The following is a 282,864-nucleotide window of genomic DNA, read 5'->3' as shown; positions in this document are numbered from 1 at the left end:
ACTTCCTTTCAACAAGAAACACAGATGAAAGCTGTCTGCAAATGTTATATGTAGATGAAATTCCATATACCACTTTAAATTCTAATTTTGCATGCAATAAAAGCTCCCGGTAGCAAATGGAAGTATTAACCACATTTTAGAAAGAATGCCGTCTGAGGCCGCTGATCACTTCTCAGCTGGCAGTGTCTCTGTCCCACAGAGGTAGAACGTAAGCCCTGACACCTGACAGATAAGCCTCCAGGATTTTGAATATCTCATCCGAGGCGACTGTGAGCCTCCCGTTTCCCTCGTGCAAAAGATGGAGGTGGATACCCAGCCATTTTGTGTAAAAAGGGATCCTAAGGGAAAAGCTTTATTAAATGATATAGGAGGAAAATAATTAAATAGATCCTCTCCTGAGACTGTGGGAGAGTGCTATGATTTCACAGCTCAGATGCGGTGGGCTTTGGTCCCCTTCTGCCCAAATATGAATTGTGCCTGTATCACAAACGCTTGAAGTCCCATTCTCATGCTTACCAAATCCTAAAATGATGTTTTAAATCGTTTTGGGATCCACCAAGTATTTAAATAAGCAGGGATGTCAGGGTGTGTAATGATAGGATGGAAAATGTCAGGGATGGGTGTGAGCAACATACTGAAAGCAAATTACCTCTCTTCTTCAGTCTGTTACCAGTAGTGGAAAAATGTAAATAGTGTGTCCATGGACTGGGATTTTCAGGGGTTGCAGAAACCTAATGCCTTGCACTGCAAATTAGAGAGTTAAGGGGCGAGGGGAGCTAATACACGTGTCTAAGGCAAACAAACAAGTAAAGCCCCTTTTTTATAACCAGCGCTGCATCCTGCTTGCCTCTCCTGATCAGTCTGTAGAGCCAATTGGCATCAGATCATTCAGGCTGATGGACTTGGAAAGGGGTAGGGCTGTTGAACTGCGTCTGTGATGGACAGCAGGCATCCCTGCCCTACATCCACAGGCTGTCTCCCCTTTCGCTGTTCTCTGCCCAAAAGCTGTAGTTGATGGGTATCGCTTGGCCCAGGTCCCCCCAGCCCGTGCTAGACCAGAGGGCTGATAGAAATCACTGTGCTGAAGTGCTGTATCAGAGAGGGGACGCTTGGCAGCAGACTCGTGGAGGCCGGGCATCTGCTCTTCCTCACAATTCATCTCGTTCTTCCTCGCTGCAAATGCAGGCGCTCCTTTGGCTGTTCATGAAAGGCCGGCAACCCAGGGTCCAGACGGCGTTGAACACTGTGTCTGCGACGGATTCACAAGCTGCGGAGAAGGAAAAGATCAGGCAGGTAAGTAACAAGTGGAAGCACCCTAGCCCGAGTCCTGCACTGAGTTGTGTGGTATTTGCAGTTGGAAGCGTGGGCTGTCTTTTTCTCTCTGGGTATTGCATTTTTATAAATCCAGAGGTTACCTTCTGCTGAACTGGGGGCTCTTTTCTCCCTAGGGTGGCACTAATCTGGCACTAACTTCTCTCTCCCCTAACCTCCCTCCTTTCTTGCCTCTCAGGCTTTTCTGGTTGATGGATAATTTGGGACACTGCAAATAGCACTGTTTACCAAGCAGATTTCCCAGAAGACCTCCACAGCACTGTCTTTCCTGGCTCCCTCTCCCCACAGCTGCCTACAGCCACTACTAACCAACCTTTTCTGATTTTTGGGAGTTACAATGCCAGCTGCCCGCCAGCATGAAAAATCCTACTGTGGTTGCAGCAGCGGAGCTCTTGATACCATCTGTCTGACTCCTAGTCCCTCCTCTTCCCAAAAAACAAGCCTGAAACTGCTTGTCAATAAATAAATAGGTTAATACCAGGTCTTTTAGGGTTTACTTACTGGTACTAACACTGATTGTTTGTACGTGCAATAGATTTGGGAAGGCCCTGCCTTTGGGACTGTCTCTTCCTGTCTCAGTCTCTCTGACCACCTCGTTCTGCTCCTGCTGCTTTAGAAGTCTGCTCGGCTGCAGGCATTGGAGAGGCTGTAGGGAGTCACTGGGAAAATCGAGGCTTCAGTTAACTGGCGCTGCTGCAGCTGGCATGTTTGTGCCCACGTGAAAGGAGTGCAGCTGCTCTTCCCCTGCCTGTTTTCTCTGAACTCCCGATGACTCAGTGGAAAGGATCCTAGATGAGAGCTGGGATGGCAGTGGAGGAGGAGGACTGCGTGACAGGAGCTGCTCAGAGCAGCCCTGAGGACAGGGAGCCGCAGGTATAGAGCACAAGGCAAGAGGAGGCAGAGCAAGGGGAGTAGAGGATGGCTCAGAGGTTCGTTCGTGTTAGCAACACTTGTGCCTCCTGCAGCAACCAAGTCAGAGATGCTGAGGAATCTGGTCCTACTTGACTATAGGCAGAGGTGGCTTGGTTTAGCCAAGGAGCGTGGGCTCTGCTCCACCTTAACTCCCTAGGATCTGTCTGTTGGCTTCACTGCTGCAGGCAGAAAAGGAAGAGGAGTGATCTGAAAAATTGGCTGGGGAAAATCTCAAGAGATAGGAAGAGGTTGGCTGCACGAGGACCTGTAGATAAAAGTGACCATGAAAGATTGGCTGTACTTGGCCTGGAGCACTTATATCTCAGTCCACGTCTTTGTTTTCTCTTGCTGGCCTGGACACTCTTTCCAAAGATTTATCTGAGATGAGGTAGAAAGCCATCTGCACTAGTACCGTTGTTATGCAGACTTGCCCGTGTGTCCTAATGAGGCTGCACCTTTGGAAAACAAATGCATACTTAATTGTACCTTACAACAGGCCATCAGCAGCGGGGATGAACCCAGAGGGGCTGGCTGCAGTTAGCTGCACCACCAGAGTTTTATTCACCTTTGGGAATGGGCTGTTCTCGAGGGCTCTGCCAGGATTTCAGACCAGATCTCCTGTAAATATCTTTAACTGTTTCAGTGACCTGCCGCTGGTAGGTCTTATCTCAGCCTGTCCTGCATTACTGCCACACAGCCCCTCTGCAAGAGATGGATACCTGCCTTACAGAGGGTGGGGATGCTCTGAAACAGCCTCAGGAGGAGCAGCCCGGGGGAGGCTTTCCTGCCATGGCTGAGCTCTGGTAGTGGCGGGGTAGATGTTTCCCCCTCCTCACACAGTGCAGAGGTGCTTGATGTCGACGCAGAGGATCGAGAGGCAGGCTTGGGCTATCACATGCGTAACCTTCACAGAGGTTACCAAATGCAGTCGTTACTAAAAAGCTCTTCTCAAACTTGTAGACTGATGCTTTTAAAGTGAGGCGGAACCAGGGTGACTCTTGAGCCGCTGACAGTTACAAGAGCTTCGTTAGCCAGAGGGCTTCTGAGCAATCCAGATCTTCCCTGCAATGGCTGAGCCACCACCCACACTGTGGTGTGTCCCTGCTGCCATTGTCATCTCTTACCTGTGAACCACATCCCAGAGACCCCCTGTTCTTGGCTCTCCCAGTTTGTTGGCCCTTGGCCACGTACAGGTTTCAGGGTGTGGCTTACTGGCTCTGGAAGGTTTTCTGATCTCCCGTGAAGGTGTTTGGACTCTCAGGGAGAGCATCCAAGGGTTGAAGAAATTGCTTCTAGGGGGATTTTGTTGTTTTTTGGTGTTTTGTTTTTTTTTTTTTGTCTTCTTTCCACATATGTTTTGTAATATTTTCCAAATGTAAATAATTTTAGGTGTCCAGTCTTGGGACAGAAGTGTGTGCATGTGTAGATCTCAGAGCCATGTGTTCGCACTCAGCTCTGACCCATCTGTGACAGGCACAGGACAGATGTGCTGCTTCCTACTGCAGATTTTTGTTTGTTTTGGCAAGAAAAGGGCTCCCTGCCCACACTGTTCCCTCCCTGCCATCGCTTGTTCCCTCCGCAGGGGATGCGAGCCGGGAAGCCTACCTTCCACCTTGGAGACGAACCCAAGGCTGCGCTTGAGGTCGGAGCAGATGGAGTGGAGGCACCAGCGGAACTTGGCATCGCAGCGGTATTTGTTGGCTCCGCAGGTGTCGTAACAAATGTCCAGCTGGTTACAGCACTTGGTCATGGCAGGGATGCCCAAATCTAGCTGGGGAAAGAGAGAAAAGAAGTGTCCCTTGGCTGCTTCCTGGCCTCAGATTCCAACAGCTGAAACTGGGTGAGGTTTTGCAGAGCCCAGCTAGCTTCTTTTCCAGAAGTTACCCCGATAGCTGGGGCAGCAGGAGGGAAAACATGCTTCTCCCTCACCATGTGAAGAAAGCGGTGACAGTAATGCAGGTCCAATGCAGGATAGACCACATTCCCTTCTCTCCTGTCTGTCACTTCTGGGGATTTACTTCTGGTAGAGAGGTGGGGAACAACCCCTCCGTGACCATTTGCTAGTTCTCATTTGTCAGAGCTCACCAGAGAGCTTCCTGTCCTTGCTAGCAGTGGCAAAGGTCCCTTTTCTCTTTCCTCATTTTCCCGCAACCTGACAAGTCCTGCTTCTTGGCCTAATAAATCTGCTGTAAGTGTTATTAATGCCTTATTTCTCACAGATACGCTTGCAAGGCAAAGGGCAAATACAGCTCGGTCAGGGGAGTTCTGCTCGCTTGGAGGTAAACAGCAAGCTTAACTAATAACCGTGGGGGTGATGGGGCAGAAGGCCTGTCTCCTGGAGAGACTGGACTCATTAGCTTGGTATAAATTCTTCCTCTTTTTGGCCTTCCTCATGTAATATTTAGGAGATGAGTTTTTTCTTCGTTGCGCTCAGCACTCATGACTGCCTGCATAAGGAGGAGTACCGCAGAAATGCCCACAAGGTTTGCAATGAAATGTAGTTTAAGGAACTAATCTAACATGAAAAATGGGCTGTAAAGGGAGGGTTTTTCAGGGCAGGAATCTGCCTAATTGCTGCAGACTTCATGGGCAGCAGTAATGCGTGAGCTAAATAGTAATTCCTGCTCGTAGAGCCTCCTGGGAGTACTTTTCCTGGTGATTTCAATATGATTTCATTAATTGCCTTTAAAATAACAAGTGGGTGCAGTATTAAAGCCCACAGTTTTATTTCAGTGCTTGGCAGAGGCAAAAGGCATGGAAGGGAACGAAGGGCCGGATGTGGAGAATGCATTCAAGTATTGCTGTTTGCACATTGTGCTATGTCACTGAGCTGCCCAGCATTGAACTTGCTCCCTGTCCTATCACAAGGGCACGGGACTGATCAGGACCTTGATAAAAATGTGTTTCTCCACACTAGTGCTCTGCTTGGCCAGGTACCCCCTTTTTCTTCTTCTAGTGCTAACCTGCTCAGGAAACTTTCTCTTTTGGTACCTACCAAGACAACCAGAGCAACAGGCCAGTCCTTCGTAAATGTAACTCCTGTCTACGTGATTCCTGTTTCGCTGCTACCAGCAGTTGAGATCTTAATGCCCCTGACTGACAGTAAGTTAGGCAGTGCTCAGACTGACACCTTCACCTTGCTTGCCATCGGCAGGCAGTCCCAGGCAGATCGCTTGTCCCCTAACAGCACATACGTGTTATTTCCTCCCTTTTCCGGAGCTCTGGCTTCAGCTGTGAAGAGAAGCCATCACGCAGTCGATGCATAGCACAGCTAAGCCTTTTCCCTCCCCAGTATTATTAGCTGGTTACTACGATTAGAGAATTGCGTCATTTGGGAACGGTGGGTATGGCAGTACATACACTTTCGGGTACCTTGAGCCCCAGAAAATAGGAGCTACAGCCGTTGGGTTCTTGGGGTTTGTAGTGAGGTCGCGGCATTGGAGCCTTCCCTGAGAAAGAAAGGAAAAACGTTAGGAAAGCCGATCTTCCCAAGAGTAGCACCAAAAAGCAAGGAGTGTCAGGCAGCTCCCCTCCGGTCTGCATCCCCAAACACTTCATGCTCCTCCAGAAGATGCAGGGAGTGAAGGATAGGTAGTAGAGCTGGCTGAGACACTGGCCCTGCTCTCAGATCAGTTCTGTCGAGGTTCTAGAGCCTGACTTAGCTCATACGTCCTCTGGCATGGCCACTGGAGCACTGTGTTGTGTGTGAACTGGGTCCCCAGCACTTTTCAAATGTTTAAACTGGTCTGAATCCAGTCCCTAGGTCTGGGACTCTCCCCAGCTCTTACAAATGAGCAAGTCCCTCTTTGCAGCGTGGGGTTTTGCAGTTGAGCAGCCGTCCGTGCTAGAGCTAGTGCCTCAGACCTCCCAAATCTCCTAGGAGCTTTTTCACGTGCTTCCCGAGAGCTCTGCACACCTGGGATCACCCAGATGTGTTTTTAACTCCTCCAAGAAACTACTAGCTAAACTACTAGCTTAGCGAGGGGATTTCTTTCCATCCTCAGTTCACTCTCAGAGCGTCAGTGAGCTCTGGATCTCTGCAAAATTGTGCTAGACCTTGCATGTCTGATCTTGCTCTGAGTGGGAGTTTGTCTTGGTCCATTTTCTGCATGTGGTAATGCACTGACACGTTTTGCAAATAGTTGCTGTCCCTTTATCTCTGCCTTCCCTTATTATGCGTCTTAATATGCCTAGAGGAGCAAGGATTTCCTTTGTGAATAATTATTTACCTAATGTAGAAAGACAGTCAGCTAACAGAAGCTTCAGCAGCAATTTAATCTGTTTTACTTTGCTTTGAAGGTGTGCAACTGCCTGTCTGCCTGCCAGTGCTCTGGGTGTGAGGGGTGGGCACCCAGGGGTGGAAACTGTCCACGTGGAAAGGAGATCTGTCTATTCCCCGCCCTGTCTCATCCTCTTTCTCTCATCCCTACCTCAACCCCCATCTCCATCTAACCTAACACCTCCTGTTTGGATAGGGCAAGTAGCCAGGCTGCTTCTGTGCCTTGACCCTGCTGTGCAAGGAGTTTGTTTAAAGGTGGGAGAGGATTGTCCCCTGGAGAAGTCGTGGAGACCTCCCTTCATAGAGTTGGGTTTCTCTGTGTTGTCCCTTGATGTGTGTTCAGTGCTTGGTCTGTTTCTGTCCCAGCCGGGTTTATAAAAGGGAGATCTCAAATGCAGAGTGAGGTGTTAAAACAAGACATTTGAACCCTGCTCTGGGAAGACTTTGTAAGCTGTGCGAAACCTCCAACGAAAACGCCTGTGGGTTGAGCCTTCTGTAAGTCCATCACCTTTAGGGTTAAGTTTCTGCTTCCCTGAGCACCACTAGAGAATTTATATAGACATAAAATAGATCTAATTTAGCCCTTCAGGCAGGGTTGGGTTCTTTTAAACTCGATTCCCACTGTTATCTTCATGTCAGCACTGATAATCATTTAAGACGCTTTTCCCCTTTTTTTCTGTTAAGATACCTAAAGTACAGTGGTGAATATAGCCACAAATCTGCTGTGTTCTTGAGAAGACCTCACAGCCAAACGCCTCAAAAGGTCTTACATAGGAATGTTCCCAGCACCTTCTAAATTAAAAATTGCCAGAGCGGTTTTGTTTAAACAACAGATTTGCTGAAATCCTGTCCAGCTGTGAGACGCCAATAGCCAATTTTCTCCAATCCTACAGAAATGCAGTGCGCACCAAGGATTTAGCTGTCTGCAAGCCAAGATAAAGCTCTCCAGCTGACATTACCACCAGATGATGGCATTTGTGTGGGAAGGTATTTCGCAGTACAGCAGTTACTACTGTGTTTCTACCTTTTTGGCCCCTTTTGAATAGGTCAGATCTGCTTCATGCTCCAGATGTAATTTGCTAGTGCAGAAAGCGTTGTCATTTTGAGCAGGCAGAGCTGAGTTAACAGTAGACAAAGAGCACAAATCAGTTGGTTGCAGCACACCATCTTCGCACCAAAACATGACTTAAGTCCGTTGAGGTATGCTGATGCAAGGTAATTTCTGAGTTCATGACACATTGCATGTTTACACTATTTTGGTGGTTATGCTATAGAGAGGAAGAATTATGTCTATGTATGGGCTGAATCTATAACCCAAGGCTCCCAAGCAATATAATGAGAGGAGGGCTGCACCCAAGTCTCGGCGCAATTCACAGCCTAGCTGCTCTTTTGGAAGGGGGTGAGAATTGGGACTCAGAATTCAAATGTTCCTGAACTGAGGTAGGAGGCAGGGGAAAGTTCAAAATCCAAGGTGGATTTTGCAGGATGGGGTCAAATTTTAATGACTTGTTTGTAATACTGACGGTAAGTTATGTGCCTGCAGCACATTGTCAATTAATGGGATAAGGTGGCAAGTCAGAGTAGGAGTGAGACTGTCTGGGGATATGGAGATAATTGAGTTTCCAGAGAAAACCCTCCATTAAGCTGAAGTTACAACTATTATAACGTCTTAGAAAGTTGTTCTGAGAAAAAAAAAATCTCACACGAGAATTGTGGTGATCAACAAACATTGAACTGCCTTCGAGATACGCTCTTGTAGGAAACCTGCCCCCCTCCTCTCTGAAAAACAAAGCTTAATCATTTGTAAAGTGCACCTTTGTGAACTCTTTCTCAGCTAGATAAAGTCCAAGACACACCACAGTTAACCTCTCTCCCACATCTTGATTTCTAGCTAACAGGAAAACAATAGCAAAGCAGAAATAATAGGTGTTCCCGACTCTACATGAGCATCGACTCGGTGTTCTTGTTATCATTTATTGCTTGCCCATCCTTATAGGCACGTCTGTGATGGGGCTTTGCTAAGCTGTGTTTCACCAGGGGCCTGTTGCGGTCTGCCTGCTTGCTGCAGGGCATCGCTGGGGAGAGAGACCAGAAGACAGCTGCAAGCACAGCGGGCCCTGCCCAGCAGCACGCTGAAAGGCAGTGCTGATGTATGGAAGCGCAGCATTGCTGAGGAAGCCTGTTCTTTGGAAGAAGATATACTTCAGGCTACTGCCTTGTTGGCATGGCCTTAGAGGAGAACTGAAGTTGAGTTTCTAATGGGAAGCGAGTTTCCCTGGTGCATTTTAATATCTCCAGGCTGTTGTAGCTATGCCAAGAGACTGGGAAGCAGCCGGCTGGCTAGAACAGCTGCTGGCGATGCAGGAGGTCTCAGACACTGCGGTACTGGTACACTGGTGGGGGGAAGCGAATGTATTGCTGGGTCAATAGATGGTCTTGGGACTCCATTGTTATTTCTCTGCCCCAGGCAAGCAGGCTTTGGGCAGACGTTGTCCATACTTCCCACAGCCTTTTAGCACTGTGTTGGAGAGACTGACTTTTAAGGCTCTATTCCCACAGCCTGGATGCGCCTCCTCATCTTAAGCCCCTCACGACCAAATGCTGGGCAAAACATTGAAGTCCTGCCTGGCCAGACAGCTGAAAGAAGCTATCAAGGGATGTACTCCCAGTTCAGGCTGTTCCCTGCCTTGAGATGCCCAGAGAGATTTTGTAAGGAGGAGGAGGTATTTGCCAGCAAACGCTAGTGTAACCCTAATGTCCTGATTTAAGGGAGTAATCCATCAAGTTGTTTGTTTTCAGACCTCACTAGCTGCTGAAAACTCAGGAGGAGAGTCTTACAGCCAGAACAGCCAAGTGCTTCGTGCTCAGCTGAAGGTGGATGTGGCAATCACAGGTGAGCCCTGACCTTTGTTGTGGCAAAATAAGCTATTATCAGTGTCTCTTGGCTGAAATGAAAGAAAGTAGAAGGCATAATTTTTGCTTCATGCCTGGGGAAAAAGCAATCAGGCCCTGATTCAGCAGCAAGATGGTAAAGATGGTTTGTGTTCATTCTTCTGGGCACAGACACCTGGTCTCACTGGTTTAGGATTGTCCCTGCATCCCCTCCACTTGCAGTTTGCAATGTCTGTGCTAGAGACCAGCACAGGCAGATGGTCCAGCAAGACCCTTGGAGGCACGCGGGCAGTGTTTCAATAGTTTCCTCCTTCAGCTGGTGATTAATGAGTTGTTCAGCAGAGGACGAGAACAGGGCTAACAACGTGCTTGTTTGTTTTCCTTTCTAGGTAAAGCATTTCTCCAGTAAGACGCGGGATGCTCTCAGGGAGCAGGCAGGCATTTGCGCTGCTCCGTGGAGATGCTCTTCCCCCTGCCCAGAGTGCAGGGCCAGGGCAGCGGGGACAGGGGCAGGGAGAGCCTGAGCCTCAGGACGTGCTCAAGACCGACGACTTCTCCAGGACTTGGTGAGTCCTGAGACTCCCTGAAACGAGCTCTGAATATCAGCCTTCCCAAACCTTGCCTCAGGCACACTGCAGTACCAGCCACGTTATGCCTGCTACCAGGGTTTTCAGTCCCTACATTAAGAAGGGCAAGTCCCTTTCTGCTCTGAATTTGGAGCATGGTGTAGACCTAAAGGGAGGTTGTCACATACGGCGTGGGGCTGCCGCAGCGTGGGCCTGGGGACAGGCTGCCTGATGGGCAAATGGCCTCATCCTGTGTGCTGGGGCGATGCCGTGGCATGCACGGGGGTCTCCTCCTCGAGACACGGCACCCCTGGGGTGCCAGCAGTGGGCCCCACAAAGCACCCGTGGCTACAGAGAGGCAGCCCTGGCCGGGGAGTGCCGTGGGGCCCCGGGCTGAGGGAGTAAAGCTGCAGGGCTGAGGGACCAGGGCCACTGTGGGGCTGAGGGGATGGGCTGAGGCGCCTGGCTCCCTGCAGGTCCCTGGGGCTGAGGTACCTGGCTTGCCGCTCCCTGTTTGCTGTTAGCGTGGGGCCTGGGGAGCAGAGCTGGCTGGAGCGGGAGGACAGGTATATACGCATTATTTAAAAACAAAACAAAAAAAACCCAACAACTTTAAGGTGGATTTTAAACTCTCCTTGTGGCCCCACTTTGGCTAAGGGTGGCCCATCTGCCCTCTCGCCTTGACAGGGAGCTCGGGTCCCAGCCCTGCAGCATCTGTTTCTCCCGGCACCCTCGCTGCCGGCCTGGGAGAGGCGGGAGGTGCTTCCCTCCGGCTGCATCTCTTGGGGAGCATTACAGACCACCCTGCGCAGGCTGGAGAGGCGCAGCGTGCAGCCCATGTTCTGGCAGAAATGGGATGCATACAGACCGAAACTGAGTCGGTGGAATCTCTCCAAAGCATGGGATCTGTGTCTGTGAAAACCAATGCTCGGGGAAGGAGAGGGGTTTGAAATCGCCTCTGTCTCACAAGCATCCTGCCCAGGCGGTCACTAGGGGCATGGGATGAAGCTGGGGGGAAAAGGGCTGACGGGCAGTTGTGGACGGGCAGGCTGAGGTGACAGAGGACAGTTATTGCTGCGGGGACGGTTGTAGGAGGCTGGGGAGAGGACACAGTCTGTAGGAAACCTCCTTGCTGTTCCCAAACAGGTTGTTTCGGCAGGTGCCCTGCTGATGGCTGGTGCTGCCAGTGCCTCCGCCTGCCCAGCGCCCCACAGACCTGCACCGTAGGGGCCTGCCCCCCTGCACCTCTGCGCGCCCAGTCCCCCGCCCTGCCTGCGCTCCTCCTGCCCTGCTCTCCCCGAGATGTCACCCCCTTCGTCCTGCCAGGACAAACCCAACTCTTCCTTTTGGGTAAACCGCTCTAAAGTCCAAGGCAAGCGGCAGCTGCCTCATTCCTCCTTGAGTACTAAAGGTTCCTCCATGGTGACAGCAGGTCTCGTTTGCCTTCCTGTTACCTCCCCTCCTCCAGCCCACGTTATTAGCCAACTCGCAACTGCTGAATAACAACACTCCGAAGGTTGCTGAGATTAGGGCCGCTGGCAATACTAACCACCCCTTCTGAGTCAGGTCTGCAGGGCTGCTCGTCCTCCCCTCCGGGGCCTCGCTGCCTACCCTGGTCCTTCTCGCCAGGGGTCCAGGCAGCTGGGCAGCCTGGTTGCCTATACGCCCTTCCTGTAAAACCTCTGTCCTCTCCTCTTGTCCCTCCCTTGCACACAGCACAGGGGCTTCAAGATCAGGCTGTTCTTGGTGTGAGGGAAAGATGAAGGTTCAGTGTCCCTGTGCTGGCACTAGCAGAGAAGTTGTGACTCTCTGCAGTGACTTTTCTGTGCCGAGCATAGCAGGGGTCAGGTCACGGATAGGAGCTGGCTGTGGTCTCAGGGAAGGAGAGCGCTGTGAGTTTCCGCATGAGAGGGAAAGAGGGGAAAGGGCAAGGAGAGAGGAGCCAGCAGGAGTGAGGTTCACTTACCGTATCGACATCTGTACTGACAAACGCCATTTTTTCCCCCAAGCAGTTCCAAGAAGGAGTCGAAGTAGCTGTTAACTGTTTCGAAGCTGTCCCGGAGGGCCTCGATGCCCCATTCTGAATAGGATGAGACTGCTTGGGGAGCTTGGTGGACGGTGTTCTCCTGTGTTGTTTCCTCGGTGCATTGCCCTAAGCCCAGGGTCAGGCACAGAACCGCTGCCTCGAAAAGCAGCCGCATGCTGCAGTCCAGATCCAGGCCCCGGAGCCCTTGTCCAGGCAGATGTGCAGGCAGGGAGGAGTGGGAGCGAGCTGTTGTGCGTAGGACGCAGGTAAGCACCCCTCTCCCCTGGACTTTAAACGCTGCCGAGGGAGCCGGCATGAGGTCACCACAATCAGAGTGCAAAGTGCACCATGGAGATTCGGACCAAGTTCGTCTCGCAGAGGAACGCCGGGGTTTGAGTTTGCACAATCCCGCTGGAACAGGCTCAGCCCCTGCGGCACCAGGGCTTCAGCTTCCCCAAAAGGGACCGCTCCCTGGGGTGCTGAGCGGGATCTGTCTGCCCAGGTTGTGCCGCACACGGGAGACCCTCCGCCTGCCCCACCGAGGCACTGCGTGGGCTGCCCCCCTCTCTCCCCAACCTGTTGGGAGATGAAGAGTATCTCTTTGTCCAAAATTTCTGCTGCTCAGGCAATGGGAGTAATAGATCAGCAGCAGACTGAGGAGCACCCCTCGCCTTTTTCCTAGGCCCTCCTGGGCACATACTGGGGTGGGACGAGACACCCACCCAGCCTAGCTGCTGTGGGGGATTGCTCCTGGCAAAACCCGTGGGACCGCAGGGCTGACGCGCTTGTCGTGTGAAGGGGTTTTCCGTGCCTGCACGCCCAGAACAGGCTGCCTTGCAGGAGCACGGCCAGGACAGAAAAGGGTGGCAGAGAGCCCATGTCCTGCTCTGCTATGGCTAGAGGAGCACCCTCTGGGCCTCGTAGGGGTTGATCCAGCAGCTAGGAGTAGTTCGGGTGTAGAACCGCTGCATTCGGGGCAATCCCTTGGTATGTCCCCTCCCGTTATAGGATCAATGACGTAGATGAGTGTTTGCCGAATTAAGCACGTAGCATGGGTGGCCCGGAGCGAGGAAGGGCTGGCACCAAAACCCAAGTCAGGTAACGGGCTTGTGGGGGAGCTGCAGGTCCTGGCTCCGCGGTGGGACTGGCCTGCCAGGACCCGGGGGCCTGCACAGCTGGTGGAGGTTTCAAAGAAGTTACTCATTAAAAGAAAACAACCAAATGAACACCAACAGCAAAAGACAACTCAAACGACTGATAAAGAGTAGGGAAGGGAAACAGCATGGGAAGGCTCTCGGAAAGCTTTTCGGATGTGTCCCAGCACAGCACTGCCTCTCAGAACAGCCGCTCTACAGCTGATCGGCTGATCTCTGTGGATTCCAACTTCACCAGTCATTTCTGTCTGAGTGGCCAGGCCGTCGAGTGGAGACTCCAGAGGGCAAGGGGAAGCTGGGCAGTGCGTCTTTCAAATATATGGCAAACATAAGTGCAAATTCTGGCATTGTCTTGTTTTGCAGGAGAGACAGCCCCGCTGCATTGTTACTTCTGAAGCGCCAGAGCCCTGCGGCACCTGTCTGCCTGCGTCTTTCTGCATACGGCCGTGCGTTACGTGCTCCAGACGTGGGACAAGGAGGAGGGACTGCAGCCAAGTCTTGGTTTCACAGACAGGTAAGTCAGAGAGGAAGTGGGGAAGAGGAGCAAACAAGCTGGTAAGTCCCTTTCCTGTGAAAAGCTGTGGAGCCGGAGCCAGCTGCTGCCTTCTTGTGGCATCTGTTCTGGTGCCCGCCGCTGACTGCATTCATGCTCAGAGCCCCTCAGAAGGGGGTGTGAGGGTTCCTCAAGTCAGCAGCCGGAGGTGATTCGGTTGTACAGCCACAGCCGATACCTGCGTGGTGCCTCCCTCAACGCTGTTACATAGCGGAGCTGCGCACCGCTGTCCCAGCCCGTGGGAGGAAGCTTGGCTGGGTTACTGGATGAGGGGACACAAAAGGTGTGCAGGAGGTCCCAAGGCAACTTCAAACCAGCTTTGTCTTTTGGGAGGTGAACTCAGGGAGAGAGGCAGAGAGCATCGGGAAGGGAGGTTGGCAGTGCCCAAGGAGGGGGAGCACTGTAATGGCTGGTGAGAAATTAGGGTGACGTTTTGGGTTGAGCTAGAGGTGCCAGGTTGCTACTAGATGGTCCGTTCCCCCAAGCCTGGGAACCAGCAAGTCCCTGCCTCTAGGCAGCCTTTCTTGAACAGGGTGTCAGCACTGGCACAAAGCAGTGGGGACGCTCGTGAAGTGAGGACTCCCCTGCAGGAGCATTTTGCAAGGCAGGACTGGAGCGCTCGGGCCTGTCCTGCTGTTCAGACCGTGCTGGGGACTGCTCTGTCAGTCATGGGTGGAAATGGGCTGCTGTCCCTGGAATTCGTTGTCAAGGAGCCCCAGTGAAGGGAAAACCGGGTTCAACAGTCCCACGCCGTGTCTTGCACTGAATGGAGCCGTTCGTGGCTCTGTTGGCTGAATCACTGCCCTGCATGACACGCTGGTTTGCAGTCCTAGTGCTCCCCGCCCTTAGAAACAGCCTGGCAGAAGTTAATGTAAAAAAGAGCAAAACAGCTATTCAGAAATAGCTTGGAAACATTGTGTAGAGCCCCTGGGTGGCTGTGCTTGGTGCCGTGCTTTTATGTGGAGCCTTTTAAGGGTTGCTCTGGAGGCAATTCCAGAACACGGCTTTCTTCACCATCCCTTAGTCCCTGGTGGCTGATCCATGTGCTGCTGAATGCGAACAGAGAGGGAAAAAATGCCGGCAGGACTGCAGAGGATGCAAAACACAGTGACTGTTGCATGAGCTGTCCATGCCGCGCCACGCAGGACACGCAGCCTGGAGGGGGGTGGCTCTGGCCAGGGCGTGGAGCCTGGGCTGTTTGCAAAATCGATTGGAATTAGTTAGGAAAGCTGAACAGGGCCGGAGGGAGCAGCTGGCAAAGTGCAGAGCCTGGGAAAAGAGGAGTCGGAAACTTTCCTGCTAGTTCGTCACTTGTTGTCCTGAAGCAAAAGTTTGTGAATAGAAAAGCAGTCTAGCTGCTTTCCCAAAACGTGGCAGCCCCTTTGCCCTGCCCCGGGGATGAGCCGCTCTCCTTCCTTCTTCCTCCTTCCTTCCACCCCTCCCCACACCAGTCTCCCGAGACGTTTTCAGTCCAGCTGCAAATAGCTTGGTTGCACCCAAACTTCAAGATCTGAAAACCAGGAAAAAAGTAGGATTGAGTAAAACAAACAAACGCTGCACAACACCTCCCCCCACACACAGTTATCTCGGGGAATTGCTGCTCAGGCTCAACAGCTGCAGAAGTGAGGACTTCCTAAAGTGGATGTGCGCAGCAGGTACCTACAGGTTGTCTGACCTTGCTTGCACTGTGGTTGCAAATACCCCCTCCCTCTGCCAATTTTTCTCTCTCTAAAGATTTGAGAGATACAGATGATGTTTGCCACGATGGTGAACTCTGACAACTGGTTTCTGAACCTCGTCTTGACCTCAGGATAAGCAGCTCCTGACTCCATGCATTCATTTCTGACTCTGTAATGCTTAAATATAGAGCAGCCCTGGGGCTGTGATGAGTCACTCGCTCCTAATGACACTATCAGACTGTTGGCAGTGTGCTCCTGTCAAACGGGAGGTAGAGCTGGCTACACGGGGCAGACACCCGCCCCGCAGCAGCGCAGCTGGACGTGTGTGCCCATGACCCCCCACGCTAACGGCAGTGAACCCCATCCCCGATGGAGCTGGAAAAACCTCTTGGCTTCGCGTTACCGGCCACGCCAAAGCAAACGCTGACCCTTGCATCCTGGGCTCGGCTCCTGGGAGGGAAGCGCAGCGGCCGGTCCAGCTCCTTTTCTGCATTTCTTTTTCAGAGCGCTCTGTCATAGGCAGGGACGCGTGGTCGTGCGCTTTGCCAGGATCCTTCCCTTCGTGTTCTGCTGCGGACAGGGGGGAGGACAGAGGATTGAGGGACTGAGCTCTTTTTCTATCAGTTTTGGCCAGCTCAGTGAATTGCTGGTTGATGTTTAAGCACGGCCTAAGCTGGGGGAATAGGCAGCTTGTGGTTAAGGTTAGTGGGTAATGTGTGGTTGGTTCAAAGCCTGGTTTGGGAGCCAGATGAGTCACTAATTATCGGAACAAGAAATGTAGCTCGATGATGAAATTGCCCCAGTGCCTCACAGAGCCAGGTCAGAGTCCGGCAGCTGGAGGAGGATGGGTGGGTGGTTAAAGACACTCTCCCTCAGGGGGGCTGCGCTCAAGTTCATGGTCTGGTCCAGTCCCTCCAGGAGTCCCTGGACAGATCGCTTCAGCCTTGTGCTGCCTTCCCCCAGCCGTAGGTGCTGGTACTGTCAGACGCTTTCCTTCTCTTCGCCTCGTCCTGCCCTGCGGCGATTCGCAGCCCTTTTCCCTGTCCCTGTCCCTACCCCGCCTTGTGTAGCTGCTGCTGCTGCAGTTCTGACCCAGGCGGGGTTCCTCCCGTGGTCACGATCCCCATGGTCTGGCTCTAGGTGCAGCTGTGCTGGAAGAGCCCCGGGTACCCAGGCAGGATGGTGGGAAGCCACAGTGCGTAAGCACTGGTCAGGAGTAGCACGGGGCTGAACCACAATCCTTCCCTTCCTCCCTGGGAGGGGGCAAAGGCCACCTCGGCCACCCCCAAATCCTGGGCAGGTGCCTCAGGCCACACGCAGAAGGTCGGGCAGCCCCTCTCTTGTCTCGGAAAGGAAGGCTGTGCGCTCCATCTTGCCCATGAGGCCCCTGCGCTAAAGGCCCTGCGCTGCTGGCTTGGCAATAGCAGCTTGGTGGCCAGGCTGACAGCACGAGCCTCCCACCCACTCGCAAAGGGGCAGCCCCGCTTCAGCCATTAGCAGGCAAGGAAACAGTGACCCCAGAAGGCAGCCCACAAACACCCCAAAAAGCTCAGAGGGTTGGAGTGAGCCCTGTCCTCTGATGGGACAGAGCCATGCGCCTGCTCCCGTTCTCCTGGCGTTGGCCCACCATGCTGAGAGGGGCACGGCAGCGGTTTAGCGGCATGCACGGAGTAGCTGGGGATGGAATCAATTCATGTTTCCAAAACAAAAAAACACTGGTATGCTTTAGACTTATTTCCTATCCCGTGGCTGCCAAATCTGTGAGCCCATCAGCTGCGTCTGTGGGCTGCATGGGGAAGGTTGGGCAGTTCCCTAACGGCCAGCCAAGTGCTCCAGCAGCAGCGCCAAGGCTCCAGGCCACAGGTGAGAGGATCAAGGCTTCTAACCAGCCCTTGCTATGCTTTTTTGCAGGTTCCTGATGACCACAAATTAAGTACGAGCCCCACTGTTCTGAAAGAGTGAAGCACATCAACCTGATCTTCTGCCGTATCAGTAAGTGCTCTGTCCCCCTGTTGTGCCGTTGGTGTCTGTGTGGCAGGATAGTCTCCCCTTCCCTAGAACTATTCAGAGTAACTGGTTGTTTGACCTCTTGGCTTCAGGAAATGGAAGTATTTGTCATCTCTGGATAAGGGTCTCTTAGCAGCTGACCCTTTGCTGTGCCCGTTTTGAGTTTCCAGCCAGGAGTTTGTGCGGTTCCCACGTCACTATTAAATCCCACACCAACTACTGCCATAAATCAATGCGTTGGGGAGACAAAGGGGCTGAGCCGCGCTCCTCCCCAAGAGCAGTTCCGCTCCTTTTCGTAAATTTTTGCACACAACATGCTTTCAGCCCAGCATTATCTGCCCTCCCTTTTACTTTACGTTAGTGCTGTGTGTTTCCAACCGAGACACAAAGTTTGGGTCCGAGAATGTGTTTAATAGTAATCTGTGGTATGAGCATCTTCTGCATCTGCCTGCCTACATTATGAAGGGAAACAAATGAGCTCAGTTTCCAGGAAACACATATGGTGATAAAAATCTGTGTGATCAGATTTACAACAGCCATATACGAGGAGAGTTTGACGTGGAGGATTTTTCACTGCTAATGGCAGTGGCTTTTATTTTAAGCCCTTTTTTTTTTTACATTAAAAATTTTATTACAAAAAATTTAACAGTAAGGCAGTTTCTCAATTGTCAGTCACTGTGAGCCAAACAGTTTTCAATCATCTTTAATACAAAAATAGATTCACACAGGAGCCACGCTCTTGATCCAAAAGCCCTTTGAGACATGAAGGGGTAAGGCAGGAAGCAGCAGCACCACCTGTGTAATCCCTTACACATTTTACGTTAGGTGCATGAACACTACCGCAGGGGAGAAAGAGGAAATGGGGATTGTCTGCAGTTTAAAAAAATAAGCTTACCCTCTCTCTTCTAATGATCTGGAACGTTTCGGTCTGATGTGCCTCAGCAGACTTGAGTTTTAGTTTTGAGGGATTTTTTTTTTTTTAAACCAAGTGAAATTTTTAACCAAAGACAAACTGTTTTCTTCCCTGAAGAACTGCAAACCATTGAGTAGTTCACTGCTTTAAGAAGTCATGCACTAGGAGGTTTTTACTCCTCAAGCAATGCCTCTTAGAGACTATTCTTAAAATGCTGTTTAACACTGGAAGTACTCGAGGGTAGTTGAGGGGAGGGAGGTAACTGTTTAGCAAACTTCCCCAGACATGCCACAACTTCTCTCAAGCTTGTTGTTCATCTTTTGGTGTTGGTTGAACAGAGATCGGGGAGGGAAAAAAAAACCCATTGCTTAATAATATAACAAAACTGTGATTTCTCACTGCTGCAACCCTTCCTTTCTTCATTCAACATGTAAGAGACCATGGTGTTTTCTTCCACTACAGCAGTACCTAAAGCAGTCACCGACACTTTTTATTTATTCAGTATTTCTCTTTTACCTAATGTAAATTCTACAATTTTTAGCTGTTAATTATTTTAATGCATCAAGTAACTCCTCTGCTCACTTTAGAAAAAAACCAGCTTTTCTGTCATAGGAAAACTAGATGCTGTTTTTTAAACGTGTTCATGGTGGCAAGACATTGATTTCTTTTTGTACTTGTTGACTATGCAGGATTGGCTTTCCTAAAAGCATTTACAGACGCCTCAGAGGCACTGAGAGAATATTAGTGCCCCAAAGTAAGACTCCTAACACCACATTGTTCATTGCATTCTTGCAGGAAAGTGGCAGGACTTACCTGCAGCCACGATATTACCTTTTTTTGGAGCTTAAGAAAGTAAAAAAGCTGGGAAAGGGAAAACCATGGATAGGAATGGAGATGAATGTCTGACACTGCGTGAAAGGGAGAAAACTCAGGTAAGTAGAAATGTTACGGGTTTTTTTTAACGATGACAATTTAGCGATCAAAAATATGCTCAGATAACCCATTCCTTTGGTGAATCTATTTATATCAGCTACTGCTCTAGTGTACCAGCTATTTTGAATGAATGAGCAGTACAGACATGAGGTGGAACCGTTTCTGATTTTTCTTTTTATTTGTCTTCTTAAGTGCTGGATGGACTTTGTTCCACATCTGCCAAAAGCACAGGCAAAATGCAGAAAGGTGCAGGGCTAAGGATGAACAGTTATGTAGGTCCTGTTGCTAACAGGCTCAGTAGGAATTTAACAATGCATTTTCCAGCAAAGATTTTAAAGTGTCTTCTGAAAGTGTGCAGTTCCTCAAACTATAGTACCTTAAACTGCGTTCTCAGTATTCCCGAGGTATTTCTAACGTGTTAACAGTTGGTTTCATCTCCGTTTTGGCTCAATTTTCAAGATTTTGTGGAGGCAGAAAACCTAATTAAGTAAAATTGGAATTTTTTCCTTGGTAAAGACTTCAGGCTTGACCCCTAAATCAGTAAAACCATCATCATCCAGAAAATCAGACTGCTTAGGAAGAGTCTGGTGCAGCTCACTTTGATTCTTGTCCTCGTGCTAGGGGAATATTTAGACATTTTGCTAAAAACCCTGCTGTTGAAGAGAAACGGCTTAGGAAAGCGAACCTCCCTGCAGCCTCTCCCCGCCCTGCGTGGCTCTTCCCGTGCTGGGGGGCAGCGGGGACGGCAGTTATTCCTCCTGCGGGAATCTGAGGAGCAGAACAAAAGTCCAACAGCTACAGCAGCCACAGTCTCATCTCCCTCAGAGGTTTCAACTTCATCTCAGCGTAAGGATGACTCGTCACAAACTAAGGTCCCTGAACGTCACTGTGAGTGAGTTCTTGCAGTGCGGGCACCGCTGACTTTGGGGACGCTGCTTCTGTGTGGGTGGCACGAATCGGAACGGCTCCAGCCCTGGCTCGTGGGGAGAGCAGCAGTGAAGCGAGCAGCACCAGAGCCTCTGGAGGAGGCCCCTTCCCAGCGCTTCCTCGCTCACGAGTGCCAGCGACAGCTAAGGACGGGGAGGGGGCGGCGCGAGGTGCCTTGCTGCAGCGGAGGCAGCCTCCGCGAGGTGAGCAACGCCAAACCCTCCGGAGCAGGCACCTTCTCCGGCATCCTGTGCAAGCAGTCGCCCCGTGACTAAAGGCATGTCACTGCTGCGGCCTGCGTCCAGCATCCGCAGCAGAAAAAACCATTTGCAAAATAAAAAGCATCTAAAAAAGACTTAGGATTATAAATAGGCCGTCTATTTATCACAAGACCTTGAGAACTGGGAGGACTATGTATTACCTCATCACCTGAAGTCTCATAACCAATTTGAAATTCCAGTGTCCTAAGGCACAATTATTTTGATTCAGGAAGATGGTAACATTCCCATCCCCGCTGCCCAAGAACAGATGTAAGAGTTGACTACTAAGACAGAATAAAAGCAGCATTTGTTTATGTGGACAAACATTAAAGCAGAAAAACGGAGGGAAGGCGGGCTGTAATTGTTGTCAGGCTGCTCTGATGCAGGCATGTGTTTGAGACAACACGGCTGAAGCATCTCATCTACGCGTATGTAGCTGCTGGCTCACGTTTCGAAGGTTAAGAGCCAAATTCCCCACAGAGGCTGAGAAGGAAGGACCGTTGAAAAATTGGGGCTTTTGTGGAAGTGGAAAAACAGGCTGAGACATGATAATAACCTGTTCCCCAGAGAAAGACAAGGCATGCCCGCAGTTCTCAACAGTCGTGGTCAGGCACTCTAGAAAAGCAAGGAGTCGAAGGTCTGGAAATTGAGGAATACGAACTGGTTTAATTCAGCCTTCCTTAGAAGGGAGCCCTCCCACCAAATCATCCCGCCCTTAGCAGACTGGCAGTTGCGAGGAGGACTCCACGCGAACAATCACTGGCTCTCCATGCTGATCAGAGGGGCGATGGTGAAGGGAACACCACACACAACAAACACCACTGTTAGTCGTGGCCCTGATCTGTATTTTGTCCTTTTTTTTTTTCTGTAATACTCATAGACCTTAATATATTCCATTCATAAAACCTTAAGGGGATATTTTAAGGGAACTAAAAGCACGCTTGTTTTGTCCACAGATGAAACACCGGTGTAGTTGAAGACTGAACCTGTAGTGGAGTGTTAGTCAATTGTAAACTGTAGGAGATGTGTGCATTTTACACAAACTGAATACAGAGGAGACAAAGGACGAGCCTGCATCATTCCAACTCTGATAAAGTGCACGGCCTTCGGAATTCCTGTCCCCGCTCGTGGAGCCATTTATTGGATACTGCAAAGACATAAAGGTATTTGATCACTGCACCTGGTTAGCTCGTGCTTCCATTTAAGCTCAATATATGCTATTAGCCAGCTTTCAGTTAAGCACAGGATTATCTTAATTTTCTGAAGGATTTTAATACGCACACACACAAATGTGAAGTTGGTCTAACAAATCCAAGAGGGAAAAAACCTTCCAACAGCTGCAGAACTACAGAAGACTGTTGAAGTAAATATAGTATTACATGTAGTTTATAGATATAATAAAATCTGCTACTATATATAATATATATAACATAATATATATAGTAAAAGAGATGAAGTGGATATAGCTATAAAATAGATTTCTTTATAAAGGACCTAATTTCTGGCTGCTTTTTATTCCACCAGAGGAAAATGAAAACCAAGACAACCCACCAACAAAGCCCCAGGCAGCGAGAACAATGCGAGGGGTACTTACCCCATTTGTTTCCAACTAGTACTGGGCAGGCCGCGTGCCGCGTGCTGTAATCTCCTTCTCCGCTTGGAAAGAGATTGTACCAGAATACAGCTGTTCCCTGGAAATTGCAGTGGAAACCCTCAGCGCTCTGCTCTGTGCGATACGCGCTTTCACACCAGCTTACTTAGCGATAAGGCAAAGGTATGCGTATTTGTATTTCAGACGTTCCTTTTAAATCGAAGGCTCTTTTCCATATTCTGACATTTGCTTTCCTAAGGAACGAGTCTCCTTTGACTCATTCTGTGTCTATGTATACTTGGCTGTTATTTTTTTTTAAACCCTAAGCCAGTTTCACTCAACTCTGACCAGTTTTAGAAAGCAAGATAATTGACTAAAAATGAGCAGCAAGCCAGCAGAGACAGACTTTATTCGTGACCGTTCTGAGGGAAAAAACGTAACAGGAACACACCATTTCAGGGAGAATTCCCTACAGACGCCTCAAGACTAACCCTACTTACAGATTTGAGTATTTTCAAAATGTGTTTTGAAGTACTGTAATGTTTTGCAAAGTCGATGCATTAGAGGCAGTTAAGTCCAAAACGTAACCATGCGTTAACACGCAGAACACCAGAGGCCCTTGCAATCACCAGTACTACTCCAGTCGCTTCACTTAAGTGTTAAGTACCTCTGTGCTCCCATGAACAGTGCTCTAGTCTTCTTCATATAAACTCATTTTAAAGCTTCTTTTTAAACGTTTATACGTCTGTTACATTTTTTAATAGGTGGAGAGAGGAGTGGTCACACTGGATAAAAAACCCCGCTTACCTTTTTAGGCCAAACACTAGCTCCTACTTCAGGAAAGACAGTAGCTCCCCCTGCTGACACATCGCTCATCTGAAAAGGTGGGAAGAGGCACAGGTAAGTTGCAAGCCGATACATTCAAGTGTCATGTTTTAGTAAAATAAAAATAGCTCCATTTCTATCTCCCAATTAGAGAGCAAAGGCTGCGTGATGAACAGCCTTAAACCCACCCCCTTTGTTCGAAGGGCAACAGCCAGCCTCGTCCCTGAATGTTACATGCTCAAATGTTTTGGCCATGAGCATGCTATAAATACCGAGGCAGATGTAAAAATGAATAGACAGTCACACAATTTAAGCTGATGCTCAACTTTGAGGGAAAAACCCTCCTTAAGAACACACGGAAGAACCATTACTTATGGGTCAGAAGAGACCCCGTACGTATTACCGCTAAGTTAGTGGCTGCCTTCATTTGCAAGTCACTTCAGTAAAAAAAAGTAATGGAATTATTCAATGGTATAGAATATGCAGTGATATTTTTGGCACTAGCACATGGCAGAAACATAACACTTACATAAAACAACCAAGTGGCAATTCTGTTGCCTGTTCCCAATTCCTTAAAAGCATCTGGCTCATCTTTCTGTGAATAAAAGCAAGCGGATTTCATAAGCATTTCATTTTGATTATTGAGAGGAGCCGACGACATACAGCTGCCGAGCCAGCAGCAAACAAACTCATGCAGAAAAATTAATCCAATCCTCTATTTGGAAGGAGGGGAGAATGCAATATGAGTGTACCTATTAATTTAAATAAACCAGGCGTTTTAAAATCCTGTAGGACGGGAAGGGCATAAGCACGAATTGCTAAACTGTGCTGGCTGAAAATGAGTACATAAATCCTCTTCACAGCCACAAACTTAATTATTTGATTACACTCACTTATGCCCTCCGGCCAAGGCGAGCAACAGCGAGGGCAGGCTTCAGTCCCGGGTTCACCGAGAATCGGGCTGCAGCAGAGCTCTGCCGCAGGGGGGGCTCCGAGCACGCCCTGAGGGCGGCTGCCGGCCCTGCTCCCTTGGGCCGGTGCTGCCTTTGTGGCCCTCACCCCCTCTCCTGCTCCGGCCTTTCCGACCTCGCGCTGGAGCCGCAGGTGCCTTCCGCATGCTGCGCTCCTCCCTGGCGCACAGGCATTTTAGAGTGCCCTTAAAAATCCGACGAGCGACTCGTTAAGCAGTGCGCGGTCCCAGCCGCAGGGCATCCGCGGCAGCCGTTCCTGAAGCTTTCGACAGGAGTAGGGCACGTCCCTGGCCAAACGCACCCGAATGCGCGTGGTGTGGCTGCGGCAGCAGCAGCCTGGCGCTGCGTTCAAAGGGGGGAGGCCTCCTCCATGCCACGCTCCAGCACTTCACTGTTGCTCTTTCATTACAGCTGGAAGGGAGGGAGGAAGCCGAGCGCGCCTCAGCCGAGCGGGAGCTTGTGACAGGCTTAACAAACTCACCGAGAGCGCCGCTTGGGTACCTAAGAAGTTTTTATCATCACTTGACTCACAAGAAGAAAAACCCATTTTGATGGGTTATGAGACAGACTAACTTTTGTCATACCTCACAGCCCACCCCCTGTGACCACTGCTCGTGTATGCCAGAATTTCGGCAATCGTTACTCCAGAAATTAACCCATGCACGTCCAAACAAAAACTTGATCATTTGCAATGCTTTTGAGCATGTGCTTACAGAGCAGAGCTTCTGATTAATAGTTGGTGGCTTGGATTCACCGCGTAAGGTTAATCTGAAGGTGTTAAATCACACATAAGTACGCCCAATAAATAACCAACTGAATTCAGTGGCGTTATTTCCAGCAGTCTGCAATTTCAGCTGGAATAGAAATAGGTTGAGAATTCAAATCAAATAAAAAAATAAGGCTGGTGAGATGAGAAGACCTCGGTAGGCTTTTTCCAGTTTCAGGACTGCGCGAGCAATCAGCATGTGAACTACAGTAACAGAGCACTTGTACTGTCAAAATTTCTTCAACAGCACGCAAGATGCCTGCCTCTCAGCTCTGGGGAAAGCAGCTCGCTCTCCACATCGCAGGCCCACCCGGTAAGCGGCAACGCAAGTTTTCCTAACGCTGCCGACAAAGCCTTTCCTCATCGAAGAGGGCATTGAGCTCTCACCGTGCAGCCACGTTTGCCCTACTCAGCGATGCTCTCGCTGCAGACACAGCTACGGGAGCTTCAGTGCACGGACACGCGTTAGCTGATGTCACTGTCATCTGCCGCACACGTCGGGAGCGCAGGACAGACATACGCCGAGTTTTTGTATATCCTTCAGTGGATATCCTTCAGTGATTTTAAACGAAATGGCCAGTACCCTGGCCAGCTGGAATATTTCTAAACGTTTCTCCAGCTTTAGAATAAAGCTAACGCCCTTTGCTCTGTGTTAAGAGCTATCGGTCATCTCCTCAGAATGATTCTTTTTTAATCACGTTTTTGAAGAAAAGCCTCGTTGCTCTGTGATGCCTAAAATGTTTATCAGTTCAGCTGGTGGTTTAGAGGGCTTTCTCCACTAACACGGATTAGGAAAGTTGAAGAGCTACAAAATTTAATACTACACATCAAAGAATAAAAATTGTGCCACGGCCCAGGCTTCACCAGGTGACTATCTCTCCTTCATCTCTTTACTTGCCCGTGCAAAGTCAAAGTGGGGTTCATACTGGCCTCCCACTCCATAATTTGCCACCTGAAAAAGAGAAAGACAGCGCTTGTGAAGAAGAAAGAGGTGGAGACAGAGAACAGGACTTACCCTTCCAAAATCAAAATGAGGCTCATACTGGCCTCCTACTCCGTAGTTGGCTACCTACAGTGAAAGGAGAAGCACAAAATCTAGTAAAGCAGTATTTTATCCAGACAAGAAAGGGCAAGAATTTGACTGTCATCTACAACCTTTTGACAGATGAAGTTTAAAAATCAAGCCATAGGAAACTGCAAGCCTCCGTCAGCTAAACCGTACTGTATGTGGCAAAGTCCCCGCGGGTTTTTTATTCACCCGTAGCTCTGACTTCGCCCAGACTCCTCAGCAGTGTAGAGCCAGAACCCGACTCTGAGCTTTAGGGTCTCGGCCCTTCAGTCTGCCTTTGCACTTCTCGGCCGGACACCAGCTCCCAGCACAGCCGCGGCTGACCCTTCCCTTCCCCGGGGTCAGCCTTCCGTGAGAGCTCTTCCGTCCGCCCCCAGCCGAACGGTGAAGACATCCTCCCGTTTCCCCGTGCCTGCTGCTGTCCCATCTAATGACTCCCAGGCGGTAGAACCTGACCATGAAACTTTTGAAACTCCTGACGACCTGGACAGCCCCAGGCTCCAAGGAGCCCCAAGATGTTTGGCTACAAGAGCAGCGGCACATCCCAGACTGGCACTGCAAGACGCAGCGTACGCCGGGTAAGGAACCTTAGAAAAGTATTTTTCTTCTATAGAAACGTTACAGGCTATATTCTCTTCAAAATAGGTCATGGCACTTTTACATCATTCCAGTCTAAATCACTTTTTGATCTCTTATGTCAATAAAGAGGATCCACTGTCCTTTCTGCCAATTGATTTTTTTTTTTTGTCTGTTCTATGTATTCATAACCTCAATTTTCAATCAGATGCCTGGGCAGTTTATCACTGGGAGTCTTGGTGGAGCAGCACAGTGGCACAACAGCTTTCAGGAACCAATTTTTAGGTGCCCTGCTTTCTAGGTATTAATGCTTTCTCAGAATCGGTGAAGCGGCTGTTCATTTAAAAGCTTCATGCAAATGAAGAAAAGTACTTCAGAAATAAAATTTTCTCAAGTTACGTGCACAGTCACAGTCTTTCCCCTGTTGGCCTTCTAGGACCAAGGACGGGATGGCAAATCTAAACAACCATTCTCTCTCTCCCCCTTTCCTAAACTATCAGTCAAGCTAAACTTTTCACTATCACCGCAGCAGCAAAGTTTGACCCTGCAGCAATGAAACTCGGTTTTATTAGTATAAATAAAAAGGAATTACACATCCACGTCAACAAACATCAGGAGTTTCAGTTGTTACTGTTTCCCTCCAGCAACAGAAAGCCATTTCGCACTAAAGTAAGCGCTAGGCTGCAAAGACAACTTCGTTTTGTCCTCCCCATAAAAAACCCACTCCTCCTTCCCGTGGCCTGGAATCAAACCAGCCATCAAATTAGCTGCCCCTGGGTTGAATGAGCTTTTGCGGCCACCTCACCGGCACGGCCTGAGCGAGCACGGTGCTGCACACAAAGCCGTCCAACACAAATGCCCACTGACAGGCTCCATCGTGCTTGTCCTAACAGTTTACCTGTAGTTCCTCTGCTGTGGAGACATCAAGTCCTGTTAGGTCCTGTATCCTTGTGTTAATGCGAGATACCACGGGGCTTTCATATCCAGACAGCCAAGCACTAAGTGGGAGGGAAAAAAAAAAAAAAAAATATTAATAAAATATGGTAGTACGAGGCAGTAAGCTAGAGTACAAATGCAACATTGGGATTTACTTCGACTGTGAGATGATTATTTTTTCATACTTTTAAAGAATTCAGTAGGATGATCAGAAATATTTCCAGGGCATTATGAAGGCCTGCATTTAATAAATGTGTTTTCTAGAAAGAACACGTACAGCACTGGTTTAAGGAAGCTCTAAAACTAAGGGCCTTAATTCCCATGCTGGACGACCAAGTGACTGAAGAAAATGTTCCAAACAGCGAGATCTGCTTCAACCTGGTTTCTAAAACAGGCACAAAACACTTTTATGCTCTTACATATTCCAAACAGCTAATTTAGATCCCACATTTGATGCATTTTGAAGCAACGCTTGCTGAGTTACTTTATTTAGCGTACACAAGTCTATGCGAGCTGGCCTTTCACCTTACTTAACTGTGCAATAGTACTAAAAAATCATTAAGAAAACAATTAAAGAATGCATAAAACTCTTTACCATCTAACCTGTTCAACAATTTCTACCAAAATGGCCTATTACAAATTTCGAATTTAGCACATTTCAGGTACACAATGATTTTTAAGGGGGGAACAACCCAACTTTTTTTTTTTTTAAAAAAAAAAAAAAAAATGTGCAAGGTCAGCCTTGCAGTTCCAAAGGCATCTTCAAAATGTCTGCCTCCTACTGTAAATTAGACCTTTTCAGCTAGAAACACTGCATTTAAAATACTTGGCAAACTAGTCAGCAGGGAAAGGGTACGAACAGGTAGGGCAGCAGCTCTACACGAGACCCGCTGCCTTCACCCAGACCCAGTGTAGCGTTTTCTACTCTTAAGTGGTTGCTCGTTCTCGAAAGCTGCATGGCTGGGAAGCAGCTGTGTCCTCCAGAAGCAGCCGCACGCCCAGAATAGCCGTGTTTGGCAGAAAAGGGCACAAGCTCAGTAGAACCCCAGCGCTGCGCATCCCCGCTGGGCCCTTGCCAGCCCTGAACACGTCCAGTTGCTTACATGGAAACAAACACACACACGCATTTTTGAGCTCTTTACAAGATAAACATTTTGTTCTTTTTGAAAAAAATACCAATTTCATCTACCCACTGTCTCTTTTTTTTTTTGTAAAAAAAAACCACTCATCTGCTCCCATGATCTTGCATTTCTTGCTGCTTTACTTGTCCCGTTCTAGCCACTGCACCTTCATTTTACCTGCTCCTCTTCTGCCTCTCTCGGCACGCTCGCCACCCTCCCTGGTCCTCTCCTCTCTTTACCTTGGCAGTCCCCTACTAGTCACTAATACGGCTGATAATACGGATGATTTGGGCCCGTGTGTTCCCCTTTTTTGCAGGAAAATGGAGACAGCTAGTTCTACCTTTTTTCTAGCAGCTGACTCGGCCTTTTGGGCTCATCAGCGGTTCCTGCTGTTTTTTACAAGACTGTTGGACAGAAACACCTATGCCCAGAGCCTAGCTGGCAAGTACAGCATCGTATTTCTACTCAAGTGAACTTTCAACGTCTATACTAAATTTAGGTTGTTTTCTTTAGTAAAAAAAATTGTGTTTTAAAAACCCACCAAAACACCTTACGTGGGAGGAACAGTAGCATGACACGTGACACAAGGCACTGACACAGGTTACAGAATCTCTACGAGCATTTTTTTTTTTTAAAATGACAAATAAACTATAGGTAAAAGAAGTAAGATTTCTCAAGACAGACTTGCACAAACACATACCAAGATTCATCCACTTCTGAGCGCTGTTAGTATAAGGAAGTGTTACAATGCAACCTTCTTCGATTTAAGGTGGTGGGAGAATGCAAAGACTACTTCTATGAAGCATTCCCCCCCCCCCCCCAAAAAAAAGCAGCTATGCAGCCCCATGCTACGCAGCCGTGTTGAACAGGTACCGCCCACAAGCAGTCCTAACCTCACACTCAATACGCAAGAAAAGCCCCGACACAGCCATCAGCTTCAAAGCGCAGGCTTCAGCTCCCTCTGTCCAGGCTACGCATAAAGGCTTTAAGAAAAAAAAACCCAGCACACCAAAACCCACAGAAAGAAAAAAGCAAGCATTCTTACTCTATTGGTTATTTAGAATGGCAATAAATGCTTTCAACAGGGAGAATACTACATCCTTTCACGAAGGGGTAAGTACTATATGGATTTGAGAAATAAAATTAATTGCCCAAGGATACAAAGAAAGTCTATGAACGGTGGAGGAAACAGGGAACTGAATCCGTATTTCAAGTGGCAGCCTGTCTGCTGGCGGCTGAGCAAAACTTAGGGGGAGGCACGCAGCGCTGAACAGTTTCACGTGAAGAGTTACAGGGCGATTTAACCCGGTAAGCGTCATGACATCTGCTTCCATGAGGGCAGAGAGCGCCGGAGGGCCTGCAGAACCCTGTGCCGACGCTCCAGCGTCAGGGGTCCCCGTGCCCGCTGCGTTTAGGGTGCACAACAAGGGCCTCCTGTTACTGCAGGCTCTGCCCGGTCGCCTTCGCAGAATAGAGCAGTCTGTCCTACACTGTCCTCCTTTGCTGCTCGTCTCAGCCTTGGTCCTTGCTGACACCGAAGGAAGTGCGTGCCCAGTTCAAGACCATTTACAGCAGGTATTCCTGCACGCAAAGGAATCTTTTTTTCCTGCTCTTGTCGGGGGGGGGGAGGGAGGGGGGAGATGGGGGGAGAAAAACGGAAAAAAAAGAAAAAAAAAAGACTCCCTCACCAGTGGTGCATGTGATGCAGAATTAACAGCCTTAAATTGGGCTCAGCAAATTTTTTTAATATACGCACAGTCCAAGGTTCAGCACGACTCAGTAAACACCCACAGCTCTATTCTTCAATGCACAAGGGTTAAATTAAGTTGCTCATCTGACAACTTGCATGAACGGCATTCCATCGTATTTTTTGACCAGCTGACACCTACGAGTCCACTACGGGCAGAAAACTTCGTAACAAAAAGGGACAAGCTTATTTCTGGGAAGACGTAAGCATGGCAGTTTAAGACAATTACAGGAGGATTTGGTATTTCCTTAATAACTACCACACCAAAACCCAAAATTGCTTAAATACAAAGGCATAGGATTTTGGTGTCGTAAAAGTATTGGCTTCTTAGCCATAGTATTTGGCTTCGTAAAAAGACATCCACGAACTCAGCTAATATGTTCTAGAAATTGAAAGAATTTCGTTAGCGTGCGGAATTGATGCTGGGGGATTGCTCTTCTTCTTCCTCACACCGAGATCTGGCTTTTAACGACTTTTATATTCATTACAAACAGCTAGCGGTAATTACATTTACTCCTCCCTCTTATAGTTCTGTATCAGGTATCTCATTAGCCATTTTTAATAGCGCAATACTTATATGCAGAAATAATTTCCGACTAAGCAGTATATTAGGAAAAAAACCAGACAACTCTCCAGAGCTACATGGCGTACAAGGGCTTACACGCCCAAAAGCTCGTCTCCTCCGGCCGCACTAGTCGGTCTAGTACCAGACGTTACGCAGGCTCCCTCCTTAGTCTCAGCTACACCAGCGCTGCACCGGAGTATTTCAAACGCTGCTTTTGTAACAGTCATCGGTCACACGAAACACTGGCATTTATGTTTAAAGACTTTCTAAAATGTACTCGGTATGTAAAAAGTACTAGTCGAGATGCAACAGGGAGTGAATAAAAGCACAGACCGGTATTTCTGAAGTGGAAACTTCAACATCATATGCTAAAGCTCCGACTGGCTGCTGGGAGGAGAGAGGGGGGGGGGGGAAAAGCAACTTCTTAAAAAGCAGCGTCAGAGCAGCCCAGTTTATTCTGGTACCGCACACAGCACGGCTCGACGGTGCTCCTCGTACTGCTGGCAAGGTGCCCCCTTTTATACAGCCTGCCACGTCCTGCACCGCGAACAGTAGTCCTCTCAGAGAGAGGAATGCTGTAATTTAGAAGTGCATTTGCTAGGAAAGAATGTTTGAAGGGGGAAAGCAGTCATCTATCAAAAAAATAAAGCAAGCATTTTTTGGTTTTCAGGAGCAATGATTCATCTGGAATCCAAACCAGCTCAAACAGCTCTAACAGAAAGATGTTTCTAGCAGCGGTTCTGCAAGGGAAGCTCAGCGATCCAGCATTAATAACGCGACCCTTCTAAAGCAGCCTGGCTTGGGGTTTGGGGTTTTTGGGGGTGGCTTTTACCTCCTGCTATAGATTCAGGTGTCAAGTTCTCTTTTAAAGTATATACATCCTAAACAATCTGCGCATGGAGGAATGCAAAGGCAAGGGGAAGCCCGAGAAGGGAAGTCCCCCTCCACCCTCAAGCCTCTTCCTACCCTCAAAAAATTGCCTTCGCTGACTGCACAATGTGCTGCGCCCCATTTACTTGTGTGTCTCTTTGCAGTTCTAATTCCAGTTTCCAGTGAGATACGGAATTAAAAATCTTAGCTCGGTAAAAGCTGATTTAATTCTGCGAGTTCCTTCGGTATGTTGGAAGGAAGTCCCAGAGCGCCACCGTTTTGAGCACCAAACCTTACACGTTTTGAGTCTCATTCACCAGGTACTAGACGGGCGGCTCTGCGCCGGGCTGGCAGCACGCCGCTCCGAGGCGGCGGCGGCACTTCACAGACATCGGCTGCCCTTATACTTTATCACAGAGTCCCGAGGCAAGGTACAGCACACGGATAATTCTGGATTAAAGCCCCAGGAGAAATAGTCGTTTTATCATGTCACAAAGCCAGTGTTGGCAAACAAAGGTGGTGGCAAACGGGATCTGGCCGCACCAGCGGCTGCGCGCATTCACGAGGGAATCGGCTTTGAACGATGGGGGTCGTCCAGTACTACTTCTTCTGACTGCGGCATCTGCAATAGTCTTAAGGCGTAACACTTCCCACTAGCGAAAAATCAAAACTCTAAATAAAAAGTTCTTTTGCTAAGGATCATCTATTTATATAGGGGCCAATTATGCATCTCAATTTCAGTTAGTGACCCGGTCACCTGCTCTAATTCCTATTATGAGCACGTCAGATTTGAAAGAAACCGTGAGGGTACGTTCAAATGGATTAGCAAAGTTTCCTCCGTAAACGCCCCAGACTGGTCTGTGTCACAGAGGACAAAGCCCGAGACTGAATAAATGCTTGCTTTAAAATACGCAGTCACAGATAACAAAGATAGGACGTGGACAGACTTCAGAACTGAAAACAAAAAATGAAATGCAACGCATGTCAAACAGGAAGACGTGTGTTCCTAAAGTCATTCTGGAGGGGGCCTGTGGAGGTGGCGTTAAGGAGCAAACACATAAGAGCTCACCAGACCATTTCCAAAGGACTCCCGCTGCCTGCAGGCGCTCTGATGAGTAAGTCGACCCGCGTGCTGCTGAAGGTGCAAGGCAGTTTTCAACGTATAAAAATAAAAGCTTTCAACTTGCCACTACTTGTAACAAGCGTGGCTTTAAGGATCAGACTTCAGCTACAATGGTTTTCTAGTTTCCGTGGGAGTCATCATCATTCCCGAATCAACCGGCTTCTTGTGATCCAGTATTGTGAAACACCTTTATCTTTCTAAAGAAATTCATAGCTAAATAAAAACCCTTAAGCTACTAGCCATCCTAATTTCAGGTTTTTTTGTTCAAAGAAGCTGAAAGAACACGCGTTTTCTATTAAAGCAGCAACTACTTTCCATCATTTAAACAAGGAGAGTCTTCAAAATGATCAACTAGCTGTAATTTGCACTACCCCCACCAACTGCAGCAGCTCATCAGCGCCTAGTTTTAAGCGAGTATCGATACCGAAGTTCAGCGGCAGAGGCGAGCTACGCAGGCAGCCTTCTCCGCCGTTTGTTAGCGTAAGCAGAACCCGCGCGGCGCTCCCGTTTTAGTACGTTAGTTGCGCTAGACAAGCCGTGCTAAGCAAAAGAGGGCGCTTCCATCCCGGCTCCCACTAACATTTAGAACTATTTCCTATTTCAGCAGAACCGCTTGCTTTGTTACACGACAGCGCAGTTTGCTGCAGGCCATTCTCGTTCTTCTAAAGAGAGACTAAGAATATAAAAGGTATGCAAAATCCTTGTTTGCCCCACGTTTAGAGACGAAGCAGTACGGTCCCAGAACAGACTTCCTCGGACTGGGTGTACCTTCGGAAGACGTTCCCCTTACCTCTTAGAGACTCTGTAATGTGCTGTGGTCAGTTTCCCAGTCTCAGGGTCATGAACAGTAGCACGGCTCAGCTACAAAAAGAGAAAGGACAAGGGCTTACCCACCTAGTAGGCCGCTTTTTCGCCAAGCCACAGGTGTTTGAAAGGGTTCCGATTGGTCTGGATGGTATGCAATGCTCTTAAATTAGCAATGTTAGAAGGGCAACAGAAGCTGTAGCTGCCATGTCCAAATCAAAATGAGTTGGTTGGAAAAATTTGGTTAGATTGTCCTTTCACTTTTTTCCTCCTTTTTGCTTGTTTTTTTTTTTTTTCTTTTTTCATCTTTTTTTGTTTTTAACTAGAGACTTTCTGCAAGTAATTTATGATGCTGAGTTTCGCAGACAATTCCTCTTCACCCAGAAGTTTAACTCCTTTCAGAATTTTGGCTTAACGCCGATGGAATGCGCGGCCAATCTTTAATCACCGGTACTAAAACCGGGGGGGCCGGGCAGGGGGCAGGCGGTTTCTTGTAGAGCCAGCCAATTTTGGAAAACATTGGCTAAATTCAAGACTCGTAGTACTTAATAGACAAGCTGGAAAGAACCAGGAGCTCAGCGAAATCGAGCTTGCGTTCTGCCAGATTTGTGTCAGCAGGAGGTAAAAGAGCCCAGACAGGAGCACGGGATTATCTCGGACAATGAAATGCTGCGTGACTAACGAGCGTGTGTTTTGCGTGCCGCTCCAGCTGTCACGCACAGTAGGGACTTGAAGCATCTCTCACACGTGTAAAAGCACTTCAAGTGGTCTGCTACATTTTACAAGGAAAGGGAGGACAATTTTGGGTTGGTGAGAAAAGCAAGGGGAAGGGAATATTAAAAAAAAACCCAAGCAAACTAGATTCTACTGAAGGTTTTGCAGCATCACGTATTTTTTACGCCGATCGTAGAGACCTGCTTCTTGTACAGATCATCATTTGAGAACGCGCCCCGAGAAGGTGACCGAAAAAAGAAAAAGAAGAAATCAAAATACACCCCCAGAACTTCTAGCTGAAGGAAGAGACTGAGAAACTCAGCAGTAACAGCCTGTTACAGATCTGCGTGTAATAAAGCGGTGGACTACAAAGCCAAAGTTGTCTTTTTAGACCACCTCTTTCTTCCCCATAATGAGCAGAACTACACACTCATTACAGGCCCAAAACATCTGGCATAGAGCTCTCTTACCTTTTGCTAATTCTGTAATGTGCCGTCTCCAAGGCTCCTGTTATGGGGTTTGAAATGGTGGCTCGCCTCAGCTGTGAAGCGAACCATCAGAATAGTTGCATTACAAAGCACATACTGCATCACAGCAATCCGACCATTCAGAAGCCTAAGGGGAAACGTCACGCAAGCCGCCACGCGAGCCACCCGGTCACCTTTTGCGGTGGTTTTTCTTTTACGGGGGGCGGGGAAATTCATAAAGCGGTGATGGGGAAGGAGGGGGAGTCTTCAATTTGACTAAAAGAGAGGGGGTTTAGGGTTTTGGGGTTGTTTTTTGCAACAGAGCGTCAGAGAAGATCACGTTTTCCAGGAAATAACGTTTCCATTTCTGTAGCAAGAAGAACAGCCGTCTGAATAAAGTAAACTCGAAGCTTTCATTTTTTTCATATTGCAACAACTGCTGGAAGCGGTACAATGTTACGGCATGTGTACAATCGGTCCTTTGTTACCACTCTGTCCTGCACACGTAAGATGAGTTTTACAGTTAAATTGAATCCAGGCAACTTTGAGATCTCCTATAAGCGACAGATGAATAAAACCCTACCCTTTTGATTCCTTCTATAGCAAAAGCAGCACTGAAGCGAGCTCCTTTAACGCCAGCTCCTAACACAAACTAATCGCGTGGTCCACGGACACATTTACATTGTATTCCTAAGATACACAGAGCGAGAACTCTTGGTTCAAGGCCTTCCTTTCCCTCTGCTGCGCTCCATTTACTTGATGCCATCCATTAATACTCCCATTCGGAACCTTATGTGTGCCATTTAACTTCATTCACGTAACTATCGGACGCTCTCCGTCACTCGTAACTGGAAAGCTTCAGTTGCAGAGCCCAAATTTTGGAAGAAGTTCCACATTTTGGAACTCGAGGCACAAAATGGCATACCAAGCCCCACACCGATTAGAAGTAGTATTTCTCTACTGTTAAAATAAACTAAGTAAACCAAGGCCTCTCCACGCCTACCAGCAAGAACGGGTACTGGGACCTCTGAATATGCTGCCTCTCCTCTCATCCCGTGCAGACGCATGCAAGAATCAAGGCACAAACTACGATTCCAGCGAGACTCCCACAGCCGAATAATAAGGCTCCATCCCGCCAGCTTACGCCGCCAGCGCAGCAGAAGGCTGGGCACGGATCGGACAGCGCCGGCTTCCGAGAGGCGGCGATGGTAACGTCCCCAGCGTCGGGAAGGAGGAGATGAGCTTTCAGTCTCAAAAAACACAATCCTCTCGCTCCTGAGCCCCGCAAGGCCTCGGCAGTAGGAAACGCGTGGAACGCTAACCGCACGCAGATGCTTCTACGTTAATGAACTATGAATCTCCAAGCCTTTACCACGAGCCAAACGTTTGATAGGAAAACAACTATCTCAGCACGTTCAGAAGTTAAAACCACCACGTTCACAGGTTTTTATTTTCAGTGCTGACTCCATAAAGAAGCGATTCAGTCGTATTCCACGGACGTAATGCCAGAGCTTTTGCAGCAGCAAAAGGGGCTTAATCATCTACAGACAAACAACCGGGGCTCCGATTTTTAGACCTGCAGCAAGGCTGCCTGACAGGAGAGCGGGAAGAGATGCTTTACAGGTGAGCGAAGAGAATTGCTTGTACTTCTTGCTTCCGGTTCAGAACGTTACCTCAGAAATACAACGCAGCAGCCTTTAGGAAGCTTTAAAATCGCCTTCAGGCTACCTAGTGCTCAGTGCAGCGGCCAAGGACAGCCACAGCCTCATCCTCCACGTGTCCATGTATAACCCACAGCTGGCTGACTTTGCAGCAGGCCAAGCTAACCGCTTGTCCTATACTTAATGCACTTCTCCTCCTAATCTCCATTTGCTCAGCTCTCTCTGGACAAAAAGCCATTTAGGCTAAAAACAAAGAAAAAAAGCAGGAAAATTATATTTCTACAAGTTGAAATCTTATTTTAGAAGTAACTGGTAATTGATGGAGAAATAACTCAATTTAACTAAGACATCTTCACGGCACATCTTGAGATGCAGAGTCGCACCAACTGGATACAGAAGGCAACTCCATCAGGTCGCCCATTGTCTCGGACACTCCAGTTCGCTCCGACAGTTGAGCCGCCCTGGATTATTCTGCGTGCAGAAACAAGAACCTCGGGATCCAGTTTCTGAAACAGGATTTGATGAGCTGGCATTGTGAATAAAGAAGCGAGTACCACCGGTTAAGTACTGCCCTCTTAAAGCCCTTTCACCTGCAGGCAACTTCAAAGCCTGGGAGACAGAAGTCAGTTTTATACCGAATGGAGAATACAACCATTCGTTCTTATCCGTACAATAACATGGCATTCCAGGACCAGAGGAACGGCTGCCCTTCCCTAGACGGCACTCTTCTCCATGTCACAACTTTGGCAAATACAGACTTAAAAGACAAAAAAACAACCAAAAACCAGAAAACCAAACTTCAGGGCAACCTAGCTGCAGCACATTTGTTCTCTGTTGTAGAACATTCTCCTCCTTATCTGAAACAGCGTGCGCCGAAATTGCGTCTGCCGGAAGAGTCTGACAATCCCGCGCTGCTGCTACCTGGCTCTCTTAATGACACAGAATTTGCAGCTTCCCCACCGTCTCCTTCAAAGAGTGTGTCGCCAAGAGCTACAAGGCGAGAAAAGCAACGTCTGAGCACGCTGCACACACATCCGCATTCAAGAGGAGACAGAATCGCACACACTCACGCAGAAAACTACGCACAGAATTTAAGACTCCAAAAGGCAGAGAAGAGTAAGGCATTTACCCTCGGCTTTGCTAGTTCCTTCACAGTTTCGATCTCTTCATCGGAGATGATGTCAAGGAAGCGAACAATTCGAGGTTTGTCCCACTCATCTTCCTGTTTGACAGGGCCCAGGATGTATCTAGGATTCCTGTTTCCGTCGTAGTAGCGGCAGAAGAGTCTTTTTTGTCTCCGAGGAGTCTGAAAGCAAGGTGGAGCAAGAGATCATCAGAGAACTTCCGTATGGCGTTAATATCTCTAAGAAGCGGAAGATGTCCCGAGAACAAGAGACAGGAACAATTCACTTTCCCTACCGTAATGTTATGTTACAAGCTAAAGAGGTGCTTTAAGTTTCAGAAATCAGTACTTTCAGCACATTAACGTTACTCTGTAATACTGCAACAAGCGGTACTTTACACAGTCCTACTAAAAATAATTTTACCGCTAAAAAAACCCACCCTCATTCAATTCCATACGTAAATCTGGACTTCCAGCATCCTTATTCAATTAATTCCAATTACGTAGCGCATCCAAGTTAGTCAGCAGTGCCTGAGGCAGTATTACTTTTTGCCTACTGGACAGAACGAAACGGGGAAGAAATCCAACACGCGCTAATCCTCAGTTCTACACAGTCAGCCAACTGCTGTAACAACTTCCTTGCTTTCCCGCCACATACAAATTCTTGACATTGTTTTGTTACGGTTGGTTTCGTACATTTGAAAACAGTCTACTCCACTTTACCATTTTGAGACCCTCCCCACGGCACAGCATTTCGTACTTCCTTCTCTCGGGCAGGTAATCCTTTTTCTTAACCTCAGTTTCCTTCTCCATCTGGTCTTCTGAATCCGTACTGGACTTATTTGCTTCTTTTTCTTTAGCCATGATATATTCAAAGTATTTCATGTTCCCGTTTGCTCTTTGATGTTCAGGATCTATCGACAAAGAAACAGACAAGTATCACTGGCGAGTTTCCAACTTGTGAAGAAGTATCCAGAAGAGGCTATTCACAAAAAGGAAAAGAAAACAGATGCGCACTACTGCTTCTCAAACAGAAATCAGAAACATCTACTCCGGTCTGAGAGCATTCACAGGATAGCTAAAACTCCGCGCTAAGCTGGAAGCGATGCTAGCCTGCAGCATGCACATATCCTTCCTCATCTGCAGGAAAACACGCAATGAGCTTTCAGAGCTAAGCTCAACTCATTCACAGTTAAGAAACCGCTTACTGTGAGGTCGGGATCCTCAGCAGGCACAGGGGTCCAAGCACTAAGAAAAAGGATTTGGCCATTCCGGCCAATCTCACCGGAGGAGGACAGAACAAGGGAACGGGCCCAGGACAGGGAGACAGCTGGGACAGCGTCACTGGCTTTAAACCTAAGAACTTCCCTGATGGGAATTAAGACTTCTGGTGACAAAGCCTTAACAATCACTAAACTTGCAGAATTTGCCGCAGTTCATTAATAAATGGTTCTCGCTAACCTCTACTATGTTAGGTTTAGTTCTGAACGTCCCACGGCATCCTTTACACGGTCAATCTGTAGAGTATTTGCAGAAGCATAAGTACTTTTCATATTTCGTAAAACGGACAGAATCTTAGCTCGCTGTATTGCATTCTGTATTTCTTATTTTTCCAAGTTTTTAATCTCAAGTATGCTTAATTTGCATTTAAATAACCTGCAGAGATTTTGGTATCGCCAATTCAGTTTCAATTCCATTAATTTTGTTCTTGCCTGTACCTAAGGGGAAGTAATCTTAACACAGGAAAGAAAGATATAGTAAGAGACCCAAATTTCAGGCAGTAATGACTAGGACGGGTAAGCGGTTAGAAGCCAACAGTGACAGGAGGCCGCAAATACTTCAGTAGAAAGGAGCAGTCCTTAACCGTGACACTTTCTGACACGGTAGTTGAGACTATAATTGTCCATCTGAAAACACGGTAGCAAAATATGCTTTATGGTAATACAAGTCTTATTTTACTGAAAACTACGCATCAAGATGTTAATGGTAGTATCAGTAATAATCCATTTTAAAAACCCATATACAAGGCCGAATACAGGCAGGACCACGCTCCTCAGTACAAATCCGTAGCTAGCACCTGCTCGAACACAGAGCTGGATCGTGGCGAGCTGCGCATCTCTCTTTCGCATACCCAGTTCCAGAAGGCGTTTGGTGAGCGTCATGGCTTTGCCCAGATCCCCCTGCTGATACACGGCGTAACTCAGGTAGTCCAGAATGTAGACTTTGTCCGCAGAAGACACTTCTCCCTCATCCAACTGTTTCAGAGCTTGTTCCATCCAGAGCTCGGTGTGGTAGTAGTCGGCTTCAGTGTAGGCAATCTTCCCCAGCTCAAAGCAGTCTTCGGCTGTTAAAAAGGATTTGTGCTTCACACCTGTATTGCAAACAAAACAAACCAAACGGAATTTACACAGAATTCCAGACCGGTCTTCAGAGTAACATTCAGTTACGTCTTATTCTTCACAGCACAGTTTATTTCTGTTCTTCAACATCTCCCTTCTCTGGTGGCTATTTGTTGAAGACTCAGTTTAAGTACCTAAAGCCTGTAAATCCTTGGCAGAACACATCGGCGGTTAGATGCAGTTTTCCATTGCCAGAATACCAGCAACTAGCTAAATGTCTTTACCGTTTGTGGAAAATAAAGGAAAATAAAATAAACCTTCATTCTTCAAAACCTCAAACACTTCGAGCAAGAGCAATAGTAAGCCAAATACGAAGTTTCAGAAATCTGTTTTCAAAGACATTGCATTATCGCTTTCAAAACGTTACTGAAGCACATCTTGTTAGCGACAACTTAGTGGGGGAGGAAAAAGAAAACATCAGTCAGTGAATTCCCAGCTGCTCAAGATTTCTGAAGTCAGTCATTTTTAGAAACATTTGAAGAGACCTCTGAAAGATTAAAGCACTAGAAGCAAATTACAGATTCCTATTTTTGCTACTGTAAATTAAGGCCCAATGAAAAACCAAATTTAATCTTGTAAAAAGGAAACAAGACCTGCCAGTTTTACAGCTAAAATTACATTCCTGATTACATCTTAATACATCCTGAATTTCTAATAGCAGCTCCCACAGCTGCATTCCAACAGGGCAATTCTTCTGTCGAAGACATGCTTTAAGAGATTAAATAGCTGAAGAGACAGTCCATGAAATGCCGTATCCCACAGAACAACTTTGTTTCTGCTCGCTAATTAAGCACCTTGTGGTCCCATCCTGTGGTGGCCAGTGACTTCAGTTTCCCGAGCCTGAAGCTAAAAACTCTAGAATAACACAAAGATTAGAGAACGGGTGCGGTGGCAGCGGACTGCTCTCCGCCAGAGATCCTCTGGAGCGAGTAACAGGTCGCAGGGCCATAGCCTGGTACACTTAGAAACAACATGACATCCACACATGAAAAGGCAACTCTTAAAAGGGTGCTTAAGACAGCAACCATCAAATAGGGTTGATGGTTAATATAAAGAAACAGCACAGCCTATAGTGCAGGAAAGAGAATTAATAAGCGATATGACAGTAGTTAACATTCTGATCAAAACTTGGCAACCTGGCCAAACAGAAATTCCCTGGGAAGGAAGACAAGGAGCACAAACAAGTGACCACGTGGGATGTTCCTCTCCGGAGCTCTGAAGAGGCCAGCCTATTCTCTTTCATACTCTAGAACTTTCAGGTTCTGCAATTACACTTCATTACACACAGTCTGGACAGCTTGTTGCTTCAGAAGAAGCAATGAACAACAGTCCACCCGAAGCACTTCATCCTGTATTTTTTGTGCTGTTTTAAGAAAACAATAACGAAGTGCTTATTGTATTAGAATGAATCTGTAGGTCTTTGAGACAGTCTTGAATTAAACCCAAAGGCAAGGTTATACATCGTAACATATAAGCCAATTACCCTTAATTTTATTAGGCATCCGACCACAATGAGTGCTTGCAAAAACACAGATGGATTGTACAGCGTTGGCTTTTTGCCAGTTGGCACAGTACTATTTTCGAACAGAGGAAACAAGGAAAACTCAGCAGAGAAAGAGTCTTCTAACAAGAAAGAAGCATGTCTTCTCCTGCATACCAACCTATTAAAGATTACCTGAGGTAATGCCACATCAGCTTAAGTCTGCGTATGCGCTCTGTCTTTTGTTTTTCAGTTTACACACTCCATGAAGTTTAAGCTCAAAGAAACTTGAGTCACTCCCAATCTGAAAGGCCCATCTTATCCGTGAGAGGGAAAGGGGTAATAAATGACAGAACTGTTTTGTTAAAACGCATTACATTGTGCAATAAAACTAGGTATCTGCCAGTGCACAACTACTTCAACACAAGGAAAATCCTCACCCAGGCAAAATTTGATTGCTATTGATTTTTTATTAAAAACTATTAACACTAAATTATCTTACCATAACTAGAAGAAAGATGCAGACTTCAACTAAAGAGAAAAGACATTTTCAAGTTCTAACACAAGCAGAAAATAAGGACAAAGGAGAGTCTCAATTCAGAAAGAAACTCGCTTTCTGTGCAGCGCGTTTTGTCCACATGGACTCGGGCAGTGTGCTGGCAGAAGAAAGCCCACCGCGCAAGCGGATGTCGTTTCCGACAGAACCACCGTATAGCAAGAGACGCGACAGTACGCAAGACCGGCTCAGCTCTTCCAGGCTTCCTCTTCGCCAGCACAGCCTGAGGCAATACGTTCCTCTCTCCTGAGGTATAGCAGAATTAAAACTGACACCTACATCGACCTATGTTCAACAACCCACATCACGCCACTTTTCATGAATTCTTAGCTAACTCAAATGTTTTCCTATTGTTACCTTCACACTACGCAGTTAAAGATGGAAGAGAGTCAAATGGTTTGTAATCAGGATATTTAGTAGAAGTTCACAGTGTCTTCTGAAAATACCATCAATGACTCTTACCTGGAAGATTCCCTCTTGAGAGAGTGTCTGTGTCCAAATTATACGTGTCTTGAAGCCGCAAGAGGGCTTTTGCCGCACCGGTCTGATCTTCATCATTTGGGAAGAACTGCCGCTGGATAGTCATGTTGGAGATAAAGCCTGGGAAGACAGGGAAACGCTTGGCCTCATTTGTCGCAGGACTTCTATAAACTCTATGCATGAAATGACTCCCTACTCCGGGGAAAGCTAACATTTCAGGACAGGCCATTAGTAAGTCAGGAAGGGCTATTAGCCCTGCAGAGCACCAACAAACGCCGTAACTTTGTTTCTAAAGGACAGGAGTACCCCTTTGGTTTCACACAGAAACTATTTTTGTCTTAAAAAAAAAAATTTACACAGAACAAAAAGACCACCCCACATGGACAACATTACAGATAACATATCGGTAGTTTTTGCAACCGTTCCACTCAACCTGCCTTCCAAAAGGCTTTTCATTTAGTAACATGGAATTTACAAATAATTTAGAAGAGGGGAAAAACCAAACAGTGCTAAGAATAGCAGTGTAAAGATTAAGGCTGGTCAATAAAAAGATGAAAAACAAGACCACTGATGTCTAACTGCAAACAGCTTTTGACAAGACTTTAGGCAACTAAGCAGCCACTATGAACCTAACTGCTTTTGGTGGATGTAGGCGTTAACATTTTTATACAGAAACCTGAGAAACACGCAAAGGTAAAAAGCTTTCTCAAGATCCATCTTCACACAACTCTGAATTGAACTCAAGACGCATGTGGAAAAGTTAGCATTTCAATTTTTTTTTTTTTGTGAAAAGATATCAAAGGAACAATCAAAAAGAAAAACTTGGGGGCTTTCTGAAGAAGCACCAGAGTAATGTTTATGGAACAGAAGACAAGCAGGTTCTATAAAGTAAAAAAATATTCTCTCTAGGAGCTGTTCCCCGGTCATTAGAGTCACATGTAATCATCTCCCCTGTTATGAAAGGTTCCTACTCCTCTCTGGTGAACACACACACAACCGCTGCTATGGCTGTTACTTGAAGGGCCCTCCTGTAGAGCTAGTGCATTATCCTCTCTTCGCTGGGAGAACCGACGCTGTTTTTCCCCTTCTGCTTCTGCACAGTCAAGAGGCTGGTGGGCTGCTTGCACTGAGGAGGGAAATAGGACTCCGAAAGCCAGGAGGGCAGAACCAGCATCCCGGTACATGCAGCCACCAAAAGGAACGGCATCAACAGAGCCCGCCGTGAGGACCTCAGTTTGGACAAACCGACAGCCACTCTGGCATTTTCAGAAGAGTAACTTTTCTACCCCACAAACTCTTCTGTCCCAAGATCCAGAAGCACAACAAGCTTTACAGTGTTAACTAAGGACAGTGCCAATATGATGGTTACTAAGTTCATCTCATATCCACCAGTAGAAAACTAAGCAGCATGACCAAAACCAGAAAAACCGTAGTATGCGACACTCAGCTGCAAAACCCTCCAAAAAATAATGAACTGGCCAAATTTGTGATTTTTGCCACACTCTAGTAGTCCTTTTTAACTCTTCAGACCCGATAACACTATCGGTTTATGGAAAGGTGTTCCTGCTTTAAAAAAAATCCATATCCTTTCACTCCTGTGCATCCTCTCTTTTACCACATTACGCTTCCCCCAATATTTTCCTTTTTCCTGACAATTTTCTTAAAACAGCCCACTTTTTTTCCCATTCAGAAGAAGGACTTAAGATGCACTGGTCCAGATTTCTGGCTGGAAGGTGCAGAGCCTTTTCTGGCATATTCAGACCCTCACAGCAGCAACAGGGAAGCTGAATGTGCTGAGACTAACCAGAGACCAACCCTGCGTCTGTTTGAAACCTCTACTTTTTGATCATTTCTTACTACAAACCTACACCTGGTATTAGTTAGTTGTTAAGACAGATTCTCACGGGCCAAATAGAATCATCCCAGCTTCCTTGCTGATAAGTGTATCTCACAGTCAACTATTTTATGTCCTGTTCCCTACTGAAGAGCTTCTACCCTTGCTGAAGAAAAGAGGCAGCAAAGCGTTTACTACACTAATTCAGATCAGTTCCACAAACGCTCAGTCTCTGCCAACATTCAGGTTTCAAACCATCACACCTTAACAAGTCTGGGCATATCAGCAGCAACAGCATTTGACCATACCCAAAAACAGCCCCACGTCTTGCACTCTGAAGAGTTTCGTTCCCTTTTTTCAGTTCAACAGAGTCATCACGCTTAGAGATGAAATTTCCTAAAATACTAGTTTGCAAGAAGCGGAAGAGTACATGAAGTGAGTCCTGATCCCTCGCAAAATTTAAAGCATCCAAGGAGATTATTCCATTTAAACAACATAGTTTTCCTAAATTTTTGTAAAGCTCAAATTATAGCACACTGACAGCAAAATGGCAGGTCTTCTAGGATTATTTTTTATGCAGGCACCTCAAAAGCAGACTTACAAATGTAGTTCAAACCATGACACGTGAAAGACACAGTCAAGTAAATGCAATTATAATGTGATCCTTGTTCTTGCTACAGGCACACTTACCATCTGACATGTCCTTCAGAACCAGGCTCTCCAGCTCACCCCACTCTGTGTTAAGCCGTTTCATCAACTTGAATGCATTTACAGGATGTCCCAAAAACCCCTCCGGGTCTTTCGTAGCAGTGTCTGTCAGCTGATCCAATTTCTCTGCCCATCTAGTGAAAATATACATTCATTAAAGGCTCTTGTAAAAGTCTGCCAATACACTATAGAACTGATTTCAAGCTACTCAACAGTCTTTGCTAATAAAAAACCCAACACAAATTGCAAGCTCTTACATTATCTATATATAAAGCTCTCCTAGAAGGAACAAAAGGAGCTTTTTTCTTTTCTTCCTTTTTTCTTTTCTTTTTTTTTTTTTCTTAAATCTTCTTTCTCAGCTGCAGCCTAAATCTTGTGTTGCTCTTGTGGTCTTTGTTGGAATACTGCTGAACAAACTCCTTCCTACAAATACCAAATGCAGTATGCCAGCAGTTCCATTACGAGTTTTCATGCAGGACTAATCAAAAACAAAGCTTTACACACGTTTTTGATCTAAAAAAGGGAGCATTCTTTTTAAATGCTCCCTTTTCTGAAGTTTACAATAAAGTAGTTCAAATACAGAACACTTGTCTCAAATTATTCTACATTTAGACACACACTCTTAAATCTATGATAAGCCCCTTGCCCCCCCCCCCCACAAAACTGCCTTCCATACCGTAAGCTTGAAGTAAGAAACATGTAGTTCTCACGCTCCCAAACGAGGAGCCCAGATCAACGTTCTGGTGCTACGCTTCTGACTCCGCAAACCTCTCTAACGCTGTCAGTGACATAAGCCATTCCCAACTCCACCGCGCTCTGAAGCAAGCAAACCTTTCAACAACTACTGTTGTTCATCTGTCGTTTTAATGGAAACATCCAGGGAGTCTGCTCCAGTCTCAAGTCAGCAAGCACATCAGTCACGCTATGAGCACCAGCGCTATGCTACTACATGTCTGCAAAACGACCAAACCTCCCCTCTCTCATCCAAAACAACGCAGATCTAGAACATGAAGACGTGTAACAACGCCCTGGAAACAGGGTAAATTAACGTTAAAAAAGCCACACCCCACGGAGAATACCAAACATCAACACCAATATAAAGCAGACACAAAATCCGTAGCCTGGAGGGAACTCTACGCGAGCCGGCATTCAGCTTGTTCCAGAATTTGGTATGCCTGAATTAAGTTTGCCTGCTTTACCTGAGACAGGTCGATGTTTGCAATTGTCACAGGTGCCACTGTTTGCATTCGCTCTTCCCACACTGTCTTTCATTGTTTTCCTACGCTCTGACAGCCCCTCCCTGGGTTCCTGCCAGCAGCAACGTGAGTGATGGGGTTCCCTCCCAGAGGGCCCAAAGTGCTCCCATGGACCAACTCCAGCTTCTAGGAAGCCGAAAACTGAAGAAACCAATTTCAACAAATTGTGCATTCACGTTGCACACGGTCAAACCCTTCGTACGTTTCCCACTGCATGACTATCAAACCTAACGAGTAGCTGAAAGTCACCGCAACCGTGAGCCACAACCACAAGGCCAGGATTTCTTTCAACTAGTTTCTGTTTCATAAAAAAGCCTCCACCACAAGCCACCCACAAGGTGTGAGCCCTCCTCCGCATTTCAGTGAATTACCAACTTTCACTGAGTTTAAGTCAACGCAAGCTACCGATATCCTTCAGCCAAAGTACAGAGCCCGACAAACGCAAACGATGCTGGCATTTTTTCCAGGTTCTTCTCTCTCTCTGCGACAGTTAACTTAACTTTTCTGCGAGCACCTCTAATATAATAAAAACAAAGCTGCAATGCTTATATGATAAGCTGTATTTACACACTTTTGGATTTCCAATCGGCACGCTCCCATCTTAATTTGTAGCTGTAAAGAATATACTTGTAACATTCAAACCTGTGAGCAATTCCAACTCTGTATTTTAAGTGATAAAAATAAACACGGTCCGACAGAAGTATCTTTCTTCCTGGATGGTAGAAAGTAATACACAAAGGCTAAAATAAAATTCATGCATCTATCTAAAACTGTTTAAACATCCTCATGACAGATTTATACACGTTTTTGAAAGCCAGCAAACCATCCTGTTCAGTGATACAAAATTTTTATTTCTAGCTGTGATAAAATCCGACATATTGGCCTCTGGTCCTCACACCTACAGAGCCGAGCAACATAGTAACGGCAATGGTCAGGTCTCTCTTGTTATTTTTAAAAGCAGTAAAGAAGTTTTATTGCGCTTTATTTTATTTTTAAATCTAAACATAGCATGTAGAAAGAGACTCTGCTCTTGTAGTGGGTTACTACTATTCATTGGTTAGCCACTCATGAGCGATATGGCCACACCAACGCTTCTTAGCACTTTTACATCTAGTTTATCATTGCAGTCCTTGTAACGCTGATTTGGAGACTTCTTGGATTTTAGTTTCCACTAAGCAAATTGCCATTAAAAGAATTATACCCCCTTGGGAATTACAGGCAAGCAGGAGTCCTAAAGTGAAGGTATCGTACAGAAAGCAGGTTGATTAGATTTCATCGTTAGAAAGCTGCATAGACAAACCAATGGCTCGGAGATAATAACTTAGGACAAAAACCCAGCAAAACCTGCTAGTTTAAGCTTTGCTCAGAGGAAAAATTCCACAAATTTAATCATCCTTAGGAAGCACTTTTTACATAAGGGTGGACTCAAATTATTAACTATTAGCATTATGAAACAAGCTGCTTACTTTTTGATCTGTTCCAGCTTGCTTTCTTCTGCCTTGATGTAATCTTTCAGTGACACCACCAGATCTTTTTCTGTATTAATTAAGTCTGTCATATGACCTAGAAAACAAATCAGTTTGGTTAGAAAAGGAGAAACAAAAAAACCCAAGAACTGAGAACAGAGGCGTTCTTCCTCTCTTCTTTCTTCCCCTCTCAACTCTTTCGTCCCCAAAGTCCTTCTGCATTTGCTTAAATAATCCTGAAGGAGTACTTGAGTAAGGCTTCTTGCCTTTTTTTTTTTTTTAAGGAAAAAAAATCTCATGTTGGACCAAGCTTGTTGCCATGGAAATTAACGTAATAGCACGTATTTATTATTAGAACTAATTTAGGATTCATTTGGAAAAGGAAGTAGGTTGCAACAGAGTAATCTTTCATCCAAGCATACATAATGTAGAGCAAATAAAGACAAAGCTACAGAAATATACAGAGACTTCACGTTTGATATACAAGACTAATCCAGCACCTTATTTTTAAGATTATTTGCATGACTTCAATGGGTCCCCTAAGAGACTCTGTTATTAATTAATAATTGCTTCATTTCCTGCAAGGAGGCAGCTGAACTGGTTCATCGCGAAGCGATACAGTCCACATCTTCAGCTGTGTCACAGGCCATCAGAACCCGAGTTCTGATGTACAGAGAGTACGCCGACATACTGCTATCATTATGTACCCTCAACAGCTGTTTCGCTTGCTTCCACATATGTGCAACAGTCCACACGAAAATTTTGTTTAAAATCCAATACCTGTAAGAATACATAATGAATACAAAGCCTAGCCTGGGTCATTAGACTAACTGGACTGACTTAACTCAAAGCGTGTTTCTCCCAAAAGAAAGAAGTCACTAAGGTTGTAAGAACTAATAAGTGGATTTAGTGCTGTACCAATTAAAGCCTCGCACGCCATTAGCACATCATTGCAGAATCAGTTTTGAGAGCCATCAAGAAATTCTTTCAGCTATGCAGCATATATACCAAAGCATGTCTCACCGATGGAAGTGAAGAAGTCCGTATGGGCGTAAGAAAAAGGCAGCAGAAGTCCAAAGGCTACGGTATACCAAATCTTGTTGAATGCCATAGTTCAATAGCTGTCACCTCACCACGTACCTACAAAAGAAACATGAGGTAGGTAAAACATCCCTATTCACCAGAGAGTTGAATCTACCTTCAAAAGAGACAGCTTATTCTCTTGGGGCTGCAGAAGTTCTTGAGGTAGCAGAATCTTGATAAGCTTGAGCAGCTCTCACAGAAGACTGATGCCCTTCTGCAGACTTCCTTACACTTTTGTCTTGTGTGGTAAGAAAGGAAAGAATAGCTGGGAGACAGGGTCTTTACAAGCACTCGTCACCTTTTTGACATCTAACGCTGCAGATAGAGCTGCTTCACAAAAAGTACCTAAAAACCCAAGACCAAACACTGAAAAAAAAGCATAATACCAAGTTAAAATACGTATTATCAAGTTCATCCACCCAATGAAAAAGAATGTTTCCTTTGATCAGTCAAAAAGATGCCAGTGGAACAGGTCTAAATGAAAACCCTATGCAACCAGTCCACAAAGTTACTTGCACGCTCCCGCTCTTCAGCTGCCACCGTCATGAAGCCAGCCTCCACACCGGATACAAAAGGTTTCTGTCGGCTGGTTCATAGTTAAGTCTATGCATAAGTCCACAGCAGGCTTACAGGCAGCACTTTCTCCCACAAACAGCTGCCAAGCTCTCAGCCTTTCAAGATCCCAAACCCTTTTAACAGACTAGGATTTCCTCGCTACTCCATACCTCAAAAGTAATCATGCCGTCTTGGAATTCACAAGATTTACTTTTTTCCAAACATGAAAGCTTAAAATCTCATGTATTGTATCTGCTCAGAAAAATTAAAACAACCGCATGTACCAACAGAAACTGTTTTACAACTCTTCCAACGGCAAAGCAACCAATAAAGAAAAAAAAAAAAGAAAAAGAAAAAAAAAAGAAACATCACAAAGCAAGTCCAGCTACAAAGTGGCTTGGCCTATTTAGGGAAGAAAGCAGTCTGTTTTGATCGAGTTGACAGTACTGGTAGTGAACACCATAAAACCAGGTGTGCCATTCGCACAAGGTGTAAACAAAATCAGCAAAGTGCAAAAGTCACACCCAAAGAAAAATCATCCCACCAGAAGCGGAGGTATTAACAGGAAACATTCCCTTGACTCCAGAGTGCAGGATCTCTTCTCGTGTTGCACCTGAAGGGTCGGGAAGCAGTTCCCTCCTTTCCTTCCCACCTCTAGCACCACAGAAAGAGCGGCACTCGGGTTTAGATTTACTGACCCTGTGGACTGCCTCTCGGACAGGGCAAGCACAGTTTCACTGGCACGAAGAGGAACAACAGGAAACCCGTACGAGCCTAGAAAAGCAGCACAATCTCCAACTCTTGTAAATCATCTGAAATCCGCATGACCAAAATTGAAGGGCTGAAACATTCTTACACATTCACCGGCAGAAAGTAAGTTGTAAAGTAAAAATTGGAGGCGAGCCTGGAGTCCTGCTTTTTCTCCGGTTGAGTCAGGCGCCTCAGCCTCACCACTGCTCTAGACCAGCCCTGCTGTCCACAGCAGCATTCCTCACCTCCTCATCCCCTCCACAGGCAGCCAGGCAACAAGCTAAATCAGACTCTTTCAAACATAACTAATCCAAAAAAATCCCCCCAAAACGCTCATTTCACCCTGGTTCAGTTCTGATACAGTTCACTATATAGCCACGTAACATCCACGCCAGTACAAGAGGGCAACCTGGAGGCAGGAACTGGCAGCCGAAGACAGCAAAGGAAGGCAAAATTCTTGTTTCTGGTAGCAGCACAGGTTTAATCCATTTGTGAAACTCCAGCCCTAAACACAACGAACAAATATACAACCCTCCAGCCAGCCTGTAACACCTAGTTTTCAGCATAAACCAGGGATCATGGCAACATCTATACAACTGTACCTCCCTCTTCTGTTACTAATGTCAGTCTCGTTAAACAAGAGCTAGCTTCAGTTGAGTAATTGCTCTAAATTAATGGGTCACACCTGGAATCAAGTTTTCTTGCTGGCAAATTTCACTCTTTACTTAAAAGCAGCTGTATCCACATGCTCAAGGACAGTGATGTGCATCTGCACTCCTATTAAAAACACTGCTCAATTCAAATTTTGCTCTGCAGAAAGCCAAGTGCCTCCTGCTCATTCAGCACTCAAGCTAATACATCTGTGAATCAATTACAAAGTACAAACAGTTCTACTACACGATAAATATTTGCTGACATTGTCAATACTCAGAATTCATTCAGCTATTTGTTTACTGCACTCAGTGAAATGCAAGGAAAGCTTCAGAAAGTTTACTTTTTACTATTAATCAATACGAAACTTTTCTAAAACACAAATGAAAAAAAAAAAACACCAAAAAGGTGATGAAAACGATGTCTCCGCTGCACCTACGGCTCTTGGCGACAGTCTTCTACCCCCCACGATAGAATGATGCCTTAAAGCCTGTTTGAGTAGCATGCATTGGAAACAATTTTTCCTCTTCTCCACCTGCCTTTACAGCCTGCTCCAATGCTGGGCTGACTCCGAACGCAGTTGCAAACCTACTCCCTCCTCAGACCTTCACAGGCACACAGCAGAATGAGTGAGAGGCAACGGCCACAAATTGCAACAAGGGAAATTCTAAGTAGGTACACAAAGAAAAGGTTTCTCACAGTGACAGCAGTTAGGCACTAGAAGAGGTTGCCCAGAGAAACTGCATTTCCCATTCTTGGAAGAATTTCAAAACTAAATGGGACAAGCCTGCATGCAGCCTAACCTAACTTCCAAGCTCACCCAGCTTCAAACAGGAGGTTAGGCTAGATGACGTCCAGAGGTCACTTCCAACTTCATTTTTCCTTCCTTTCGCAGTCTCCCAATTTTCTGTCATTTCCAGGGACTCAGACTCCCGTTTCAGCCACCCAAGGTTACTTCCCTCCCAGACAGAATTCAGAGTTGGAAACAGAGCCCAAGGCAGCGGCCAGCCAAGCTCTCACTGCCCTAACAGCAGTTGCTAAGTAGCACAGCTTTCAAAACTACTGCAGAAGGATCAGCTACAGGTTCCCAAATCAAAGAACATAAAGCTCGGTTAAGATAGATGCTGGAAATCTCTTAGATGCACAAGCTGCCAAATAAGTAGGCTTAATTTCTTCCTGTCAGTGACATGAAGTAAAACAAGATGAAAATCCTCTCTACATTATTCCTGTCAGTCTGACTCTCCTCCTCAGCCCTGTCCATCAGGCACACACAGAGATGGCAGTCGAGCACCTCGGAGAGGAGGGAATCCACTACCCACGCAGAGAAGTGGGAGTCCAGCCGACAGCTTTAACACAGGAGCTTTCCGACTTTCCGGAAGAAGTACATTTGCTGAGCTTTGAAACAGTAAAACATGGCAAAGCAGACAAAAAAATGAATGGGAAAAAATAGCAAAGAACAAACAAACTGAAGATACAAGTAAAACAAAGCAGCAATTAGACGAATGACGCTGCCAAGCGCAGCACAGGATTCCCCCCGAATGGTAGAGATACACAACAAATGCCATTTCAAATGCTGAAACTTAGAGGCGGGTTTTTTGAGGACTTTCAAAGAGTTCAGCTCTGCTCTACAAGTGGAAACAACCTGCAAGAGTCACAAGAGAGTGGATGTGCATGTAGCATCCACGCAAGCAGAAGGAAAAGTGAAGTTAAGACAAACTACAGAGAGTGTAACAACAATCAAGGTCACGCTAATTGGTGACCAAAGACTGAAACATTTCACTGAAGATGCTTATTATACAAGTCTCCTCACTGCCAATTCCAAGCTCCCAGATGCTTACCAGGATCCAGAAAACAAGATACAAAATGGAAACCGAGGGTGTACTTCAACATGGAATTATTCTGGAACAGCTCTAACTTAATTCCAAAACAGCTTCTTTATTTACGTAAGAAATAAGTGACTTCCTCAAAATTAAGTCTGCTGCAAGGCCAGGAATCAAAACTGTATCGCCAAGATCCTCAACTTTTGATTTAAATACTGGTCCACTCTCACAATCCTTACTGTACCCCACTGTATATTTAAAAAAAAAAAAAAAACAAAAAAACAAACAAACAGTGAAACTGAAATGAGTTTAGGGGGGACGAAGAGGATAACACCAGAAATGATAGCGACTCACTGCACTAAACCCCTCCAGTCTCAACAACAACTCCAGTTATATTCTCATGACATGATGTGACTGGAAATACTACTCAAAAGGAAAGAACTTTCCCAGAGTAAGTACTTAGTATCAAGAACATTTAGCTGTCATCATTGCTTAACAGTCTCACAGGACAGGAACATTAGAATCCAGTTCCCTAAGTTCCCTAGCACGTTATATTTAAAGGTCGTTTTAAAATTAAGATCCAAGCAGTGAGAGAAGAAAAGTTTTCTAGAATTGCTGTTAACAAAAGAACGTGGCATGTGTTAGGCTGCTTTTTAATGACAAAGTTGGAATATATGTAATCTTATATATATATAAGTAATATAATAAACTAATAAGAGATGAGAATCAATTTGAGAGTCAAGTAGGTGACGTGTTTTAAGTATCATTTATTGCCAACTTGAAGACAACATTTGTGAGTCTGACTACAGAGCAGGCGTGTTTGTACACAGGCTTGTACCCAAGGAATGGAAGCAAGGTTTTCCTTGGTTTCTTCCAGACTAAGACTGAACGGACACAGCCCTCTCAGAGCCCACTTGTTTTAACTTTCTAAGCCAAGACAAAGAACACTGGCGATGGAGAGTAGCACTTATTAGACACAACAAGCAGGAGGCTATCCTTCTATTTATTCTTCTGCTCAAGGATTAGCAGAATATCTATAGAGATATACAGAATGTTTTCAGATATTAAGAGCGATTATAAAGAAAGCAGGACAATCCCAACGTTCAACAGCTGAAAAATGGTAGCAGAGAAGAGCTCTTTTAGGCTGAAGCTGTAGCCCCACAGGTGGTTCTGCAGCAGCAGAAAGCCTGCTCCTCTCAAGGAGAGCAGCAAGCCGTTCTGAAGTTATTGCAAGAACGCTGCCTAGAAACACACAGCACAAGTGACAGCAAAGATGCTGTTTCAGCACAGACTTTATTTACAGTCTTTCCTCAGTTAAACAGACACAATTGAATCAAGTAAGGGTTTTTCAACAAGTACATTTTTTCAGACCACTTTCTTTTTTAAAAAAAAAAACACGTTTCCTTATCTATAGCAACCTCAACATGGAGGCAGAGTTTTCCTCCCATAAACCTCTATCTATCCTCACTCCGTCCACAGTGTTACTCATTATCTATCCTTTGTGTTCTTCAAACTGCACTGGGTATTTCTAATCCATGTGCACGCCTCAAAATAATAGCTTTAAATCCTAGATTTTAAAACCATTCATTATGGAACAATGTTTAAATCTCTACAGGTCAGAGAGCCGCTCTCTCTTCTGGCTCAATGCGTAGCTCTTAATGCATCCATTAACCCTGTTGTTCAACTGACGTTTCTGCAGCAGCTCCTGCCTCCACACACCACCTCAGCTGTGCCAGCAGACGACCCGTCACGCGTAGGGCTACACAGTGAATTCGCAAAGGGAACTAACGCACATCAGCTATTTTTTGCTGGGAGGTGAGGTAGTGATTTCCCCCCCATAGACTCATTTCTGATATGGTTTATCAGATGTACCAGCCCGTGTGAAGAGCACAGACCAGGAACTGCTTAGGACAGCACTGCCACTGGACAGCAGTTCATGAAATGGTGCTGCTTCTTAGCTTCTGAATGAATCAACAGCTAGAAGAGATATGCCTACCTATGCCACAACCACTGCTTAAATAGCAGAATTAACACTCTCAGCATAGCAAGATTTAGGCATATTCCTGTTACTTTGAGTTCCGGGGGGGGGGGGGGGGGAAGAAAAAATATCAGTACTGGTTCTGTCAGCACATAATTAAGAAGCAGTGCAGAGTACCCTAGGTCAAATCAAATGCTTTGTAGTATGGTTCAAGACATTCAAATGGATCCAACAATGACCCACAAGTAGTAATGGGTGCAGAATAGCAAGACAGAGAACATCTCTTACCCCAAAAGCAGGCCTCTGCCTCCTGAGCAAACTGCGAAGTCAGTACCTTTACTTTCCACCCCTGCCAGAGTACTGTTTGCATGCTTAGCTGAATAGTCTTTGGCATTGTAAGAAGCTGCATTTAACGTTATCTACTTGTTGTAATCGATAGCTTCTTTCGTTTATTAAAACCTCGAGCGCTGAAGCTTTACGTATCCAAAGCAGGCGAACACTTAAGCACTCGAGCACCTCTTCATCTCCTCTTATTGAAGTCAGCAGAGAAAAAAGTGTGAAACTGAATGCTGGGCAATCCTTTTGATATCTTCTCTCTGTAACCCTGAAATATCTTTCTTCTAAGAACATCCCACTCTTCAGGTAAACTAGAAGATTTACTCTAAGCATATCTGACATTTTTTTTCTTCTTCATTCAACAGCATCCTCAAGACTCTATATTGAGTTTTTCCTTCTAGTCAGGTTAGGTCCTACCGAGATACCCGCTCAAAGGTACAGCTTACTGCAAAGTTAGATGCAAGATCGGTTTTCCATAACGCAATTGGCTGAATCCAACCCAGCAGAAAGAGAGGGAAATCAAGATAAGCCTTACTCCTCACGATGTAATCGCTGCACACAGCGCCCGCGGTTACAAACACGGGGTGTGACAACTGCTGCAGCCCCTTCAAGCGCTCAGGCAAAGTAACTTTTCACCTGTCCAAGCATGAAATCGTTTCAGCGCCCGAGCGCTCTTTAACTCCAAATCAGCTGCACGCAGCTCCCTTTCATTCAGCCCCAGCAGCAGCCCCTGGCTGGAGAGATGCCGCCCAGCCGGCTCCCGGCGGGTGCCCAGCAGCCCGGGCGGTGCCACAAAGCCGGGGTGGGACCGGCGGGCGGGAGCCCACCTGCGCCGCGCACCCCCGGGAGGGAAAGGCGAGGCGGGCGGGAGGGTGCCGAGGCTCGGGGGGGAGGGGGGGCTGCGAGCTGCTCGTTTAAACGCCGGGCGCAGGGAACGGCCCGCGGCTGCCGGGAGGAGGTGGCGGCACTGTTTCGTCTACCAGCCCGGGGACGCCGGGCGGGCCGCCGCGGCCCTGCCTTGCCTTGCCGGCGCGGCGGCGCCCTCCCGCCCCCCTCCGGAGGCTGCCGGCTCCCGTTACGTAACGGCCGGGAGGGCCGGGGCACCGGACGGGAGAGCCGGCGGCGCAGCGCTGCCACGTATCGCCCCCCCACCCCCGCACACCGAGCGGCCGCCGCGGCGGCAGCGCCCGGACCCCGACGTTCCCCTCACGCCGCGCCGCCCCGTCCCCCTGACCCACCCGCAGACCCCCACTGCTGGTGAGAAGCGGGGGCGGCCGGGCCTCACCTGAGGGAAGGGAGCGGCAGCCGGCGGGGCGCGGAGGGGGCGGCGGCGCCGGTAACGGACGGCCGCCAGCTGCCCAGTGGCGTAACGCACCGCGCGCGACCGGCCCCGCGGAGGCTTTTATAGGCGCCCAGGCCACGCCCCCCCGTCCCGCGCGAGGGGGGGGCGGGGCGGGCGGGCGGCGCGCTACGTGAGCTCGGTCACAGCGGCGGCCGCCACACTGCGCAGGCGCCGCCGCCGCCGCTCCACGTGGGCGCCGCGGGCGCGCGGCCCTCGGGGTCCCCCCGTCCCGGGGAGCGCAGAGCCGGGTGGCCGCCGGCAAGGAAACACCCAAAATGCGCGGGGTTTCTTCTTTTTTAATCATAGCGGGGGGGGAAGAAATCAGGTGAAAATGGGAACCTCCAGCAGGAGAATAAAACCTGTGAGAAGTATTAAACCAAAAGTGGCATTTTTGGAGTAAAACTTCCTAGAAAAGGCTTAAAATGCCGGAAGCGGCGGAGGGGTCGCTGCCTGCAGCCCCGCCCGGCTCCTTGCGCTGCTGCCAGGGTAGCCAAGCCCGCCGGGACTCTGCCACACCGCTCCCACCCGGGGCAGCACCCCTCTGCTCCCCCGAGGCGAGGCACCTTTGCTGGAGGGCAGAGCCCCAACCAGGGCCCCAAGGTCTCACCGGCCCCGGCGAGGAGGGGATCACTTTCACGGCTCCCAGCTGACGCTTCCCACGAGATATTCCAGTCGCCGTTTGCTTTTTTGATGTTGGATGCACAATTTTGTATAATCTGCCCAGATTCCGGTTTGTGGAGCAGGCCGGCCGGCCAGCTCTCCTCCTCTGCGCGCACAGCTAACACTTCGCTGAGTCTCATCTCGTTTACCTCTGACTGGTGCTTTAATTTCTATTGATAATTTTTCATTCTAAACCAACCTTGCACCTCCCGCTCTCCAGCTGGTGTCGTCTGCTATATCTCACAGCATACTTTCTGTTCCATCATCCCAGCCCTTGCTGGCAGCCAGTACTTTTGCTAGTCTTCTGCAAAGCCCAGGTGAAGATGTTTCCAGATTTTCCCCTCTCTGGCGCACAAGAGGCTCTCGGCTATCACAGAAAGACATGAAGCTGCTTGGATGCGTCTTGCCATGACAGATCTATGCCGACTGTTCTTTGTTTTCTAGGAGTTCATAAATAAACTAGTTATTTGTCATTGTAGTTCCAGCAATTAAGTTAGAATAGGGGACATTCATAAGCAATTTTTCCTTTCTTTTTAGATGTGGGCTTCAAATAAAGAATCATCTCCTTACTAGCCTGGCCAGCCTGTAATCTTCCTTCTTTTAAGACACACATTTTTGGCCACCCCTAGTTGCAAAGCTTTCACAACAACAATTACAGAGTGCTGGCACAGACATAATCGGTCAAAATGCCCTTCTAACACACATTCTTGAGCCAGTTGAAAGTAACCCTGCTAAAAAACACCTCACTCATAAGAGGTAACTGGAGGCTGCAGCATGATCCGTAACTAAGATTTCTTCCCTATACCTAAACTGCTACCTCAGCTTCAACTCCCTCAGCAATGTCTTTTGAAGAGCAAACATCACAACGTGGGGTGTTATGCCCCGTTTTGGGGAAGAGTACGAGATATGACATACCTCATATGAGAAACAAACAACAACATTAAGTGAATTTAGTCATTTCTTGTCCAGATGTGGACACAGATGTGTCCACACAGCCAGCTACATCACCAGTACTGTGAGTGCTGCTGCGCCAGAGCAGGAAGAAGGCCAGTTTTTAGTGGAGCTATCCGTCAAAAAATAAGCCTTCCTTTCCTCTCGTTTTGGTCGTCTTCCAACAGAAATACAACTCCTACAACTAGCAGGAAACACTGGAATGATATCCAAGCTTCTAGCTGAGGCATCTAGTTAAAGCCCTATTATCCAAAGAGTCCATAATATCTAGCCAGAGATTTAACAGCAGCTTCTAGAGATCTGGCAAAACCTCACACACTGTAGAGGCACTCAGATTCCTTCTAGCGAGATTCACTGCTTTCTCGTCATCTTTTGTGCTATTCAGATATTTTTAGGAAGTAAAGCAGACAGTGGAGAACAACAACAAGAAGTTTATTAGCATGTTTAGTAGTGGGCTCGCTTGTATGGATCCGCATGGAGCTGAAGGCAAAGAAATTTCTGCTAAAAGGAGCCCAGGATTTTGGCATCTACCAAGCAGTCAAATCAAGAGTTGTTTCCAATAGTCATGGCATCGTCTTGCTCCATGAACCTGCTTCTGCCGGTTAGGTAAAGAGTACTTACTCATTTCCTCCTGCCTTCCTCAACTCCGGCATAGTCACTGACGTTCCAGTTGCATTAAAAGATTGTTTGTAAGTTGCTCTGTGCTGGACTTGTGCATTATCATCTGCTGTCAAATGCCGATGGGGCCGGGCAGCTTCAAGCAGGCCTTAAGCAGAGCAATTTGTTATGTCGGCACCTTGTTGAGAAGCACTTACTATCTCTAAGAACAAGTGCAACAGGAACGCTTCTTGAGAGAGAACCGCAGCAGAACAAGTGGCTTTCAGACTTTCTGTAGGATTTGCAGGGCCCTGTGTGTTTTCTAGCAGAAACACAGGCTCCTTTGTAGCAAGCACAAGCCTAACAACATGCTTCATTTTCTAAACAATCCTGTAGAAGCACTCCACAGGCGCTAAGCTTAAGGATACTAAAAGAAAGGCCCATCTAGAACAAGAAAGAAGAGGTCTCATAAGAACACAACTGTAGTGGCTCACACCAAAGCTTTCTTTTAGCCTGTTCTGCCTAGAATAGTGTCATAGCCTCCAAACGCTTTTAACTTAGGGATGTTCTCAGCCTGATGTGGTCCATCTACTTAGTAACCCTCTACAGAGTTCTCCATTAAGTATTTCTCCTCTCTTGAGCTAGAACTGTTTTGCATCCATAGCATCCTTTACCTAGCAGTTGCGCCATGCCTTAGCCCGGGCAAGGAAAACCACCTCCGCTTGTTCACAGGGAAGGTGGCTCCAGCTAGTTAGATTTGACTAACCAGGTTTCTGCACGGGAAGAGACACAAAACAGTTGGTACCTATTCCTTACGCAGGCTGAAGTATCAGAGCCTACCTCGTTCCTCGCAGTGGCCGTATTCCAAGTCTTTGATCATGCTTGTCGTCCTCTTTGAACCTTTTCCAGTTCTTCAGTATCCTTTTAGAGACCTGCAATGCAGCGTTTAAGATGTAGGTGAGTCATCTTTATATCAGACTGAGCTAGCTCACAGTACTGCTTAGCTTTTTTAAAGTGTATTAACAACTTAGGTTTACCCTTTGTAAAGAGATGAAGCCTCATCCAGTTTCACACACGTTCATCAAAGGGTGCTTGTGTGTCAGTGCTGGTCCGCTCCCAAAATGAAGTCATTTCCTGCAGTCAAGAGGCTGGATCCTGTACCATCGGTTATTTTGTGCAGCGCAGCAGATCAGTGCCAGAGTTTGAGGATCTTCCCTAACCAACAGCAGCAGGGAGGGGAAAAGACAAAACACACACACGCTACCCCAATAAGCTGAAACGAGCAAACCCTACTAAAATGTCACTTAGATGTTAAGGCGCCTCCTCTATACCTGTGCAAGCGTTAGGAGCACAGCATGTAATCAGCAGTATCAAATTAGACAGTGTCTGTCTTTCAAGGTCCCCACCCCGAGTACGAGAAACTGTAGGAGTCCCTCATATACATAATATACACCACAAGTCTAACTTTACAGCAAGGCCAGATTTGGTTAGTTTGCATCTAAAATTTAATGATAGAGGGAAAGAGTACTCATTAACTTTCTCTTTAAAGAACCGGTTTGTCTGTCCTTGGTCTCTTCCTAAAAAAGAAATTTTTTTTTACCAAGAGGTTTCTTGTGGCTTGACCATAAGTTTTCAATGCAAGTTTGCTAGTTTTATGTATTTAAAGCAATTAACAGTTGTTTTGCAAAGGCCAGCTGTTAGCAATTCTAATGCTTGTTTCTGCTTATTGGGGGCAGCTGGAAAGACACAAAACAGAACAGCAAGAAAAAGCAAGATTACTAGTATAACCATTATTAGCCTAGAATTACATTTTCCAGCCACTTCTTTGGCTTAAAAAATCTTTTACCAACTGCTAACACCAATATGAGTATTTTGCAAACCCAGATTAAAAAAAAAAAAAAATTAGCAACACAGGACCAAAGATTTACCTATTTTGCAATCTTGTCCATGTAAGAGATGACAAATATTTGTTCCCACTGCTTGTCTCCTCCTTGCCTGCTCCTTTTGTTTGCTCTTCATGCACCAGGAGAGTCTCAGGGATTCACTTCCTCTGGTGGCCTGCCAAAGCTCAAATTAGTAAGCTACAGGAAGCTGTCAGAGATGCATTTGTACGGCCAGGCCTTCGCTTCACTCCCAGGATTTCGTCTCCCACGGAGAACGGTATCTGCAGGGACAAATAACAGTTTATAGATGCAATTCACACAACTCAGAGCCCAGCTCAAAAATACTTACAAAGAAGCAACGCAGTGCGAAGTCACAACTGATATTTGTTCTCCTTAAATTAAATAATTATGTGAATAAACGACGAGAAAGCCTCTGTTATTTTCAAAATCATCTTCCCTGCTTACGTGCTGCAGAAATACTTAACTGTAAAGCAGGTGTATGGGCCCTTGGAGAAGGCACAAGGAACCTCTCATAGACTGCATGGCTTCCCACTGGTGGTCACTGATGGTCAGATCAGTCACAGAAGTGACTCTAGTATTATTTTCTCTACATATCTTCACACAGCACAGAGGCCAGGTATACACGACTGGGCTAATCCTTGATTTGTTTCACCTGCGTATAGCAACGGGAGGCTACAGCACTGCACTGCCTTCAAAGGAGTCTTTACACTGCAGCATAGTGCTCTGGCTTTTAATCCTTCACGTGGATAGGGGTGCACTTACCAAATGACCTATTGCTTTGGGCTGAAGAAGGTTGAGAGGCTGTCCCAAGATTTGAGGTCCAAAGTATCTCCCCCAACTGCTTCTCTCTAAAGCCAGCTCTTCTTGCAAGATCCATTTCTGGGGCAGTTAGGGTCAATAAATCTGTTGGTTTGTTTTAACAGCAGGGTGGATACTTCCCTCAGAGATTATATTTCAGTCCTTTATCTTATTAAGGGAAGATGTGTTTTGTCCATTAATCCAATTAGCTTTAGGATTAATAAGATTGGGCTTGCTCTGTTTCAGGAAGCACACAAATAGCAGTCAAGCATAATTAAACCTAAACTTGTAAGTAACGCTGGTAACAAGAGTGCTATTTCCCCGCATATTCTATTTATTATTTTTACAAGCTATGCTCTCAAATTACGCGACGTGAATTCGCGATTAGAATGCCTCAATTCATGACCAAAAAGAAAAAGGCTGCCCTGAAAATATTGACTTTCATATGTTTATAAAATTCTCTTTGTGCTAAATATAGGCAGGTAGGTTCCAGCCCAGAATAATGTTTTCAGTACTTGAGAGGAATCTGTTTGTTCAGTTATAAAGGCATGAAAAGTATTTGTCATTATTCTGACATCTGTCTTGGCAAAGCACACTTTCTAATCAGAGCTATTCACTTGCAAATTCAACTGCGGGTTTGGGTGCTCGAACACTAAACAGCTCCGTCCTTTAGATATATACAGCTCTTGGCATATTTTCCTGTGTGAGGACATATGGTCCTTAACTTTAAACAATGCTCTTATGTTACTGATACAAAAAACAGAGAAGCTTGGGGGGGGCGGGGAGAAAAAGAGAAAGCGGCTAACAGGAACAAACTCCTCTGCTAAGAACAGCTCAAATTACTGCAGTAGCATTGTTCTCATAATAACTTCTGCTGGGCAAAGCACAGCATGAGGATTTCTGATAGCACGAAGCAGGTGGTGGGGGGGAAGAGTTTACTCTCAGGCAGCCTCACCAACTCCAGGAGTTAATCAAAATCCGGAGCTGACAGTCAGCCATCTAGCTTTGCCAAGGGCTGGCGAGCAGCCTGCGCAGAACTACATTTCCCAGCGCTCCCACTGGGGAAGAGCGACTGGGACCCAGTAAGACAGCTGCTCCGCTGTTTGCTGTCGGAGCAGTGCTTCTAACCGAGGTCAGCGTGGGGCTCTCCTAGCCCGTATCTGCTGCTGGGGACCGCACAGAGCGCAGTAAGTGGGGACATCGTGGGGGAATGACAGGCCCAGATCCACCTCCCGCCGGCTGTACAGCGTGGGTGAGATTTGCAGGCAAGACAGGGGAGTTTGGGCTGGCCTCCCGAGATCAAGTTTTCACTGAGAGTTTCCGGTGATCCTAACCAAAACCTGGCATTGTGGTTCCTAGGAAAGAAGGGGTTAAACGCCTGCTTGCATTGCATTTCGTCCTTCCAGGTACAAGCTATTCCTCTTGCCCCCAGCCGGTCACATCCCGCTGCTCATTCCAGAGCGAAGTGCAGAGCTGTTTGTAAACTCCTCGGCTCAGTGCTGGCTGCTGCGCTGGAGATTTTCACACGCCAGGCTATACGAGACGTGGGGGCGGAGAAGTGACGGACACGTAATCGTCGCACCGCAAAATTGTTTCAGACGCGGTCTCTGCGACAGTCGCCATCCTCGCGCGTGTCTGCCCGAGCCTGTCGGCAGCGTGCCGAGTTCCCACTGCCGCGGCTGAAGCGCCGAGCGGGGACGCCGATGCTCTCCCCAGCGGCTTCCGCTTGGCTCCCCCGTCTCCCCGGGGATCATCCCGGTGGAGACCACCCTCAGCTGAGACAGTGGGAAAGAGGGATCCAGGGCAGAGATGTCAGAAGCCGCGAGGCAAAGCCTCCGCGCCGCAGGCTACAGAAGCTGCCTCCACGTACAGACAGGAGCCTCTTCTTTGGCACTGCTTGCGTGTCCGTAAATCGAAGCAAACATAACTTCCTCCTTAAAGGGCTTCGAGTTCTACGGCTGAAAAGTGAAATATTGAAAATAATCATTAAAGGTTATGAATCATAGTTCATTTTTGTTTCAGATGCGTGCTAAGAGATGGTAGCGTTTTGGGTTATTTTCTGACATCCTGAAGCTGAGTTCAAACTGCAGTCTGCGACTGCCTGAGCTGAAAACGTGGTAGGATCCTTTGGCACAAAAACCATTCATAGCTGGAGATGATCCAATTCAGCTGCAACTGCTGTCTCTCGTCTAACGCGGGGAATTCTCTTCCGCAGCTGATATTTTGTCTTTCATTCTCTTCTGGCACCAGTGCCTTTCCCACAGACCTACTGTGTGCTGCAATAGGACGTTCGGTTGGATCGAGGCCATTACAACTGTGTAGGAAACAAACAAGAGAGCAGCCACCTTCACTGCTCTTTTCCCCAGGGATACAAGGGTTTAGGACAGGAACGTTGAACCTAGTCTTATAGCAATTTCTGTAAGACCTTCTGTGCACACTCACGGATGGAAACTACCTGAGGTATCTTTAAATGGCCTTAAAAATTGCCTGAAACTGGGTGTGACGTGTGACTAGAGACTAAGACCAAAGTGATAATTTTAGAAAGCAGATGCCAGCATTCTGCAGACTCTGTGAGAGGGAGATTTCTGGTAGCAGTGGGTTATTGCACCTTTTAAATCAAACTTAACTTTGTAGGGCTGCTGCATTATATTCTATGTTTCTCTTTTTAGGTGGAGACAGCTACCTGTAGGTGTTGGTTATGGCTGCAATTTATCAAGCAGTGCGTAGAAGAGCTTCCTCTCTCTCCTGCAGGTTACACTCTACCTATGTTAGAAAAATGAGGTAAGTTCTCATCTGTACAGTGAGAAGACCAGAGTTTGGCACTTATGTCCACTGTCACAAGCAGCCCTACCTAAATCTTACCCGGGGGTTAATCTTTTACCAGTTCAGCAATAACATAGTAATGCTATGTGAGCTCTGTAAATGGTAACAGTCGAAATCTCTCCGCTCCCCTCACCACTGATAAGAACTGGTTCTCTCAGGCTGAAGCTCTGTTAATGAATGCCTACGCTTGCTGTCCTAGCTAAAGATCTCTTGAAGTACAAGGTAGACTTGAAGTGATGCTGCTCACCTCGTTTTAAATACTACTTCAAACAGTCTGTGCTGAAAGAAGCACACCCTTTTTCCAATGACTGCTTTTCCTAACTCAGGCCCCGGCCAGCTGGGCCCTAAGGCTTCAGCTTGGTCTTTACCCCTCACGTCAGTGTGACAGGTAGAACGCGCCCTGCAGCGATGCACGTAGCCCGATGGGAAGCGTATTTAACGTCTGAAGTGCTCAATAGCCTCGCCAAACGGGACTTAGAGCCATCCAGATTGGGGGGATAAAAGGGAAGATCGAGGTTTCCCGCACACAAATGATCGTGTCTATAAGCAGACCTCGTGGATTAAGAGACTGGGTTACTGATCTTCTCAGATGTCCAAGACCTGAGGCTACTTGTGTGGTAGTAAGAATTGCGATATTTTCTGCCACACGGCACCTTCGCTAGAGGCTACAGCTCACCAAAGAGTAGACTCAGCTGTCCAAAACTCTAGAAGCATGTGGAATACTTAAAATCTGTACTGCCCGTTCAGCCCCCCTGCTCTGTGCAAAATAAATGCATCCAAATAAGCACAACACAGGTAATCTCGACATGATCTTGAATTCATCTTCCCAATTCTTTTCTCACTGCAGATATTTAAATGAGCTAAAGGAAGACGATAGCCTTTGTAGACAAGCCCAGACCTCAGGAACTTTCTACCTCTTTCACAATCTCTCCCCCTTCCTGCAGAAAGTTGGGAAGAAATATTTGGTACCACAGCTCAGTGCAGCAGGTAAGCAGGTGTCCAGAAAGAAACACCTCCTGGGTCACGCAGCTGAAACGATACGGAGTCATTTGCAATAACCACCCCTTCCATGGGGGTTGAAAAATCTATCAAGCTGTGCAGGAACATCCTGCTCTATGCAGCACGCTATTTGTTAACAACCAAGGACTATTTAGAATGAAAACCTTGGCACGAGGACACAAGCTCGTGCTCTTCACACACGTACGGTATCAACGTATACCTGATCTGTTTTGGGATGCTCAGTTTTAAACATTTGGGACCATGCCTTCTGAAGAGAAAGGCCTGGCAGGAAAACAAGCAAGGTCTAACTGACAAAGATTATTTGGCGTAACGCAGGAGAAGTTTTCTTTGAGAGAAAGGTATCGGCTGGTGTAGGACAGAAACAGAATGGACAGCTGCTCCCCAAGCATTACACCATTTGCATCTTTAGCTTGACATGGTCAAAACTTCCAACTTGGAAAGGAGTTCCAGAGGAGGAAAGCCAGACTTTCGGTCTCCATCCAGGTGGAACCACTTGTCCGGTCCCCTCTTTCACATGAGCACCCTGCCTTGAGCCAAGATTGCGTGTGCCTTGAAGATCCAGAGAGAGCATGATGGTTGTATGAATTTGCTTTCATCACAGCTTTTTCTTCCCCTTTCCCCTGCTGTTTAGAGATGAAAAGGATCCTGGAGAAATTCAAAGAGACTGAACAGCGGATAGAGAAGTCGGTGCTGATCGGCTGTTCAGACGAGCACGTACCACGCTTTGCCCTGGATTTAGGTTGGGATGACTCCTCTTCCATCTGTGTCAAGCATGACGTTTGATGCGCTGAGACGAAGATGCTGCCTAGGCAGCATCCCTAGTCCTTGCTGGGTGAAGATTTACTGCCAAAAAGGACTCGGTTGAGTCTCTGTAGGAGCTGTTGTGAGCACGGCGGGTTAGAGCCGCAGAACTGCACTGCCGTTCCTGTGCGCGCGTTAGTAAAGGTGGGCTGTTGGCAGGTCACTTAACAATTGGGAATATTACCGCTAATGTGATGTCACTTCCACGGGAACTTCCAGAAATTGTATACCGGAACAATGAAGGGCGTAAAGTTGGGATAATAACTGCGATTTATGAGATCAAAGATTTTTTGTTGTTGTTGTTTTTTTTTAAACAGGAACCTTGGAAAAATCAGTCATTGAGTCTGAACTCAAGGGATCGTTTACTGACTTACGAAAGGCTCTCTTCGTAGTGGATGGGAAAGATTCTCCTTTGCTGGCTTCGGTATTGTACAGCATTTTTTACTTGAAGAGGTTGCGATTTCTAACATCAACCCTTCTCCTTGTCTCCCATATTGTTTTACGATTTAACACGTATTGCAGAAGTACCTACTGTACACTTTCAGTGACCTAGGTGCAAACACACTATAAATTACAGCAGTTTTCCCAAATTTGCGATCCCAAAAGCAAGCTGCAACGGAAAGAGAAACAGACAAGTGGCTTACAAATGACCACAGTAATTAGCCATTTAGCATCAACCTGTTGTATGTCCAGTGTGAAACATACTGATCTTATCAGTGGTCACAGCAATCCCAGTTTGTCCTCAGCTTCACAACTCTCAGGCACTAGTTTTCTGTAATCTTCTAGGCAAACTGAATCTCATGAACAAACTTATAGATCTTCTCTCAGAGCCGCTCTTTTAAAACTACTTACTTATAAGCTGTTACTGTGCAGATGCCGTAAGTTTGGAAGTCCTAAGAAAAGACCTGTGTGTGCAAATCATCTGTCCTGACCCATAGGTAGAAATAGCTCATGTTTCTTTTCCTGTGGTGCTATTTTTCAAGAAGGTATTCAGGGTTGGAGACTCCTTAGAATAGTCCATTTCCCATTACTACTCCCATTATATCCCAACAAAGAACAACTCCTCCCCACCTCCCCCGAACATGCTCAAATTTGGATGCTAAAGCAAGAAACATGAAACATCGATTGCAGAATATGCCATTTTTCAAAGCAGTGTCTGTACTTAATTTGCCTTTCTGAGGCTTCCAAACATCATCAGAGTTTATCCACATGACTGCATGCTGGGGAGAAGACAGCAAAGCATCATTCAGGGAGCCTGCTCTGAATCGTCTCTTTGCCCCAGGTATAAATAAGATTTGTGTTTCTCTCTTGGTGTTCGCAGGCCCAGTCCCTCCTCCGGTGGCACGATTCCCACTAGTACTGTGGCAAAACTGGGCAGCCCACTCAGAAAAATGTAGCTGGCAGCAAGCGTGTCTGCCACGCCAGCGGAATAACGTACTATCCACAGGTGAGCACCTGAACAGCAAAGGTTAGCTGTCTCTGTGGCGAGAAGGCAATGCTGCCGGGAGGGGAACCTGTAAAAGGCAGCAGGAGTGCTTTGCATGTAGCTGGGTGCTTTTTCTTTAGCTTTCATCCAGTGACCCTCAACCGGCTAGGAAAAGCAGCAATTTGCACTTACTTGTTTGGTCTGAACTTCTTGCTTTGCTTTTTGATGCATTTGCTAGATGTCTCCGGTGGTTATCACCCTGGTGTCTGATGGGAGCCGGTGCCTCCTCGCACGACAGCCCTCATTTCCCCGGGGGATGTACACTGCTCTGTCAGGCTTCTGTGACGTGGGTAAGGCGGTCTCCGGTCCAGCGCAGCGGCCTCGGACGTGCAGGGTGTGGGTCAGAACGGGGGAACATCAACCAAACGCCTGTTCGCAGAGAAGGATGGATGCATAGGTGATATCAGGGAAAAACCTATTGGATCTAAGTAGACTGGTATTCCCATTCAGACAGAATTCAAATTAGCTATATGTATCTGAGGGGAATGGGAATTACGGGTGTATATCAGTTGCTCTAGTCCCTGACAGTAAATACAAGTATAAGACCCCCCAAGCCAGAACCCCGGATACTTTTTTAGTCCATTTTGTGTCTAGTGCAGTCTGGCTCAGAAGAAAAACTACAGACCTCTTGTTACAGGAGGGAAAATGGCTTAAAAAGGGAAATGATGAAGAGAGGCAGCATTGTTCTGCCCACTAGCTGTATATAGACAAACTCAAAAATGTCTCTGATGCCTCTCTTTAAGGGAGGTAAGCATTGTTGATGAATTTAATCGAGCATCCTGCTGACAAGTGTTTCCAGGTCAGCACAGCCGGAGCTCCTGCATGAGCGGTCAGGGCTGGAACACACCTCAGAAATGAGTGTGCTAACATTTTCTTTGCCACGGTTTGCTGCCCTGAGGCCAGGCCGTCCTTACCTAACTTTGGTTGCTTCTAGGTGAAAACGTGGAGGAGGCAGTCCGGCGAGAGGTGGCAGAAGAGGTGGGCCTGGAGGTGGAGTCACTCTGGTACTCAGCTTCTCAGCACTGGCCCTTTCCCAGCAGCTGCTTAATGATAGCTTGTCACGCCTTGGTGAGGGCACAGCAGGCTGAGGTGAGCAGACTCAGGTTCTCCCCAGGCATTTCGCTGCCCGCCTTGCAGAGCAAAATCTCTTTCAGTCCACAGACTTTAGCTTGGAGAGCATCAGATCCTCTCTACATGCAGTTTTCCGTCGGCTTTCTCTACAAGCGAGGAACAAATTTCAGAACAATTGTATCTTCTGTTGCAACGCGCCAGATTTTGCACAGGTCACTGTAAATATACAAGCCCAGAGCCCAACACCCCTGTATTTTTTCCTCTCAACTTTGCAGAGGACGTACTCTCTAGTACTAATATCATATTTGCCATAGAACATGCCATGTTAATTGCTGTGCTCAGCCACTGGTACTTTGCAGGCCAGTGCCGTGATGGAATAGGGCTACCTGATTTGTGGCTTCCCTAAGGAAACCAAGACAACAAAGCACTGGTGGGTAGTAATGTCCTTTCCTCTACTGGCGTCAGCACTTAATTCAGGCATGGATAAAGCACTCTGGGCATTCTAGCATAGGATCTTTGTGGGTGCAAGAACAAGCCAGGTACCGCAGCCCACATTTAAATCTGATTTAAGGAATTGGTACTCTCTCAATTCTTTCCAGATCAGTATGAACAGCCTGGAACTAGAGGAAGCCCGTTGGTTTGGCCTGGAAGAAACCGTGGAGGGTCTCAAGAGAGAGCCCAGATCTTCAAAGCAAGATGATGGTCGTTTTTTACCCTGGTTCCCTCCCAAACAGGCCATTGCTCACCAGCTGATTTTTGAGTGGGTTAAGCAACAAACTTCCCAACCTTCTTAGGCGATCCTACCAGAACTACGAAAGCTCGAAACAAAAGCTTCCAAAGTTAGTGAAGGCAAAGTCTGTGTTACAGTGAGGACAGCACCAGTCTGATGACAGTCTTACACTCAGATATATAGACCTACAAAGCCATTTCTAAACTGATCATCCTCAGGCAATTCCATGTACAGTGGATCACCTTTGAGATCCCGTCACTTGCAGTAAATGTACAATAAAATTCTTAGTCCCAAAGCATCAAACTTATTGCGACCAGCTGCTGCTGTTGCCCAGCAAGCAACAGAACAGTGAGCCCCTGGCACCTCTGTCCCATTTTCCTCCATTATTATCCATCTTGGATGGATATCAAACGCACAATTTTTCCAGAAAAAAATAAAGGGACAGTGGCACTTTTCAGTGTTCACATCTATAAGGATCTGGAAGAACTATTGAAAAAAGAAAAAAAGCCACTGCCTGTATGCTTTCCCCTTCTTCTGTTTTCCTTCCCATTCAATCTTCCAGTTTCATATAAAACATCCTATTTTTTTTTGCAAATGTTAAGTGGGCTCCTACTTTGTTGAGGCATCTGAGCAACTAAAAATATCTCTAGAGGCACCATTTTCCCCACCAGTAAGACAGTGTTACTTCCATCCCAAGGAAGAGAGAACAGAGCTATCTGGTGGTAGAGAGTGGAAGAGCAAAACCTCCATGTAAGCATATTAGAAGAACCCAGATAATGCAAAGGTGAGAGGAAGCGCTACAAGAAAGAGAGAAAAGTCCTGAAAGGCACAATGCCTCTTACCCCGTGCCAAAAGTCTGTGGCTTGCCTGGAGAGCTGATCTCGTTTTACTGATGAAATGGTATCACTTCTCTGGAGGGAGAGTGCCAAAGAGACAGTCTGGGCAAGGGAAGCTTAGTAAAAGAGGATGTTTGATCTGCTGCTGATTCAGGCTGACACTCCTTTCTCTTGGTCAGAGTTTAAATGCCAAGATTGCAAAGCCATCAGTACAGATCCTTGACGGGGGAACAGGAATGTATTATTGACCGCCACCGTAAGGATTCATTGCAGGTGAAAGACCTTTTGAGCAATGGTACAAATCTGGAGTCATGACACCCAAGCAGTAAGTAAAAAAGGCGGCTTTCTCACACCGTTGAGACATGCTTTGTTTCCTCAGGTTAATTTTACTTTAGGAGGTTGGGAGGGGATTCTTTCAGGCCATGTGGCATGTGCAAACACCTTTCCCACCCTCACTAACTCTCAGTCAATAAAACCCACGTGTCAGAGCATGTCTTCCATGTTTGTGAACTCAATCTGCCAGTCACCCTGGTAAGAATGTGCTCTGGTACAGCCACGGGCATTGCTTCCTCCCCTCCAGCCCAGCCAGCCACACCACAGGACCCACACACCACTGAACTTAACTGCAGCACTCCTGCATCCAGTTCCCTTTGAAACGTGTCTCGCTGCCTCTCTTCATAGTCATTCCTCCTGCGTTCTCTCCCGTCGCACCATTTTAATTCCCCAGCATTTCTCTCTTCCTCTCTCATCTCTGGAGTCTGCCATTTTCATTTTCAGCCTCAGTCCTTTCTTCCCCTTCTCTGCAGTAGAAGATACTGAAAAGTTAGATACCCGCCAGCAAGATATTCCCGCTTCTCATCCTCCTTCCTACTTCTCCTTAATGCCTCCCCGACTCACCCTTATGTAGTTTATTAATGTGCCCTGAGCTTGCTACCAGTGTACAACATCCAGCTCGATGTACTCACTACTTTTTATTATCCACACGTGATCTGTTCTCCCAGTGGCAGAAAAAAGGACTAAGAAGTAAAAGCAGCAAAAAGTAGTACATATGAGTGAAAGGAGGAACGGCTGTGCGACTTCTGCAGTAATCTGAGCTTTGTGTGGTTTGTTTTTGTACTTTCACAGTACGTATTTGCAGTGTACATCTTTGTCAAACCAGCCACAGAGTGATCAGATTCAACATCAGAGAAAATTCACCTGTATTTGGGAAACACCGGTTACTCTGCTTATTAAATGATGGTTTTTAACATCAACACGCAGGCTATCAGTGAGCTCTAACTGAAAGAGAGCAAGTACTGACTGACATCAGCTCCTTCAGAACCGTCCCTTCTACATTGCTGATACAGACACGTCTTGGTAGGGTGTCCCTTTGGGGTGTCGTGGGCACCACCAAGGTTTTGAGACACAGCATAAAGCAGGCTGGTCGCAGGCGATGTGATCGTTACTGCTCGATGCCGGTGGGCCAGACACTGCCCAGGCTGAGGCTGCTAGGTATCCACAGACTTCAGGACAACTCGAAGAGCTGCAGTCCATCTCATGCTCTGACTATACCAGGCTTTTTCAGATTTCATCAGTTACTGCCTGTTTTCTACAAGAAGAAATTTAAGAGGAAAAGCAAAGCTATTTTCTCGTTTGTTTGCGTCCGTGACTCACCTTTTAAAACACAGTTTTAAATGTCTGCGTCTTCCTTTTAATTATCAATTAGGAAAAAAGTTTTTCAATCTACTTAAATACTTGGTTTTTGTAGAGCAAGAACAACGTTAAAGCAGTTTTCCCATCACATCTTTTAAAGGTCCTCAAATTTTAAACTGTTTTTAAAAAAATCCTTAATCCATACCCTTTTGACTTAGGTATGAAGCCATAATGGTGGCCTCTCTTCCTGATGTTAAAAAAGCAGGAATGATTATAGGCAATACACATCTATGAACAGGACAGAAAAACAAGATGAGAGAGACATTGTTCTCACTTGCATTTGCCTCAGAAATCTGGCTAAAGCCTGAGTAATACTCACTGCAGTCAAGACAGAACATGCTCCTTAAAAGCAGGTGACCTGGAAAAAGAAACAGGCGATTCCTGACAGACGCTTCTTCAACAAAACACAGCAGGGCTTTTCCATGTAAAAGATTTCAAGCAGGCAAAAGGGACATAGCAACATATTTCTCTCTAAAACTCATCCGTTAAATGAATCCTCTTTGGGGACACTTGGCTTGTATAAATCAGAGACTCCACTGCTTTCAGAGACTGCAAGGGCTTGGGACTTGCAGCAAGACCTACCTCTGAGAAGCGGTCAGCCTGTGGCATTACAACCCAGTTGTTTACAAGTATTATCGGTCAGCAGGAAACACGGGCAGCTATAAAATAATAACATTCATCTGATTAATTTGAAATAGCTTTTCAGAGAGCAATGCAGGCAGGTTCAGAGCAGCATTCCACCCACCTACCAAAAGCAGCAGGGCATGAAAGTTAAGTTTATCTCCAACAGGTGCCAGCAGAGGATTAAAGTAACCAAACCACACGACACAACTTGTCTATCTCTGACTGAGGGAGCTTAGAAAAGTCTTACCTGGAAATGGTGTGGACTGAGAATATTTGTTTCACTTACCGCATGCTCTTCCATCACCTTGGGCTGCTCTGCTGCTGCACGGAAAGGTCACATTTTCCTACGCGGAGGGGTACTCATCCATTGTGAATGGCAGAAAGTCTGACTTCAGCGCTACGGGTCAAGGAGGAAGCTCTTACATCAAGAATTACTTCACCTTAAAACATGCTCTGAGACACGGTGGACACATGCTGAATCTGGTGTTTAGCCTGAGAGGACATGAGCACTTAACGGAACGCCCTGACAACATGACCGTGTTAAAGTCATTTTTCAGGTAACCATGAACAGTTCAGCTCCGGCAGCTGCAAGGGACAGGTTGTCAGAACAACTTGTAATTACACAAATGCGATTCCTGTGCTTTAGTCTGAAGCGCTGCTGAAATGAATTCAGCAGCCCCAGCCTTCAGCTCACATTTAAAACTTCTTCACTTTTCAACTTAGCAACAGATGGCAAGCAGCTGCGTAAGGGGAAAAAATATTGCCTGATGTCATTCATGCAACAATGCGTACACCTGGGAACGACTGAGCACCACCAAACCTACTTCTGTTAAAAAAAAAGGCCAAGTTGCCAACCTGGAAATGGTGCAACTTGCATTTTCTTAAAGAGTCACCAGTGGTATTTTGTAGACAATCAAGTGCACTCACTCAGCAATGTCCAGAATCATCATTACATGGAGAAACTGAAGTTGGCACCAGCTACCACAAACATGAGAAAGATCACAGAGGCAGAAGCACGAAGCCTCCCCAGCTCCCTCACAGGGAGGGCAGTATTGGCACAGGAACAGAAAATGCTGATACAACGTCCTTCTCCACCGGTCCTTGTGCTCAACTGTACATAGCATCTTGTTACATAGCATTCTCCACAAAACGTCACATCTAAACAAAACACAGCTACAGAGAGAAATAGCAGAAGTTAGGAGGCGAGGCAAGGAAGAGGTTTTTCAGTAAGATTTGAAGTGATTGGGGAAAAAAGTGATACACAGTAAGGTCGTTCTAATGGCAGGAAATGCAAAGGCGGCCCTATTTCTCTGAGTGGAAATATTGCAAAGAGACCCCAAAGATTTACTAGTCTATTAACAGAAGAACATAAAGAAGAAAGGTGAAGTTTGGGATAGGGACAGAAGCAAATTCACACATCAAGTGAATTCTTAGACTTTATTAATAAGTCTAAGAATCTCAACAAGATCTTTTAAGGAATGGGAAGCTGAAAATTCATAAATGGTCAGATGGACACTACAGTCAGGGTGCTAAATAAACGTGTGTTGGACTAGGACAAGAGCAGCTATACAGCTTTACCTGTGAACCATTGTTGACTGATTTGTAGAACAGGAACACAGCAAAAGCAAACAGATACTGCACAAAATTCAGTAACTGTGATCTGTCTGAACAATAAAAACCTGGAAAGTTTTTATTAGTGAAAGAAAATATGTCTACAGTCACAAGGGGTACACAGTAATGATCTGAGGAAATATTGTAGTTATATATGGCTGCTGTCAGTATGCAGCATGGAGAATACCTAGATTAAACTAGAATATATTCCAACACTATGAGTGTATGGCCTTGTAACTGCAGGTAAGGTTAATAACCCTCACCAATTAAAAAAAAAAAAAAAAAGGTCTGGTCTGAACTAATTTAGATTAACATCACTGCAGTCATTGGATATCATTACTCCTTTTTCCCATCAAATTATTAAGTCTTTACTGGAAATATCTCATTTTCTGCCTTCTACCTGCAACAGGAGTCAAGTCACCTACATATTTTTTTCTGAATAAACTGAGCTTTACCTTCACATTAGCTTTGCTCTTCACTTCCCATCCTTGTATGCTTGCAAAATTGTGAATATCCATCTGGGAGTGTTGACCCACTTAAGTATAGGCTCTATTCCAATCAGCAATCCACACTTTACACAGGAGTAACATACAATGTCATATTCTTCTGCCTCCCTTAATTATTTTGCTTCTTAGCTACAGTTTCACACCAGAAACCTCTAAGTTGTTCACGACACCCTTTTCCATAACACCGCACTCCCCAAGAGAGTTTCCTAGCCGGGAAGCATAGCCAGCACCTCCGTATTCCTCCATTTGCCTGTTGTTTCTATCCTATTTCAACAGGACAAGTTGTTACTGTATGACACTGTAAGAGTTCAAACACAACATAAATTGAATCATGACCACAACAGCAATCTCGGTTATTTGCCCTGAAAGCACAGTTGTGCTGTTGATTTAATTACTCACTATTGGCACCTGGAATCTGTAACAGGAGATCTTCTCCATCCTCACGAGGTGGTAATCAGGTTCCTCAGCTGGTGGCTGAGGAACTTGATGCACATCAGCTAAGGTGATGTTTCAGGCTTCACACCCCTGACTTTTCATACTCTTGAGCAGTCCACTTTTTTCTCTGCATTTTGCTGTTTAAGCTGAGAACCCCACTGTCCTCCATGGTGATGTTTTCTTAGGGGAATAAAAAAAAGTTGGAAAAGGAAATAAATTTCCATCTTAGACCTGCCAGAACAGATGCTCTTGTGATCCATTCTAAAGACGAAAACGGCAAGAGGGAGGGCAGCTGTTGCTGCAGCTTTTGCAGCACCCCAAGGGGTCCCGAGGTGGTACAAAGGGCCTGCCCTGACTCCTGCTGCTATTAAAAACAAAATCCAGTTTCTCATATGAGTTAGATAAGTCGCTACAGCAGGAGCTGTGCAAACATTCATAAAAAATGCTTTTCCACCACTGCAACTAACACATGCCCTGCAGATAACTGTTACTCCTACACTGCAGTGTTAGAAGGGAAAGGCAAGAGGCAACTGTCATGCAGGGAGGTGATCTTTCATGGCAACAGAGGTGGCTGACATCCACTTACGTGGCAAGGACGCTGAAAACAGTTTATTCGCAGGAGATCGATGTAAGCACAAGGACTTCAAACAGCAGGTAGTATCACTGACACCAAACCGCACTTGAACACAGCCAGCTGTAGTTAAATACCATTCCTCCGGAGCCATGCCTCCTCCCCGCTGACCAGACAGGAGTTAGACTCATGCCAAAAACATTGCTAGCCTGCGGGCTGCTGACTTCTGAGATGAACTGCACACCCGTCGTTAACACAGAGGAAATAAAAACCCTCTTTCTTAGGCTCCTCACTATTTCATAAAGCTGGTCGGTGGAAAGAGTGGCAACAGCCAAACTGCCCAGGTGTTCAGAAGAGTTTTAACAAGTTAAAGGTCTCTGCTGTCCCCCGAGATTAGTTTTGATCCAATATATGGAAGATGAAAGATCCTTTATTTGTTTTCTTGCTTGAAACATACCAGTCAACAACTACGCCATTCAGAACTGGGGCTACAAGGGTCAAGCCACAAACAAGAAAACTACATTTCTGGGAAGGGTCAGAAGTTCTAGGATGAACAAGGCTGTACGAAAGGCAGATGCTCAAGTGAGCAAAGTGAATAAATTGTGTTGGAATGCAGTTCTAGTTAAACTAATTTAGAATATAATGGAAACTTTGATAGCAATCCGTTGAAAGGGAACCACACTGCACTTGTCTTCCCTAATTAATTCCATCAGGCTTCCTTCACTAAAAATACTCTCTTTCAAAATTAAAAGCAGAAACGCCTCATATGTTACTTCAAAGCAGTGGAAGGGGCAGCATGGAAATGGTTATTCTTCAATGGCAAATTCTCTTGTAAGCAATTTCAGAGTCTTGAAGGTCTCCACTGTGAAGCTGCTGAACAAATGTAAATAGTTGGAATAAGTACAGCCCCGCAGAAATAACAGTCCGATTGATGGAAAAGTAAGATTATCCAAGAAGCAAGATCAGCTGAAGTGCTTCCAAAAAAGCAGCTTTGTTCTGAACATTAGCTTAGAAGTTTTCTTCACATACTGCATTAGAAGAGTCCTTTGATCTATTTTGACCTTTTGTATAGTACAGGCCACAAGAGTTTAAACGTGATCATGTTCTTGAAATTGAATTATTTTTTAAAGTATCTAAACTTGATCTAACTACTCATCAGTGGAGAATTTTATGTAGCTTCGGTGTTAATTACCTCCTTCCCTGTTAAAACATAACCCCTTTTTAAGGTTCAAGTACATCTGTTTTCCACCACTAACTGCTGGTTATCCTTGTCTGCTAGATTCAAGAACTCCTGTTACCCCCATTTTTCCACGGTAGATTTGTCTGACTCAATCCCATTCCACCTCACCTGTCTGCAAACCAGACTCCTTGAACTTTAGCGGCATCTTTATACTTCCTAATTCTTGCTGTCCGTCTCTAATCCCTGTCCAACTTGCCAGTACTCTCCCTAAACTGTTGACAAAGTAATTTACACAACATCGATCGAGGACCAATGTGGAGGCAGCATAACCATCATACCCTTCATCCACAATCATTCCATGCATTCACATACAGAACCTCCAAAATTTTTGATATTGTACTGGAGCATTTTACAAGATATTTGTCATTTGCAAAAACAAACAAAAATTTGGAAAAAAAACAAACATGCGCATAGATCAATAGGGAAGTCGGCAAGCAAGCATTCGTTGTACATTGTCAAGGTCTCATGAATTTCAATGAAACTATGCCAACGTGTGACTTTCAAAGAATTTTCTGTGCATTGGTCAGACTCAGTTGGCATGGCAGTCAGACACTGCAACTCATCATCCAACAAGGGTCCAGGTCCTACATGGAAACAACTTTTGCTACGTTCTGCTTTGTCAATTAAAATAATGCCAACACTTAACATACAAAAAAATTAAAACAAAGACTTCAACTAAATGGACTCCAAACCTTAAGACTAATAATAACATTAATAACAATAACAACAACAACAACATTATTATTATTATTATTATTATTATTATTATTCAGCCTTTTAAAAGCAATTAGGTATGCCTTCAGGATCAATCAGGCTTTTGTATCATTGAATACTATTTTTCTGAGAATGCTTAAAAAAACCAAACAAACAAAACCCCAAAACTCAACCAATAAGCTTCCCTTCTACCACTTAAGACACTTGAATTGTTGAGTGGAAGGAAAAAATAAAGACAAGACTTGTAGAAACCGATTCAGATCTGGCAGGACTGCGTTCTTGCTGTCTGTCAATCAAGAATTTCTACATATTTTATTTCAAATTCATCTTGTTAAAACTAAGTCTTCATATCTAGAATAGATTTTTCATTCCACGTGAAAGCAACATGCTGAACACCTTCCAGCTACATTTTCACTGAAAAACAAAACTAAATTGTTCAGCCTGGGCTCGTATACAGCTACTGCTGGCATGATACCAACATTCAGCAATAACGGAATTCAAAAAATGCCCAATTATGAAAATGCTTTAACTCCAAGAACTTCCGATACTGCACTGAGGAAGTTATGCATACCTTCAAAGAAAAAAAAAATCATCCCCGGTAATCAAGTTGTATTTCTGCTTTTATTTAAATAAATTCAAAAAAATACTTATAGCCAATATTTACATATTCAATCCAATTGCTCTTCAAATCCTCCTGATTAATAAAGAACAGATTCTTACAGTAATTATCAGAAGTTCTTACAATGAAGCATTGTACTTTTGGAAAAGCGATTAAGTGTGTGCTGAACACTTAACCAGCGTTCCCAAATCCACAAGAGAACACTGTTGCTATGATACGGTATTCCTCCATCTCCCCCTGAAGGCAGGAGCATTTTCAGAACATGTACTGCTTTCCAGATATTGAAACCGCCTAGTAATGGATAAAAGGACATTTTAGAAATAGGGCAAATTGGATTGTTGATTTGGAAAACTGAAGACAGGTTTTATAATAAAAGTTTCATTCAAGTCACAACATCACTTTTCAGTTTTCTGAAAATGTTAGCATTGGAAAAATCCAATTTCTATCCAGGATAGTATCCAGACGGCTTTTGCAGGTAAATTCACTTTGCATCTTTAAAGTCACACATAACTAATGCATAAAATGCTTTCAATTCAAACCTTTTGTCTTTTCTTCCAAATACTGCTAGTCTTTCTGTGCTTCATTTCTCAATCAGCCATGTCGTCTGAATTAAGACAGTGTTTTATTCTGTTGCTACCTTATTACAGCCAACATAATCTGCATTTTCAGGTAAATACACTCCCATGCTCTGTAAAATGTTAGAGGTGGGTCCTGCCAGTCCAGACTGAGCACTATAGGATTCAAGCAGGTTAGCTACTAGGTTCATATCCACATCAACTGGTGTCAACTCAGTATCTTCAGCTCCGGAATCAGGGCCGGCATTTTGAGATGTAGTTGCATTAACAGAACTTGCCTATAGTAAGTATAAAGAGAAAGTTTTATCAAATTGTATGAATGGGTTAAAAAAAAAGAAAAAAAGAAAAAAAGAAAAAAAAAAGAGACAAACCACAAAAGAAAAGAAACAAGGAAACAGTTCTGCAGCCAAGAAAGTTCAGTACGTTCCACACTGTCTTGACAGACAGGAATTTAGTCACCAACTGCTCATGCCAGTTAAAAATCATCACTTTCCATTATACAGATTAAGTTCCAAGAGAAGGACAGAGAGGGTTACTGAGTCCTGGCTCAGTTTCCTATGGGAGTAATCTACTACAGGAACTCAAGAAGTCAAGCTGCAGCTGCTTGCCTTACTACTAAAACAGGGTATAACAGGGAAATGAAACTAAGTCTCGGAAACGATGTGCAAGTTAAAGCTTATTTAAGTTTTTTTTTCAAAAAACTATACCATGGTGCAACTGCAGCACATTTTGCTTGCACGTGGGATTTTTTTTTTTTTTTAATAATTAGTTAGCACGTGATCAGAAGACAGAAGTTTTTGATCACGTTACTCAGAATGACCAGTTTTAGCATATTTCCTCTTTCCTACTACAGCTCTCAAAACTATTATGCTACAAACTAGAACTCAAGGCATACTTACCCCTTTCTTTTGGGTGGTGAAACTTTTACCAACATTAGTATGTGCCAGCTCACGGTCCATCTCATTCATATATGACTTGAGACTGCCTATAAGCTCATTAGGCGATACCTTCTGGTCTTGCCTTTGATTTTCAGCATCTAAGTCTTCATCATCATCATCATCTGAGAAGTCAAACTGCTCCTCTTCATCTAGATCATCAGAATCCAGCTCTTCTGAGTCTGCCCCTATGTATTATTTTGTGTCAGTACAGATAGCAAACCAATCAGCGCAGTGCCCATGGGTGATAAGGAAACCCAGGGAAGCCAAATAACCACGAGACATTTCGACAAAAGAAACAAAGAAGCAATCTCACCTAAAATTCTGTCTAACGCTTTTGTAAAAGAATCTACATCAAAGGTGACATGGGATTCATCAGATGACCTGAAATATAAAAATATTTTTAAATAAATAAAGTTTTTATGCTTGCATAAGCCTGACACAGGCATAAACCATACGGCATACTGATTTCTCTCAAGCCTAGGTTAAAGTTGGGACATTTGAACTGACGGTCTTGGAAGTGCTTAGAAGTCTGAGGCCTGTATGAATTAGAAATGAACCAGCAAGGGGAGAAATTCCTGGCATGAAAGAGAAAATAAAACCAACAACTTTCTTTGTCGTGGTCAAACAAAAATCGCACTAAAGACAACCAAAATAACCATGCCTAAATCCTTCTGGAACAAAGTGGTGGTGTTATACCTTAGACAAAGATTTAAAAAGCTGAGAATCTCTGTGGTCTCCTGCCTAGAAAGAACACTAAAGGCTTCCTTCTGGTCTCTCTTAAGGCTCAGTGGTTTGCCTTTTTTTTATTGGGTTTTTGTTTTTGTTTTTTTAAGTAACTGAAAAAACCTACATTATAAATCAGAAATTGACACTAACACTAATTAAAAAGGATCAAACAGTTAAGAGCATAAATTGAGTAGACTCCTATACGCTTGATTACAGCTTACACAGCATTATTTTCTCAGTATTAAAGCTTTTAAAAAGAACCTGGATAATATGCTACTACCCAACCCTTTGTTTTTTAAAATTAAAGGCCTGTCCACACAACATTCACACACACTTTAACTCCAACAATTAATCTAGTGGCATTCTGTTGTTGTCTAAATAGTTAAGTATCTCCAGTTAGCACGTTTCTTCCACTGTTGGGAACAATGAGAGGGATCCAATGAGAGCGATTCTTTTCTCCTGCTTCTAGGTGTACAGTATGTGCTGCGGTAGTGCCAGCCCAGTATATTCAAAATATTAATCTACAGGAAATTTAAATACAGCTGTACCACAAAAATCAACAGTCTTAATTCACAGAGACAGATTCCCTCAACTTAAGTTTAATTTTTATTTCTGCACAGGCTCATCAGAAGCATCTTAGCAGTCTGAATAGTTAGTCCTTCATGGTAGAAAAATTTCAGCACAAATGAACTTGAGATGTACATTTTAGTAACATCTTCACGTTAAGAACTATGGTAACGAACAACAGTAAGCCTTCAACTTAGAAGGGTTAAAAAAATTTTAAAAACCACAAAACCAAACTAAGTAAGAGTGCTGGAAAAGAGTGCAACTTCCAGCATTTTTACTTGCACCAGTGTCAGAGTGGTCACCAAGTTGGTTTAAAAGCAACTACATATTCACTACTAACACGGGTTTGTTTCAGGCCTCTGCTAAGCAGAACACTTTCAAGCTTTGATTCTCTGCATTAGAGAGTCAACCAAAGGGCTGCAGCAGAATGAAAACACCAGACACCGAACTTAAAAATACTACTACCATGGCATTTCTGCTCCTTCATGTGTTGAGACTTTGGATACAAAAGCCTTCATACTTTCAGCAACCGCTTCCAAGTCATATTTCTGCTCTTCCTCATTTGAGGAAGGAAGGGACTCATTTCTTGCCTCCTTCAGCATCTGATCTAGATCATCTGGTGTAATCTCCAGCCAACTGTCATCTGAAAGAATATAGGACATACGTGTCATTCTGCACAAGTCTGTTAGATCACAAGTCCCAATCCAGACGGTTGAGACTACTGCTAGCATTTTGTCGCTTATTTTTGTACTATTACGTTTTCATGCCGATACTGGGTAACACGGGGTAGAAGGCAGTGAGAGGCTGAGAAAAATAGAGTTCAGATTTTGTTTTCCTACTTTACAACTCTGCTTTATATGCAGCTTCAAGCTAGCAGATATTGTTCTAGTCACAGATAATCCTTTTGCCACTAAATGAAGGAAGAAAAGGCTTACACTATAAAGGAAGAGCCAATCCAATCTTCAGCTACGGTCATTAACACTGAATGTTGGATTTGTGTGCTACTGCATCATCCAAAAATACAGATGTGACCTGTACTGCACACTGGCAACAACTACATTTCTGTCAAATGAGTGGGAAAAAACCCTATTATATAAAGTTTATACTGGTCTTACATTGGCCATCAGAATAGACCAGAAAGCAATTAACTTTGTATTGTCAGTATTGGAATTGGTATATTATTATAAAATGTTTAAATACTTTCTGTCTGGTAGACAGTTGACACGAAGTACTTGAGCTGCTGTAAGTGTGCATGGTGTTACTGCTGTAGTGGTATCAAACAGAAACTGGACTGCTATCTTGCCAATTCACAGCCCCAAGCTTTGTGGCTTATACAAATGAACTGGCTGCCTCAATCTTAAGTAACAGCCCATGAATAACACCTCTAGCAGTCACAGGACAGGAGACAAACTATGTAGATACAGACACTGGTACATTGCTGTGAACATTCACCCTCCCCCCCGCCCCCCAAATAATAATTTGTGATAGGACGAGTCCACCCCCCATTCTGCTCACCATCCTCTGGAGGAAGACAAGCTGCTTCTCTCTCAAATTCCTTCAAATCAATGGTTGTTGTCTGTAGCAATGTCAAGATTTCATCACCTGGGCTTACTTCAACAGAGCTAGAAGAAAAAAATTCAATTTACTGAAATGGATTTTTACTAGCATTACAATGCCAATGGCATCACACACTCTACATGCAGGTTTCCACTCAAATTCCTCATTATTCCTTCTGTGCAAATATGTCAAAAAGATAACTGAATTTGGAGGAAGTACCAGAATACTACACAGATAGTATTAGCCAAAACAAGACACAATCAATTACTGTAATTCCTTGTTGATGGCTCCAAAGGCCACTTCTCATGTTTCCTTTGTTCTTTATATTTATTTTGTCTTGATAAACATCAGGATTGCCAGATCCCAAACAGCACAGACTGGAAATTCAAGCAAGTAACAGTCAAGATACTATAAGCTGGCAAACCCTCAGATATTTTTGTAATGATATATTTTTTGGATTTGATCTTTTGGAGGAATCTACAGCCAGCTGCCTGGCTTGAGTAAAGGAGGCAGATTACTCCGTATTTATTATTCACTGGGATTGCTTTTCAATGAAACTTTTAAACACTTTCTATAGCCAACCAACCAAATGATGCTTTTCAGTCACCTCTTAACCCACTTGGAATAGCTTAGCATTTTACAAAACCAAGATAAATAGTTACTCAAGCAATAACTTCTACTAGTAAAGAGTATTCTGGAGGAATTAACACCCATACGACCTAGCCACGGCACCTATGTTAAGTGTACAATGGAGAAAAGAGTTCAGGTTTTTTGTAACAAGTATTAAAAAAGATAAGTTAAAGTACTTGTAGGTACTGCGTACGATTACTCATGAATTTCAAGTAGCTCCTACCTTTCTGGCTTGGTAACAGATTGCTGGAAGTAATCTTCTGCCATATGCAACAGTTCCAAGTACTTAGCAGATCCTTCCATTTCTCCCTATTTAATGCAAGTCACAAGTATGAATAAACAATTCTCCCTCCCCTTCCTTTTTACAGTCAGGCTTCATAACGATGACGATTTGCCACACAGAGATTTAGTGCTGAGAAAATCAAAACCAGTAATACTGCTTTGCCATGTATATTTGGAACAGAATACAGGAAACGGGCATAAGGTGTTTTCACAGTCAAATACGAATTGAAGTCTTATGCTGCAGTATCATATGGTGTACACTAAAAACAATCAAAGACAATACTATGATTCCCACAACAGGGTGGATTTACCATGCCCAGGTTACAACTGTACAAGAACTGTGAATGTATCTCTTCTCTTAGTGTTTGGGAACTATCCACAGAAGTGGCGTTGCAGTACTGCAAGAATATTCCCCTTTTCCTATATTTAAAAGATATTAACCTAAGCATTCCGATAGAGTTGTCCAATTTTATAACTTTCAAATAGGTAGTCAATTTATGTCCAATTTATAAACTTCAAATAAGTCAAAGGCATCTTTAAAAAAAAACAAAAAAAGAAAACAAAACCCACACAGACAAAAAACACACTTACACGGGCCCAAATAGGTCCATGGGTGTTAAGTATAGATCTTTAAGAATATTTAATTCTAGAGGCATGCAAATGAAATGTAAAACAGTGAAAACAGTTATACTGACACACAATCGTATTGTGGTTTCCTTTATTCAAGTGTATTTCCTCTTTCTTTAGATCAATCAATTCATCCCCAAATCCTGCTTTTTCCTTGTTAATTTCCAAAAGAAATGAATTAATTTCAGAGGGGAACAAACTGCACATATGTCCTTTAAAGACATTCATTCATTTTCCATAGACAGAAACATTAGATTTCTTGCCCTGTTGTAACTACTTACACAAGTTCAAGAGCTAAACCATGTTTTTCCTGGAATGTTTAAAAGACACACACACACACACACACACACACACAACTTCACCTTGAAATAATTTTTTTCCTTCAGGCTGCTGAGGAATCTCTCCCACAGGGGACCGCTTAACACATTTCTCTTGGAATCAGGAGATACTTTACTGCACTTGGAGCACAAAATTTCAAAGCCATGAGCCTGTATAAGAGATGCAAAAAGAAGAGGTTCTCAAGATGTGACAAATTTAAGTGCACCTTTAAATGTCTGCATAAAGAACTATCATCAAGCTCCTGATGCTGCCATTTGAGAAGCAGGTGCCAAACCCAATTATATGTCAGGCAGCAGTATCTTGCTTTGGAAGTTGGAATCTGTCTTTCTGCAGCAATAATGGATCATTTTGACTTTGCGAAGTTTCTCTACATGGGCAAAGCAACCTAGAAGACAGATCTGCAGAACACAAGCTACTCCTCACATAAGCATGAAGACTTTACCTGCATTTATAATCCATGGAAGTACAAGAGTGCTCTATTCTGTAGAAGAAAACTCCCATGATACTGTACTTCCAGAAAAACGGTTAACTGCGAATTTGCTCGCATTTTTCTGCGCAAGCCGGCAACTTACAAGCAAAGAGTAATTTCTCAGACATACGTAAACAAGCAAACTAAAGACCAAGTACAAAACACATAAAAAATAATTACCAGTTTCATGCCCAGTTCATAGGCTTTGTACTGAGGGTGAGATGGGAGGGGCAGTGTGTATCCACTGCGTCTATCCGGAACAAACTTCTGCTGCACCAGCTGTGCATATAAACACTTTGTGAAAGTAACCTGAAAAAGCCAGAGCAAAAGAAGAACTTACTGCAGTGTGACTGTGTTGTGTACAGGCATCAACTTTCCACCAGGCTCATCTAAATTTTGTTTTAAAGCACCCATACTATAGACAATACCTGAGATTGTATTCAAAATACATCTTAGATACATTTGCCTAAGATATGTTGCTTTTCAGATCTTACAAAATATATTCCAAGCTGACATGTCTAAATAAACATGAACTTCATTCAGTCTAAATGCATTAAAAAAATCCTCAGTATTCATGCCAACAAGGTATATTTTGAAAAATGTAAGGGCTCTTTTCGATTAATGAAACCAAAGCTGAGATTTCAAAAACAGTCTAGAAGTCTAAGATTTTACTCCAAAGCTTCTTTTCAGGAGTCTAGGGGTATAACTCTGTAACGCAAACGTATCAGATACAATACTGCTTGGACAATGCTCATAAAACACTTCATGAAATAGCTTTCACAGAGCTGTGTAAGCACAGCTGAGAAGATGAAAAGCCTTGGAATGAACAGCTAGGGGTAGTTAGGAGCAACTCCTTATGTTGGCTGGCAGTGCTGTCCAATGCTGTGATCACAGAACTAGATCAATTTACTTAGCGAGCATTTCAGCAGAGGAACTGTTAGCAGTAACCTCTGATTGCACAAACACTTATCTCATGATTAGCCATTTGAAAGTCTAGCCATGTCAATCTGAAGGCAGAAAAACTATTAATGTAACGAACTGGAAATTCATGTCTAGCGACAAAAGAAAAAAATAAATCAGAAAACATGCCATTTTAAAAATTAAATCCACATATTTATATCACTTGACCACAGAACCTCCATCAGCTACAGAACCTAATTAAGTGACAAGTTGCATTAGAGGATCACTTACTACAGTCATCACACGCTCGTCTGGAGGGAAAGTTCGAAAAGAGCGACATGCCCGTAAATCTACAGGATCTCGCAGGTAAAAGGCCTGGACTGCTGCAGCCACCAACGAAGGGCGCTGCCTCAGCACTGCCACAATGCCTGCCGGAAGGTAGCAGTGGGCTCGGTGAAAGGAGGCCTGAATTTTCTCAGGATACCTGTATCGTAAAATAGCAACGTAGTGTATTAAGTGTATTGCAAGCCCAAACCACTCCTTTTTAATTATTACTCCCATTTTCACTTTAATATTAATCCATATTATGGGCCAAGTGCCAGAAGAGTATTCTAAACTAAAGTTAAAACTCAGCTAACCTAACACCTGGAATGTCTGTTTATATATATACATATATACAAATATACACGGCTAATACAAATTTAATCCCCACATTGGTAACATGAATCCCTGTGAACTCGACCAACACGTCCAGCTATACAGTATCCTTCACTGCACCGAGTGTAGAAGTCATCTGGCTCGTGCTGTCAAATCCTTGCAAAAAATAATGCACAGTGCTGAACACACCTGTGACAGGCTGACGCTCCAAAAGGCATGCTAGTTCTACATTTTAGTTCGCAACCCTTTCTCCCCCCGCAAAGGGCTCCTAAAGGCTCACAGAACTTTCAGATTTTTCAGTACAAGAAGGATGCGAAGGAAAAATAACTCTTGTCATTGTCAGGTGTGGCATCATAGCAGTGAACCACTTCCAGAGCCCGCAGGTCACAGTAGAGCCTACAGGACGTTGGTCCCCCTCTTTAGAAGAATGCCACAGAAAAAACTCTAGCTGGTGGTTTCTGAAAAGGAAGCAACTTTATCACACCTAAAAGGAAAACGATTGACTACAAGAAAGTACCCCAGACAGCCCAGAATCACAACTTACTGTTGCAGAAGACCAAAATAAAACACCCACATACCCACTGATGCGTTTATACACTGCTGTTCTAATGGGTTCCGCGGCCAGGAACTCCTCCGAACGGCGGGATAACAGCGTTAACACTTGCGAGATTGTTGGACTGGCAGCAGATACGTCGCCTTCCTGCTCGTGAGTCTCTGACAGCGGAATGATGTGCAGTTCTCCTTTGTAAAAGAACACCTGGCAGACAGTAACATTCTCATCAGGTGGGATAAGAACAGTCACACACTAAGCAATGCAAAATTTCATTTCATATATGCATGTATTTATTTAAACACAGAAAATACTGAAGTACAAATAGGAAAATAATACAGAAACAGCTGGGGGTTTTTTCCTTGTTTTTTTTTAAATGGGAGATAAGGTAAATATAGATGCCAGAGATCATGATTCAACTAGTAAATAAAAACCCCTATTTTAACTGCGATGAATTTGGTCAAACATATCTTGTTTCCTTAATAACAGTAATACCAAAAGTTTCTCTTCAACTAGAGATTTGCTTCAGGAGAATCAGACAGCATAACCTAACTGCTGAAGAATGGGACAGGGACTAAAAAGCATTATTTCAGGGGCTACATGTGACCTCTGTTGGTTCCTGATCCTAAGAAAAGAACTGAATGTAACATTATCAACGTTCTCACTCCGTCCGTTCCTTCAAATGGAAGGAAAATATAGCGCTGATAGTCCAGATACAGGTTTGCAATTAATTTTTTTGTGTTCCACCCCTTTTCTTTTTAAGAATCTTGTGGTAGGAAAAAAAAATAAAACAAATCTTTGCTAATGAAAAAATAAGTTCTTCCCATTTAAATCCGTTGCCAAGAAACTCAGTGACATAGCTACCAGCAATCACCCACAGCGAGGAGAAGCGGCTGCAGACTCTGGGTGAAGGAATCCGCTCATTAATTCACCTATGCCAGACCCAGCCTGTCTCCTTGTAGAGTCAGCAACACTCCAGTCTTGAGCATTCCCCAGTCTGAGGGCAGCAAACCCTCATGCCTGAGCACTCAAGAATATGGCAGAAAAAATCCAAGTGGCCATAGCAGAGCTAGAAAGCTCAGATGGATCTAAGAGTGCTCCTGAGGAGAGCAACGGTATGTTTGTATTACACTGCCAAATACGCTCCACAGTTCCCATGTTATCCAAGCTTTCCCTGCACTCCAATAACCTAGAAAATGGAAAGCTGGCCAAACTTACTGATTTTACAGATCAATCAATAGCACGACAGCTTCACTGCCTTCACGTTTGCCACCACGAGTAGCAAGTTTAAAAAGTTCAGTCAGCTCTGCATTATGGAACAACTCTTAAAGAATGATTTATGTGCAAGAGTCAGATCTAGCTGAACAACACAGACTTACAGCCTAGCAGGCAGGTCTGCAGTCTCCATATTTTTTGCCATAGTTTTGCCATTAGTATAAGAACATATTAGTATAAGAACGTTCTCTTTGTTCCTTCCATCAACAAACCAATTCTAGAAGAACCACTTGATACCTGTAACAATTTCCAGATATCCCTACAGCAGTTTCTCAGGACACACTCGCATTCTGCAAGAGCACGCAGAGCAGAATGGAGTATCAGAGGTTTCCAGTGGTTAAGTCTCTCATTCAACATCCACAGCAAGCATAAAGCAGCTCATTAAAACCAGAATGAAAACAGACTGTGCTGAAAAAAACATGCTGTTAATTAAAACAGGTCTTGAGCCCTGACCAGAAGCTCCTTCACTAGTAAGGGATAGAGAGCACTCTGGATCTTCAGTGGCAGTCAGGCCGCTTGGCTAGATAGAGGTGTAAGAGAAAACTCACAAGTAAAAGGCCACTGTGAGCCACTTGCCAATTGGAACAGAAGTTTTACTCACCCTGTTGTCACTATTCTCAGGATTCAGCCACTTTGGGAGAAAATCAGCTGCTTCTATCAAGAGAAACTCCCCATCGTTGTCATCGATCCTGGCCAAGGAAAAATGGGTTTCTTACCAGTCTCGCACAGCAAATAACACGCGCTTCTAAATGCATGTCTGCATTTTTTTTTTTAATATTGGGACACGACCTTCCGCCAGCCCCTGTCAGGAAAGGCGCTGCCCCTCAGCGCCCCCGCCCCAACCGCCGGGCACCTCAGCGGGGCCCGCCGCCTTGGCTGGGGCCGTTACCTGGCCGCCAGCCCCGGGAACTCCCTGGTGATCTCCCGGACGAGGTAGACGATGAACCACTCGTCCTCCACGTTATCCCCGAACAGCGTGCTGCCGCCGATGTGCGCCGGGGTCTCGCCTGGCGGGGGAGCAGAGAGAGAGGCGGCTCAGCGCCCCGCCGGGCTCCCCCTCACACGCCCCCGCTTCCCGCCCGCCGAGCTCCCCCTCACACCCCCGTCCCCCGGCGCTCACCCCGCGGCGGCACGTAGCGCAGGCGGAAGGGCTGCCGCTGCCAGATGTAGGCGGACAGGAGCGGCGCGAAGCGTACCACGATCGCCTCAGCGCAGCGGCGCAGCAGCGCCTCGCCGCCCGCCCCCGCCGCCGCCGCCGCGAAGAGGCGGTAGCTCACGGCGTCCTCCGCCAGCGGGGTCCGCCCGATCCCCTCCATGGCGCCGGGCCGCGCCGAGCGGGGCCGAGCCGAGCCGGGTGGCGACGCTCCGCCTCCCCGGGGGTGGGGCGTCGTCATGGCGGCGGCGGGCCGGCGGCGGGCGGCGGCGGCGCGGCGGAGCTGAGGATGATCTCGCGATACGCGCGGAAGCCGGTGCCCCCGGGCGCTCGGGAGATGTGAGTCGCCGCCGCCGCCTCCCCTCCGGCCCCGCCGTCCCGGTCCCCGCCGGCTGGGTGCCGGTCCCCGCGCTCGGGCCTGCCCGCCCGCACCCCGCCTCAGCCCGAAAAGCGGGCCCCGCGCTCAGACAGGGGGGTGGCGGGGCCGCGTGTCCCCGGGCGGGCGGGGGGCCGCAGCCGCAGGCTGGCGCTGGGCGCAGCTTGCCCGTAAGGCGGGGGTGGGCCGGGTTTAACCTGGAGTCGTGCGGATCCGGTGCCGTGAGCGCGGCGCGGTGGCCTGCGCCGGGGCTGCGGGCAGCGGTGCTGCCTCGGGAGGTGGCCGGCGTAAGGGCAGCCACGGTAACGCCTTGGCAGCGGTCGTGGCCAAGGAGTGTACTCGTCGCTTGAAAAATACAGGTGTGAGAGAACGTGATTACATCCCTCTTCTTGTCTTTTTTTTGGAAGAGGTAACTGATGTGTAGGCGCTTTTTCGGGGGGGGGGGGGCGCGAGAGATTTAAACAAATACGCAGGTTTTGGTAGCCAGCTGCTTTTTGTTCCTGCAGCGATGCCTCTCTCTGTCTCCAACTGCTGAGGCTTTTCCTGTCCCTTTTTCCTAGACATCTAAACTTTGATAAAAAAACTAGCAAATACTATTTCTCCTAACTTGCGTGTGGTTTGGTGGCTACTCTTGTTCTGTTTGATTGTAAGTCTCCTACAGGGATAATGACATTATATTTGCTTTTAGAGAGCTGTAGACCAATTCACAACAGCATTTTAAGTTTAAAGGAAGACACTGATTTCTAAGCAAAGACTTTTAACTCCGTGTTTAGCCTAGAGTTAGTTTTGGTGCCTTAATTCTAACACTTTGGTAACAAGAATTAGCCTTCTAATAATAATAAATGAGCTCTGGTATGCAAATTAATGCATTCCTTTAAAAGCAGAAAAAAAGCCCCGTAAAGCTTGGGAACTCTGTAGATGTTTATTCTTGTAAGTAATGTCAAATTCCACTTCTTGTTTTAGACAAGGACTTCCAAAACATGCCTTGCGGCATCATCCACTGCCAGAACCACAAGCGGAGGTGTGCCCAGCCACACCCACGGCTGAAAACTACGGCGAGATCTCAAGGTACTTGTCATCACATAAAATGAATCTTTGTCTGGAGACAATGGCAAAACCAGGCACCGTTGTGTTGAGTTACCTTTACAGAAGCAGTACAGGGGGTAGGCTTAGGCATTACCTCCGATCTGTTTCGTTTCAGAACATGTCCTTCCTATTTTGGAAATAATAAAAAGCGTGTACCTGTGTTCTGTTCCCAGCTCGCAAATAGCCTGGGTCATCTAATTTTATGACAGAAACGAGAGGAGAAAAGATAAAAATAATTCTTGGGTGGTGTAGAACCGGGACTAGAAATAGTCTGCAGCTTAACTAAGATAATTTTTGGAAAATCTATGTTTTGCTTGACCTCTAGACTTCCGATGTCATCGAGACCATTAGGAGTTATAGTTGTTAAAATTACTTGCGTACTATGGCTTCTGCTTAAATGCCTCTGAAGTAAGTGTTTACCCTATGAAAACTATCATTGCTAAGACCTCTTCTGATATATCTATGCTTTTTTGTACAGAAAGAAAAGTTTACTTACCCGCTTGATTTCTCATGGTGTATTGTTGGGTTTTTTCCCTTCCTTTTTTTCCTCAACATGTGCATTTCAGGGAGTCTGAAATCTGGAAGGAATCAGATTACCCTTCTGTTACTCCAGCTGATCACGGGAGTTCACGGTCTGCTAGTCAGAGTTACGCCGACACCTCCACCGAAGACAGCTCAGTCTTCTCTTGGGGCTACGATGTGAGTAGAACATAGTCATCCAAACCTAATGTAGCACAGTGAGTAGAAAGACATGTGAAATACCATTGGAAATACATTTCAGGATAAAAACGAGGATTGGATCTGTCAATAAATCACGATAGCGGTTATAAAAAGAACATCTTTTTTACCTCTTCCCCATCTTTCCTTTCTCTCAGATCAAAACATATTAGGCTCATATTATTCAACTAGTATTCTGCATTTCCATCTAAAACTGTGGAAATGCAAATCGTTTCATGCATAAGTGTATCTGTACAACATAATAAATGCTGTTATTGTGGAATCCCAAACGCGAGTGGATGACTTTCAGACACTTGCTGTGAGTTTATCAAACTTCTGCATACTTGTATGTTTCTCAAAATATAGCAAGCCCCTAAAACGTTATTTTCATTTAGAAATATTCGTTTTATTCCCCATCTACCAAAACAACTTTCTGTGAGGTGAGATGGAACTGTTTAGATTTAAATCAGCCAAGAACCGACCCCATTTTCTAGCTACACAAGAACACGTAACAGAGGTCCTGAATATCCTTTCACACTGTTTCACACCAGTCTGCATTGCTTTTTGTTTTGCTGTTGTCTATGGACATTGCAAGCAACAGATTTTCCATTTCATTAAAATGTCGCTGAACGTTATGCTTCCTGTTCTGATTTCTTTTAGGTGAATTACTATGTCTTTAACTTCATATAATAACACAGATATTTCAAAACGTTTTAATAGTTTTTCTGTTGCGTCAATGTAAGCTTTTTATGTAGCTACCATCAGTCCTAACAGCAGTCTGCATCATCTCCAGGGGAAAATTATTTAAAGTTAATGTCTTTCTATGCAAAAGAAATAGAACTGTTTAAATCAGTCCCACTAAGCTTTAAACAAATAGCTGTCTTTTTCAATTATAAAAAAATTAAATTAAAAAACCTCTCTGAATAGTATTCACTAGGTATTTATTGGATAACTTTCCTATCTAGGAATTTGATAAAGCTGCCACACAACAAGTTCAGCAAATGTTCAGGCAAATTGATGAGCTTCTCTATGAGCAGAAAGAAAATGTGCATGTTGAGGGACTGCGGGAAGAATGCTACCAGTGGACATCCAACTTTCCTCATCTCAGGTATTTTATTAATAGACTAATGCTAGTACCATCACAGAGTTATAAAAGGGCAGGGATGGAAATAGTTGTTTTTAAAACAACGTTAGCAGCAGGGTGGTTTTATGCAATTATATAGCAGATAGAGATAAAAAGATCACTCTGGTAGTCTGCCTGCCATTGTCATTAATAAACATTCTGCTATCTCACGTTTGGTTCCTTGCCAGAGGATTATTGCTATTTGCAACTGACTTGGCTTTAACATAGCAAAATTCTTTTAGAAAAGATGTATGGTATAGCTAAAAGCCAGGTGCTTAAAATAATTTAAAAATCCTCCTATCCTAGTTCAGCAGTCCTTATGGCTATCTGGAAACTTAAATTTTAGATCTTCAACGTTTTCTGATTTATTTATCCTTTCTTTTGCCACGGCAGGGTTGTGGGGAAGCAGATAGTGATCCCCACAGATGAAGGGTATGGATGGTATTCAAGTTCACCTTCTGGCAGTTTAGGTTCCTCAGATGTAAGTTCACCACAAGAAAAAGATTCTAATGAGTAAGTACCAGCAGTTAACCCAGACCATACCGAGGTGGGAGGTAATTTCATTCTCAGTGGACTGCAGTGATAGGCTTCTTAAAATGCGAAGCCCAATTCCTTTCTGTTAGGCTGAGTTTTGAACACAGGACACTTTTTTTTTTTTTTTTTTTTTTTTAACTAAAAGTAGTACATTCAGAATAGCAAGACTACGTAGCTGTGCTTGTTGCTGCCTACAGTAAACTGGTCAGTAAATGGAAATACCTTTGCTGCAGCTGACTTCTTAAGGAATTATGTATTGTAGCTGGTTTTATTGTTAATCATCTATTAAATTTGTACAGAACTTCAAAAATACAAAGCACTACCTTAGTAATACTTTTATTATTTAATGCTTTAGAATGTTTTTTAATTAGCTTTGAATTTTTTTTCTGAAGTTTCAAGTTCCTTAGCAAGAATTAAAAATATCCAAACCAAAAGAGCTTTTACTGTAACGCATAATTCGTTGGCCTCCCTACTGCTTAGCCTTAACTACCGTGTTGTCTCTCAGCCTCTCAGCTCACCAAATGCTGCTATTTAAAGTGGAATAACAATTTCTTTTCATTTCTGCTTCCTAAAAACTGTCACCTGTTCAGATTCAGTGTTTTCGGCAAGAAGGTACCTCTTTCTGTTACTCCCGTTCACAAAAAGGCTGACCGTTCCAAGTCTCCGACCTTGTCTTCTCCAGAGAGCGAAGAAGGTGAAGATGGAGTAATTGTCTCTGAAGGCGTAATGGAGGAATATTTAGCATTTGACCGCAGAGATGTGTAGGTATTGAATATTAAGATAGCAACTAGTACCAGTGTCCTGGGATTCCTACTGTTAAGGTATATATATTTTGTTTTGATGTTAGTTGATAAAGTATTTGATGAATATTTTTTTTTTAATAGCTTTCCTCTAGAGAACTTTCAAAAGCCTGAAGTTGCTAGGGCACTGGGAATTCTCCCAGTCTATTTCCTAGAACAATTTATTTTGCTAAATTATTTTTCTGAATTTTTTGTGATTTTTCATACTAGCCATTTTGTGCCTGGTTTAAATAGTTCATTCTATCATAACTAAGAGCCTGCTATGTATTGACATATTTAATAAAACTTGTTTAAATGCCATTCATTTTTTATACTAAGTCAAATTCATTGTTGTTTGTTATGCACTAGCAGTGTGCTGCTTTGGTTTTGTTCCAGCATTTTGGGTGGAATTGTACCTTTCCAGATTTTCAGTGGTAATTTAAGAATTAGAGTGAATTTGATGCTTGCCAAGAAATAATTACCACTATTTTTATCTTAAGAAGAAAGGATTAAGGGTGGCATAAAGAGGATTCTTTTTGCCCCTTTACTCTATGCAACCCACCAATATGAACATATGGCCTGGGTAAGGACTCTGGATGGTTCTGTCAGTTGCTAACTACTTAACTGGTTTTAATAAATAAAGCCACTTAGCTGCATGGACTATGAGATTCAAATTGGTAGGTGGCTTGCTTTGACCAGGCCAGAGAGACATTGCTGCAGCAAACAATATTGCTGTCTCTGTAAAATAATAGAAGTATTACAGCTTGTTCTAGTGGTATCTCCTTTTTGTCAAGGTTGTAGCTTTTTGTTTTAAGTACTAATTCAGGGAGCAGATAGGAAAGCCATAATAAATGTGCTTGCGTCAGTATTATTTTCTCCCTTCTATAAAGTTTCTTTTGGCAGTTGAACATAAACTTTTTTGAGCAGTTGTCTTCCAGGTTTCACACTTCAGAATACCTCTTGCATTGTGGAAGAGTCTGCAGCAAAGGCCACTTGCTGCTGTGAATTATGGTTTTTCTCCCCTCTCATTGATTACATCTAATTGTCTAAAACTGAATTAAGCCTGTGCCCTGAACACCTCCTGGCTGCTAGAGCAGCAGGCTGAGAGTGGCATTAAACGGTCATGAGTAGTAACATTCCTCTTTCTTGTCTTCAGAATTCTGTAGTGACATTAGATATGGATCCTAACAACGTGATGAACAAATATCACTGCAACTATTAATATTTATTTTTAAATGGAACTTTGATCTCCTTGGTAAATTACTTATTATTCATGAAGTATCATTTACAGTCATTCTGCACGGGGAAACCAAGGTGTGCGGTAATAAGGTGATTGTCTCAGTCACTTCTCATTTAGGTCAGCAGTAGATTCTGGAAGAAATACAAGTTCAGGTGCCCAATGTACAGAAGCTTGCTTCTTTCAGCATTAGACTGTTATTTGATATTGCTGTTTATTAAACTATCAGCTCTCAGAAAATAATATTGTGTGATAAATACAAAACTTCTCCTGAAGTAACGTCTTCCAGCTATTCGGCCAGCTGCCTTGGCCTATTTCAGTTTAAGAGAAAATAGAACAGAAACGCAGCCTTAGCTGATGTTTTAGTCCTATTAAATAAATGCAACAAAATATAGGAGACAAAGAAAATGTGTTTATGGTACAGGTAATGCTTACATTTTTACAGGGAGGAGGAGTTGCATGAGAGGAAAATGGGACTGTCCTCTGGTAGACGGAAATTGGGGTTTCCTCCTATCTCTCCATATTCCTGCATGAAGGATTCTGTGCTCACGTTTGTGTTTGATGATGTGTGGAGTGAAGTCCTAGGCTGCATGGAAGAATTAATCTGCAGACACTGGGAAGGGTCAGCCTCTGGTAAGGATCACAGTTAAACTGAAGATTCAAAAGGGGATTTCAGTTTAACTGAAAGTTAAACTGAAGATTTCAAAAGGAGGATGCAAAGGATGCAATGAGGGACGGATGTATTTGGGAATAACTTTTTCAGGGGGGAAAAAAAAAGGTTATTTTGCTAACTGTGTGAGACATGCCTTCAAAACATTTAATAGAGCTTAGCATCTAAGAGGACTCTCTCTAAAAAATTTGGATTCATAGCACTGTCCACAACTGGCAATGCCAATAGTCTGTATTTACAGGAATTCTCTGTTGCTTTGCATAGATGATGAGAAAAATATCATAACAGTAGAAACAATCAGAGCAGATGCTGGAAGCCCTTTGCAGTTTGATCCTCTGCCAGTGTTGTTACCTCGTGTGCCACAAACTAAAATGCCCTCAGTGACATCAAATCTGGTAAGTATTTTTAGCCAGCTGGTTTGTGTAGGGACAAATCAATACAGCGCTACCTAAGCAAACAGATTCGAATATGTCAGGGGACTGTTCAGATACATAACTAGTTTGGATTTTGTATGAATGCTGACTGTCCTTTCTAGCACTTAAGTTCTGTTATTCCTCTGTTGCAAGTTTTAATTCCTGCTTTTCTCTTTAAAACTTAATATTTTATATATGTATTGGACAACCATGTGGTGACTGTTCATTAATGATGTAGTTCTTTCTACATTTCAATAACATTTGAACTAAATTGTGAGATTGGGATTGCGTGTGTGAAATCCTATTCTCACTGGCTTATCTATAGCTAACTCATCAGGCAACAGAGGACAAATCTCAGTGCAGCTGTAAAACAGTTTTTTTTCTCAGACACTGAATTTGACTGTATAATCTGCTTTAGATGATCTGCTCCTAGAGTGGTGAGCACCAAGGTGTTATCTGTTTATTCCATTTTAATTCAACGCTTTCCTTCTTATTTCTTTTTATTCTTTCTTCTTTATTTCTGTCCCTGCCTCTTCTTCATCTTCCCCTTACTGTATGTGTAGTGCCCAAAAACCAGATGTGGCCGCAAAAGCAAAAAGAGAAGAAAAACACCTCAAGTATGTATGTTGGAGAGATTAAAGCTCTGGTATTTTCTATTTGCTGTCGTTATGGTGGGTGGAATTTGATGTTTTTCCAGATCAGTCTGTATTCCAGGAAAGAAGTTTGCAGTTCTGTTCTTGACATAAAATATCAACATACACTGAAAATTTGTTTCGTAAAGCTGCTGATTATAACCATTGTTGGAAGATCCTGTCATGCAAATGAGAAGCTCAGTTGGAAAATATTAAGTATGACATAGCATGGTGGGATACCTTTTCTAAGCACTAGCATTTCCAAGAAAAATGGAATGCTAAGATGCCTATCTTAGATGGGGAAATAATATAACTGAGTATATATCTGGATGTCATGGAAGAAATTAATTTCTTTCCTCCAAGATTATTTAGAAGGACAAAATCTGTAAATATGTATGTATATCTCTGCCAAACAGTAATTTACTTATTTTTTAAATTTTCAGGTAAATCTCTCTCAAGGGTCAAGTAGTGGCTCTCAACATAATCTAAATGGCTTGATGGTGATACATGGGATCCAGTTACAGCAAAGGAATCTGCCTGTAATGGAGAAAACATTGTAAGAACTATCAGTCATCTGTTGTAAAGCAGGGCACTCTCACGCTGAGAGGGATTCAACCCAAAACATCGTGAGATAACTTTCTACAGTGGAGAAAGCAATTCTCAATTATTTTCCTGCTTGTTTGTTTGTTTATTTGTCCTCTATGAAGCAGTATACTTCTAGTACATGTTTTCTGTTTGATTGCTGCTGGTTTACCACTTCGTGAACAGCTGTGGCATTACTGTTGGTGCTAGCTGACATCCTGAAAAGAAATGAAGCTCAGAACGGGATAGAGAAACTGTTTTGCTTGGTTCCTAGGCTATGGATCTAGGCTAGATGTTAGATCTAGGCTATGGCTGTGAAAACTGGTGTTTACAGTATTTTTTTTTTAATCTGTTCTGTGATTAATTTTTACTTATATACTGGAATCTTCAATCAGAAGGTTCATGGTTCAGTGAAAAAAAAATAAAGATAGGCATCTTTTTTTCTTTTCCATCCCCTATTCTTTCCTAATTTGGCTGTAAATTACTTTATATAGTTACGTAAACAAATGAAAACACATAATCTCTATCCACACATAATATTATTCATGTCACATGTAGATGACAGGATAGTTATCAGTCATGCTGACAATCTCTCTTTTGGTTTTGTAATTCTTTTGTTAGGGACCTGGATGACAAACGGCCAGGCTCCAGTTCCATCCTCTCTCCCAGGGTATGGCCAAACCGTCCTCTAGAGCTCAGCACGTCATCCCTGTCACGCTCCACAAGAAGGCGAAACCCACCACCACGTACCCTGCATCCCATCAACACAAGCCACTCTCGTACTGGGACCCCAGGGACTGTGGACGATGTCTTCAGGGGGACTCGATTGTATGTTTCAAAGCCAGTCTTTCACTGCAAGTTACTGTATTTAGAGAACCCAGCTTATACAAAAAGCATTCAGTCGAACAGAAAAAGCGTGAATTATTTGATTAAAGAAATTAACTGCCCATTAAAGCACAATCTCCCCTGAGAAAGCCGAGTTGCTAAAGTTGATGTTTACTGTTCTACAAGCTGTGATTCAATGAATTGCATACATATGTAGGTAGTTTTGCACACAAACTATATACCTCAATCTGTCCAGTACAAGCAAAGCAAATACCACCATCTCTTTCTTGACATCAGCTTTCTTTTTCTATAGCCTGTTTTCAGGATGAACTTAGAAGTCCACAGTTTTTGGAGGTCAAACTGCCTGTTGCTACCCTAGCCCAGACCGGGCTATAAAGAAGGTGCTTATCTTAGATAGGTTATCTGACTGACCAAAGGACTCCTAATGAACTCAGTGAACCCTCAATCACGTCTAGAATATCTTATTTTTGTTTGGCATAATGATCTGACTGAATGTAGTCATTTACAGGGACTACAGGGTATTAGGAAATAAAGCAGGGTTTAATATACTTTTATATTCCACAGGTATTGTAAATTGACATAGTTTCCTTTTAGTTTTGCAGTTTACCTATAAACTCATCCAGCCTGTTATTTTTTGTCATGTACTGTTTAGAGACTTGTGCCTTGTCCCTTTGCAACTGATGTTTCTACTTGCAATATTTTATGCCTCTGTTCCCTTTCCTCAGGCTTCGATCCATTTAACAATTGTTAACATCTCCCCTTTATTACCATATACGTTTAAGTGTATGTAGAGAGCACTAGGAAAGTCTTTTTAAAAATGCTGATTATAGTTTGAAGCTTTTCTCATGTATTTTTACAGAACATCCTTCCTTGAGTCAACTCCAGAACATGTATGAGCTAATGCCTCTCAATCATTTCTAGCACTTCTCAAACATACAATAATATGCAGACACCTTTCATGTGAAAAGGCTTTCATATGAAAAGACTGTATCTAGAAAATAGATTACTTATTCTTTTACATTCTTCCTGTGACTAATGTTTAATTCATTTTGTATTTTGTGCAATTAGACTGGTTTAGCTCCCTTTAGAAGGCTTCTAAAAGCCTCTTGCACCTGTTCCTTCAAATACGCAAACAAAATATGGAGAAGGTAGAAGCCTTGTTTTACCCCCAGACGATTTATTTGACGCTTGTAATAAGTGAAATGCATTTGCATTACATAGCTTTTTTACTTACTCTGCTTAAAATATGGGCCGCTGCTGTTTTCTAGGCTGTTTATCTTCAATCGCTAGGCTAAAGTTAGCAGCAAGCAGTACTTCATCCTCAAGGGTATGAACAAAGAGCAGAAAATAATGCTGTGTCTGGGAATGGGCAGACAAGATTCTACCATTGTATGGTAACTGCCCATGAAGACACCTTTAAATATACACAGCTTTATTCTGCAGTACCAGCTGCGCAGCACACTCCCTCAAAATGCGCTGGATGCATTTTAACCACCAACTAGCTCTTATATACACCCATTACCAGGATTTCTGCTGGGGTACTCGTTCTCAGGCTCGCTTTGCCTATATGCTTCATATTAAACATTCTGAAAACTAGAAGTCCTTGTTAATAGACGAAAAAGATTTCTGCCAAACTTCACCCGCTGCAGAACTCCTCTTAAATACGGTCTCCAGTAATCAGCCCTAACCAGCATCTTGTAGCAAAATTCTGCAACCACTGCTCTTAGTTTTAACATTGTTTGTCTACATAATGCCAAACAAACTGACAACATTGTATGTTACACAATGCCAAACATATAAACTATATGTTTTTTCTGTTCTTATTGGCACATTTCAGTCTGACTGCACATGAGCAGCTGACCTCACCCTCCCCGCTGCCGCTAAGCCGAAATAATCTCCTACCACCTATTACTACCACCAGTGTGGCAGAGCACGTGAGCGCTGCAGGATCCCAGAGGCAAACGGTAATAGGCACAACAATTTTATTATTGGATAGTCTAAAATTGTAATTGCTGCTGATCAAGTTACCTAACCCAAGAGTTCTAATTTGTTTGTTATCTTGTAAGTGACAGCAACTGAAGTAGATGCACAAAAAATGCCCTATCAATTTTGACAGACAGCATCACCCATAATTGAATGCTTTAATTCCAGTTAGTGCCAGCATTTTTTTTCTCCTCATAACTAGGTGTAGAATGATTGACTTGGAAAATTAGCTTTAATTCCTAGGCTAATTATTTTAAATGTACTGCTACAATAAGAAGTAGCCATAACTGTTATTCTTCAATGCAGAAATCTCGAGGGAACTCAAGTCGCGCTCACAGTGTAACAACACACGAAGATACCCACCAGCAGCTACAGGAGCAGCTTTCCTTACCTGATCATTTCTCCAGGCCTAACACAACCAACGCATTCTTGGTAAAGCATGGCAAATTATACCAAATTATCCCAAGTTACTCAATAGGGTGCTTTGACAATTAACATAGGTAAACATTACCCAAGAACCAAATACCACAGGTAATCAGTACCAGGGGGTTCATCAAGTTCACAACTTGATTAGATACTCACAGGTAAACAGAAACATCATTGCTTGGCACCTCCAAAAGAAACAGGACAAGTCATCGTTCAGGGATAACCGTCTCACTATACTCCCCGCAGCCAGCTCCTAACTACACCTATAAGCAGCTGGTGATACTACACTTTTCTTGAAGAATCCAAGTTTGAGATGCTTGTGGAAAAAGCTAAGTGTTACCTGAGGTGTAACATTCAATCTAGCATCTTCTCTGAAGGCTTAAGAAGAACTGTGGGGTAGGAGAGGATGCTTTAAAGTTTTGCATAGACGTTGGGAAGTCATTCCTACAGAAACGCAAGGGTAGGATACTCTTCATTGCTTTCTTGCACAAGTTTGCTGTACTACTAACGTCCAGTCTGTTTCCGTATCAAATGCTCTTGGTTTAATTTATTGAAAAACCTACTCTACTGGTATCTTGTCCTATCTAACAAAGTATTTTTATCTTAAGCTTTAAAAGCTATAATTTTAACAATAGCTTTTAAATAGCTACTGGTTTGGTTTCTGTGTATAATTTCAACATCCTTGACTTAGCAGTTGAGTGTACAAACTTTTTAAAATCTATTTTGAAACAGAATAATTTCCAGAAGTGGTGAGAATGAGAATGCCTTTAACTGGCCCAGTGATCATTCTAAGTAAGAGTGTTATAAAAGTATATTTTCTACTCTGTAGGAGTTGAGCTTTAGGTTGATTTAACCGTCCTTAAACTTGTAAAAGCTCTACTTAGACCTTTACAACATCTTATCAATTAGAAAATACATATGTTTAGGTAGTCTGCATTATAATCTTGATGTTTAGAATTTTTCATGCAAAGATAAATAACTTGAACTGTCTTTTCAGCCAGATCCACAGCACCGCCGTTCTTGCACTGTTATTGATTATAGTAATCAATCTTGGACAAGCAGAGGACCAACAGGTTCAGGTATGGTCATCAGTCATAGAATTTAATAAGATTAAGCAAGAGGTAGGCTTTTGGATCAAGGATGCATTTCTTACATAGGTAATTACATTGAGGAGGTTTTTCCAAAGTTCTACTTCATGTTTTAAATTTTCTATTATACAAGTTTTATACTTGCATATAGAGTATGTTTGGGTATGTTGGGTTTTTTTTTATTACCCCCTAGTATTTTAAATCATTTAAGGAAGCTTAATGCAGTCAGCCCCAATGCTTCTCATGTCAAAGTTAAGAGTATGAGTTGCCAATTTGAACAGGAACTAGCAACAACTACTTTCTGTCCAAGGATTTTCCTTCTGCTCAACTATACAACTGAAAGAAATTGCATTATGTCCAAAAGAAACTTATTTGCATTGTAACTGGAAGGGATTGTACTAGAATTGCACTAGAACAACTCAAAGTATATTTTAAAGCCAGTAACCGTACCAGTACAATTCACATGCATCCTCTGAAATCAGTAAAATGAATCTCATCTAAAACTACTTATTTTTAATTGATCAAAAGTATCAAGGCAGCAGGAAGGCATTTTTGTTGTGAACACAATGCATACTCTTCCCTCCAGTTTCCCTTCACTGCAAAGTCATCTCCTTAAATTGTTTACGGTTAATACACTTTGAAAATAGTCTTCGTATATGCTTCCAAATAGCTACACAGTCACAGCCAGGGTTGTGGTTCTTTTTTTAATAGTCGGAAGCTACAAGACTAAGTTGCACGTGTGTACACAAGTGTTACGGTAGACCAGTGAACCTTACTTATTTCAACTTTACCTTCAGAGATTTAGGTTTTTCACCTCATGGCACACACAAGGTCTGGTCTAGTCAGTTGAGAGGGAGTTTGTTCAGAGATTATAGTAAAGCAAAAGTCAACTTTTGTGCCCTGGAACAGCTTTGCTGAATGCCATCTTTATAACTCTCACCTGAGTCCACCTGGAGCACTCCCTGTTAAGTTTGTATTGATGCCAAGTATCCCCTCCACCTGGAAAGGGCAGCACAGAGCAGGGGATGAGATGCACTTCGTGAAAACTAGGTCTGTCAAGACAAGTTACACTGGGTTCCTTTCATCACAGTCTTTTGGGATTCCTTATGGAGTTGTCAGAATTTCCCACATAAAAATATACTAACGAGATAGGATTGAAGCTTAAAGTTGTACATGATCTCTGTTTATTAGGTCTTCAGCTGCATGGTTCTGTGAAAGCCCGCAGTCGAAGTGGATCAGTGACAAAAAGCAAACAGGGGTTCTGACGTGCCATGAAGAAGTATCCATCCACCTCCAGAGAGTCATGAACCACTTCTCAATTCTGAGCAATGTCAACATTGTTTACAGGGAGTTTTCAAACACCCTTCCGTACGAATAATTATTTTTATACAAATTAAGAAGCAGCTGCCAAAGATTAGAAGGGGTATACTTGAACATTCCATTTTCTACCAGTAGAAGAAGTTACACTCCAGTGGAAGGGTGAATATACTCCAGTGGGCGGTAAAGCCTAACTCCTAGAAAATCTAGCAAACGCTCTCAGTCGTTGCTGTTTTCCCATTACTGACTTGTGACTGGTTCATGTTGGTACAGACAGGTACCGCAGAACCTGCCAGTTTTTCTGTTAGTTCTACAGAAGATTAATCAGGTTTTCCACAGCAGTAGTAACTTAAATTTTTAAAGCTATATTTATATGTCTAAAGCAATATTATACTATCAAAAGCAAGCACGGCACATGATACTGCTTCTACAACTCAACTTAGACAAGTTATGAAACCTGTAGTAATTGCAGCAAATACTAACACAGTTGTGTAAAAACAAGGCAGCAAGCCAGATGAACAGAATGGACAGCTTTAAGGGTAGCACACCACTGACTCGTCCTGTGCTACATACTTATACCTCTTCCTCAGTGACTGAAGAAGGTTTAAGAGGCAAAAAGGAGTCTGTTACTGCAAGTAGTTCCAGACAGTATTCTAACAAAGTACATGGTCTTCCAGAGGGTAATTTCACAGAATAGGTCAGTCTCCCGTTCTAAAAATACCTGCAATTATACAAGGTTTCTGCACTCCGCCATTAAGTTCCACAACCCACAGATGCAACATAGCTTTTAGTAGATGTGTTCTGCACTGTGTGACAGACATACCAGAAGTATTAGCTGTAGTTGGCCTTCGGGCTCCAAATAAAACAAAAACATGAAATACAGGCTTCTCAAAATAAGTGATTAGTTGAAGGTCTTACTCCCAAGCAGTAAGTGCCAGACGACAAATGTAAAGACAAGGCGAGGATAACCGCTTACTGTATTTTAACAAAGTTAAAAGTTTTGCTGCACGAAAACAGTTGTTCCTTTATAATCCCATTAAAGAGCACTTTTTTCTAAATTTCCTTATTAATATTTTCCAAATTACAGTTCATAATGGAAAAAACTTGACAATATTCTTATGAAGTGGCTCCTACTTCCCCACTCTTAAGTTATGCAATCTCTCAAATGTTAGTGGTACCTACAGAACAGTTAATAATTTTTAATCCATATTGACGTTCTTGAGTCCAGTTGATCCAAGCATGCTCTAATCAAAAAGAACAGAAAAGAAAGCAAAGTAGAACTGTGCAAATGGAACTGGGTTAACTTTCCTTTGCATTTCTAGAGGGGGGAAAAAGCTCTGGTCTCAATCTAAATCTCTTAAGTTTGCATAGAGATAAGTTGATGCTAAAGAGAGGCCTCTATTCACTAAACACTTTCAAAATACAGTTTCTCGTAACAGCTGAGACTTCTGGAACGTTGTACAGTGTGTCATTTAGTTATCTCAAGCGAAACGGAGATAAGCGTCCCGTTTATATTGGTGCCATTCCTCAGGGACCAAGCTAGTGTTCTGTAGCCCTCGTGCGTAAGAATTAAAACAATAAACAAACAAACTTGAATAGACTTCTAGTAACATAATGTAGTATTTTATAGCCTAGTGGAGTCTATGTGGTAAAAAAGTGAAAGCAGTCTCATCATAAGGTAGTTTTTGGTTTCTGTACAAATGGTTGACACCAGAGACTTCTCCTGCGCTGTTAAGATACCTATTTTGTATAGTAAAAGTAACGTTCAAGTCGTGTGTTGTGCAACACAATGATATGCTGTACTCTCTCAGGATAATTTTTGGAAGCAGCCAAGTAAAAGGGAACAGAGTTACCATTCTACCTCTAGCTTCCCCCCCGGAAGCTCTATTAAATAGTCAGTTTCTGAATGCTATCACTGAAGCAATGAGGACTTTCACCTCAAAAGTAAGCGTTCACCTTGTGGCTCATAAGCCTTTGAAAGATGATCCACAAAATAAAGCCAGCCTCATTCCTTTGAGCTACAGCAAGTTGAAAACTAGTCACCCTTCACATGCGTGAAGCGGCTTAAAAACAGCTGAAGTAAAAACCTTCAACGTATTTGCACATCTTACAGAAGTACTTCACTTCTGAAATAACAGAACCGTTGACAAATACAACAAAGTAGCTAATCGCTACCCTCCTACAGCAGACTTGACTGCGATGCTATTGAAATAACATGCAATACATTTCTAAGCTTTAGAATGCCTTGCCATGGGACATCACGAACCCTGTACGTACACAGAACCGACTCTGTTCTGTGGATTTTTAAGTTTATTACCTCAGCGCGTTAGAGAATTTCTGCATAGTCATGTACATGGTGCAGTCTCCTGCCACAGGCAATCAGCAAAGGCCAAACATGAGGTGGCCCTTTCATCTAACGTAGCATCACCAGCACTGACACCACGGTTAACGATACAACCGTATTTTCAGCTGCTATAGAAGCATGTAGTATTTACTTGACTTAAATCAGTCAGAAGAGTCAACATGATCAGTTTGTTTTGAACAGTTATTTAGACCACGCAGAGGGCTGGGGAAGCGACATAGCACAGAATTCTGCAAAAACTTTTATTAAATCTGCAATTTTCAAAAGTATCTTTGTAAAACCAATGGAATATCTGAAAAACACCTGTTGAGCTGAAGTGCAAAGACCTTTAAAAACAGCAGAGGGTTTGTTACAAAAAAAACGCATGAGTATCAAAAAGACGTGGTTTCTTTCACCATCGGCTGTACTGATACCCATTAGGTATCAACACAAGTTTAATGAACACCCAGGCATCCCAAACATCACACCACTTCCTTACTGTAACAAAACTTTTAGTCACGAATCTGTTTGATCTCAACTGGAGAGCACCCAAAAGATTCTAAACAGTAGCACCAGAATGCTTTGTCTTTCTCATTCGTGATGCGTTCTGTAGCATACCTCCCAGTCACTGCAACTTCATGCACCCACACTCCAAAACAGTAGTCCAGACAGACTCTGAAGTTCTCCCAAATCCACGTGTTCCCATACAAAATTATACCCGATATTTCAGCCTACACAGTTCTTTATTTCTTTCCTTTCTTGGCTGCAGTCTTCTTTCCTCCTTTTTTAGCATTATTCCCGTATTTTGCTTCCAGTTGGGCCAAAAAGTCATCCATTTCCTTTTTTCGATCTTTATTTCTGCTCTGGGGTGGGGGAGGCATGGGGGGGGTGGGGAAAACAAACAAAAAAACCAAAAGCTTTTACTACTTCCCAACACAGATTATTCTATTGAAGTCCGATAGCTACGTGAAATCTCAGAATAGATTAAACAGGGAATACAAGCTACAGGAGGTACAGTACTGTCAAGCAAAAGCCTGCTTGTATACTCTAGGCTCTATACCTAACTTCCAGAAATATCAAGACAGAAGTAAAGAGGGGCTATTAAAAAAAAAATCACAATATGCAGCTACGAAAAGCAAAGCAATTTCTCCTCTAGACCCAAAACTCTATTACAATTTGAGGAATGATTAAGCATGAACATTCTAGGAAGCCTGCTGGACAACAAGAAAGAAGAAACAGAAAACATTCCTAAAAACAGAACGTAAACAGTATGTTTCTTTCCTCGATCCCCTAAACAAAAAAAAGCAAAATAGTAAGACCTATCAACTGCTACATCCTTGTGGAATCCCTCAGAAAGAAAGAATCATTAACACTCCCTGTCTAACTGCCTAAAACTAGAAGTTAAGCATTTTGATTGCATATGCAGTAAAGATAAGTATATTAGAATAACTCTGTTAATTTTAAAAAAGACACAGGTAATAAAATCCATACCATACCTGACTATTAAAGTACATAGATAGTTAACATCAAGGTCAGATTTTAACCTCAGCAACTCAGAAGAGTTGCAAGGATCTGCAATACAAAGACGCTCAGGGAAAACACAATTATAAGCCAGTAACATAATTATCTTCAACAGATAAAAAAAGCCTTACTTGAATCAGCGCTTTCAAGTCATCTTCTCCACCAAGGCCCAGTTCATCTTTAGTTTTTTCTGCCTCTCTAGCTTCTTTTTCTGCCTAAAATAGCAAACCGTTTTTTTAAAAAGTATTTTGCATGTTATTTGACAAAGTCTTATAGTAGTTACCAAACATTTTATTTTGCATCTATATATAAATAGCTGCAAGGAAACACGAACGGTTCCCAAGTTTGGCCACAGATGAGAAATCAGTCAAAGAGAAAGCCCATTCTGGTTCTGCAATTTAGCAGAGCGGGACAGTTTTTTGCTGTTTCACAATGCTGAACATGATGAGATGTCCACCCCCATCCCTGTTGCCCCCACCCACATTTTTTTTTGTCTTAGCGGCTATTACATTGTCTTACATTGGAGAATGGTTACTGGGATGTGCATGTACACATAGTCAGAGTGTCCTCCCCCCACAAAAAAAAAACCCTACAGGTTGGAGAAAAGGTCCATTTAGTCCAGAATATTATTTCACACTTGCCAAAAGGCAAGTATAATATATTTCCACCCCACACTTAAGTCCAGCAACTCATGGCTGTGTAAATAAATGCAGGAACATGCTAAACTGTAATAAGCCACTGTGTATAATAATAAAATAAAAGAAAGAAGTAATAGGCAACAGCCTATTACGACTCAAAAGCCTTTCACAACAATTTGGGGGGGGTGGAGAACACAGGTGACAATGTGAACGTCAGAGATACTGAGCAAGATCTGTAACCCAGCAATCCTGTGGCAAACATTTGTCTTAAGAACAGTTACATTTATTTCTACCAAGGGAGATTAAAGGCTTATAATAAATAATGTTTCCCTTTCGTCCCTGATTGATATAACCTACCCGCCTTTTCCTTGCAATCATTTTCTGCTTTGACTCTTTCACGAAACTTTTGTAGGTCGGGACTTCTCCAGAGTCAATGGCTTTTTCTATAATTTTCCGTATTCTTGGTTCATCTGTATAGTCCACACACAACACAGACTCCATTATTCTGTCCATGTCACCCTCAAAATCCATATACGCTGCTTTAATATCAGCTAGCTCCTCTTCTGAATCTTTATAGCTCTTTTCGAAGTCTTCAATATCTTTTATTGTGATCTGCAGCAAAAAGGTGACACTTCTTGAGTTACAGGGTTTATTCACCAGAAGGATTTAAGAGACAGCATAAAAAAAACCCCACAGTGTTTTACACGAGGCTCATAAAGGAGACACGGCTACCGCTCTGAAGCGGCGGGCTTCCCCGCCCCGCTGAGGTGAGCCCTGCCGGGCCCCGCCGCCGCTTCCCAGACCCCGGCCCCGCTCTCACCTTCTTGAAGAGCAGCCGCCAGTACTCCTGCCAGTCCCGCTCGCCCCGCAGCGCCTCGCCCTCCTCGTCCACCCTGCCCTGCTCGTCGTACACGGCGCGCTGCTCCGCGTCGCTCAGGACGGCGTACGCCTTGCCCAGGATCTGCGGAGACGCAGGGAGCCGGTCGGTCGGTCGGTCAGTCAGTCAGGGGCCATCACCACCGCCGCCCTCCTTCCCGCCCGCGCTCACCTGGAACCGCCGCGTCGCCTCCTCCTTAGCATCGGGCTCGGCGCGGTCGGGATGTACGCGGAGCGAGGCGCGGTGGTAGCCACGGCGGATCTCCTCGGACGAGGCCTCCCGGCGGACGCCCAGAACGCGGTAGAGGTCGGGGGAGCCGAAGGCGGCCTCGCACTGCTCCAGCAGCCCCATCCCGCCAACGCCGCCGCACCGCCCCCGCCCGCCGCCTCAAGAGCGCCAACCGCCGCCGCGCCCCGCCCGCCTCTCGCGAGAGCTGGGCGGCAGGCGCGTGCGCGGGGCGGGAGGCGGCGGGGCCGGGGTCAGCCCTGTCAGGGGAGCGTTGGGGCTGGGCGCGCGGAACCGGCTGGGGCCCGGGCAGGAGGGGAGCTGTCCCGCTGAGGTAATCTGAGGAGCGGGGCGGGAGCGGGGCACATGCCCGCCGCTTTCCCCCAGCCCTCCCTCAGGGACGCGCTGACCTGCTGGGAACCCGCTTCCGAGCGAGAGGCTCCCCTCCGGCCTGCCAGCTCGGTGTGGGGGCTGCGAGGGAAAGCCGGGAGCGCTCCGATACATTACCATTGCAGCAGGGTTATTTAAAGAAGCTGCTGAATCGTCTAAGTATTTAATTGAGATACTGTGGGAACCGTTACAACATCGTAGATTGATAAATTGATTTATAGGACATGAAAGGAACAGATGGTCGTGAACTTGAACATAGGACGAAGGAAATGTCTTCCGAATTGTAAAAATCAGGCCAAGTTCCTCTAAGAACATGTCCTAGATTGACTTAATTTTAATTACAGTATGAAAACCACACCTCCACTGCTGAAATCTCCCCCTACCACATCAATCCCCCTACCCACTGAATGTGCGTAGTTAATGCTGAGAATGACAAAGCGAAATGGTAACGAGAAAATTATAATAACCAGCCTGTTTGTAGAATGGGCGGTAGTTAGCTGATTTTAAGATATAAATAAGGACTTGTTTTGCATATGTGTGCTAGCTTTATGGAGTTACCGCCTAGACCCATCTCTGCACAGACATGAAATAAACATATCTCAGCTCTGTGTGAGATTGGCTTATTGCACACTGCATAACGAACCCCACTTGAGGGACAACACCATCAGCAAATTAAACTAAAAAAAAAAAAAAGAAAAAAAAAAAAGGCAAGAGACTCCAATTTGGCCTTCCACTTCCCATGGGTAAACAATAAGCTTTGTGGGTCATGCAGTTCTTGCAGGCTGGATGAAATCCACCTTCCTTCTACAAATACAGATGCTCCAAAACACCCATGAGACTCTTCATGAAGACGCACAGACCTCAGGAAAAAAAAAAACAAGCAGCTCTTCAAAATACCTGTATTTATTACATCAAAACCCAACGTTCTAAGAGTTCACACATTTTTTTTTCCTTCCAGGCTGTCCCAAATGTGACAACAGGAAGGCAAAAGTGTTTGCATGTATCCAAACAAAACCATGGAATAAAAGTCCAATAAAGATATGTTCATACAAAACTCATATGGTCTTTAATTAAATGCAACATAAGTGGTATACACAGATTGAAACGTACAAAAAGACAGATGCATAAAATAAAAGTTAGTATTTTACATTTCTTGTGCCTTTTGTTGAAATGTAGAACATCTCTCTTCACTACCAATACCATGGGGGGAATAAAACACAGCAGCATTAACTCAGATTTCAGCTCTTATTTACAGAATTTAGATGGTAACATTGTAGAATATTCTTGCTTTCATAAAAAATATCTTATAAAAGCTAGCTGTTATCTACCATTATTGGAGAGCTCTGCTGATGTCAGTGAGTGTCGCTATTCACAGCTTGATTTACCGGTTATTGTACAGTTCAGGCTACACCTGCAATGATTATTTCGGTCAGTTCCGAGAGACACCGAATCTTCTCTTACCTGATCAACCTTTTCTACTTCTCCAGTGGGCCCGTCATGGGTTTTCCAACTTTCAGTGGTAACGCTGACTGCAGCATTAACACAGCAGGATAAAGACATGACAACCAATGGGCATTAAATATAAAATACTTAACCATTTTATTCTTCCGATTTTTTCAACTTCAATTTTGCCTTCTTTTCATGTAAGGAAGCTTTGGCTGGTTGAGCTTTCTTTGCAGTTTCAGCAGTTATCTTTTTTGGCCTTTGCTTTGTGGAACGTATCAGGTCTTCACGTCCGAGTTCAACCATTTTTGCTTCCCACGACTTCATTTCATTCTCGTACCGAACCTTATCATCTTCAGCAAGCTGCAGGTATGGCTGGAAGAAAATTAGGTATCAACAGTCAGGGAAGGGGCTTTGTCAGGATAACCGCCATGTCACACCCTTCCCTTGGCTACCAAGGTGACTTACTACAAGACCTGCGCAGTGCGCATCCCAGGCGTTCACTTTCGCCTCCAGAAAATTCAAAACACATCAAACTTGCACAAAAATACAAAACCTTACCATTGAATTATGGTTATGTCAACAGATGGCCATTCCTGAAGAGGAAGTTTATTCAGTATTACTAACAGCTAAGGCTTTTTATTTGAGGACTAATTTAAGAGAGCTGGTTTATGCAAGGAACAGGAATAGATATTTCTGCACAACTATTTCAAATTCTTTTTCTACAGAAAAAACATGAACCTAGTGCATGTTCTAAGTACACATTCAAAACAATCTGGAAGAAGGGCATTCAGGAGGACAGTAAGATACAGAATACTTGAAAATCTGGAGGTTTAGATCAGGTTTCAGTATAGCACCACTCTGATTTTCATATACCTATCTGCAGGCTCATATTTCAATACACTGAGAAAGCTGGCAGAAAACTATCCCCAAGACAACCAAAGTTAATAAATTACTGTGTGCACATCACTTGTACATATTTGGTGCTTTTACCTGTCAAGTCTTTCCACTAGCAGCAAACTACTATGCTGGCATTTAAAAATATTCTAGATTATTGGGGGGGGGGGGGGGGGGAAATCAAATTGTTGCAAATTATTCCACTTTCTTCCCTAGATGCCACTCAACGCCCATTTCCAGGCATACAGAACTTCCATCCTATGCCACTCACTCACATTTCATCAACACTGTGAATGAAATGGTCACTACTGGAATAAAAGTAATGACAATCTTTTTCAAGACGCATAAATACCATCTCAGAGTATTTTCCTCAGTATTACATTTCGAACAACCGAGTTCAAGATTTTGTATGAATTTATTAATTTTGACCCAAGTTTGTCAATTTTCCGATTAGATCAGAGCCTCATCAAAATCCACTGAACATACCTGCTTTTGAGAACTGGACATTTTTCGCCACGCATCAAATAATTGCTTCAGCTTTGCCTACAGGACATAGAATATGCAGTACATTAGGATTATTTTAACAGTAGACTGACCACAGAGGGTTACAGATGAATGCCACACTACTGAAAGCCAAGTACAAACCAATGTAAAAAACGCACAAAGTCACACGGGCTTAATACCCCACCCTCTTAACGTAGGTAAATAATAAACGATGCGGTTCAACAAGTTGCTGGGCATCATCTGAGCCACACTTACAGACAATATAAGCACGAAGCAGTTTAAGTTACTTAGCCTGCTGCGAAAGCAGGCAGACAGAACACCTGAGCTGATTTACAGCAACATGACTACATCTCACCCCGCATATTGGTTTCATTTAAACCAAGCCCTAACTTAAGCCAAGCCCACACAAGTATTAACAACGTTCATGGGAAACTTTGTACCACTTCAGGAGTATTCGTGTGTCAAACCGGGCCGCAGCTGTCTGGAGATGCCTGCCTTATACATGGAAAACTAGTTCCACTGTCCTGATTTACTGACTGAATGCATAGGGTAAGGAACATACTAGGCATACAGGGGAGGTCTCCAGTGCTTCAAGTGCCGTAATCCACCAGCGTAACTTAAATCACCCCAAAGCGCAGTTTGGTGCAGAACTGCAGGCTTTGCTGAGGAACTCTTGCATTTCCATAACATCGACTGTGCTACAGGAGGTACAATAACCGCTACTACAGAAACGGTAGCAGACCACCACAACCATTTGAAAAACTAACGTATTTCTACACCAAAACAAAGAAAGGTAGAATTCTCTCCTTACAGAAGGAACAGATAAAGTCTGTAACACCAAAGTGCAAAAAACAGTGCAAATATATTTTAAGTCTGTATACCCAGACAGCAGTTTATATAGGACATGCCACCACCAGTATAACCAGATCACAGCAGCCTAAAAAAAATAACCTAAGGAAACCAAAATCCAGATACTGAACTGCTGAACAGTTTCTCTGAAAGTCACAGAATCCAAAACAGATGTTCTGAATACAAACGATCTATTTTAAAGAAGAATCTTTCCTGGCTTACCACAGGTGAAACTCCCTCACTTTCTTCAAAGTTTTCTGACACAAAAATGTTAAAGCCGCTACGAGGTCTTTTAGGTTTTCCAAGAACAGTCAATTCCTTTAAAAACAACAAGAAAAGTTATTCAATCTACCAAGTATGCATTTTTTCCAAAATTAAACTTACCATTTGTCTTTACATTTTATACAAAAATCAGACTCAAATTAATGTTTTGGTGTTTTATTCTGTAAACTGGACTGTGTATCAAGATGCTTTAGTTATTCTCACCACTTGTCAAGACTAATGCTGCACTAAATTAAGAAAAGCTAACAACTTGAATTTTCAGACATAAAAAAAAAAGGCACTTTAAAACTGATTCTTACTTCAGCTAAGACTTCCAGAAACCAAAGACCGTTACCAAATTCCACTCAGTAAGAAAGTCATGATGACAAGTTTTCTATTATCTTCACAAGGCTTCGGTCTCTGGTGTGAAATACTGTACGCTTGCAGAGAGGAGGGCAGATACCGAACTGTGGGAGGTGAGAAGGTGGAACCGAACCAGCAGATTTCCAGGGAAACAGAACTAGGTTTCTGCTATCAGAACGCTTTGCCTACAGGGATGATGGTGAGAGAGGGGAAGTACAGCAAGTTACGGATGCAATTACACTTGCTGTTTTCTCCAGCCCCAAGACATTCCCACTGCAGCCTGGGTGCTGCAAATTAACATCTGCTTAGGTATTAGGTATGCCAGCTACATGCCTTGTGGTGCCATACTCCAAAAAAAGATCAGCAGAATCATTTGGATTAAAAACTTACCTCTAAGTAGGGGTCTTTTAAACCAAATTAATTTCACTTTTGCCAATTAGGACAACATCACACCAGCAGTTTAATTCACAGAAATGAACAAGCAATAAGTAACTCCTTCAACTGATTTTGCCACTGGACAAACCATAATATTGTACCTTTACAGATGGTTCTGTCTCTCAGGATTTATATACAAACCAGCTAAAAGGGAATAGGGAAGATGATCTACGTAAGTCAACAAGGGACACTAACAGACGTGCCTCTATGCAGGCCTAATTCAACACGTCAGCAGCTACACAGGTAGCAAAGTGGCAGTACCCAAAGAAAGGAAGGAAAAAAGGCTATTTCAAACAGCTACTGCCTTGTAGGGGCCACTGAAGTAACAGACACAAGGCGTTTGTGAAAAGCTAATTCTGGATGTCTTCCCAAGCGAATAAAGTGTTGCTGGTTCAAATGTCTTTTATTACCTATCATTCCTCAGGCAGCTTTAGGAATAGGAAAAAAAAAAGCATATAGAAGCTACCTGTGAGCGCAAAGATATGTGCTAGTTCTGGTCTTCAAGCACAGGAAAGGGAAAGCCACTAAAATAACTGCTAACCCCAGCAGTATTTTAGTCTGTGGGTTTTTTGGAGTTTTGTTTTGTTTTGGGTTTGTGGTTTGTTTTTTTTGTTTTGATTCCAGGAGTTGCTTTTATATTTCTAAACATGCCTTGACTCTGCTCTATATACTAGACAAACAGACTTCAGTTTCCTTGAGAGAAAAGAAATTTGAACTTCAAAATACTTACTCTTTTTGCCCTGAACGATCTTCTTTTTGCCAGTCGTCTTCTCTTTTCTTCTCTCAAAGCTGCAGCCTGGGCTGGACTTAGCTGTGCTTTATATGCAGCCAACTGCTCTTCATACCGTTGCCAGTCTGTCTTTCTAGCTTCCTCATAAACCTACAACGCAAACAATCACCAACCTTAAACAGATGCTTTCAGTGAGATAAGCATGGTGCCTTTAAAATGACTGAAAAAGGTAAATGGCCTTTCAAGACACTAATTCTGACATATTCCAATCTCAGTATCACTGCAACTTACAAAAAAAAAAAACCAACCAACAAAAACAAACCCCACAACAAAAAAAACCAAAAACCCAAACCTACATCTAGGTAGGAAAGATACTTCTATAAAAACCTGAGCTATTGCTGAGAATTTCAGTAGTCTGCATTGTCTGGTATTCCTCTGGTTGTAGAAGCAAGCCCTGTTAATCCCACCCTGCCACCTCCTCCCAGCTTTAGACAGCTTGCTTTCTGAGCTCCATGCACTTGACCATTAAACAAGCTAACACTTCTAACCTACTAATAAAAAAAAAAATTACAGACTACCCTGGAACAAAAGATTTTTAAAGTAAAGTAGCATTTTCAGATCTGTTTGATTAGCAGAATGGATTGAGAAGAACTCAGGTTCAAAACCTGGGCTCTTCCTGTGAATTATCTTAGTTAATCTGATAACATTGGATGACTCTTCAGATGCAGCTCAAAGCAAAACAATCTTCCATACAAGGAGGAAAAGACGAAGCCTGGCTGAAATGATTATTTAAAGCGTGTATACCCACTGCAGCACACAAGTGCTCCAGTCACCAAACACATTCCTCCACTGGCCAAAACCAGGTACAGAGGCATCACAAAATCACGGCCTTGGTACCAGGGCACCAAGAAGAGCTGAGCCAGGCTACCAAGCATCCAGGTAGACCTGAAAAATCACCATCCTGTCCTCCATTTCAGACACACAAATGGAAAGGCATACTTTATACTAAGGCACATAGAGCGAGAAGTCCAGAAGGGATATAAGAGCACTTCAATTCTATGAACAAAGGTATTACTTTAGCTAGAAAACTGCAGTTAGTTCCTAACTGGATCTAATTGCTAACTGCAATCAAGGAAGAACAATCATTACTTTGCTATAAATGGCACTTATATTCAGCAATGATTAGCAATTCATAGACTTGTTTTACATTATCCCTCGAAACTGCCACTCCCAAAGAAACTTCACTACCTATGACAAAAAGTAAGTTGACTAGATGAAACTTAAAGAAAGTTACCTCTGAGTTAGGTCTCTGGTTACTATCTAATCAGCGGGAAAAAAAGTTGGTCCTTTCATCAAAATTGACTGAGGTTTCACCTGGCTTATGCATATGAAAGCAGAACAACTTTACAATACTTATGTTACTATACATGTAATGCACACACATACACAATTACCACTCAAAAACAAATGAGATCTTGGTTCCAGCCCTACAGCCACGCAGAGCAAGAGCTGTGTCACTTCTCTGGCAACAGATTAAAAATACTAAAGGCAAGGTCAGGTGTAGAAGTATCAAAGTATCATCCCCTGAATACTTCAAAGCTCCCAATTCTCTTCAAAATTGTTTTTCCGTCTGAAACATTGTATGCAAGTGCTTTTTTATTGTTGTTCTTTAAAAAAAAACAAACAAAAAAAACCCCAACACACTAAACAAAAAACCCACAGAGGACACCAAACCAAGGAAAACAACCAATAAGACTCTATAGAGTTCAGAACAGACAGGGCAAAGATACAAACTTACCTGCTTCTGTGATGCTGGTAACTCCTTCCAAGCACTCGCTATTTTTTTAACCAGCTCCACATTGTTCATTTCTGTACATTAAAATTAGAAAGCAAGAAAATAAAGATGCATATCGTATCTTTAGTAAGCTTCTTCAATTTTTCCCAAGGAAAGCTGTCACTAGTATCTTTTTCCTGTACAAATATATTTTCCTCCTTTCATAAAACTAACTTACTGTGGCACTTAAAGGGAACTGTAATATCTGGGGGGAAGAGTCCCTGCTCTTGGTTCAAACGCAAATGAAACACGCAGTTATAAACTGAAGCACCATCTCAAGACAGACAGCTATGACCGCTCCACCAGTTTCTTTTTTTCCTTTTGAGCTGGATCCTTTTCTACACAATAGCAAGATGGTCTGAACTTGGAGGGGGGCTGGGGAAGAAACCAAAAGTAAAATTTCCATTTCTCAGTTTTTGGCAAAAAGAGTCTGCTGGATTCTTCAAAGCAAGTGTAATGTGACCTCATCCATCTGATATAGCAGACACGCCTGATCTTTATTAAAATAAAGTTAAATATTATTCAATAGAATTAAGGTTAAAGAAAAAGTAATTTCCTTCTCCCAGAAACAAAATTACAGATAGCGACTTGAATCTGCTTTGTTTTTCAGCTGACTGCCTTTAACTCTGGCCCTTGCACTATGGTCATTTCATGAGGTTTCCATGCAGACCTGAATTTGTGAAGGGGGAAAAAAAGAAAACAAACCCAAATAAAAAACCCGAGGGTGCTGGAAAGAGGATATAACTTTTCTTTTCTTGAAAAACCCTTTCCTGGCTTTCCCTCTGCTTCACACTAACAGAAAAAATAGATCTTCCTCTCTCCCACCTCAAATGTAAAGTTCAGCCATCTCAACAGTAGAAAAGCAGAACTAAGCTCTTATCAGTAACCTGACTTCCAGAATTCTGGAAAAAACAAGACAGATGGGGAGTTTTTAGCTCAAGTATACCAAGCTTAAATCCTTTGAAAATACAATGCTTTGCCAACGATAAAAGTAAAAAAAAAGTATCAGGTTATTTTTGAACATTATCTCTATTGGAACAAGAAAGCCCAAAATTCCCAATTTGCATATGAGATACAGTACCTTTATTTGCAGATTATTCAAATTTTGGAAACACGTGGAAAACGCTGGTATGGCACATAACTACAATAAGCTCTGCAGGTTCAGTGTCACAACCTTTCAGACTGTTGAACTCTTGAACTACCGAGCAAACGGTTTTCCCTACCTAAGTTTTCCTCATGGCTGCCCCATGCGACCATAGTTCTTTAAACATTTTAACATTAATTTCAACAGTATTTTTGAAATCAGCGCAGCTTTCCATTTTGCTGCCCTCTGACAAGAAGAGCAACTGCATTGCCTATAAGTGAAGTTTTTGACGACAAATTAAACATATCCACAGAAAACCATTTTCCTCTAAATACATTCACTTTTTCTCCCATATACATTGAGGCAATCCAGCACATATAGTTTTTAAATTAGTAAGCATCAAAATAAAATCATATACAGCCCGTTATATCAACAATAGCATACTTCAAGTACGTAAAGATTTAAAAATAACTGAAAAACACAGATCATTGTTAACATGTATTGCTCAGCTGAGCTCTTTCTTCAAAGATTTTTAAAGTTACACACAAATGTTCACTTTTTTGAGTTATTAAGTACAGAAGACTAAGCTAACGCATGTACAGGCGGTTAAGTACGGCAATACTGAATTTACTTGTGGTATACTACGGATAAAAAGATGGTTTTGGTCTCGTGAAATGAGGGTAATGCACTTGAGTTACTTCACGACGTTTAGTTTTTCAAAGCAATACTTTGTTCCAGCCTTCTTTTTAAATCACACACTCTGGAGGGAAAACACCGTGTGTACCTGAAGTGACAACAAAACCCCTGGCGCACCTGACGCGTCAAGGCTTTGTCTTTCGAAAAGCACCACAGAGCCAACCGTGAGTCCCCTCGCACCCAGTTCCCCTCAGACCCCATACCTGGGTTTTTCTGCCTAAAAGCAGAATGGTTTTCTTTCAGGAAACGGAAGTAGGCCGTCAGAGGCCGCTTCGGGCGCTGATCCGAGCTGATCCCCCTGCAGAGGCACCTCTCCGCCGAGCCGCCGACGCCGCAGCCCCTGCGCACACAACGGCACCGCCAGTGACCGCCGCAGCGCCTCGCGGGACGCCCGCCGTCCGCGCGAGAGAGGCCGAAGGCCCCAGCCCGCCGAGGAGGCGCCCCCCCCCACCCCGACGCCCCCCGTCCCGCCCCGCCCGCACCTGAGGAGCCGCTGCGCGCCAGCGACGAGGCCCGCGGCCCGGCCCAGCAGCGCCAGCGCCGCCGCCATGCCTCCGCCCGCCACCCCTGCGCGCGCAGGGGTCGCGCGGCCGCCGCACGGCACCCTGGGAGAGCGGCCGCCCTTCGCAGGCCTCCCCGCGGCGAGGCGAAGGGATTGGCTGCCGCGGCGGTGACGCGCCGCGAGGGGCGGGACGAGGAGTGGAGGCACCGCCCCCTTCGGCGGGAGAGGGCGGGAGCAAGGTGACCCCGCCGCCATGTCCCCCCTCCGGGAGAAGCAGCCGGGCCCGGCGCCCCGCAGCGCCCGCCGTCACGGCGCGCAGCCCGTTTACACGGGACAGCAGCCTTTCAGAGGGGCACACGCCCTTCGCCAGAGTTTTCTTCCGTGTTTATTACAGGTCAGGCCTCGGGGGGGATATGCAGGCAGAGAACAACACAGCGGCCAGTTAAGCAGAAGTTGATGAGCCGTGGCCAAAAACTGGCAGGACGGTTCCAGCCCTTTCCCCGCAGCAGCAAGCGGGGTATCCGTGGGGCTGAAGCGGGCCCGAAGGGGAGAGAAGGGGGCGGGACGATGCCCCTTTTCTCCATCACAGTGAACACCACAGGATGCAGTAGCCTTTCAGCTGTCATTTTTTTCCCCCCTTAAAATAGCACATACTGTAAAAAGCATTAAGAGAGGAACTCTGACTGAGATGTTTTAACCTCCGTAGATGAAATCTGACCAACTCTTTGAAAGAATAAAGTTGAAGTAACATATTCATCTCCAATAGCCTGTTAGACACTCTGCTTTTGAAATCCTAGGAGAAGCAGCAGGATTTAAGACTTGACTTTCATGCCTCTAAAACAGCGTGTTTGTAAGACAATTTTTTTTAGTAGAACATTTTTTTTTAGTATTTAGTACAGAATGCCTTAATCATTATGTCAGTCTTTGGTTTTTTTGATCATCCTGCTGGTCTTGCACTGTGATGGAAAGTCATTCTTGCGCATATGGCCCACAGCAGAAAAATTAGCAGTAGAAGTACAAGTGTTTTCAAACCATTGCTAACACAAATCAGTAAACCAAAAGAAAGAGATTATTCTGAGGTACGAGTCAAACTTCCAATTTCACACAGTTCAATACAGATATTGCAAACATTTAAATAACTTCTAGTACAAATGTATTACTCCCCATCTAGAAAACAATCAAAGCTCTGGGAACACATTCCGATGGTCAAAGTCTTCCACCACCATTTTAGCAATAAGTATAAACAATGGCTTTGCCTTCCTAGCTACATTGTCCTAGTTCAAGTATAACGAAGCACTCATTTTAATAAAAAACCCCACATTTATTCAGCTTACAATCTGAAGCGAACAAGGATATTTTAAGATCAACAGAGCCACTCTCCATCAAGCTTTTGTTTCAAAAGTCATCATTACATCATAGATACAACTGTAGCACAGAGGTGACGTTTTCCCATACGTGACCAACTTATGCCATTTGGGTCAGTAAGTCAGCAAGCATGAAGGCAACAATATATCAACGGTAGGAATAAAAGTGCCTACTATGCACGCTTCCCGCCCACAACCCTGATTCCAGTTCAGCACTCATTACAGCAAAAAACCCAAATATTTTTGTAGTCTCAAAAACGTATTATATGATGACAAAGTTCCCAACTGCAAGTCACTTTTCTTTCACGTGCCAGGTACAGACAAAAAACATTAGTCATGCATTTTTATTTTCAGATACCCAAGAAGAACGTACAGTAGGAAATCAAAATTCTTCTGCTTTTAATCTACTTTGTAAGAAAAGACTGCCCCTCTCCAGCACTATTGGTTTTCCACATGCATAGACTGAAGCAACTGAAGTGCCAGTTAATGGAAAAGTTAGCTTCAGGTGTGAGAAGTTCACTGTAACATTCTGATATTGCAAATGCACCACCTTAACTGAGGTGTTTGATGTTCAGACACTTGTGGTTACTTCCTCCATAAATGATATAATGTAACATGTCATTAAACTAGTTGAAATCCTATATAAAACAATGGGCATAGCATGCTAAATAAATTAGACTAAAGCTAGCATAAAAATTAATTGCAAGTTATAAGTAGTACGTGATGCATGGCTTCATTTTCCCTTTTGTCTACAAGACACACGCACACTTAATATCTTGATTCTCTGATGTTAGAAGAAGTACTTTAAGGATATGCATGATTTAAAAAAAAAAAAGCCAAGACCAGTAGTAGAAAATGCATTTTATTTATATGGAAAAGGCTACATTTAGATTTGTAAAAGGTCTGTGATAGTGTTATGTTGCCCACATGTCAAAAATCATTTGTGAATAGCAACAAAACGGTTACATATCTTTCTACATAGCAGTGCAATTAGTTCACATTGCAATAAAATTAAGTCAAGTATGCAACAGAATCAAAAACAAGTGTTTCTCCATAATCAGCGTACAAAGAATTACAGTGCAAAGATCATTTTAGGTTTTAAGAAATCTGCAGTCAGTCTTTAGAATATCCTAACAGGTGGGATACTCCAAGTTATTTTCATTACTAGCAGTTGTATCTTGTCAATACTGTGCACAAGCAAGTAAGTCTAAAATGAAATGACTTACATGGTAAATAAAATATTTAGTCTATACAGTAAAAAAAAATACAAATTATGTAAGTGAACTAACAAAATGAAATTTGAACATACTTATGAAACGGACAACATATTTTAAGGACACACATACAGTATTCATCACATAAAACCAGCTACTTTTTCCAGCAAAAATAATTCGGTTGCTTTACAACTGCATTATGGATCTCGTAGTCTGAAGATGCAGATGTCCAACTCTTAAAAACCGTAATAAATGTCTTCTGCAAAGCATTCAAAGAGGATAAATACTCTTATCACAGTCATAAGGTTATTTTTGGAAGTTTGTTCTCCCTTGCTCCAGAAACACACTTATATGGGTGAAAAAAATTCAAGGGGCATCATGATACATTGAAACAGTAAACTGTTCTCCATTTCCTTCTAATTTTGAAAAAAACCTAGAATTTACAGTACTCTGTGGTATATGAAAAAGTCTTCACAAGTTTACATTGCATATTTCTGAGTCCATTCTCTTGCATGTCTGTTGTATCTGTACGTGCAGAAAGAAGGCATTACAGTGAAAAGCTGTTAGTGATGCATTGATAATGGCCACATACTTCCTTAATACAGATGTTACTGAGCTTTTCACCTCTCAGCATTGACTCAAATACCGTTAAAGTAGTCTAAAAGCCAAGAAACATATACCCACTGTATGTTCGGTTTCTAGGGCTACCTATGAAAGCTATTTAGACTCAAACTCAAAACCAATCTCACAGGTTTGCATTAAAATGCACATCATTGTGCATACTTAATTTGCATTTCACAACTGGTTCCCTTATTTGTACCTTAACAGCAATTTGTTGTCAATTATTCCTAAATGTGTATGCTATTAACAGTCTGACAAAGTTCACACATTTCAGTTGCATAAAATTCAGTATAATTAACTGGTTTTGGAAAGGGTGGGGATAGAAGGCACAATGATTTTTTTTTTTAATTCTCCATTCTGCATTTCAGAACCTGAAAGGAAAATTTCCTGAAAAGCATTTTTGACTAGATTTTAAGTCTTGGGTCTTTTCCTTCTGATATGAAGCTGACTAGCGCTCCCAAAGGTAAATGTCCTTAGAGAGACAATAACTGTCCCCTCTGGCCCTCACATTTGTTACATTCCACTCTTCAGACTAGATTCACTTTCTTCTGGGTCCTCCAGAGAAAACCGTGACAAGTTTTTGAATCCATTTCTTAAGATCAGTATAGCAACTCGTACTATCTGGTTTTGTTCTTAAGAATATGCTACCATACAAGTCTTTGGATTTTTACTTATAGTAAAATACCCACAAGATAAATGCTCAGGGGTAACCAGCCATATCTTTCATTTCCTAAATCCAAGCTGAGATAAAAAAAATTTAATAGGTGATCAGCATAAGAAGATAAAGCTAGAGACAAGACTATATGTTCTCTCACTTTCTCCAGCAATGATTACATTTCAAGTTTTGGAGACAGAGAAATATCCCTTGTTCACTTCCTTCAAAAACAGGAGGCACAATAGCTGAAATCACTATGAAGTAAGTGGATGGACAAAAGTTGAGACACAATGGGCAGAAGCTGAGACACAGCATCCTCAACTTGAACACTATCTGCTTTGCAGTACAAGCCACAGAGTTCAAGCACTTCAGAAGTGGGTTATGCAATTTGATTGTATCAGACATCGAACTGTCAGAAAAAGGCCATTTGAGTAATTCTTACTCTGGGGAGTGAAATACTAGACCATAGGCTTCCATGTAACTTCTACATCACTCCTCCTCTATCCAGTCCTCAAGGTAAAAGCAATTACTCAAATCTTCATGGACCTGTGATATGTGATGAACCACAGGCCAAGAGCATGCATTGCAAGAAGTCTTCAATGGCTCAGTACTAAAAAATAGGTACCAAACAATTTCTCAGTCAGTTAACCAGAAAGTCAAAAATTCTTCTGGATATCACAAACATTCCACAGAATCTGAAGCAGAGAGTCTAACAATTAAAACAGTTAACAGCAAGGTTACCAAAAAGCAGCTTAAGTACTAAGGATAAAAAGCCTGCCCCAAACTAAATCCATAACCTTTTCCACAGCTTGAAGAAGTAGTCAGATAAACGGCGGTGGTTAGGCTGTCTATGAATGTGCTGCATGGCTATGACTATTTAATTTATTGTCAAGGCCACCAGCAAATTTGTGACAGATTCATTTTGGGGAAGGTTATTCCATTCTTGGCAAATTAGGACTGGATGTATTTGGAAAACCTTAGAGACTGCTACTCCTTGTTACTATCCTAAATTGTCTTGTGTTTCAGCCTCCCTTAATCCCACACACACCTAGAAAATCCACGGGTGCTAAAACCCTGTTACAGAAGACAGCTCAGGCCATGCTGATAGACTGTAGACTACATCCTGGATTGTGCTCAAAATACCTACAGCAGCAGAGTTTAACAGAATCTCCCAGTGGTAAGCAAAATATTTCCTTCCTGGATCACTGATTCTGTAACCTTTTGAAGGTTACATGAAGTTTTTAAAGCTTGTAAGCCCAGGAGAAGCAGGTAGTTGATATATCAGCAGAAAGCAGCAAAGATGGAAAATCTCACACAGGTAGTATTTCCTCCATGGAACCCTTTGGAAATCATGCAGTCTAATCTGTGGAATAAAGGGCCAGAGCTTCCTGCCACCCACAACCGCAACAAACTCTTAAGAAATCAACGCATCACTGCTTAGATACCCACAAATTTCACTATTCAAAGTTCGAGTGGCAAAAGGAGTCACTCTAGGGAGGTACTCCTCTAGAAAGAAACTCTGCTACGCCAAGCATTGGGCTTGCTAGTGATCTCTAAATCCTGCTACCTGGTATCGTGAGGGTTCAGCCACGTATGTAGTTATAAGACAGTATTACAAACCCCTCCTTAGGAGTGATGTACAACAGGGAGTCAGCAAGCCTTAAAACTGAACTTTGGGAAATCCTGACTGTTCCACACTAAGTAAAAGACCCCAGCATAGATGTTTCAGTCAGTATAGTACTTTTAGAATTAAAACTCCTCAAATCAAAATCAGGTTTGGTCCAGAAGCATGTAATGTTTCAGTTATGTGCTGTCCATGTTACCTACCCAAGATCAGAAACTTCCTGCAAGTTCTACAGCTGTTCCAGAAAGTAAAAGAGGTTCTTTTTCTCTGTAAGATGCTGCAAATTGCAATAAATGTGACAATGGTTCTTAGCACTAAACAGAGCTGAGTATTAGCCTATCCTACCTTTACAAAATTGTGTCAAAAACATGTTTGTTGTTCATATCTAACATCTTACTAAAGGCACAGGTTTTATAACCAGAGGATCACAGTAGAACAAATAATTCATATTTGGGAAATGATTTTTCATGCAATGAATATAAACACACAACACAACACTGTGAAGGTTTTATGCAACTAAGTGCAAAAAAAAAAGTAAGTATCCAACAGCTCTGTATGCCTACAGTTTCCTGCTTGCCATTCCACTGATTGATATTTTCAAGATTTAAAAATCTAATCCTGTAGAAATCTATGAAAAGAGCATCTTTAAAAGTTAAGATAGAAGGTGTATAGCAGTTAACCACCTGCAAGTACCACACACACAAATATGTATATGTTATACTTACTTTTCCTTGTCTGACTTGTAGATCTGTGCAATATCCGGTACTAAAGGATCATCTGGATTAGGATCACAAAGTAAGGAGCATATGGACAATAAAACTAAATAAAAGAGACACTAGATTAAACAAGTTAGTTTGCTTTATTTCTATAATCCTTTAATATATTCCAGTACACTGAAGGAGGGTGGTGGAAGGGAGATTGGAAAGAGAATGCATATTAGTATTAAGCTTTCACATAGCAGTTCTGCTCAGAAATGTTTATACAGCATCATTTTTCTAGGTCCTAAGTAAACAACACCTGATACTAGCCTAGAGAACTTGCAACCCATGGACCTCTGCCTTTTGTAATGATCTCTCTCCCATGTTTTAACCTAGGAACATTAAACAAACTACAGACTACGTAGTTTCCTACAAATATTTGATCAAACTAAGCTCTTCCATCTTAAGATAATTGTTAATATTACACTGCCATGCAATACTCTATTTGTGCATATCCTTCTCCACTTCTAGGCTGACAGTTATTTTCTCCTTCATATGAATATTTCACTTAATTTGATAGAAGTGTGACTTCCATTTTGGGAAAATACTTCATCACTATTATATGCAGGTATTAATTTACAATTCTGTATTCGTCTTCTGATATGGAACGAAGGATATTTGAATTTTCTAATATTTTCCATCCATACTTTTCAAGAAATTTCTATTTTTGTACTCAGAACCTAATATACAAGAGTACACAGTTAAGCAATACTAAACGTGTAGCGAAAGGGAATTTGATGCTACAATGAGAATCTGCTGTAAAATAGGATTTTTTTCCCTTGCTTTGTCTTGTTACAAAAGAGCCTGGACTAATACCTGTTTTCAGCTGTAGCAAGTTCGACCACTTCATACTGACATATTTTATTGTATTAAGCGCCAAATACGCCAATAATATTAGAAAATCAGGTTAGAATACTTGGTCACACCAACCAGAGGTGCTATCGGTATGTTGTAATCCTTTGATTCAGTAAAACAAGAACTATCAAGGAGAAACTTCCACAAGCCACTGAGCTAATTTCCAGTTTATGAAATATATAATGTGCAAGCACATTAAAAGCACGACAAATCAGAACACATAAGACCAGTAGACTGCTCCTCTTTATAACTGAAGAATTGCTCAACAAGTAAAGACACAGAAAAGTGCTGAAGATCTAAAAACTTAAAGAGTTTTCAGTTGTAAATGCCAACTGTTAAACATGATATAAGTGCCAACTCTCATTTGCTGAATACTTTCTAAATAGCTAGAAACATTTTCTTCTCAGCAATAAAACAACCAACCAATTTCTGTGGAAAGTTAATACCAACTACACACAATAGTAATTCATGTCTTCAGCAACTACATCAGGAGACAGTGTTAAACTTAAATTTTACTTAGCTTGTGAGATTACTGCACAGGGTTGTTACTTATGAGCAGAAGCTGCTTTTCCAAGGAGGTATAGCAATTGCGCTTGCATAGAGCAATTTCCATTGGACAAAGACTAACTATTTTTTCCCTGCTTGTACACCAAATGCAATGACACTGTTCTAAAAAAAGGCACATGGTTTAGAGAGCTCTCAAGCACGTAAGCAAGATGTGATACTATTTAACCTTTTGAGTCACATGAGAACTTTCTGTAATATGACTAAGAGTGTGCCTAAGCATTTTGAAGATGGGTGAGAAAAAACAATGACAGCACCCACATTTTAAGCAGCTTTTGAAGTGACACAAAATGCCTACAACAAAAGAACTGCTTAACTGTAGCCTCAATGTTCCAAAAATTTACATTGTTCAACTGGAGAAAGTTTAACTATGGGACTAGAATATTTTAACAGATCTTTTACTGATGAGTTTGAAAGCTGCTACATTTTAAAATATTCATCTGACAGAGGAATGCAAACCAGAACAATTATCTCATTTTAAAATAAAGTGTAATTAAGACCTTAGCCCACACAAGGATGCTCAGGCAACCCAAAGAGCCATCAATAAGCAATCAGGTAAGCCCACACACATCAGTATCAGGGTTTTCCATTTACATCCAAATTCATTTGATTTTGAACCTCTCTTCACCCGTTTCTCCTCAGTTCTGCATGCACAGTCAGCTATAATACAGAAGTTGCAATTTCAGGCTAATTGGACATTTATTATCTTACTCAACTTGTTTTAGAGCATTTCTTTACCATGCATATAGTATTTTATGTGATGTGACACTCCAAATAAACTGTGCGAGATCTGGGATCATAACAAGAATTCCAGTGCAATTTGCCACCTCTGTAACACGCAGGATAAATGAGTTCCCACTGCCACCCTTAGACAGTGCAGTAATACACAAAAAAGCGCCATGGCAGTGTAGGCAATTTCATAAATCCATTAGCAAATCTGTGAGTTTACCTTTAGATACAGTCAGAGCTGGTGACCATTGCGATCTCAGGATATCAAGACAAATACTGCCATTACTGTTTATGTTTGGGTGGTATATTTTTGTTGTAAAAGCAATCTGGAATAAAAAAATAAATAAAAACCAAGTAACATCAAACTCTGTTTATTACGTTTGGAACCCTTAACATTGTCCCTTCAGTTGCAGTCATACTAGATCTGCCAACACAATCTATTGTACAGTCTTATCTGTTCATCCACTATGAACACGTATCCTATTGCTGGCCTTTCTGGTTCTAACTTTCAAAATTAAGCCTCAAAGAACTAAGACACAGAAACAAAGCTTTGACCAAAAAAAATGGGTAAGTTTTGAGAGAAAGGACTTACCTTTGGTGGTTTGAAAGGATAGTCTGTTGGAAAGTGTACTGTGAGAAAAAATACTCCCCCTTGATATGCACTATCAGGCTGGGGAAAAAAACAAAACAAACATATTAATCTATTTCAGTTATTTTGGAGCTTCCCTTCTGAACGCAGGTAACCTCCCAAAGCTATGAGTATCTTAGAAAATCCATTTTTTCCCCAGTACACAGCCCATGCTACAGGCCACAGCCCACTATGGGCTGTGTACTGGGAAGGCACAGAGGGAATCGAACCCTCCCGCTGGCCTGCAGAACTACAGTAGAGCCAACCATGGCTACTACTGCAGTAGCGCAACACGGCTACTGAGCGCTGCCCTTCTTGGGGGAGAGAAAGGGAGGGAGCAGTGTTTGACTGGTGGAGCTACAAAACTGCTGATCCATCAGCTCCACCGCACCAAGGGGAATACAAAACCCAGAGCAGGTCTTCCAAATCCTGCCTCCGTGCAACACCACAGCTGCTCTGATCCTCCTCCATCCTTAAGCTACAAACATACTTACCTTAAGAAGTGGTTTCTCTTTGCAGATGCAAAGAGTAGGATTTTCCAACATAATTCAGCTGATCATGATGACATCAGGGAGTTTTAAAACACACAACATCTTTGTGACCTGTACAAATCTGTGAACATGCATTTTGTTAGAGAACATGTGCACAGGTTTACGTCCAGGTTGCACACAGTTAATAGATAGAAATAGCTTTGTTGCAGTCATCTGTTGAGGAAATCTTTCATTTTTATTAACTAGAAAAGCGAGGGGAAAAGTCTCAGTGCTAAATGATAGAAAGCAGTACTGCCACTTCTGATTAAGGGAAGGAGGAAAAAAAAAAAACCTTTCTCATTACTTGGTAAGTTTAAAACAGCAACATAGGAACTCAATCTCAGCAAAGATGCAGAAGATCAAGTTTTGGGGTTTTCTTATGGAAGCAAAGGCAGACTGTTTTTTAAATAAAATGTTTACCTTGGAAATGAGCAAAAATTACAGTTTTAGAGATGAATATAAGAGGTAAAGTCACAAATGGTCCACTAAGACATGTCGTCTTACACACTCAAATGCAGACAGTGTTGCAATGTAAGGCAGGTTATATATAGTATTGCTAAGAAGTCAGCATTAGGTAACATCACAAGAGATTGCCGCTGTACTTCCAATCAGGTTTGAAAGGACTGCTTGCATGCATACTAAATGGATTTGTCAAAGTTAAAATAAGCTGAAGATGAGACGAGTTCAGTGTCAGACAGAAGGCAAAGTGAAGTCACAGTATGTTTTTTGAGTAAGGTATGTAAAACAAATTGCTGATGCCCATAGACAGGAGAAGAGGTTACCCTACTTCCACACATAGGAAAGTGAATTCTGAAGGTAAGCTTTAGCCCTATGCTTCCCTCAGGCCATCAGGAAACATACAGCATGTGCACCCCTATTTCCTTATGTTATCAAGACAAAGGATTAACATGCTGACTGTGTTCTTTTCTTATTGGCAGATATGGCCAAGAAAGGTTGGCAAGAGATGCTCATTCTTATCTTTAACTAGAGAAATCTGAGGAACCTGAAGCGAAAAAAAGAGTATTTTCCACTACAGAATATGGAAGGTGAATTGCAAGCTCAAAGAAAAAAAGGGAATTTAAGTTGGGGTTTATGTGCTAGTATTTCCCTTACTCAAGTCATCAGAGTCATTCAGCAGAGATATTATTGGTGGCAATCGGCACATAAGCTTTTGTAAACTCTTAACTTCTTTGCTGTTTTGCCATTCACCTTTTAAGCAGCGCAGAAGGGCAAGAGTCAGAATGACTTTGTATGTGAAAGAACACAGTTGTTAAAGAAAAATAGTAAAAGCATTAGTATCCTACAGAAAAACTTGCCACAATCGTTGCAGTTGCTACTGGGCCATTGACAAGTTGGACCACAGACTCCAGCATACCACTGACAAATTAGTAACTGATAGTTCACTGCTTCAGAGCAGCTGTGCTGAAAATGCAGAAATAGCCTCAAAGCAGTCACAATGCCACTCTTCTCCACCAAGTGATGCTGCATCTTAATGGATTAAGTATTGTCTCAAAATTTCAACTCACACAGTGGTTCAGCTCATCATCTAAACCAGAAACTCTTCTTTCCAAACTAGCAAGTCCAAAATGAAACCACTAGGCATACAAACTCCTTACCATGATATTAATAAGCACCCCTTCCCTCAGGTCATGTTGTTCTTTATTCTTTATGCTGAAACTCTTTTCAGTTTTCCTCTAAAACTTTCTGTTCTTAAGCTTTATTGTCCTTTCTTACGTCATTTCCTTGACAAGAGTCATAAACGGGGTCTTTGGAGATCTCCATCAACCCAAGGAAAGCAGGCCTTTCTCACACAGAAACCAAAAGAACCCACAATTGCTGGTCTACAGTTTGCAAAAGCCATCTGTTTTTGGCAGAGCCACATCACAGCCATCAAACAAGCTCTATCTAAAAGCCCCCAAATCACCCTGTGCAACATCACTCTTGTTTAAAGCTACCAACTTTAACATTGGATTACACCCACTCCTCCTCCTTTCAGATGGATGAATCTTCCAGAATTGAAATTATCAACTTTGAAAAGCAAGCTTTTCACTTTGCAGCCCACATCACCACTTCAAACATTGCAGCTAACTGATTAAGCACCCCAACTTCATGAAGAGGACAGTTTTTTGAACAGTTACAGAAAGAAACTAGTACCAGACTACTAAGAACAACAATACCACCCTAAACCTTTAATCTGTACACAGCACAGCTGAACTTGACTGCCATGTTCACAGAAGCCCAAATGAATCCTTCAGTAACAAAAAGGGAAACCAGGTCTACTTTCTAAGGGGCACGAATTATATACTTACAGGTCCCATAATTGTTGCTTGCCAATGAAACACTGAAAGTCAAAAAAATACCACAATTAGAGATTTTCCGAGCTTTTTCTTAACCAAAAAAAGGTCACCTGTGACAATGTACTATGAAGAGCTTACAGTCATCTCCAACAGGTCCAGCAGAACAGTGGGCCGGTGGGTCTCGCTGCAAATCACTTAGTTCCTGTAAAAAACACACAAATATTTGACAGACATCTACATGAAAATACACACCACTCAGCAGCATCACTTCAAAAGTGAGAATGCAAACAGATTTTGTTAAATAGACCTGTGGTATTTTTAAAGAAATCAACACCTGAAATGCCCAATGACATTGAAAGGGGTTTTTTGCCACATAGGTCTGCAGCTAAAGACAACATTGTGCTATAAATTAATATCTGAAAGTATTTAAGAGTTATGGCCAAGTTCATAAGCTGGATATAATACTGAAGCAGAAACAGAAATAAAATGAAGAATATGAGGGGTTTCTTGATTTCTCCGTAAAATCACTGCTTAATTTAGAAATTGATGTGCTAATCTGACCGTTCCTTTAGCTTCTGATTTTACAAAAGCTTCTTGTATTGGCCTAATCTATGTACACTAGCTGAGTTAAACTAGCTCATAAAATGCTTGCAGTCTGCTTAGAGATGATATATAAAGATAACATAGAGGTTCCTAAGTGAAATAGAAAACAAAGGAAAAATATTAGCTCTACACCTTATTTAACAAGCCTTGATTTAATTCCCTGCATGTTTTTTTTTTTAAAAAGGACTACTAAAAAGAACCCAAGAAAGTTGAAATTTGAGAAGCATTCAGAGAAGCTTTTGCAGGTCAACCGATTTATTTCTCTTACAGAAGTCCACACAGTCCCAAATAATTTAAAATTATTATTTAATTACACAAAACCAGCTCAGCGTTTCATTTGATTTATCATCACTATATCAAATGCAAAACAAGCCAGGCATTAATGTTGGTTCATTTTCCTTGTTTAATTTAATACACCACTTTTGATGTCTGAAGTTTTCCTGTACTAATGACAACTTTTTCCAATTCTAAGCTGATAGGAACTGTGCTGCGGTAAGTTTAACAATTATGTGTAAATACTTCCATTGAAATAAGCTAAAAGATGTGTGCTAAGCCACTGTAAGTCAGTCAACTAATTACTCAAAACATACACATTTAAGTCAACAATAGACATAAGCAGGTCTGCAAGTATCTCCTTGATTTTAGCATAAGGAGTAGCAGTGTAAACATTTCTACCCAAAACCATTAGTCAAGACAACCACTTCCAAAATCAAAGTTTAAATTGGAACTAAGTTTAACTCAAGTGTAGAATTCGTGTACGTAGCATGATCAGACCTTACGTACAATTTGAAGGGTTAAAACTCTGCACTTCTCAACTGCTGTGATATATTTATCCACTTATGACATCCAGTAAACACTTCAACTCACACAGTTCTCTTTTCGAGGGACCCAGGTTACCATGGACCTGGCACCTAAATTCAGGCACACTTCTTACAGGTCCACCCTTGTCCCTGAATTCAAAGAAAAGCATTGCAACATATCTGCAACCAGGTAATAGAGTAGTAACGCTACTACTTGCTCTTAAGTCACTCCTCACAGTCTTTGCGATTTAAAATAAAAGAGACAGTTCTTTGATATATACTAAAATATCTCATGTTGCCAATTAGTGTTACTTGTCTGCCCTCAATGTTATTCTGTTGGCAAAATTGTATGCTGGTCCAGAAACAACACTCCGGGCTGGTCTTTGACTAATAAAGGCAATAGCAAAACCTTTTAAAAGTGCAGTTCCCTTTCTAATTGGAGGATTCAAATTTCACTAAGGGAGCGATATAGAGAACCAGTGATCTATGCAAAGCCAAGTCCTTGCCAGTACACGAAGGGAGTCAACAAGTCTCAAATTTCCAGGAGTCACGGGAGTTGTAACAAGCATTACTAGCAGCAGAGCTGTTACAGCCACCGTCTACTCTAATTTGCAACTCAAGATCTAACCAACAGAGATTGTCTTGTACACCCACTAAAAAAGAGCAAGCTACACGAGACTGTTAGCCAAAACAGAGAACTCAAAGCCTAGAAATCACGTGTTTTATAGCAGTCATGGCTGACTACTAAATTAAAGGCAATGACAGGAAAAATACGTAGCTTAACTCTTCAGAAAGTCTCTAAAATAGATGCAAACATTCCTTTATGCACGGGCAAACTGCTAGGCAAGCACTTAATTTTGGAGTCGCAAGTCTCTCATTTGTTAGATGCTTTCCTCAAGATCTTTGCATTCCCCAAAACCACACAAATTGGTTTTCATTCGTATGTACACATGCACTGCAGAATTGGTAGGAACTGGGGAAGACTCCTCAGGTAGACACTTTCAATTTGTTCAGGCTAAAGGCACTGAAATTTGTACATGATAAAAAACCCATGTTTTCAATCACACCTTGATGAGACCCAGAACTATCAACTCCTGCTATTAATATTTCCCTAATAATGAAGAAGAAAAGGCTCTCTTCAACCAACCTCACTAAATGACAGCAACGTTCACAGATACATTCAGAGAGCTTCTGCAGCTAGGAAATATAAAGCCAGACCAAACTTCAAAATCCTGATAGAGCAAATTCAAGCCATATCTTCCAATCATAAGACATAATGTATTGAAGCCAATGTGGTTTAAAAATACAAATGGTAACATGATCAAACTGTGTAAATTGGGTTTGACAGTGTTAACAGTTTGAGCCTTTACATACAGAAGCTCAGATCAAGCTGTGATAAAAACGAAGAACTATTCAGCTTTATACTGTTAATTATGCTGTTTAAGCTTCATATTCAAAGCAAAAGTATCTGGAAAGCTGCAAGATTTAGGCTTCAAGCTTTCCTACATCTTTCGGAACGGTGCAAGGAGATAGTCAGAATGCCCCCCATGAGCCAGACTGACTCGCCAGCATCCAGAGCCGAACACTGCAGAACAGCTGTGATGATTCTCTAGAGTAAGTAGATGTAGAAAAACTGCTTCATGACGTTGCACATTCACAAAAGAATGAGATGCTGAATGCAAGAATTCTCTATACAAAGCAGCAAAGATGCTCTTCACAAGAAGCCCAAAACCTTGCTGTGTCAAGAGACAAGGCTGAAGAGTTACAAAGCACAATGTGCTGAAACGTCATCAAGAAGTGCAAGAGAACTGCATGTAAGGCATTACACAGCCAACACTAAAGACTTCCCTGTAATTTTAAGTTAATTGGTTTCAGCAGTTTTGTCCATTTTTTACGGATTATCACTATGTAGCTGCATGATGCAGGTCCGGTTACTTCAAGGCCTTGTCTACACCAATATTTTTAGTTACTGGTATAGAAAATGCTGGTGCGAGGCTAACAAACAGGATCTGTAACTCAAAGCAGTGCAGATTCAGTTCCAAAAGAGAAAGCCAACACTACAAATTACAGTGTACACCGGTGCAACGTCTTTTATGAGAATATACAAACCCAAAATTTTGTCTGCAAGAGATGCAAACAGAAATATCAGCTATTCCAAGCACTGGTGAACGTCACAGCATAAAAGCATCTATCATGAGCTCCAACACATGCCACACTATCCCAACACAGCCAGGATAAACTTGTACAGAGAAAACAGCCAGGCTGAGGACAGTGGTAGGAATAAATCTTCTAATCCTCTCAAACATAGGAAATATTAGAGAGTAGAATAGAATACTGCTAATTCTATGCCTCTCAGTGGTTGCAACAGTAACCTATTTCTCCTATTTGTAACTACAGAACAGCAGCAGAGCACAAAAGTAAGCAGGGTCCATGACCAGGTGTGGCTAATAAAGGAGTATTAGCATAATGCTACAAATGCTAAACAACAATTACTGGAAATGGACACAGCAAAGCCTCCAAATTATCACCTTTCATTGCACCACACACACGGTGGAATAAATAGCTCTGTGGGCAGCATGAGATGAAAATTTTAAAATCAAGTTTAACAGATGTAAAACACACGCCATGGTAAGCTATAAATGCTGGAAGTATTTCTGAATGCAGACTAGTGCTCTTTGTCAAAGAATAATACAGAATGTATTTCATAAAAGTATAAAGTTGGTGAAGACTGGAAGGCCAGTTTAACAGTTACATACTTCATTAGCAGTCAGGCTTCTCTCCTAAAAAGCTACTGGAAAGATCGTAAAGAATACTTTGATAACAAGGAGATAAATATTCTCAGCATAGTACTCATGGACACTCAATGGCTATGAGCATGAGTAGTAACAAAAAAAAGCCCTAAAAATGTCTCCTTTTTTCAGTTCCAAAAAAAGTAGTCAGGAAAAAAGACTGCAGACTATCAGAAGACCAAAATAAACTGCAGGCAGCATCACTAAAAGCTATTTTAATTCTCTAAGCGACACAAAACCACAACCAGAGCCTTTTTCCACACTGCTATTTAAAATACAGGTTTTTATATTTGCCAGCTATGTTCTTCATTTCTTGTACATAATGCACTGCAGACCACAGACTCATTTCCTACCAACTCCATGCATACGCTGCTGCTGTTTGGAACCATCAGGTAATGCTGTTTGGAACCATCTGTCTAAACAAAAAAAAAAAAACAGTGATCATACTTACACTAGTTAAAGGACTCTTTGTTCTTCATAAACGTAGTAAACGTAAAGCAAATATTTATCATAACATTTCTTGATACAAAGGTAAGTCTTAGTAATAAAGTATATATTCTGGTTTTACACATTGTTTTAAGGCAAAAAATATTGCTGTGATATCACAGCTGATGTTTTGAAAGCTAATTAAAACATTTTCTATCACAGACCCAAAAAAGGAGTTTCCTTAGCATGTTTATTACCATCCAAAGGAAGCATGTGACTCAACAGTTTAAAGTCAAAATCTAAACCACAAATATTGATAAAATTTTATTTACTTGGGTCAGTTTACAGTAACAAAAGTTATTTTTAACATAAACATTCAAGTCAGTATGTCCTATTAGTCTATGCATATATGAAACAAACAGACATATAGTTCATTGACATATCTGAATGCTGCTATTCTTACTGAGTTGTGGGAGAAAAACAATCAAGCACTATGCACCGACAAGATAAAAAACAACAGCTATTTTTAAACCAGTCTTCAAATGCCTCATAAAATAGTTTGTCACTGGTTTCAAAATCTCTTCTAAATCCATTTTTAAAAAGTAAAACAAAAGTATAGCAAAAGTAAATAATGGTTTTGTACATATTTCAAAATAGCCTGAGCCATTAACAAGCCTAACATCACCCCTCATTAACACTAGAGGAGCACCCAGAAGTATCCGATTTTTGATGAAAACAATCTCCTCGACTGTAACACTGAACTGACAGGACAGCAAACTCGCAATTAGGTACGTAAACAAAGGATTCAGAAAAGGAATCTCAGAAAAATGGTTCTGCACAGGGCAGACAGCAGAACTGACCTAAACACTAACTTACATAACCTGTCAGCCTGAATTATTCTCTACCTTGCACAAAAGCCATCGTGTCTCAATTTCCAGAGGTAACAATAAAGGCTTCTTTGCAGAACATCCCATCCCAATTAAAACCTACACTATTTGTTTTGTTTTCATAAGTTGCAACATTTGGAATTTACAAAAACGTGGGTTATTCTTTCACTGGAGCGTCACAGACTACAAAGAAGCAACTCCGGCCCCAAAGAACATTTATTCTACCTCATGCATAGAGCGCAGCCTGAAGTTTTTGACAGCGTAGAAATATACTGCCTCTCTTTCATGCTACAGCAGAGTAAAGCACCGACAAGGTGAACTAACACAGGCACCTCAGCTTAAGATGAAGAATCTCCCATCCTTCCAAGAACTCCGAGATGAATTTGTCGTGGAGGTGGCACTGACAGCTATGCTTACACCGCAGGGCTTCATGTCCGCACTGCTCTTCCACCCTCAGCAGTAAGTTGATGCACTTTCATGTGCAACGATCAGCTTGTTCGTTCGTTACTCAGCTGCTTGTATTCTAAGAAAGCTCCCAAGCACAATACATCTTTCCATTATTAGTCTATAGTCTTGAAGTCTGCAGGCTGTCCTCCTTTGAGGAGTCCCTCGAGGCAGATCCATGAAAGATGGGATGAAACCACACAGATCACAATGGCAATACTATTTAGAAACTGGAGTCCCAACCGGTACAAGACAAAAAAACGCTTACTAACATTTCTACGTATTACAGCTTTGCTTCCTCTGTAGGCACTATCATCCTGAACACACATATTATGAAAATTATTGTGAACAAACACTCGAGCTTGCCATCAAAATCCCTTAGCTGTGTTAAAGTACAATTCTGAACCACCCTAAAACCACCCAAGCTTAACTTGAGACAGTATGTCTAGACTGACAAGCTCCCAAGTAATACCATTGTGTTTTCTGACAGCGCTTTGTTCTCCAAAGAGTTCCTCTAGGCACTTTCTGAAACTATGAAGTCCTTACAGCATCTCCTCTACTCCAGCTCTTATCCCTTCCTACCCTTAAGATACAACATAGCTATCAACTTTTATAGCCAGTCTGAAACATCAGGAAGTTAGATGGGAAAAACACACCATCATACAAATACATTTCATAATTTTCAGGAAAGCTCTACAAATTACAGTGACATCAAGACAGTTTGTCTTTTCAAACTTTTCCCCTTTATTTTAACTTTCCATTTGAAACAATCCTATTTCCTTGCCACTTTTTTCTTCTACTGCTGCAGAGGCAGGCTCTTGGCCAAATCCCTCTAGCAGTATCTTTTTCTTGCCCTGGAAAGGCAGCAGATAGTGATGAAAAAAAGAAAGCCAGCAATAGTCATTTCTGCTGCAAACTAGAAGCAAGAGGCAACCAGTTCTGAATCTAACCTCAACTCTTCTGGAAGCTCCTTCCCCGACATATCTTCATGTTTCAGACAGAAGTTATTGCATAAGCAGGAAATCTTACACTACCTTGAAGTCAGCATCCTGGTTAGCATTTCTTCATTTTCAAAGAGTAGAAACAGAATCTAATAAGTAGAAACAGTAATAAGGCTAACAGGATGAAAGATACTCTTTCATAAATAGCCTACCCATAAATTTCACAACTACTGAACATGAAGTTTTTAAATGCTACACTAAAGAAAGCTGTGGCTTTCCAATATATACGTGGATGTCTCTAAAGCAGAAAGAAACATTATGCAGGGAACGCAGTAAGAGAAAAATACTGAGAACAATCCTATTCTAGCAGGACCTCATTTGAAAGACCACAACTACCACTCCATCTCAAAAATACCAGACAACTACCAGACTTTCCACTTTCTCTTTGTCTGTTCACATTAGCAGAATGAAACTGATCAAGAAGAGGAAAGAGAAGGTATTCAGAACAATTCTTATAAACACAAAGGTAAGCAGATATTCAAGAAAAGGTGGGAAATTAAAAAGCCAAGAAGAGGCAAAGCATTCCCATAATATGTAGAAGCATAACAGAGTTATTGCTACAGAAAAATCACTGTAGTAATTTAGTAGTATTTTATATAATGTTCAAATGCAACATTCATAACAAGTACGTGATACGAAGCAACAAAAATGTCCCCCAATTATCTGTAAGGACATAATAAGATTTGTAGCATGAGACCTAACTAGCAACTTTTGGTAGCAACCCATCCAAATAATTTTGTATCTATTGTAGGGTATCCCAAACCTGCTCGCTGCAGGGTCAACTGGTCATTACAGAATTCTATTTCTGTAATACCAACATTTTCCAATAGCAAAGGGAATCCAGAACAAGAAATTACATCACCATCACTAAACGAGTATAGCACAAACAGTGACTAAACATGGCGCGTCAACAGCAACAAAACACCACGTATTCTATAACACGGCCAACACGCTAGCGTTTCACTAAACTTCTATGTTTATCATCCATACTGCTTTTTTTTGTCTGTAGCGTACAATGACCAGTTCGGGCTTGCCAAACAACAGGAATCTAGAAATTTACTCCACAATTAAAACCTGGCCATTTACGAATACTATCCAAAAACTCTACAAGCGGGATACGTTCAAAGGTCATGTCAAGTACTGGGCTGAGAGCACTTCCTAATGTGGAAAAAAACCCTTCCGCACATGGCTCACTAAGCTGTGCACAATATTTTGGCAACAGGTATTTTACTTACCGCTCTACTAAAGGTAACGCGTCAACGCAACGTCACCTTTCACCCGCTACTTCACAACCACACGGCCGTGCCCTCGGGAAACGGCTCGGGCGGTTTATTAAGGACGGTTTAAAACACTAACTGGGGGGGGGACACACCTTCAAGAAGGCGAAGCGTCCCGAAACCGCAAGGAGACCGACAGAGCCGCCCTGCTCCGCCTCAGCGGGACAGCCGCGCCCCGCACCGGGCTGGGCCCCTCTGCCCCCCTCAGGCGACCCCGCGGGGCCGCGGGACCGGCTCCAGCAGCCAGGGGAGGGCAGCGGGGGCACGACCCGGGCGACGGAGGGTGGAAGGACGGGCCCCTCAGGCGGAGACAACGCGGGGCAACGCCGCTCCCGCGACGCCTCCCGCTGAGCCGCGGCCCGGCCCGCCGCCACCCCCGGGGCAGCAGCAGGACGGAGGGCCCTTCCCGCCCCGCTCCCGCGGCTCGACCCCACTCACTTTCTGTATCCGCTTCAGCGCCATGGGAGCGCGGGGCGGGCGGCGGCGGCGGCTGGGAGCGCGGCCGGGGGGGCGGAGCGGGCGGGTAACGGCATCCGCGCGCGCCGCGGTAGGCGGGGAGGGGGGGGAGGCAGGCGGGGAGGGGGCCTCGGGGCGCGCGCGCGCTCGCCGGGCCCTTTGTGTCCGCTTGCGCTCGCGGGGCGCGCCGGGAAGTGCAGTTCCGTGGGGAGAGGCGGGCGGCGCTGCTGCCCCCTGGCGGCCGGCGGTGCGCGCCCCGCCCCGGGGCCGCGTCTGTGACACTTCAATAGCGGCGCTTAAAACGTACTGTGTTTTGCGAGGGGGCTTCGTTTCGATCTTGCCCTCTCCCCCTGGGAAACTAAAGTACTATTGGGCTGTTTGCGTCCAAAGAACAAACGGTGCCTGAAGGTCACGTTTCGCAGGCACGCTGAGGTGCGAAGAGGAGGAAGCCAACCACGTGGAGCTTCGGAGTTACAGCACCCGCGGGTCAGTAGACGCCCGATGTCGCGTTCAGGGTGCTGTACCACAGGAACAGGGGAGGTGTGCTGGTGGAAAAGGCTGTTGAGTAGGTCTCAGGCTAGCAAGTCCTTACTCAGGTATAGGACTCTGGTAATACTTTAGTAATTCTCATGTTGGTACCCGAGTCGCTGAGGTTTAAGGCAGCTATCAGTCAGGGGGTATCACTCTTTAGTTCACCTCTCCACAACTACACAGGAGAGGGCTCATACAACGGCGTGTTCGAAGCGTTTTGCAGAGTCCCAGTAACTCAACAGCGGCTAACCGCAAGGCCACGCCAAGCCGGCCTCTCCTCAGGACACACCCTGACGCCCGCCACCCATTTTACACTTGCAGAGGCCTCTGCAGGCCTCAGAGCCCGCTTTACCCTCAGGGAGGGTCCTGTACCGGGCGCCAGGCCAGCGACCGGGCTCCGCAAGGCCGCCTCCCTCCCTTCTTCTCCGCGCTGCGCTTCAGCGTTAGCCGCACCCACCCTCACCACCCCGTCCTACCCGAGAGCCCCTTCTCCTCGCGGGGAGGCCTTTAAAGGGCGGGCCCCGCCGCCATCTTGCGGTTGGTAGCGCGGGTGGGCGGGGTGTGGCGCATGCGCGGCGCCTGCCCTCTACGGCGTCGGAGCGGGAGCGATGGGGCTGGGGCAGAACTCCGCCGTGCGGGGTAGGGCCGCGCTTGGCGGCGGGTGCGGGGGGGGGGGGTGGGGTGGCCGCGTGCACCCCGCGTACCGGCGGCGGGCAGCGGAGGAGGCGCGGCCCCCCCCCGACTCCCTCCCCCGGGTTTCGCGCCCCGCCAGACCCCCGGGGACAAAATGGCGGCGTGGCCGCCCCCTGCGGGGACGCGGGTGCCTCCCGGGGCGTCCCGTTAGATACGGATGTGATTAAAATTCCCCTCCGTAGCTGGCTGGGGAGGGCGAGGGTCGGCGGCCCGGCCCGCGGGCCGTGAGGGACCGCACGGCCCGGCCCCCTGTGAGAGCGTCGAGTTCCGCGGCAGGCCCTCATGGGCGCTTCGCCCCTCGGAGCCGGCCCCGGCCACCCGCCGGGGGACAGCCCGTTTCAGGCACCGTTATTTTATTTCTGCTTTTCCCCCCGTCTTCGGTGTCGGGCTTTGCTTTTGTTCAGGCCCCGTAGTTCATGAGAAGCCACCGGGTATAAATTTCATGGAAACCTATAAATTTTTGGGTATTTAACTTGCCCTCAAAGCCCGATACTGTACAATAGAGATAACGGTGATATTTGTGCTGTGTAATGGTTGACCTGAACCATGTCTGAAGTAGCGTTGTGTGTTTTAAATGCTGTTGGGCAGCCGGGCAGGATGAAAGGGTTGGGATGGATGGAGGACAGAGTGGAGAGCTGAATTATCTGATTTCCTCTAAAAAATGAGCTTCACCTGCGTGGCTGTGGTTTCCAGTTGCAAAGCTGCTTATGGTTTATGTCCTTAAGTCGGGGGGCTCCATCCAGGTAGTTTTGGGTTTTTTTTTCTTTTTTTTGGGGTGCACTGCTGGTACAGAGGATGTTGGCAAAGGCATTGCTATAGCCTAAAATGGGTGATAGTGATGGAAGGCTGTGCTTATTAAAATAATCAAACCAAAGCCCTGAGGACAACTAGATAATAGCTTGCAGCCAGGTTGCATTCCCAAGGGTAGCTTACTGTCATTTATAAACTTGCAAGAATTAGAACAGTTCCTATATGCTAGGAATTGATCAGAAAACCTAGTTTGTGGCGGAGAGAGGAGAACACGCTCCTAATCAAACTGAAAATATCCTCTTTATCCCAGGAAAGCAGGGGAACAGCCCTTCAGAGCCGTCTGGAGGGTGATTTGTGTAGCAGGAGGTGGCATAGGGTTAATGTGATTTCTGTCAAGATTAAACTTGATCAGCGACTGGCAGGTCACAGCTCTGTCTTCAGCTTCTGTACATCTCGGGCTGATGAATTTTGGAAATCATACTAATGCCTTATTCCCTACTGGAAACTAGACATCAGAAAGTTCCCATATTTTTGTGGGATTTAATTCCTGGTAGTAATTGGAGAGTTAATTGCTTCTGTGTATGTTGGTGCGCGTATGTGCCGAAAGGTTACCCTTTGGAAGGCAGTGAATAGCGCAGCTAGTGCTTTTTGTTGTGAGTAATGTGGTTGTGTGCAGGTGTGACCCCACACTGACCACAGATCTGATCACAGTGACTTGTCTTTTGCTGCTTATTGGGCAGATCCAACAATCTTTCTCCCTCAGGTGCCCTCTTTACCTTACGGTTTCAGTTAAATTAGTTAAATTCAGTTAAATTCTGTTAGTCATAATCCCATTTCTTGTGGATGCTGTGAAGTGGTGGAAGTGACTTTATCTGCTTGACTGGTTGGCTTCTACTATTAGACTTTCAGTACAGACAGTTATCCTGGACGACTCCTCAGTAAGCAAGTGCCATGTGTTTCTCCAAGCACGGCCTGCAGAAAGGTGGCCTTCCGTTGCGGGCAGTTACTGGATTGTTATTAACAACTCTTGGACAATAATAGCCTCTTCATTGGCAACAAAGGGAGGAGAACAATGCTTGAAAGTTATAAGCACTTCTGAAGACAAAAATTATGGATTTTCATATCTGGAGTTACTACTCGGTAGCTGACCTTCAAATAACATAAACATTTTTTAAGCAGCAGAGGTAACTTGAAAATTGCTTCTTAGGATGGTCTTGGACTAACTTTGTAGGGGTGCAGCTGTCCCCCATGTTGTTGCCAGTTCCTGGAAAGTAAATTGATATGTGTCGTAACGAGGATCGTGTACTCCTGGTGGAGCCAAGACCAGCTCGGTTTCTTCATATGCTTCAGTGCAGATGGTAAATGCGTGTTCTTCCTGCAGATAAAATCTGTCTGAGCTCTCTGGTAGATCCTAAAAGTACCTCTGTAGCCTCGATCTGGAAACATCCAGAGCAATTTTCTAGCTGTGCAGGAAGAGAAGGGAAGAGAAACTTTGTGATCCAAATCTCTTGTTCATTAGGATATGTCCAAAGTATATACAAGAAAATAAATTCCCACCATCGGCTTGTTGCTGTTCTCATTTTCTGATTTTTTTTGTTTACTTCTGTGCACTGCCTGCTCTCCTGGGATTGCATTCTTTGGACTTCTGTTTCCTTCTTTCCATCTCTCTTCCCTTCTTTCCTTTGTGTGTTAATTTTTCTGGAGTTTTAGCCAAACCTTTTCCGTTGTTTAGTGCTTAGGACATTGAAACAATTTTTCTGCTGTGTTGCACAGGCCTGTAGTGTCTTGTCCTATAGTGACTTCTAATGCTGTGTTTTGGTATTATACCAGAATTGAGATTTGTTTAATAATAACACAGAAGTTGCTCTTAATGTTTTTATTTTAAAAAGAAATAAACCCCCTTGACATTCCACATCAATGTCATTCTGTTCACAGACGCCTCTTCCAAGTAATACGTGCATGACCTTAACAGTTTGGCAGTGCACTGTTGAAGTGGCACCAGGGCCTCTTGAAACAGAGTTTAAAGTACTCTAAAACTTCTGGAAAGTGTTTTCCTTCCAGGTGCAGTTTTATGGTTAACTTGGTTTGAAGGATGAAATGGGCATTCCAGCTCTTCCAAATCTGTGAAACAAAACAACAGTTGACAACAAAACTTACTACCTCTGAAACCTTGCAGGATGATATCATTGTAAGAGAGAGAGAGAGTGTCCATTTTTTAAATTCAAATAGCTTTCATAAATTTACATGATGTTTGTTAAGGCAATGCTGAAGTTTAAAGAATAGACTGCTTTAAATGTTTGGATTTCTTGTATTATTGGTTGATACCATTTTCCACCCTGATGCAGCTCCAGAGAAGTGATGGAAAAAAGCTAATACAATAAAAAAGACACTATGATCAATTATAAGAAAAAATTATATTAAGTTGTTTGTATGTATACAATCTGCCCATGTGTGTAATAGATGAATCTGGCCTCGGGAGAAGAAGTAGAGGACCATTGAAATACGAGATGACAATTACTTTAAGTTAATGATTTCTGCTTGTTGAGCTGGATGTGCTGTGCATGGTTATGGGGTAGGTGGCCCGAGGGATGGTCAGAGGGATCTGGGTTAGCTGCAGATGTGCAGAACACCTCTTCTGAATGTGCTGCGAGGTTGCTGAATTTAAGTACAGACTTCCCTGCTCGTGCTGTGAGTCGTAGAAGTATTTTTATCATCAGAATCTTTTCCTCTGCTAGTTTGTTGACCTGGACTTTTGGATAGGTGCAATAGAAGATCAGCTTCCTTACGGTACAGCACCTTAAAGGGTAGCTGAGTTATAGGAGTCATCCTTGGTCTTCATTAAAGTCACTCTTTTCCCCTTAGTTTCCTTAATGGATGGATACAGTCTATCATCAGTTATTTTAAAACATTGGTTAAGATTTGATCTGTTGGCAACGTGTCAGCTAGCGGCTTGAGCAATCCTTGCAACTGCTGCTTTTCTGAAATCGCCAGTACGGGCAATCACTCTGTGTTACCTGGCGCTGTTGTGGCTGCCAGAAATCACTTTAAACTTGTCAGACCCAGCTTGTCCCTGAACTGGCTGGGTACCTCCTCCCTTGCCACTGCTCTGCTTTTCTTGGGGAAATGTGCTCAAGCGAGAAGGGGAAAGGGTGCTGCTGACTCTCTGCGGTGGCTTTCCTTGGAAGAACCTGCTGCCTCTGATTTAAGCTGTCGCTGTTCTTTGGATTAGTTTGGGCTGTTTTGCTAAACTAAAATAGATTTTCATAGAATCCCTTCTTTATTTTCACCTCCTCACTTGCTTTACCCTATTAAAATTAATGCATTACTCTAGCTAGTTTGTAATGGGTAGATAAAGAGGTGAGAACTCACTGGATGGATATAAAACACTGAATTCACAGTATTCTCTCTGGGGCTTTTATTGTTTTAAGGAGTTTCGGAGCAGGGAAACATGCCCTAAATTCTTTGATGTTAAAGATGGCTTTCTGTATCTTGGTATCACCCTGTTGTTACCGGGAGGGTTTGTCACTCATTTGCAGGGGAGATCTTGGTGTATGTTGGTCTCTTCTGCTTCATTTACTAAGAAAATGAACTCTGAAGGATTTCTGCATCTCTTACTTTTTTAGTAAGACTGTAGAGGACTTCCTGCCTTCCCTGATCTTACAGGGCTGCAGACATCGTACAAATATTTGTCTAATTCCATGTACACCCTTGTGGATCAGCATGCCGCATATGAGCTAACGCAATGTTTTAGCTGAGGAAAGGCCTCAAGGTATGGATTTTAGAAAAGGCTGTGTGACAGGGCAGAAAACCTTCTTGATCCTTTTAGTGCAAGCTCACAGTGGCAATACAGCAAGTCAGTTAGCCGTGGAAAATAGCAAGAACTAACAGAGGCTTTTTGTTTCTTCTTATTCTTTAGAATTAATGTAGTAACATCGCTTGCCCCAAAGATGTCATGTGGCTTGGCGTCTTTCAAATCCAATGCAAACATTGAAGGGCAAGATAGAAATTCCCAACTGGAGACTGTTTTAGTTTTATTAATTTATGTAAATGTGCTAAAACTTAAATTCCTTTTTGATTTATTTGTCTGTAGAGTCAGCTGACCTCTGTATGTACACATTAGTACATGTGAGTGAAAGTGGTGGATAAAAGGCAAAAAAGGAGCAGCTGCCTGCAGCTCTGAGAGAAACGGCTGGGGCTGTTGCCGCAACCAGAACTTCTGGCCACAGTCCAGCATGTTTTCATGAGGCAGAGAGGAAACAATAGAGCCACAAAAAAGCAGGAAAACTCCTTGCAGAAAAGGAAATTATACCAAGTGAGCGAGACTGCAAAGATTTTAGAGATTTGGGGCGGGGGGGGGGAGCGGGTGTGAGGATGGGAGGTGGTGGAAAGATTATTTTTTTAATGGAAGTTGTCTTTCAGAGCATCAGGACCTAATCCAGTTAAAATAAACTCGTGCTATTATTCTTAAATATAATCTTTTTGGATCCATATTCTTTCCTGTACACCACAATAGGGATTTAATCTAAGCTGGCTTTTGTCACTGTTCTGAAGTGGTAGTATATTAAATAATTTCCCCGTTGCCAAACACTGTTAACATTTTTAGTTGCAAGATGCATTGTGTTAAAAGCTACTCAGTACCCATACCTTGGGGGAATCCTGCTTGGTTTGTTGATGCTGAGCATTCTGCTTTAGTGACTGTCCTGCAACTGAAACAAAAAACAGGATTTTTTGCTGCTACGGGATGTGCTTATAGCTGGTTTAATGTGCTGAACTTGGAAACACTATACTACCGATGTTGGTATCGCAGGTTCCCAAATAAAGGTTAAAAAAATGTCCCAAACCCTTCCAGGTTAACCCTCGCCCTTGTGTAGAAGGGATTGGGGTGAAGGAGAACTCTGATCAGGAGAAAGGAGTAGATTAACTGGGTGAGTGTCAAAAGAATATGTTCTAAAGTATACTACTACAGAACAAGAAGGTCTGTTGGAAAGTAGAGGTGTTGCCACAAGCATGAAGACTTGCCACAAGCATGAAGACATTTATTACTGAGTAGTTTTAATAGAATGTTGTGGTCAAAAAGTGACAGTCTCCCTTTTTTTCTTCTCTTTTATTCTAGTTGAATGGATTGCTGCAGTCTCCTTAGCTGCTGGAGCCGCTGCTGTTGGGTACCTAGCTTACAAAAAATTTCTCTGTAAAGACAAATGCCGCAAAGCAATGGTGAATATCCATATCCAGAAGGATAACCCCAAGGTAGTCCACGCATTTGATATGGAAGATCTGGGAGACAAGGCTGTGTACTGTCGTTGTTGGAGATCTAAGAAGGTAAGAGAAGAATAAATGGTCCAGTTTTGTTCAGGTGCATGCATCTTTCAACAAAACTATTTTTGAACTACTTTATTTAGAGGAAACTAACTTTTTTCACTTAAACTGTTCTGCAGTGAGATGTAGCAGTATTTTAATCCATAAAACTATGTAGATTTATGCTGTCACTCAAAGCCTGCAGATCAGTGCTAATAGCGAACAAAATGTTTCTGTAGCTCTGAAGCAGCAGATGCCCTGAAGGGAGAGCCACTGTATGGAGCAATCACAGTCATGAGTGACAGATACCATTTTGTGTGCTGCCTTTGCTAATACTGAGGCTTGTAGAAAACTACTGGCCTGTTGGCAGTAGGAGCTCAGGAATCACAGTCTGAGAGGAGCTTAAACACCTTTTACTGAAGGAAGTTGGAAGCTTACTCTGTCAGTCCGAAAGTACCTTGCTACTAGTTCATCGTGTTAGTAACACAAATCCATTAAGAAGTCTCTTGGTATACCAGAGCTGGTGTCAAATTGTCACTTGCAATGTCTGAGCCCATCATTAAATCTTGTAGCTGGGGTGAGTGCAGAATGGTTTTGGAAGAGCCTGTCTTGCGCAGATGGTGTTACGGTGGTACTGCTGTTCTGAATTTATTGTTGTAGTACTGCTTTGTACTGTAGATAGCTACCTTTTGCCATGTGAATGAGTACGGTGGTGAATTGTTTCCAGTGGTGATGGAGGTAATCTAAAAAGAAGTCATCGGGGTTAAGAGCTTTTGAAGAATCTAGACAGATGGACTTAATGCATTTGTGCCTTAGAAACTCGAAATAGTTGTATGGGTAATCCTGCAGTAAAGCCAGTGAAATCATGATGGCATACTTTAAGCCTCTGTTTTTGAGCAATTAAGAGTCTGATCCAGACACTGGTCCAACTTGTGTATGAAATTGGGTTGCCTCAATTGCCTGAAATTAGTGGTAAGCATGATACCTAGGCTTTCATTAACACTAGTATCGGATTTAAATCTGGGGTAGAGATGTGTGACATCTGAGGTAGCTGAGATCTGTATAATTTATCTGTAGTGGTGGTTCTAGGATCTGTAATGAGAGAAAGCGGATTGCGTGAGTAGTCCTTTCCATTTACCACTGGCACACATTTAAAAGCTTTTTTAGAAGTCAGGGCGCTAATGTGCAGAGACTGAAATAATACAGACCTTCAAAGCCAGATAACTAAGGCCAACAGCCTTGAAATCTAGCTCTCTCTCCATCGGTGAACTGAATACTAGACATCTCAAGTGTTAGACACGGGTCTAACCAGGCCACACTCTGCCTTTTTCCAGGTACCATAACTCTCGGTTGTTGCTGTTGTCCTATCTGACTTTGTTACCTTGCAGGTGAAAATAACTTAGGAAGTTACACATTTGTAGCTGTATTTGGTTTAACACTAAAACACTACTGAGGATCAAACAGCATCATGACTTGATTCTGATAGAGTCCTGTGGAGAGGGGCTTGTCTTATTTAGTCTGTCCGGAGTCTGATCTGAAAAACAAAATTCTGCCCCCCCACCCGCCATTGCCGCAGTGTGCTCCGTGGACTAAGTTACATATCGTATGATTATACAACAGGGAAGTGTGTATATTTACATGCAGTGCTGATGACTGTACAGCATGCAGGTATCATGCGTGTGTATAGCAGCATTGCCGCTAAATCTTTGTGGTAAGTCTCAACTGACAGCCAGAATCCAGCATTGGAAGCTGTCGCAAGGTCTACAGCTTCAGAAAAGAAAAAGGGGGAGGAGAAAGGCTGCTCTAAGTATCTGTACTTCGTTTTAATATTTGAATTTGGATTTACCTTGGGTTGCAATAGTGTAGCACTTCCTTCAGTGCTTCTGCAAAAAAAAAAAAAAAAAATCCTAACCTAGATCCTGGTGTTTGTACTTTCTGCTTCCTACTCTGTTTTCTGAACAGAAATGGAAGATAGTGTCTGGTTTTAGTGGTTGCATTGCAGCTTCTGCCAATATTCTAACTATTGTTTGATACTATCATTTTCGTGTGAAATAAAAATCTTAAGAAGTATGTTTTGGCATATATTGAAGGGGTGTTGTTAGTTTAGGAACATACTCTCCTACTGAGTTAGGGCTCTGTAATCACACACTAAAAGGAAGTAGATGGGGCTACATTATAATGAGTCCATTATTAGAACTCTGATCTGAAAGGTCTTGTAGAGGCATTAAGGAGGTCAGTGGAAAATTTTGAAGGCATTTGTTTTCTTTTACTAATGCTTAATAATGAGTATTTTAATCAGCATGTTGTTCTTCAAAGACTGCAGTTTCCAGTCTTGCTGCCTTCCTCTTTCCCTGATCAGTTGACCTTGTATGGTGGGTAGCATGATCTTTAAGATGGCGTGCGTGCTTCGTCTCATGTTCTGTTATTGCCAAGCGGTAATAAAATACAGAGACACTCTTCATCATTCTCACATGCTTGTCATCTTTGGTAGTAGTTAGCTAGCATTATCTGTTTCTTACAGTTCTAAAACTAAGATCCGGTTAAAATTTGTAAGATAATGTTTATATAATGGCAAAATGGTAGAATGTGTGTGCTTCCAATGCAGGGAATTACAATTACTTCAAAAGCAGTAAGTACCCACTTGTTTTTGTTGTATAACTGACGTATGGGGATCTCTATTCCATATACAGGTTAGAAGAAATGTCCTCGTGTATGATTGTGTGCGCACTTCTCATCAGATTTAGCCTCGTCTGAGGCATGAGGCTGTTAATAGAACCGGTAGCATTATGAACCGTAAGGTATTTCTGTGTGTACTGATGGTGTGCATGCACTACAGTTGGCTTCACACGGCGTCCCACCTGTACGGGAGTAACAAAACAGTTGGACTATACCAGGGTGTTTTGGAGTAACTCTTAAAAAAGGAGCAGGATTATTTTCAGTTGGGGTTTTTTGTGAAATAGTATACTTCAAAGGCTTTTTTTTGTTTGTGCTGGCCAAAGTCTTCAGGGAGTGCATGTGTTTAAAAACCATACCACACATGGTATCTTCAAATAAGTCTGTCTTGGGATGTAATTATCTGTTAAAGTAGGTGGTAGGTAGTCCTTTAAATGGCCCTTTTCCTATTCAATGTTGTGCTCTGCAGGCACTTCATAGCACTGCTTGTCAAGTTTTGTAGAAAAACCCAGTGTTCAAATTTACCAGTGTAGAGGCAAGAGTTTTGTGTTAAAACCAAACTGTAATTAGTCTAAAGTTAGAACGTTTGTTTTCTTACCCTTCTGCATTTTTAAGTCTGTGAGCTGGGGGGGGCGAGAGGGAATGAATTTGCTTTCTTTTGCAATGACCTGCAACCTCTGTGTCTTCCAGAGCAATATTAGTCCCTAGGCTGCAGGTCAAGGAATACTGCTGCAGACCATCAGAAGAAATAGTGATAGAGAATCTAAACCTGTGAATTGTTAAGGAAAATAAGTTGAGCTGTCCAGATCACTGCACAGTTCCCTCAGGGTTTGAGCCTTGGCTGCTATTGCTAGCCTGCTTTATCTTAATCAAGGATGAACATGTGTCAGGCCCATGATCCATCTATTCAGTATCTGGTCTTCAAGGTGATCAAGTGGGTGCTCTGGAAAAGTGGTGGTGTGGGTTTTGTTTTTTTTTTCTGAGAAGCTCAAGTCTAGTATCCCAGGCTCTGGGAGCCAGTGGTTCTGAGACCAGCTGACCCAGAGGATGAGTTCAGAGCAGTCAGAGTTGGTAGCTGTTAAAGATGTCTGGATGCTATCTGAAGCCTATCAATCCCACCATTTTTGTCACTTGGAAACTTGAAGTGATGGTGTTGCTGTAGCTGGACCTTGGGCTTGCCTCCTTGGGGCATATGAGATGTTAATGTCTGATGGAAGCTGGGTCAATGCTTCTGTGAAGACCAGTGGACTGTGGTGTTGCATGGAAAAACAACTGGCCCAGGAACATCTGGGTTGGAAGCTGGTCAGTGTCCCATAAACATAAGTTCTTGTTTGCTCAGATTTTTCCCAAGTATCTGTCAGTACCTACTCATTTAGTCACAAATGACTGATGTGATGATAAAGTTCCTGCGTGAATCAGCTTACATGAGTATTCTCTGAATTCAGGATTTCTTTATTTGGAAACATCACCTGCCATTTATAGTGTGGGTTTGGACATTTTGTAACAGTGAAAAACAAAAAATCCCCACCTCACCTCTCTCCCCCCAACACTCTACCCTACAGGGCACATGGCTTTATTTTTAGAGTTCTGAGAATTTTTTTGCAAGTATATTGTCTTCATTATATTGTTTTCATGTAGTGCTTTGAAATCTTTTATTCTAACTAAGCGTGGGTGATAGGGTGTTAATTTTTTTCAAGGGCTATGACTGAGGCATGAACATTGGGATCAGCAGAGTGTCGAAGACTGATGGTGACTGTACTGCGAGGGAATATTGCTATTGCAAAGGCAACAGCTGAATAATGCCAAACTTTGATTCCCATTACTTCTAAGCAAACAAAATAGTAACTGAATGCAAAATACTGGTGTGTGATTTCTGTGATCATTTCCAGAGTTTCCTCTGCAGAGGAGGCACAGCCCTGAAAAACAATGGGATCTAACCTCACTCTTGTTGCTTCACAGAATATCCTTCGGCTCTTGCACGTGAAAAGACCTGCCCAGGAGCAGAGTGGTTGTGACTGGTCTGGGACCTGGGCAGTTACAGCTGGCTAAAGGAGTCCCCGTGGGTCTTGCTCTGACCAGGCTGTTCTAGGAGGGTTTTTTTTATGGAACAAACATTTCTTCAAATTACTTCCTCAGTGCTACCCTTAAAACCCCCTGATGAATAGCTATGTCAGTTGGAAGTGCAGTTTTTTTCCATTAGCAGGTCAAAATCCTAATGTCGAAGCCAGCTTGCGCAAAGGGACCTTCGTGTCGATGAGAGAAGCTAGCTGTGTCAGGATGAAGCAAAGGCAGCTTGCCACTCTAGCTGTCTGGAGGCAGGACTAATATGTAGGTGGCTCTCCTAAATAAGAGGTGAGGTAGGGGAACTGTCCTTTTTCTCATCATGTGCGATGGAAAACCAGGGAAAAAATTCAGCAAAGGCTCTCCTGTTTCTCTTCCTCACCCCACTTATCTTCTGTAACTGCACTCAACTCTAGCTGTTGCCCGGGAAGATGGAGCGTGGGGCAAGGTTGAGAGCAAGATACTCTGGGTAGGTTACGGCTGAAGGTCAGCACGTTTTCCTCATGCTGGCCTGAGGCAGGAACACCAAATAGAGTGGAGCCGAGTTGCTGCTTTTTCTTAACAAGCCTCTCGTTCACTCTACGCTCGCATGGACAAAACTCAGGGAGACCTGAGATGCCAGCACAAGTTATGGTCTGTGGTCACAGTGGATTTAATGAGAAGACATTCTAATGAACTTTCAACCTAGGTTCTTAATTCTGACTCTGGATGTATTTTAGATGTGTTTATTCTTTCTCTTTTCAGTTCCCGCTGTGTGATGGCTCTCACACAAAGCATAACGAGGAAACTGGTGACAACGTTGGGCCTCTGATCATCAAGAGGAAGGAGGCATAGAGTGGACAGTAGAAGCTACAAAATGAATGTCTGACAAATCCTCTGCTCACTTGTAATTGGGGGAAAAACCACAAATTCTTTGTCATGTCACTGAAGACTTTCCAGTGTAGTACATACATCAGGCTTCAGCATGTGTATTTTCTCTGGTACTTGTCTTATTTTAATCACTACAATGCATAATTTACTAAATAGTCATGGTTTAAATTTTTTGTCCTGTAAAGTGTGTGTACTCTCTCATTGAATATGAAACTGAAATGACGCACAGAATGTACTTCATCAGAAAATAGGTATTAAATTATTTTCAAATACATGCGTACTACTCTGAGGCTATTCAGTAGAAAGTGCGTTCAAAATGGAGATCTTAAAATTCTGGGGAGGTTCTAAAGTCACAGGTCTGGATAGATTTCTATGTAAAAGGCAGTGGCAGGAAAGAAATCATGGTGCCAAAATGTAGCTTAACCTCTGATTATGCTGCATTTTCTGCAGGTGTCACGTTTGGCCTCTAACACTACAGTTCTGTATGGCTTCTGTTTAAAAAAAAAAAAAACCAAAACACAACCCCACCCAAATTTAAAATCGCGAACTAGAAACAGACAACGTAAAAGGCTTATAGCGAGATGGCGCTAAAGGGCAACTTTGCCTTTGATTTTACAGCAGTGTTGAAACTTGACCCTATTACCATTTAGTATCAAGAACATACTACTGGAATTGCAGACGTGTATTTAGAGTAGGATTAGGAAGGTGGTCTCTGTGAGAGCTTTCTTAACAGACAGGTGGAATGATATGAAGTGCTTGGGGGTGGCAGGGTTGTCTTTGCTGCTAGAAAGCCTTAGTTTCACTTGCAATCTCTGACAGTGAAGCTAACTTCCCCAGACCACAGGACACTTCTGGGTGGGGAGGCTATGCTGATTTATTCCAGGAGCTAAAATAAAAACTAAAACCCTACTCATCATTACTGTCTGCTTCATCATTGCTCTGGCTGGTTCCGGAGGACTCTTCCTGCTGTGGGGGGAGGAGGCACACCTTTCTTACGAAGTGGCCTTAGGCTCTATGTGTCTTAAATAACTCCTGCCTCCCTGGGCTAACTGTTAATGTGGTTAAGCTACTTTTACCAAAAGAACTGACAAGGAAAGGCTTTGGCGACAGCTAGAAACAAGGGGGAAAGGAAGGGTGAGACAAGGAGAGCTCTTACCCTCCTGTTGTATGGCACTCATCTGCCTCGTCTGACGTGGTTGCATTAATGGCTATCGTGTTGGTTTCCATAAATTAAATAGCTTTATTAACATGCAAATGACTACAAAGCAAAACCCAAAGAGTGGGGTGGCAGAGGGCAGTTTTGTATCAAACCGGTCCATTAGCATAATTGGCAGCCTGGGTAAGATTGAGCTCTCGATGTCATGGGACACAGAGACTACCTCAGAGCTAGAGGAAAGGCCTTTTCAAGAAGCTGACATTTTAACATGGACCCTTAAGGATTCTCCCAGATGATTGGGGCAGTAGAGGTTTTATTTAAATTTTTTTTTAAGGCTATGGTTGGTATTAAGGGTATGATTAAAGAGAATGTTTTGCATATTCTGGATGTGAGACTTTCAGAGGCCGAGGTCTTAGCTGACTGGCCTGAACTTGGGCAGAAGGCACAAAAAGTAGAGAAGGTGGCACAGAGGTAGAGAAAGAGGGTTTGCAGGTGGAGTGCTGTAGAGGGGGCAGCTACTGTCTGTGAGAGACCTCTGCTTGTAAGAAGTTGCAGTGAAATACATTTACTTTCTGTCTTTACTTCCTGTCTTGACTGTAAAGGTACTTCATATTTTTTACTTGGCCAAGTACTGATGCATATGGAAAGTTGTTTTAACCTTAAATTATCAAATACATTGCTTTTATCCAAAAGAAGGTTATTTCTGTGTTATTAGAACATGACACTGGATATTTCTGTATTTTTGTCAAATACACATTTGAGCTCATCTTAATCTCGAGGTTGTAACGTCTGTGTTAGCTCACGGGTGTGCTGTTTCTTTCAAGGGAGAGTTACACTGTGAGTAGTGCTGTATGCCAATGCTGCTGTAACCATAAACCTGTGTCTGGGTTGGGCTTTCCTTCTGAGACTTCTTTTCCTGTTAGCAGCAAAGCCTGGCTGCTCTTGAAGGAATAAAAGTTCACTGAAGACCGCATTAATGTTCCGAGAGATGGAATCTTGAAGTTTCAGATGAGTCTCCCAAGTCATAAAACTCTTTCCTGGAGTTTGCCAATAAAACATTTCCTGGAGTTTGGGCGTCATGGAAGTGGGCTCCATGACAAGTTTTTGTTCCTGGGAAGCAAAGATGCAGGAGCTGAGTCTTTGCTGATTCCCATCCTGATGAGTTTGTTTTGGAGAAGTGTCACGTTTATAAATGTTGACACAAAGAGGTTAAATTTTATTTTGATGCATGTACAATTTTCTGTACTGTACCTAAAAGTTCCTGTTACTCATGTATGTGAGCTGTTCGAATGTGATAATGAAAAGATACCTGAATTTGAGTAAACAAACTTGCCAGCAGTCTTGATGAGCGTCACAGAGAACACTTCATTTTTTTTCCTTAATGCCATAATAGGTTACCATGTTCTGATGGACTGAGTGCTTGCCTGCTCCAGTGTTTTCTGAAATCTCTGTTCTTTTGTGTTTTCCTCAATCTCTAGAATATGAAGCAAATTGGTTAGATCTTTGCCAAGTTTTTAACCATAAAGAAATTCTTCTGCAAATGTACACTTTTCACGTCACATTGAAACTCCTACATGAAAATGTGGTACAAATCCTTCATATTAAAGCAGTGAAGGATTCCTGGCCCAGAGTGAAACTGTATTTCTGTTCTCCGTTGTTATTTTTCAACATGTAAGTGTTCATTAGGAACGTGAACAAATTAAAGTACTGATTCTGCAGTAATTGAGTGTGACTCCTCAAAATAGTATGAATGTCAAATATGCAAGTGCTTCTAGAATCAGCATTCTTGAAGAAGAGACGGCTGTGAGTTACAGATGTTTTCTGCACGTTGAATTCAAGCACTGTTAATCTAAGGGATAATTTCAAACGGTGGAGGCCAGCGTTGCAATTACATGCTGGTCCACTAGGAGGAAACAAAAGCTGTGCGATGGGTACTCCTTGGTGTGGGCAATGCTGTTCTTGTGGGTTTTTTATGCGGGCATGTATTGATGTGGGGGGGTGTTCATCAGCATTGCTGCCTGTCTGAGCCCAGGCATCTAGAAGTGCTGCATTAACATGTTTGGGATTAAGCCGCTTTTCATGCACGGAGGCTCATGCGCTTGAATCCAGGAGTTGTATCGCCAGTTCCCCGACAGCCAGCTGCGGAGCTGACCGCAGGCCCTACTATAATTGTCACCATATTGTTGCAGTTTGGACCTTGTTCCGGTGCCGTTGGGGTCTGTAAAAATTATTTTGCACAGTTGCACGGCAGTTGGAGTGGGATTTTCCTTTAAGTGTAATACAGCTAAAGACATGGAAATGTGAGTCACTGCGGTATCACAGTCGCTCACTCCAATAACGGAAGAACATTTTATAATAGCAGGAAGGATAAGAATGTAGGCGTGAAACTAAACTTTGGTATTGCAAAGAAACCTTTCTGTCAGCTGGCTTCTCCTTAGCCATCCTGAGCGTGGAAGCCTCTTACTAAATATGGCTTTTATTTCAACTCCTGAAGCTTCAAGGCGTAACAAACCCACCCTGAGCCCTGGCTGGATTAGGTGGAAGAGCACGACTTCCCCACAGCGCGTGGGCAGCGAGGGGATGCCCCGCCACGGCTGCCAGCAGACCGAGTTTATCAGTGCTCAGCATCTCTATTTCAGCCCGGTCAGAACATGTCACGTAGACCTGCTGAGAAGACCAAATGCCTTTTGCATTGTCACTGGTACACACTAAGCCCAGCAGTGTCGGATACCCGTTCCCCCAATTGCTTTGTCCACCGAGGCTTGTTCTGCCCTCGTTTTCCTGCACTGATGAGTGGCTTCTCTGCACCGGCAGGAGAATGATCATTTTCCTAGAGCCATCATTAATTTTGGATGGGTACTGGGGGCTGCTCCTTGAAGCTCTCTGCTGCTTGTTTTCTTCTGTAGCGGTGGTGTAGCTGCGCTACCTGTGGTGCATGGTGTGTTTCTTGGGCAGGATGATTTCCAGGCTGCCTAATGCTGAGGCTAATACAGAGAGGAGCTGAATAAAAACTAAATAACATAAAAATAAATAAATCAAATGCGCGGAGAGAAACAAGAAGGGGAAAAAGAAGAAATAAAATGACAGATGGGAGGAGAGCATAAGCTAGAAGAGAAGATTTAACACTGTGTAGCATTGCTAGGTGGTAGCAAAAGGGATAAATTGAAGTACAGAAAACGATGTGTTGCATTTGATTATGCCTCTTAATAGAGCAAGGCATAAGATGTACAAAGTGGCTGTTCATTAACTTCTGGGACTAAGTGGTTCTGTTAGCCAAAAAGATACCGCTTAGAGCCGAAGGGGTTATGTACCTCGAGCAGACATCTGTTACTGTGGTTTTTATTCCTGAACTGTTTGTGAAATCCCACAGTACTGGACAGAAAGCAATGTACACTCATGCTGTGGGTCCCCTGTTAGCAGCCTAATGTTCCTCCACGCCCACCTTTGTAAGCTGTTTAATTAGATGTGCAATTATAATAAACAGGAGGACTATTTACCGGTACACTCCCTGAAGTCAGTAAAATCACAGTAGCTTTACGTAATTGTAGCAAAGCAGACTTCAGTCCACCTTTCTCCTATGCAGTTTTGACCGATGAGAAAGGATTTATCGGGGTTCTCAAGCAACTTCTGTTTTCTTCAATGGATAGAAGTTGCATACGTCTCACATAAGCACAGCGAGATAATTTCTCTTCTTATTTTTTTCCTAGCTGAAGACTGAACCATCCCTCCTCTCTGATTTGACATTGCGCTGCCCTTAACCTGCTCTGCTCTGCATCCTTTTTGTCATGCAGACTGCAGTTTTCTTTTGGTGTTTTTGAATGCATGGCACATTTGTACAAAAAAAGTGCCTTCTGCTCTCCGAGAGAAGCCTGTGCAGAAAAGAGGAGCTTCCTGAGCGTGCCAGAAATTATAGCTTTAATGTGTGAAGCGTTCAAAATTCAGCACACTGCAAGGATCTGCTCAGTAGCTGGAATGTTTGTGCCGTTCAGTCAAGTCAGCTGGCAACAGAAACACAGCAAAATGAATGGTAAGGTCACTGACTGCGTAACTTTTCTCAAATACTTTTCTGCAGCTGGCAAATATAACCATACATGGATAGGACATGGTCAAGACGCACTGTCTGTTCACTGCCGGGACTCTTGCTCAAGACTCGGGTACCACAACAACGGCCAGAACAGACTTTCACTTCAGTAATTATTAAAATCGTTGCTCTTTTCAAACAGTGTGATCTTGCTCTTTCAATCGCATTCTTGGCTCCAACATCTGCATGGGTTAAATTACTTTTTAAGGGTTGAAATTCTGTTGCTTTGCAGACAGAGTCCAGGAGTAGAATACTGTTTAATAGAAGAGACTTTTCTTAATGCCGGTTGGCAGTGGGTTTAGTCAATTAATAGGTGTTTGATTCTACTGCAGGTGGAGGCAATGGAAGTAGCCTCTAGGGTATGACAAAGAGGCATTTTAAATAAACCTCTTGGCATGTTAATCATCTTAAATCAAGTACCGGGGTTATCCTATAGCATTAGGATGTGACTGGTAAAATGCCATCATGCATTTGTAAACCCTGAGCAACCCCACGATAGAGATACAACACCGTACATTGAAAATCTTTGTTTAGAAGGACAAAGGGAGTAATCTTTATCTACCTGTAAGCCATGAGATCAGGAGATGGTACTAAAGATTTTGCTCTAATGCCTCTATTTCAGAAAGAAGCACAACTTCTTGACCAAGGATGCCCAAAGCACACACATCTCTCATTGCCATTTTCTAGGGCTGGAGGCAGCTAAAATATGTTTCATCTATTCAGACTCTCCACAAATCATGGTTTAATTCCATCTTCTGCACCGATTAATTAATGGTATGTTCCTATTCTCTGTGAGAGACCAGGCGTGGCAGCTGAACTCCATACGTGGCATGCTGAGGCTACACATAGCAGCAAAATGATGCCTTTTGTCTTCTTCTCAATGTTTTTCCTGATGTTGCCCAACATTTTGTTGGCTCTTTTGGCTGCAGACGCACACTGGGCTGATGATCTCAGACAACTGTCAACAGTGACTTCAGGATCTCTTTCCTGGGCTGTGACAGCCAGTTCCAGGATCAGCATTGAGGAGCTTTGATTTGGATTATTTTCCTCTACGTGCATTACCTTATGTTTATCCTGAAACACAGAAGCTCCTATGCCAATGTTGTGCCTTTCATTCAGTTTTGTGAGATTCTGCGGGACTACTTTGCTATCGGCGTGGCATTTTACTGCCCTGAGGAGGTCACGAGCATCCGCAGATCTGGAGACTTCGTGCACGCTCCCTTCTGTGGGTCGTGAATGAAGATGTTGAATAAAACCAGTCTCAGCACCCACCCACTGCTGCCTCCTCTCCACCCTGAAAGCCCTTCCATTTGCTTCCCACCCCTTAACCTCCTCGTAGTCCAAAAATAAACTTTTCCTCCAAATTCTTTGCTTAGTTTCTTTAATGATAAAAAAAGAAGTCCAAGGACTGTGAGGAAGAAACTATTGAAATGCGCTGCTCACCTTTATAGTCCTTGTAGCTTTCTAATACAAAAGACTTCCCAAAATTTACAGCTGTGGTTCTGCTTGTAGAAAAGGTGATCCAGAAAATACACAACTGCCATGAATCAACCTCACAGTCATTTTCGAAACGTACTGTATTATCTCTGGTAGGTTGGCTTTTGACACCGTCCCTTTGTTTTCATCCTGGAAAACCCCCAGATGTACCTGCCAGGGAGGAGAGTAGTGTCAAAAGAGTTTGCATCAGTCAGAGCCAAGTAAAATATTAATCGTTGTGGGACCTGATGCCTAAGTGACTAGGCAGTAGCGAGGAAAGAAAGTGGGATAGCAGCACTGTTGAGTTTTACAGCTACAACAGACAAGGGTAGTTTAGATTTTCCTTACTTAACAAGAACAAAAAAGACAGCACAGAACTTCTGTAAATTTATCAAAGGATTTTAAATAGCCCTGAGCTATTTTAAGAGGGTGCAATACAGCGACCCTTCTGCTGTGAAACTGCGAGAAAAAAAGAACTGCAACGTGGCTAGAACTTCCACAACATCTGCCATACGCCGAATGAGAAGGGCAGGCCCTCCTGCCACAGAAGCACCGCTGCAGATGCTCTCACCCATCCAGCAAATTATTGGTTTCACCGATCGACGTTTCTTATCAGGACCACACGTACGGTCCAGGTCGGCTCTGTTGCAATCTGTTCGTCCGGCAGAAGCTACACAGGCGCAGCTGCCCGCTGCAGGAAGTGGCTCTGTGGGCAGCAGGATCCACGTCTCTCGCACAGACCTCGCGCAGAAGACGCGGCTCCGGCAGAGGAGCGGTATTTTTGGCGAGATGGGGAAGAAGTGGCTGTGAACCATCCAAAGGGACAGTCAAAAATCCAGCGGTGCTTGTTGTCAGCATACCTCTAGAGTACCAGGATTTTGGCCAAGTCCCAGCCCCGCTGATCTGTTTACCTAATATCCCCCTGCACTTCCACTGAAGTATGAGCTTATTTCCTGTACTAAACTACCGTGCATCTTGCGGTTAGTTATTAACTAGCTGTTGTGTTTGAAAAAGGGCTTTATTTCAGCGGAAAGCGATCCTCGCTCAGTTCGGGGGAGCTTAGCAATCTGCCGGTGAGACATCCTTTCGCAACGCAAAGCTGTTTGTGCGAAATAAATGAGCGTGTAGTACTTATTATATTGTTCGTGTTTACATTTTCATCAGACTAAGTGAGGTAAGATTGTTTTCCAGCAACAGAATTAAGCATGATTTTGCCAAATGCATTTTGTTGTGGGGGCATTCCCAACCATCTGCCCCTTCTTTAGGAGCTGCAGCCTCTTTCACTTTCTCTTTGAGTGCAATTGCACAGCCTGGAGATGAGAAGTTTCCTTGGGAATCTTGCTGATAGGTTCAGCTTCCAGTGCAAACTCTTACAGTATCAATTAATGTGGAGAAATTAATTATTTGTCATTTCTGGTATTCTCTCGGTTTTGCTTGTTTTATTTTAGGAGAAGTTCCCAGATAAGATCAGTGAACGCCGTGTGCTGAAGTGTGAGGGTGGAATGAGCGAGCGGAAGATAGAGTCTCGCGTCACTTGATTTCTATATGCATAAATCTGACTAAAGCAAATATCAGGGGAAAGGAAATAGTCAGTGTTTACTTATTTCAATTACTCATGCTTTCATATTTCTTTTAATCCTCTCCAGGCCCATTCTGTTAGCTCTAAGGATATCCAGAGCTATTTGTTCAGGACTAGGTACTTGCATAGCCTTTAAATTCCAATTTTTTGCCTTTTAATTCCATTTTTTTTTCCATTAAGATTTCAAGCTCAGGTAGGTCGCAGTGTTCAGTGGGCACTCATGCAAGTCTGAAATGCCATCTACGTTTTTCTCTCGGCGTTTAGACCCAGATCAGCCCAAGCATCTCGCATCTCCGCAGGGGGAAATATCTTTCCGCAAGGCGCAGGTTGGCATCCGAACCTTGCAGCAGCTGCTGCCGCCGAGACCAGGAACCTTCTCTCTGCCAGACACGTACCACTTGCGCTTTTTTTCACTGTATTCCTCGGTAATTTTTTTCTGTGCAAGGGTTGACCAATCTGTGGTATTTCTCTCCTGCGTCAGCACCCCCATGAGAAAATTCAGCGTTGGGGAACCGAAGCTAGGAGCTTACGCTTGGAACCATCTGACTCCTCATCTTTAGGGCTGGACAGTAATGACTGATGAGAAGGGGATATTCAGGAGGGAGAAACATAACTTTTCTGACCAGCCTTGTTACTTCAGAAAGGATCTTGCCAAGTTGTTACCACTGTCTTCCCCACTTTACCCAATTAAGAGAGTGAAACAAATTGTTCTGTGAACAATGAACTAATGAAACTCAGTTTTGCTAGATTTGTATGCTATGCTCCTTCCTCTCACTCTTCAATACTCTCATTTTCCCTGTGACCTTTCTGTTCCTTTGATACTTTAATTTCCCCAGTAAATCCCCCAAATTGCCATCCAGTTCTCCCAACCACCTGCCACGTCTCCCAACTATGGGATGGGGAAGAGGCGGCAAGTAATAGCTGAGCTCACTGCATTGTCATTCCTCTAACGTCAACGCTGATTCCTGATATACATCAGCCCATTTTTACAAAACCTGGGGGAACGTCATATATCTGCTAAAATTCATTTTCCTATCTCCGGCCTTGTTTTCCCGCTCCTGCGTCCTACTAATGCTAAACACGACTCGATACTGGCGGATACCGCGGCAAAAGTGCAGATCTAATATTCACAGAGTTCAGCTAATTTTATAAAGGAAAGAAACAGCTAAAAGAAAAGGCAGTAATTACAGGCTGACAAATAGAGCTGATATATGCCCTAGTGAAAAGAAATGTTAATGAAGTCTCCTAGCCAGGCAGCGGGGCTTTGGGGTCCTGTGAGTGAACGCAGGGCTTGTACATACCCTCCTCTACCCTTGGGGAGTTAAAATTCAGATTAGAGATTAATCCCTTACGCAATTTTGATCTGGTGTCAGGCCAGGTGCGCCCACCTGAAATGCAAGACCAGCACCTATAGAGCTTGATAAGGCTGTTTTAGATGGCTTTAAAGGTCCTTACCCACTTTAAAGGTCAGATACTATTTACGTGCTTCGGTTTGCTCTCGCTTGTAGTCCCTCTGATCTACCGGAGGGAAAATAAGCAAACCTCGGGATGAACTGATACACAACTGAAGAGGATTTGGGGCGTATTTCTGGTTACCGAGAACCAGCTGAGGGGGATCGGCCGCTGCCCGCCAACACACGTCTCTCCCCGCACCCGGCGGCACGCTCTCCCGGGGGAGCCCGAGGGTGCGAAGGCCGGCCCGGGGGCTGGCGGCGGGTCGGGGCGGCGCGGGGTGGGTGTCAGCGGCCCCGCGGCGGGTCGGGGCCGGTTTCGCGTGCGCTCGGCGGGTGCGCTCGGCCCGGCCGCCTCCGCAGGCGGCCGCTGAACCCAGGCGCTGCCCGCCCCGGCCTCACCGAGGCGCCAGGGCCCGGGCGCGGCCTACCCCCGGGGCCGCGCCTCGCTCGGCGCCGCCGCCACCACCACCACAGCGCCGGCGGCGACCCCCGCCCCGCCGCGGGCCGGGCCGGGCCGGGCCGGGCGGCGGAGGCGGAGCCGCGTCCGGGGCGGGGCGGCGGCGCGGCCAGTCGCTGCCTCAGCGGCGGAGTGGGCGGTGCGGCGCGGTGCGGAGCGGCGCGGCGCGGGGTGATGGAGCCGCGGGCCCTCGCCGCCCGCGCCCCGGCACGCAGCGCCCGCTGAGGCCCGCCCGCCGCCGCAGCGCGGCCGCCCCTCGCCTCCCGCCGCCACCCCCCCATCCCCGGGAAATGGCCACGGAGCCCCCGCGGCCGGCGCCGCCCGCGGCGGGGCGCCCCGAGGGCGGGCGCGGGCGCTGCGCGGGCGGCGGGCGCGGCGAGGCGGAGGAGGCCGCGGCCCAGCCGGCGCTCGGCGCCTCCCCGGGCCCCGCGACGGTGGCGGCGGGGGGCCGGCGGCGGGGGCTGAACGGCTGCGTGCCGCTGTCGCACCAGGTGGCCGGGCACATGTACGGCAAGGATAAAGGCGGTGAGCGGCGGCGGGGCGCGGGGAGGGGGGCGGCGGGCCGGGCCCGTGAGGGGGTTCCCCCCCACCCCCGTCCTCCCGTTTATCTCCGTTCTTCCAAACCCGGTTGCGGCGGGGCGGGTCTCGCTTCAATTCTCCTCACGTCCCGCTGGCGGCGGCCGGCAGCCCTGCTGTTGGCGGCGGAGGGGGGGGTCGATCGGTGACAGGCGTGAGGCGCTGACCGGCGGCGGGAAGGGGGACACGCGCGGCGCCTCAGGAGCGGCGGGCAGGGCTTGCCGCCTCGGTGGCCGAGCTCCCGCCGCCGGGCTCTGCCCGCCTCCCGGGCTGAGCTGCCGGCACCTGTTCGGCCCCGGGAGCCGGCCTCGACGCCGGGGTGTCGGTGGTCACCTGGGTACTGAGGGGTCGGTCTCCCTGGCCGGGGTCTGCTCCTCCCGTCGAGGGCTGGAGGGGTGGCAGAGCAGGTTGTGGACGGAGCCACTGCCGAATGTCTGTCTTCTGGTGGTGGTGATAAATGGTAGCGGCCCGGGAGGACGGGGTAGTTAACAGGCACCTTTAAGCCAAAGGGCCTCTGCAGTTCAGCTTCATTTTAACAGGCACCTTTTAAAAAAGTGGGAATTTAGATAACGGCGTGCCGGTACTCTCAGAACATATGTTGAAACTATGCTTTATCTAAAGGGAACCCGCAAGCCTATGGCCACCAGAAACTTCAGCAAAATAGTAGTAAGCGATTTACCAACCTGGAGTAATTTCTTAGTTGCTTGTTTATTTGATGGTAAGAATAAGTCTGAACCAACAGCTACTAAGCGGTCTAAAACTACAAGTATCATAAGGATACAGCATTTCTGAAGCGTGCCTCCGCTAGCTTTAAATTTCTATTTTAATTCCAGATTGAGGAGTGAGGTGCTGGCCCTTCTGATGAAGGTGCCTTTTAATATAAGCAGTGGTCAGTGCCAGGGCAAGCAGCCACGTTAACGTTGCCAAATGGCATTTTTCAGTCTTCCAGGACATCACATTTGGTATAACTCCTGCCTCTGAGCCAAAACGTAAGGTATACATCCATTCAACTCTCAGTGTGCCCTTTGAGAGTACCTGCTATCATATTGCCTTCGAACCCTGTCGGTAGGAACTGCCTCTGCCGATTAGGCCAAGGGCTGAACTTCAGAACCCCTTCAACCGTCAGTGAGTGGAATTACAGCACTAATGAGACTGTGAGTTTGTCTTATCTATAGCCTGCGTCCGTGGCATGTCTTGCTGCTGATAATCTCCATAGCAAAGTAATTCTTGTCCCTTGCCCCTGCTGCAACCGGTGCAATAACATGTCGAGGGAGGTGCGTTGGATCCTTGGACGTGCACGTCTTCCTCGTTGTTCGTATATCATAATATGGGGTGGGATCAGGAAAAAAATGCTCGCTTCAGGGAGAGCCTCACCTTTGGCACGTCAATTTTATTGCAGCTGGATCAAGACAACACGGGTGATACACCGTCTGTATTGTGGGTGCAGCTCAAATGGATTAGGTTAAGCTAGCTCTGCTACATCTAATGAGCAAGACCAAGATTTTCCTGCAGAGGTACCACCACGGTTGATGATCTCATCTTAGAAACTGAGTTTTACATTTAAGTGAAGACCAAAGCTGCTCTGGCGCTCGCAGCTCTCTCTTTTTTGTAACTGAATCTTTTCGGTTTATTTCTTTACAGATGATGTATGTAGGAGTGCAGGCAGTCGAGATGCTAAAGATGTAGGGTCATGTATAATTCTGCAGTGCTGCTCCCCGTGGTGTCTTTGTTGTGCAGCTAGTGGCCAGATGTTTGGATATATGTAGATTTGCTAGTAGCACTGGTAAGGAATATCACAGGCAATCTGTATGCCAGAACCTGTGAGAACTTTAAGCGTGTGTGAGGAGACCGGTGCGTCTTCTAGTTTCTCCGTTGCCTTTTCTGCCTTTTCCTAGGGTAGTCGCCCTTCCTGCTGTTTTCCATTCTGCCCTTTTCTGCCCCATTGAACCTTTAGCATTTTAAAAGCCTAAAACTATAAAACCAGTATGCCTTTTTGTCAGGATACCTCTATTGCTATGCATACAACATGGCAAACGTACCTTGAAGGTTGTACCTGGCTGGTGTTAGTATCTGAGGTGTTTACTGTTTGAAGCTCAGAGCCTTCGTTGTTCTGCCCAGCTTCCTCCTGCATGTCACTGCTGTCCTCCGTGCTCGACTTCCCTTCTGTCCCCACATACAAACACGCAGAGGACTTAAAGGTATCCAAAGTATTTTTTAGCTATTTTATTTTTTTTGGTTGAAGCGCACCTTAAAATTTCTTTGCCGTAGTGTTCCCTCCCTCCTGAATAACCTTTCCATTTTCCCTTTGCTCCCTGTGACTGTTACTGCTTTGCAAAGAAAGGGCTCTAGCCGTCTCCCTGCCTGCACACATAGACCCTCGGCTTCTGGGCATTACGATTGACCTTTTGTTGAATGCTGTGGTCAGTAGCGCTTCCCCTGGAACACAGTAAATCATGTGTAGTAAGGAAGGTAGCCACCTTGGGCTGTGGCTTAGTTCCGTAGGCAGGTGGAGAGAGATGGGAGCTGATGGGATACGCCACCTTATAGAGCCTCCCGCACCTGGCTGTGGTCTGGTGCCTGTACCTGCAAAGTGCTGGAGGTCCCCAAGCTGTTCGTGGGATTCTGCAGCTGAAGGAGCCATTCTCTTTTGGTGTGACTTGCTCGGTCATGCGAACCACAAAACTTCTAACTCTGGCTGCTGTTTTCCTGACGCAAAGGTCAAGGTGGCACATACACGCTGGTCAGTCCTTATTAGATACCCTCAGAGGGCAGAGGATCTTTTCTAAAGTAAATGTTTGGCTTTTTTGTGCAGAACAGGTTTTGTCTATAGTTCAGTGAAGCATGTGGACTAGATGTGATTTTATTTTTTTGTTTAGAAGAGTGTGTACATCTGTATTGGTTACTTTCGCAGTAGATTTGAGTTTCAGAATGCTAGCAAGCTTTGCATGCAGAGCGATAGAGAAATGTTTGTGAGATATTTCAGAATTTAAATTTTGGTATAGTTCTGCTGCTGCTTCAGAAATGTTAAATTGCTTATTCATATATTAAAGCAATACTACTCCCTATCTGTGCTGAAAAACCCCAGGAACCCTAGAACAAAACCATGACCAACATCCGTATGTTAGTATGATCTGCAGGTGATGGTATCTCTGGTTGTTGTTGTAGATCAGAGGGAAGGTTATGGAGTTTTTATCTTCGTGGTGAATGTTGAAACATGAGTCTTCGGTTTCCAGGCCTGCCTCAGTCGCAGTTGCAGAGTACATGCTCTAGTCTGTCAAGAAATCCAGAGGATAAGGGAACATTAGACAACATCAGGTTATATTAAACTCTTCAAGTAATATGTATCAATGCAATAGTGTATGCGTTCTACTTCCAGGAATATTTGCCTGGTCTTTCTACCTCGTAGATTGTCTACTTGTCTTATCATTAAAGCCCACATACAGATTTTGAGGTGTATGTGTTATGAAACCTTATTTAATGTTGTGTTTGTTAGCAGTTCACATTCAAAACACGTGCCATTCAAATACTTTGTGCACTTCGCAAAGTGGTTTCCAGCACATGTAAAAGGGTACGGGGGGGGTGGGGGGAGAAGAAGCTATTGTGTCGAAGATGTTGTGGTAGTCTGCGCATTGTTGTGTGGCAGTATTTTTCTAGTTCTGGAAAGTATACAAACTTTCAGCAAGCAACATGACTTGAGAGCTGTTTTATGCCAATTTTTAAAACCACTTTCTGTTCATTGGCACAGCCAACTAATGAAACAACTTTTCTAAGTCTGATGGTTGTTTTAAAGTAAATATCTTAGGCTCTAAACTCTTGTTTAGTTTCCAAGACTGCACAACAGAGCCCATTCAGAGATAATGCTTTCTAAAAGGTGAAAACACAATTGCTGTTACAACTGTAAACTCTTTTTGGGACACAAAACTCCTGTCTCGTTCTACCGTGTTTCCTCAAGTGGTAAGCTGAAGATGGAACCTATTTTGGATAAAGTTGACATTTTTGCTTCCCTTCTAAGCAAAATAAATTACTATCTGAAAAGCTATGAATAAATCCTAGGAGAAAATTTCTTTTGCAGAAGTGGCTTTTTCTTTTTCCTTTGCAACTGATGATCGTGAAATTTAGAATGCGTTTCACAGGGGTGCAGTTACTTTTCTCCGTTCTTGCCCGTATCCATCTCTTGAGTACCCTCGGATATTCAGTTGCATTTCTTATGCAGCTACTCAGCAATATTGCTGACTAGAGAGTCATTAAGGCTGTTTTGGGAGGATATTTTGGGTTTTTTTGGTGCAGGCATGATGAAGGTGGTTGCCTGACTGAGGTGAAATTCTGTGTTGTAATTATGGGTGATACAAATAGTAGCGTTTGATTAGCATGGAGCGCTATAGCACTGCTACTTCTATAGTATAGAAGTGCTCTTTCTATGCCACTAGTATAGAAATACATTCACAGGACATATATTTCTATTTTAGCTAGTGAGAAATGCATTAAACTTGGTACTAACTCCTTTAGCTTCTTGGCATTGTTGGAAAAACAACTTACCAGTTATTTGAAAGGGAGTGTCTATGTAATCTTCCATAGTTGAATGAATGTTTTTTTTGGGGTGGAACTTTTAATGTCAAATCCCAGTACTGTGTCCGTCTTGAGCAGAATTAGATCCGGTAAATCATCTTACGGCTAGAAAAAGAGGAATGCAAGCAAACCTCTGCTAAGGGTTTTGTGTAGGAGCTGCCAATTTCAACTCTACTGTGCATGTACTGAGAGCAGTACAACTTTGCAAATAGGCTGTCCCTGATGGTGTATTTGCTATTTCTGGGGCGGGGTGGGGGGAAGAAAAAAAGCTGTATCTCTTAAAACTAAGCCCTGAAGGAAATGCTTCTCTTCTAGGTATACTGCAGCATCCAGATGGGACTGTCCTGAAGCAGTTGCAGCCACCACCTCGCGGTCCCAGGGAGCAGGAGTTCTACAACAAGGTGAGGGTCCTGCAGCGTGGAGGGAGCTGGCTCGCTACGGGTGAAATGATGGGTGTGCTTCCTGTAGAAGTACATCCTTATTGTTGCGGTTGGGAAAGTGCCACCTAAATACCTGAACGGTAGGTCACCAACAGCCCTGTCACGGTATCTGTGTGCTGTCTAGAACTTTCTCCTCTTTCAGTGTCTGTCCCCATGCCGGACCTACTTCACTCACAGGATTTAAGCTTGCTTATTTGCTCATGGGACAGCGGGGTTTTCACAGCATCTAAGATTTTATTGAAAAGCCTTGTATTATCTCTGCCTATGATTAAAGGGTGATATGTTTGATCCCATCTTTCTCATGTTGCTGAGTGTCTCAGAAATTGGTTGCAACTAAATTTGGCATGTCTTACCCTTCCGTCTAGTCTGGTTTACTGCTAGTATTGCTCTGTTCACTGTATTAAAACTGTTCACTGTATTAAAACTCAGCTCCTTTAAAAAGTCAATAAAAGGTGAAACTCCCCAGTTGTTTTAACTTTAGTTTGTTGTATTTTTCCTATTGCTCATCTTCAGTTTGCTTTATCAGTAACTTTAATAACACAAACCAGGAAAGCTGTTGCTTGTTGTCGTATGAGGATATACTGTTTTAGAGCTGCTTTCCCTTACGGACCTACCTGCCCATGATAATCCGTCATGTGTGTTTTCCTGTATCAGCTTGATAGGTCATCCCTTTCCATGGCTTATTAGGTATGAAAAACTATAGAAGTCTTCGTGCAGGATGAGAGGCGAGTCTTGAGACCCTCTTTTTGTTGTGTTGTTTGGTTTGTTTTTCTTCATTTTTCCCTAGAAGGGTATTAATTTAAGTTACCAAAAGACGTTCCGTGGAAGTGTCTCACGTTAAAACAGATTAAGCAACGCGCACTAAGCAAACGATGTGTTTGCATACTAGCATTACTCGATAATTCTCATGATGGGACTGCTAGACAAAACAGCAGCTCTTGAGTTAGTAGGAGCTCAGCAGGAGCCAGTTAAATCTAAATGTAAATATTTTTCTGAAGTTTCTCAGTGACTGTCATTTAGGTGATGTTAAGAAAGATGCAATCCAGCCTGAGTGGTAACTCTTCAGTTAAGGGAAAGCTTGAACAAACTCCTTTCAGTGCCAGGCTACTTACTCTTCTGTGAAATCCTGAGGTACGGACAGTAACGTGTTGTCACTGTCTAAAGCCAGCAGGTAAGAGGGGTAAGCTTGAGCATTGCTTAGACGTTAACCGTTCACAGCACAGGCTTTATCATTTTGCCTGTTGCTTAGACTCACGTGACAAGCCGTGAGCAAGACCCTGGGCAAAATCTTTGAGAAAGAGGTCTGTATTAGTGCCCTTGTTAGTATGCCGTGTGATAGTGGAAGAAGTCAGGTCTCAATGCTAGTAACTTGCCAAGTTAGCTTCAGTTATTTCTTCCAGGTCCTTGCCGGGTCGCTTCCAACACTGAATTTTTTTTGGTTATAAGCCATTTGGGAAAGGGGTTGGGCAATTCTTGAAAAGTAATGGAGGAAGGGAAAGGTGTATACACAATTAGTTGTGCGTGGACTAGAATGCCTTTTTGTGGGAGAAGGGAAGGAGTGCAAATGCATGTATGTTATGTAGGTGAAAGTATGGGAGAAAGGTCGTGGGGATTTGTTGCTTCTCAATGATTAACTCCTATCATGTTTGCTCTCAGGCAAGAACTACGTTGATGCAGGATATAGACACCTAAGCACTACATATGGTTGTTACAAGATGAGGATTACTGCGGATTGTGAGGTTCAGTGTAAGGTACAGTTTTACGTACATCTTGAGCTGATGCAATAGCTCATTGCTGCCAAGAAGGGAAGGCCTTTCTTCCCATTCTTGCCAATTACCTTGTGCCATGCTGGTGCTTTTTGGACATGGATGAACTAATTTGAGTTACCTAAAAGGCGGCAAAACTTCCTTGTTTTGGTAGTCTTCTGTCAGTTTTAGTGATCAAACTGATAAGCAGTGGGAACAGCAGCAAGACTCTTTTGGTGACTGAGCTCAACGCATCTTGTGGTCTATAATCAAAGAGACATTGTCACCTTGGAGTAGGCTAATGAGCCTCTAGAGAATGGGGGAAGGAGAATTTTACCACTCCTTTGAGACAAGGGGTTGTTTACAAGGCCGTCAGGTACAGGAGATCGTGAGAAACTGTGCAGAAGTGAAACAAGTGAAAAAGACTGATGAATCCCAGGCTGTCACTTTGTCAGGACAAGACAGCAAGTCCATTGATAAGATCAAACCAGAAGGTTACCCATTGGTATATGTGGATTAATCGTGACTTTTTTTTTCGTTTCTGCACCTGTTTTTTCATACATGCTTATAACTGTTTTGTCTGTAGTGATAGATCAGTTATTGCTTTATTTGCATGCTACCTTACCCTGGCCTGAATTAAGATCAGTACCCCAGTACCTGGGCCAGAAACAAGTGGGGTTTTTTACTTACGGGTAAAGCAAACCTCCTTGGCTGAAGTAATTGAGAACCTCTGTAGTTTATGGTAGCAAGAAGATGAGCATGTCTCGATTTCAGCTGCACAAGTCAGCTGGAGAGCAGCTATTGCAGATCTGAGGCAGAAGTGTCTTGGAATAACCAGCAGTGACCAGGAAGCGGTACTTCAGTGTGCAGTCTGAGTGCTCGTGGCCTGGAGGTTGCAGGGAATGTGTCGTGATAGAAGATAATGAGGCATTAAGAGACAAGTTTGACTGTAACTGTGATATATTTAACCTGATACCAGGTAGATATTATCTTTTATCTAGACAAGACAGTCTTCTCTTCTGAAACTGCTGGATTTGCCTTCAGCTAGATGTGTGAGCATGACAGAGGGCCATAGTCTGCATCAGCGAATCACCAGAATTTTTTTTCCCCTGGTTATTGATGGGTTATTTTCTATTGAGCATGAAGCTGAGTGGTAGAGCCCAAACAAAATGGGCTTCCATTTTGGAATGGAAACTTGAGCAAGACACTTTAGTGCAAAATACTAATAGTGATCTGAAACCTGCTCAGAAGTGGGTGGCAACTGCAAGTTTTGAAGAATTTCACAGGTCTCTGTCAAAGTGGAAAACTGGAAAATCTCTCAACCTCAGACTACCATTAGGTTACCTTTCTGTTTTCCTGATAGTATATTTTCAGTTTAGTAGTTTAAAAAAACCAAAAAAAAACAAAAAAAACCCAAACACACAACCCACCCCCCCCACCCCCCCCCCAAAAAAAAACCAACTAAAAAAATCCACCCTCTAAATACAGGTCTTCTTTCTTAAGTGATTATTTCAGCAAGTAACCCAAACTTTTATCTCAACCACAGCAATATGTGTCATTCTCCACTGATGGGGAAATGGCTTGCCATAATTCTGTGTTGGGGGGGGGGGGAGGAGAGTATGACAAGATTATCGTGAATACCTTCTATGATAAAATGTAGTAGAACAACGAGCTGTTTGTAGTCATCGTTAATAACTTACTATGTATTGCTTAACTTATCGTTGGAGTGTGACTTTCCAGTGGTAATGTCCGCTTGCTATTGAGTTCTGTAAATATGAGTAATTATCAAATCAAAATAATAACATTTTAATTTTGTTCCTGCAAACTCCCTTCCTGTACCTGAGGGCATGAACTTCTTACAAGCATAGGCTGTGTAACCATGGAGTCTTCTGGTAGCCTTATCTAGGTAAAAAAATTTGAGTTTTTTAACTTTGAATAGCTACAAAAATGCTTTGTTTTCAATAGGTATGAGCAGCAAGAGGATAAAAAAAAATTGAAGTAGAAGGGTTGTGGTTTTTTAAGGACTATCTACACAGATGATCAGTTGTTTCCATCTAATGGAAATACTCGGTGAGAACGCGTAGGCGGAGGCGCTCTGAAGGACTGCTTTTAAAGGAGTTTCAGGAGGGAGCACTATAGAGAGATGTGGAAACAGGAAAATAGTGTTGTTTGAAAATGCAGTATAATATATTATGTAGTAGTGACCCATTTCCATTAAAGAAAATAAATGGGTAAAAGGCAGTATGTGTTTATGGTAGGCTGCCTACACATGCATGCTAAGAAATCCACAAAAGCGGGCTACTACTCGGCGTGTTTTAGTATTTGGCTTCAGCCTGCTTTATGCCAGGGCGCATTTATACATGCTGAAACAGTCTGATTTGATTGAGCGGTGTTGGGAGAGGAAAGGGAGGAAGCCTATCAGCCCTCCTACGGTGATCTCTTCTGGCAGATGAGTTGGGAACGGTGAGAAAAGCATCCTTTGAAAAGGTTAGTGTAGTCACTGTAAGAGGTAAAACCTCCCTGTTTGGCGGGGTACAGAGTTCTTGTCTCAAACGTGCCAGGCTGTACCCAAGAGCACTGTGTGCTAGCAAAACTCTCTCTTCCTATTTAAGAGCTATCCTCTTCAGCACAGGATTTTACTTAATTTGTCACGTCAAGAACGTAGCATTGGAGAAACTACTGTCCTGTTGGTGCCCCGAAGAGGGGGAGGCAGCTGGAATGTCAGGCTTTAAATAGGGCAGCTGCTTTTGCGGGCACAAAAGGATAGAGCTTGGGCTGCAAGTATTTAAAACTGAGGAAGAGAGAACTTACAGTTGTTGAAGTTACCTTCATGACTACAGTTTCCTACATGCTGTGTGTTTAGCACTAAGAGATGGAGCGTTTCTTATGTTCAGCAGAACAAGAGAAGGTCGCTGAACTGTTTTGAAATGGCAGCTCTTTCACTTCTGATTTCTGGCATTCGCTCGGTGGGGCTGTCAACCTCTGTTACTGTCTGTACCTGTTCTGAGCAAGGCACAGTGAAGTTTTAAAGGTTGCTAATGCAGTAGCTACTAAACTGGGATTTTATGCTTAATGGATCAATAAATGTTCCTGTAAACTTTTATTTGAATTGCTCTTCTGCTCTCCTACGGTGACTGGGTGATGCTTGGGGTATGAGTAGTACACTTTGCCCCCTCATCCTGCCTGCCGAAAACTGTCCCGAGAAAGCTCTTGCAGCGTGGACAACTTCCAGCACTTACTGTGGGATTTTTTTTTTCCCTGTTTGCTAGTGGCTGCATGTCAGAACTGTCATAGCTGGTTCTCGTGGTGTTGCCAAGTCATGGCTCCAAATAACGTACCTGCAATACGATAAGGTTTCCAAGGCTGTTGTAACGCAAGTCTTACCCGAATTCTCAGATACCCTTGTCCCAGAGTGCAAGGGTAATTTGAGGGAGTTGGAATGAAAAGGTGGACGGGGTTCTCCCAGTCCCAGCTCAGCTCTGGCAACCTTTTATCTCTATCCCAATGCTTGGGAACCAGGGGAGCTGATTCACCCCACGTAGCGTTGGGAGAAGATAATCGGGCTAGTCATCTGGCCCTTCTGGATAACAGATCTTCCACCCATTGCCAATTAATGACAGCTCTGTTAACTGCTGTAGCAATAGTCTGAAAGTTCAGGGTTCAAGCCCTGCTGACATATAATATGAATGCAAGGAAGCTGTTACCACTGTAGATAATAGAAATTGTTTTTCACTCTTGTTACATGTCCTGAAAACAAAGCCAGGATGTAAGAGACACAAATAGCTCCAGCACGTAAAAGAGATTTACATTAGTTAGGCGAGAGTCAGGCAAGAAAGCTAGGAAGTAATGGTTTCATGGTTGCCCGCACAATTGTTGTTCTGAACTTTTGTTGGATGCATTGTAATGCAGCTTTCAACAGGGCAATGACCTGCTTGCTGTTTTGTTTCCCCTAAAGAACTTCCTAACTCATTTACAACCTGACGTAAGGCAGAATTAATATCGTTTGTGCAACTTTTGCTGTCTCTCTTGGAACAGTTAGTCTTTGAGTTTGTGACCAGACGTGTTAGTGAAGGCCCAATTATGTTAATATTCCTGAAGCCATAGTTCTTTGTGCTTCTGTGGTTACAGAAAAGAAACATGCGGGAAGTATGCCCGTTTGGACCATTATCAATAATCTTCTCCTTACTGTTTTATTTATTTCATTCTCAATAACCTGTCACTACTCCTGTGCCTTGGCTTTTCGTTACTGCTTGATGCTTTCTTCTTTTTTTGCATTGTCTAATTTTAATTAGTATTCAAGCAGCTCCAGGCAGTGCAGAAGACTTCTGGTAACTTCCCTCCCCCTCCATGGCATAAAATCAAGCCAGCAGCCTGAAAGATGTGTTTTGGCCTGGAAGCTTTTGCATAGAGTTGCAAGAACTGACTCATAAGGCTCAGCCCCCTTTCAGCCTATATAGCACAAATCACGATAAGGCAGCCTGTGTTCTGTAAACTGTTCTCTGCTAGTGACAGAAAAGGAGAGGGATCGAGGAGGCAAAGTATGTCTCGCTTCAGGATGAATTACCCTATTTTGTAAACTCAGTTAACTGGTTTTATAGTCTTGATTTAGATGATTATCCTTGACTGAAAAAGGAGTGAATGATGGCCATTGTGCTGCTATTGTGTACTAAAATATCCTTATCCCGTGATGAAGTCTCCAGCTAAGGTTCTGATTTTCAGTCTTGTATGGACAAAGCTTGGAGAAATAGGATGCGTGGTTCTTTTAACATCTTATTTTGGGGATGCAGTGCCTTGCCCAAACCTTTCATTACTACCGCATTCGGAGCTGTGGCTCAATATCCTGAAAGGTTATCCTTAGCCCTGTCTCCTTCTGGTGCATCCAGATCTGCTGCATCTCCAGAAGAGGTAGCGGTACTGAAGTATACAAATTACCTGTTTGCAAACGTAGCGAGCGCATTCTGATACAGTCCATTTCTGCCCTTGGCATCGTTGCTCTTGCTGAGAAACTGTCTTGGAGGGATTCTGTTTTGCTGGGGAAATAAGCAAATTTAAGTTCCCAAACCAGTGTGTGAAATTGCCTCACACTCTATACTTCAAATCACGAGCCTGGACAGAAGTATGGTAATAAAAGGAAGGACACGCAGTACCCCTTAGCTAATGAGAAGAAAATGGCTTTTTGACCAAATTGTGAAATACTGGCAGCTTATGTTCAGATCTTTTTCACATTAGGAGTTGTCTAAGAGAGATGAAGGATGAGGCGTAAGTCTAAGAATCTGCTGAGTTCCTACTACTGTCCTATAAACACTCACATTTTTTTGTACTTCAGATCACTGTTAAATGACTGAAAGCCTACTGTACCAGGACAGTAAGACTTAAAAAGTATGGCAGATTTTTGTGATTCTTGCACTCTGTAGCAAAAACAAGTTTGGAAGGGACGCACCACATGGTAGAAGGTTAACCTAGAAGGGTCTGGTGAGCATCTGTTCCCCGTGCTCCTTGTATCTTGTGTGCCACAGAATAAAGTACAACCTGCTTTAATAAATCTAAGAAGACCTCATAAAAGGAGAGAATAAAAGGCCATTATTGCAATTTGATGCTATCGGGGAACTACTGGGTGGAGTTGGTAACAGACTGAGTAGTCTAGAGTCTATGCTATATATGTAAGCAGGAAAAAAAATCCAGTTCTCTTACCGATCTGATTTTGAGGAAGATTGCTTCCTGAGAGTAGATCTGGCTGAAAATAAAGCAAAAATGCATAGTTTTAATGTGCGTTTAATCCACAGTATGTTAAATTGGATTAAGTTCCAGTACAGTGCTCCTGTGCTAGGGGGTCATGCAAGCGCTGACTTTTTCAGACTGGGTCAAATATTGTTTAAACTTCAATTCAGTTATGAATGTTTCAGAATATGGATAAACTTATTAAAGGTATGTTGGTGTTATATGAACATACCGTACTTTGTACATGATAAGTTTATTTAAAAGTAAGATATGGTTGGTGGGCTGCCAGTATGAGATTGAGGAAAGTGTAGGTTGCCTCCTTGAAAGAAAAGGAAAATAAATTCAGTTTCTGAAAACAAGAATTCCAATTTCCAAATTAAAAAAAAAAAAAAAAGGCTTGTAATATGAGAATATTGCATAAAGCCAGGACTATATATGTGTGGAAAGGTATGTGAATCACCAGTGCATATGATGGAAAATAATACAATGTTTTGGTGTGTTCTTGGTCATCCAGGTACAAGATTAACCATAAGTAAATTAAAAACTCCATTAAATATTGTGTTGAATGTCCCACTGTGTATATAACATGCTTGTTAAAATTCCTGTAATATCCAATACTTAGGGAGCAATTTGGTAGCAATTATTTTTCAGTCTTTGAGTATTTATTTTTCTGAGTGTATTATATAAATATATATATGTGTATACATACACATAAATATATGTGTGTGTATATATATAAAATACACACACACACACTTTTTTTTATATATATATATAAAAAAATCTTCTTGACAAAGCAAAACAAATGACTTGGCTCACTGTGCCTGAGTGTAACAGAATCCACTTACCCAGATTTTTTTCTCTGCCTCACTGGAGCAGACTCTGATCAAACGCTTCCTAAGGTTTCTTAGTGATATTATTACTGCTGTTCTTTTTTGGTTCCCGCCCCCGTCTTCCAGCACAAGTTAGCACTGCTTCTTTCCTTTCTTGTCAACGGTGAGCGAGGAGGTCGTTTGCAGGTTGGGGAAGCAGCAGCCACTGTGCTTGTCCAGCAGACTACTGAGTGAAAGGAAGATGCAGGCTCATAGCTGATTCTGTAACTTCCAGTTTTGCACAGGCAAACATGTAGGTGGGACTCCAAAGAGTTACTTATTCAAAGCAAACCAAAAAATACCTCTAGTTATCACAAACCAGCTATTTTGATGTTAGCGTATCTTCTCTAACAACTGAAAACGCTTCTACTTGGGTAGAAAACATCAGAATAGCTTTTGCGCTGTTACTTTTAGCCCTTGTGGAAGGAGCCGTTGCATACTTTCCCAGAATCATAAGCTATCAACTAAAATTCCTGTTAGTAGCTGCCATTCTTCTCTGTCCATTTAAAAAATTAATAAAAATAAAAAGATTATTACTAGCTGCCTCTGTCTTGGCAAGTGTTCTCATCACAAAGTAGAGCCTGTTGCTGGCAGAGGAAGTTTTAATGTAGAAACTGAGACTATAAATCTGACATAATATTTGCAGGGTAGCCCTTGAAAGGATTGTTTTGGATGCCTCCCTCCCCAGGTGGGAGTTGAATAAGGGGTAAGTTATACTAGGAGATGGTAAAATACATAGTTGCTGGTAAAATACAAATAATTTAGATGAATAAAATTGTCAAAATTAAGGGGAGCACAAACAAGTGTTTTTTAAAGGAAGGTAAAGATACAATTCTTTTTTTTTCAGGGGTATTGATGGTAGATGTACTTAAATGGCAGTTTAAACGGAGTGCCTTGGCCGGGCACTTAAGCAGGCTGTGGGACCAGCTGGATGCTGACCCTGCTGCAGGGGAGGGGGTGAAAACGTGTGTGGGACTGTGGTAGCCCTGGCTTGGATTGACTTAAACTACTGTGAAACTGCACCTTTAGGGTAATGCTGCAGTAATTTCTTTTTGAGGGCTGCCTCTTGCAGGATTAGGAAAAAACCAACCCAACATATGTCTGTCAGGACTTGGTTCCCCTTTCTGTCTCTTTGAAATGTAAAATTAAATTTTGCCTATTTAAGTAAACTGCTTCAGGGTTCCTCCCACTCCCTGTTCTCTCTCACTCCCTAGCTTGAATCTTCAGCTGTGATCAGATAGCTTTCCAAAAACAAAGGGTAATGCTTACTAATGTTCTCAGAAAGTGGGACAGCCATACTGGCTTATTTTCCCTTTTGTCCTGTTGTTCTACCATTTCACTTTTCTTTCAGTAATTTCAGTGATAATTTGAGCTTGAACTCTTGAACAGTTGGAATTGCTTAAAAAAAAAATCTTCTTGGAGCAGCAAGTTTGTATGAAAACACTCTGGCTGCTGTCTTTGTTCAACTTGCTTTTGCATCTGTGAGGATTTGGATGTGTCAAGGTGGTGGTCTCTGACCAGGTCCGTGTCTTCCCTTAAAATGCTAAGCAGTATTCACGTTGCACCACTTCGTGCATTATTGCAGTAACAGAGCTGTCTTTTGGCACAATAATTGTAAAGATAGATGAGAAAACTGGTTGTACTGTGCTTCAGCAAGGGAGGTATGAATTGGCAAAGTGACTTGACTTTTTGCTTTGAAATTTGCTGGATCTCTCTGGCTGCTGCTAGCCTGAGTTTTTCAGGACAGTGACACTACAGCTCTATTGGATAAGTGTTGACAAACTAAGAAGGAAGAGTAAGAGTAAGTAAGAATGGGAGAAGTAGTATTTAGAGTGTTAAAATTGAAACTTCCTGATCAGATGACCAACGGTAGTATGTCTTAACCATTTTTTTAGGCTATGTTCTCTTTATTTTGTTCTCTAGTGGAGCGTACCTAATGTGAACTCTGCTCCAGTCTGTGTATGTGCACATTGACATAGCTGAACCAAAGGAATATAGATTCTGGAGTAGAGACCCTGATGTGCAATTTGCCATGTACTTTTGGACTATATTCACCGAAGAGTCTCGTAACCTACTTAGGAGGCTGCTTAACAGGTGTTTGTGCTGTTAATGTAAATACAATCACCTACACTTTCCTGGCTATCTTCTTTAAGAGCTTTTTTTTTTTTTTTTTTGTTTAATAAGAAAAAGATGAATTGGATTATGGTGCCTGAGGGATCAGGCTGCTTTGCTCATCCTGAAAGAATTATCTTTCACTGCAAAGAGCTCTCAAGTTCGTTGAAGACTCGGGCTCCTACGCAGTTGAAGCTGAACATAATGTCTGATTGTGCTAGCGAGTTGTGAACCTAGGAGAGGCTGAAGGACAAGAGGAAGCTCAGTTCTGTGGCAAGAGATTTGTGATGAAACATGATCTCTAATTTTGCAATTTTTACCAAGAAGGCCCTGATCCCCCCTACCCTGCTCCATGCTCAGCTGGGTGGCTTGCAGCAATTGTAGGGGCGTGTGGGTAAAGCAAATAATTTAAACTTGCTTTATTGTTAATCTTTAGTTGCCCAGGAATCTTGTAGGAAGAAAGATGAGATGGGAGTTTGCTGTCTTGTGAAGAGGTAAACAACCCTTTTCTGCTTGTGATGGGGTAGGGTCGGGTGCCTGCTTATGTCTTTCAAAAATACTTTACTGCCTTGCCTCTGCAGTAAGTGGTTATTGGAAAGAAAGAGGGGCTGGATGATCTGTCTCTGCCCGACCTACCTCTGACCATTTCAGAGCGACTTGCTGCCTATGGTGTCTGCGGCTCTTCACTCACGGCTCCACCGTGGTATTTGTTCAGCATTGCTGCTGGTGGCTGGGCCTGACTGCTGCCTTTTGGTTTCTTCTTCTGGCTGCTGAAGTTTTGAAGCTCTGCCACATCCTCAGAAGTGGGTCAGGGTTTGCTTTGCCTCTTGTAGAGATGATTCCATGCCTGGGGCTGCAAAACTTGCTAGGGTCAGCCTAAATTTGACTATATAAAACATGTGGAAGTGGATAAAATAAGACCTACTGTTTTTTTGACATTGTTAGAGAATGACTGGTTGATAAACATGACCAAATGAGCATCTCTTTGGGAGATTTCTTGAAGCTTATTTTCACAGGCTTAATTTTTTGGAAGGTGAGATGGCTAACTCCTTGCTATAGTGTTTTTTTTCCTGACTCCTGGAAGAGGGATATGATTGTCACAAGTGTGCACCATTCTTATTTGAAAATCCACCTACGTGTCAGATTGTGGGAATATGTCCTGATTAGTTTTAAGCTTTTTTGTCTTTCTGTAGGTATCTTCAGTGAGAATAATGATTACAATCTCCTGTATTGTATGGCTATATATTGGATAGTAAAATAATTTGGTACAATAGCGTTTGGTATAACAGCACTCAGAAATATTTAACTTTTGGAATTAGTCTGGTATCAGATATTTTGAATATAAGCAGAGCTCGCTCAATTCCAGTCATATTTGTGGAAACAAATACGCGGACGCTCGCAAATCAAAAAATGATGGTAAGGAAAGAAACAAGGGCTATCTGAGTTGTGAAGCAAGCAGTTATGAATTGCTAAAATCACAGCTGCTGTTTCAACCTCAATTTTTTGTCCCTGGTACTTGCCTGGTGTAACTGGGTGACGTAGGCGTCCGGAGGGAAATGCAGTGTGCGCTCAGGTAATTAAAGTCTGTAATAAATGCATACACGTTGGGAGACAGAATTAAGATTGCACTATCATCTGTAAATCTTGCATTTGCTAATTTGAGCGCATGACTTAATAACTTCTCCCCACCCCTCAGGAACCCCCCAAAAACCACGGTGGAAACTGAACTCTCTGCCTGATGTTGGCAGCTGGTTGTGTATCCTGAGACTCTGCAAGCTACAGTGCTACTGCCTTTAGGGACAATTTATGGCAGCCGGCAACAAGAAAAGATGATGCTTCGGACTGACGTGCCTACTCTGGCATTTAAAGTTTCCTACTCGAATAGCTTTAAAATAAATGCAAATTGAAAATACATATTCTTTTAAATCAACTCTTTTATGTACTTTAGAAGATTCTCTTTAACATTTCTGTCAAAGTGGTATTCTTTCATTAGGACAATTGAAGACGGGTCTGTACTGCCAGAACTAGTTTCCTGTTGAAATGTAAACGTTTGTTTTACCCTCCCTCTGTCATTTATGTGATTAGCTAGTCTTTAGAAAACAAAAAAACCCAAATGTCATGCTGCTTTAAATAAGGAAAAGAACATTCCCATTCTCCCAAGCACCCCTGTTTGCATTAAAAAACAGATGAATCTGTTTGTATCAGACTTACCAAAACAAACAGAGTGTACTTTGGATTAAAAACTAAGGGATGGTAAATTTGCCTCAGAATTAAAAAGTCCCGAGTAACTGGAAATTATGACTTCATGGTGTCTATTGGACTATCTGAGCTGCCACAGGACATATCTGGGGCATATTCTTCCTATGAGTTAGTTGCTCTAATTTGTAATGGTCATGTTGTGAGCTCTCCAAATGTCAGCATCCTGTTTACTTGCTTTTAAGCCCAACAGTTATTACATCTTATGTCTCCAGTTTGTGCTATTGGAAGAATGTAGCCTGTGATATGTAGAACGGATACCTCCCCCGGCTGAGCTGACGCCGAATTGTTCTGCCGTTCTTGATCTGTTGGATGAAGACGTTATGTACAGTTACTGGTAAAGCAGAAATAACTTTCATTTGTTAGTGTATGCTGGAGAAATGGACTTGTTGTTACATTTTAAAAAAAAAAAAAGCGCAGCTGCTTGAAATGAAATTAGAATATTGCCGATATAATTAAAAATGTAATGGTTTATTTCTAAAGGTTGTGCTGGGGTAAGTGATAACCTGTCTCTTCCATGAGTTTTCCAGCACTATAGGTAGCGATACCGTTTGGGGTATGAGGTGCACGGTTTATTTCCCGTGTAATTTTAGGGACGATTTTGTCATGTATACATCTATATTTGGCATTCTGAATGACATCTAAACATGTAGCTTGCTACCAGGTTATATGAAATGAGAAAAAATGTCCATGGCATGTTTACGAGGCCCCTCTCTAATGAGCAGAAGTGCTTCTCCCCTGCAGTGGAATGAGCATAATGCCTGAAATGTCTGGATTTGTTGCTTTGCCCATACTAAATGACTTCCTCTGATCTTTATTAACTGAGTGCTTATTCTTGTTTGACGTGCAAATACATTACAGGCTGAGATTGAGGTTTATATTAAGGTCAAATAAGTGCTTTGTATATGTTACGTCAGACTTACGAGGGGAGTTTATTATGTTTCTGGGAGCAAGATAACTTCTTGAGAGACAGAAATAATGCACTTAGTTCTGTTATGCTGAAGTAATGATACTGAACAATGCATTACTGTGAGTTTTGTCTCCATCTAAAATGTCTTGTATCAGTGTATTAAAGGACAGACTACTTGGAAGATACCACTCCTGGAACTCTTTTCCCCATCTGGCCTTGTCTTTGGGCTATTACACCCCATTATAAATTATTTTAATATCTTCATTGTATCCTGCTATTTGAAATACACAGAGCATACTCATAGTTACTTGCTAAGTTGCTAAGTTCAATCACCTAATGTTGGTGATTAAAAAGTAAGTCAAAGGAATAGTATTGTCTCTCTTTAAAAAATGGAAGTGGTCTCCTGACATGTCACTTTCTCAGAATCTTTTTGCCCAAAATGAGCTCAAAGCAAATGAGTTCTTACTATCTTTGCCTGTTTTTTCAGTTGCATTCAGTGTTTCTCCTCCTTGTCTGCTGCACTTTTTGCTTCCATCTCTCTCCTCTTTGTCCTGTCCTAAATATATATACTTGCTCCCATGTAAAGGCTGTGATGCTGCATGATGGTTGCTGCCTCTCCAGTCTGCTTAAATTCACCTGGGAAAAGAGCATTCGTGCTGGGTGCAATTCAATTCCCTGTCTTGGCTATGAGGTGCTGTGATAATAAACTACCACAGTAAATAAAAATTGAGTTTGTACTACTTGCCTGAAAATATCCACGGCATGAAGTAATTCCACCAGTCTGTGCTTGGAGTCCTGGCCCAGAAACAGCCGTCTGTACGGTGGGGAACAGTGAACTCTGTTATAAAAGACAGCAGAGGACGGGTCTGTGCTCAGCATCTGCGTGGTGCTAATCTTTTTCACTCTGTTCTCTCCCACCCTCAATTTTTTTTCTTCCTTAAGCTAGTAAGATCAAGCTACATTGCAGTCTTCTGGGGAAAACGCTGTCTTCTGCTGGCAACATCAGAGGCTCAAGCAAAGAAATGTTGCATAAATAAAAATAAACAAGCAAGGCTTTTTGTCTTAAAGCACAAGAACATCAGCCTACCAGCTTGTGTTAACGCGGAGGAAAAATAGGCCTAGACATACAATCTGTAGTCCTCAGAGGTGATGCCAGCTTGTCAAACCAGGACGTGTGAAAAGAGATCAGCGCCCTGTGAGGTGACACTGTGACTTGTAAGATACACACCCAGCCACTTTCTGTACGCTTAAGATAGCAACAGTAGTGGTAGAGGGTGCGGCGATAGGTGTACATCAGTGTACGCTGGGCACATCTTCGTGTGGTTTGAGCTTTGAGGATTCGGCCCCCTCCTTAGGGTCTTTAAAATGGGGATTGTACCATGAGCTAGTTCAAGGAATGGGTCAAATTAAATGCTCTAGCGTAAAGTCAGTGTGGATTTTGTTCTATCGCTTCTCGGTCGCTGCCCAGTAACAGTACTAGCATAAAGGCGTCAGAATTGTGGCTGGTACAAACCCAGGAGAGCCCTGTATTAGATGTGCCTAAAGGGCTATGGAACAACGCTGTGCGTTTGAAGCACACTGGTGATTTGAGTTTGCCCAGTTTGAGGTTTCTGCGATGAAACCTAAATTTAGCACAAACCCGCATTGACTAATTTTAACATTCTGCTGCTGCATGAGGCTCTGTCTAGAGTTACACGGCATCGGTGATCCTAGCCGAGGCTTGCCTTGATGCTTTAAAATAGTAGCTGAACTTCAGGGTTTTTTTTCTGTTTTTTTTTTTTTTTCTCCCTAGATGTATTAATATTACAACGCTAAAGGCGTGTATTTTGCAATACCTACCCTTTGTAGTTTCCATCACAAGATATTCTCCCACCGTGGTTAAATGTGGATCTCGAAGCAATGAGCTGAGCCAATTCTGCAGAGCTCTGTTAACACCTTAAATAATTTTTTGCATTGCTTCCGACTTTGCAGCGGGCTCTGACTGCACTCCTGTGCATTGCGTACTGAAATGAAAGCAGAATTGTTAGCTTGCCCTTGTCACTCGTGTGCAGCGTCTGTGGGTATTGCTGTGCAGCCGCTGCAGGGTTGAAGGACAGGGCACGAGGCTGATAGCATCAGAACTGGGATAGCTGCAAGGGGATTTAGGAATGGAATAATAATAATTGTAACCTGTACTTGTGTGGATATAGATGTTTTAGTCTGCAAAGCATGTTGAACCGTGCTGTAGGCTATCCCCTGGGTCTGTAACTAGATCTTCGAGCAGGGTGGGGGGAATCTGGTCAAGCGAATGGTTTTGAAACCTCACTGCAAACTGGTGACAGTCATGCGATTCCGTAGCAGATAGTATCCAAGGCTTCGTTTTAACTCTGCAAAGAATTACTCCTTCAGGAATATAAGCCAGCTGCTGTTCCCAAACTGTTCTTGTTTTTCTTACGGAGGTTGAAAAAAATGTTGAAAGTGTTAAGGCAAATGAGAAGAAATATATTTGAATTGTGCGTTGTCTGTGTGATGTAGTTACAGGATGAATTGTTTTGGAGGAAATGAGGAAATACTATCCAGTCTGAGCTTGTATACTTTACCTGATATAACTTAAAAAGCTTCGGATATACGATAGAATGTAGTAATCCTGTACAGTCTTGGATCCAGGATGGGAGAACACTCTTTTCGCTAAATTTAGATTTTTGTACAAGTTAAGCCATAAATTATTCTGAGTCAGAGTTGGTGCATCTTTTCCATTTTAAAATTTGAAAGAAAGGATACCATTCGTTTATGTTGGACTGTGATAATTATCACTTTCATCTTGTATGTTTTTTAAATGTAAAGTAGAAATCTTAAACATGCAAAAACAAAGACTGTAAGAAATTATAATTATGGGACAATTGGAAGTATAAAATGAATGTTTTAAACTGATGATCTCTCCACCCCTCCCTAATTTATTTCAGGTTTATGACTCCGACTGTTGCGACAGCATTCTTCTGGAGCTGCGGGAATATCTGCCAAAATACTTCGGTGTCTGGTCACCACCTACTGCACCAAATGGTACTGTTCTAATTTTATCTGTTAATCCAAACCTCCTGGAAGAAATCTTCTGGAGACTGATTTTTGGCAGTTGTGAGCTCTGTAGGGTTTTTTTCGGTTTTGTTTTGTAACCCACTAATGTTCCCTCTTAACAACCGGTTCCAGTTTGCAGTCTTCTGGCTGGATTAGGTCTTTGGGGTCTTCCTCCCAGGGCAGGTGGGGCATGGCCGTTTGTACGGCAAACGTTTCCTGAGTAGCTGGACCTGATGCATGTTGCCCCGGAGCTGCTGCCCTGGTCTGGGTCATGTCAGGCTGGTTGCATGTTTATGTCTGGTCAGGCCATCGGAGCAAGAGACAGGCGCTGTGTGGGTGCGTAAGGAAGAAAAAATGGATAGGTTGGGGCGTTCAAACTGGAATCTGCAGCTGGATCTCCAGAGGTTGGATCCCATCGCCATGCCATATCATACAAAGCAGTTATTTCAGCAGGTACCTTGCTGGGGAGCTCTGCTTGTCATCCTCTGTTACTGGTTTGAATGGAACAAAGCTCTGGTATCTTAACTTTCTGTTTGTATAACTAGCTAGGAGTCAGGAAGAAAAAGGTATTTTGGGAGGACAATTGGAAATTGTCTCTTCTACAGAACATAGATATTATTGATGTATTTAAAACAGAAATTGTTTTTCTTCTGGGGACTTTTCTTAGTCACAGTGGAGGAATGGAGCTTCTGGAACATACAGAAACAAAAGGATGCCGTCGAGTCTCTTTAAATACATGGGCACCAAAACTAGATGCTGTGCTCCTTTAATACAACTCCGTCTTCTTCTGCTTATGCTGTCACTTGATAGACTTGTTTTCCAAAGAGAGTAGTAAGATAGTGTCCAAAGACACTGTCTAAACTCTGCAAAAAGAAAAGCAAGGAGGATTGTGGTGTAGTACCCAGCACTTTCTTGGCTCAGATTTGCCTTCACGCTTTTATATTTGGCATTAAGTCAAATAGCTCTACCGGAGCTATCTTTATCCTTTCCTCATAATTTTATGTGTGTCATGGAGCTCACTTAATGTCCCCTCCAAATTGCAAATCAATTTTTTCTATTCACAATAGGATCTTAACATGTAAAAGTATGTGGTCTAGCCAAGATGCAGTAATTCAACACATCCTTGGTTTACTTTGGGAATTCACTAGCACTGTGCACCATGGGGCTGAATTTTGGCAGGTCTCCACCAGTAGTCCAGACACAGCCAGTAGGAATAACTGTTTAAAGGAAGAATAACTTGTGATTTTGTTTGGTTTGCTTCCTGAAAAGACTGTGCACTATCAGGAGCCTTCTTCATAGAAAGCTATGGCGGGGGTTCAAACAAAACACTCGATTGCCAACTCCTATCTGTAGTATTAATGAGTTTTGTGTAGTCTTGATAGAAATCAAATACGCTGGAGATGATGGAGCTTAACAGAACGCACGCGTGCTGGATACATCTAAAGCTAAGAAGGTAGCCATTCACGTTGGAAGTCATCAACAGATGACTTTAAGGTATTAAAGGTTTAGCAGGTATTTGCAAATGTAGTTTTGCTAATGCCGGATGTGAAGGAAAACCTCTGTGGTGCGTGTGTGTGTGTGCGTCAGTGCTTGGCACCAGAGGTGAAAAGAATCAGCAGTGTTGCATTTAGACTGCATAAAAAGTAGGAAAACATGTTTAGAAAAACAGGCAGATGGGAAGTAACCACACAGAGGAGGGACACTGAGAGGCTATTTTGGGGAAATTGGGAATGGGTTTGTTACCTGTCCCCCCCAAATTAGCTGTGGATTAAGCTTTGGTTCAAAAGATTGAACAATATGCTTAGCTGCTGAGGTGTGTCCCAGTGACATTAGACGAGGGGATCTAGCTGCTAGAAAGGTATCTAGTTCTTAGATGTAGATTGAGGATGTATTTGCAGGTTTTTGCAGTCTTGACATTGGAAGCCTGACCTTTCCTTTGGCAGTCACTGCTTGGCAGACTCTGGGGACACAGCTCCATACAAGCTTGAAGAATGAGTAGTGAACCCAATAATTCCTTATTGTTGCTAAATTGGGCATAGGTGACTTCTAAAAAAACCCCAAAATTGAGTTAAACAACCTATCAGTTACCAAACTGTGCTTGCTATGTGTTCTAAACTATATATATTTTTAAGAGTGTTTGTGTGGAGGACCAATGGCTTGCCTGGTCTGCCAGGACAGAGAGAGGATGGCCATTGGTGTCCTTGTTTCATATAAAGTTCTTTTATTTATGAGATAAGGAAGAAGGAGGGCCCTTCGGTGAATGGTGTCTTATATGTGTATCATCATAGTTGTTATCTTGGGTAGAGGGTTGAGAGTTTGAGTAGCTTCATACAGGCATGAAGAGAATCGTAAGCTTGTGGTAGGGGAAAAAAACAGACTAACTTAAATTAGGACCACTCTGAACTTGATCTGTGACCATCTCTGAGTTTCCATGTGACAGGTAAGCAGGAACCGCGGTGGTTAAGGTAGAGAACACAAGGAGTTTATTTTCTCAGAGAAATATTTAGGGAGAAGCATCAGTCTTCTATGCTGAAAATGTAGATGAGTGGATGGAATTGCTAACTAAAAGGGGTGAAGTCTATTGAGAGTGAATGAGAATATAGGAATTGTGACAAAAAAGATGGACGGATATTCACAGTATCAATAAAAGTTGTAAAATAACTGTCCTATTAGGCTGAAATCGCATACCTAGTACTACTGTGCAGGAGAAGGAGTTAGAAGTGGATGACACTCCATCTCCCTAAGATAATCTAAAATTGGAGCGAGACAATTTGATTTGAACTTTGGGTTCACTGGCATTGTGGGCATTTGGAGTTTATTAATAAAGAAGTGGAAGTTGTTATAAAGATGTAGGAGCCATGTGAAGCTTTTTATATCTCCTGCTGAGAGTTCTGGTTTTTGCTGCCTACTTGTTGCCCCTGCATATTTTTTTTAAGTAACTTCACTGCTGCTCATTTCATACCGTGCTCTAATTTTTGTTGCCTAAACTGAGAACAGGGTAGATAAATATAAGCCAGCTTAAAACCTTTCTTTTCCCTTGTTGCTGGGAGCAACTGAGACTTTTCCCTGCTTATTCATATGTTTTGAGAGATGTCTTGTAAGTTATGAGAACAAGTCAGATGTCTCAAGTTATTTTGTCACTTGTGATTCCAGTGAGGACGGAGTGCATCAGCATGTACGTGCAGAAGTCTGCAGTGGTTCATGCCATGCATACTTGCTGAATTCTGGTGGTCTTTCGGTTTGTCTCTTTGGGGACTGTAATAAAATACGTAAATAACATGTCAAGCCACATCTTCTTGCCTCCTTCCCTGCCACCGAAAAATAGAAAGGGGGAGGGCGAGTCTCCGAGGAATGATTTGTTTAAATCCTTGAAATAGATAGTCAGGATTATCTACCAAAGCTGAGATAGAAAAATCCTTATGAATTCTTTTCTCTGCAGGGGATTTTAATTTAAGCTGGTTTTAGGGGCGAATGCATGATTTTAGAAGCACATTGGGTTAGCAGTGTGCTACGTAATAATTTAGAAAATCTGAACTGCTTGAAGAATCTGCAATTTTTTGTTTAACAAAACAAGGAGGGGAGGGAGAGTGCTCTAGTTATCTAGGCTCAGCTGCAGACTTGTTGATGACCTTGAGAAGGACACTTGGGGTCAGATCCTCAAAGACTGTGAGCGCACCTGACTGGAAAAGGTAGAGCAGTGATACCTACCCATGTCTGAATCTGAAGCTTCCTTTGTTTGCCTTGGTCTTAATGCTTCGACATATTGTAGGGGTAACTGTTGAAAGTTGTGATATGTCCCGATACTGTGGGTTTTGGGGTCTGTTTCAGTGGACCACAGATCTTGAACACAATGCAAATAAGCATTGGGCCAGGAAAAACGAAGCGGAAACACTTGATGCATTTTTCTGAAGCTGTAATGAGAAAAAATAACTTGGTGTAATGCTTTATCTGTGGTGGCATTGCTCTCCCCGCAAGGACAAAAAGCTTTTTGAGTGTGGGGGTGTGCATGGAACAGATGCAGCATAGTCTTAATTCTGAGCTAGCAGTTACCTAATGATGAAGACTTAAATAATAATTCCAAAAAATGTGAGGGAGATGAGTCACTTCTGGATAATTCACAGGCTTTGCCAAGTAATTAGTATTTCCCAGGGTTAGTGTTAGCTCCTAAGTTACCTTAATGCTTAATTTTTTTAAAATAGTAATTGTTACATTTTTAGGAGGTCAGGAAGGGAGATATTCTAGCTTAACAGATCTGAAATGGATGGGGAACTAAAAAGGGACAGATATTTAGAACTTCTAAATATTTTGGAGGTGCTGAATGTTGGTGCTGTGTGCTTAAAAAGAAGGATTTGGACCAGTGGAGTAGAGGACAGCGGATAACCATGGGTGCTCTACAGATGCCTTTGATGGAAAGAGCAAGACTGTCTTGCCTGCATGTTGTCTGAAGGGAAATATGCTAGGTTTCGGGAGATTTAAGTTCTGCTTTTTAAGCTAGTTATTTTTATGGGTTCATTTTTTGTTGCGTTATGGAAATAGATGCTTTACACTACTTTATATACAGTTATATTTTAGGATTAGTAAAAACATTGCTTCTAAACGATTTGTATAATTTGTGGTAACTTGCAATTTGTATAATTTTGTATTTTGTAACAGTTTGAGTCTGGAGGTGCTTACAACATAATCCAAAGCATTTTGGAGTTGGTGCTGAAGGACTGCAGCCATTTTCTGAGATAGTTCTTGTATTCATTTTCTTTCCCCACCTCCCATGGCATATCTCTGGCTCAGTGCTTTTGAGAGCTAAGTACTGAAAACCTTGAATTTCATTTAGTTGTTGTTTTCTGGGTTTTAGAGTGATGACACGAATCTATTGATTACAGTGATTTCCGTAATATGTACGTGTGAAGGATGACGCTTAGATTTTTACAATTTTTGTTTTAATAACAGATATCTAACAGGTTATATGGACTCCCCTGGATTCAGTAGTGGTTCCCCAAAGCCCCGCAAAAGCTGTGCTAACATCTGACTGAATTAGACCCGTGTATAAAAACTTCGAATAGAAAAAGTGGCACCTGCAGTTCAGGTGATACAGAACACACCTCCTGGTAGGGAGAGTACAAACAAGGCAAACTTTGTCCCTCTTCTCTCTTTAAACTTGAACTGGTTTTGCTTTCTTAGGCAATCCCATTTTAGATTATGCTGCAGGAATGGGGAATAATACAGTGGTTTTGTGTATTCAGATTGCATTAAAGCCAAAGAAACACGCTCATGGAATAGGCTGTACTTGAAAGAAAAACGAACTTTGATGTGACGTTTGTGACTGATAACGGGTGGATTTGCAGAAGCTGATGTGAAGAATGAGACGTGTGTGAATGCTCTGTGCTGTCTTGGTGCGTACCGTGCCCTGGCAAGGGCTGGAGATCTGCGAGCGTCCTCCAAGCAGAGTTGTCTGCGAGTCAAGCAGTTGCTGAAGTTCGTGTTCTTGTTGTGTTCTGACAATCATGTTGGTAATAGTCTCTTACCTGCACTGGAGAAAAGCATAAACCAGTTTGACCAGGTTTTAGATACTTCTTTAAATCTTCAGGCACTCCAAGGGTTTGGGTTTTTTTGGTCCACCCACCCTTCCAAAGGGATTTTTGGAAATGGATGAAAGGCAGCCTCGGATTTGGGGAGTGTTTTCACCAAAAGGTGTGCCATGAGAAATGAGTACAGATGGGAGTGGGATAAAAAGAAGAAAAATGAGATGCATTTCGGCCCCTGTAGGGTAGGACTCTGAAATGTTAATTTCATTTTTAAAGTGACACAAAGAAAAACTGCCGTTTTAATTCTAGCCCTTTCACACAGAGAAAGAAAACACCATCTCCATTGCAAAACAAGCCATGTAGTAACCTGCATTTGTATGTGCTTATTAATGCTATTTGAAGTATGTTGATGGCTTAATAAAAGCTACTCATGAATTTCCTCTGGGCAATAATTTGAATTTGAGTGCTAGGTTAGCACACTTTAATTGTATACAATTTTCTAAACAATAAGGCATTTAGCATTTAATGCCAACAGAATTTGTGGGTGTCAATGACCATGATTTAGTCTGTGTTCAGAGACAAATTTGACTCTTAAAGAACTCATGTGATGTTAAGCCTTAAACTATTCTCCTTCCTCCACAGAAGCTCAGCAGAAACTATATCATTATTTTGCTTTGACCCACTGTTTATGAAAGTTTTGTCTTTTTAACAGATACGTATCTAAAACTGGAAGATGTGACCCGTAAGTTTAATAAGCCTTGCATAATGGATGTAAAAATAGGTCAGAAAAGTTATGATCCGTATGCTTCAGCTGAGAAGATACAGCAGCAGGTCAGCAAGTACCCGCTGATGGAAGAGATTGGCTTTTTGGTACTTGGCATGAGGGTAAGAACTTGTTTTGCTTTCAAATTCAGCTTATGCTCTGGCCTGTTGTCCCACACCAGGTACAGCGGCTGGTTTTTCTAGCAAACGACAATCCTCTTGAGTTTTACATAAATAAAGCGTTATCTGAATATGTCGGTCGTACTGGTATCAACTGTTGTGTGAAATACGTTCCAAAACACTGCTCTGGTTCACAACAAGTGTTTAACTTGGCCGTGTCCCTTCTGGGAATCTATTTGCAACCTGGGTTCTGTATATGTGTGCAAGAAAGAGGTTGGGACAGACCATAGTTATTAAAACTGAATGTGGTTGCAATTAATTCTTCTCGCATAGCAGATATTTCAAATATCAAAGGTGTTTTTTGACTTTTAGGCTTATATCAGAGGTTTACGTACTGAACCAATCTTTGTAATAATTTAATAATGAGCTGTATCCTTTCCAAATTTTTCATCTTGATTTTTTTTTTTTAAAAATAATTTTCATGTAATTTTTCTATTTAGGGAAGAGTAAGTTAGCTCTTAAATGTGAAGCACGTAGCTATAAATAGCTGCTTACGTTCTGCATTTAAAAAAGCTTTCCAGCAGAAGAAAACCTCATTGATGCTTACGCGCTCGAGGAACAACTGTCAGTTGAAGGTTAGTTTGAGATGGATAAGGCCCTGCCGATGTCTGCACTAACTCTGTAACATTTCCTTATCTTAGGTGAGGAGAAAGATGAAGATTCAGTATCTGTGTATTGGCTACTCTAAAACTTCAATGTAAAGAAAAGCTGTACAGAACATTTATGGATCAGTAACATAAACGTGCTGATGTCAGTAATGAATTCCTGATGCAATGCATTTAAAGTACTTTTTTCTACTCTGATTGGCACAGGAATAATTTTCTTTTTGATGTGAGATTTTTGTTTTCCTTCTCGCATACACAAAGCCCGGGCTTCTCAAGCTTTCCATGAACAAGCATAAACGGCCGAAGACTTTGATAAGCTTTCCCTTTGCTGTTAGATAACAACAGCACACAGATTGCACCATTGTTTGAAATAATTCTAGTATCTCTGTAATGTTTTGTGCTTAATTGCCTAGGCTCTCAGCCTTAACTCTGTCTCGAGATAAGCTTTTACAGCTATAAATTATAGTGGTCATGAGTTGTAATTATGTAAGCCTATGAGAAAGAACGTGGGAGTCGAGTCAAAAACCAGTCAAACAGTTTAGATCAAGAAGGAAGGCTGGAGATTATAGCTTTGGATTTGGCTTCTGTCGTTAAATAACCTCTCTTATCTCATGTGTAAAACAATGTACTTCACATCCTTTGTTTCATGATGGTGCAAAAGGAATGAATGCTTGCTTCCACGGTATTTTTGCTTGTGACTATTGTTTCTAAGATTGTTGTTTATTGGTATCTTCATCCTGTTGCAGAAATTCTTTCGATTCCCTAATTCAAACTGTACTGATGGTTCCCCCAAGCATTGCCATTTCCCATCCGGTGTTTAAGTAGGATGAGATTTGTTTTGTGCCTTTGGTACTAAATTGCATGTTGGAAGTTATTTTCCAAAAAGAATTCAAAAGGTTCCTCCTCCCCTCACGCAACACTTAGCGAAGTCTGAATTCGCAAGGCATTTTCTCTGCTCAGCTTGCCGCCTCTTGATTATGGGGTACTCTCTGCCTGTCTGCTTGCTTTATTTTTGCAAGATTCTGGCCATAACGTAAAACACTCTCCTGTACGGGCATTTACTGCCTGTAAGGGCTAACGTGCTTGGTAAAGGTTGCTAGTGTTTGCTGGACAAAATATGGTATAACACGATTCAGAAAGTAGAGGGGTTTGGCTTTAATCTCTCTGTTCAATGTTATTTTTAACACGGAGGTGGCCTTGCTTGCTAAGTTTCTATTTTAGAAGAGCAAGAAAGAGAGAGCCAGGAAAAATAGAAAATGCAGTTATCTATGTTTTTTAAAGCACACATCATATAAGCTGTCATGAAGAGATAGCAGCAAAAATGTGTTATAGGTGGGGTTTTTTTACCCCAAAATATATTTATAGTGGGTTTTTATCCCAAAAGCCATTGATGCAGCTTTTTTTATGCCCTGGTAAATAAGCAGTCATCTGTTTACATATAAAATATGTATGGTTTGTCCTTGAAAGAAGCGAGTCTCCTATCTGGCAGAGCTTTGATTTTTGTACATAATTCTGGCATTTGGCATGTGCTGAGGTATATTCATCTTAATGCACTGAACAGGCAGAATAAATGCATGGAAATGCATTTAGAAAATACAGTCATTTCAATAACATTGGTTAAAAACCCAATTTCGTATTTAGTGGAGAGGTTCCTTTCTTTAACAGATGAGGACATGACATAGATTTGTTACGAAAGTGGTGAGACTTAAATATAAGTTGGAAAACTAAGATACGGTTCCAATCGCAAAAATACAAGTTGCAATATGGTTTCAGTAGTAGACATAAAAATGTAAGAAATATCTTCGCAGCGCATGCAGTATTAAAAATAGAGTATTTTGTATACAGAGTGTGTGGGTTGTGATCTCATTTTGGATTAGCAATCCGTTCAGAATCCACAATTCCCAATTTCTGCAGGTTTTCTTTTTCTTCCAGAACATCTTGATTGCAATATCGCATAGTCCGTAATATTTCTGAAGCACGTTTTTAAAGCACAAACTGGTGATTACGTAACTTCACCACTATAATCCATCATTTACTTTTATTGTTTGTGCCTATGAACTATTGCATGCAGTAATGCAGATACCTCATCAAAGCTGTTTTTACAAGTGAATTTCCTAATCTACAGCACATGTTCCTGCAAGATATTTTAAAACTGACTGTAGCTGAGTCCATTTTATGAGTTCTTTATGAACCCTTTCTAGTATTGTGGTAATTTTCATAAGCTCTGATGTGTTAATAACAAAATTTAGGAAGGGAGGAATAATAAAGCTATTAAATCCTGCATCTAGTGTTCATATTCTTCCGCAATAAAAAATGACCAGAACTGGCTTTTTTTATATTTTAAAGTCTAATTCAAGCTTTGATGTTTAAGAAAACAGGAAGACAAAACAAAACAAAAACTAAAAAAAAAAAACCCATGAAACTGAAAACAAAAACAAAACCAAAACAAAAAAACCAACCAACCAACCAACCCCAAAAAAAGCCCACAACAAACCAAAGAAACCAACCAAAAGCCCTGAAAAAAAAACCCTCCAAACAAGGAAGCCCCCTAAAAAGTCTGGAAATAGATGTCTGCAGTGGTTGAAACGAGCAGTAATTCAAGGTTGGCTTCTCTGTGCTGGCGTTGTTACCTCTGTGCACCACCGCCTCCTCCGCTCTTCTCTCTTTCCACTTTCACTCCCCGGTTCTTGCAGAACTGAACGTAGCAATTCCTCGGAGTCCGGTATCTGCTAGTGGATTGAAGGGTATGTTTCAGAAGTACTTCATTTGTAGAGTTCAGGAGATTCATCTGTCATCCTCTTGGGTGGGTTCTAGCAGATGCGTACCCTGCCATTTTTTTCCAGCAATTTTTCCTTATGCTCGTCAGGTGTATGACAGCTGGTCCACTTGTGTCCTTATGGCTGATAAGATGTCCTGTATGTTAGGAAAAAGCTGATGATGGATGAGATGAGAGATGGCCTCTTTCCCCCCCACCATTATATAAAAAAGAGGCATAAAAGAAATTTATTCTAATGAGGTCCAAAATTATGTATTAAGCTATTTTTAAAATGGTTCGTGATTTAACTGTGGTGTTGTTGTTTCTTTTATTTAGGAGATTATTAGTCTGCTTTTTCACTGAATTAGTTTCAACATAATTTCATTCTACAACTTGTTTACATAAGGACCTTGCTAAAACTTTATATTGATTGTCAGAGCATTTGGTGCTATACTTAGTCATATAAAGCTCTCTGGCAAATACCAGAAGAACAAAGAAGCAAAACAGATAGAGTAATATATAAGTAGAGTCTTAGAAATGGGGGAGCAGGAATGCATCCTTCTGTGCTGAATTTTCAAGCCAGCAGCAAGCAGGGATGTGTGTACTTTCATCACTTGTGGTCTAGCAAAAATAATGTGAGGGCTTCTTTTTTAAAAAAAAAAAGGGGGGAAAAAAAAAGGGGAAGAGGTGTTTAGATAAATGGATTTGGATAAATGGGCATGCTCTCAGCAGCAGTAATAGTGTTACAGAATTACTATAAAGCGGTAGTATCAAATAACAATGTATTTTAAAAAATGTCTCCCTTAGTTAGTTTTTCTTCAAGGCCTTGTTTTACTTTCGTTTGGAAAAAGAAAAAATAAGGCTTGTTAAAACTTAGTGTTTAAGTCTCCCACTGTGGCAGGATCAGTCCCCGGGAAATCGCAGGACTGCAGGGAAACCTGGATTCCTCAGACGTGAGGGAAACCTGTATATTTGTACAGGGACAACCGTGAGGTCCAGGCAAAAGGTACCCGGTTGTGGGTGTGGGTCTCGGCGCTGGGGTTGCCCCCTGCGCAGGTGGTGGACTGACGCTGACGTTGGATGTCCTGGATCAGCTGGGGTGTCGCCTTGGCTCCAGTTTTGGCAGCAGGCTAGGTACTGGTGCCAGTTACGAGCGCGGAGGTGCCTTGCTGTAAACAGAAAACTCTGTGTCATATTTAAACACTCGCTCGCTCTTACCTGTGTGAGTGCCCTTTGAAGTCCGGGTGTCTCGGCATCAGAGCTTGTATCTCTAATCTTCGTGTCCTTGCTTAGCAGAGCAGGTCCCAGGCTGCCCTCGCGGGGCATGCGGGGGAGCAGGGACGGATGCCAGGACCTCCAGGGGAAACTGCTTCCCAGGCATGGGCTAGTGCGTGGGAATGTCGGCGGCGCACGAGTCCGTATCGTGCGTGCAATCGAGTTAGCCTTCGCTCTGCAGGTACCCCTCTAGTGCTGTACGAGCCTGCTCAAAATATTTTTTGTCTCCTAGGTTTCAGTGATGTGGCTTCGTTAATATTTTTTGCAGATGTGAAGGAGCTCTGCAGGTTATTTAATAGAGATTTTTATTTGTGCTAGCAGTATCTCCACCAAACAGGCTAGTCCTAATTAATATGTATTTAAATTATACTTTCTGGAAGCTAGGGAGTTGCTGCAGATAAGTATTTGAACAGCGAGTGTATTTTTCTGCCTCGCCATGGAAGTCGGTACTGAATTACCGTAAATAACATTACATAACGTTTGATATTTGTTTTCCTCAATCCAGTCTTCAGCTTAATGTCCTAAAGCTGCAGTTGCAAGGTTTCCAAATTGTGTATCTCACTGGTAAGACCTTGCAAGGGTTGTGCTTTTTTAAAGACCGCACTGGACCAACTTTTTATTTTAGCTCAAGGTTTCCCTCAGTTCGAGAACATCAGATGAACGAACCATAATTGAAAAAAGGGTACGAAAATGTGTGCGTGTATGCAAGCGGCAATAACTTAGCACCTCGCGGGGAAACAAAAGCCAAGTGCAGGTTGAGAAAGTCCAAAGATAATTTCCCTCGACAGTTAATCATCTGGATTTTTTGACGTGCTGCCCATACAGAGTCCCTACTACTACTAATTAAAAAACTGAACCTGTTAGCATGCTGGATTCCAGGTCTGTTTATGCAGAAACCTCACCGAATGGGAGCTGCTTGTAGGCACAAGGAGGAGCCTCTGCATTGTCAGCCAAAACAGCTCTGATCTTGTGTAGCAAGAATGTATAAAAATCACTGATGAAGCAGGAGTTTTCTTGGAGGTAGTATTTTGCAGATCATATAAAGAGTTTTCTTTGTCTTGCACTATACAGTGAAACTCCTTGTGAATACAGAGCAAACGTAACGAGCTATGGCAGGTGGACAAGAAATGAGATTTTCCTGTCTAATAATTTCTTGGCCGTTGTTAAGGTTACAGATTTGACTTATATGACTTGTCATTGTTTGACAGAAATGGGCTAGTACAGACACCTGCAACAACAGGGATACAGAAAAAGGTTGGTTCAAAGGCAAATATCCTTTTGGGAAGGGTTAGTAGTAGATGAGTAGCGGTGACAGCATGAACAAAAGCACGGTGGAGCAAGAGGTCCGTAGACTAGGAAGTTGATTTTAGTCTTCTGCTACTACAGCACAGCCATCCCTGTGTGTTGGGGGGTAGGTGAGGGTGAAGCAAGAACTGGTGGCAGATTATTTCTCTTTGAACCTCGTTTTCTGTTCCTCTGCTGTCGGTATGGGGCTTATTGTATTTGGATTTGGTTGAGGTTTTCCAGGAATGTTTTAAATAGTCACTTCCTTGCAGTTGAGAAAAGGCTTGAAGCAGTATTAAGAGACAGCCCTTTGGCTAACGTGGAGAATAATTTCATTATTACCTATATATGTTGCCCTTTAATGCTATTGTTTGCAGCCAAGCCCATTGGTAACCAGGGGTGTTCTGAGTGTTTGCTTGTTCACAAGATCGTTAAATGTATACATTACGCTGTTGGTATGTGTGTGGGACTTGGTAGTTTGTCATCGACCATTTTGTATAGTTAAAAATGCACTGTTAATGCGAAACATACGCATCTGCCTGGGTATTTTTAAACTATATAGAAAGCCATTCAGGGGGAATGGTTTTGTGGAAGTTACGAGAAGAGGTAGGGTGGCTTTTTGGGAAACCCAGCTCAGAAGTACAGTGGGCTTATGTGCTGCTCCAGCGTTTCTTTGGAAAACAAAATGAGCTTGCAGATTTTAATCAGCATTTTTGAGCAAGTGCCCATGTCACAAAAACTGTTAGCTCCTACGGGGGAAGAGATGAGGTTCTGGTAAACAAGATTACTTGTTCAGAAGTGTGCTGCAGTGCTCATGTGTGGAGGAAGCTGCCCCTAGACTGACTAAACAAGAATGTTTAATGTGATTAAAATGAAGACACAGCAAGTGAAAACTTAGATGTAATTGTCAGACTCTTGATTCTCTTCCTAAGCAATATTTTTTTTTTTTTATTCTTGCTTTACTCAATTACCTTTGGCTTGTGGCTCTTTAAATTTAAAAAGTTTTTGAAACTTTTTGTATGTTTTTGAAAGTAACTTTGGTACCTGAAGTATTTGCATAAGTAATCTTTAGGTTCATACATTGTATGCTGTACCTCTTCTACGTGCTTTGGGAAAAAAAAAAAAGTGGTGAAAAATGACTGTTTTTATGAGGCCAAAATCACGCTTGCCAGGTGCTGTTTTAGAATAACTGCCCTCTGCTGTGCTCTTCTGCAGTTTGTAGATACCAGGGCCTCAGTTTCTGTAACTGTCGTAACAGTGGAAATAGGAGTCGTAACAGTGGGAAGTGTCTCTGCTACCAAGTGAGTTTAAACATTCAGGCTCACAACTGTTATTTCTTTAGTGTAACCAGAATTATTTACTGCCCCTTCAGTTCATGGTTGATGACTTAAATCAATTTCCACACGCTATGATTTAAGTTCCTTGTGGACCCTGAATTTAATTACTTCTATCTTTTTGTCAAAATAAGAGCTGTTTGAGACTTTTCTTCCCAGCTACTTTGCGAAGCAGGAGTTACGAACCTGTGTTTTCATGTTGTGCTCGTCGTGGTTTGGATGGGGGAGAGGGGTTTCGGGTCGGGGGCTGCAGTGGAACAGAATTCTTTTTTTTTTTTTTTTAATTATTGCTCAGGTACCACCCCTTTTTATGGGCTGATGGTTCATGTCCTGGACTTTCTCTATGGGCTACAGCAAGAAAAAGACCCCAAAGGAGGATCAGGGGGAGGCGCCTCACCGGTGCGCCCCGACTTGCTTTCCGTGGGATCCTCTCTTTCTACGGCGGGTGAAGGGAGGGCAGAGTGCTGCAGCCAGGATGGGTGCCGCAGGGGTGGGTGGTCTGAACGAGTGCCAAGCGCAGAGTTTCTGCCAGAGACAACCGCCTGCTTGGTAACACCGTTATTTCTGCAAATAAGCATTGTCTACGCTCTCATAAACAAGTTATACTTGGGCCTGGCTGGCTGGCACGTTTCTACTATGGAAATTATTTCAGTTAGAGAGAAAATGTGTCTCTATGTAAAACATTTTTGAATTAAGTTGTTAAGCTTGTACAATTCCTGATATGGACAAAACTGTACCCGAATGAGTTGCCTCCCTTTCAGGCGAGAGCTGATGCACCACTATCAGTGCTGGAACCGAGCTTTCGCTCGACCGCTGTCATTTATTTAGTATAACCTCGTTTGTGCCAATGTTTCAGAAGGGTCTCATGGAGCTGGGCCTTCCTGCTCACATCATAGTATTTCTTATCGTTTTGCTGCTGGGCTTAATATTTTTATACTTTTAAGAACTGCAAATTCATGGCATAGGATTTTTGAGCTTGTTATGTCTTACTGATTTAATATTCATAGTAACGTGGGTAGGAGTAAGACAGTTTCAAGTCTTAGCATTGATTTGCAAGGCAGGTGCCGTATAAAATGTTTTCCCGTAATGGATATGTTGCTTTTTGCCAACACAATGATGCCTTTCCAATGCAGGAAGGCTGTAGCTTAGACCCCAAGGTGTGAAGGGGGAGGATTTTGCAGATCAGAGCACTAGAGGGCAGTGCTGACCGCTGCAAGTAACTTAAAGCCACGCGAGGCATAAATGGTACCAAGGATTCTGTAGCCTGTCCGTGAGGTGTCTCATAGCTCTGCAGAAATACTGGTTGTTCGAAATAAGTACAGAGTTACCTCCTTGTTTCTTGCAGGTTTACCATGTCTCTTCTGACAGCTACGAGACGCAGAACCAGCACTACGGAAGGAGCTTGACAAAGGAAACAGTAAAGGACGGTAAGGGAATTTGTGTGTCAGAATTTGGTGCTCTTGGATATTCTTCATTTATTTACTTATTTATAGAACTGTATGGAAAAAGCCGTCTGTGTGTTCCCATTTTAAAAGTCCCTTTTTCTCCTCTTGCCAGACGTGTCTTTAGCAGTTTCCTGTATCATTTGAACTACCTGTCAATCCTAAATTAAGTTTGCAGTTGGCTTTAACAGCGGTGTAGTCTGTAGGAGTTTCCTCATCACGTGTCTTTTACTAGTAATAAGGGAGTGACAGCGGTAGAATTCAGTTTCTTTGCAGCTTTGAGACTATAATGAAATAGAAAACTCTTAGAAATATTAAATGTTTTTATAATATATGTATTTTTATCTCTAGTTGTCTTCTGTGAATATATCCTGTCTTTTGTATTAGAAAGCTACTGTAAATGCATCTTTCAGTTAAAGTGACCTTCTCGGTTGAAGTCAATCCACATGTTGCTCTACGTTAACGGTAAATAAAAATGCTACCATCGTACATCTGTTTGGTGGTGATAACTGTTTCAAACTAGTTATTAATTGGTGTCCGCCGAGAGACAGAAGGACACATGCACAAACACACCCCTCTCCAGAGCTGGCACAAACGTGTCAGCTCTGTCACTCGTGATAAAGAGCTGCTTGAGCTTCTTTATCCCTGGAGAACTTAGTGGGTCCCTGCCCCAAAACTGTCCAGATGCTTGCTAAAATGACACGGGCAGCAGGAACCAAGTTCATCTACTGTCTGATTGATACGTTGATTAGTTAATTTTATTTACAATCCAAGCCTAATCTGTAGTATTATATAGCTGGCCTTACACAGGTGAGGTGACTGAAGGTATCCGAGTTCCTCGGTTCACTTCTGACTTAGTTTCCTTTCAGGCAATTATTAACTATGTGAATGCTGTCTGTTTCTTAAAATCGAGAACTATTCTCATCCTGAACAAAATTAAAAATGTTTGATTTCCTTTCAGAGGTTAAAATCATGCCAAAACGTGTCTATTTCTTGCAGGCATCTCAAAGTTTTTCCACAATGGGTACTGCTTGAGAAAAGATGCGATAGCTGCCAGCATTCAGAAGATTGAAAAAATTTTGGAGTGGTTTGAGGGCCAGAAGCAGCTCAACTTTTATGCAAGCTCATTACTGTTTGTTTATGAAGGTTCGTGTCAGGCAACAACCGTGCGGTTGAGTGATGTCGCCTTGGCAGAGAAGAGAGGAGTGCCCAAAGGACTGTTATCAGGCGGAGACATACTGGAGTATAATAATAATATTCATGTAATAAATTCTACAGAGAATGGAAAAATTGAGGCCTCTGTAAGTAAAGGTTTGTCCAAATTTTATGCACTTCACAAAAAGGCATACTCTAAGAGGCACCACAGTCAACTCTCACTAAAAGTTGAAAACTTGGAGCAAGACAACGTGTGGAAAAGCAGCACGTGCATTACACAGGAGCATCTGAACGGGAACGTTATACCCCAACTGGAAAAAGTTTTCTGTCACATGCCAGCAGAGATCAAGGAAAGCGCAAACGTAGAAGTCCGAATGATAGATTTTGCTCATGTGTTTCCTAGCAACGCAAAGGATGAGGGCTACATTTACGGTCTGAAGAATTTAATCACAGTACTTCAAAATATTTTGGATAACTAAATTCTTTGCTATGGTTTTTACTGGGGGCCAAGAAGAGCAACAACATGAAGAATTTCTGCACTTGTAATGCTGTATAACTGGGTTTGTATTGTTCTATATTTTATTTGTCTTTGTACTTTTGGTAGAAGGGTTTAACTTTTTATAATCTCACTCAGGAAAATAATTGATAGTTAATTAGGGAGTGTGAAAGGATGAAGATACTTGAGATTAAGCAGGATAGGTAAATTAGTAAAATGAAATGTATATGGCTGGCTTAAATCCAAGGAGTACAGTTGTACAATAAGCAAGGGTTATGCTAGTTCCCGTAACGACTTTAGCGTAGATAACATTTGCCCGCTTAGCCTTGACACTGAGCCGTATCTCCATTAACAGGTCTTTAGAAAATGGACTGAAAACTATGAAGTGCAGGATTGATGTCCTCAGTACTGCCCTCTTGTGTTTACTGTATTTAAATAACTGGAGTTAACCCCACTTTGAGAGAAACCCCGTTTTGCGTCAGTAGTCTAACCTGGAAGCCAGCGTATCAGAGAGTGCTTTTCAATGTCACGGGACGATATTGCTGTTATTTCAACACTGGTGTGGGCGCTTCCCCTCTTGGTGGTTGTCCGTAGCCGATGTTCACCACAGGCGAGCTACAAGGTAACTTGTCTTGAGGTGCTAAGAAAATGCTGGAGTAAAATATCCTAACAGGCTTAAACTGCACAACTGCTAGAGAAACTGTTTGTTCCTAAGGAAGAGTAAAAGAACGCAAACGCGAGATGTTCCAGGAACTAACTTGGTTTAGGAGATTAAGTCAATCTGTTAATGGAGCGTCTGATGTTGTGACTAAGGGAAATGCCTCACTCCTTTGTTCTGATGGCCCGTCTCCAAAAACATTGCTTTTAAAAGCAAACTAATTGAATGGGGAAACAAAGCATTTTGAATAAGCATACAGAGATTTCCTCTAGCCATTTGCCGCTTGTATTTTTGCAACAAGCGTTTCACATTTCCACTGCTGGGGAGCACCGACTGGAAACGACGAGCGATACAGGTGAAGGACCCTCTACTGCGAAGATCCAGTTCAGCCCTGGAGCAACCAGACGTACCTCTGTTTGTCGCAATGGAGTTGTGGCTCTCTCACCCTCGGCTAAAGCCGGCTCTTTTTTTTAATGACACACAGGCAAGCTGTGTAATTTGAAAGTTGTCCCACTTCCCTCTTTTTCACAGGAAAAATTAAAGCTTTCATGTGGAATATTTGAGATCAGGATGATGTATCCAAAGCATTTTTGGTGTGTCTCTTCTGTGTGCTGTGTATGTGGCTGTCCTACCATGCATTTATAGTCAGCTACATGAAAAGTCAGGATGGAGGAGTCTTGCCGTCCACAGAGCAAGATTTTAATGCTTTAAGCAAGCCCCAGAAGTAAAACTTTTTAGAATGGATTTGGTCATTGGAAACGTACGTCTTTTACGTGTGGACTTAATGTGACACTGTGGCCTTGCTGCACTCTCTGTACGATGTTCTGCACTATGCACTCATTTGTGTACACGTCTTTGCAAGTTCTCGATTTGACATGTGTTTTCTATGTCAGAAAGAGAGAAATACTTTTTCAAGCAAAAATGCTGTTTTAAATAAAGCTGAAATTTTAGCTCTTTGAGAACCTGGGTTAATTGGAAGAAACAGGGTATCGTGTAGAACTAGATTGTTTAAACTTTAGAGCTAATATTGGCCAATACATTCAAGAATGAAACCAATCTGCTAGTAACATGTTTTTGAAGCATGGGAAAAGACGCTTGCAGGAGGGGCAGGATCATTTTGTTGAAAATTTTATGCAAATTATGGTGAAGGCTGAGGGGAAAATATCAGGAAGATAAAGTATTTTTTTCTACCTGGTATTCCCATTGTATCATGTAGTTAATATATTCCCAACTCTCTGTGAACTGATTTAAGCCATATTCTAGGAAGAGTTTGTGGTTTTGTTTGCTTTGACGCTGGTTTCTCTGTTATGATTTTCTTGTTCTATCCCGTAAATAGCAACACTAGAGTAGTCTAGGCTGGTAGTGGTCTTGTATGAAAAATTCACAATGTTTTATAGAAGATACGGGGGGAAACATTTATACATCTGAATTTGTGTCCTTTGTAATTCATCTCTTCTGGGTTTTAATCCATTTTGTGCCGGAGACATCAGACACCTGCCTCAAAGAAGTCAGTTATTGGAAAATGATCTGTATGCTCTTGGTATAAGCGCATTCTCCTGTCTCTGCTTTAAGATACACGTCTTCAGTGTTTGAATGCTCTTTAAGTATTGATTGTTGTGTTGACTATGGCAGTGTTTGTAATGCACCTGGAATATTGTTAAACTGTCAGAATATTTTGAATAAAAAAAAAAAATAATTTTATCATGTTTTTTTACCGTTAGTTATTATGGATGTATTTCTGTTAATTTAAAATGTAGCTTGAGAGATAACAGTATTTTTAATTGGAAGTTGTGTAAATAAAGCTTGCTGTAGAGGTGTTTTGGCATAGTACCAGCTGTGAATTTAAGCCTGCAAAGGCGTTATATTCACATTGTTCTTGCACATTTTAGACTTGGTGTTTGTAGTGTCCTGTATCTGATCAGATTGTTTTCAGTTATGGTTGGAGATGTAATCACAGAAATCATTAAACAGGTTACAGAATTAGTTACAAAATGAAGAGGGAGACGCTGGTCACTAAACGTGTGCATTGCCATCGATCTCCCTCCCTCCCAGTGATGCCTCTTTTGTTCTCTGTACGCAGCGTACAGGACAGGTGACAGTTACGTGGAAATCTTCACGGAAATGGTAACAAGGCTTATGGGTATTTCTGTCCCATAAAACTGAGAGCAGGTCCCTTCCCCAGACTGGTGCGGTATATCCGAGTGCTGCTGCTGTTGACGAAACCCGTCTGTTTTGATTTTAAGCAATAAGAGTTTGATTTAGCAGAATGGATTGTCAAAAGGGAAGATTCATGGAAGCATTGCCGTTCGTGTACTCTCTGAGAAGACGCTTTTCTGAAGACTTTCTACCTAGGTGATTGTGAGAATTGTGTATAGGCTTACCTAATGAGAGCTTGAATTGTATAAAGTTTTATAAAAAAGCATTTACATAGATGGTATTTTTGGATATGGGTGGAATTTGTTGCATAAATTACATTGGAAATTATTATACCATTATGAGATGTTTAAAATATTTTAATCCAATCATTTTATGAACTAAACTGGAGACTTTATGTATAGTTGTGATTCACATGAAACTTGTACTGTTTTCCTTTTTTTTTCCTGCTGTAATGCATAGTCAGACCGCTCTTGTCCATAACCCTACAGTTTCCTGGAGAACTTTTAAAGTACTCAGTAGATTAGAAAAATCACTAATTCCCTTTAGTTTGATCAACAGAGTGCATACGTTCTTGAAATACTTCAGTGCGCGTGATATTTTAGGTAATGTTAGTGTATTATACATCTAGAGCCCCAGTAAAACTTCCTCACCTGCAGAGAGGTCCTGCTGGTCTGAGTCTGGGTTACACGGTATTTAAAATGAGCCTTTTCACATGTAACAGCAGCAGCGGCGAAGGGAAGGCATGGGGAAGGCATCGCCTGCGCTGGCCGTGTCTGGCGGGGGTGTTTACAGCCTGAACTTAAAATCATTGTAATTGTTTTCTCACTTCGTGATGAGAAGTACTATCAAGTATAGGAAGACAGTGGAAGGATAGAGACTCGCATCCACATCTGTTGTTGAAAGTTGTGATTAGTTGTTCATCTTCCCTCCTAATGTTTTTTTTTTTCTCCAAGTAAGCTTTCCGCCCGAGTGCCTTCTTCGGCCCTTGCCGCTGGTAACCTGTAGCATCATTGTGGAATGATTTAAAGTGAAATTTTTATTTCCTAAAAACCTTATGCCCCATAACTGCTCTTAAAGTGCAGGTATTGAAAAACACCATCAAAATGCCTCAAATACTGTGGGAAATGAAATTTCCCTTTTGCGCTCTTTCCCATGAAAGAGTAGGAGTGGAATTAATGGAGAGCGTGCTTCGATGGGAGACTGCATCGTAGGTTTTATGGGACTTCTTTATCTGTTTTGAAGAGGACGTTTTGGGGGCAAGGTGAGCGACAGCCCAACTGCGTGAAGTTTTCTTACTGCAAGTAATGTTGAGGTTTGGGTTTAAGAAGGCAGCATAGCAGGTAATGGCTGCAGATAAGATCCAAAGGCTGCCCGTCTTCAAGTACCTGGCGGGGAGACTGTGCCATGCCTATTCATCGGGTGTAGATGTTACCTGTGAAGTACTTTCCTCTCCATAGCCGCAGGCCAAATGCTGCCCGTTTTCCACGTTCAGGGCAATCTATAACTGAAAGCTGCAGAGAAGGTTGTTATCCCGAAGGAGAACTTTAACTGTTTGAGCAGTGTTTGAAAGGGGAAAAAATGAGACAAGCTAAGGATTGTACAGCAGAAAACGCTTCAAGAAATATCTTTTACTGTAGTCTTGTTTGGTGGAGATGGGCCCCATGTATTTAGAGTTTAATTTGTTTGTTATATGACGTTCAACAGCAAATAGTCAGAACAAAGGTACTTTAAAACCACCTTAGTTTGAATCGTGTACATTGCTTCAAATAGTTATTTTATTTTTTAAAAAAAAAGTGACCTATGAAGTAACTTCCAAATATGATGTGTGTTGCACCTGACTATAAATGAAACTAGAGTGCACAAAGGCACTTTAATACTCTGGGAACTGTACTGGAAGATAAATGAAAGCATGTGAAATTGCACCTGATGTTGTGTTGTTAATTGTTTTTAAAATCTAAAATTCTACATTAATTATGCTTGATGGATTGAATGTATCTAGTCTAGTCTGGTCTCAGTTTCTTTGATTCAAGTGTCTAAAGCCGTCACTCAGTCTCTTCTAATTTGTATGTGTTTGTAATTTCATTTGCTATTTTTTGCCATTATTGGACTGCAGGGGGTATTGTTAATATTACATGTGTTTATTTTATAGAACATTGTACTATCCTATCTACCAACTTTTGTAACTTAATTATAAGTGATATTTAGGGCAATTCTAATAGCTGTATATTTGGCAAATTATTAAAATTTTCTGCAAGTGACTTGCAAGTATAATTGGTTTCTTTTTAATACACGAAGATTGTTGGGAAGAAGTTTTCTTTGAATACACCTGCACTGATTAATCCCGCTTTCTTTCTCCTCTTTTCTATGCGCTCTATAATGGGTGTTTACCTTGGATTTACCAGTTTTGCTTTACCACCGTATTTTTGTCATGGCATCCATTGGTTGGGAATACCTGCCTTGGTATACAAGAGTCACCTCCATAAAATGAAAAAAAAAATCCAAATCCACACACAAAACAACCCCAAAACACAACTTGTTTTTTGAACGAAAGTCCATGCTTTGCTGTGTTGCATGTGAATTGTTGGTCAGTGTTGTATTTGATTTCCATAGCAGTCCATGAGTCTTTTTCTTAAAACCTTCTTCCCTGCTAGGAAGTGCTGCTCTGAATGGAAAGAAGATTGGAAAAGACAAAGCCATCCCCCTAATTCAGACACGGGAAAAAAAAAGGAGGGGGGGGGGTGTTCATAAATTTGGGACAGCTCAGGCCTTGATGAGGAACTAGGAAATGGCTATTTTACTCCAAAGAATTGAAACTCAAGGTTACCTTTAATGTTTGATTGAAAGCTGTGAAAATCACAGCTTATGGGTGTTAAAGCTGACTTGGTTTTTCTCCTGGTCCTTTCGGAAGAGGGCGAGCAGTTGGGCAGTAAAAGGAAGGCAGAGATGAAAATGTGGAAGAGCTACACTTTTCCTTTGTGCTCTGGGTTGTAAAGCAGGATCCTGCGAGCTGTCCTCAAAGAGGACATAATCTGAGCTGCGTATGAAAGAATTTACTGCCTACGTTAAGGTAGGCAACAGAGTTACTGCTTTCCTGATGTGGAAACTAAATTAAATTAATCAACTGATGGGCATTATGGTTGTAATTATATTGGAGCAGTTGGTGCCAATTAATAGTGGTTTCCAGCTAAGGCATACTTGCAGACAATGCCTGCAGTTATTTTGGAATATAGAGCATAGCAGTCTTATTTTACACCATACCTTTGAGTAAATGAATTAAATTGTTTATGCAGGACATCTGTATCTAAAATTTCCATAATCCTTTAAACTCATCCTGGAAAACACTTAACAGGTCCACGAGAGGCTATGCTGTTGATTACGAGCCCTTTTGCATCCACGACATGGTCCTTAATTTTGGAAGCCTGCAGGAACAGCCTTCCAGTTTCATTGTAAATCTGTTTGGTTTCGGTGTTTGGTTTTGGTTTGGTGGTGGTTTTTTTTTTTAAATGTGTTGTCTTGCTTGTATACCAAAAGCTTTCTAAACGTGTTCAGTAGTCTTAGTATTGTCCTGTGGGTCTGCGCAGCCTTCCTTCCCATGCTCCAGAGTTAAAGAAATGATTAAAAACGGGGTGAGGCTATAACTGTGGCAAGAAGCATAGTTTTGTGAGGATCTAGTTTTTATTGGGTTTTAAATTTAAAAAATCTGAATGGTGGCTATGCATTGAAGAATCCTCCAAAGAAAACCCCATTTCCTTGTTGTTTCAGAGTGAAGGAGGAACCATGCTCCTTCGTTGCCTGCCCAAATCACTTGTCAGTGGGGTATCGCCCAGTTGGGGGTCACCCCGGCTCTCTGCTGTCTCCTTCCTTGTGCCGAGGTGAGGGTTTAAACGGCTGCACGGTGAAACGTGTTGGGGAGCTGACGTGGCTGAAAACTGACTCAGACAAAGAAAATTACGTGTGGGGAGATGCGGAGGGGAGCTGGGGAACTGCACAGAGCCCCCCCGCAAGGAAATCCCATCCAGGAGGGATGAGGAGTTCAGGCTGTTTGGATACAGCCCTGTGTGACGAGCGAACCTACTACTCTTTTATCATAAAGACCTACTCGCGGGTCTTTGCTCGCACAGCTACTGGGTTTATTTTTTCCCCTCTGTTGCACAAAGCGTGACTAATGGCTGACGGATGCTACACGTTACAGTCCTGCTCTCGCCTCGCCCTGGGCGATCCGTTCCTGCGCCCTCTCCAGCTCAGCCGAGGCTTTCTGCAGCGAGTGGGTTTCACTGGAAACCAAGCTGACACATAAATTACTAATTTTTTGCTGTCTTGACTTCCTCAATTTGGCTCATTTTGGGGGAGACAAGTGCCTCTTCTGGGTGCAGTGGAAGCGGTGAAAGACTGTGGCTGTGGAAGGGGAATGGGATTGCTAGAGAGCCATTAAGGAGGCTTACCTTTAATATCAGACATTTCTCTTCATCTCCTGTTGCCGCTCTGCTATCTTTGCTTGTAGTTTTCGTCCTTCTTGCCATCCCCAAATGTAGACTTCTACTAAATGTAACTTATTTTTGTTTGTGGATTAGGTCACCACAAGATTTGAGGATAAATGTAATCTCAAATATCTGCAGTCAATACACATTTTCCTCTGGTCATCTCTACGCTTACTTTGACCCTCAGCAGAGCAAATAAATGTACCTATGTGTTGTGCAGCGCATCTGAAGGGCAACCTATAGCCCTCCTGCACTGTATGTCCCCACTGCTGGCAGTAAAGAATCGGCATCAGCACACACTTTGGTTGATGAAGCGTAAGGAGAAATTGAGTGCAGCCCCTTTTCCCACAGCTATATAGCAAGCTTTGCAATGTGGCTAGCAATAAAAACTTGATTTTGTTAGCAAATTCAGTGGATATAAATTGGGCAAGCAGATGGGAAGCTATCAAATAGATGCTGTGCCAAAGTACCAATTTTGCAAAATTACTTTTTAAAAGAAAAGCCAGAAGCAAACCAGGAACGGCTACGAAGAAAATACGGACTTCTTGGACGTTGGTCAACACAAAACAAAAGGAAAGTTTATGACCTTTGGAAGAAGGGGCAGGCAACTCAGGAGGACTACAAGGATGTCGTGAGGTTATGCAGGGAGAAAATTGCCGTAAAAGACAATTTAAAATGTTTCTATAAATACATTGGCAACAAAAGGAGGGCTAAGGAGAATCTCCATCCTTTACTGGATGCGGGGGGAAACAGTGACAAAGGATGAGGAAAAGGCTGAGGTACTTAATGCCTTCTTTGCCTTAGTCATTAAGAGTAAGACCAGTTGTTTGCTGGGTACCCAGCCCCTGAGCTGGAAGACAGGGATGGGGAGCAGGATGAAGCCTCCTTAATCCAAGGGGAAATGGTTAATGACCTGCTACACCACTTAAGACACAGACACAAGTCTATGGGGCTGGAATGGATCCACCCAAGGGTACCGAGGGAGCGGGCAGAAGTGCTCACCAAGCCACTTTCAATCCTTTATCAGCAGTCCGGGCTAACCGGGGAGGTCCCAGTGGACTGGAGGTTAGCAATTGTGACGCCCATCTACAAGAAGGGCCGGAAGGAGGATCCGGGGAGCTACAGGCCTGTCAGTCTGACCTCGGTGCCGGGGAAGGTCATGGAGCAGATCATATTGAGTGCCATCACACAGCACGTACAGGACAACCAGGTGATCAGGCCCAGCCAGCATGGGTTTATGAAAGGCAAGTCCTGCTTGACTAACCTCATCTCCTTCTATGACCAGGTGACCGGCTTAGTGGATGAGGCAAAGGCTGTGGATGTTGTCCTCCTAGACTTTAGTAAAACCTTTGACACTGTTGCCCACAGCTTTCTCCTGGAGAAATTGGCTGCTCATGGCTTGGACAGGTACACTCTTCACTGGGTAAAAAACTGGCTGGATGGCCGAGCCCAGAGAGTTGTGGAGAATGGAGTTAAATCCAATTGGCAGCCGGTCATGAGCGGTGTTCCCCAGGGCTCAGTTTTGGGGCCAGTTCGATGATCTGGACGAGGGGATCGAGTGCTCCCTCAGTCAGTTTGCAGACGACACCAAGCTGGGCGGGAGCGTTGATCTGCTGGAGGGTAGGAAGGCTCTGCAGAGGGACCTGGACAGGCTGGGTCGATGGGCCGAGGCCAATGTATGAGGTTCAACAAGGCCAAGTGCTGGGTCCTGCACTTGGGCCACAACAACCCCAGGCAACGCTGCAGGCTTGGGGAAGAGTGGCTGGAAAGCTGCCCGGAGGAAAAGGACCTGGGGGTGCTGGTCGACAGCCGGCTGAACATGAGCCGGCAGTGTGCCCAGGTGGCCAGGAAGGCCAACGGCATCCTGGCCTGTATCAGAACTAGTGTGGCCAGCAGGAGCAGGGAGGTGATCGTGCCCCTTTACTCGGCACTGGTGAGGCTGCACCTCGAATCCTGTGTTCAGTTTTGGGCCCCTCACTACAAGAAGGACATGGAGGTGCTGGAGCGTGTCCAGAGAAGGGCAACGAAGCTGGTGAAGGGCCTGGAGCACAAGTCTGATGGGGAGCGGCTGAGGGAACTGGGGGTGTTTAGCCTGGAGAAGAGGAGGCTGAGGGGAGACCTCATCGCGCTCTACAGCTACCTGAAAGGAGGTTGTAGCGAGGTGGGTGCTGGTCTCTTCTCCCAAGTAACAAGCGATAGGACGAGAGGAAATGGCCTCAAGTTGCATCAAGGGAGGTTTAGATTGGATATTGGAAAAAATGTCTTTACTGAAAGAGTTGTCAAGCCTTGGAACAGGCTGCCCAGGGAAGTGGTGGAGTCACCATCCCTGGAGGTATTTAAAAGACGTGTAGATGAGGCGCTTGGGGACACGGTGTAGTGGTGGACTTGGCAATGCTAGGTTAACGGTTGGACTCGATGATCTTAAGGGTCTTTTCCAATCTAAACGATTCTATGATTCTAAACCATTTGTTCTCAAATACCATGAGTCTGCAACTGGAGTAGTGTCCCCTCTAGGATGTATCAGCATCCTTTTCGCACACAAAAAGCCATTCCTATGGCCTCAGGCTTCTCCAGTACCTGTTCGTGTCAGTTTGTGGGTAGGAGAGGTAATTCCGGAAAAACGACATGTTCAGTAGCAATCAAAAACCATTGGGAATTTGTATTGGATCTCTATTCAATCCAAGCAGAAAACAGTGTTATGCTACTATGTAAGTCCATAAAAGCAATGGTCCTCCTATAGCTTGAATACTCGGCGTGGTTTTCAAAATATTGATGGAAAACAGAGCGGGATGGCCCCTCATGCAGAATCACACGGCCTTTTGTCAGGTCTTACCCTGCTTAAAGTCACTGTGGCCTCACTTAGCTGGGGACGATGCATCTCCCGGGACCCCGCTCAGGTCACCCAGGGCATGTCTCCTCTTCAGCTCCAGTGGTCAGAGCATCTTTCTCGTCCATTAAACTACAGTTGTTGCCACAGGTTTAAGTAATAATTATTAATATTGTGTTGTGCAACGTTCTTTGTAAGGAAAATAATGTTCTTGTGAATAGACAGCTGCAGCCTGCCTGCTTTCTTCTCTTTTAAATCTGATTTTTACTAAACTTGAGTATTAAACCCATAGTTTTAAAATTAACTAAGAGATATATCATAATTGCTTTTATCAGTTAAACTGTTTTTGTGGTCTGTATGAGGAAAATAGAAGCAATAAAATGGAAAAAGAGCAATCCAGGCATCAAAGCAACAGTTACGATCTGTCTGGGTCAACAGATGTATTTTTATGAGTTTGTAATTATCATTGCAAATTAGAAAAATGTACTGCATTATAAAGAGACTTGAGAGCTGGGCAGTTTGCACAAGTGCTTCTCTTTGCTTTGTGTTGTTAAACAAATTAAACCAAAATCATGGGCCATACACATCCTTTTTGTTAAATTACAGTTATCCTTAAAGCTAATCAAAATGCATGTAACTGGATTTTTTGGTCTAATTAAAGCCCAGCAGCTCACACAGGTTTGTGGGAGGTGCTCCTGAAACAACCTGAAGTTTATCAGCAGTCTAGATTGAGCTCTCTGAAATCTTGCATCTGACGTAAGTAATGTCAGTACTAACGGCAGTTCCTAAGTTTGACCTAAGTTTACCGTTTGCTTACTCATCGCCGAGAGTAATATAACTGCGAAGCCTTTATTTGTGTTAGACCTTCGTGCAGCCACTGAAGGAGAGGTATCCTTGGGGAATGTAAAACATGGTCCTTTCCAGGGCTGGCAACTTTTTCTTCAGTGGCCTTTTTCAAATTAATGGTACAGAGGGAAATATGACCGTAAAAAAGGAAAAAAGTGGAAGAAAAAGGCAAGTCTCCAGTGCTACGCTTCCCCTGCATCCCTCCTCAGTCAGGGCTTTTACAGAATTCAGCCCACTGACTGTAACCACACATTGGCATTTAATCAATTTGAATTGATTTCTTCTTCTTCCCTTGCCTGGCAGCTTTTTGGGTCCGTTTTCAACATTGGTACCCCAATATCTGGAGCAAGAAGGCTCCAGGTCTGCCTCCTGCCACGGTGGTGCCTCGGAGGGGCCGATAACCAGCGAGGCTCTGTCACAGCTCATCTTTGACATCCACTTGCGGCAAGACTACAAGCAGTAGTGTTTTAACACTATTAAAACTCTGTCCAGAGAAGTAAAATGATGAATCACTTGATCCAGTAAAAACCGGTGTGCATCTAGGAAAACAGCGAAGACACGGAAGTTCTGAGTACGCCCTTGATTTACGCTTCTTTATTGACCCTTTTTCATTTTCAAAGCTTCCATCTCACCTGGTACTTGCAAATACAAAAGCAACTGCACTGTGTGTCGGAGCAGTCGGCAAGGCAGCTGGCGTGGGAAGCCCGAGAAGTGAATCGGAAGGTGTTTATAATGCAAAACTTTTTTGCCAGCAAGAAAGGAAGGTGCCACTTTTAGTCCTCAATTATGTTAGCTTCGTCTAAATGAAAGTAGCTCCCAGGGTATAGAAATCAAGACAGAATGGGCAATCAACTAAAGAAAGGACAGGGGGAGAGAACCAGGCAGAAGAGGAGGAATGCATTTGCAGGGAACTGGAAGTTTCCCCTTAAAGAAAAGTGCATTGAAATAAAGAAGTTTAACGAAAATAAGGGTTTGTGGCTTGTGAAGCATACCAGCGTAATGGGCTAGTAATAGAAATCATTGATTTATTCACACTAAAACAGAGCCTGGAAATTGCAGAAGGGCTCCCTTAACCTCATCTATCTATCTTATCCTTAGATCCCAACGCTGGCTCTCCCCGTGGGGCCACTGTGCATATTCCACATGACGCTTGAGAAAGCGGAAAACCGAGTTCAGTTTTTGCCTTTAAGTGGCTCTATCATTTGGTACAGAAAACTTGAGCTGTTGCATTTTGCTTGGTGTTACTGAATGAAGAATGTTTGGGTCTGCTTTTCTTGGGGATGTCAGCAGGAGCTTTCCTCTTGGAGTATGTTTGGAAAGGACCCTTTTGCTCCTCTGATCGAATTCAGTGCCATTTCCAGTTGCACACTGCACCCGACTACAGAGTACTGCCAAGTATCCTGAGGATTTGGAGGCCGATACAATAGTCTGCAGTGTCCTGTTAAACCAGCTGCTTCTCTGGGCGACGCTAGTGCTGATTTGGGATGTGCCCCTTGTACCCAGGAGGGACGGTGGCATTCGGCATTAGGCCACACTGCTGATTTATTCTCTGTCTGCCTCCTTCCTCCCATTAGGACTTTGCAGGGGGCAGACCAGGGGAAATGAGCCTTTGGGTTTCCCCCATGGGGACCCTGGGGCTCGTGTGACCAGGGTGGGGGTGAACAGGGGAGGCTGGTTCACGAGACTGCTGCGCTCTGTGCTGGCAGCCCTGCGTGGGTCCCCATCGTAGTTTTGGTGGTATCTGCACAAGTGTCACCCATGCCCTCCATGGGCCACAGCTCAGCTTTGCATGCACTCTTCCTATTTCTCAGAGCTGAAGTCTTTTTAGTTCTGTTTCTGCAATGCCTCAAGATGAGTATCCTCTTTGTTTGTGGAGAGTGTCCTGGATTCTGGTCCTATTTCGGCACCGTGCCCCTCAACTCGTCTGGTTCCAGAGTTTGTGGTGACCCTCCTGAGACTCTGTCATTGCTTCAGGGTTTTTGTCTCTTTCCCTGCCTTTCCTTTAGCAGGAGATAAACCCACCACCGACAGACAGTGCTTAATTCCCCAATTGGCACATTTTTTCCAAAACATGTAACAGTAATTCTGGCTTGTGCACCACCATCTGTCTTAAACATAACAAATACCCCATGCAGCTTTCTTACACATGGAGAACGATTGGGGTTTTTTGGCAGATAGCATCTTTTGCATTTTCCCTGGCTGCAGATCCCCATCGCAGTGGGGAGGCCCTGGAGCCTCCCAGATCCCCTTGCACTTTCTGGCACTGCTGTGGCCCTGCTCCTACTTGAGGATGCGAATATCTCACCAGCACGTGAAGATAAACCCTGGGATGGTTCTGGATGAGTATCTGTGAAACTCATGGCAGAGATGGCTTCTCCCCAAGGGGCTTTTAGCTGCAATTCTTTTAACTAAAAAGAATTCTAAGGCATTTTTCATCTTTAGAGGCTGATCAGACTTGATTTTTGTTCCACACCAGAATCATCTGTTGGTGATGATTGTGTTTTGTTATTTTTTTTTTCTCAGATGCAGACAGCATGAGCTAGGCTCTGCCTAGTTCAGAAGCCTTTGGAAAATGCTGTGTATTTGTGTTTCAGCTGTGTGATATCTTTAGCTGCCAAGTGAGACATCCCAAAATCAGTGTTCCAGTTACCTGGGAAGGGAGTGACACCACCTGTCAATCCTGTGCACGGCAATTGGGTTAAAGTGGAGATGTAGTTAAATAAGGATAAAATTTTGGACTGTCAGTTGTGAGGGTATTTTGTGGAGGACCAGAGCTCCTGTATTGCTGGAGATGCTCTGTGTCTTCTGCCAGAGGCAGGTTAGGATGAGGGAGGGATGTGGGGGGAGCTGTCGAAAACGTCCCCGAATTTCTCTCCCCTGCTTGGAGATCTACAACTATTTCCTTTGGCGGTAGCAGCTGAGATACTGCCGACAATAAAGAGAGCTGCTCTGCCCCAATAAAATGCTAGAGACAGTGCATTAAACCTGACCAAGACAGGTTTACTACTGCGTATCTCTTGGCTTTATAAACGTATATTAGAGAAACTATTCTACACATTAATGGGATTATTTCACAAGACGCAGAGAAGTAATAGAGCTCTTATATCAGTGGAGTTGTGGTAAATAGTCTTAGGACTAATTACTAATTACTGATAATAAGCAGGAGCACTTTCCCAAGGGAAGCTGTTGCATATGCTTAGTGCAATGTGTTACTGACAAATATTGATGCGTTTTTTTAAAAAATGTGGTTTTAAGGACATCAGTCTATGATTCCCTCAGCTGCGTGGCTGTAATAGATATGTATTTTTACATGAAAATCTGTGAGGGTTATGCTACCTTGCAAAATAACATAACTAGAAAAGAGACCCTCTGGAAGATAAGGGTATGTATATGGAAATATCAGTTCCTCCAGGAGGAAAGGCTGCTGGCTTTGAACGAGAAATGGGTGAGAATAAAATCCCAAACTCCTCCGTGCAGCCTCATGAGGTGTCAGGCAGTGAGGGGATAATGGCGAGGGAGGGGGACACGGTTGGCAGCTGGGATATGGGAGACATCCCAGTTTTTGCCTCTGATTGAGCCTTCATCCTCTCACCCCTTCAGTTAAAGCTCCTTAATCACAGTTTCCTCAACAAATTGGCCCTCAAAAGTAGGTTAGAGATGAGCTTATAACCAGCAGCCCTGCCAGGGTCAAAAGAGAGAGGGTGTCGAGCAAGAGGGCACCAGCTGCTCCCTGCGATGGTTCTCTTGCCCCCGAGGACAGCGGCAATGATCTTTGCCAGCAGCGGGCACAGCAGCCCGGCCGTGCAGAGCAACTTCAACCAGAAACCTCGCTGGAGTGCCTGAAAGCTCTATGTTAACCTGCTGACTTAGTGGGTAGTGTATTTAGAAGTGTAATAGTCAGTGGAAGTTGAAAGAACAGAATTGATTATTTTCTTTCTTTACAGCAGCCTGGGCTACTTTTGGAAGCAGCTTTGGAATAATTTTCCTTCTTGTTCTAGGACAGTTCATTTAGGGAGTTGCTCTGGGTTTTACCCTCTGGCAGATGGTTTGCATTCTGTGTTAGGAACAGCATATTTCACAAAATAATTGCTTTTGTAGCTCTTTGATGTTCTCAGTTGAAGATGCTGCCCTAAAGCCGGTGCACGTCTGTGGAGCAGCATGGATGTTAGGGGCTCTGACATGCAGCTCTTGCCTGGCCATCTTGTACGGGGGATGCAATACGCTGTAGGTTTGCACCACCAAAGACCAAGTTTTGGCTACAAAAAGAAAGGACAGAGGTTGGAAAGTGTGAGGTTTGCTTTCTGCCTTTTTCCCTTTTACCGGAGGCCCTGTCTCCATCACTCCCAATGGATGGGCTTGCAGGGAGCTTCCCACCCCTACCACCACTTGGGGAGAAGGCATTTTCCTCCCCAAGGCACCTACAAGTGATTAATCACAGCAACAAGGTGCTGTACAGGCAGAGGTAAGGTGGCCAGAGGAGCCCATCCTCATCTCCTCTGGGCTGGGCAGAGTCTGAGCTTTGAGCCAGTTCACCTCCAGGTACATAGAGCTTAAAATGAAGCTGCTCAAGTTTTTTTAATCTCTTCAGATGGGTCTTGACTCTGGATACACCACTTCCCGCTCCCAGCGCCAAGCAGGTGCCTGGAAGGTTTCCGTGGCTGGTCATCCCTAGCTCATATCTGCTCACGCGGGCACAAGGCTGCTGAAACACCTGACTGCGGAAGGAAAATGGCTTGTATTTTAAGGAAATCCAAAAGGTTGTAAAAGGAAGAAAAATAGCAATGGAATTGCAGGCCTTCTGGCTGTTTCACAGTACTTAGGATCATTAAGAAAGGTGCAAATTAAAAAAACTATTTGTGGAAAAAATGATAGTGTTGAAAGTCATTCTGATTTTCTTTCCTTCTCTGATCCTCTCTTATTTTCCCTCCCACCACTCCTTCCTGGTTGCTCTTGAAATAGCCACAGCACCTATTTTTTATTAAATAGAGGAGAGGCAAAGACTCTCCAGAGCACCCTTCTGCGTCACTGCCAGGACACATACAGCTCCCGATGACAGGAGAGGCTGTTCCCGCTCTACACGCACAAATGCACTGATGTCTGGGATTATTCTGGAAGCATCTGAATAACCTGTTAGGCAGTAACTGCCTTCATTGAGCATGCAGTGCCGGCTGCTCTCCCAGGTAGGATGGGGAGGCAGCTCCTTTTGGGCTGAGTGAATTGCATTAGGGTGATTCAGTTGATTTTGGCAGAAATATTGGCTGCTTCAGGTCCAGCTACAAATGGCCCATCCGGCAACCAGCACTAATTCCCCTCCTTTAAAAGCCCCAGAGCCCTCAGACAGGTATTGCAGTTTGGCTCTTTAGTGCTTATTAGTCTAGTAGGAAGAAGTTGCTGGAAGTCTGTGGAAAATACGAAGTAAGTTCCTCTTTCCTTCGGTCCCTTACATTGGTTTACAGGGGGGCTGAGCATGCCCTGCTGTTGGTCAGCTCTCCTCTCTGACCAAGTCCTACGGAGGGGACACGCTGCAGTGGAGTGTCCAAGTTCATCGGGAAAGCAGCTCCATGATGCACAGAATGCAATGCTGAAATAAGGAAATGCCCTGGCACAGATGTGTGCTGTCTGGCAGAAGTGAGATCTTCCCAGATCCTGCCCATCTCCCCTTCACACTCCAGCTGCCTCATCAAAGTCTTCCTTGTTTTTGTTTTTGCTGGGAAACAGCAAAAGACAAACGAAAAGCTCTAAAGCAAAATATTTCCTTTTCTATTTCATGTTATTTATTTTTCAACTTGTGACAAACACAATTTTCTGTTGGCTTTCCTGATGGAGTTGGAAACATCAGGGTGATTAATGCGTACCAGGTGTTTTTATTTTATTTAAGCATTTAGCATCGGGATTTCTCTTTAAAATCCACCCAGAGGAAGTCTGTGGGGATTGGATGGTGCACAGGTGAAAAGCTGATGTGGGTCCTCCCTTGCAAAATGCATCTCTTTGCTCTGCTTCTTGCACGAGGGAGGTTGAAGAAGCTCATTGTGCGGCCTTGAGGACTAAATACATGAATAGAGTGAGTAAAGGATCAGTAAAACTAGGAATTGCTGGGAAAAGCTTTTGCTTCCCGGTCAAAAGCTGAGGGAGCTACTTACAGCTCTGGTAGTGCTTGCAGCAGGGTTTCCCGGTTGGCTCCAGCAACAGAAACTCTGGAGGGAGCTGTAAGCGCAGTGTTTCAGCACAGCTTTGGGTTTTTTTTTCTCCTCTCGGCCAAAATTGACCTCTAAAGAGGTGGTGTGTTGGGCATTTGAAAGTGGATGTATTTTTGAGTGATACGAAAAGAAATTGTTTTACTTACCCCTGCTTCTATAAGCTGCAAATGTAGTTACTGAAGTCTTTGCAAGCAGTATTCACCTGTGTCTTGGCTGGTCAAATTTAAGTGGTTTTCATTAGTGTATGAGGCCAGCTCTGTTTTCTGTGCCGGGTATCAGCTTTCTCTGGAATAGAGAAAGAAAAGGGTAGGTAAAACTACAAAATATAGACAGCAGGTGTGTATTTTTTTTGGTAAAGGATTTTCATGGCTTTTGAGTGTTACTGTTGTTTCTGAGATGGTGATTACAGAAGGGGATGAGTAAACTTACACACAAACCCCTGTGTTTAAAAACAAAGATGTACGTGTGTTTAAAAACAAAGTTGACAAAAGACAGCATTTAGCTGTACAATGTTTATAAACTACTGGGAGGACTTTTTTTGTTGGCAAATGACTGCCGAGAAGCTATACAACCTCAGATGTGGGGTGAGAAACGCTAAAAAAAGCCTTGTCAGAGGCTGACCTGCTGTTTGGGTGGCTTTCCTCGCCTGTGGGAGTTATCCCCGGCCCTGGAGGCTGCTGCCTCATCCTGCTCTCTGCTGGTATTTTAGGTATAGTGTGAGGAGAGCCTGAGCAGCAGCTCCTATTTTTTGTTGTTTTTGGGACAGCTCTGTTTCTTCCAAGGTCCTGTCTGCTCAAGAAGACTCTTCTTTCCTCATGAGTGAGGGAATAACTTAAGTTGTTTGTCACGCTTGAGCCTGTGTGAGGAGCGTAGAGGTCCCGATTCAGGTCAGAAACGCCTCGTGGCAAGAAATGTGCTATTTCTTCTGGTGAAGTGGTACTCGTTTTCACCAAAGACCTTTTCAGTAAAATCTGCGATGGGTTTTTTTTGAAGGAAAATAGGCGTTTGAGGGAGGTTTTTGCACCCGGAGAAGTGGCGAAGCCCGGGAGAGCGGTGCCGCAGGCAGGCATTACCGACCCGTTGCTGTGCCCCAGGGCCCCCCCGGCTGAACGACCCGCCCGCGGCTCTTTAGCCCTGTATTTACCACTGAAACAAACGCACATGTGTTTTTGATTTCTTTTTTTTTTTTTTTTTTTAACCAAGGCGCAGCGGTCGGGCTACGGGTCCCTCCCCGGCGACGCCGCGGGATGGCGGGCTCCCGCCACCGCCCGGCCCGGCCGCGGGCGCCACCCGGTGGCCCGCCCCGCCCTCACAGACGTGCCCGGTGCGCCGGGCTGGGGCTGCCCCGCTCCCCCCGGGGCGGTGGGCAGGCCCTGGCTGCAAGCTCCGGCCCTGAGGGGGTTCCCGGTTGAGGGGGAGCCGGCGGCACCCGCGTGGTCGGTGGGCACGCCGCGTTCCCGCTGTGGGCAAAGCTCACGCTGCGGGTAAGCCAAACCGCGCTATTTTAAAACCACTTGCTGCCTGCCAGGTGTGCGTGTGTGAGGAAAAGGACTTGGGGGGACGCTGTCAGTGGTGGTGCCTGAGGTAAACCTGAGCCGAGCAGCTGTGCGGCCGCTGAGGCTTTCACCAAGGGCGCCTCTCTGAGGTAAATTTGAAGCCCGCCAAGGCTCAGGCCCGTGTCTTCACCACAGCCTTCGAGGCCGGCTCCTGGGGAGTTCGTTTTCCCCCTGGCTGAGGGGAACTGTGGGCTAAGCTGAAGGGCAATGGGCAATGGCTGTCTCCAGTCAGCAGGGTCATGTATGCGGGGCTTTGGGGGCAAACCACCCTGGGGATCCTGAAGGATCCCACTCTGGGAGCAGCAGCAAGGGGTAATTTGCTGTATTAAATAGAATATTGCATGCAGGTCGTCTGGGCCTATGTGGCAGAATACTGGTCCTCAAGTGGACGTGGAGGGAAGGGAACATGCACCATTAAATACATAACCTTTGGGATATCTGACGCCCTTAGGTTTGCAAAAGCTGAGGATGTGCCAAGTCGTACTGGAACCACGCGGAAGAAATCATCCCGAGGCCTGCACGCCAGGTGAGCACCGGTGGCTGCTGAAAGGTGGCTCTGGCTCTGCTGTTATTTGGGCAGTGAGCTGTTGTGTACCTGCGCTCCTCATGCCTCCTCCTGCTTCCCCTGTGGGTCCTCAGCACGGGCTCTCCTTGGGAAGAGGTGGCTTCTCATCTTTTCAGTCGGATCTAATTGAGCCAATGCTATTTGGCACATGTCCAGTGGTGGCATGTGCCACACACAATTAAAAAAAAAAAAAAGTTCCCAGACAGCAATCTGCTCAACATCTATCACGTGTAGTAATGTAAAAACTGTAGGAGGAATGCTAATGTCTCCTGTGAGTCACTGTGGACAAAGTGGTATACCTGTTAAAGGAAAAATTTTTAAAAATCTTCTTGTCCAAAAATTTGATGGAACAGGACTTGTTGGGGTGTGGGGGAACCAAGTCTGACCCAACTTCATTCCAAAGCAAACAGGTTTTCAAGGCTTTATCCGGTTGTTTTGGGGGATGGCAACCTTGACGGCAGGAGCAAGACAGCTCTAAGTTGGTGTTTCTCACTTGCTTATTGTTACGCCACTGGATAGCGAGCAGGAGCAGGTTAACAGCAAGGATGCTGGTGATGTAATACTACTCTGCAAAATTAAACATTGTGACAAGGATGTAATTTTTTTTTTTTACATGCAAGGGTTTCTCTTTTGTGTGTGTGGGAGGGGGTGTTGCTTTGTTTGCTGTTATGAAGTGCAGCTATCAAAAACATAGAGCCTGGAGCTCATCACATCAGTGTCCTATTAGCAAAGTCAGCCTTCATCCAAGCTCGGATCTACTTTGAAGTCCTGCCTGCCTGTCACCAGTGGGAGTGATGCTGTTGACTTTGGTAAGTCAAGGGCTCAATTCCTGGTGTTGATCTGGCAGGCTTTGCCTGCACTTCATCACCTTCTTCCTGGCTATCATCTGTTGCTGGAGACTGAGGAAGGTCAAGCACAGGTAAAATTAGGGTTCAGGACTGTGAGCAAGCTGCTGCCTGCTGTCCTCATGAACTTTCATGCTGAAACGATGTCAGGTGAGACAACATCTTGCAGAAGCAAAGATTTCCAAATATTAGTGGGTACTGCAACTCCTTTGTAGTGCATGACTATGAAATGGTGCTTGAGGTCTGTACCAAGGTGGGAAAAGAAAAGCCCTGACCTTTTGTTCTTAAAAAATCTTAAATCTTAAAATTTTATTTTAGGGTTTTGTCTCAAATCTAGTTTTGAGTTCTTTTTTGGATTGGAAAGAAATAGGTGCTTCTGCAGTGTATCAGTTTAATGATAACAAACAGTGGTGTAGCACTAGATGTCAGTAGTGCTTCACCAGTTTCTGTGTCAGACCTTACACGCTTTATTTGCTGCCCGCTTTTGGCACATGGATGCCCTCTCCTTATTCCGTATTTTCCAGAATAAACACGTATAAATATGCTGTCATTCAAAAATACTTTTTCTCTTACTTTGCTGTCCTTGGTGAATAACCATCTTGGGTCACCGACTTCCAAAAATGACATGTTTTTTGACATTTCAGTAGATCATGCATAGGCTTTTTTGTTCTTAGTGGTCAGTCTATAAAAGTTGCATCTGGGCTTGTATCTTGGCAAATATCACTCTTGTTGCAGTTGCTCATTAAAATTCAGGTGTGAAAGTTTCAAAAGCAGTTCAAACACTACCAAAGAACTTTTTATTTATAAAAAAGATACCCTAGGTCTAAAAGCTCTGATTTAGCTGCATGCCTTTATTAAACTTGAACTGGACTGCTATCGGCCAGATGCTTTAATGAAGTGTCCTTTATCACACTTCAGGAAAGCAAAGGTAGAAAGGAGGTAGCATAACTGGCTGAAGGACTCTGATTTCTCTTCTTAAAATGCTATAAAGCAGAAGACACATTTTAATAGTGATCCTAGGCTGTTTCCTGGTTCATAATACTTAATAAAAAATACAACTAGTGTGTTGTGACAGAAGCCGGATAGTACAGCCACTTCTTGCTTCTCCTTCCTAAGGAATAGTTAATATGTTAACATAAAATTTCTGAAACCAAATTTCTGTAATTGGAAGAGTTTCTGGAGATTGTAGTTATTTCTCAAGAGTACACTGTTGTAAAAATTCAACCTGTATCAAAATGCTGTTTGACTTCAGGACGGAGTTAAAAATGTGAATATGTCCTATGTTTACTCTTGTTTCCTTCCTTCGAAGTCACTGTAACCCCTTAGGGCAGGTGCTGTCTTTGTGTGGTTAGATGCTGGGCAGTGTATGGGGTTCAGATCTTGGCTGTGCCTCTTGGGTGCAGCACTTACACAGCGTGGGGAGGAGAGATGTAAGCTTAGAAAAAAAGGAAGCTGTGTATAGAAGGAGTTTGCTAAGCTCATCGAATATGCCAGAGGAATCTCAATCACAGAATGAAACTTTGAAAATTGCTAATTTTCCCAAGATACCAAGAGCAGCAGTCTCTCCAATAATCCATGCTCCTCATGCATGCGTTGGATTTAATGAGACGGAAGGACATTCCTCATTTCTCCTAATACAAGAGCTGGGAATGTAACATGAAATAGTTAGCTGGCAGGTTCAGGGCAAACAAAGTATGTCTTTTACACAATGTTCAGTGAAATTGGAGAATACATTCCCACAGGGGATTGCAAATAGCAAAAGTTTAAGTGTGTTGAAAAGGGGAATAAAAATTGATGGCAACTTGGCTGTGCATAAAACGTTTTTTTCAGTGCTTGATCACTAGTGTGTGCGATGGATTCTGGGGCCAAAATTCACCTGTTCCAGTTGCTCCAAGTCAAAATAAGTAAAACCTAACAAAAGTGACTTTTAATTTTTTTATTTACTTTTAGACTACTGTGTTGGTTCATGAGTGTGGCTATATCAAGTAATATTACAAAAACGTGCTCAGCTGGTATTGTTTTGCAGGAGATGGTGTCACATTGAATTTGGCAAGCATGGGGCTTTCCTCTGCTTTGCAGCCTACTTTGGGAGAAGTAAAGCAAGGATTAAGAATGCAGGTGTGTGTTTAGAAAGTAAAGGTGACAGGCAGAGGAACTACAAGAAAACGTCTTTCCTGGGGAATTTCTGAGCAGGCTAGAGAAGCTTGGCAAAGTCTGCGTTTTATGGTAGGAAGAATCCAAAGGAACTTAACGGGGAAGAGAGAAAAGGCTTTTTAAAATATTCCTGCCCTCTCTATTCAGCAGAGGAGTGAAAGACTGTGCTATGTGTGTGCTTGGGGGGGCGGGTATAGCGTCCCCCTCATTTTTGGCTGGGATCCCTGAGGGTGGGGTGGTGGTTGGTGGCTCCCCAGACTGTCCCCACGTGTGCTTACCAAGTGGGTAAGCAATTTTGGAGCTGTAACTTTTCTTTTTTCCTTTTCCTTTCTTTTTTTCCTCTTCTCTCTCACCAAAGAGGTCATGGGTGTGGTATTGGGGCTCAAATCTGCAGATTCCCATCAGAGCCATGTCACTTTTGGGGGACTTACAAGGACTTACACAAAATCATGTTTTAAAACTTTCAAAATCTTCCTGCTGCCTGCTTGCACTGCAGTTGCACAGCAGCTCTGCCGGGCTGCACACCAGCAAGTTACAAAAGGGTGACTCTGTGACTCTGCCCAGTCTAAATTGCGGGCTAAGGTTTGTGTCTCTTGGCAAAGACAGCCGACTAGGCTGTTTGTAGCTGCTGTTGCTTTTAAGACCAACAAACCCTGTGATCTAGAAGAGAAGCTTTTAGCTTCATTCTCCGTGATGAACCCTGATACAAAGTCAGTCTGTCTCCTGGGAGGCAGACAAGGCAACTTGTGATGTTGCTGGGTGCAATTCTTATGAACCTGGATGCTTCTTGTGTTGATAGGAGTCTATAGATAGACATACTGATAGTGCAGACAATACGAGAAGTATTTTTTGTACTGGAGAAGAGCTGAGAAACAAACTACAAAGTATAAATTGGGTAAGGTAGCTGGAATAAACTAGTCATAAAATGACCTTAAATGAAATACAAGGCCTGTTGTCCATTAGACAGGTGTATGTAACACAGATGCATGTGACGTACAGAATGCATATGTATGTTTCTATATGTTGTATGCACAATGTATTGTAATTCAAGTAGGTGTATGTAGGAGAGGCAGCTGTTACCCAGAGTCACTGTTCCGTCCTGATCTGAGAACAGCTGTGACCATGAGTCTGCAAATGGTTCAGGTTTACACTGGGGGAGCAATAGCTGGAGTGATGTACTCTGTTACTGCCCAGCAGCAAAGGTGGGTACTCTTAATCACTGCATGAGGAGAAATGTGTTGTCACTTTGAAAGACAGCTGTATTTGGTTGATGGGAACACTTGTGCAATCCGATTGTCCACCTGGCAGTGAATGTTGCTGTTCAGCCATTGCAAACTACTGTCAAAGACTAACCAAAACTGAAGAAAAAGGTTAGAAAAGCCTGTCCAAATGTGAATCTGTGCAAGGGAGTGTCCACTTTGGGATCCCACTGTTCTTAATAAAATCTGGTGTTGCTCAGCTTAAGGTGCTCTCACGGAAACCGGAGTGTATTCTGTGGCTCTGGTTGGTGGCATCAGCTGAACTGAGTTTTGCAGCTAAAAGATAGGAAAGTAATTTTTTTAAACGACTTCAAAAACTCTGTAGGTACTCTATGTACACAGACTTTCTCTAAAACAAGTACAATTTGCTTTTTCTGTGTGATTATTTCTAGTATTGGGTCAGGTGTTACTGTTAAGCTAAGGCTTCTCAGCTTTGCTTTCCTTCTAAGGAAATGAAGACAGATAAAGGTGACTGGCTCTATCCTCCCCAAAAATAAATAGTAGCACTTCTAGTTAATAGCAGCAGAAAGTGTTATGAAATGATAATGTGGATGATATTGGTGTTAAAAGCTTATGGAGACAGACAAGCATTGCAGATATGAAGGAGATATCATATACTTGAATTAATCTGTACAAACAGCTTTGTAATTGGGTCGTGCAAAATTATGTTTTACAATAAGATACTTTCAGCTTTATGGGTTGCTGGTATGAGTATCTGGTTGCTTAATGCTAACAAAGTAGCTTCTATAAACATAGCTATGTAAGTAAGGATTTAATGTACTTGAAAGTGATTTCAGTGAAATTATTCACTTATTCTTCTCATTTTTTTTCCCCTCAACGTGTCTCCATATATTAAACAGCAAACCTGAGTTGAAGCAGCCAGAGAGGTGAATTTTTAAAACAGGAAATGAAGGTAGAGATTGTGTACAGTTCCTTAAATTGTTCCCTGAAAGCTGAGCTTCATCCTGTCCTCCAAAATAGGATTATGAATCTTAAGGGATTAAATTCTCTTATTTCAAATCTCTTAATGAATTGTGATTAGTTCTAGTTTACTTTTTCTCAACTTCTGTTTTTCAGAAAAATAAATAACTGCAAAGGTAAGAACTTTTTCAGATCTGTGATGATAAAACTTAACCCTGTGATGGGCAGGTCTGGCCACTGTGGACCCATCATGGTCTAGGCAGGTGCAGTAAGCACTGCAGAGGTCTCCCTGATGTTGGCATACCTTTGAGGTCCTATCTCACCTGGTGGATCACTTACCACTGCTAATTGGTGGGCTTTTTTGCCATATTGGGGAAATGAGATGTATTGGGAAAATGAGATGTGTTGTGGTGATGAATGGTGGTCAAGAATGACATGGGAGAAAGCTTTTTCAGAAACCCTTGTGTTGGTGCTGGAACCTGAAATGAGTTTGACTGCAGCTTTATGTATGGTTTGTAAGAGGATAGGGCTGGTGAAGTTAAATGTTACCTGTCTGTGTTTGAGCTTGCTTTGGCACTGCAGGCAGTGATTTCCAAGGTCATTCCTAGGGCATTTCTGGGCACAGCTCCCCTGACTGTACCCCATTCCTCCTGCTTTGTTATACATCAGCTTGTCATCTCCTTGTAGAGTTTCTGGTGGGCTTTCCCATAACCACACCAGAAGTAAGAGCAGGTCCTCAAGTAATAGGATCTTCCCCAGCTCTGCTTGGGACTATTCTCAAGAAGGGCTGCAAAAAAGCTCCATCATCACTTCTGCTTGCACAAGAGGCTGCAGGATCTCCATCCCTGGAGGAGTCAGTCTTTCACTGAATTTGCCAGTGACCTCTCCTGCATGTAGTTTCAGAGATGAGAGTTTCCGATGGTGTCCCAGAAATAATCCATCAGCATACAAAGCCTGCTCCAAAAGGCTCTCCTGCACCCCAAGAGGCAGGGTAGGTTCACACCAAGCAGTAAATCGTTGTCTGGTCAAATTTAATGCTGATGAAAGATAAAGCATGGTGTCAACATGTGCCACAGGTGCTCCTTCTCAAACCTGGAGGAGTTTTGTTGGTAAGGGGCTGAGAGTTTCAGGGACCTTCTCCTGTGACTGGACTCTGGTAGGACTGCTTGTAAATGCTGGTTCTTAAGTCTACAGAAATTCATAAGGTATCTGAAACGTTCCATTAGCCTTCAAACAGTATTTACAAATTTTATTGTGAATATTCATTTTATTAGCTCTGTCATAAAGTATTCCAATATTCAATATGGAAATAAATAAACTGCAACATTAAAGTAAAATTGCTGGAATAGAAACAAAATAGATGTAAATCCTCCTGAAGGAGGATGATCTAGCAATAGTGACAGAGACAAGAGGTCACTGTCCTCATAGGAAGAGATTGTATGGGTGGGAGAGAAGGAGGTTTCTGTACCATGAGAACTGTGCTTGTTTTGAAGTGAAGGGTGGCAACAGGTTAGTGATGTACAAATTGCGGCAGAATGGAGTATAGAAATAAATAAGTAAATTCCCTGAGTAGTACACGTGCAGTCCAGAGAGGCCTTTGATTCATGAGGCAAAGCAGTGCTATGCTGATAAGGGCGCTCGTGCATGACTCGGGAGAGATGGCTTTGTCCCTGGTTTTGCTGTTGACCTCATACTGCTGTGTTTTTCTCCTTTCATCCTCTGCCTTGTGTATTTAGACTGTGTTTCTTTGTATTGGGGCCAGCCTGCTGGAGAGTGTATGTTCATTCAAGACCTTGACCAGGGACTGCAGACACTTCTGTCATAGAAAGAAATAATCTTTAAAATGCACAGGGAAGCTGTAGAGGATAAGGTGGAGGTTACGCTTTTTGGTGCCATTTTTGATAAGCTGGCAGCAGTGTTCTGCATATAAAGAATTATCTTTTTGAAAAGCGGCCTGCTGTGCAGCGGGGGAATCAAGGGTGGTAGCAGCAGCAGAGGTTTGGAACAGGCTTGGTGGTGTGGTGTCTAGCAAAAGAGCATTTGTGAACCAGCCTGAGGGTTTCTGCAGCCAGGACTAACCGCGTATTAGCCAGCAGAGCTATGGGGCTGGGCTAACAGAGAAGTTTAGTTATTAAACTCAGCTGTGCTGCAGCATCCTGTGGGTGAGTGCAGGCTTGGAAAGGCTCACTCACAAAAGATGCTGGTTTTAACAGTTTTAGATCTGCTAATTGGTAGATATGAGTGAAGAAGATGGGAGTCTTTGTTAGATTCAAGCCTACCTCTCCATAGTGATGTGCTGACATAACTAAACCTCTAGTTCTCTTATAGACGAGAGAAAACTAGCTACCTCATCAGAAGTGGTTTTTGAGAAGAAAAGTTTTCAAAGCTGGTTTGTTGTAACTTAAAAAGCAGAAAATACCTGTGGGTGAGGGACCAAGCAATCTTATGTGCTGCTGCAAAAAGAAAATTGAAATCTGAGTTCCTTGAAGCAGAGACTTTTAACTTGAAAAGAGTGCTTTATTTGGAACAGGACGGGAGAACAGGACCGGTATTAGCATCTCTTGCAGGTAGATGTACATCCGTGTCCTGGTGGTGAGGTGGGCCAGATAGAGCTTCCTTACCAGCACATGCAGAGGATGTGGTTTTATCAATGGCTGTGCAACTTGGGCATGTCAGTGACTCCCCAGCCTCTGTGAAATTTATATTACACCAAGGCGCAAGTGGTATTGTCTTGCCTCCAGCTGCCTCTCCTCCAGGAGAGAAAATAGTCCCAGAAAAACTAACGCACTTTCTTGTACTCAGACAGAAGATGCTCACCCAGCAGCTAGCTGTCATCTGCTGTTCATTACCAGCCCTTTCCTGCTGTGGGAGCCTGAGATTTAAAAGCCATTTTACTGCTGGGGTCTTTCTGTACCGCAGAACAGGCTCTCCATAAAGCACAGAGCAGCCTTTCTGACAGCTGCTTTAGGAAATATCACTAGGAAATGTAGCCTGAGGGTCTGAGTACTCTGGGAGTTTTTTCTAACAGTGTTTATTTCCAGAATACAGCTACTAATTTTGGCTCTTGGCTCTGCTCGTGTTCATTAGGCAGATTTTGTGCCTTTAAATGTGTGCTATTGAATAAGAGAAGGGTAAGAAAGGTCAGTAGGGAAAACCTGAGAAGACTGAAAAAAAAGGTAAAACTGGTAAAACAGAGCAGAGAGGTAGTGATGAGGTGGTGGAGCCGCCTGCTGTTTTCAAGCTGAGGTGGTGAGGCTGGGAAGTGAGAAATGAGCATCGGCAGTGACGCTGCTGAGGATGGCAGTAAGGAAATCCCACTGTGAAGTCCCTGATGAAGGATGAGTAGGAGGTGTCAGTGGGTGGAAACGTAACCCTGCCTGGGAGGAAGGTATAAAAGGCATTTGGAGCTCCGTGACCAGGAGAGAAGACCAGCTTTTTTTCCCCCTACAACTTTTACAATTGCTTCTTGTGCAATCTTTTTCATTTCCAACTTTCCATGAGTGGCTTGACAGATGTGAAAGGACTGTGCTGGAGCTGTCAGGGCACCTGGGGCTGATTAGTAGAAAAGTGCAGCTCTGTGTCTGCCCTTGCAAGCTTCACCTACTGATTTTGAGTCAGTCTATGTGGCAGAGTCTGTTAAGGGAAGGCCATGTGCAGTGTCCTTTTGTGAGCTTGCTTTTTTTCCCTGTTGTCCTTCTGCCTTTTTTAATTTGCATGGAAATGTGGGCAGCAATCCATAAGAAAACCATAACCTGAAGCAATGAAACTATTTTAAGACTTGTGTCTTGAACTTCTCAGCAAGGTTATGTCTGCACTGCCTGAATCAAGCTGGTTTTCATTTTAGTGGTGGGCGCTTGGCTTTTAAGCCAGTAGTGCAAGTATGGAAGTCACTGTTATTGTTCTACAGACCTGTGGAGAATTGTAGAAAGTTCTCCGAACGGGTACTTTACAAACACCAAGCCACAAACACTGCTGAATGTGTGTGATGTATTAATTATTTCTAAAGGATGTGCATGTTGTTCACTTAAAGATGTCATGATCTTAACATAAAATAAATTTTTAGCGAGAGCCCCTTCTAGAGAGGAGTAAATGCATAGGGTTTAACAATGCAGTTACTTCTGTCCTTGGAGCTGGGTCCAAAAACAAGTTGTTGGCCCTGCAGCCTGCTGTAATGTGTGCTGGGGCCATTGGACACTGCTTTTTGCTCACTGTATTCCTATGCGCCTCTGCAGCTCCCGCTGCCTTTTGCTGATCCTGTTGAGTTGGCAGGTGAGCCGTTGCCATCTTCTGATGCTCCAAATTCAGTGAAGCTCTTTTGCAGCGCCAAGAGGATAGGAGAGGTGCTTTTCTTACTGCAAAAATGCTGCTCTTGAGCCCATTCTGATGGTCCTCTGGGTCCCTCTCTGTAGGAAGAAGTGTTTGGGATGAGCTGGGCTATGTGTTTGGTTTTTTTTTTTTTGAGTGCAGGCAGTTTTCATATGTAACTGTTCTTAAGCAAAGGTGGTCCCTGACAGCCTGCGCAAGGTTAAGGAGGTGCAGCCAAAGCCAAGTGTCTCTGGAGATGTCTCTAGCTGGCACAGGAGAGTGTGGCCTTGCAATGTCCACTATAGCTCTACCCTGTATCCATTTATTGCAACACTGCTAACAGAAATAATATTTCTCATCATTTTATTGATAACAACTAAGCATTCAGTCTTTGGAAAAAAAAAAAAAATCTCCACATCTTGAAGGACTCCCTAGAAGATTTTTGGTCCAAAGACTATGAAATCCCAAACTGGCACGTATTGGACACAGGATGTTGTGAAAGGGTAATGAGATTTCAATGGTACAACTTGGGATTGCTCCGTTGCCTGTGAATAGTGAACTCAAGGCATATTTACACCAAGCATTCACCAGGTAGCTTCATAGAGTTATCTAGTTAAGTACAAACTGAAGGGTATTAATGAGATTGTGACAGTCTAGAATATGTTAATCAGAAGCTCCTGCCTTATTTCAGTAAAGCTTTTTCCAACCTGCCGTGCTGGTAGACTAGATATCTATTTGCCTTGGTTAGCAAAGCCAGTTAAATTGGTATTCTCTTTCCGAGTGAGCCATTACACAGATTCAGTGTTGCTCTTGGTAGCAATACGGGATCCTGTTTGCACATAAAGTGCAGGGAGATGATTCACTCCAAAATTATGGAGTGGCCTTTCAGAGAGAAGCAGAACCGGTGTTCCCTCTAACCAGTGTTTATTATAAATCTGAGTCTCTCAACAGCAGTAGCAAAGTACTGAAAGCACTTCCTGAACAGCATTGTGTTAGCTGTATGTCTTGATGGAAGATGTTATATCACATCTGAGTCCCAACGCTCGGGATAGTTATTCAGTTTGTGCGATTGCCTGAATGAATCTCTATCTGCTTCTGAAACTATGAGCACAATAGAGTCTTCCCTTTGACACAGGTCTGTGCTCACTAGTGAAGACGATGGCAGTAAGTCAGAGGGGTTTTTCTGTGGTGAGTTAAAGTTTGTCAAATATGTAAATGTAGCTCACTGAGACTATTTCCTATAAAGGTGCACGTATACTTCAGATGCTTTTGTGTTTCACCAAGACTTGTATTGCCCTAGGAGCTGTTTAGGTACCGGAAATCCCTAAACCCCACAGGTAAATCCTAGTGACTTTCGGTGCTGCAGGTGCTGGATATATAAACTATCAGAATATCTGTTCCACAGACTGCCCCAGGAAAAGTCATGGTGAAAAACACTGTTGGAATGAAATGGGGATGGTGAATATGCGTTTCAAAGGAATAGCGCCGCAGGGCTGCATCATCTGGTACCCTTACCCGGTAAAAAGGATGACTAGGTGGCAGATTCACTGTATGCCCTTACATGTAAAGGGAGGACGTTATAGAGCAAGGTTTTCCTTCTCTGGATACCACAGGTCAGATGAATTTCTTCTTGGCCACCTTTGTGCTATGCACGAGCATACCCAGGAATCAAATTACGTTTGGGGGCATTGGACACCTTGAGTCCCCTGTGCTTGAGTCCCCTGAGCTACCTTGTGATCCTGTGAATAACAACTCCAGGTTTTCCCTTATGCTGAGGAAAAAGCGGTGTCTACAACCTGGTGTGCTCCGCCTTTGCCTGCCTCTGGGGACCTGAAGGTTTAGTATCCTGGAAGTGTTGTTGTGTGGGTCTTATTTTGGTGTCATTTGGTTCTTAAAGCAGGCAGTAAAGGATGTGAAGTGGCTGCTATTATGGCTGCCATGGCTTTAGGTGTTAAAGGAAAAATGCTTGTTGGGAGAAAAAGAATTACAAGTCCGTACCTTGCAGACAATCTTATATTGCTCCTTAAAACTTGGATACACTACAGAAGGAGCTGTGATATGTATTTCTTCTGGGTATGCATGCTACTGTTGTCTGTATCTTGGTACATCTCATGTATTAGCTAATGGAAAGAATGATGTCTGAGAACTTGTTGTTCTCGCAGAACTTTTCGCTGAAAGAAGAATAACTATAATGAAGTATTTAATGAAGTATTTAACAGTAGGAATCAGTCCAATATTTGGATAGATACAAGAAGCTTTCCTTTGTAAGGAAAAATACTGCTGTAATATTGAATCATCTTGAGCTCCTCTAACAACTTGGTAAGGAGTTCAAAGAACTGCTTAAAAAAAAAAAAGACTATGAGAATGTCAATGGAACAGGAGTAACATTGTTCTGAAAGTTCAGCTTTTGATAAATGCAGTTCCGTAAGCAACATGTCTGGGTCTTCTCTTATCCTGAGCTTGAGTGGGTTTTATTCTCCATACCGTGGCTATCTCTGAGCACTTTTCTTTGCAGTAGTGTTTCATTATTTACACATGTCCTACAGTCTCATTGAGTTTGGGTGGAAATTGGGGAGTCTCCCTCCGATGTGTTGAGGCTGGGAGTAAGTGAAGAAACTATCACTACGTGCAGCAGGGGATATACTTTGTGCCAGAAAGCATCATTTTTATACTAATAGAAAGATTTGTGGTTTTGTGTATATGTAGGCAACCTCAGAATAACTTGTGTCAGCAGAATCTGACTTGAATTGTTCTTTGCCTCACAGAGAACCACAAAAAAATCAAGATGCTCAAAAAACTGTGGAAGACCTTTTCTGCTACGAGTACATTAAGTCATTTTGTTGCTAGGAAGCTAGGCCATACCAGGGTAGTGCAGTGCTTGAAATGCACTGCTGTAAATGGCTATCCCGCCAGACTGACCACTGAGATTTTTTTGGTTTTTAGAAATCAATTAAATGTCAATGGTATGACTTTGTAGACAAAACAATGTGTTTATTTCCCTTTTTCTCCCCTCCCCTGTGATAATGAGCAGGCATTGATTATCCTGCTATAAAGATGAAGTGGAGAGAGCATTTTATGCTTTTACCTTTTATGTTGGTAAAGCAAAAAGATGTGCAAGTCCAGGTTAGTTATTTGGAGATGCTGGTATACCTTGCTTCAAGAGGTATCTGTCTTAATTGCTCATCTGTCAACTAAGCCTTGCCTTGTGTGGAAATCCCAAGGGAAGTTACATGATCTCCATTAACCTCTACTTGTACCATGCTATAGTGCAGTACACACTCATGAGAGCCATGTGCCAGCCCTTGTGTTTTTTCAGCTGAGGACTAAGGCTGAATGAGTCAGCAGCCAACATGCTCCTGCCACATCACCTCCTGGGAGCTGGCTTTCATCTCTCCAAAAGGGAGCTATAGCAGTCTCCCTGTGAAGAGGAGGCTTGTATTCACAGCTGTGCTTTGCAGCTGGGCAAGCCACCGCAGTGGCACTGAAGGAGCAGCTTAGAGCCCAAAGCTGGCAAGGATCTTATGTGAGGCATCTGCCTATGGAAGAGACCTCAAAGAAAACATTTTTCACATCGTGTTTCAGGAAAGATCTCTAATCTCTGAGCCGGGAATGACAGAAAAGTATGTCCTAGCAGGTGCCTTAGTATTACTGTTCCTCAAATAACCTGAATTCTGGGGTGTCCTCATGCGTGTTCCTGTGTTACTTTGCTTGCTCTTTGCTTACACACACTTTCAGGGTAGAGCATTGGTTATATTTGCTTTGATATGTGTCTACCCTTGAAAAATCAAAGGAAATTCTAGAATCCAAGTGCTGCGTGTTGTCACAGCGCAACAGGTTGTAATGATAAAGCGTGTTTTGAAGCAGTTAGTGTGAATTGCCTGTTAACATTGCGAGAGGGACCCAATATGAACCTTGTTGGACGTGTAAACTATTTTGGGCACAATCACATTTTCAGATATTCTGGAGGGATTGTGGCTGGCACTTGCTGTTTGTGCCAAAGACTAGATTCTTAAGAATATTATCCTGAAATACAAGATTTTACCCTCTTATCGTTGTGCTGGTAGACTATATCAGATACGCTGCTATTCTCAAGTACTCTATTTTAATGTGAGGAGATCAAAGTGATCCACATAATAAGTATAAGTGGAAAACTGATATAGGGTAACTTCTGTGCATGCATTAGAAACTTTACCGCACTTTATCTGGGGGGCGGAATTTCCTTCCTATATTACGATTGTACTAACACCCAAACTTTGTATTTCCAGAGTGTTGAAAATCCTTCAACACTTCTTATCCATTCCAGCCTGCAACAAAAAGCATCTGACTTCCTAAGGTTGAAAAGCTAGTAACCGTGGGCTTTTTCTTCTTGCTTGCTAAAATTCATGTTTTGTTATTCACTTTTTGAGTAGCTATGTCGGTTCACTTCCACTTCTGAAAATAGGAAGTGCATGTCCTGCACAGCTGCGTGCCCCCTGAAAATTCAGACCTGATTTGAAAATGGTCAAAGCTGAAATTAGTTTGGAAAAACTTGTTAGAGCTCATGCAAGTGGGGGAGATGCCTGGGTGAGGACCAAGTAGGCTATTCTGTGAGCTAACCCAGGGTTGCTGTTAGAAAGCTGTGGCCCTTGATGTGAAGCCCCTGCACAGCATCTCGGACAATTTCCTATTTTAAGGTGGTGGAAGGACTGTGCTGCATGCATAGGTGCTGTAAGAAGAGAGCTGGGTATTTCTGCTCACGGCAGTGGGACCTTGGTACTCCTGCAGTCTCATGTTTGTGGCTTTAGTGCTTCTAAGTGCATTTTGAGGGATGCCCTCCTCCCTGACGTGTGCTGTGGTTTTTGCCATGAAGCACGTGCCCTTCTCTTCTCCAGTGCAGTGGTTTGGTGCAGACAGCTAATGGAGCACTCTGCATGTTTGTATACTTGAAATATGCCCTGGAAGGGCCATTATCAAGCCCTTGATAGTTTGCGTTAGCTTCGTGCTGCTCGGAAGCCACAGATGGATGTGCCGTGCATGCTTATGTCTTTACTGTATCTTACCTGAAGCATACGCAGCCTAGTTATGAATCTCTTGAAACGCTAGCTCCCGCTTATCTGCCTTAAAACAAGCAAACAAAACCATCCCTTCTACCACACAGAGTATGCTAATGAAAATGCCCCTCAAACTAGAAATGAGAATATAAAAATGCCAATCAGTATTGAGCTAGTCAGATTCGGATTTCATATTCTTACAGTGCTGTATGTAAACAGTGTGAAACTGTAAGAATATTAAAACAGCAGGCAATACTTGGCAACATTTATTGTAACAGAATAAAATGGCATAAAGTGTCTTTGAGATCAGGTCTTTAAAGCAGAGATGACACTACAGATGAGCCTTTAAAAAAAGGCCCTAAACTGCCCAACAAACCCATCACCTTTTTGTGTGCCACTTTGCTCTGTGTCGTAGAAATCTCTCTCTTTTTCCTAAAATAGCCTGTACCCTTGCACTTGATGCATCCAAGTGCGTGTCTTTTGGTACTGTTATCACAGCAGATTTCTATAATCTTTGAGCAATGCTGCCTTTTGCTAGACTTCTCTACAAGTGCAGGCCTATACCCAGTTGCACTTAATTTCACTGATCACTAGCTTTTGCTTAGCGTAACACTCATAAATTCAATAATTTATTTGATGGGTTAAAAAAAAAACAGAAAAGGGATTCAAGAGCCAAATGTGTTATGGAGGCTGGAACAGGAATCATTGACTATTTTCTCGCACTTGATGTTTAATCTCACATCAAGGACTAAATGTTTATGTGATGCTGAGGTATTAATACTGAGAGCTTTCATTTGTAGGATAATCTCTTGTAGGACCTGCTGACACCTGATCATATGATAAATTTAGGATCCTGCTCTTAAAGCAGACCTGGTGTTAGAAACTACTTCTCTTGCTGGAGTGCCGAAAGGTAAAATTTGGGGCTCGGAGCACTGTTATGCACCACAGCTCACTGCATTTTTATCTTCAGTGACTGTATTTTCATGAAGACTATTTAAAAGGATATTTGTGTGACTGTGGCGTTGCAGGTGGGGACAGCAGAGAGTCCCACTCCTATGTCCCTCCTGCGGTGACTCTAAGAGAACGGGTCTCGGATGTGAAGTGTCGGGGGTTCCCTCCTCGCCCCGGGCTTTCTCTGCTCCAGGTGTATGTGCACGAGGATTCCCAGCCTCTCCCTCTTCCCTGATTCCCCATGCTTCCATTTGCACAGCCCTTCATAGGCACACAGACAATCCAAAATGCTACATGCATAAATATGGCAATTTAATACTCCCCTTCATACTGTTGCTTACCTCAATATTTGCAAATTGTGGCTGAATTGACCAAACAATTTTGGGTGGAAAATGGCTGTTGTCATGGGATTAAGTTGCCTTGGTTACAGCAGCTGAAGGCCTCTCTGTTCCTTAGCGAAAACCCCCATTTGCAGATTTCTCACTTCCCCTGATAGTCCTAGGACGAGCCCTAGAAGTCCATCCTTGTTATGCTGATGTCTTTTGCACGTGGAGCGAGGATCCCATTGCATGTGGATGTGTGCGCACATGCTCCTGCATGCGTGCAAGACTCAGCTGAATGAGAAGGGCTCGTGGACCCAAATCTTTGAAAAACAGTGCTTCATTTTTCTGTGTGGTGTTTTGTTTTATTGTACCCATGGTCAAGTTAGACGTGTTGCTGGAGCTCTGGCCCACTGTGATTATGTCTCTTGTAGGCTCTGCTCAGTACATTGGGGAGCTCTGCGTACCGAGGAGCATGCAGCCATGTCTCCTAACTAAGATGATGACCGGCAGAAAAATTAAATAGTCTGTAAAGGGGCAGCAGTGATAGGGACAGCCATTTTGACATTGCAAATGTGATAAATCGAGAGGCTGTTTTTGAAAAGATGTGACTTGCATCAAATGGGCTCCATGCATCTGTCTTAGTGCAAGAAGGCTGCACAGAGGCATCATGTTCTTACGCCTTTGGTAATGCCTACTCTGATTTTGCTAGCTTTTATGAGTGCTTGTTAAAACAATTGAGAGAAAGTATTATCTCCTTGGAAGTACAGATTCCTGCTGAACACTAATGTTTTTGTGATCTGTATGAAAGAAGGGGCTCAATATTAAAACAATGTAAAATGCCAATTGAAAATCCTTGTAAAATTCAACATGCTGAGCTTAGCACGGTGCTTCAACTGAGCAGTATATGATTTTTTTTTTTTCTTTTTTTAATCTCAAGACATGAAGCTTGCCTGTTTCAGCTTGTTTTCTTGAATGTTTAGTGGTTAGCTCAGCAGAAGTGCCATCAGAGCTGAAATGGTGCAGATGAGACCCAGGAAGAATGAAATGGCCGAGCTGCCAGGGTGTGCTTCAGGAATGTTTCTGGGCTGCAGAGTTATGAAGCATGTCACCAGGAGACGAGCAAAATGACATTTCATTGCAATATTTTCAGGGACTGATCAGTGTTTCCACTGTGGGAGCTCCTAGTTCACTCCATTCATTCTGTTGTGTGAAAGCAACTCATTGCATTTAACCTATATACTCTCTGCACTGAGCCTCAGGGATGGGTGTTTGATGTTAAAAAGGTTGAGATTTGATGTGAAAACACAAAGAGGTGGACAATATACAGTTCCTCGGACAGTGCTTTTCCACCCTTGTTGGCTAATTGCTAAAGTTGTTTTGAAGTATGTTGCCTAACTTTGAATTTGGCTTCAACTTCCACATGCTGGTTCTCAACTTATCTCTGTTAGATTAAAAATTAATTTAGTAACCAGTATCTTATAAAAGTACATATATGTTGTAATCAAGTTACTTGTCTCTTGGTAACTGTTTGATAACCTTTTTTGACAGCTGAAGCTTTTCAGCCCTTTAGTATCTCAGCTTTGAGATATTTGCAACACCTGTTAAATCACTTTCTTGAGCTTCCTTCCCCTGCCTCCTGACTTTTTTGTGGTGTGTGGTTTTTTTTATTTAGTTAGTTTTGTTTGTTGTTGCGCTCTCAGTCTTTTGGAGACTTGGAAGAAGATGGAGGGAGCCATCTCTTGTTCCCACAATACCCTTCCCGTTAGCTTGCAAGCATCAGGGTGAGATGGGCATCTGGCCTTGCTCTAGGGAGGATGGGTGTAAATACACCATCACAGAAGTCATCTGTTGCAAACTTTGTGCCTGGTGCAAGCAGGCTGGGCACTCGCCTTTCCCTCGGCAGGAAGAAGCTGTAATTGCCGCTGTCTCTTTGCAGCAGAGCTGCCACTTCAGCATGTGGTGTGTTGGCTCTTCTGCACGGCCTTCAGCAGCTGCCGTGGAGGTGTATTAGCGCCTCACTTCTGATGCACTACCCTGCTATGTTGTTGTAGGAGAAGCTTCCATTAGAAGGGCCTAATGTTATTTTCCCCCCATCTTATCATGTTCCCTTTCTTTTGCGTTTGTAGTGGGTGTATTTGTGCACGTATGTGAAGGGAAGAAGCAGAAAACTCCTTTGAAATCTGTATCTATTTTCTGATTGGGGTCGATCAAAACCAGATTTCAGTGCAGTTCCCTGCAAAACAAACTAAATGAGTAACCTAGCAACTTTGCCCTTGAAAATATTTCCATTCACCAAGATACATTCAAGGAAGACATTTGTTACGTGTTGGCCAAGTATCCAAAACGATCAGGGTCTTATCTGGCTCCCTGGCTGTTACCACGATACAAATAAAGGAGAACAGAAATACTGTTACGGAGGGGCACAGGGATGGGAGATAGAGGGGTTCTGTGTGACACTAGATGGTGCTCCGTATCTACATGGGCATCACAGAGTGCTTGTGCCGTTACCGCTATTCCTTTGGCAGTGTTTAAGGCTTTTTAATCTATATCAGGTTTAGTCATGATCAGGTAGGACAGAGTTTGTTACTCTGGAAAATATCGTTGGTAGAACTCCAGTTTAAATACTCAGATGAGACCACTCAAAGTATATCCTATTATCTGTGAGTCTTAAAGTACTTTTTTGAATATTAACTGATTTCACTGGGTGACAGTGAAGCTAAGTGAGCAATACATCCACTTTATAGATTATTAAATTAAAGCACAGTTAGATTTATTGACTGCTGGAAGTCATGTAGTGAGGCAGTGACAGGGCTGGGAATAAAATCTAGGAGTGCTGGCTTGCAGTTCCCTCTTCTGTCTGTTAGATAATGATTCATTTGACCACAGTTTTCATAAATAAAATTGGAACTGGGAGGCTAAAAATGAAATTCAAGGAAAATCATTGTTTTATTATAAATTATAAAGTTGTTAGCCTAGGTGTGAATATGCGAATGTCACACATTTCTTAGTATAAAAGGCATTAGCTGGATATAACTGGGTAGTCCCTAATTTAGCCATTGTGATCTGCAGAGTCCTATTGAGTCTGCTTGTAGCTGGCAGCACCCGCAGACAGGAAATCCCTAAATTTCTCTTTCCCTCAACTAGCAAATCTCTCTTCCTATTGCTTTTTCTTTCCCTGTCTGATTGGGATGGAACAAAGCTTATCCTCAAATTATATGCTAAAGTTACTTTCCCCATCCTCCTCTTGTTTTTTGGGGATTTCCCTGATTACTGCCACTGCAGTTGCAGCCTCTCCCCAGACAAGGGATACCTGGCTCAGCTAGGAACAGTGCTTCGCTTGTGAATATATGGTCACTAGGAAATAACGGTGTATCAGACAGCTAAATTAAGTATTGGAGGTTGTTGCTCACCCTGTGTTAATCAGAGCAAACTGAGAGGCAATGGAGGATTTCCAGGTGTTCCCTGGCTCCCTCAGTGTCTGATGGCAGTGCCACCTTCTGTGGTCTCCAAAGGTGCCAGAGCTTGCTCTCGTGCTGCAGAAGTATTTCCAGATCTGATCTGTCAGAAGAATAAGGCTGCTGTATCTTTGGAAAAGCAGCTGGTGGTAGGTAGCAAATTAATCCCATTGGAGAAATGGCAACTAGTTTGGAAATCACGTGGGGAAGGCTGGTTTGAGGGCACTGATCTTCCCAGGTACTTGTGGTTTGCTGTTTGTGGGACAAAATGCAGGAGTTCGTTAGCAAATGCTATTGCAAATCAAACTGCGGGAAGGAGACTCGTTACCATCTACCTCTGCAGTGGAAACTGGACCTTTCTTTGCTCTTGGTCTCTGTGAGTGATTGCACTGGGCACAAGGAATAACTTGTATACGATTCCCCAAGGTGAAAACTGAATTAGCAGCCTGTATGTGGCATAAACTACATTTTTTGAATTTTAACTGTATGCTTTTGAATGTGAATGTGTGATGCTAACTAAACAATATCCTCTGGTTTGGGGCTAATGGTGCATTTAAACAGTCTCATCAGTGCAGTAGGCTGAAGTCATTAGGAGATGGAGCAAACCTTGCTGCCGTTCTGCAGCAGTGTCTCAGGGTGGTTATTTTTGCCAGCCCCTCTGAAACGTGGCTATGTCCAGACCCACTGCCTTACAGCCGTTTAAGCCCCGTGACTTTGTCTGGGACCCACCAAGCCTCAGTTTGTAGCTGCATAGCTGAAAAATTCTCAAGCAAATGAGCTTAACTTTTTTCAGAAGTAAATTTTTGGCAGTTAGGAGCAAAGATTTGTTTGGTCGTGTTTGCTTAAATTGCTGCCCTTAAGACTCTTCCCATCTGCTAGTGACATTTTGGAGGCTAATGCAGTTGCTCTTAGTACATTATTATTATGAAAAGCTGCAGGTTGGATATTTGCAATGCAGTGGTCAGGCATTTGCAGCTGCTATAGCTTAGAATTTCTTTGCTTATTTAGTATTTTTAGATAAGTGGACAATACAGTTTACTAAACTAATCATATTGTAACATTTCCATAGATGTAGTCTCTTTCTCTAGCTTTTTGATAGAAGTTGACCTAAATAATATTGAAAGTTTCCTGAAGAGTATAATAGGGTGGAGAAAGAACTCAGTGGTGTTGAATGACATATAAAAGCTGAAATTATAATGAGCAGGTAAGAAACACAGTGGCTTTGTTATGATTACTTTACAATATAAATTTTTCTTGCCGCTGGAATTGGAAACATAACTTCGGTCTTGAACAGTCTTAGCCAGATTTCCATCTGGATTATGGTGAGGGAAAAAATATAGGTTTAAAAAGGAATCCAGAACAAAAAAATAGTATTATAAAGCTGTATGGTGCTGGAGTTCAATGGCAAAATTTTCTGTGTGAGTCTGTAGAGACTTCATGTAAATGGCTTGATGAATGGTGATTATTATATCAGTCCAATTTCAGTGCAAATATATGGACAGCCTATTCCAATATCATTACAATTCTCTTACAATTTGAAATTACACTGAAGAATTTGAGTGATTCTTTGGAGGCTGTGCTAATGAAGCTATTACAATGCAAAATCACTATTGTAGGATAACAGTTTCAGTGCAAATCTGTAGATTAACTGTGATGTCATATCACTAGACAGGCTATGCCATAATTGAAAATAAAAAACATCTGGCTGAGAAATCTTAATGTAACATTGGGTTTAGGACACAAATTTGTATAGTGACGAGGAGTTGAAGGCTGTGAGGTGCTGTGATGTTGCTAGGACTGCATCAGCCTTGTGTGTAGCAGCTGTTAACTCACGGAGTTTTGAAGCAAAACTTTTTTTATATATATATAAAAAAAAAAAATATATATATAAAAAAAATAGATGTATAAAAGTGCAAAGCTGCAGTTGCAGTGCAGGGTTTCTACTCGGTGGTGTGCCTTGCAGGCATTCCAAAATAGTGCTGGTGCCTGTGCTCACCGGCAGAGCTGGCCAGCCCACCCTCAGCATGCGAGAAGGCAGAAGCATGGGGATGAAGCATGGGAACTGGCTTTAAAAGAGGGAAAAAGTGCTGGGTTTGAGCTACAGACAGAGCTGCTAAGGGTACGTGTTGGGAAAATGTTCTTGAGGGTAAAGATAGCGGAACAGATACGGTGCAGCTTCAGCTGACCTGCAGGGAAGGTTTATTTGCACTTGCTCTATTACTTGCCTGTCTTCTTCCAGCAGTTCATCCATCTCTGTCATTTCTCCTCGGATACTTCTCTGTCAGATTAAATTTAATACAGATAAGGCTGACCACCCGAACCTCCCTCCTGCTCTCTGGCACAGGTGACATCACTGCTGTCTTACCTGTCATCAGGCTGGCAAGCCATGGGTCACTTGTGTTCCTCCCTGTTGTCCTCTATGGATGCATAAGCTGCTTCTTACTCCTATTCCTTCTTCTCTAACCCTCCTGCAATCTGCCCTTTTTCTGTCTTCCCATGCGGCTGAAAAAGTGGTGTTTGTGCAAGGTTAATCAGCAGCAGGGAACTTGCTTGAGACCTGCTGCCTCTCATCCTCTGATTCCTGCCTACCTTCTCATCCTTCTCCACTTTATTTCTTTTTCCCTTCGGTCTGTCTTTTTTGACTTCTTGCAAAAACAGTCAGGCAGTATCTTTTAACTGCTATGAGCTCATGACAAAGCAGCTAAAAACAGTGCCTCAAATGCTCTTGTTTGATGCAAGTTGTCCAGCTTTCAGAGCAGGTTTAAGCCCAGGCACTCTACCTGCTATCCTCTGGAAAGAAGGCCGCATGTAAGAAAGCGGCTTGCCTTAAGCAGACGCTCAATTTTCTTCTGCTTTTCTTTTTGATTTTTCATTTGTGTCGTCTTTCAAGAAGCAGGCGTGGACTGTCATAACAGCAGATTCATTCCATCTCAACTGCATTTTTGCCTTGCTTCAAAAAAAAGACAGCTGCTGCTGTCTCTTACTGTCTTAAAGATTATTGAGTGGGTCTGTTGCCTGCTCCATAAAAGAAGAAGAAAGATATCTACAAAACAACATCATTTACTGCTAAAGGAAAAAGAATGTTTGCATGGGAAATGATTTCACTTTTCCTGCTTTTTTTGCATCTCAAGTTTTTTTTCCCAGGGCCTCTGCCTGTAGTGGAATACGCAGCCATGATATTTTTGTCCCTGAAAACTCAGCCGTTAGGTAACAACGTTAAAGCTATAAAATGGCAGGGTCATTCAAAGATTTCTGACTTTCTAAGGTAATTTCTTTCATTAAAGTTAACGCAACACTTCCTATGCTTTAATGTTAACACTACTTTCCAAATGATATTATGGAACCATCCAACCCCACGAGCAGGGAGCGTGGGTAACCACTGCCACTACATGTTAATCTTTCTGCTGCCAACTCTTCTAATATTTGCTTATGGTATTGAGTCAATCAAGATTATGACTTATTTGGAAGAGGGACTGTGTTTCCATGCTGAGGTTTCTGTACTGCAGTTAGCGCAGTGTGACGCAACCTTCACGGGAGATTTGGGAAAGTAAACTGACAGAACAACCTTATAACAAAGAAAATAGCTCATGTTTTTGACACCCGGGGCCCAATCCTTACTGCTTTTAGGGTTGATAATCTCACTCCTCTAGTGAACACCTTGTTTTTTGTGGGGAATTTCAGCAGCTCTCTGCCAAGTTTCAGTTTCTGGACTCATCTAATCATACTGCGTAGGCTTGATGTAGCTAATGCTCTGTGCAGTACTGCTGAAACCAAACAAAAAACAGTGCCCTATAGCTCTCCCTAAGGTTGTGCTCCCTCTTATGCTGCCAGTAATGTATTCTTGTGCAACTCCTCACATGGAGGTACTAGACACAAAAGGCTGCAGTAAAGCAAATGCAATAGCAGCTGCTCAGCAGGGAAAATCCAATTGCTTTGCACTGGGCAACTATAACTAGTGTGGTATTTTTGATCGCTGCAGAGACACTGATTTAATTTTCTCCAAGGCAGCCCCAGTCACTCTGGTCCCTTTGCAAAATATTTCTTTCCCTCTGGCTTTAGATCTTTTTTGGAGTTAAGACAGGTGTTGAGGAGAAGACGAATGCATAATAAAGGAGAAAACGTAGCAAAGCTGCAAATGTACTAAAACACTGCAAATAAATGATTTTAAGAGGAGACTGATCTGCAGGAAGTGAATAAAACATCAAGTGATGGTAAGAGTACTCAGAGGAAGGTGGTAAGTTAAGTCGTCTCCTCACTGAAAGATAACAGAAGTGAGTTAATGAGGTAAGGCAGGCATAGGAGGGAAAACTTAAGAGCTTAACTTTTGTTTTCTTGAGGAAATGCTGAATTATGACCCTCAGAAGTGAAAACTCATTTTTCTGAGAGAACACATGGAAAAAAACAAGGTTGCCACTAATGGCTTTTTTGAACGGAAAAATTTTATTATTGGTCAGTCTAGAACGCTGGGTCATGAAGTGAGAATTGAGTTCAGGTTCACTCTTAATTTTGTGTTTTTCTGAAAATAACTTGAATAGAAAATGGTTAGATTGTGATTTTTACCTAACATAATTAAATTCAGAGTACTAAAAATCAGAAACAGCAATTTAAAATAGTGGCTTATTGAATTGTATCAGGATGAGTACATAGAAGTATTATTTTCTGGAGTCCTCGCTACTCAAAGCCATTTTGCATTGGCTGTTGTTTCATGCTGTTAAACGCTGTATTATTAAAACTGTCTCTATAATTAACATCAGACATTAACAACAGCTTGATTGTGGGAGTTTCCTCTTCTGCCTGCCTACTGACTAGAAAGAGTTGTCTTTTCTTGTAGCAGTAGGGCCAGCAGAGCTCACCTTGGCTAAAAGTATGGGGGGGGGAAGAATACTGGTTTCCTTCACTGATAGAAAAAAATTGAAGTTATCTGTCCGGTGGTTATGCAGAGCACTCAACTGGGTGGCTCTTACGGTCTTTTGTGAGGAGGTGGCAGTCAATGTGGTCGGGTTGGCGTTTGGTGATATGGCAAGACCACATCAGGGACTGAATGTCCCCTGTGTTGTGTCGCAGTGATGTGGCGTCGTGTTGCAATGGTGCAGCGCTGCGAAGCCGACCTGCCTTCTCATTCTCTGTCACATCAAGGATCCCTGCAATGCTATAGTCTCTGTGCTGTATTATTGAGGTTATTTCTGTTGTTTTCCCTTTCAGAATGATGTTCTGGCAGCTCTTGTCTGTCTTGGTAAAACATCTCTCTTACATGTGCAGAATTTGCTAGCTCAGTGGAGGTCCATTACCCTTCAGTGTTGTATTCATGTACAAAAATGTTTTCTGTAAAGCCTCTATTAGCTGTGATTTAACGGTTATTCAGCATTGCTGTTTTAAAAGAACCTCTGCAATGCGGGAAGTGTTTTCTTTTCAGTTTGACACATGAAATAAAAAACTTCTTTGTCCTGAATGACTTGAACTTTGCCATGTTAATGAATAGCTAATCCAAGTCCGAAAAGTAAAGCCTTGGAGCTGCTGCCTGATATAAATAGAAAAGAGTTGCTAAGTACTGAAAGAAGAGCTTGGGTCAGAAGCTGCATACAGTCGGGCCAGTTCATACCCCTGCGCTTACGTGAGCTTCATGACAACTTCTGTGATACTTAGTGCTTACCTGTTGTGGCCTTAAAAACGAGGATTAAAAACTTAGTGTATGACTCTGCATGAAAGGCGAGTCAGCCACATGAGCAAACAACAAACATTGCATGCTGTCAGACTTAGGTAGGTAAATAAACTCAGGCTATGTGTGTTGGAAGTAATTCAGCAAGCCAGATCCCAGAATAATGAATGTCTGCATGTGCTCCAAATGAGGTGAAAAATTGTCAGGTGTGTGAAGCTCAGATAATGCAGGAATGGGGCCAACAGAAATAAGTACTGAATCAAGTGCCCCCTTGGCAAGGCAACCTAGGGAGAATGCACTATATTAGCGAATTAGTTACTAATGATCTTGAAAGGGCAAATTAGAGATGGATGTGGTTTAAAAGATAACAGAAAGGTGGCTGTTATATACAGGTTACTGTGGTGAGGTGCCAGAGTAGAAAAAGGGCATCCCCAAATGTCCACTTTTGTTTGAAGCAGAGTTTTGGTAATAGAGGAGAGGAGGTGGCTGGGGGCGAGAGGAGGGCCTCAGGCTTCTCCACTGCAGCATACCCAAAGCTGCCTGCAAGGATCCAACATCATGCAATTCTGAGTTTGTTGCGCAGGGCGAAATGAGGACAGCAGCGTGTCTATTCCTTCATAATGTGCAGGCTTGATAAAAGGAGAAGATTCGCTATTATCCAAACCTAGTCTTAAAAACTGCAGAAGGTGAATTTTTTTTTTCCTGGCTATTAATTCTATGCAGAAAAGACACTTTGTCAATATTTTCTTTTCAATCCTAAGCTATAGGCACTTTTTCCAGAGAAGTACTTGAGGGAACGCTAGCGAAGAGGATGCCATATGGTCTCCTTAGGGATGTATTTCAGATAAAGGGTGCTTTAAGTTTAGTCGTCAAAATGTGCTCCATATGCTGTTGGTGTACAAGTTATCTTCTACACAGTGGGGGGGGAACCCACCTGGTGCTTGCTTGCAGGGTGTTCGGGTAACGCATGGGATGTGAGAGACCAAAGAGGGACCTGTGGTCATGGCTACTGCTGATGTGGGCTGCCCTGGGTCGGAGCTGGGGTGGCTTTGCTCTTCCTGTTCCTGCAGGGGTAACATGTTTTCCCCTATAACTATGGTGCCACAAGCCCCAAGCATGAGCAGTCCTATGTCCAATGCATCCTCTGAGCTCCTCTGTCTCTGCCTTGCCTCCTCGCGTTCCTGTAAAATTCCCCTGAAGGAGAATCTAGTTCTAAAATTAGGATTGCTTATGTTGTCCCTTTGAACGTTTTCTCTTTGGAAAAGAGAAAACTGCAATATTTGCCTTGGATTTTTTTTTACTTGGTGTTTTTTTTTTTTGCTTTAACAGAATTTTGGTTTGTGTGGTTGACTGCAGAGTTGGGTTGTTGTGGCTGAGTTGTATTTCCCTGCTTGCCCCCTGCCCCCCCCACTTGCATGTTTTAATAAACAGTGGTTTTTCTTTCCTGTGGGAATAACAGAAATGCTATTTTTGACTGTATTTTAAATTATTAAAAAATGGTTTTGTGCTTCAAGGCATGACTCAGGCATGTAAAAAAACCTCTGCAATGTCAGAAGTTGTCCTCCCCATGCTGTGTCAGGAAAGGACCTCCCTGGAGCCTTTTCCTGGGTTGCAGCAGCAGGAAAAGTCCCTCCCCCTGCTGAAGGGGAAGAGATTGATGTAACGAAGTTGAACATTGCCCACTCTATTGCTGATCCCTCCTCAGCCAGCTGGTTTTGAACATGGGCTGGTTTCAAGTTTGTATTTCAGGAAGCAAATTATGCCGCAATTTGCGGATGGCTGTAGGTGAGGAATGTGAGAATTCACAGTAGAAATTCCAAAATAAGTGGATGCTGCATTGCTGCGTATTTGCTTTCACTTGTGTAAGATGCACTGGACTGGCATAAAAAAGGTGGAGGGGTGGTTTAAATGAATTGGGGAGGAGGTGGGGTGGCGGTTTTCTGAAAAAGCCTTCCAGACATTTGCAAACAAATAAATTTGAAAACAGTTTGACGTGTTTTGCCCCTGATAAAGCAGAAGTGGCAAAATGCATATGTCCTTGGTATAGAGCCTGTTCATCTGTAGGATCTACTATATTCCAATTAAGGACTCGGTGAGGAACCTGACCCGCAGTTCGGAGGTGCTTATTAAACTCCTTTGGTTTCAGCCACTTGCTGTGATAATACAGGATAAAAATTTTACTTAGATGCTAATAAGAAACCATTATCATTGGAGACTTTGATGCGATATCTTCAGAGCAGATATGAAATTTCTAATTTAATGCATAATGAATAATCTAGTTTCCTGTTTGAAACTTCACATTCTCCTTCAGTAGCATTTCATTCACTAGCTGCCTGTGATGCCTCTCCTGTGGCAAATACAAAAAAAAAAAACCCCACACCCCAAATGTCTATCGGTAGTTGAGGAAAATTAAGAAATGCCAAGGGGAAGGTCAGGGGACTGCTGACATGGGTAATGAATAAAATCGGGAAGGTGAGAGGGTGGACAGAATATCAAATGTCTTACAGAAGGCTGAAGTGAAAATCTTGTTGTTGAAATGAGCTGGGATAAAATCAGGCCCTCTGTGAAGACAGTTGGTACCTCCGTCGGGGATGCAGGGAAGGGTGGAAGTGGCTGTAGGGCAAGGAGGGAAATCCCTACAGGATCCCTACAGGCAGGGTTGCAAGGGTGATGTGTCGGTAGGATGCTGTGAATAAATTGATATTGTTAAGTTTGGCAAAACAGGAGGAAACAAATCGTAGGCTGAGGTAAGAATTAAGTGAAAAGGAATAAAAAATATTTCTACTTTAAAAGCGCTAGCATTTCGAATTTAAGGGGAGATGCGATTTGAAATGAAAAAACTGTTTTGTTTAGGCAAACATAGGTATTGAATATTTTTAGAAATGAGAGAACACTTTATTTTTAATTCTCGAGTTTTAAAACCCACAATGTGATCTCTTCTTTTCTCAAACAATTCAATTAAATGTAAAAATACAGTTGTTCTGTGAATAATTTCAGTTGAACTGATTCCTTCAGTAAGGATTTGATCAAAACGTTTTGCTCATCTGTCTTAGTACATCAGATCAAGTCAAATATCTCAGTGTGCCTAAACATGGACTTAGGATGGTGTTTTGCTGCACAATTATTGATGAAATTCTTTAAATGTTTGTCATCTTGATATTGTGTGCAACCCAGCTTCTCCCACCCCCAGAGAAGGAGAGCTCCTGACTATTTTGAGTGAATTAATCAGTGCATCAGTGATGATTATTTCTACCACCTCTGGACAGTACAAAGGTTTTGTTATTTTTCACATAGATAGGAAAAAAAACAGAAGAAATGACTGGAAAATAATTTCTGAAATGAGTATGATAATGAATCATTAACAGCTCAAATAGCAGTGTCAGGGATACTTGTTTCAATGGGCATGTAGTAAAATTAATTCTACATTTAAGAGAAGAATTAATGATGTAAACTGCTGTTTATAATGATGTTTTAATGGCTGGAACAAACTTATTAGAAAACAGTTATTTTACCAAGTATGGTTCAAACCCAACAGGAGATTGAATACAGCCCTTAAGACTAAGTGTGTTACGCAAAGCTGTGGCATTTGGCTTTTATCTTGGAACTAACATTTTAATTGAATTATCATCAATAAATATTAGATTAAAACTCCCTTGCTAAAAATACATTATCACTTCAGGTTAGCTGCATTGCGGATGTAACCTCCACTGAAATGGTCACTGTGTACTTGCAGGTTTGCTTGTAGAAATGCAAGTTTCTTGTTGGGGTTTTTTAGGACTGTAAAACTTTGCACAGCAAATGGTTGACTTTAGGTTTTGTATGTTGCTTCTCAACTCTATGCATTATAGAAGTGCAGTTTGCTTGCTGAGAACCCAAAAAGCAAAAAGCTGTTTAAATCAGATGAATGGCATAATAGATATGCCCAGCTTTTTTAGGTGCTTGCTGTAGTCTTCAGATTAAATAGTACAGACACACAATTTGTAAAGAAACTGCTGAACAAGCACAGGAACTACTTACTGTAAAGCTTCTTACTGCTACTATTGTTAATCTATAATGTGCAACTTAATGATGTAGATCCGTAACAGCAAATTTACAGGTGGGCGATACACGGTATGGCATGCACAGTACTTCAGCAGTTCTTCATGAGGAAGCAGACTTGATATGTATTTAATCCTTTCTGTCCCCAAAGCATTTTATTTAATTGGGGGAAAAAAGTATGAACTAAGTACTTAAATTCTCATTAATGGGCAAGTAAACTAAGTCATGCCTAGAATTTCAGTTCAATAAGCTACTTAACCTCCGCGCCTCAAATTCACATGGAGAGTAGTTGATAAAATGACTTTGATTCAGCGTCTCGCCAGCTAGTGGTATGGTGGTTATGGGGAGGATGATCGCATTTGGGAGCGGTTCTGCCTCTCGCTGCAGGCATATTGATACATTGTATAGGAAAGTGCAAAATCATATCACAGAGCAGTATCAGTCTGTGTAAGATAAAGGTGTCTAACTTGTGGTAACGTTTCAGGTGCTGCCTCTTTGTCTTGCATGATGTATTGAAACAGAATAAAAATCAAGTCTGCTCTTCGTACGTTTTAAGGATAGTAATAGTGTTTTTAGGCAGTGCTATGAAGTGTGGTCTAATATAATCTTCATTGCACCTACTAAACTTGACCTGCTTTTTGAATACTAATGTGAAAATAAAAGGAACCAAAAAGGACTAAAGCTGGAGCCTGGCTCTTGTTTTCGTTGTTAACTGGTAGGAGGTGGTTGAGAATATATACACAGTAAACTATGAGATCATTTTAAGCACTTCAGTGGCTTATGGCTAGGATTTTATTACCCTATATTTGGAAGAGAGAAGGGAAAGGGGTTCAGCCACCCCTAAAAGCATTGCCACCACAAAGTGGTTAAATACCACGGTGTCCGACCTTATGTTGAAGCCGGTAATGTGCCAGATACATCAATCCTGTTCAGCTGCTCATGTGCAGTGTGTTTCCTAATGCACGAGCTAACACAGTGTAAAGTTTTAGCAAAGAGATCTTGCCTTGAAATGGGGGCAAGTGCTGCTCTTGCTGTCCATTGGGCAGCCCAGCACTGGGGGTGGCACCTGGTTTAATGATGAGCCTTTATGTCTCCAAGGAAAGGTGGGTGCTCTTCTGGACAAGAGGAAATAAAATACATGTCAGTAGAAGGGATATAATCTGTCCAGACTCCACAGGTCTGGGGGAGTTTGGCTCCAAAATCTAGCATGTGTGGCCAAAATAAAAAGCTTTAAGAGCTTCAACCTGCAGCCCAAGGTATGAAAGAAGGGGGGACTTAAGACATGAATCTGCCCCAAGGAAGAGCTTGCAGAAAACCGGTCTGGGAAAACGGTGTGGGAGAGAGAAGCGTCTGATTCAACCCTAAACTAGGCTTAGATCTCTTACTTAACAGATGTATCTTCTGCAAACAGTTATAATGACACAGTCTCATTTGGATGTTGTGAGTAAAGGCTTTCTGTTCATGTATAACTCTAACTCAAAGAGATGATTAAGTTTAAGGTGATTTCTAAGCAAACTCAGTATTAAGAAGGCATTCTTCACCCCATGTGGTGATAAATCTGGAAACAGGGTGTCTGTGTTCCTCTTGGCCCACATCCAAGGTAGCAGGGTCGGGTCATGTATGTTCCTCTCTATACCAGAAGGGAAGGAAACAGGCTAGGAATGGAGCATTCTGCCTTTATTAGGGATTTAAGACCTCTAAAAGCTCTCCTTTCACAGTTACTCTAGTTCTGAATCATTTAATAATGATACATTCAATCACGTAACAATACCTACATATGTCTGTGCAGCATCTTCTGCATTGCTGTCTGCTAATGACCTATAATTGTATAGCCATGAGATGACTGTCAGGAATTAAGACCAGCCAGCCATTGCTGATGTTAATTGCATGTAAGATACGTTTTTTTGAGGGCTCTGACTTACTAAAGTAAGTGGTTGTCAGTGGCCCTCATCTCTTAGGTTTCGCTGTTTATCGTTGGTATCAAGTGTTGTCGATAATTCCCTCTGAAGGCAATTGGGGAAAAGGGAGCTGGCAGCTGTGTCTCCGCCTGTAGGTCCTCCACAATGGGTGTAGTTCCAGTCTCATCTGTCACTCCCAAGGCGTTGGCCAGCATGCGCACCGCGTTGCTGCAGTGGACTCTTAATAGTGAATGTCCCTTAATGACCTGCTGTGGCCCTTGGTGTCTCTGGTGCCCAAAGCTATTAATCAGCAAAAGGGGGAAAGGTGGGTTGTATTATAAGGAATGATGCTACTGTTTTTATCTTCTTGTTGTGGCACAGTAAATAAAAGGCTTTGGGGAGTCTGTTTTTGGAACCTTTCTGATATAAATTTATGGCAGATTTAAAACTTCTTTGGGTCCCAGAAATCCAGTGTTTAGAAGGCTGGTGCCAGAGGTGCTCTAAAGAGGTGTGCGTTGACATTGTTTTGCTTTTAACTGTGTCAGAAACCTAAATCTCAATTTATTGTGCATATAGCATATCTCCTGAAGAGCAGATGGTGTCTTGCAAGCTGACAGTGAGCAGGCTCTCTGTGTCTCTTGCTCTTCTGTCTGTCTTTTTACCATATGCATTTTGAAAGTAAAAAGGAGAAAATAACTATGTGCATGTTTGGGTTTCTTTTAATGGCACTAACCCAATTTGCTGTCTCCGCACTCCACTTTTAAGTGCAAGGTGCTGGAAGCACCTGCTGTGGTTGGGGTTTTGTGGTCTCACGGTGCTGTGGAGTTTGGTGGGCTTGTGCTGTGACCTTCCATAAGGGTTTTTTTTATCAGTGCCAAAACACTGCACAGAAGCACCCCTGTTCTTCTGCACCCCTCATCAGGAAGGCTGCCTGGGCTGGGGAAGGCATTTCTAGATCGATAGGAAAGAGGTAAGCTGGGGTCCAGGTTAATCTCTCTGTAGCCGACTGAGGTAGTGACCTTCTTCAAGAGATGATGCAAAAAAGTTGCTCAAAGGGAATTATTTCAAATGGGGAGGAAAGAAGAGGTTGATTAGTGAAGATACGCTAGGGATAGCGGAGGCCTCAAATAAAAGGAAAACCTATTAGAGTATGTATACTCGTTGTTCTGTGAATAATAAAAAAAAAAAAGATAAAATCAGCAAAAGATTCCCTTAATCCAGCATAAATACTCAAGTTTATTAATATATAATTGGTATCTGACAAAAAATGTGTATCAGGAAAGAAAAAACCAATGGAATTATGTTCATGTACAAGTCATAGTGAGTTACGAGCAACAAATTCCATTAATTTTGTGAATAATGGGAAAGAAGAGATGGTTATTACTATTACCAGACAAAAGAGAAACCTTTGCGGCTTCAGTGAAAGCCTGTTGAAAAAGAAATAAACATGTAAATGGTGCCAGAGAATCATTAGCTGGTGGTGATAAATATAATAAGAGGCATTAGTGCAGAAATAGCAACAGTAGCAATTTGTATGCATTAAATTTTCCATGAGGCCTGTCATAGTTCAGTGAAAGGGAAAATGATAGCATGGTACCAGAGGACAATGCTGTTGCTTGGTATGGGCAGTATGACTCCAGCATCTTTTTATAACATGTTGGTTGGGCCTATAGTTACAGTTTAGATGGAAATACTTCATGCTTTAAGTATGAAGGCAATGCTGTTAAAAATAAGCTTGGAAAATAAAATTGCAGAGAGGTATGGTGAGGGGGCTCTGCAGAAAAATAGATGATAGTGAATTGTGGAAGAAAAATGTTACGGTTACAAAAAGATGTAACATGCATATATTTGAGTCCTGATTTCAGCTGCCTGAACCGTGAATGGATCTGGCAAAAATGAGTATGTGTGCAAAAGCAGGCATTTGGTGCAGAGATTTAATAGGCGTGCACACAAAGAAGGGAATAAACTTGTATGCAAATCATGTAAAATAAGTTTCTCCATACGTAGACAAAGATAACGTTGTTAGCAGGTGAGCTTTTGTGTCTTGTCTAGTTGCCTTTTCTCTGAAAGCGTCCTAGACAGAAAATTCCTTGTTAGGAACCCAGTTGGGGAATGGGTTTTGCATACTGTTGGGGTTGGATATGTTAAATAAAATATCCCCTTTATATTATTATTTGATACAACATTGCATTTTAGTAGCTACATATTTTATATCAGTTTTTTTTTTTTACTGAAATAATGATGATACACTTTGCAACTCTGGTGCATGGCTAAGCAATGGTGGTAAAATCTCATCTGGAGTTTTCTTAGCTGGGGCACTGGACTTTGGGCTCTCATCTCATTGTAAATGTGTTTCTTGCCTCTGAATACAGAGGGGGTAAGACTTGCTTTTAGAAAGCAGAATATGACGGTAAATGTGAACCTGGGGAGGTCCTTAGGTTGCAGCTTCCTTCAAGAGACTTGAAGCTAATGGTGCTTTTCATAGGCGTATTGAAATTGCTGCCAACTGTTGCCAAGTTGGGGCCTGGAGCTGCTTTATGGTTAGTTTTAGCCCTGCTGATTTTGGCCAAGTGTCACCTTTAGGTTGTTCCTCAACCCTCCTGTATTAGCTGCCAGTTTTGGATGGAGCTACTGAGCCTCTGAGTTTGGAGGCAAAGGCAGGGACACAACCTCTTGCTTACGCAGCTCAAATTCTTTTGTTACTTAACATAAGTTATTCAAGTTAGATTACATAGTCTGCTTCAGTACTGCTAAATGTGAATCTTGAAATTATGGAAGCAACATAAATGTCTGATTTTTATCTTTAGAAGCATTGTGACTGTTTTCAAGTTCCATGTCAGATAGTGTGTTTAATAACATTCGTTGATGGAAGATAACATTCTTTCCCGTCTTGCTTCCTACTTTAAAAAATGTCCTTTATTTCTTTGGAGTTCAGCTTTCTCCTATAAATCAAATATACATGAGTGAGTTTTCTGACAGAGAAATGCAACAAGGTTATAGTCAGAATCACTCTCTAGTCTGTACTAGAAAGACAAGAGGTTATTATTTTTTTACCATTATTTTACATTAACAAGGATAACAAATGTAAGTTGTAGCATGAGCTTACAGGGACAGTATATTTTAGACAGCCCATTTTACAATTTTATTACAGTGATTTTAACGTTCGCATATTTTTCAGACATTTGGAAGGATCACAAGCCCTGCATTCAAGAATAAAAATTGCAAGCAAGTTGCTGGATGTATTCATTAGGCTTGAATTTTCTGCACGGTACTTGGGTCAAACTTTGTAAATCAAGAATATTTATGGTGTAAGATTGTAACTCATGATCCAGTGGAAGCATTTTGCTTGTAGTGAGAAGAAAAAAGTCTATCCGTATAAGATGTGATTTAGTGTTCTGGACTTACTGAAGTTAGTGGAAGCAGAAGAGAGGAGGAAGTAGAAATTTTGTTTCTCAGACCATTAAATTTAGATTTTAAAGATTTAAGGTTTCAGGTTTTTCAAAAATTCTAATCTGGAAACAAGTCTGACTTTCAAAGTCCTTTCTAAGAAAGCAAGTTCTAAAGCTCCAAATGTGAAAGGTAAACTTTTGGATCAGGTGAAACATTTTCTTTAAGATTTAACTCTGTAAACTACCAATGGTATGATACTACACTATAACTTGAACAGAATTGTTTTGGAAGAAAACCAAAAATATTGGATTGGCTCTTGTCAGCTCTGTCCCAACCCTGCCTTTAGGGACCAAAATATAAATGTGAATTTTACCACTAACAAGGGACTCGTGGAAGATACGGTAAAAAGAAATCGCATCTGGAGTGTCCCCTGTGAAATGTCGAGTACCACAGAAGCTTTTCACATCTCGAATGGAAAAGTGCATAGGGAAAGGCAAAGGATGTGCTCTGCGCTCTCCAGAAGCAGGGCTGTCCCTTGAGTTGGATGTCTCTAGATACAGTATCTGTCTGTTGCTATGATGCAATCTCTGGAGGCCTTCTGCTCCCTCTGCTATTAAAAATAAATCTTTGGGGGCAAAATGCCGTAGTTGCTGAATGTGAGTGGCAGTTGCTGGAGGGAGTCCATCCCAAAGGGAGAGCTGGATAGACATGCTCTCTGGTTTTCTCAGGGTACTTGGGCCACACAAAGTGTGGAAATCATCTGGCATCAGTTGCTCTTCTCTGCAGTTTCCTCCTCTGTAGGACCTTGGGAAAACTCCCTTTTTTCCTCATTTAAGAATCAGCTGTGCTGAGGATGATGTTTCTCCTGGTTTGACCAATGAGTCTGCTTGCCTTGTTGGTTTTATTTGTCACTTCTTGATTCCCCATTAAATTGGCCTTTTTCAGCCCTTCTTCTGGCTGTTGCTGGAGGAGGAAGAGAGCTTTCCCATGGGCATGAGTCTTGGAGAGGCTAGGATCTCTCTCTTGTTTTCTGTTCCCTGTCTCCTGGAAGATGTTTGTAAGTGCTTTCTCAGCTGCTTTTTAGACTCTTGCTTCTCTAAAAAGTGTATGAAATTAAGGGAGAGTTTACCCATGTAGACAAATCACATGTTTCTTTCTGGAGCTGAACTGTGGAGCCAGGATGTTGCCTACTTACATCCCACTGCTTAGTGCTTTTTCTTTTAATGCCAGGCACAGTGCCCAGCAACCCACTGCCTTCTGCATCCAACTTCAAGGTAATTAATGTCCAATTTGCTCTGATGGATAATCCATTTATCATGCCCTGCAGTGCTGATGGTGTGGTGCTCTGGCCTTGCTGTGCTGTGATTGTGCACATTGGGGATGGAAGATGCTTTGCTGTGCTGGAACACCCCTTTGCATCATGTGGTCTGTAGCTTTTTTTTTTGGGTCTCTTTATCTATTCCAGGCAGTGCACTGATGAGCATGGACTGACATACTGTGTCAAGCTGCAGATGTTGTTTTTGCTTAACTGGTTTTGAGCTGTGCAAGTCTTCCTGCCTCAGGCGTTTCTTCAAAAATCTCCATTTTTCAGCCGTGTCTCTATTACTATGGTGCTGCACATCTTCCATTAGCAGCCTCTAGTTGGAGGGACTTTCACTGTTACCCAAGCTCTAAATCCCTTGTCGGTGGCAATTTAGATGCTCTTTTGTACCATCTTCCGCTTCAGTTATTTTCTTTCCCTTTTTTCTTTCCCTTCTCAGAGAAGAGAATGTCTAAGAGACGTGCAATTAGGGTTTGACTTTACATATCTAATGGCTATTTTTCATGTAATGTAACATTTCGAAACACAGTACTGCTGTTACTGACTTTTGTGTACTGTGGGAGCCAAAAAAATACACGGGGTCTAGCCATCTCTATTATACTTAGCTTGTGGAGATCTCGTTTTACCTGTAAAAGCTTTATTGGAAGAAAAAAAAAAAATTACAGCACCATCACTCCTGTGAGTCTGCCTACGCTCTTCCATCCTTGCTAAAAGAGCTACTTTTGCTAATATACTGAGAGCCAGCAGTGGAGGACAGTGATCTAATTTCCTAAACTGAACAATTAACATTTCCTATGTTAATTGTAAATAGGGTGATGGCAGACAGTAGTCCTAACTGGGGCATCTTGTGCTGTGAAGGTGTTGAGTGACCATGTTCCTCTTCAGCAGCAAGCAGCACTTGGAGATAGCAGGAAACTACTTATTTTTAAGTAGTGCACCAAAAAGCATCTACAGCAAAAAATGTCTCTAGGATACAGCTTCATACTTTTATTTTTAGAACCAAGTCAAAGAGGAAATAGCTTAATTATTTTCCGGAACAAATAGAGAGAAGATACAAATTCTGTTATGCTGGAAAAAATTTTGACAGGAAAGTTGGAAGATTTTGTTGTCATGGGTGCTGAATGGTCAGGAAGGATTCACACCACTGGTGGGGGTTAATCTATAAACTAGGGTGATGAAAGGGCTGTGCCTCTTCTCTGCTCCTCTTCTCTTTTCTTTGCTCTCTGCCCCCCTTTTTTATCCTGAAAGTACTTTGAGACTTTGAAAAGCACATGGGGGGATTTTGTGACTTGAAATTGTAAGTCCCACTAAAATAGCTATGGTGTGTGCACTTAAATAACTGTTTCCGTTATCCTTTTGGGTAAGGAGCAGCCCTGCCCTGACCACCTGCCTTGACAACCTCCAATGAGTACCAGCAGGGAAATTTCTGGCTGACTTTTGCCCTGTGTGACTTCTGGCTCCTCACACATGTGAGTGCTGGGGCTGCTACAGCTGTCGAAAGGGACATTTCTGAGCTGATGCTCACTTTTCCAGCTTGGGGAATGCTGTTAGTGGGGGCTTTTGATGTCAAGTCAGGGAATACTTGGGTTTTCGGCCTGTGCATGTGCTGAAACTCATGTTTTCGTCCTTCTCAGTCTCAAGCAAAACTGGGTAGATCTGCTGCTAATCACAGCTCTGAACGGCAGTGTCAAACCCCTCCTGCAGTACTTTTGGAGACTGGATAAGGTGTAAAAACGCTTGTCATATGCCCCTTTAGTAACTGCTACTTTTCAAGAGAGGTTTAAATGGATGATTTCCTCCCAATCATTTGTATTGTGTGCTGGGATTTTCTTAGGGGGGTGATAGGAGATGCTGAGGAACTAATGCTTCATGGTGCTGGTATGACCGGTTATGAAGACAACTGTAGAAATCCATAGCGGCAGAAATAGATGCCAGCTTTTGTCTCCTTTCCAGGATCAGCTGCACCCCTGTACCTCTGTGATAAATGTTTGCCCTGCTGCTTCTTCAGGGTCTCCAGTGTCAGAGATTTCAAGGCTTGCTCAGGAAGCCTAACCCAGTACTGCCCTGTCCTTACTTTTTTTAAAAAGTTTCACTTCCTACCTGACTTAGATTTTCTTTGCTCCAGTTGAAGTGGGTTATCTCTGTCCCTATCCACAAGGACACAGGACACAGAACAGATTATTCCTTGCCTTTGTGCAACAGTCTTTTTTGTAGTCTGTCCTTTTGTTCCTCTTTCATCTTCTTTTCTTGGGGCTAAGCAATGCCAAATTATTCAATCTCTCCTCCTAGTGATCTTTTAAACACCTCCAAAGGGAAAAAGTACATTTCAGTTAAAATTTTGAATAATATTTCATGTATAGCCTATTTAAAAAGAGCACCTATATAAACTTATCTCTGCATAGTGGCATTTTGTCAATTATACCTGCAGTGAAGATTTACCTACCGTATTTTTGTGTGTGTTTTTATTTAGCATCAAATTGGAATGTGATTTGAAGCTTTATGGGCAGGATATACCTTGGAAATCCATTATGGAAACTTTTAACTCAAGTGGTGTTATTAGATCCACTTACCCACCAAGTAGCCCAAAGAACTGGGACAATCATCAGCCACTTCTGCAGTGCTTGCTTTATCCTGCATTTCAAATTGCTTTTTAAAAGCTAACTTATTAAAACAACCCAAACTCCTAAGTGTGACTGGGGTAATGATCTTCCTAAAAGTATTTTTGCCTTGTTGTGCTGCAGGAGTAGGAACTTGCCACGAAGTTTAGAGCAGTTTGGAGGGGGGGGGAAAAAGCTTGAATTGCTCCTAGAGAACCTACCCAAATAACCTGCAGGGAAAGTGTTTAAGGAGATGATCTTACAGCTCTTTGTGCCCACTGCCTTTGGTCCTCCACCCCTGTGTAATGAGGGGCTCCCACCCCTCCTGCTGTCTGTGACTGTGGCTGCACATGTGGCTCTTTGCCAGTGCCTCTTCCATAAATAATCTATAATTAGGTACATGCTGGTTTTGATTTTTTTTTTTGATAATGAAATATTTCACTCTGCCTTCCCAAACAGAATTGTCTCTTGCGGTTTCATGATACGGCTTTATCCAAATGACTTGCAATAAGTGGAAGCCCAGAAGTTGTTTTTTTTCTACCTCATTTTTCAAAACCTTTATTATCAATGTCTTCATTCTCAGTCTACTCCAATGCTGCTTATAAATGCATTTAGAAAGGTTAACGTTCAAAAATGAGACTTTCTTCATTTGTAACGGTGACCGGGATATTGTCTAGTAATAATGTCTCCTGCTGCAATAAAACATTCTTTAGAATATTTTGAGGGCCTTTGTAATTCAAGGTTAAAGATACTAAGATAAGTCAAACTAGACTTAATATTTTTTAATAGTATTCAGAAGAGGTCTGTGCAGTTTGGGAAAGTGGTTGTTTTGAAGTGATGTGTCTTTTTTTCAAATGATCAGCTTATTAGATGAGGAACTAATGAGAAAACAGAGTTTCTAGAGACTTCTGTTGTAATTTTTGATTGGCAGAAGTAATATCTACTTGTCAGGGTCAAATTATTAACATGTACTGTAGTCTAGTCCAAATTGGTCATTGTATTATCCCAGTTAGAGGAAATATTGTGCCATTACATTCCCATGCATCATAGGAGTAACAGAAATTGAGATTTTTGTCTTCCTTTGATCCCCAAACCAGCTCAGCCTTTTTAAAGGATTTCAGTGGGATTTCCAGGGGAAAAGAAAGAGCAAGCCTGGTCCATTTGAGACTCTCGACCAGAAAGACAAAGGAAAGTCTCCTGGGCTGTGCAAAATTTCCCCTTGTGTCTTTACTAATTTGTCCATGGGAGGGTGCAGACATCAGCCTGGTGTTGCCGAGGCATGTGTACGTATTCCCTGTATGATTGTGAAACTATCTGCAGGATTGAAGGAGCTGTTACTTAAGGACTGTCAATTCAATATAGGGTTTTAAGCAAAAGAAAGTTAATGTGAGCAGGGATCCAAACTGCCCCTGTGCAACTGGCTCTGTAGGATGCTCACAGAAGTTCAGCTTGGATATCTAATATCTGTAATGCTCATCAAGATGAGTGTGTGTGTGTTTGTTAATAAATATATAGTACTTGGTTGCAATCAGCCAACTCTCTATTGAATTGTGCTTAGTAGCTATCAGGAGTACAGTCTGACTAGCCAGCCAGCTAGAAGCAGGTGTTAATAGCTGGTTTATTAAACTGTATTGAGTTTCTCTGCTAGTTTTTTCGCCTATTTGTTAAAATGTGAGTTCTGTCCTGACAGCAATTTTCCTTCTGTATTTGTGATAATGTTTCTGTGACATTATAGTAGATTAGAAAGGGATTTCAGAATATTAGTCCATTTTTGGTGCCTTTAAGTATCATAGCAAGAGTAGATGAAAGAAAATCTTGTATAAGGCAGCAGCTATCTGGAGAGTGTTAGCAAGAAGTCTGGGTACCACTGCAAATGTTAAGGGATATGCACGTGTCTGGCTACATGTTTGTGAAATTGCCTGCATTAAAGTGGGTTTTAACATACTCCATAAAAGAAGTCTGCACTGCATTATGGAGAACTAATTTTAAGAAAAGCTACTGAGTACAACCTTTGTGGCAGTAAAAGTAAAGACGTAAAAGAAATAGAAGTAGGCAATGGAGTTTCCTCTAAATCCACTGAAACCCAGAAAGCAAATTTACTGGCTTAGGTCAAATATTTGATCTAGGTCCCAGAATTTCTTCCTTGACAAGCTTATCAGCAGACAAAAAAATAAGAAGTTTTTCAATGTAGTACAAAAATCAGTCCAAAATAGTCTTCTGTTTTCTTCAGCTACACTTAAAGAAGCCTTACTCTACTGTATGTTTCTGTACATTGTGAAAAGACCGATAATAGGATTTCTCTGGCCCTCTCTATTCTATCCCTGCTTTCTAGGGAAGATGTGTTACCTCTGGCTTTCTACACGTCACCTGCATGCTAGTGATATACCCTTAGCCAGGGTTCATGGTTTTAAGGAGCTACAGCAGATACTTTCAAATCTTATGTGTTTCCCAGAGCTCAGAATTCCTCACACTCATGGCTGTATCTACTGAGATGGGAAATACTTCTGTATGTCATCTGACCATAGCCTTCAAGTGCTAATTTACAACAAAAATAAAAAGATAACTGGATAACAAACGATTGTAAAAAACCAAACAAACAAAAAAACCAAACCAAAACAAAAAAAACTTCAAACAAACAAAAAACCCCCACAAAAAAAAAAACCACAAAAAACCACAACACTTGTGCACAACTGCTGAAAAGTATAAGAAATTATAGAAGAAAAAAAATCTCAACTCTTTAAAATCTTTTTTTTTTCCTAATAGCCTGCAAGTTCTGGTCCTATTTGAGTGCTGCTGTAGCTTTTCTTTCTGAATTAATTCAGCCTTTTCTGTAAGCTCTCAAGGATCTCGTGGAAAATAAATCAAGTATCTTTTTAATAATACCTTACCATGGTTCTGTTTAAGAAACAATTACACCAAATAGTCTTACCATAATAAAAATGTATTTTTTTCTACAAATGGGGGATGGGGGGAAATAAGGGCACTGTACTGAGCTTGTTGCTTTTCTTGCTCTAATTTATTATAGCCCCGTGATTTAGAGCCATGACCAAGGGCACAGTGAACTGGTGGAGAAGGGCTAAACGACTGGTGAGAGGAAAGACCATCACTTCTCACTCTATTGTGATGACAGAAAAAACCAAGAAAAAACACGTAACACTGGTACCCACAAAAAATGTAGCATCACCTGATGGTAGGATATTATCATTGCTGTTCGTTGCAAAGAAAAAAAAAAAAAAGTAGCAGTATTCCTGGCTCAGAGGGATGTTCTCACAGACAGGTCTGTGAGGGCATGCATATTCTAAATAAATATCTGAGTATATAAATATTTGCTGTCTATAGCAGTGTGGTTATCCTTGTGACCGTTATTATCCTTGGAAAAATCTGGCATCGTCGTTTGGTTTGTGAAGCTTTCCCGGGAGGTAACTGAGCTCAGGTCCCAGCCCTGTATGTCCAAGGTAAAGTGGCCTGGGCACGTGCTCAAGCATTGCATGGCAGAAACGCAGACTCCTCATATCTGCAGTGGCTGGAAATTTTAACCTGAAATTAAATTCTTAAGTGAAAGTATTTTACCTTCTTATTGTGTGTTTTAATGATGGTGTCCAAGTTGCAATGAAAGCGCAAGCAGTAATTTGACCCATGATACATGAAACTCTGCATATACTACTTTTTAAAAAGGTAAGGAAAGAACAACTACCAAATAGCAAGGAGTCTTCTGAAAAAAACTAGTACTTGCCATTTTTGAATGATGCTTGTATTTATTTTGCATTTCTACTTTGCCTCATGGTAGCTAACTGTTGCTTGGAAGTATTAATTTTCTCCAAGTGTTGTATATGGTGTCAAACAGTAAAACACAGGTTCTGGCTGGCATTTGAAGTGATGTCAGAACAGTGTTACTTGTATATTTTGCCTGCAAAATGATTTGTTGTAGCAAACAAAATGTGCATGCTTTGTTGAAAGCTGAGCTGTGCAATAGAGCTCTTTGCTAGTCTAAAAGATGTGAGCCCTGTAATTGATGCCTATCACTTTTTTTCATCTCAAGGCAAACTTGCATGTATCCAAATTGCTGGTGGAGGCTTGGCAGGTGCCTGAAAGTGTCTGTAAAGAGTGTAGGACTTCTGTTCTCTTCCCCACATGCAGTCTTGAAAAACCTGATTTTTATATTGCGTGATCAGAACAGTGGCTTAATACTTACAAAAGATACGTAATAGGGACAAGGCCCTTCTGTTTTATTCAGAAAAATGTTTCTTGTGCATTTCAATGCCAACTTTAACATACATCATTCCATTGTTAAAAGATACCTTGGCAGTACAAGTTTCAAACTGGTATCTCAGTGTGTATGAATTTGCATTCTGCTGTTTAGCTGTACCTGTGTTAAAAATATTTTGTTTATCTTTTGCGTTGTATGGGGTTTGTTAAGTCGATGCCTTTGTGGGTGAATCTTTAAGGTAATAGATTTTGACCATTCCTGTGAAGTGCCAAATTGTCAGCTTTGTTTCAAAGTGGTAGGTTTAGACGCGGATTAGGGACCTTCTGAGAAAATTTCCTCACTCTGCTTCAACACTCCAGTTCTTCTCTGGAAATAACCAGGCTGGGCAATCGCATCTGTTCCTTGGCTGTCCCTGGGATGTACGTGCACCACAGTCTCTGTCCTCGTTTGGCTCAGTGCTGGTGGTCCACGCTAACCCCCAGTACTGCACCATGTCTTTCACCAGCTCTTCTCAAAGTGCTTTTGAATGGGACCAGTTCTGTTTTCTTTATGCCGTTGCTGCTTTGTCTTTTGAAGCTTTGCAACACACTCTTATTAATGCGTTAGGTAGTCTCCACATGTTTACAACCTTTTTCTTGGAGCCCTTCTTTCTATGTAGGGATTGGGTATGCGCCTGTTTGCATGCAGCCAGCCAAGCGATGTTGCTTGCCCAGCTGTCCTGTGGTGGACACTGATGACAAACTTGTGTTACACATCGGAGGTTGCGGAGAAGCTGTGATGAGGACAGCAGCCTTTGTTCTCCCTGTGTGCCAACCTGGGGCTCTACAGGATTAAGCAGTCTGGCCACTGATGGCGCTGCCAACCCGTGAGCACCTTACATTAGCGCTAACATTTCCTCTCCTTACAGTCTTGCCCTCCTGCACTTTGTCCATTCCCATCTTCTTTCTGATTTTCATTGTCTTGTGTATTTAATAAGTTTAGAAATGACATCACTCTCCTGACTTTCTGGGCACCCTCTCTATCTGCTGCTTCTCTTCTTGTTCCCTGCTCTTCAGGTATTAATATGAAGTATTCATTAGAAAGTAATAAAACCCTACAACTTCTGTTTGAAAACATGAATTGCTATTTCTTATGTCTACCCTTCTTTAAGCCACTTCCATTGTGTCGTCAAAGCCCATCTCCTGTTTTGTCCCAGTAGCAAGAGTAAATTCCCCAAAACAACCATTTAAAGACTCCAGCATAGTCTCCCCATCTCACTATGTCTGTTGGTCAGCTCCTCAGGCTTTTAAAGCTTTTAGCTGAGGTTGGGCTTGTGATGAGGCTTGGCAGTTTGCTGTCATCTGGCAGTGATTAAAAGCAAAGCTTCTGTCACACAATCAGCTAAAAAGCCTTTGCCTCTTCCTAATGCGTGGACCCTGAAAAGACACCCCCCCTGCTACTTAAATGCTGCAATCAAAGCAGCAATCAACCAAAAAAAAAAAAAGTCAGGAGGAGTATCTTATTCCTTTGTCATCAAGAACCTGCCTCTCACATTCTCTTCTGCTACTGCCCTACTGGCTCCTCTGCCTCTTTAGCCAAATCTTTAATTTCTTTCCAGGCAAGGTGTAGAGAGGAACAGTGGCTTAAAAAAAAAAAAACAAAACCAAAAAAAACCAAACCAAACCAAATCTGGTCCTGTGCAATAAAGACATAACAGTGTAAATGCTTTGAAGAGGTTTGTTGTGATGGACTTCCTCAGGTATTAGTTGGGGCACACAGGTAGGTCACTTCAGGCAGCAATGTGTTAAATGAAGTGGGAAAGGAGGAGCTTAGTGCAATTAGCAGTTTTAATTAGCAGTTTTAATTGCTGTGAAACTGATAAAGTTTTCCACAACTTGAGTTATACTCTAAATCTGATGCACTTGTTTTACAAGCAAGGCAGATCGAGATGGATATCTCCTGTTCCTGAGAGATGGTTCAGCTCTTATCAGACCATGCCCTTTTAGGTGTGCGGGATAAATGCTGTGGGAGGGAGAACAGCAGGAGTGTTGCCTCCCGCAAGCTGAAAGAAGCTGGTATCCAGCACGAATGACTAGCTGATAGCCAGTTTAAGAATGCAAAAAAGACTTCAAAAATAATTGATTTAGTACAACAGCCTTTTTTTTCCCCTTTATTCTAAGAAAAAAACCTCAGTGTATGAAATGGCACACATAAAGAAATGCAGGAAAGTTAGTGCTGCATGTCATGGTAGCAAATTAATGACTGTCTAAGTCAGGCTGAAGAAATTTGAGTAGTGCATCCACTGGCACATCAAGAAAGCCCAAGGAAATCAGCAGTTGTCACCTGGGGGTAGGTAGTACCCGCATCCTAATTTTGGGCTGACTTCTGTTAAGACCCTTGATCTTGAAGTGAGTACTTAACTGTATTTCTAAAAATCGTTCCATTAATTTAATGTTTTACCCATGGCAATAAAATTGAGCACATAGGTTTGTGGCACTTTGGGGCCTTGTTTTGACTGTTAATCTGTCCAGCAATCGTATAAATGATAATGCGAGCTGCACTTCATTCAGCCACTGTGAGTAGGGAATTGTCCTGAATAGCCCTTTCATAGAGTTTTGGAATGTTTCTCGTATTTGGCCTTTGCCTGCTTGGCTTTCCCTGGGATCAGGAGCGTCTTAAAAGTTTTCTGTCTACCTTATGTTTTTTCTGCCTCACAGATTTTTTTTTTTTTTTTTTAAAGAAACCAAAACTTTCCTTCAAGTTTAGGCTGGAAAAAGGTTTGAAGTTTCTATCTATGAGCTCTAAGCTAATGCAGACTTTTGAAAGCTGTGCTCAGCAAAAGTGAGGGGGTCAGCTCAGTAAATCCTAATTAATTGAAGTTATGAAGGGATGCCCAGCTTAATGCAGTGATCTAAATTGTTCTTCAGCCTGATGAGTCAGGCACCATCAACAGCAGAGGGCAAACCATAAAACTGTAGAAAAGTATTTTAATACCCTTGTACCCCTCTACTTGTTCTCGCATATGTAACCAAGAAAAAAACAATACAGGAGAGAAATAAAGGTAGTAGGTGCCAAGTTTCACCTAAAGCTTTGACTTCCTGCAAATGAGGAATCGTTGTGGTAACACCACAAAAGGGGTCGTTTGCCTCCCCCTCAAAACAAATTAGGTGGCTCATAGGCTTAAAAAGTTTCCAAAATATTATTCTAGATAATAAGTGGTAGGGGTTAACAGTCTCCTGAAATATTACTACTTTTTTTTTTAAAGCCACTCTTTTTTAAACTTTTTTTCAGAAGTATTTTGTGCTGTTGAAAGTGTTTGGGTGTTACAGTGTCTTCATGCTGCAATTGAAATTTAGAAGAGGGTTGGTCCGTGTGGAGGAAGGTTTTGCAAGGATTGGGCCCTAAGTCTGTACCACTGTAAATAGGATCTGAAATACGTATGGGATTTTGATATACTCTGAGGAAACAAATTCCGTCTGTTCCAATATGGCTCATGCACAGAGACTAAAATAAATGTTACTCTTCTGCTGAACAATATGCTAGATTTCTTCCTGATAAAAATGGATATTCCCTTACAATGCCAATAATGAAGTTCAGTGCAAAATAAATGAATGCTCTGAATCTATTACTAGCAACGCACTGGCAGCTTAATGCAGTAAGAAATCATGAAGCCTGATTTACATGTGCATTATTAATTCATACTGGTAGAATGTTTTAACACAAATAAGGTAAAGAAAAAATAACTTAGATTTCGCTCTTCGCTCCTCCTTTTCCTAAATGAAAGACCTCCTCCTCCCCAGACTCACACAGTGGTGTAATGTACAAGAAACTTAATTTTTATTGTGCTTTCTAATTAGCATAGTGGGATACCTCAGTGAGCAAGACTGGCTTTGTCCTCCTGCTCTGCATATAACACAGCAGCTTGTGAGAGACAGCTCAGCAAGCCCAGCATCTCCAGCTGCTCCTGTTTTAAGTTCAACAACCCAAGAAGTAATCTGTCAGTCTTGGTGGCAGCTCCTAACAATGCTCAGGCTTTTCATCAAATCTGCCTTTAATTCCCTGAGACGGGGGAGTCTGCCAGTCTCTGGTGGCTCAGAGCGTAGTGGAGCATGGAAGGAGAGAAACTAAACTTCAGTGGTTGGGTTAATTTTTTCATCTGCATAACTCTAGGTTTTATGCAGTGGCATCTGCTATCGGTGCCTGAAGACAGGTTTTTTTCTTAAAAAAATCCCTGTGCATGTTACTAATTTTGCCTTTTTTTTTTTGTTTGCTATCTCTGTCATCTTTGCTGAAACTATTCCTCTTTTCTTGTAATCTCAGTGACATCAGAAATGTGCATGTGTCTCCTCATATGTAGTTCATCTTCCTCCTTCGGTCCCCTGGTATATTGCAGTAAAGAAATAACAGTATAGTTCTTTATATGCTGTAAATCCTTTTTTCTTTCTTCCCATCTCTCTTTTCCTTTCTCAGCTGTAGACTGCCACTTTTACCAGAGCCCTTTAACTTATTTTCAGTCTGTATATGTTCAGTTCTGAGACAAGATTGCTGTTGTATTTCCACATTGTTACTGCTTATGGTTTATCTCTTTTTCTAGGCTTCATTAGCTTTTTATTCTCCCGAATCTATATCTTGAAGAGAAACAAGGTCACCAGAATACACTAGTAAATTTTTAGTTTATATAAAATGCAGAATATGAATGCGGGCGGGTTTAGACATCGAAGGTTCATTGTCAGAGTTTACAGTATATACTTAGCCAAGATGTTAGCTGTATTTTTTTTTTTTTTGACTGTCACTGTGATACTGGGGCTACCCTTTATTTCTGTGTTAAGATGTGAATGCCTTGGACAGGTCTCTTCCTGGAAGTGAGTTAAATCAAACTTCAAGGAAGAAGTCAGCATTTTCCAGTTTTTCAGTTTGCACAAGGCCCTATTGGACAATAAATCTCTCTGAACAGAGCTGGAAAGCTTCTAGCAGCATGGGGAATTTATAGCCCTTGTCTGATATGAGGCCAGAGAGGTGGCTGGGGTGCCTGTTCTCCCTCTGGAGTTGGTGAAAGCTGCCAGGTTACCCCAAGGCACATTGAGACATTTGTCTATCACTTGTTTAGATAAAATTCTGCATTTTTCGTGTCCAGTTTCCCCACCATCTGGTGAGACATGTGAAGCTGGAGTCCCCAGGTTCCATGAGGTTCATTGCTCTGCTCTCAGTGCAGATAGCGTATGAATTTAAAGTGTGGTCCCCCAGGCTGCCCCATGTCTCGGCTTGGGGCAGATCCTGTGGCAAAATGCTGGTCACCCTTACCGTTTTTGTCTTCTAATTCAACATTAATTATCAGAATTAAATTTTTGCTTTTCTAAGCAACGTAGGTCAAGAGTAAGACTCATCTACGTAAAACCGCTTTGAAAGGGTTCTTTGCAGAAATGCTCCAGTGACCTTTCCCCAGCTATATTGTGGCGTAATGGTGAAGATCTGAAAGTAAATGCTAATGAGGATGCAGCTTCCCACAGGACTCCAACTTTTTTGGATTCCTTTGTGGCAAATTACATACAGAATAGTTTTCAGTTTTCTAGATCTAAAAATTTTCTGTATTTGGAAAAGGTCAGATCTGTTTTGAAACTTGGATTGACATTTCACAAAAATCTTACTTTTGTGAAAGATCAGTCGTAACTTCAAAAGAAAATAATCTGGTCTCAAATAGATGATGAATCAGGGTGCTCAGTATAGGTGTTACTTCCATGGAGTCTGGAAAATGTCTGTCTAAGAGAAGATGGCTCTGGGTGAATGCTCCATTTTGCTATGGTTGACCTTGAATAAAAATGAGATGTTGAGTCTAATCCTGGCAAGGTTGTGTCTGGGCTCTTGTGGGTATAAATACGTGAAAAGTCCTTTATGCAGCTCAAAAGCTCCATAAATTCATGAAGCTCCTGATATCCCTTTTGTTCTTGAGGACAGCTACTGAGGAGAGCTGCTCTGGATGTTTTGGAAAATCTCTAAAAGTCTGAGATGTATCAGCAATTTAGGTAAGAAACATCTGGAAATTCCTTATGACAAGGAGCATGTTAGTCTTTCAGAGGGAATTTTATGCTGTGGTCACAAGTTACTGCAGGAAAGAGGATGGTGAGTTTGGCCTCTGGCTCATGTCAAACAGCAAATTTTTGCAGCTGAGGAAGGAAATAGACAGGAGAGTGTTAAATTTGCACAGAAAGAAAGGGTGAAACAGGGAGAAAATGAGTGTTCGTTTAGTGTAAAATTAAGATGTTACGAACAAAATTAGTTGAGGCACAAAAGGGTATGGAGAGAAGAAAATTTGCAATTATCTCCATGTCAGTGCTAGGAACCTAGAAAAATAGGCGGGAGGGCGTAAAATAGCTCATTTCTGAGCATAGCTATGACTGCACTGCATTGCTGAAACCTGATGGCAAAATTTGCATGGTTAGAATATTAAAACCCCTGGGTCTGACTAGTTTTGCAAAGTTTGAATGAGAGAGAGGAATGCGAGTGCCGCTGTCAGGAAAGGCATTGCCACTTCTGAGGCTCTGATCAGAAATACATTATTGGCTTGAATAACTGCGGAGCAGCCAGCACCCTTTCAGTAGTGGGTTTGAGACTGTCTTTTTTTTTCCCCTCGTGGCAGGACCCCAGAAGAAGCCAGGAGACTGTTCCTCGAGGAAAAGGCTGAGCTGCTTTGGGGGACTGATCCCTGGGTGGGAGGGCAGGGGCTGTGGTGCCCAGCTCTCCCAAAGGCCCTGGTGATGGTTTTCTTTGTGCAAGGCAGGAGCCTTTTTAAAATAAAAAACTTACAACGTGTTTTGAGCTGCAAAATTTTCTCCTGTGCCTTACAAGGGCAAAACCTACATTAGACCTTGCTCTGGCAGGTTAAAAATGAAACATGGAATTGAAAATTGAGGCTAGGTTAGATACAATGATCATAACTTGATTGTACGTGTGATATGCATAGAATAAAATCCAACCAATTACATTTTTAGTGCTTTAAAAGGCCCATTCTAAAAGCTGCAAAGACTATTAGTCAAGCAGGTAGGAAGAAGATGTCTAAATGGAAAAAATAAATGGCATTTTGGAGCTGCCCGGAGTATCTCACCGTATACCCTGAAGCCCACAGTCAAGAGGAAAAGGATCTACTCATAAAATAAATGCATTGCTACATCTGCGTCTGATATAAAGCACGCTGTGACAATAACATTCCCAAATATCCAAAACAGCAAAGGGAAATGGATAGTAAGAGGTGTTTATTAGATACTAGGAGCAGAAGCTGGTCAAGAAAGAAACAGGATACAAGAAGTAGCTATAGTTGTCAGCACAGAATATAATAAAGAATTTTTTAAGTTTAGAGAAAACTACCACCAACAAAACTACTTGTATTATTAGATAGCAATGGTGGGTTTTGGCAGTTATATGCAGGAACGTTCTTAATTAATATTTCTGAACTGTATCTGGGAAACAGCCAGGTGATGGTGATGTGGTCATATCAAATGAAGGTGGTGATTAACTCCTTTCCAGTCTGGCTGTACCAATATTATGGGCCCATGGATGAGTTACTATGAGCTGACCTGGGGTGAGGCTGGATGGTGTGAGCCACTCAGTGCTGATTTTCTGCACTTGACTAGTGCTTTGTTTAGGAGTAAATCACCTCGCGTACATCAGGAGGGGTTGAGGGGTTTGAGCACTTAATACAGGTTAGCTGATTAACTAAACTTCACACAGTAGCTTACCTCTGTCATTCATTGTATAGCCAGATACCAGAAGGACACTAAGTAACCTAGTCATTTGTAAGCTGGCGACTTGCATTATATGAGGGTGGGTGAAGACACTTTTGGCTTGAATTCACTTTAATTTTGTTTTTTTAGTGTGTATTGAAATGTGGGGGAAATACAAAAGGCTGAATGTTAATGTTGTGAATATAGCTGAACAGAGAGGGAAGGTGAGAGAGAAGGTGATTTAAGTTGCTCTTGGTGTGATTTACCCTAATCTTGGTTGTGGCTGTGAAATACTGATGGAGTTTTGAACGACGAATACAAGATCAGAAAGTAATCGATCTCATACAAAACAAAGGTGTAGAAAATACATCTTGTAAAACTGATGATATCACAGATGATAAAACTAGTAATGTTGATACAGTATACTTTTCTGTGGGATGCAGGCTCGGCTGTCATGATATTTTGATTAAGAAACTAACCATCCAATACCAAATGCGCTAAAAGCCAGCTAACTGGTGGGACTGCGGAGGTTGTGATTAAATGCAATCATCGTCCACCTGTAGTTTGGAGTGGTTTTCCTGGCAGGGTTTCACACAACTTGTGCCTTGTCTCCCTGCTATTTTGTTGTTAAATCAGTGATTTGAGGAGTTAAAAAAATCCTGGTAGGATCACTAGCAATAGAAATTTTCCTATGGCACAAATAATCACTATCTGTAAACTTGTAATCTGGGGGGAACTTAGAGTGATAAAAAACGAGAAGATGAGATCATTGGTTCAGTGTAATCTGGGTTGTTTGGTAAATTGGGTATAATATGCCTTGTAATAGGATTAAATGTGAAATGAGGAAAAGATCAGCTGACGTGATCCACCGCTGCGTGTACAGCATGTGGGAAGGCTTTGCCGCTCTGCGTGTCACCCAGCGCAGCGCTTGCGAGCCTGCCCTGTGCCCTGGTGATGCAGGGGGAAGCTGGAAACCGGAGAGAGCTCTGAGCAGAGTCAGGAGGGTTGCCTGGAGAACTGGCAAGGATTGCCTTAAAAGGCTCAAGCAGCTCAATCTTGGTTTAATAAGAACTTGAAGAGTGACTTGATGATAGTCTATAACTGTCTCTAAGGGAACAGATACTTGACAGTTCAGCAGATAAGAGTTGGCTTTTTTCCTACTGGGTGAATAATTAAGACTTGGGACAACTCGCTCTTCATTGTAGAGGATTTTCTGACACTGGTTATTTTAGAAACTAATTGCCCTGTTTTTCTACAAGATATGATTCTAACGCAAACAGGATTTAACTCTGGGAAATCCAATATGCAGCATGTCAGATGGAAAGATCATGCTGTTTCCTTTCAGCTTCATAACTTGAAGATATTTATTAGGCTGGGAAGCTCATCTGGACATGTGTCTCAGCCAAGAAGTGTATTGTAAGTTTGATAGGAGCTCAAAACTTTGCCTTGGGGAAGGCATACATGGATGGTAGGGTGCATTCATTCATTTAACTCATCAATGCATTCTCCAGCACAAAAATCTGGAGATGGATACTGTCCTGCAGATTTTTCTGTATGAGCTGAGTGGGTTTCCAGTTGTACAGACTTTAAGGAGACTCCAGCAATGAAACAATTAATGGTAAAGAACACTTCATTCTCTTTCTACTTTCAGGCAGCGTATCTTCCTGTTAAAATTAGTTACGTTTTATAAATTCCTGTGAAATTTGCCTGCACATTTCTACGCAAGCTCCTTTATTCCGAGGTGCTCAAGACAGGGAGAAAAGGAATTGCTCTCGGCATCACTGCAGTCGTGAAAAATGCGGCAGTCCAGACTTTCTCTGTTTGTTTCTCTAAGGTCTTATCTGCAAGTCTGAACATGGTACTATAAATTAGAAAGTCTGTTTATCTCCCAGAAAAGCAGATCTGCCTTGTGACATTGGGTTTAGTTAAGTCCCCTTTCTGTCCCCTAGCTTTCATCTTGCGGATTCAGACAAACTGCTGAGTGCATCATAAATTCTCAAGGCAACTCTCAAAAATGCTTTAAAAACATGGTTGTTTGTGCAGAAAAGATCTGTAAATTTTAACTACCAAGCAACACATAATTCAGTTGTGCTGTGAATGGCAGTGCAGTGATGTAGGACTAGATGGAGATCTGACTTCAAACAAGTCTTTCAATTTTCTTTCTTTTTTTTCCTTTGAATTTAGTTGGTTCTTTCCTATTCTTGCTTCCCCCATGCCCTTCCTTCCTGTGGTGTTTCCCAGCTGTCTTCTCCCTGCATCTCACTCTGCCTCTTCTTGAAGAATTGTGCAAATTAAAGATGTAGAAGGACACCAGAGTGTACTTAGGCCAACAAGTCTCTAAGAAAAATGAGAATATATTGTGCTTTCTTGCAGCATGTGAAACGATTGGGACAGAAAATGTAAGTGTTGAGACTTCAACAGCTTTTTCTCATGAGACTTTCCCGGTGCCTGATAGATGATATAATCATGAAGCTTTCCCTGGAGTCCCAAATGTTTCCTGTGTTGCCTTCATTTGATGGCCCCTAAAACGATATTAGTACACCAAGAAGCAACAAAATCTTTCAAGCGTTAGTGGATGCTACAGTCTCTGCTGCGTGATCGTTGCCTTGCAGAGCCGTGTCAAACTGAAGTGAGCTCTCTGAAATGTTTCCTACAACAAGCTCTGCTGTGTTGCTTGTGTCACAACTCTTTGTATGCTGCTGTTGTGATCCTGGAAATAGTGCTGAGAATTACAAGATAGTCTTGGTTTGGCTGTACCGGGGCAGTGTGACGGTCTATTATCTCTTTTCGGTGTTCTTCAATGCCTGTGCAGATGCAGCCTGAATTTGATTAGCTTATTTTCATCTCTAAAAGAAGTAGCGCTGCAAAGTCACAACAAATTATTTTCTACTCTGTACTGACATAATCTTGATTCTGGCAAAATTCATGTTGATTTCGGAGAAACACCATTTCTGCATCTTTCCACTAATGGCTTTATTTTATTTCAGGCAATGTTTCTATCACGAGGTCTCTTTCTCCCTTTTTTGACTAACCTTGCAGCGCCTACTAATTTTGCATCAAGTTCCATGACTTTACTTCTCTTTTAGGCGATTAATTAGGATTGTAAAAAAACCCTAGCTTAAACATTTCCCTTTTCTTGCACTTTTCACGTATTCTAACACTATTTGTGGTTTTCCGTGTAGCTTTTAGACTATAATGCCTGTTTTTCGCTTCCATCAGCTTGAATTAATTTTCAGGCATGACTTCTTGGGACTACTCAATGTAGCTAAATGAGATAGTTACATCTGTCCCCTCAGCCTTTAGTTTTATAACTCTGTTAAATAAAATGTTATCGGTCAGGATTAATTCTTTGAGTCTGTGCTGCTTCTTGTTCATTCTATTACCTTGCAGATGTTTACAGGTGTTGCTTTGGGTTTTGTTTTTTTTTTTCTGTTTAAATATGCTTATATTTTTCAGGTACTCAGTTCCATTGTGGTTTTTTTTTTTGTAAAATAATTTTACAGAATGTGCCTTTGTTACCAACTTTTCAAGTTTCTTTGTCTTGGTGTTTGCACATGGAGAATCCAGAATATAAGCAGAATTCAGTCCTTAGTGATTTTCAAGGCATGATTCTCACATTTTCACGTATGTAATCCATGTGTTGTTTATACTGGTGTGCTCCACCTCTCCTGGCAGCCCATCTACCCCAGATTGCAGGTTATCTCTGGGTCCCCCAAAGCTTTGGGGGACTCTATGGGCGGATTGTACCTGCAAAAGCAGCTGGTTTAGTCCTTTTCTTTCTAGCCTATCGCACTTTTTTCTTGGTACGTCTCTCCTTTTTACATATTTACAAGCAACAAGTCTCAATCTTTCCAAGCTGCTTTAGCTTGTGCGAGCTCTCTTGCTCTAGCAGTATCCTGACTTGAGGCACACAAATAAATTACCTGAAAGGACCCTGCTAAGCGTTTGGCTAAATAAACTACTCTTTAAGCAGAAAGACAGACAATTGAAGCAAACAAAAAGAAAACCCAGACCCAAAACACCCCCGTAAACATGCAGTCAATATGTGCTATGGGTCCTTTCTGCTCTCACATGAGTAAGTGTCCATAGGGAGCACATTTGGAGAAATTGTAGCGTTTTTAACTTTGTCTGTGCCAGCTTAGTGTTCAAAGAAGGGATGCAAACCATGACCATGTTGTCCCTGTCAGTAACCTATTGCTTTTTCGGGGTATAAGCCTCTAAGTCTCTCCTTCTGTAGCTGCTCTTTGTAAAAGAAACTACAGCAGCTGCTGGGATGAAAGCTGGAGTGGGTGGTTGCCCTGTTCTAGACAAGCACCTAACGATGGGGCTTTTGAATTGGTCTCTCTTCCCAACAAATAGGTATCAAATTATGCTACGTAGAAGAGCTGCAATAGATGAGATGGAGATGATGAGCTGTTAGGGTAGAAGCACCCCAGCCCCATCATGCCAGCTGCTGCTGTTGCATGTATGCATGCCAGGAGGGGTGCACCTCGCTGCCAGTTTGTTTTGGGGGGGATGTAGGGAAGGAGGGGCTGGATAGGTTGGTGACTGGGCTGGATAGGTTGGTGACTGTGCTGGTAAACCTTTTGAGCCAGCTAAATGGGGTGCTTGGTGAGGGTTCCCCCACAACAGCCTTGTAAAATCAGCAGCCTCTCCTAGCCTGGGGAAAAGTTGGCCCTTCCTCAGTTTCATTGCCCCTGGTGGTGTATCCCTGGGATGTTTCTGGGACGACTGCACATTTAATTGCCCAGTAATGCTTTGTACAATGTTTCTGGAAAGTTAGTGGGACATAGAGGCGCCTCGAGCCTGACAGTTACAGTGTGCGAGAGTGGTTAGTTGGAGGTGACAAGGGGATTCTCTCCACGGTCCGTGGTTAATGGGGAGAAGAGAGTTAATAACATTGGAAGGGGTGGCCAAGCAAGGCTGGGACCTTCAAACAGGAGGAAGAGGACATGTAGCTGCTTGTTTTCATGACTTTCCCTTTAGCTCCTTGGAAAGGAGGTGGAGAAGGTAGGGCCATTTTAACAGAAGCAAGAAGGTTAAGGAGATAACTTGTAAGGTGTAAGCTTAATGTGCTTGTTTTATTATTTAGTGTCTTTCCTTCGTTATTCTACTTCTAGGAAAATAGCATCTTTTGTCTTAAACTCATGCTGATGCCAAGTAAACTAACATATTCTTCTGTGCGTGTGGCAGCCACAGATTTTACTAAATAACTTCCTAAATTATTATTGCAATGTGCAAAATAATTAAACTACTAACTGAAATAACTTGTAGTGCTCGGATGCTGTTATTTCCTCCTAGCATAAGTAGGAGTTCACACAGTGTACAGATTAGTAACCATATGCACTATGTAGGAATAAATATGTTCTGGGCTATGTAAAGAAGCTCAAGGTTTAGTTCGAATGGATATAGAATAAACAAGAAGCTTTTCCAAAGCAAAACATGCCACCTTATTCCTGTAGAGTCTGCATGGCTTGTTTAATGCTTTGTGTATTGAATGAGTATCTCCTCCCAAACTCTCGGGATTTCGTATTGAGAATGCTGTACTGGCTGACAGGTCTGTATGGTGAAGTAGTTGTACGTGGTTGAGGGCATCAACTGCAGACTTGCATTTCTAGAGATGAAAATCCTATGACTTACTAATAAGAGCCCTCTGGAAGCTTGTGTGAAGGTGTGTGCTCTACAGGTATTAAAAAGTACGGTGATTGTTTGACAGCGCAGGACTTGTCAGTCAGTGTAGGGGCTTGCATAGCCAACACTGTGCTTCGGGGATTGGATGCTGTGTGGTATCTGGCTGCTCTGACTGGCTTCTCTCTTTTGGCTTTTTCTATATATTATTCTTTACTATCATAAAAGCTATTAGAATCAACTTGAAACTTGAATGAAATTAAAAAAGAGCGTGACCTGCTTTCATTAACTTCAGTGGGGAAATAATAGCGTTCAAGTGTAATATTAGCTACAGCATGTAACTGCTCTGAAGAGGGCTACCTTGAACAAACATGCAAGTCTCTGAATCTGAGGGCAGAGACTGGTAGATCAGCAATAAATCTTCAGTTCAGCGGGGGAGCGTATGTGTGTTAAACTTGTTAAAAACCACACAAGTTTTAAAAATAAATGAATAAAAAAATCTAAACCCCAGAAATCTGAATCTGATTAGGTCTTTCAGAAACCACCAAGTAATTGTGAATAAATAATAGAATTGCATGCATACACTGAGACCAAATATAATTTCAAATGCCTCTTAGATTTAATAAAAACACCATAAAATTTTTCCTCATTATGGCATCCCTAATTTATTGTTTTCAGATTCCTAAATGGAAGGAAGAGAGGTGCGACTTCTAGTGCATTTTAATGACTGTTTTCTCTGCAAGTACTGTAGTTACAATGTGATGTATTTTGATTGTCCCAAAACCTGTTAAATTGTAATTAGACCTTTATTATCTTTGATTACATGGCAAAAGATTCAAATGCATTTTCATCCCAATCACCACCTTGTTTGTGGTTGCAGTTGTTGCTCCAAGGCTAAAAAAGAAAATGCTATGCAAATGAAACCCTCTACCCACCCAGAACAGTATTAAATCTACCTGAAAGAATCTGGTATTAATCTTGCTTATATGCCTGTCGCTGATCTCACTAGGGCTGCTGTGGATTTTGACCAGTGCAGAAGCAGGCGATGGCCTAAGATTTAAAGCTTGCTTAATTCTCTTTCTTTTCCTGTTCTCACAGTGACCAAATGCCACTGAGAAATTGAGGGAACACAAAGTAAACAGACAATGGTAGGTTTGAATATCATTCTTTGTTTTTGTGGTTATTAAACAGTCAAGTTGCTTATTAAAAATCCCTTTTGAGTCTAATCTGGAACAAGTGGCTTTTGAAATGATTCCTACAGATGAGTCTCTCAGAACCATCCCTGCCTTTTTGCAATTAATATGCCAGTAAGGCCAAACAAGCTCCTCCAAAGCCCACGGCTTCTTAGAAGCTCTCTGACAAAGAATATTAAGCCTTTTAAATTGTGTAATTTTACTTTGTTTGGCCCGATTGCTTCTGTTTTTGTATGATAAGGACCTGGCATAAACTGCATAAAACAGCAGCTAAAGCTGTGACAGCGTCGGAAGTTTATTGCTGACTTTCTGCACTGAAGAAAACGTCTGTGTTATCCTTGGAGAAGCCATTAATGAAACACCTTGTGTAGTTAAATCCTGTTATTCTTCATTCACCTTGAAATCCGATGAAAGAAGAAAAAGCGTGTAGTCATAAGATGAATATCAGTTCATGTTTTGAGTTTGTAATCATTGCCTCTGCTTGATAACAGCTCATAGAGACAGAGGATCCAGGAAAAATTAGCTTGCTTTGAAAACTCTGGCACCTAATACATGACAATGTTACTACTTACCAGGAAGTTTGTGTCTGAAAAAACAGTGATATGGTAAATAAGAGGTCTAGGGGCTTCCTAGTTTCAGGTCAGAATATGTAGCCCCTGTCATTATAGGAACATGCATATAATTCTTTCAAAAAGAACCCTTGAAGCCTGACATGCAATATAACTGCCTGATTTTATTCTAAGAATCTGTGGTTTTATTTCTCTGCCGACTTACAAATACTTTTACTGATCTTTATTCTCAAACTTTTCCAGAGTCACCAGCTTGCATTTTGGGAAAGGTGCAATTTTTCAGATTCTTCTGAAGTATTCTGTTTGCAATTCACTCAGCTGTCAATCTTTGGTTATTCGAGCTGAATTGTTATATAAATCTCGGCAAATGTCAAGATACAGATCTGAGGGAAGTGGTGTGTCCTTACAGCGCTTTAAAAAAAAAAAAGTAATTATTCTCTGCATACTGCAAATGCACAATGTTAGGCCATTATTTTCCTGTTTTCAGAGGCAGGGCAATTACATTCAATGAGCAGCCCCGCAGAGCGCATTGCTGCTAAACAATATTCTTTGGTCCGACTTCTAGGTCTTCATAGTATTTTCCAGTTTGTTAAAAATGTTCTTATCCTTTAGCGTCTGCTCTTCCAACAACCCTTAGATATGTTGGGAGTTGTTTTTGCCATTGAGTTTAGTTTCAAGTGCTTTATGCGCTTGTGTGTCAGTCCTGGGGCTCAGCTGCCCTCCTGCTACAGCACTCCCTAAAATAGTTTTAGCCATATGTGGAAGGTGAAAGATTTTATTGTATTCATCAAATCTCATTTGTTCTAGAGCCACTGGGACATGAGCTGAAAGGTCACAGAATCTTTAATAACCCTACATACAGCAGCAGGTAGGATATAAACTTGGTTGCACATACAGTATTAGTTAACAGTAACTGTGGTCTTCTGTTCTTTTTCATGCATAAAGTAAATACTTGATCATAGGAAATTCAAGTGAATTTACTTTCATTTACTACAGGTAGGAGAAAACGAAATATTAGTTAAAAGTAAATTTGATAGCCTGAAGTGTCTGAGTGTGGCAACTGACATGCATTTTACCTAACATACACTGTCTTTAGGAATATATAAAATACATGTCTCATAAGAAGTTTTTGAAACTAAATCTTTAGTCAACTTCTGTGTTGAGAAGCATTTGAAATTTCAGATCTTAACTTCTAAAAAAACCCTACATTCCCTTCTAGGACAGTTTAAAATTTAGAAAGAAGTTTCAGCAAAACTTATTTCTTGGTGAAAATTCTTGCTCTTCTGGGTTTTTGGGTCCCCCCCCCCCCCCCCCCCCCCCCGGCTCTGAATAGCCTTTCTTGATGGAGTGACTTGATATATTCCTCGTCAAATTTACAAAACCATCTTGTAGACATTTACAAAAACTTGTATTTCTGACTGCAGTAACTTGCTCGTTGGGATTGCAATTGAAATTTTATGAACGGAGGTCATTAGTGTTTGAATGCATGTTGTTACTATCTGATGGCTGCTTGGAGGCCTGTGTAAAAATGAGCTTTTGAGCTTAGCCGTTATTTTAATGTGACTGGGTAGATCACAAAAAACAACCCCTGGAAGTGTCAGTGGCTTTCCACCATTTCCCAGCTGTTCTGCATAGCTGGGCCAGAGCAAGGAGGAACAAACTGTTGTCACTTCAGAATACCTAGTATATCTGTATGTACCTAATACATACCTACTATCAGTTAGTGCCTGTCAAGCACACAAATATAAAGTTCTTTTTTTGTATTTAAGTCAGCATTTTTATACCTGAAAAAATCTGCATATCCTTTGTGCTAACACAGAGTATCAACCTCTTCCACTCAAAATCCATCACTGATGTCACCTGATTTATCCAGGAAATAAATGGGGAAGATGGAATAACTTCAATGAGATTTTGCTGGGAAATAAGAGTTTTCCTAACAGATCCATGCAATGAATTACAAATAATAAACACTGGAATCAATTTTATTTTTTTAATTATCACTTTATGTGCATAAAGCTTTTTGAAGTGCTAGGTGGGAGTAGGAGTTCGGGAAAGATTACTTATCCTCCATTCTTCCTGCTTGTAAATGTGCATTTTGTGATTATTCTGTGTCTCCTGCTCCTCCCTTCTCTTCTCCCCTCATGAATGGCCTGTGGTTTATTTTTTTAATTTCAGAGGCTGACTTTTTTCCTAGCTTGTTTTTTTGTGATGATTACTCTTCAGAGGTCTGAAGCTAGGTGCAACATTATCAGCAATTTTCTGTTTCCCACTGTTGATTTAGGTAGTGTGACAAGTATTTGGCACTGTGGAAGGTCCACAGTGCTGACTTTTTACCCTCCCAATGTGCTTTTTCCCAAATACTGCCTAAAGATTGTATTTCTCTTTCGTATTGATGCACTTGAAGGAAAGGAAAACAGTGAACAAAATATAAGCAGCTCTTGGGCAAGTGCTCTTACCCCATTAATAAAAACAAACAAAACAAACCAACCTCTGAATTTGCAGTTGCAAGATTCAGACGGGAGGTGATTTTTGAGGATTAATGGGGGTTATTTGAGGCAGACAAGTATCTACCTGAGCCTAAGATGGGTTAACCCTCATTTCTGCAAGGGTCTCCCTAGGATTGAGGTTAATACACCAAGATATGTGTGCATCTTTCCTGTTGCCTTCCTCTTGTACCTACGCATGCTCTGTAATTCACAGGATTGTGGATGTGGTTTTGGTAGGCATTAATGCCCACCCTGACGTGTCTGGTTATGGTGCTGACCACTGGTTTTGACTTATCAGATTTCTAGCTGTTTTCTCTGGGAGTATGTCTTATAGTCCACATTAGAAGTAATGTGTGTGTTGACCTTCCTGTACTACTGATGTTTGTAAATATTGCATTATTTGTTGGGTTTTTCTTAAAATCAATATTATTTTTAAACATCTTAAACTGTCAGCTGCTTGAGATGTGAGAGAGCCCCATCTCAGCACAGGTTTCAGTAGCTTTCAGCTACTTTTTTACAACTTAAGTGTGCTGAATCTTCCGCCTTTGCCTCTTCTCAAGTCTTGGGGGGCATCTGGGCCCCCCACTGCTGTCTTGTGAATCACACGCAGTGAATGCCTGCAGTAGGCACTACAAACACCTCCTGAGTGAATGTATCCAATTTGTTTTAGCCTTCAGTTTCGTTAGTGGGGTTGTGGCAAGGCTGATGCACAGGGATTTTGGAGACGTTTACTTTTCATGGGCGGTCAGAACCAAAGGAGAAATCTCATGCATCTCTTCGCTAACATATATAATGTGTTCTTTCAGAAGGAGTCAGGAGGCAAAGATTAAAAAATGAACGTTAAATACACGAGTCAGTCAAATAAGGATGGTCTGGAGTGGCAGCGTGTTTGCCTTTGATGGTCTCAGTGGTGTGTAGATTGAATAGGTCCTTTTTGTGAAGCTGCCCGACCGCTTTTCAGTAGCGAGACTTGCACATCTAACCCTTGCAGGTCTTCCAGGGTGTTACTGATATCCCCTACTAACGGGTCTAACAGTGCCCAAGTTTACAAAGTGCTTTTTAATGTAATATCAGTCGAACATTTAACCTCTGGTTCGGCAGCAGTGATCGCTTTGAAAGGTTGTGATGGAGAACTGTGCAACAATACAGCCTTGTACTTAACATCTGAGCGACAGTGCTGCTTGCACTTACCGTTCCAGTATGCATCTGTATATGGTATGTACATCAACACAGCCTATGCGAAATATTCTTGGCAGAGGAATTTAAGAGAACGAATTTCTGTTTATGTATTTGAACCAGGGACCTACCCCTGCAACATTGCTCGCTGTGGCAAGAGTGTAACCAAGTCACTTCGTCAATTAAGTGAGGTAAATGTATTTAGTTCTCTGAAAATGTGGTTGAACTTTCATTTCCTAGTTCGTAGCTCTTTTTTTTTCTCTCCTGTGCACAATCCCAAGTAACAGCTGCAGCTGGGTCTTAATTAACAATTGCCTTAATGTTATGGGAAATGGATTCCACCTCACTCTCCCAAACATGTGGTGCCTCCATGATAGATAAAACAATGCGGGGCAACTGAGAAGGATCAGACAAAGTTCAGTCTAAGATCCTTTCTCTAACAGTGATCAAAAGTGGATACCTTAGGAAGAGGGTAAGAAAAAGCCTAAAAATGCTTCCCTCCTCTCCCCTGTCCCGTCACCTTGCCTGTATGTCCAACCATTTTTGGTTTTCTGACTCTGGAGTATAGTTTTTCCAAGTCTGAAGAAGCTTCTCTGGTTTTTGTAACCCTCATGGATTTTTCTTTTACAAACCTTGGCGGCTTCATCTCAAATCCCTGTAAACAGCATCCACAACATCCTAGAGCAAATGGTGCTTTTAAGTAACAGAAGCTAAAGAAGCATGACAGTTAAGCGGATTTCTGGAAGATAATTTGCTAAAAGTAGAATAGCATTATGTCACAACTTCTCTTATATGGTGATAATGAAAATGAATTCAGTCCTCTAATGTCAAATACAGTTTGGCCTTAAGAAGCTAAAATGAAAATAAAAATAATGATGCAAATCTCCTTCTGCAGTCTTCTTGGCTGGTTGGTTTTTTTTTTATCATAGTTACTGTAAGTAGTAACTCAGATTGGACACAACTTAAGAGGTATACAATTAAAAATCAATACAGATGAACATATGTGCTGACATCAGTACATATAACCAATAAAATTACTGAGAAATAATTCAGAATGCCAGAAGGTTTTCATGGGTATGTAGAAAAGCTACTGTAACACAAATTTAGTGTAATACCCAAATGCTGTAACACAAAGTTAGTCCTAAATTAGCTGTACAAGATGCGAATGCTGCCAGTGTTTGGGATGAGAGCTCTTGGATGACTTGAAGGTGTCCTTTCCCCACCCAAGCCCATAACCCATCTGCCTCCATCATGGAAATTGCCACCTCGGTACCAGCTCTGGACCTGTGGTGATCTTCAGCTTGATGTGTTATGGTGAACTGAAATCGTATCTTTAGCTTAACGTGCTGGGCTGAAAACTGTGGTAGTTGATGGACTGCATTGTGAGCCGTGTGCTTGTCCTCGCTGCGGAAATGGCAACACGGATCAGCAGTGGGGGATTTGT

At 43.1% G+C, this 282,864-nt stretch overlaps 10 protein-coding genes and 5 long non-coding RNA genes across 44 annotated transcripts; 6 read left to right on the top strand and 9 right to left on the bottom strand.

The window, feature by feature from the left end:
- Positions 1-562: 562 nt before the first annotated feature.
- Positions 563-12,182, bottom strand: PLA2G12B (phospholipase A2 group XIIB). Its single transcript, XM_075154113.1, has 4 exons — positions 11,948-12,182; positions 5,605-5,693; positions 3,850-4,015; positions 563-1,267 (listed from the first exon to the last, which is right to left on the bottom strand). Exons 1-4 carry the CDS (start codon positions 12,180-12,182, stop codon positions 1,149-1,151), a joined length of 609 nt encoding a protein of 202 aa, XP_075010214.1. The 3' UTR covers positions 563-1,148.
- On the top strand, positions 4,062-12,194 carry LOC142084056 (uncharacterized). Its single transcript, XR_012674231.1, has 4 exons — positions 4,062-4,084; positions 9,323-9,416; positions 9,805-9,981; positions 11,994-12,194. It is a non-coding gene; the product is annotated as an uncharacterized LOC142084056 (long non-coding RNA).
- A 5,758-nt stretch (positions 12,195-17,952) lies between these two features.
- Positions 17,953-56,141, bottom strand: P4HA1 (prolyl 4-hydroxylase subunit alpha 1). 13 transcript variants are annotated; one of them, XM_075154080.1, is made up of 16 exons: positions 56,000-56,092; positions 48,565-48,681; positions 47,542-47,638; positions 44,802-44,953; positions 42,260-42,397; positions 39,494-39,733; positions 38,086-38,276; positions 37,369-37,545; positions 33,384-33,454; positions 32,540-32,605; positions 27,130-27,229; positions 25,481-25,655; positions 23,379-23,440; positions 22,832-22,900; positions 22,028-22,124; positions 17,953-21,580 (listed from the first exon to the last, which is right to left on the bottom strand). In XM_075154080.1, exons 2-16 carry the CDS (start codon positions 48,650-48,652, stop codon positions 21,510-21,512), a joined length of 1,794 nt encoding a protein of 597 aa, XP_075010181.1. In that variant the 5' UTR covers positions 48,653-48,681; positions 56,000-56,092; the 3' UTR covers positions 17,953-21,509. The 13 variants fall into 13 exon arrangements, with proteins under 13 accessions (XP_075010181.1, XP_075010184.1, XP_075010185.1 ...); XM_075154083.1 differs by having other exon boundaries at positions 23,379-23,444; positions 25,602-25,655; XM_075154084.1 differs by having other exon boundaries at positions 25,481-25,538.
- Positions 27,884-32,531, bottom strand: LOC142084057 (uncharacterized). Its single transcript, XR_012674232.1, has 2 exons — positions 30,100-32,531; positions 27,884-29,728 (listed from the first exon to the last, which is right to left on the bottom strand). It is a non-coding gene; the product is annotated as an uncharacterized LOC142084057 (long non-coding RNA).
- A 1,693-nt stretch (positions 56,142-57,834) lies between the features above and the next one.
- Positions 57,835-68,308, bottom strand: LOC142084054 (uncharacterized). The gene is made up of 7 exons (XR_012674229.1): positions 68,011-68,308; positions 67,229-67,465; positions 64,704-66,220; positions 60,193-60,428; positions 59,302-59,479; positions 59,105-59,196; positions 57,835-58,708 (listed from the first exon to the last, which is right to left on the bottom strand). It is a non-coding gene; the product is annotated as an uncharacterized LOC142084054 (long non-coding RNA).
- NUDT13 (nudix hydrolase 13) lies at positions 63,665-69,114 on the top strand. The gene is given in 8 exon segments (XM_075154106.1): positions 63,665-63,747; positions 64,637-64,776; positions 65,441-65,548; positions 65,928-66,034; positions 66,932-67,057; positions 67,275-67,386; positions 68,031-68,185; positions 68,767-69,114. Coding segments are annotated over 8 exon segments (1,026 nt in total). The 3' UTR covers positions 68,962-69,114.
- Positions 69,115-77,728: 8,614 nt separating this feature from the next.
- Positions 77,729-89,205, bottom strand: ECD (ecdysoneless cell cycle regulator). The gene is made up of 13 exons (XM_075154077.1): positions 88,958-89,205; positions 88,727-88,844; positions 88,439-88,526; positions 86,591-86,769; positions 85,647-85,839; positions 84,636-84,764; positions 84,010-84,135; positions 82,962-83,047; positions 82,067-82,173; positions 81,017-81,194; positions 79,572-79,639; positions 79,220-79,443; positions 77,729-78,598 (listed from the first exon to the last, which is right to left on the bottom strand). Exons 1-13 carry the CDS (start codon positions 89,151-89,153, stop codon positions 78,368-78,370), a joined length of 1,923 nt encoding a protein of 640 aa, XP_075010178.1. The 5' UTR covers positions 89,154-89,205; the 3' UTR covers positions 77,729-78,367.
- FAM149B1 (family with sequence similarity 149 member B1) lies at positions 89,202-104,395 on the top strand. Of its 2 annotated transcripts, XM_075154078.1 has the most exons (15): positions 89,202-89,329; positions 90,330-90,434; positions 91,019-91,151; positions 92,135-92,277; positions 92,686-92,805; positions 93,417-93,587; positions 95,288-95,475; positions 95,777-95,907; positions 96,489-96,542; positions 97,001-97,113; positions 97,761-97,967; positions 99,823-99,949; positions 100,275-100,400; positions 101,392-101,473; positions 102,674-104,395. In XM_075154078.1, the coding sequence occupies exons 1-15, from the start codon at positions 89,280-89,282 to the stop codon at positions 102,745-102,747; spliced, it is 1,824 nt and encodes a 607-aa protein (XP_075010179.1). In that variant the 5' UTR covers positions 89,202-89,279; the 3' UTR covers positions 102,748-104,395. The 2 variants fall into 2 exon arrangements, with proteins under 2 accessions (XP_075010179.1, XP_075010180.1); XM_075154079.1 differs by lacking the exon at positions 96,489-96,542.
- On the bottom strand, positions 90,270-108,599 carry DNAJC9 (DnaJ heat shock protein family (Hsp40) member C9). 3 transcript variants are annotated; one of them, XR_012674225.1, is made up of 6 exons: positions 108,348-108,597; positions 108,120-108,260; positions 107,657-107,911; positions 106,793-106,876; positions 90,949-91,030; positions 90,270-90,579 (listed from the first exon to the last, which is right to left on the bottom strand). XR_012674225.1 is itself a non-coding variant. In XM_075154110.1 (5 exons), the coding sequence occupies exons 1-5, from the start codon at positions 108,525-108,527 to the stop codon at positions 105,884-105,886; spliced, it is 780 nt and encodes a 259-aa protein (XP_075010211.1). In that variant the 5' UTR covers positions 108,528-108,599; the 3' UTR covers positions 104,615-105,883. The 3 variants fall into 3 exon arrangements, 2 of the variants coding, with proteins under 2 accessions (XP_075010211.1, XP_075010213.1); XM_075154110.1 differs by lacking the exons at positions 90,270-90,579; positions 90,949-91,030 and adding an exon at positions 104,615-106,003 and having other exon boundaries at positions 108,348-108,599; XM_075154112.1 differs by lacking the exons at positions 90,270-90,579; positions 90,949-91,030 and adding an exon at positions 106,012-106,712.
- Positions 108,600-109,676: 1,077 nt separating this feature from the next.
- Positions 109,677-118,659, bottom strand: TFAM (transcription factor A, mitochondrial). Of its 3 annotated transcripts, XM_075154107.1 has the most exons (7): positions 118,370-118,659; positions 118,091-118,227; positions 116,072-116,142; positions 114,274-114,423; positions 112,707-112,802; positions 111,618-111,674; positions 109,677-110,609 (listed from the first exon to the last, which is right to left on the bottom strand). In XM_075154107.1, exons 1-7 carry the CDS (start codon positions 118,642-118,644, stop codon positions 110,391-110,393), a joined length of 1,005 nt encoding a protein of 334 aa, XP_075010208.1. In that variant the 5' UTR covers positions 118,645-118,659; the 3' UTR covers positions 109,677-110,390. The 3 variants fall into 3 exon arrangements, with proteins under 3 accessions (XP_075010208.1, XP_075010209.1, XP_075010210.1); XM_075154108.1 differs by lacking the exon at positions 112,707-112,802; XM_075154109.1 differs by lacking the exons at positions 111,618-111,674; positions 112,707-112,802.
- A 1,033-nt stretch (positions 118,660-119,692) lies between these two features.
- UBE2D1 (ubiquitin conjugating enzyme E2 D1) lies at positions 119,693-139,958 on the bottom strand. Of its 10 annotated transcripts, none has more exons than XR_012674226.1 (8): positions 138,894-139,958; positions 134,774-134,836; positions 130,367-130,430; positions 130,241-130,272; positions 127,366-127,443; positions 126,994-127,099; positions 124,593-124,702; positions 119,693-121,492 (listed from the first exon to the last, which is right to left on the bottom strand). XR_012674226.1 is itself a non-coding variant. In XM_075154116.1 (8 exons), the coding sequence occupies exons 1-8, from the start codon at positions 138,915-138,917 to the stop codon at positions 121,447-121,449; spliced, it is 465 nt and encodes a 154-aa protein (XP_075010217.1). In that variant the 5' UTR covers positions 138,918-139,954; the 3' UTR covers positions 119,693-121,446. The 10 variants fall into 10 exon arrangements, 9 of the variants coding, with proteins under 9 accessions (XP_075010217.1, XP_075010215.1, XP_075010221.1 ...); XM_075154116.1 differs by having other exon boundaries at positions 124,593-124,644; positions 138,894-139,954; XM_075154114.1 differs by having other exon boundaries at positions 124,593-124,686; positions 138,894-139,939.
- An 11-nt stretch (positions 139,959-139,969) lies between these two features.
- On the top strand, positions 139,970-154,662 carry CISD1 (CDGSH iron sulfur domain 1). Its single transcript, XM_075154123.1, has 3 exons — positions 139,970-140,081; positions 145,999-146,204; positions 151,659-154,662. The coding sequence occupies exons 1-3, from the start codon at positions 140,051-140,053 to the stop codon at positions 151,746-151,748; spliced, it is 327 nt and encodes a 108-aa protein (XP_075010224.1). The 5' UTR covers positions 139,970-140,050; the 3' UTR covers positions 151,749-154,662.
- Positions 154,663-156,634: 1,972 nt separating this feature from the next.
- On the bottom strand, positions 156,635-163,687 carry LOC142084055 (uncharacterized). The gene is made up of 4 exons (XR_012674230.1): positions 163,599-163,687; positions 162,897-163,106; positions 158,465-158,668; positions 156,635-158,244 (listed from the first exon to the last, which is right to left on the bottom strand). It is a non-coding gene; the product is annotated as an uncharacterized LOC142084055 (long non-coding RNA).
- On the top strand, positions 162,263-206,113 carry IPMK (inositol polyphosphate multikinase). Of its 4 annotated transcripts, XM_075154098.1 has the most exons (8): positions 163,628-163,717; positions 163,963-164,077; positions 167,445-167,530; positions 169,226-169,320; positions 184,125-184,221; positions 190,465-190,637; positions 199,293-199,374; positions 200,389-206,113. In XM_075154098.1, exons 2-8 carry the CDS (start codon positions 164,049-164,051, stop codon positions 201,021-201,023), a joined length of 1,197 nt encoding a protein of 398 aa, XP_075010199.1. In that variant the 5' UTR covers positions 163,628-163,717; positions 163,963-164,048; the 3' UTR covers positions 201,024-206,113. The 4 variants fall into 4 exon arrangements, with proteins under 4 accessions (XP_075010197.1, XP_075010199.1, XP_075010201.1 ...); XM_075154100.1 differs by lacking the exon at positions 163,963-164,077; XM_075154099.1 differs by lacking the exon at positions 163,628-163,717 and having other exon boundaries at positions 163,901-164,077.
- Positions 206,114-217,671: 11,558 nt separating this feature from the next.
- LOC142084037 (uncharacterized) lies at positions 217,672-277,105 on the top strand. The gene is made up of 3 exons (XR_012674224.1): positions 217,672-219,687; positions 220,211-220,285; positions 277,095-277,105. It is a non-coding gene; the product is annotated as an uncharacterized LOC142084037 (long non-coding RNA).
- Positions 277,106-282,864: the final 5,759 nt, after the last annotated feature.

The sequence above is a fragment of the Calonectris borealis genome, chromosome 7 (assembly GCF_964195595.1).
Source record: "Calonectris borealis chromosome 7, bCalBor7.hap1.2, whole genome shotgun sequence".
Taxonomy (NCBI): Eukaryota; Metazoa; Chordata; class Aves; order Procellariiformes; family Procellariidae; genus Calonectris; species Calonectris borealis.
Note: the sequence above shows the minus strand (reverse complement) of the source record. Positions and strands in the feature narration are given on the sequence as shown.

Excerpts from the sequence above, each read along its gene's own strand:
- PLA2G12B (XM_075154113.1), bottom strand. The coding sequence starts at position 12,182 with ATGCGGCTGCTTTTCGAGGCAGCGGTTCTGTGCCTGACCCTGGGCTTA. Across the intron at positions 4,016-5,604 it reads GGCTCAAGGTACCCGAAAGT|CTAGATTTGGGCATCCCTGC; the intron begins GTATGTACTGCC and ends CTCTTTCCCCAG. Across the intron at positions 1,268-3,849 it reads GTTCGTCTCCAAGGTGGAAG|CTTGTGAATCCGTCGCAGAC; the intron begins GTAGGCTTCCCG and ends CCTTCTCCGCAG.
- P4HA1 (XM_075154080.1), bottom strand. The coding sequence starts at position 48,652 with ATGGCATTCAACAAGATTTGGTATACCGTAGCCTTTGGACTTCTGCTG. Across the intron at positions 42,398-44,801 it reads TCTGAAGGACATGTCAGATG|GCTTTATCTCCAACATGACT; the intron begins GTAAGTGTGCCT and ends CTGTCTTCCCAG. Across the intron at positions 37,546-38,085 it reads GTGGGGAGGGTCTCAAAATG|ACTCCTCGGAGACAAAAAAG; the intron begins GTAAAGTGGAGT and ends CCTTGCTTTCAG.
- ECD (XM_075154077.1), bottom strand. The coding sequence starts at position 89,153 with ATGGAGGGGATCGGGCGGACCCCGCTGGCGGAGGACGCCGTGAGCTAC. Across the intron at positions 84,765-85,646 it reads ACGAGCGTGTGATGACTGTA|GTTACTTTCACAAAGTGTTT; the intron begins GTAAGTGATCCT and ends TGGCTTTTTCAG. Across the intron at positions 79,444-79,571 it reads AGCGTTAGACAGAATTTTAG|GGGCAGACTCAGAAGAGCTG; the intron begins GTGAGATTGCTT and ends AATAATACATAG.
- FAM149B1 (XM_075154078.1), top strand. The coding sequence starts at position 89,280 with ATGATCTCGCGATACGCGCGGAAGCCGGTGCCCCCGGGCGCTCGGGAG. Across the intron at positions 90,435-91,018 it reads AACTACGGCGAGATCTCAAG|GGAGTCTGAAATCTGGAAGG; the intron begins GTACTTGTCATC and ends TGTGCATTTCAG. Across the intron at positions 97,114-97,760 it reads CCTGTAATGGAGAAAACATT|GGACCTGGATGACAAACGGC; the intron begins GTAAGAACTATC and ends TTCTTTTGTTAG.
- DNAJC9 (XM_075154110.1), bottom strand. The coding sequence starts at position 108,527 with ATGGGGCTGCTGGAGCAGTGCGAGGCCGCCTTCGGCTCCCCCGACCTC. Across the intron at positions 107,912-108,119 it reads GGCGGCTGCTCTTCAAGAAG|ATCACAATAAAAGATATTGA; the intron begins GTGAGAGCGGGG and ends TTTTTGCTGCAG. Across the intron at positions 106,004-106,792 it reads ACTTGAAAGCGCTGATTCAA|AGCAGAAATAAAGATCGAAA; the intron begins GTAAGGCTTTTT and ends CCCCCACCCCAG.
- TFAM (XM_075154107.1), bottom strand. The coding sequence starts at position 118,644 with ATGGCGGCGGGGTCACCTTGCTCCCGCCCTCTCCCGCCGAAGGGGGCG. Across the intron at positions 112,803-114,273 it reads GATCGTTCAGGGCAAAAAGA|GAATTGACTGTTCTTGGAAA; the intron begins GTAAGTATTTTG and ends TTGTTTTTAAAG. Across the intron at positions 111,675-112,706 it reads GTGAGGGAGTTTCACCTGTG|GCAAAGCTGAAGCAATTATT; the intron begins GTAAGCCAGGAA and ends TATGTCCTGTAG.
- UBE2D1 (XM_075154115.1), bottom strand. The coding sequence starts at position 138,917 with ATGGCGCTGAAGCGGATACAGAAA. Across the intron at positions 134,837-138,893 it reads CGCTGAAGCGGATACAGAAA|ACAGATGGTTCCAAACAGCA; the intron begins GTGAGTGGGGTC and ends TTTTTTGTTTAG. Across the intron at positions 127,444-130,240 it reads AAGCAACAATTATGGGACCT|CCTGATAGTGCATATCAAGG; the intron begins GTAAGTATATAA and ends TTTTTTCCCCAG.
- CISD1 (XM_075154123.1), top strand. The coding sequence starts at position 140,051 with ATGGGGCTGGGGCAGAACTCCGCCGTGCGGG. Across the intron at positions 140,082-145,998 it reads GCAGAACTCCGCCGTGCGGG|TTGAATGGATTGCTGCAGTC; the intron begins GTAGGGCCGCGC and ends CTTTTATTCTAG. Across the intron at positions 146,205-151,658 it reads GTTGTTGGAGATCTAAGAAG|TTCCCGCTGTGTGATGGCTC; the intron begins GTAAGAGAAGAA and ends TTCTCTTTTCAG.
- IPMK (XM_075154096.1), top strand. The coding sequence starts at position 162,278 with ATGGCCACGGAGCCCCCGCGGCCGGCGCCGCCCGCGGCGGGGCGCCCC. Across the intron at positions 167,531-184,124 it reads AGCAGGAGTTCTACAACAAG|GTTTATGACTCCGACTGTTG; the intron begins GTGAGGGTCCTG and ends AATTTATTTCAG. Across the intron at positions 190,638-199,292 it reads TTTTGGTACTTGGCATGAGG|GTTTACCATGTCTCTTCTGA; the intron begins GTAAGAACTTGT and ends TGTTTCTTGCAG.